The 236,016-nt window shown below is 42.0% G+C and overlaps 6 protein-coding genes across 7 annotated transcripts; 4 read left to right on the top strand and 2 right to left on the bottom strand.

Annotated features, from left to right (window-relative positions):
• Positions 1–741: 741 nt before the first annotated feature.
• cpn1 (carboxypeptidase N, polypeptide 1) lies at positions 742–8,524 on the top strand. Its single transcript, XM_060939943.1, has 9 exons — positions 742–1,341; positions 2,606–2,802; positions 3,241–3,396; positions 4,942–5,118; positions 5,229–5,340; positions 5,759–5,898; positions 6,288–6,387; positions 6,493–6,611; positions 6,711–8,524. Exons 1-9 carry the CDS (start codon positions 1,107–1,109, stop codon positions 6,825–6,827), a joined length of 1,353 nt encoding a protein of 450 aa, XP_060795926.1. The 5' UTR covers positions 742–1,106; the 3' UTR covers positions 6,828–8,524.
• Positions 8,525–13,738: 5,214 nt separating this feature from the next.
• dnmbp (dynamin binding protein) lies at positions 13,739–91,995 on the top strand. Of its 2 annotated transcripts, XM_060939941.1 has the most exons (17): positions 13,739–13,995; positions 44,830–44,987; positions 47,270–47,392; positions 49,892–52,054; positions 79,832–80,028; positions 80,253–80,352; positions 80,443–80,590; positions 81,863–81,880; positions 83,567–83,766; positions 83,891–84,021; positions 84,118–84,222; positions 87,601–87,732; positions 87,925–88,257; positions 89,458–89,637; positions 89,730–89,928; positions 90,041–90,681; positions 90,788–91,995. In XM_060939941.1, the coding sequence occupies exons 2-17, from the start codon at positions 44,843–44,845 to the stop codon at positions 90,971–90,973; spliced, it is 5,001 nt and encodes a 1,666-aa protein (XP_060795924.1). In that variant the 5' UTR covers positions 13,739–13,995; positions 44,830–44,842; the 3' UTR covers positions 90,974–91,995. The 2 variants fall into 2 exon arrangements, with proteins under 2 accessions (XP_060795924.1, XP_060795925.1); XM_060939942.1 differs by lacking the exons at positions 13,739–13,995; positions 44,830–44,987; positions 47,270–47,392; positions 49,892–52,054 and adding an exon at positions 60,630–62,604.
• Positions 91,996–104,956: 12,961 nt separating this feature from the next.
• habp2 (hyaluronan binding protein 2) lies at positions 104,957–122,862 on the top strand. The gene is made up of 12 exons (XM_060938867.1): positions 104,957–104,987; positions 110,291–110,389; positions 120,007–120,117; positions 120,210–120,326; positions 120,649–120,765; positions 120,864–121,038; positions 121,137–121,231; positions 121,317–121,566; positions 121,815–121,957; positions 122,069–122,209; positions 122,367–122,512; positions 122,701–122,862. Exons 1-12 carry the CDS (start codon positions 104,957–104,959, stop codon positions 122,860–122,862), a joined length of 1,587 nt encoding a protein of 528 aa, XP_060794850.1.
• A 95-nt stretch (positions 122,863–122,957) lies between these two features.
• Positions 122,958–143,693, bottom strand: nrap (nebulin-related anchoring protein). The gene is made up of 44 exons (XM_060939940.1): positions 143,640–143,693; positions 143,465–143,558; positions 143,058–143,152; positions 142,843–142,930; positions 141,687–141,788; positions 141,327–141,428; positions 141,124–141,228; positions 140,737–140,844; positions 140,505–140,609; positions 140,296–140,403; positions 140,109–140,216; positions 139,526–139,633; positions 139,073–139,192; positions 138,364–138,468; positions 137,989–138,096; positions 137,570–137,674; positions 135,713–135,811; positions 135,056–135,160; positions 134,853–134,960; positions 134,630–134,737; positions 134,338–134,535; positions 134,130–134,234; positions 133,942–134,040; positions 133,737–133,841; positions 133,545–133,652; positions 132,961–133,272; positions 132,725–132,829; positions 132,040–132,138; positions 131,710–131,814; positions 131,492–131,599; positions 130,203–130,316; positions 129,893–130,090; positions 128,006–128,110; positions 127,795–127,893; positions 127,586–127,690; positions 127,293–127,400; positions 126,769–127,080; positions 125,583–125,687; positions 125,371–125,469; positions 125,121–125,225; positions 124,918–125,025; positions 124,482–124,793; positions 124,029–124,181; positions 122,958–123,879 (listed from the first exon to the last, which is right to left on the bottom strand). The coding sequence occupies exons 2-44, from the start codon at positions 143,534–143,536 to the stop codon at positions 123,622–123,624; spliced, it is 5,484 nt and encodes a 1,827-aa protein (XP_060795923.1). The 5' UTR covers positions 143,537–143,558; positions 143,640–143,693; the 3' UTR covers positions 122,958–123,621.
• Positions 143,694–150,975: 7,282 nt separating this feature from the next.
• casp7 (caspase 7, apoptosis-related cysteine peptidase) lies at positions 150,976–176,078 on the top strand. The gene is made up of 7 exons (XM_060939939.1): positions 150,976–151,106; positions 156,592–156,714; positions 168,244–168,395; positions 168,588–168,716; positions 172,526–172,701; positions 172,835–172,973; positions 173,820–176,078. Exons 2-7 carry the CDS (start codon positions 156,599–156,601, stop codon positions 174,044–174,046), a joined length of 939 nt encoding a protein of 312 aa, XP_060795922.1. The 5' UTR covers positions 150,976–151,106; positions 156,592–156,598; the 3' UTR covers positions 174,047–176,078.
• Positions 176,079–176,093: 15 nt separating this feature from the next.
• Positions 176,094–179,836, bottom strand: si:ch211-28p3.4 (zinc-binding protein A33). Its single transcript, XM_060939938.1, has 6 exons — positions 179,537–179,836; positions 179,339–179,434; positions 177,373–177,606; positions 177,252–177,271; positions 176,917–177,059; positions 176,094–176,781 (listed from the first exon to the last, which is right to left on the bottom strand). Exons 1-6 carry the CDS (start codon positions 179,552–179,554, stop codon positions 176,204–176,206), a joined length of 1,089 nt encoding a protein of 362 aa, XP_060795921.1. The 5' UTR covers positions 179,555–179,836; the 3' UTR covers positions 176,094–176,203.
• Between the last annotated feature and the right edge of the window lie 56,180 nt (positions 179,837–236,016).

Here is a 236,016-nt window from a genome sequence, read left to right as displayed (position 1 = left end):
TCCTGAATTGTGAGGACCAGTTCCTAAAGACCAAATTGCCTGCTTGACATGAGACACTGGTAATAACGCACAGTTCCAGTTGCATTGAATCACTTTAAAAACTTCAGGTTTCCTTCTTGATTGGTTATTGTTTCCATGCACAAGTAGATAATTGTACCTGTCTGTGATATTTAAACTTCTATTTTGAGCCCATGTTTTGGATTTAATGGGGTGGTGTTATGTATTAATGTCTTTCATTGCTTAATGTTATTATATAATTTTACTTATTTTATTTTTCATTCGAACACTGAGGATTTTGAGCAATTTGACTTATAATTAAGGTGATTTTTTTTTGTCTTTTTTTCAGGTGTTTACAGTATTCAGATGGCTATTTTGCAGAATTTTGGCCCCTGTTTCTTAAAACTGTACTTTTAGCTGTATGTGACTTTTTAGATCATGCTGGCAACGTTGAAAATAAAGTCAAGAGTTCTTCATTAATGATCGAGTTTTGCTATTCCTAATAAAGAAGGAAATTTAGATATTATTGCATTGAATAAATTCTAATCGATGCTCTGATAAATCCAGATGATTATTACTCAACTATATATCATTGATATGTAGAATTAAATTAATTTTTATTAGTACTATTTACAAATCTAGAGGTTTCTGTTTTTCATGTCAACTCTGTTTTTTAGGTTGTAATTAACTCCTTTTTGTTTTCTATTTGAATCTACTCATATTAAATGGATAACTATAAAAGGTCTCATTTAATTTATATTAACTCAAAACCAAACATAATTATACTTAATTAATAATATTGCTTGTAATCTGTTGCCTTAATTTTGAGTAGATATGGTGTATGTTTTCTTAGTGTACACTGTAGCCCATATCACAGGCAGACAACTTGTGTTGCCTCACACATTTTCACACATTTGTCAGTGTTTATGAGGAAACCTTGTACATGAAATATAGAGAAGGAGGGGCGAGTTATCTGTACTTTCTCCTGTATATGAGTGTGAGGGAGGAGACAGACCAGATGAGTGGAATGAGAAAAGGAGGGACAGGGAGAGGGAAAGAGCAAGTGAGGGAGAGGGAACAGCTCTCTGTTTGTGGAGCAGAACAGGACCATGTTGTCAGGCAGTTGTGTAGTTTGGACTGGAGTACTGCTCCTAGGGCTTTGGGCTCCAATGACTAGGGCTGTTGATTTCCAACACCATGGATATGAGGAGATGGTACGCGCTCTGTTCTCCATCCAGAGCCATTGTCCCTACATCACCCGCATCTACAGCATTGGTCGCAGTGTGGAGGGACGCCACCTTTACGTCCTGGAGTTCAGCGATAATCCAGGCATCCATGAAGCATGTGAGTGTCTTTACCTACTTCAGAGTCAGTCTTACGCTTAAATCTATTTTCCAAGATTTCCTAACAATGTTTGGAGAAATCATAGCGAACAATGTACAGTTGCCAGATGACACCTCCTAAACTCTGGTAGAGATGTATTCTAAAAGGAGATGATGCATAATGTAATTGAACCAGCCAGTGTAAACCACAGTTAAATTGATGTGAGGAAATTTAAATGCACTGAAAATAGAAGGCCATTTCTTGTCTATTAGTTTTGAAGCCAACACTTGATGCAATTTAGTCTGCTCCATGCCCATTAGAGAAGATAGGTTTCTGATTTATAATCTAATGTGACCTGGTGACCCTGTGTCGCTCAGCTGTTGAAAGAAAATGAAAGGTCTGTCAACAGCTAAAGTACACAGAAACAGCCTTTGTGCAAAGAGCACACATGATTTACACGAATCAAGCAAGACATCCTGTGAATGCTGCTAAAGTTCCGTCTTTCCTCTTGCAATAAACTGAGAACAACAATGATTTACATTGATATAAACATTGGGGATTGTTTAGGTATAACCATACAAGACACTTTTCGTCTCTACACTTTCAGTTGACAACAACATGCCAGCAACAAAAATTGTGAGAGTGGAGTCAGGAGAGCTGCTTTTTTTTTTTTTTTTTGCTGATGTATGGGCTTCCTTCAGTAGAATTGGAGGATGTATGCATGTTCCACAATAAGGTGAAAAGCACAAAAACAGGAACCTCGCCAGCAGTCCAGGCTATGACTCCACTTATCAGTTTATGATCAACATGGTGCTTATATTAAGCAGTGTGCTTGTGATTGCATATATGAGAAAGATTGTGGGACCTTACATGTAGTCTGATGAAATGCTGAAGTCGAAAGAGGTACCAATTTAATTCAGTCAATGTCTTTGTTGCTCACACACTCCCAGTAATCCCATCATTATGTGATTAACAACTGATACATATGCAGCCTGTCTCATTCACATCATCCATTAGATGTTCTCCTTGCTAAAATTGAACACTTTACTAAGAAAGTGAAATGGGGACTTTGAAATGTAGGTTATCTTGATTGTGAAACTAGGCCAAATAAATAAATAGAAAACCCTGCAGTACACTCAAGAAGAAAACTAGAAACTTAATTACATGTGAACCTCTCAGTTTTTCAAATTAGAGCTCTGCTGTTATCAGCTTGTATGCCTTTTGCAGATGTGACTACATGCTCTTCTGACTTCCTGACAGTGGTGACTTGACATTTGTTTTCTAGTGGAGCCGGAGTTCAAGTATATAGGGAATATGCATGGGAATGAGGTGCTGGGCCGTGAGCTACTCCTCTACCTCTCTCAGTTCTTGTGTGATGAGTACCAAGTGGGGAACCAACGGATTACGGAGCTCATCCACAACACACGCATTCACATTCTGCCCTCCATGAATCCAGATGGCTACGAAGTGGCGGCTAGGCAGGTATTAAAACCCTAATTATGAAGGAAAAATAAATCTCAAAAGCTTATTCATACATGCCCTCAGTGTGAGAAGGAAAAACTATCACAGCTTTTTCGAGATTATTTAAACAGTCAGTATGTGCAGACGTCTGGGCTCATGCTTTATAAAATATCTTATCTGATCCAGCATGAATAACCATACTGCAAGTACAGTTTACTTCAGGCACAAACTCAATGCCCAGCAACAGATATATTTAAAATGACGTTTACCATCTTACACATCACAAACCAACTGCACTGTACCAAAATACATCAACTGGCTATGATTCTCCATGTGCACATAACTATTCACTATGTACAAGATCTGATGCAATACCATTAATGACGTTTCCTTATACTTATTAGCATTTATGAAACAGTTCAGTATACATACTGTAGAAATGATTTTTCTGGCTTCCAGGGTCCAGAGTTCAATGGTTACCTGGTGGGGCGTGGGAATTCCAGATATGTGGACCTAAATCGCAATTTCCCTGACCTGAATGCCCTTATGTATTACAATGAGAAGAACAATGGACAGAATCACCATTTGCCTCTTCCAGACAACTGGGAAAACCAAGTGGGTAGCGCAAAATAACAATGATCATTCACTGTCCAACAACCTGCTTTATGACTTTTTTTTTTAATGGATACAGTAAGTACACCAAGATAACTTGAGAGGACATGTACAGGACAACCAATAAAATAAAAGGTAAACAATTCTCATTTGAGAAACCCAAAATATTTGAAACACGGTAGCAACTACAACAGCTTCACGTGTTGTATGTTGTTTTGCTTTCATATCTGTCACAATCTTGCACAAACCTTTTTTTAAAAGGTAAATGCTATATATGGCATGGATTACACAAACCCACAGGACAGAAAATATTGTTTTTTTTTTATCAGTATCAGCTATCCATCACGGCGGCACGGTGGTGTAGTAGTTAGCGCTGTTGCCTCACAGCAAGAAGGTCCGGGTTCAAGCCCTGTGGCCGGCGAGGGCCTTTCTGTGCGGAGTTTGCATGTTCTCCCCGTGTCCGCGTGGGTTTCCTCCGGGTGCTCCGGTTTCCCCCACAGTCCAAAGACATGCAGGTTAGATTAACTGGTGACTCTAAATTGACCGTAGGTGTGAATGTGAGTGTGAATGGTTGTCTGTGTCTATGTATCAGCCCTGTGATGACCTGGCGACTTGTCCAGGGTGAACCCCGCCTTTCGCCCGTAGTCAGCTGGGATAGGCTCCAGCTTGCTTGCGACCCCGTAGAACAGGATAAAGCGGCTAGAGATAATGAGAATGAGATGAGCTATCCATCACTCATTACAGACGTATCCTTCCAAGGTTTTAAAGTACTAGTCTGGCCTGTATCAGACACTGCAATTCAGTATTGTTATTTTAAAATGCAGACACTGGAAATATTTCATGCAGATCAGTTCCCCGAACGTTTCAATAAAGCTACTGCAGTGACAGAGTCAAAGTGAAAGCAGCTGGCTGAGGACGATGGGGAATTAAATAACAATGACTCTTAGTTAATGTGAAATTCAAAACGGATTACAGTTAAGTGATTTTAAAAAACAGGATACAGTTAATCTTTTCTTATTTGAATAGTATTGTATCTATGCAAGGACATCTTAATTTAACACATTTGTCTCAATAAGAAATCCAGATTAGGACACAATAACATTTTAGATAGCAGCTAAGCACACCTCAGATATTATTGCATGCTATAAAACCTTTAACTCACACATCGCATAGTGCTGGGGAGGGATTTTCCCCAGAAACCAACCTATGAGGTCACTAAGAAGCCAAGATTGATACATAACAAATATGATCTTTCACCAAGCTTAGTCTGGATTAACATTCTAGTGCATCTGCAAGGACAACAAACTGTGGTGCCAAATTGATCTGACCCAAAGCAATTAATGCAGCCAGTTGTTTATTCTCCTTTATTACCTTTAATGGGTTATTAGGATGCATTATGTCATGGTAGACGACCATGATAACTTTCCACTGACATAGTTAATCATTTCTCCCAGGGGCGGTGTGTACAGTCATACTGTGTGGTTGGTAAATGTGGAGAACATTAATATATACAGTACAGTTTTCCTCCTGTGCTCTTTCTGCCTCTAGGTTGAACCAGAGACTCTTGCAGTTATTAGATGGATGCAAAGTTATAACTTTGTTCTATCAGCAAATCTGCATGGAGGAGCAGTGGTGGCAAACTACCCTTTTGACAAATCCAGAGAAGCCCGTTTCAGAGGTAGATCTGCATATTCTTCCACTCCGGATGACAAGCTCTTCAAAAACGTATGTAATAATTCAATTGAGTGAATGCATATGAATTTTTAGAATAAGTTAATTAAATAGTACTTAATTTATTATATGGTCTGTGTGTGTGTGTGTGTGTGTGTGTGTAGTTGGCAAAGACTTACTCCTATGCTCACAGCTGGATGCATAAAGGCTATAACTGTGGAGATTACTTTGAGGAGGGGATTACCAATGGAGCCAGTTGGTACACACTATCCAAGGGTCAGTGGATGCTTTTATTGGATTATATCTCGTAATATAATTAAAATGACCAAATGTTTAATTATTGAACAATTTAATTCCTCTCATCAACACAAGGCCAGAACTGAATTCTTCACAGGGAGTGAATATACAGGGTTAGTCAAAATTATGTGAACACTTAAATGGTAGAAACCATTTATTCACAAAACATACATCATATGTGCAAGATGATTTACAGGACGGTCTCAACCTGTTCGCCATCGTGTTCAACACACAAAAACCAGTGAGCAACAGTACCATTTAAACTCTTCTTTGCTCCAGTGTTAATCTGTCACCCATGGCGTACGTCTGTCTGCAGGAGAAAACTAATCCATTAGTGTTAACATAAAATTTTGACTAACCCTGTATATGGTTAAACATCAGCATTTTGTGTTTGCAGGTATGCAGGACTTTAACTACCTGTACACTAACTGCTTTGAGATCACTCTGGAGTTGAGCTGTAATAAATTCCCCCCAGCAAGCACTCTGGCCAGAGAATGGCTGGCCAACAGGGAGGCTCTGGTGTCCTACCTGGAACAGGTGAGTACCACTTCCCAGAGCTTGGGTCATATCTCACTTCACTGAAATACATCGAGGTTTAACTTTTTGGGGAAAGCATACACCTGATTAAAGTGCATTGTGTCCATAATGAAATGGGAAATTAGAGGACATAGTATTATAGACGAGATGTGAGAGAGGGTCAAACAATAACCCAGTGTTGCAGGATTGCATTAGTATGTAACTAATCTACCTCTTTGTGCTTTGAGTGGGCTATGGGTATAAAAGTTACAACTTAGTCCTAGCAATACTATTCATTGATAGCACAGAACACAACATGGATGGAAACTTTTACTACCTACGTCTAGGGCATATACAATATAACCAATATAACTAAAATAAATCTGGACTGTAATATGATTTATCCCCAGGTTCACCATGGCATTAAAGGAATGGTCTACGATGAGAATAACAACCCCATCAGCAATGCAGTGATCTCAGTGGCAGGCATAAACCATGACATAACCAGTGGTTAGTAAATCTTTACAATGTGGATAAATAAACAAGATTTAACGATTTAATAAATACCTTATAGGTAGTGTCTAATACTGATTGCAACTCTGTCTCATGTCCTAGGTGCAGATGGAGATTATTTCCGTCTGCTTTTGCCAGGAACCTACACTGTGACTGCCTTTGTACCAGGCTACCAGTCTTCCACCAGTACAGTGACAGTCGGACCTGCAGAGGCCATAAAGGTGAGAATAAAATAAATGCTATCAATGCCATACATCTACATTTAATTTAATGACACAAAATAGTATGTGCACATATGGATATATGCTTTTTGCTTTCAGTTATACTTCTATTTGAAACCAGCACCAAAAGAGACAAACTTGAATGTGAGGGACCATCAAGATAAGAAAAGCTTGTCAGCAGCCCAAGTTCCTCTAGCCAACTTTGGTCCAAGATAAAAAAAAAAAAAGCGAGAGCGAGAGAGACACCTTCCTTGAAAATGTTGGCAAAGGAAGTTTAGACTATCGCTGTTACAAATCACATCACTGAAACATACTTCCTCAGGCCTCAGTTTGTCTTGGATCCTTAATATTATGTTTTACCAAGGATGTTCTATTGAAATGAATTCGCATTCATGTAATGCTCAAGAAATGCATGTATTAAATAACGTCAGATCCATAGAAAGGAATCGGCATATAATTAAAAAAATAATTTAGATAATAAGGCAATGTTATGATGTGCCACGAGTATTGTACATCAGCACTTAGAGTTTAACAGTCTCCTTTGATCAAGCAACATTTTATGCAGACCCTTCAAAAATGTAATCAAGCATAATTAAATGTAGCAAAGAAATGGGTCATTAGTCAGTATTGTCTTGATGAGTTTGTCATTACATATTACGACTTTAACAAAAAAAAAATAATCGTAGATATTACAGAGACAGTTAGCCTTTTAACAGTTGTAAGACTGTTACAGCATCAGTTGGATTGTTGTAAAGTACTGAATATTTACAGAATTGTAAAGACTGTTTTATATCCTGTGTAGTTCTGCTTCTGCATCATCTGTCTGATGATGGGAAATTAATACTCTATATATTTTAAAAGAATTAATTAGATTAGAGTAATTTATAATTAGAGTAAGATGAACAATCCATAATGCTAAATGGATTTAAAATAAATCCATTCATGACAAAAGTATTATATTAAAAAAAGGGTGTTTATTATTTGATACTTGTTGTTGTATATTTGTACAAAAGAGGTCACTGTTGTCCACATGAAAGGCTGTAAGAACTAGAGCATGCTTCTGGACCCATTTGTTCTATAAAATTATTCTATAAAATTCACTGTACTGTAGAGAAGTTCAAAACCATAACCCAAGAAAAGCTTATAAATCCCTAAACACACAATGGTCTACTTGTTCACCTATATCTTCATATTTAGCTGTTCAAAAGCCTGTGGGTTTTCACTATTTTCCTATGGATCACAAACAACCAGGAAAAAAAGTAATGTTTGACGTACAGGAAAAGGAAAACCTTGCTCCAGGAATGTCCTGAACCCTGGATATGTGCCCTACAACCAGAAGCTGCAGGAACAGGTCATCATATATTGATCATAACACGCACTTCTGTTTTCAGCGCAGCTTAGTACAAAAGCACATTTTTAAATAGATCTCCCAGGACAAAATACAGGGGGCTGTAAAAGTAGGTATACAGTAATGAAAAACAAAACGTTAGTATTAAATAAAACCAAGCACCATTATTATAATATTGGTAATACTGGAATAATCCTTACTGTATACCTACTTTTGCAGCCACATGTACTGTATGTATGTATGTCATGAAACATTCTGTGTGAGGTGTAAAGTAAGGAAGTTGTTTTTAAACTCTGACAGATTACTGTTAAAATGAGAAAAGGGGAAAAAACAGCAAAGTGCTTAATATGAGTGTCTTTATTTTCATGTGTTTGCATTTACATTTTCGCATCAAGTGCTTTTTACCTGCAGATAATACTTCAAGTAAACAACTGTAATTATTTGTAATCTATCTAATGACTACTGTCTATATTTGAGGGTTTTTTTTATTAATTAAATTTACTATTGAATATTAAAGCTACTCGATATGTCAATTCCATGAATAAAATGATCATATTTAAATATGTCTAAATGTTTATTTCCAGTATCGGTTATGACGGTCGGAATGGTAACAATCAAACCACAAAATTCCACTGCATACCACCACCTTTCACCAACTCAAACAAATTGTGAAAGCAGACAAATGACAGTAAATAACAGAGAATAGAAACAGAGAGCTAAACACTCACATGATTGCAGTCAATGAAAAGGAGTGTAGGAGTGACTATAAAACAAGCTTTTCATACAGTCTGTATGGACTGATCTGGGGTATTCTGTCAGATGCAGTGGGCAGTATAGTGTCAGGAAAATGAGCTGAATACATTAGTGTGGTCTGGGCTACAATGAATAATATAATCATGTCCTCCACTTTGTCAGCTGTTGACTTGGTGTTGACTCAGTTGGCAACTCATGGAAAAAGATGCTTGCTACAGATTGTAAGAGATAGTGTACAGATGATTCATTGAGCAAAGAAAGAAAGACCAGCATACAAAACTTATTGTCTTTACTGGACATGTAAACTATCAAGTTGAGTCAAGTGGCGTTATCATCATTTCAACTATATACAGTCGGTACAGTACACAGTCAAACAAAACAACGTTCCTCCAGGACCAAGGTGCTATATAAAACAACACATTTGGAACAAAAGTTTAATAAACATTGCAAGACAGTGCAATAATGATAGAAGAACAGGCACAGTTATGAGAGAAAGTTTGGATACACCTAATTCAATTGTTTTTCTTTATTTTTATTCATTTAAAACACTTCACGTCTTAAAGTAATGATGGATGTCGTTTTTCTTCACTTCGTCGAGCGGTTCTTGATAATAATATGGATTACTCCAGTTGTGAAACAGGGCTTATTTACTGTATTTTTATCATTTATTGTTTGATCTCAAACACATTAAGAAAGCAAGAAATTGCACTAAATAACTTTTGACCTCTGTTAATTGAAAAGCATTCCAGATGACTACCTTATGAAGTTGGTTAAGATCATGCTAATACTGTGTAAAGCGTCATCAAGGTAGCTTTGAAGAATCTAAAATATGAAATATATATATATTTTTAAACATTTTTTTGTTTACTACATAATTCCATATATGTTCCAGACATTACTTTATAGATTTGATGTCTGCAGTATTGTTCTACAATGTAGAAAAACTGTAATGAGCGAACTAAAAAATGTGTTTGTGTGACTAAAAATAATTTGCTTGCTTAATGGCTCATGACATGGTATGGCTTTCCCAGTTTTAGAAAGTTTCCTTCCATTGTTTCTTTGTTCAGGGAGGTCAGTAAATGCTAACACACCATAAATCTGTAAATCCGTTATAGAAGTTATATGAGGTAAGATTCACAGCAGGACTAGATCACAGATAATGAAAAAAGGAGGTCAGGATGCAAACATTATTTTATATGGACACAAGTGTTTTACTGGGAAATACACCACTCCTGTTTTTCATATACACTACATCCGGGACATGGAGATTCAAAACTGTGACATAACTCTCTATATGCCACTCATGAGGAAATTGATGAATTGTTTTGATAAATTTGCATGCTTTTTGTTTGTGAATGTGTCTATGTAATAAAAATAAAATCACACATTGGCTTGAAGATATGAAGTTTACCTTCTCGTGTTGAAAAACTCGCATTTTTCATACGAAATACATTGAGGATCTGAGCGACATATTTAAATAGTATTGGCTGGATTTGGGCGGCACGGTGGTGTAGTGGTTAGCGCCGTCACCTCGCAGCAAGAAGGTCCTGGGTTTGAGTCCAGCGGCTTGCGAAGGCCTTTCTGTGTGGAGTTTGCATGTTCTCCCCGTGTCTGCGTGGGTTTCCTCTGGGTGCTCCGGTTTCCCCCCACAGTCCAAAGACATGCAGGTTAGGTTAACTGGTGACTCTAAATTGACCGTAGGTGTGAATGTGAGTGTGAATGGTTGTTTGTCTCTGTGTCAGCCCTGCGATGACCTGGCAACTTGTCCAGGGTGTACAAGTCACAGGCTCCAGCTTGCCTGCGACCCTTTACAGTACAAGTGGCTACAGATAATGGATGGCTGGATGGCTTTGAGTGTTATATCAAATATATTCCATTCAGCTAGCATGATACTGAACGAGTCAAAGACAAGTTCAATATCATGCTAGCTGAATGTAATATGGGCGGCACGGTGGTGTAGTGGTTAGTGCTGTCGCCTCACAGCAAGAAGGTCCGGGTTCGAGCCCCGTGGCCGGCGAGGGCCTTTCTGTATGGAGTTTGCATGTTCTCCCCGTGTCCGCGTGGGTTTCCTCCGGGTGCTCTGGTTTCCCCCACAGTCCAAAGACATGCAGGTTACTGGTGACTCTAAATTGAGCGTAGGTGTGAATGTGAGTGTGAATGGTTGTCTGTGTCTATGTGTCAGCCCTGTGATGACCTGGCGACTTGTCCAGGGTGTACCCCGCCTTTCGCCCATAGTCAGCTGGGATAGGCTCCAGCTTGCCTGCGACCCTGTAGAACAGGATAAAGCGGCTAGAGATGATGAGATGAATATAATATATCTGATATACCACGAAAACAGCCAGCCAATATTATTACACATTCTTTTCAGGTGTTCAATGTGTCTTTCTCTTTCAAAATTCTCTTCAAATCTTCTGTATTTAACGACGCAAACCTGGCGGCCATGTTTGTTTACAAATTGTCACAGTCGCTCGCTAGCGCAGAAGTTTTACGTCTCTGATGTGTGATGCCATGATGTCTTGACAACCATGCAATATCGTAAACCATATTCAACGCTCATTCTCCATTGGGTAGAGTGGTGTAATACACGTAGGATAAGCTATATGATAACAACATTGCATGCTATCAAACCAAATGATTGAAACCCGCTAGAGGGGGATGGAATACATCAGGGGCGTAGGCAGAAATTTGTAATACTGTGGACTTCTATGAAATAGAGTGGACTCCATTGTAAGCGGGGGGTCTGGGGGTCCTCCCCCAGAAAAAATTGTATTTCTTAGATGCAATTTCCTGCATTCTAACCAATTTTCGCCGAAAACGACCTGGCCTTTCCGTTTATCACGGTCCGTGGGAATTCTTTCAGATCGGGCTGGGTAGCCGGTTCCAGGAGAGCGGACAGGTCTGCAGGGGGGCTGCTGGGCTGAGAGGCAGAAGGAGGGCTAGTCATGGGGAGAGTGGAGCGGGTTGCATCTGGTGTGGTGGCGGAGGTCGAACTTGATACCGGGACGGCATTATCATCATTGTCCACATCTGTTTCTTCTGATTTCGATCTTTTTGGCTTATTAAAGAAAGAGGACAGCAATGTCTGTTTAGACATGTTCTGTTTAAGTTAGCGCAGCTAAACTAGCATTCTAGGTCAGCGATGACTTCCGTTTTTTGGCATAGCAACGGATGTTTGCTTCTTGCCGCTTATCAAAAACGCGGGCATTAGCCAATCAAAATGATTATAGAGAAAAAAAACACTGACAAAAATATAATTTCTGTAAATAGTTGTAACATTATACTTAATTCAAAGTGTTTTGTTTCGTGTTACATTATTGTTATCCTGCTGTTCATTGAATTTCACGTTAAAAACACCTCCTCTATGGTGGGCGAGCCAGCTGTCAATCAAGTTGGACACCTCCGATAGGGTGGGCCAGCCGTCAATCATAGTGGCACCGGCCCACTGTTGCCCTTATGTGCCTACGCCACTGGAATGCATATGTTGGGAGGTCCGTATCGTGAAATACTGTGACCGAGGTCTTGAAAGCACTGAGCGAGGCCCTCTGGGCCGAGGTCACGGTATTTCACCATACGGACCGACCTTAAGCTGGTAAATAATACATTAATTTTTTTCTTTACCAAATTCTAACAGAAAACGAGAGCGCCCGAAATGGAAAACCGAGCCGAGCCGCCATTTTGAATCCTCATTCACGGCTGTAATGGAAATGGCTTCCTCCTCGGTATACAAGAGCACTTCCATGGCAGGAAAAAAACTAAATTTTGCCGCCTATGTAGCCCCCTATTTATACAAATAGGAGTCATTCAGGATTCAGCCATGTTTTTGCTCGGCGTTAGCAAGTGACAGGTTTTTAGCTTTCTCCTGAAATGTTTTCTTTTGTCTTCTTCAGGGTAGAAAAACTCGCTGTCGTTATCGCTATCCATGATGTAAAATTAATGCTATTCTCCTGAGAAATGCTGGCAAAAATTTACAAGATTTTTGATAATCTTATAAATGAATCTTATATAAAAAAAAAAAAAGATAAATGTTGACAAAAAATTCTACTATGTTTGTTGTTGTGAACGAGCGAGTTGCCAGAAGAGTTGCCGCTCGCCAGCCAATCAGAGCACAGGATTTGGACTGTGAAAAAAATAAATGTTTTTATTCCATCGAAAAAGCGTCCTGTATGTATAATAATTTCCGATATTTCACTCCGATGACGCCACTCCTAGTGTTTTCCCGCTGACTGACACGTATTGTTTCCGCCACCATAATAACGAGAAAGTTTCTCATAATAATGAAATCCTAGCTCGATGAGATATTAAGTCATGATTTTGAGGAAAATTCTCAATATTATGAAACCGTAAATCATTATGATGACAAGTCATAATTATTACATAGTATGTGATAATTATGGGATATTAAAAAAATCATAATTATGAGATTTTTATAGAATTCAAAATATCTATACAGCTGGGTAAATGACTCAAACTAGTTTCTTTACTTTAGTCAGTGCTGTTGCTGACTAAAGTAAAGAAACTTAGTTTGAGTCTCATTTTACTATCTGAATAAAACTACATTATGTTTTGTCTGAAAATGGCAGACAGGAACAGAAATATACAGATAACTCATTCACTACAGGGTCTCTCACAGGACACATCCAACACTGTCAGTAAATACCGTCTGTACAATCCAGTTTCTAGTCACCTTCATACTTTTATTCTCCATAAAAACACATTTCGAAGGTTACCCTTTCCGTGAACATTTCTAACAAAACACGTTTCCATGTTATTCCCGGCAGAACGAATCCTGTGGATTTTCTGGCAGGCATGTGTAAGACAACCTTCATGGAGGAAAAATCCGTTTGTAACCCACCCGTATTCATAAAACTCCAGCTCCTTTTGCTTTGAACTGCTCCTGGACGCTGGTCGGTCGGTTCCGGAGGTTTGTAGGAGGAGTTACTATCCGAGCCAATCCTAGTGCAGGAAATTTCGCTTAGGAGGCGGGATATATCGGAAAACGGGTGGGAAACGTAGTGCTCCAGAGGGTGGTGATGTGAGTGAGTATGTGGAGCAGGAGCAGGAGATCAGCCTGTTGGACCGAGATGACAGCTGATCCCTGTTCAACACAGATGCCAAACACACGGGATCATCTGCAGACGGTCAACACGTAGCTGATACGGATACGGCTTTCCACTCGAGACGACAGATTTATAAAAGTTGGAAGCGATCAAACTGTAAATAAGTGGAAAGTGGACTGACAGGAAGCCCACGACCAAAACAACCAGGTTCTTACTTGTCACACAGGTAAGTGGAAATCAGTACTGCATAAATGACAGTGTGTGTAATTAGCTGATGTTAAAAGTAACCGGTTCCTTACACATTTCCTGAGTTACTTTGTATCTGTGTTGGTGCACATCTCTGTCCACACTAACACTCTCTGATAACAGTTGCTATTACTGTGGGGTTTTCTTCTTCTTCATCTCATCTCATTATCTCTAGCCGCTTTATCCTGTTCTACAGGGTCGCAGGCAAGCTGGAGCCTATCCCAGCTGACTACGGGCGAAAGGCGGGGTACACCCTGGACAAGTCACCAGGTCATCACAGGGCTGACACATAGACACAGACAACCATTCACACTCACATTCACACCTACGGTCAATTTAGAGTCACCAGTTAACCTAACCTGCATGTCTTTGGACTGTGGGGGAAACCGGAGCACCCGGAGGAAACCCACGCAGACACGGGGAGAACATGCAAACTCCGCACAGAAAGGCCCTCGCCGGCCACAGGGCTTGAACCCGGACCTTCTTGCTGTGAGGCGACAGCGCTAACCACTACACCACCGTGCCACCCAATATTTGCTCATTTATAGACTAAACACATACCCAGAGAAGCTGATTTCTTGAACTGCTTAGTCACCAGCTCTAGAAATCTCTGCTTTCACTTGTCTCATCTCATCTTATTATCTCTAGCCGCTGTATCCTGTTGTACAGGGTCGCAGGCAAGCTGGAGCCTATCCCAGCTGACTACGGGCGAAAGGCGGGGTACACCCTGGACAAGTCGCCAGGTCATCACAGGGCTGACACATAGACACAGACAACCATTCACACTCACATTCACACCTACGGTCAATTTAGAGTCACCAGTTAACCTAACCTGCATGTCTTTGGACTGTGGGGGAAACCGGAGCACCCGGAGGAAACCCACGCGGACACGGGGAGAACATGCAAACTCCGCACAGAAAGGCCCTCGCCAGCCACAGAGCTCGAACCCGGACCTTCTTGCTGTGAGGCGAGAGCGCTAACCACTACACCACCGTGCCGCCCAGTATTTGCTCATTTATAGACTAAACACATACCCAGAGAAGCTGATTTCTTGAATTGCTTAGTCACCAGCTCTAGAAATCTCTGCTTTCACTTGTACGCATCTCAATCACTTCTAGTTGTTTCTCTGATAAGACACTGGGGAGGGGAAAAAAGGAACAGGATGTGCGTTTAAGCCGAAACATCATCCTGATTATCACTGACTGCTTCCAAACTCAATACCAGCATGCTTAATTTACTAAAACCTCTACTACAGCTGTTACTTTTTCCTTATACAAGCAGTATGCAGTGTGTGTGAGGGTGATGGTGGTCAGATGTCGTTGTTGCTCACCTGCCACACAGCAGTTGGTGACAGTTGACTCGCCACTTGATGTTTCCTCTGAGAGGACTGTGACTTGGCTGTGCCTCTGAGCAGTGTTCGAGTGCATCCTGATTAGCTCATCCGGCCAACAGGTGATGAGCTTATACCATCATGTGTTGTCTGTCCGGCATCGTCCACATTTCACGAAAATCGCTTCTTCTCTCTCAATTCTTCACCGTTTTTTCTTCTTTTTGGCAGGAAGGTAGGTCTGCCTGGGGTGCATATAGCTTCTATCCAAATTTGCGTAATTGCAATAATGAAGATATGGAGTAATGAACAGTTTCCATACAAATCGCTTCTTCTCCCTCAAGTCTTCACCGATTTTGATTCTTTCTGGCATGAAGGTAGGGGTGCCTAGGGTGCATATAGCTTCTACCCAAATTTGCGTAATTGCAATTAATAATGAAGATATGGAGTAATGAACAGTTTCCATACAAATCGCTTCTTCTCCCTCAAGTCTTCACCGTATTTTGATTCTTTCACTCCGGCCTCATCTGGTCCAGAAGGAACGATCTAAAGTGAGCCACCTTGTGCAGTTCTACTCTCAACCAGTCCAGCTCAAATATTTGACAGTAGAACTGCGCAAGGTGGCCCGCTTTAGATCGTTCTTTCTGGACTAGACAGGGCTGGAGTGAGCTACGCCATCATTGACGGTCTCCCTATAACTTTGGTATCAATATCGTGCAGTGCTAATGTAACGGTGGTATAGTTTTCATTTATATTTATTCAGTGGGCGGCACGGTGGTGTAGTGGTTAGCGCTGTCGCCTCACCGCAAGAAGGTCCTGGGTTCGAGCCCCGGGGCCGGCGAGGGCCTTTCTGTGTGGAGTTTGCATGTTCTCCCCGTGTCCGCGTGGGTTTCCTCCGGGTGCTCCGGTTTCCCCCACAGTCCAAAGACATGCAGGTTAGGTTAACTGGTGACTCTAAATTGACCGTAGGTGTGAATGTGAGTGTGGATGGTTGTCTGTGTCTATGTGTCAGCCCTGTGATGACCTGGCGACTTGTCCAGGGTGTACCCCGCCTTTCGCCCGTAGTCAGCTGGGATAGGCTCCAGCTTGCCTGCGACCCTGTAGAAGGATAAAGCGGCTAGAGATAATGAGATGAGATTTATTCAGTGACTTACAGAGTTTAAGCAGGTGAGGGTTAAAGGCCTTACTCAAGATACCAGACCTGGTTCTCTGATAGTTTTTGGATTTGAACTTCTGATTACAAGCACATACCTGTTATTACTGAGCTGCCATTAGCCTGCACCAGATAATTGTGTCGAAAAAGGTTGCGTTTGCAGAATATTCCGTTCTTGGCATAAAAATAATGGACACATACTATATGCAATGGGCAGCACAGTAGTGTAGTAGTGAGCACTGTTGCCTCACAGCAAGAAGGTTCTGGGTTCGAGCCCAGTGGCCGATGGGGACCTTTCTGCGTGGAGTTTCCATGTTCTCCCCATGTCTGCGTGGGTTTCCTCCGGGTGCTCCGGTTTCCCCTACAGTCCAAAGACATGCAGTTAGGTTAACTGGCTACTCTAAATTGTTTATAGGTGTGAATGTGTGTGCGAGTGCGCAGAAGGGAACCGGCCACCCTACTGCTGCAATTTTGGTGAAATCGACCTAATCTGGTTCGCCTCAAGCTTGGACCGGGTTTGGCAGTGACGACGACGACTATATGCAATACTGTATTGTCTTGTAATATACTTGCTATGTACAGAAGTTGCTAATGTAGAGTTGATTTGGTCAAAACGCTACAACGATGCTGGTGCTGATTTTACTAAATCTCTCAGAGATGTGATTCAAAATGTTAATTGTGTTGGGGGATGACGACTGAAGTGTAATGCAGAAATGCAGGATGTTAGAAAAGCCTCTGAACTTGTTTTCAGTTTGTTTTCACATCCTGATTTTCACTCAATGTAATTTCCCCTTTAACTACAACATTACCAACTTCTCAGCTATTACATAAAGCGTAGCTTTCTGTAAAAGACTATCACAGTTCTCGTGGATGTTGACGGATGGGTTCATGTAAAATGTGTATTAATAGCCCTTGTCTATTAATTCCCTCTCAGATGGTCTCTTGCTCCCTATGAGAAAGCCCTCGTTCTCTGTGAGTAACGTTAGTGCTTTTTGAAAGTCTTCCTCTTCAAGCCGTATTGATTTCACTTTGGTATTAATGCTTTTAAATAAACATCACTTTCTTTTGCAGCCCTTGTTGTATGCTAGGTAACATGCATTTGCAGCTCACCAGTGTGTGCACGGATGTGAAATCTCCGCGTTTCCGCGGAAATCCGCGTTTTTCAAATTGCCTTTCCGCGTAAAAAAATCATTTTCCGCGTTTTCTAAAATTTAAAAAATATATATATATATTCGGTAAAGTCTGGCGCGAAACTTTTCCGGATTTTGCTAAGCGGAAGTGACGAAAGCTCCTTACAGCGATCTGATCATTATCGCTGTGTGGAGAGGAGTCGCTATTGTACATGCACCGCTACGAGCAGACCTGCCAACCTTTACGCATTTTGCGTAGCAGATACGCATTTAGACATCAATCTACGCTGCTACGATTTAACACTTCAAAATACGCAAAAAGCCATTGATGGCTTTGAGTTCAAAGTAGAGCCCTGCACTCCCGCGGGACCCAACGCAAAGCAGTGCGGCGCGGGGCAAATTTTGAAAGCTCATTTCGGGCGGGAGGGGGAGGTGATAAGCTGCAGTCCCGCTAACTAAAAACGTGTTTAAAATAAAATTTATAAATTATTAATTTATGTCTATCATATATAATTTGTGCTGGATATTTTATTTGGCATTAATAAAAACATTTTAAGATGCCTAAATTTGCGGATGTGGTCTAATCTCGCGTACGTTTCCGATTCCTTTCCGCTCTTCCGTGTTTGAGATCTCCGATCGTGGCAGAAGAGCAGAGCTCCTCTAGTGAAGCTCGCAGTGCTTCAGAAGTGCTGCTTTAAAAAGAAAGTGGGAGTGCGAGTGCGCAAAGTGAGAGCTGTCAATCAAAGTGAGAGCTGTCAATCATGAGCGCATGCAGCGCTCAACTTGGAATGTGTCAGCAGAATGTCAGAGTCTAAACAATAAACTTACAATAAACCTAACAATGGCACCTATAAATACACAACATGTAGATCTACATAACGTTATCTGTGCCATCTCACAGCAGTTTGCTTAGCTATTTTTAATCAGGGCAAATAGCCTTATAGCCAAAACTAGTATATGATGCTTTGATTTATGGAGATGCCTTTTGTTTACACGTGATTTCCAAATGAGGGGTATTGCAATTTTATATTAGTCTAAATGAACATCTACACCAAGTTGCAAGCATCAGGGGAAGATTATGGACGCACCAAATTTGGCTTAACGGTCATTTAATGGTGAAATGCCGTTCGCGCTGTCAGCCAACTTCGGGTTGTTTCTCTGAATTCCGACAATAAACAAGACCATCTGAACACATCTGAAAACATCGTGGTGTGAACTGTGTTGGTTCAAATCAACTTGGTTCAGACCAAGTTGGTACTACAGCTTTGGGAAACAGTCGTTTTTTGGATGTTAGTTAGTTCAAACTTGCATCGTACCATATTGGTTTAATGCTAACTTGGTTGGTTGTTTGGGAAACGCAGCCCTGAACGTGAGCTGTAGATATTTATGCTCAAATCCACTCAAAGTAGGGGGCGGGGCACCATCACGCTGTGTCTTTAAATTATATTCATTTCTTATAGGCCTACTTGTATTTCCTAGAATGTAAATGTGAGGAGTGACATATAAGCTATGTACAATATTCTTAATATCCACTGTAGATTTTGGTAGGTGTGTTGGGTATCTCTGTAAAGCCTCAGCTGCGCATGGCGCCTGGTAACGCGCACCCTCGCTCCGTGCGCTAGGTGAAGGATCGGTCAGTGGAGAGCTCAGCTAAGCTCAGCGTGTTTAATTCCCCAAGCCAATGACAAGAACTTTCGTGAGAAATAACGCGAACGTCTGCATCATGCGGGATTTGGGAGCGGGACAAAATATGGCAGGTGGGAGCGGGACTGAAAATCATAATTCTTTGCGGGAGCGGGACTGAAAATTCTGTCCAGCGCAGACCTCTAGAAAGATCTTTAATATTCCGGTTCAACTGTCTGTGCATTCGCGCACTAGACAACTCGTCTATGGGTGTAACCGCATTGACCAGCAACCTGTAGAGAAAAGAAGACTTCGACCAATCACAGCGCTAGTTTTAAACTCTTCAAATAGGCCTAGGCTATGAGGCGAAGCGGAGAGCCGAGGAGCCGTCAAAACGAAAGAACGACATTGATTTTCATCCCTCTCGGTCGATCTTCATACTGTGACTGGTTTTACAAGGGAGGACGGTGCTAAACACCGTTTTGAAGGTAAATGGGCAGGGCAAGGGTATTGTGAATAAAGCAAGGACAACCCACAGTGTTCTGCCTTATCTGAAGGAAATATTTGTTCCAGCTTGTTTTGATATTTGACCCAGGCTTCTCAATCCAAAAAATATTGCATAGCCTAAAGTGAAAATGTAGTAGCCTACTGACGTTTCCATCCAGTCGACCGATAGACGCGTTAAAATCTTCTGAACTAGGCTACTCGTGCATGTGAGATTCAATGAGCAGCGCACGAAGTGTTTTCACGTAAGTGCGTGTAGTGGATGATGTGTGTTTTGTGTATGTGCGTGCCTTGCAGTTAATAATACACATGACGTCAGATGAGGATACTGACAGAGAGAGAGAGGTTAGCAAATCTAAAAAGAAGCGAGTCTATGCCCCTCAGAAGTTCCTAACGAAGTATCAAGATCAATGGCCATGCCTCCGCCCCCTAAACTGCCTAATCATGCGTTTTGCACAGTGTGCAATTATGATTTTGACATTAGCCATCAAGGAAATACAGGTAATAATATTGCTAACATAGAAATGCTTGCATTTATATACATAGGCCATTATTTTTTTTCCAAATTAGGCCAGGTCAGTGAATATTATAAAGGCTATGTTATTGGATAGGCCAGAGTAGCCTATAATTTATTTTCAGTAAGTTTTTCTGTAAGTGTGGTTATCAGTTTGCATTTACTAAATATTAACATTGAAAAAAATATATTTATATAGGTACTCTGGAATATTCACTTTCGATGTTTAGTGTAGCGAGGAGCAACAGAATCTCTTTTATGGTCAAAACTAAATTTATGAAAAAAGGATTGTGTGTGTGTGTGTGTGTGTGTGTTTTGCAGACTGCCGGCGTCTGTTTTAAAAGACATAGGCTATAGCCCTTTGGTTTTTCTGTTATCTATACAATATAATGCTAAATGTCAAAAGGGACATAGCATGCTATTTGGGATTCTTTGTTGTTTATAATTCCCAATGTATTTAAGACACAATATGCCAAATGCAGTACATTTATCCCTTATCTTTAAGTTTAAGGTCTGTATAAAGGACATATTTTTGGGGCACAGTTGCCTTGTGCCAAATGTCTTGGTGAAAGCATTGGAAATATATTCATGCCTTTTCATTAAGAGTTCTTGTTTTCTTCATAGTCTGCTTGTATGTTGAATAACTAGATATGGTGGTGAGTGGGAACTCTGTGCTTAGTAATACATTGTTCACATGCTCCCTCATTACAATCAATACTGATCAGCAAATGTGCCTGACCTCACGCCGTGCTGCGCTGCACCGCCACGATAAGTTGCTACTCAAAATTTTTTTCCAAGGTTGGCAGGTATGTACGAGTATGAATGAAAATGGCGGCGTTGTCTGTGAAGTCCGATGTCACGAAAATAGATTCTGGCATTGAAAATAAGTGGCGTTGGGACTGGTTAGAGCGCAAAGCTCCCGATGGAAGTGTTTTTAGTTTGTTTTTTGAAAAACTCAACAAGAAAGGAATCGCACGTTGCAAATTGTGTTGCTGTGAACTGAACTACGGACGGCGTGGATTTGTGACTCTCAGTGGACACGTGAAAAGCGAAAAACACAGGAGTCGAGTTGAGATTCAGAAGACTAACTATGCATTGCCAGGTAGGCATCAATAATAATAATAATAATAATAATAATAATAATAATGTTTTATCCTACGTATTAAAAACATTACCTTCACTGTTACTTTTTGAATGAAATTTTTAGTTCTCTGAAAATAATGTGATAATTCCAATCTAATTTATCACTAGCACATTTAATATTTACAGATACATTTGAACAATGATTAGGTTTAATCTGAAATTATATTGCAAGTATAAACTTCACAGAAAGTGTGGAATTTTATTTAGCCATTAATTTTTCAGGTGTTAGGTCTGATTGAAGAGAGTAAGTACATGTGAACTGGTGGCAGGGTTTAAATTTTATTGCTAGTTATGTAAGGCCACATAAAATTATATTCTTGTTCCTCATAGTCATTACAGCCCGAACCAAAAAAAATTGACCCACCATAAACATTTTTTTTTTACACTGGTAATTTAGCGTCATGCCTCTGAAACCAGAGTCTGCTCCAACCATTCCAATTTTTCGTGTTTTATCCCCCACATAGCAGAAAAATAAAACAAAATAAAATAAAAATAAAATAAGCCCGTCCTACCCATTTTGAGGAAAAATAGTGATGAGAAACAAGAAATTATTTTCATATGGCCTAACATGACATTTGTAGTGGTGGTAGTTTGGTATCAATGGTAACATTTTTCAGACTTAAGGCCAGACACGGCACCCCAAACCTGAAACATGACACTTTTTTCTCATTTTCAAAATTTTTTTGTAAAGTTCTGAAACATGTATCACTAAAGCACCATGAAATTTGACAAAAACATTTTTTAAACTGAAATGTGCTAATTTAGAAATTTTACATTTTATGTGCTTAAAGTGTCACCATTTTAAGTCCTTTTTACAAAAATTTTCGTGGGGGAGACCCCCCAGATCCCCACCAATGGGAGGGCACACCCTCCCATACCCTCCCCATGACAACTTCGTTGTCGTGACGACCCCTTCGGGGTCGTCTGTTGAGCCTAAAAATTTTCCTCTTTTTTTAAAATTTGTCACTCACATCCCTGGTGTGGAATACAGTGCAGAAAGAAACTGAGCCCTTATTCTTTGATCCAAACACACTATCAGAAAATTAAGTACATTATTGTACTTTTAGGGGTGTGATGGCTTGTCACTGGGGCAGTCCCCTTGAAGGTATGTATTTGTACCCTTTATATACTGCTCAGGAACATATATGTACCTTTTGGCCCTAAAAAGGTACACATAGTTAACTTGAGGTCCAATAATGAGCCCTAGGAGGTACATTAGTGAAGGTTCTACCTTGGGTGACAAAAATGGACTCTTATTGTACTCCTATTTCTGACATCCATCCATTATCTGTAGCCGCTTATCCTGTACAGGGTTGCAGGCAAGCTGGAGCCTATCCCAGCTGACTATAGGCGAGAGGCAGGGTACACCCTGGACAAGTTGCCAGGTCATCACGGGGCTGACAGGGCTGACACAGAGACAAACAACCATTCACACTCACATTTACACCTACAGTCAATTTAGAGCCACCAATTAGCCTAGCCTGCATGTCTTTGGACTGTGGGGGAAACCGGAGCACCCAGAGGAAACCCACGCAGACATGCGGAGAACATGCAAACTCCACACGGAGTTCCTTGCCAGCCACTGGGCTCGAACTCAGGACCTTCTTGCTGTGAGGCGACAGCGCTAACCACTACACCACCGTGCCGCCCCCTATTTCTGACAGTGTAGCAAAAATCTACTCTGAAGTGTTTGACACCTTATTTTCATTGATGCTGCTTGTCAAAATCTAAACCTTTTCTCAAGTAAATGTTTTCTTCCTGTCTCAGCTTGAACTTTCACTCTCCTTGTTTGGATGTTGTAGGATCCACATCACATGATGTAGATGACAATGTGAATGTAGTAAGAGTTACTACATTCACATTGTCTTCATTAGTTATCAGTCTCTCCTTTTTTCAGTTCAGTCCACTGGGTCGGGTTGCACTGAACAAAGAAGGCCCTAGTACACAGATCTTTTACACCTTCAGGTGGAAATGAATGAATGGTGTCCATTTGTCTTTACATCATTGTTGAATCCAGACCACTGTATAATTCCCAGAGTACTCTCCTTCCTGCAGAAAGTGGTGACGCTAAAGGTGTATGTGAGAGCCCTGCCAGTGTGTCATAGCATTGTGGAGCCTGTATTGCTGTGGGGCTCGTAACTTCTCAACCTTTCTGAAAGGTGTAAGACGCCTTCGTTAAGAGCCTACACTTTGTCCATGTGAGCTCCTTTGTCTTCATCTTGGCCTACACATGGGCTGGATGCCTGGCACCTGTCATGGACACCTGATCCACTGCAAGGAGTGTCTCTTCCTCTTGGCTATTATGTTGAGGTGTGCTGCTCCAGGACATCTGCTACCTTTCCAGTTGGTTCTAAATTGGATTGGTTCTTCTTTGTGCTATCTGGGTGATATTCCAGCATCACTGGCATTTATAGGAGGGGTTAAATAGAATGCTAGTTACGCATGTAACCATGGGTTTGTGAACACCAGAAAATCACCAGGGTTCTCTGGCATTCTGTCAAAGACTGGCAGGAAACTATAGTTGTATGAAGATATTCTTTGTATCACATGCAGTGTCATATGAGCATTTTGTGACTTTTTTGAGGTTTCGGCATACACGTACGCACGTTTCCACACACACAAGACGGTTTCTGGGTAATTCTCATTGTGCCTGGTGGTTAGCATCGGGGTGGCATAGTGGTGTAATGGTTAGCACTGTTGCCTCACAGCAAGAAGGTTCTTGTTCGAGTCCAGTGGCTGACGGGGGGCCTTTTTGTGTGGAGTTTGCATGTACTCCCCATGTCTACGTGGGTTTCCTTTGGGTGCTCTGGTTTCCCCCCACAGTTCAAAGTTCAAAGACATGCAGTTAGGCCATGGCCGGAGGTTTGGCTGAAGTTCCTTTGAGCAAGGCACCTAACCCCCAACTGCTCCCCAGGCACTGTAGCATAGCTGCCTCCTGCTCTGGGTGTGTGTGTGTGTGTGTGTGCTCATTGCTCACTTGTGTGTGCATGAGTGTGTTCACTGCTTCAGATGGGTTAAATGCAAAGGTTAAATTTCACTGTGTGCTTAAGTCTGTGCTTGAGTGTACATGTGACAAGGCTTCTTGGCTTGGTTATCTGATCTTCACAGAATCACGTTACGTAAATAATAGTGTTAAACGATTAGTCCATACAAAAACACAACTAGAATGGAGCTTTTTGACTAATACAGATGTTACCTGGTCTCACATGTGTGATGACAGCAGATGTGTGGGAGTCAGAATCGGAACTTGGTGATATTTTAATAATGGCACAGAGGTCAGTGTCCCCAACATTTACAGCTTATTTTTTTCCATTTCTCAAACATTTCTTTAAGACAAAAGCAGTCCCGTGTTGCGTAACATTCACTGGAGATTTTAGTCTGAAGTGATGGGCAGTAGTCCAGTGTCCTCATTAAGAGGGTGCTGCACATGCGTGACTGTGTGCCATATCTGAGCGAGTGAAGGCAACATGCTGTCATGATTACAGATTTGTGAGTCAGGAAGATTAGCAGTCATCTTTTCCTATTGCAACATTGAAATGAACGTCAATAAAAATGCACTGATTTGTTAGAAAATCATAGGGATTTTATATGAGATTGCTGAGGCCTCTGAAGGCCTGCTTGCACAACTTTCCAAATACCACTTAGGCTCCATAGTCCTCCATCTCTGTCAGAATGATTGCACTGGGGAAATACTCCACCCCTCTACTCATGAGCTGTGGATTTCCCTGCAAAAATTCCCCTCTGCCTTGACAAACTCCACTTTCCATTCTGAATGATGTCGGGACACAGACTGAGCATGCTGGTGAGAAAATGTGGAAGGAAGGAGTGAAGGGTTTGTTTTGAGGATGAGGGATAACTACAGGGTAACAGATAGATATAAAGAGAGATTTCATTTTCAGGTTTTAAAAGACAGCTATGTAGTTTGAAAGGAAATGCAATAAAAAGAACAGAGAAAATGAAAGGAGAAGTGCAGAATATGGCCGAGTAGCTAGGTCAGTAGTGTGTGTGTGTGTGTGTGTGTGTGTGTATATATATATATATATTTCTTAGCAAATCTTTACCAAGAAACGTGTGTGTGTGTGTGTATATATATATACAGTGGTGCTTGAAAGTTTGTGAACCCTTTAGAATTTTCTATATTTCTGCATAAATATGACCTAAAACATCATCGGATTTTCACACAAGTCCTAAAAGTAGATAAAGAGAACCCAGTTAAACAAATGAGACAAAAATATTATACTTGGTAATTTATTTATTGAGGAAAATGATCCAATATTACATATCTGTGAGTGGCAAAAGTATGTGAACCTCTAGGATTAGCAGTTAATTTGAAGGTGAAATTAGAGTCAGGTGTTTTCAATCAATGGGATGACAATCAGGTGTGAGTGGGCACCCTGTTTTATTTAAAGAACAGGGATCTATCAAAGTCTGATCTTCACAACACACATTTGTGGAAGTGTATCATGGCACGAACAAAGGAGATTTCTGAGGACCTCAGAAAAAGTGTTGCTGATGCTCATCAGGCTGGAAGACATTACAAAGCCATCTCTAAAGAGTTTGGACTCCACCAATCCACAGACAGACAGACTGTGTACAAATGGAGGAAACTCAAGACCATTGTTACCCTCCCCAGGAGTGGTCGACCAACAAAGATCACTCCAAGAGCAAGGCGTGTAATAGTCGGCGAGGTCACAAAGGACCCCAGGGTAACTTCTAAGCAACTGAAGGCCTCTCTCACATTGGCTAATGTTAATGTTCATGAGTCCACCATCAGGAAAACACTGAACAACAATGGTGTGCATGGCAGGGCTGCAAGGAGAAAGCCACTGCTCTCCAAAAAGAACATTGCTGCTTGTCTACAGTCTGCTAAAGATCATGTGGACAAGCCAGAAGGCTATTGGACAAATGTTTTGTGGACGGATGAGACCAAAATAGAACTTTTTAGTTTAAATGAGAAGTGTTATGTTTGGAGAAAGGAAAACACTGCATTCCAGCATAAGAACCTTATCCCATCTGTGAAACATGGTGGTGGTAGTATCATGGTTTGGGCCTGTTTTGCTGCATCTGGGCCAGGACAGCTTGCCATTATTGATGGAACAATGAATTCTGAATTATACCAGTGAATTCTAAAGGAAAATGTCAGGACATCTGTCCATGAACTGAATCTCAAGAGAAGGTGGGCCATGCAGCAAGACAACGACCCTAAGCACACAAGTCGTTCTACCAAAGAATGGTTAAAGAAGAATAAAGTTAATGTTTTGGAATGGCCAAGTCAAAGTCCTGACTTTAATCCAGTCAAAATGTTGTGGAAGGACCTGAAGTGAGTAGTTCATGTGAGGAAACCCACCAACATCCCAGAGTTGAAGCTGTTCTGTATGGAGGAATGGGCTAAAATTCCCCCAAGCCGGTGTGCAGGACTGATCAACAGTTACCGCAAACATTTATTTGCAGTTATCGCTGCACAAGGGGGTCACACCAGATACTGAAAGCAAAGGTTCACATACTTTTGCCACTCACAGATATGTAATATTGGATCATTTTCTTCAATAAATAAATGAGCAAGTATAATATTTCTGTAACATTTATTTAACTGGGTTCTCTTTATCTACTTTTAGGACTTGTGTGAAAATCCGATGATGTTTTAGGTCATATTTATGCAGAAATATAGAAAATTCTAAAGGGTTCACAAACTTTCAAGCACCACTGTGTGTGTGTGTGTGTGTGTGTGTGTGTGTGTATATATACAGACACACGTTTCTTGGTAAAAATTTGCTAAGAAATATATAATATATACACACACACACACACACACACACACACACACACACACACACACACACACACACACACACACACATACATCACTCGTCTCGTCTCGTCTTCTTCCGCTTTAACCGGGACCGGGTCGCGGAGGCAGCAGTCTAAGCATGGAAGCCCAAACTTCCCCTTCCCCAGACACCTCGGCCAGCTCCTCGGGAAGAACACCGAGGCATTCCCAGGCCAGCCGAGAGACATAGTCCCTCCAGCGTGTCCTGGGTCTTCCCCGGGGCCTCCTCCTGGGGGGACATGCCTGGAACACCTCCCCAGGGAGGCGTCCAGGAGGCATCCGAAAAAGATGCCCGAGCCACCTCAGCTGATTCCTCTCGATGTGGAGGAGCAGCGGCTCTACTCCGAGCTCCTCCCGAGTGACTGTGCTTCTCACCCTATCTCTAAGGGAGCGCCCAGCCACCCTGCGAAGGAAACTCATTTCGGCCACTTGTATCTGCGATCTTGTTCTTTCGGTCATTACCCAAAGCTCATGACCATAGGTCATCACGTTTCTTGGTAAAGATTTGCTAAGAAATTTTTACCAGCTCCGGTCTGTGGTTCAGAGCCTCCAGATTGTACATGCTGAAATGTGAACGTTGCCCAAACATATCTAGAGCTTCATGAGAGTGTATCATCCTCGTTAAAGATCTTAAACTATGTATGGTGAGGTTCGAATGCATTATGATTGAAATGTTTAAAATCCTAGAAATATGAAATTGACATTCTATCCACTAATCACGTACCACTAAAAGTAAGAAAATATCTGCCTTTTTTTTTCTTCTGTGCCTACATTGTTTTTAAACCTTCAGTCATGAACTTTTATTTCAAACAGCTGTTGCCTTTTTCCACCATATGTTACGTGCAGAAATGTAAAAGAGAAATCTGTTTGTTTACTGATCCAGAATGATCCACTGTTAAGTTCACCTGCTCAAGCTTGTTTTTCAAAATGAAAGCGTTTTCCTGGGGGCAGCATTCCGAGGCATCAGACTGACAGAAAGCACAATATCTGCACAGTAAACACAGAGAGGTAGTTTTTAAAAAATACACACACAACAAAAGCAAAACAATAAGGACGTTTCCAGCTTTGAATACATGCTCGCTGCAGGATTTAACGGAGAGGTGCAGTGAGTGTGTCGCTCATTGTTGGTAAGCAATCAGCCCTGTTCAATAAATAAAAGCAGGCAGTCAGCAGATCAAGTTTCAGGCCTGTGTGCCACATCCCTTCCTGCCTGAGATACAGAGAGAGAGAGAGAGAAAGATGTCAATAGAGATATGGAGGTATGTTTGGGTTTGTGTAAAGGGAGAATGCTTCAGTTTCTAGAAAACATGAATGAATTAACAGTGAAGAGGGGAACCATAAACAGTGGAAGAGTGAAGATATGGGTGTTTTTAGCATGGCTTGTGGCACATGGCCATATGCACGCTTGCACTGAAACCTGACTCATCACGCAGTAACGTTATGCAGATGTATGCACTGGCAATGTTGTAAGTGTAAGCACTGTCCGAGTCTGATCTGCAGACACTTTAATCTTGCATCACCTTAATATAATGTCTGGGAAAAACCCAGATAATAATCACCCCAAGGATTTGTTTAATATGTTTAGATATTTACCTGAGTTCCACAGCTTTGCCTGTAATCAAATATGTACTGGTAAAGAGTTATAATCTAGTGGCATATGGTGACAATATTTGCAAGTGGACACGTACTGTTAGAAATGGGAATGTGGGCTGGAGGATGTGGTGGCTCGCTACACACATACATATTTTACATAGACATGGGTGTTTTATTGGGAAATATGCCACTTGTATTTTTCATACGAACTACAACCATGACACATTTTTCAGTCTGTTGCTCGTGATGATATCCATTAATTGTTCTGATAAACAAAACATACCCAAATTTGTATCTATATAATAAAAAGAAAATCACACATTGGCTTGACGATATGAAGTTTATCTTCTCATGTTGAAAAACTCGTATTTGTCAAACGAAATATGTTGCGGATCTGAGCGACATTTAAATAATATTGGCTGGCGTTGAGTGGTACATCACACATATTCCATTCAGCTAGCATGGTATTCAATATCATGCTAGCTGAATGGAATATATCTGATATAGCATGAAAAAAGCCATTATTATTATTATCCATCCATTATGTGTAGCCGCCCATCCTGCTCCTCAGGGTCGCAGGCAAGCTGGAGCCTATCCCAGCTGACTACGGGCGAAAGGCGGGGTACACCCTGGACAAGTTGCCAGATCAGCACAGGGCCGACACATAGACAACCATTCACATTCACACCTACGGTCAATTTAGAGTCACCAGTTAACCTAACCTGCATGTCTTTGGACTGTGGAGGAAACCGGAGCACCCGGAGGAAACCCACGTGGACATGGGGAGAACATGCAAACTCCACACAGAAAGGCCCTCGTCGGCCGCTGGGCTCAAACCCAGGACCTTCTTGCTGTTAGGCGACAGCGCTAACTACTACACCACCGTGCCGCCCTATTATTATTATTATTATTATTATTATTATTATTATTATCATTATTATTGTCCAGGGTGAACCCCGCCTTTCGCCCGTAGTCAGCTGGGATAGGCTCCAGCTCGCCTGCGACCCTGTAGAACAGGATAAAGCGGCTACAGATAATGAGATGAGATGAGATTATAATAATGCAGTATTGTAAACCATATTCAGTGCTCGTTCTCCATTGGTTAGAGTGACATAATACGCTTAGGATAAGCGATATGATAACAATATTGCATGCTATCAAACCAAATGAACGAAACCCGCTAGAAAGGAATAGAATACATGTTTTTATTCCATCGAAAAAGTGTCCTGTATGTATAATAATTGCCAATATTTCACTCCGATGACGTCACTCCCAGTGCGTTGTCAACATGGCGAACTGGTTCAAAATGAAAATACTTTTGATTAATTTCTGGGTTGTTTTTTTTTGTGTGTGGGGATGTCTTTATGTAATAAAAAGAACATTACATGGTGGTGCGAAGATATGAAGTTCATCTTCTCGTGTTGAAAATATTTCACTTGTTCACTTCGCTCACTTATGAAATATACATTCACCATATAAAAGTGTGTGTGTGTGTGTGTGTGTGTGTGTGTGTGTGTGTGTGTGTATGATGAACTGCCTTAAAACATAAACGCAAACAAAACCCATCAGAATCCAAATCACCCAAATAAAGAATCTTAATGAGGCTATGTGCAACTTTGTTTTTCTCACAAGCAGTGCTTACTTTGTACCAGCTCATGCCTCAGAACAGAATCTGGTACTTCTCAGATTTGGAGTGCCTGCATTCTAATACTAATTTATGTGCATGAATAAAGTAACAATGAAATAATTTAACGAGTGGTGATTTCTTTACTATAACCAGCTCATGATGACCAAATGGTAACTAATAATCATAGCATACCTGCACTATCGGTCACATTTTCTCATGAATCATGGCTTTGCTGGAAAAAGCAGCTGATTTTGTGGTCATTTTTTAAAGAAGTAAGCAAAAATGATGGGGCAAAACAAGACTCTTTAAAAAAAAAAGGTAGGGAGGCATCGTTTCTATTTCTGAAACTTGTTGGCCCATCACATGCAAAACTCAACCTTGTGCTGCATTTTTGGATGAGCAGAGTAAATTATATGACTGTGTTACAAAGTAATTTAGATGAATAGTCAAGGTAAAGTCCTTTTTTCATTCTAAAATCTCATCATCTGGAAACTCAATGTCCTTTACTTTTATTATCACACAAAATTCTTAGGTAAGTTTTAGCCATGATCATCCGTATTTAGACTGACATCAGGTCCAGGGTGTATTCATTAATCATAATTAAATATGTTATTTGTTTGTTTGCTTAGAAATCTTTACAGTGTGTACTGATGTGTACTTCTCATCTCATTATCTCTAGCCGCTTTATCCTGTTCTACAGGGTCGCAGGCAAGCTGGCGCCTATCCCAGCTGACTACGGGCGAAAGGCGGGGTACACCCTGGACAAGTCGCCAGGTCATCACAGGGCTGACACATAGACACAGACAACCATTCACACTCACATTCACACCTACGGTCAATTTAGAGTCACCAGTTAACCTAACCTGCATGTCTTTGGACTGTGGGGGAAACCAGAGCACCCGGAGGAAACCCACGCAGACACGGGGAGAACATGCAAACTCTGCACAGAAAGGCCCTCGTCGGCCACGGGGCTCGAACCCGGACCTTCTTGCTGTGAGGCGACAGCACTAACCACTACACCACCGTGCCGCCCCTGATGTGTACTTATTGAGCTCAAAACAATTTTGTGAAATCTACAACAGCTCCGAACAGTTGTTAAAATATATTTTGCAATCTTACAAATCACCAAACATTATATAGATCCCTGCATTCAGTGATATTACATCACACACTACTAAGGGACAGAGGAATCACTGACAGCACAGCTGTGTCTTTGTCCTTGTGTGTGCGTGTGTGTGCGTGCATGCAAAGATAACTCTCAGAATAGACACACTGGTGGAGAAAGTATGAGGCCTGTGTTTGTAAAGCTGTCTGTTATTTACTGACACTTTCACCCTGCTGGCAAATGGCAAGAGACAAAACAGTCATTATTTGTCTCCGAGTTTATCTCAGTAGTACTGACTTGGAGAATATACAACTGAGCAATGGGGCAGCTTGGCAGTGCTGGGACTTGAACTCAAAGCCTTGCTCTCAATGCCTTAACCACCAAGTTATCACCGGTTCCTTCCCTTTCAGCCATCACCCCAGAGCTTAATGTTACTGCCAATACATGGTATTTGAGTTATAGGATCATTACAGTCCTGTTCATTTCCTTACAGAATAATACTTTTCCCTAAAAAGTGTCTGAGATATCATTACGCCGTCCATCAAATGTCGCATCCTGTTCTGTTCTGTGTATCTCTTATCTGTGTGCACTTAATTATTTGCATACTGATCTATCTTTACACTTTGTCCTTGTATTATGTTCTGCGTGCTGATGGAATTTCAGGAGCAGTGATCTCTGAATAGGAATTCTCCGTTACTGTTAGATCCCAAAGAAGTTCTCGGGGTGAAGGCTTTCTCTCTTTCCCTTCCCCTCTGTCTCAGGCTACATCCACATGACAACGGCAACGAGATTTAAAAAAAAAAAAATCGCGTCCACATGGGCAATGGATCAGTAAAATATCAGGTACATATGGCAACGCAACGCTTGCTGAAAACGATGCAATACACATGCCACACCTCTAGGTGCGCTGTAAGACGGTCCCATCGGAGACACCAGAACAATAGGAGAAGTAAGGACGCATGCGCATAAACTATTATGCGCGAGACTTCATATTAGCCACAAAGTCAGAAAAATCTGTTCGTAAAATTACATTATAATGACCAAATACAATGAAAAGTATTTTTCCAGTCTCACCTGTGAAAGGTAATCCCATGTGATCTCGTTTGGACGGCAAACCTGTTGGTACAGTTAAACGCAGCCCATGAATGAGGCATCTTTATTCTCTGCTTTGACCTATCCAATATGGTGGCGAGGATGACGTATGATTCTACGCGGAAGGCGGTGTCTTTAATGGTCCGGAATAAATTGAATGCTACACGTTGATGGATTAATTTGTTCTTCTACGCCCTTTTTGAGGAATGTATTGTAGGACTTAAACCAACATCTGAAGAGGTGAGCTCGCTCCTTTTTTTTCCCCTATTTTTGCTGGCGGGATTGACTCTCTCTCTCTCTCTCTCTCTCTCACTTTGCACCATTACACAATAAATATTCACAGTGAAAATATTTTGTAAGCGCGTTTCATGAACCAAGTTATAGGATTTGTTGACAACTCGCATCGAGTTCGTTACACTTCTACCCGGCGTGAAGCACATGTGGTTGTGACGTCATCGTAAACAAATCCGTTCTACTCATCCAGACGACTTCGCAATGGCGCTGTTGCCAGATCTTTCCACTCTGGAACCCGTTCTCAAAAAATTTCGTTTTGGGGCACCCAAAACGCCGGTGCCGTGTGGACGCCAGGCGGAAACGATAAATAATTTTATCAGATTCACCTGAATCCGTTGCCGTGTGGACAGGGCCTCAGCCTTGCTACTTGTCTTCTTAGTGGGCTTTTCTGCATACAGGTGTCTGTTGACAAAAGCTTCCTGATCTCCTAATGTCTTCACTGATGGGCTTCAAAGCACATTTAATCTGGATTACTCTCTTTTATACACTCTTTCTTGCACTCACCATCTGTTTATTATTTTTTTATAAAGGTGTTAATCATTCTTTTGCTTGATCAACACACACGCGCATGCACAGAACGTTTGTGTGTGTGTGTGCTACCTTTTTCTCAGTGGGACCATATGCCACTGAGTGCTTTTCTCTGTCGGGTCTCTGTAGCTGTGTGCCAGTACATCAGTGTCCTTCACGCTCCTCTTGACCAGTGGAGCATAAACAAAACATTGTATTCAAAGGTCATCTTCCCATTTACAGTAATACTTGGGCTCTCAATGAAATTCCTAACCATGAAGTAGTAGCTTCACCTTAGTGCCTCCTGGAGTTGGTTGTTTTTGAATTCTGCCGTGAATATTTTTACTGAGAGCTAGTATGTGCACATAATTCTGTTGAACCTGTTATAGTTTATATGCATACTCAGAATAATACTGTCTATATCAATGAATATTCACTTTATGGCCAAAAGTTTATGGACACCTGACTATCATGTGTGTAAGATGGCGGCGCACAGTGGTGCAGCGTCTTCCCGGCTCCCGGTTAGCGTACGACCCCTTCCTATCTTTTCTATTAACTCGTGCAATAAACTGAGGCTGAAATACAGCGCACAGGACCTATTTATTCTGGGGAACCTGAATGCGGGACTGAAACCAGACGTCAAGGCAGCATTAGGACATTTTGGGCTGCTTAAAGGAGAGTGGATGAAGGAAAACAAAGCAGCAGTGCGCAAGGAGACAATGGTGCGCCCGGAGGCAGAAGAGGGGGAAGAGAGCCAGCCTGCTAGCTAGGCTAAGGGCTAACAACAGACCCGCTCTTCCAACTCTGGTCCTGTCTAACATCCACTCTCTGGACAACAAGACTGACCTGTTTAGGCTGAGACTGAACTTCCACAAGGAGATGAGGAATTGCTGTGCTTTCCTGCTCAGAGACCTGGCTGAACAACAACATGCTGGACTCCGTGTACCACCTGGACGGACTACTTTTCTTCTGCGCCGGCCGCGATCAGCTGTCGGGGAAAAGCCGTGGTGGAGGACTCTGTGCTTATATCAACAAGAACTGGTGCACAAACTGCGTCCTGGTAAGCCAGCATTGCTCTGAATCTGTGGAGTTTATGTCGCTAAAGTGCTGCCCGCATCACCTGCCTCAGGAGTTTACGATAGTGCTGCTGGTGATTGTTTACATTCCTCTGAGCGCACACGCCGGCACGGCGCTGACGGAGCTGCCCGCGCACATCAGCGAGCTGCAGGATCAACACCCAGAGGCATTTTTTGTGATTGCTGGGGACTTTAATCACGCCCGCCTGATGGACTGTCCGCCCCGGTTTTACAAGAACGTAGAGATTGCAACCAGGGGAGGCAATACTCTGGACCAGGTCTACACCAGCAAGCAGGGTGCGTATGCTGCGGTGCCACGGCCCCACCTGGGCTTCTCTGATCACATCTCCGTCCTGCTGGTCCCTGCCCATCAACCTGTGCTGAAAAACAACCGGCCAACACGGAAGACCATCACTGTGTGGCCCAGCACAGCAGTCCCTGCACTGCAGGACTGCTTTGAGCGGATGGACTGGTGGGTCTTCAGGGAAGCTGCTACCACCGGTGAAGGTGTAGATCTGGAGGAGTACACCTCGGCTGTCTCCGGCTTCATCCAGAAATGCATCAATGGCGTCACCACCACCAAGAACATCACCATTCGTCCCATTGAACTTGTTGAACATTACATTCCAGATTCAATCTCCCTTTGCTGTTACAATAACCTCCACACTTCTGGGAAGACTATCCACTAGATTTTGGAGTGTGGCTGTAGGGATTTATCCATTCGGCCAAAAAAGCACTAGGGAGGTCAGGCACTGATAGGGTGAGGAGGCCTGCGGCGCAGTCCATCACAAAAGTGTTCAGTAGGGTTGAAGTCAGGGCTGTGTGCAGGACATTCGAGTTCTTCCACTCCAACCTTGGTTAATTAAGTCTTCATGGAGCATGTTTTGTGCACAGGGGCACTGTCATGCTGGAATATGTTTGTGCCTTTTAGTTCCAGTGAAGGTAAATTGTTACGCTTCAGCATACGGAGACATTCTACACAACTGTGTGTTTGTTGTGCTTTGTGGCAACAGTTTGGGAAGAATCACACATGGGTGTGATGGTCAGGTGTCTACAGACATATGGTCATATAGTGTATTATTCATTTATTGAGATGTATACAGTTATAGAAATGTATCAGTAATATACAACATGAATTAAAAGGTTGTTTTCTGTTGATATGCAAAACTATTATTCAACAATTATGTTCTTAAATAGTGAATTCAGTATAACAGTTATGTAAAATAATTTAAATTATTATTTTAGGAATTATGTTGCTGCCCAACTTTAGGGAGTTTGAGTCACTGCCCCCCCCCGATATTTTTCTATTTCTGTTTTCTCCTGTTCCTAAGGAGAAAACAGTCTTCCTGTTTAAACTTGCACTATTAAAAGTAGACGGCCTTTCAATTTCATAAAATTGGTGAAATTTAGTTCCATCTGAAATTTGGTCATTATGATGTATGTTTATTTTTGTAATATCTAAAAAAAAAAACAACTGGCCATTCTGTGGCTGGGAAGTTATTTAATTTGAGGGGATTCCCTAGCAAATAATGTGCATGAAACTGCTTGCTTCGCACCATCAAGCAGACAGAGGAAGTCGGGTCATACTTACCTTAGTCGTCGTCGTCTTCTTTTGGGTTTTACGGCAGCTGGCATCCACAGTGTTGCATTACTACCATCTACAGATTTACCTTGACTGTGCACTGACAGTTACATCATTCTGTCGCTAAACGAATAGCTGATCACACCGAGGTGCTCGCTGACCACCGATATTTATTAGTTTGGTCCTGCATTTCCTTTCCTTCACAACATAACATCTTTTCTTCTTGCTTTCCGTTACTGTAGTTGGTCTTTCCAGTTTCATTCGCACACTCGCGTCCTCCATTTTCCTCTCCTGTTTCAAATTTGTATCCCACAGTGTCCCACAACGTAGACGGGGAAAGCCCACCACATGATGCATGATGTAGTATCGTGAATTGGGGCATGGTGAAGCAGGAAAAAATAGAGAATTTAGGGCCATGTGGCACTAAATTCATTTGTTCTCATCATTCCATTCTCATTATCTTTAGCCGCTTTATCCTGTTCTACAGGGTCGCAGGCAAGCTGGAGCCTATCCCAGCTGACTACGGGCGAAAGGCGGGGTACACCCTGGACAAGTCGCCAGGTCATCACAGGGCTGACACAGACAACCATTCACACTCACATTCACACCTACGGTCAATTTAGAGTCACCAGTTAACCTAACCTGCATGTCTTTGAACTGTGGGGGAAACCGGAGCACCCGGAGGAAACCCACGCAGACACGGGGAGAACATGCAAACTCCGCACAGAAAGGCCCTCGCCGGCCACGGGGCTCGAACCCGGACCTTCTTACTGTGAGGCGACAGCGCTAACCACTACACCACCATGCCGCCATTCATTTGTTCTATTAAAAAAAACACCTAATAGAATTGGAAGTCTGTGATTCGAATTCAGTAGCTTTTGGTCTACTAAACAAAAATAATTGGGTGTTGGTGAAAATTCTTTTTATGACCTAAACGTGAAAAATCTGAAAGACAGTCTACCTTTTAAAGTGCATATCCTGGACCAATTTTTTTTTTATATGAAAGTATGTCCCTTTTACACACTCATCTAGAAGGGTAATTTTGCACAAGGCCATTTGTCTACAGCAGAAAAAAATAAAATAACAAAACGCGTCTGGAAAAATCCCAAGGGAGTCTGGAGCAAGATTCGTGACGTCACCTGCGGAACCGCCAGCAGGCTGAGAGAGCTTGCACGGCTTCAAACCAGCGCTGACGCAGGATTCAGAAGGAGGCGTCCCGCACGCGACGTCACAAATCAATGTTTGCCGGGAAATCCAAATGGCAAGTTTTTTCAGAGGCAGACGAATTTGCCTCAAATGGCTTGATTTCAACTGAATTTTTCTGGTATTGCGCAAGATAAAAAAAATTGCACAAAATGCAAAATGTGACAGATATTTGACCAAAGTTTAATATAAAATAGGAGAATTACATTGACCTTGCTCCTGAATTTACCCGTGATATGCACTTTAAACTTGCTATCCTGTAAACTCAGTTTTCTCCATGTGTCTGGGCAAAGCTGATGACTGTCCTGTACGAACATGATGTTTTCTACAGCAACTGAGTCACTAGTGAGTAAGACACATCCAGTCTGACACATCTATCATGAATGTCCGTGCGTTAATTGCTCTGTTATGAACTAGCTGTGATCAGAAACTTCCTCAGCACTTTGCACACGTATCATAACATCCACTAGCTATGAGACAGCTGGTTGATGACAGTAATAAGAGCTTTAGCAGCAAACAAATGTACATACTCAAAACAATTCATCTTCCTCTGTTATTTTATGGTATTTTACATAAAAAGGCTACTTGCTAAGGTATCATAAAATCCAGCAGAAACACCTTCTTATTTGTAGGTCTGCTTCAGTCTGTGATCCAACTTTTGCCTTTATTTTGATTAAGTTACTGCTAGAAACTTGCTGGTTGTATTAGACAGCAGAATGTTTGCTAGCTCGCTAAGCAGTCATGTGTCATGAATTTGCTAACTAATGTTAGCTAACCTATGGGTGAGAGGCGGGGTACACCCTGGACAAGTCGCCAGGTCATCGCAGGGCTGACACATAGACACAGACAACCATTCACACTCACATTCACACCTACGGTCAATTTAGAGTCACCAGTTAACCTAACCTGCATGTCTTTGGACTGTGGGGGAAACCGGAGCACCCAAAGGAAACCCACACGGACACGGGGAGAACATGCAAACTCTGCACAGGATAAAGCGGCTAGAGATAATGAGATGAGATGAGATGTTAGCTAACCTGCTAGTACTAAAGGCTCTAATAATACTCTTTGACTGGAAAACTTGGCTAGCTTTTTTTTTTTAATTAATTGGTTTACTTGAGCCCTATTCGCACGGGATAAGTATTACCTGTGGACCTCTGGTAATTCGGAATATCACATCACATCACATTATCTCTAGCCGCTTTATCCTTCTACAGGGTCGCAGGCAAGCTGGAGCCTATCCCAGCTGACTACGGGCGAAAGGCGGGGTACACCCTGGACAAGTCGCCAGGTCATCACAGGGCTGACACATAGACACAGACAACCATTCACACTCACATTCACACCTACGGTCAATTTAGAGTCACCAGTTAACCTAACCTGCATGTCTTTGGACTGTGGGGGAAACCGGAGCACCCGGAGGAAACCCACGCGGACACGGGGAGAACATGCAAACTCCGCACAGAAAGGCCCTCGCCGGCCACGGGGCTCGAACCCAGGACCTTCTTGCTGTGAGGCGACAGCGCTAACCACTACACCACCGTGCCGCCTAATTCGGAATAATTACAGAGAATGTCTGAGTTCTTAGTCCCGTGCGAATGCGCCATGTCCGTAATTTGCCAAGTAATAATTCTGCCGCGAATTACCTACTGTGTTTTGGCAAAACACAGATGTCCAGTGGTAATACAAGTCCCGTGTGAATGTGCATGTCTGTGTTTGTAATTATTAAACGCGTCTCTTGTACTTTTCTGGAGTGAATATCTCAAAAAATTAGAATACCATGAAAAAGTTCCTTTTTTCATAATTTAATTCAAAAAGGTAAACTTTCATATATTCTATATTCATTACATGTGAAATATTTAAATAACAGTGTGGTTATGAATCATTGTTTCGAACTGTTGTTGGTAAGCGGGCTTCCCCCAAACCGCTATTAGATTTAAAGTTTCCTCCCGCATCCAGTGGCGCATCTTACCACTTCGCTTCGCCATTTTGAACTCCTGTCTACAAGACGAAACAGGATGTTGTGAACTTACGACACATCCGGTCACAATGTCTGTAAATTCAGTGAATTACAGACTTTTGCTTATCCCGTCCGAATGCGCCACACAATAACACAGAGGTGCGGGGGTAATTGCGAATTACCAGAGGTCCATAGGTAATACTTATCCCGTGCGAATAGGGCTTTAATTTTTGTTTTTAACATTTTTGGTAGCTTGATGCTGTAAAAGTTCACAAAACCATGTTAATTTTGATCAGTGGAGAGAAGATTCATAGAATTAGTAACTAGTAAATGTCTAGTCGCGCTAACTATATTTGTAGATTAGCTAGACAGAACTGTCCATGCTAATTTAGTGAAGGAACAGTAGTAAATATTTAACAACTTTCTATTCAAACTATGACACGTACGCAGCTTGAGGTTTTGTACCAAACTTCTCATAATACGCGGATGTTTTTTTTTAAATTCAATTGTTTTTCCTCTGTCCAAATATAGTTCTGTATTTAGTGGAAAAGAGGAAGACATTATGCCTTTTTGGGACGTAAACAGTAATTATTATTATTATTATTATTATTATTACAGTGGTGCTTGAAAGTTAGTGAACCCTTTAGAATTTTCTATATTTCTGCATAAATATGACCTAAAACATCATCAGATTTTCACACAAGTCCTAAAAGTAGATAAAGAGAACCCAGTTAAACAAATGAGACAAAATATTATACTTGGTCATTTATTTATTGAGGAAAATGATCCAATATTACTTATCTGTGAGTGGCAAAAGTATGTGAACCTCTAGGATTAGCAGCTAATTTGAAGGTGAACTTAGAGTCAGGTGTTTTCAATCAATGGGATGACAATCAGGTGTGAATGAGCACCCTGTTTTATTTAAAGAACAGGGATCTATCAAAGTCTGATCTTCACAACACATGTTTGTGGAAGTGTATCATGGCACGAACAAAGGAGATTTCTGAGGACCTCAGAAAAAGCGTTGTTGATGCTCATCAGGCTGGAAAAGGTTACAAAAGCATCTCTAAAGAGTTTGGACTCCACCAATCCACAGTCAGACAGATTGTGTACAAATGGAGGAAATTCAAGACCATTGTTACCCTCCCCAGGAGTGGGCGACCAACAAAGATCACTCCAAGAGCAAGGCGTGTAATAGTGGGCGAGGTCACAAAGGACCCCCAGGGTAACTTCTAAGCAACTGAAGGCCTCTCTCACATTGGTTAATGTTCATGAGTCCACCATCAGGAGAACACTGAACAACAATGGTGTGCATGGCAGGGTTGCAAGGAGAAAGCCACTGCTCTCCAAAATGACCATTGCTGCTCGTCTGCAGTTTGCTAAAGATCACATGGACAAGACAGAAGGCTATTGGAAAAATGTTTTGTGGACAGATGAGACCAAAATAGAACTTTTTGGTTTAAATGAGAAGCGTTATGTTTGGAGAAAGGAAAACACTGCATTCCAGCATCAGAACCTTATCCCATCTGTGAAACATGGTGGTGGTAGTATCATGGTTTGGGCCTGTTTTGCTGCATCTGGGCCAGGACGGCTTGCCATCATTGATGGAACAATGAATTCTGAATTATACCAGCGAATTCTAAAGGAAAATGTCAGGACATCTGTCCATGAACTGAATCCCAAGAGAAGGTGGGTCATGCAGCAAGACAACGACCCTAAGCACACAAGTCGTTCTACCAAAGAATGGTTAAAGAAAGATAAAGTTAATGTTTTGGAATGGCCAAGTCAAAGTTCTGACCTTAATCCAATTGAAATGTTGTGGAAGGACCTGAAACGAGCAGTTCATGTGAGGAAACCCACCAACATCCCAGAGTTGAAGCTGTTCTGTACGGAGGAATGGGCTAAAATTCCTCCAAGCCGGTGTGCAGGACTGATCAACAGTTACTGGAAATGTTTAGTTGTAGTTATTGCTGCACAAGGAGATCACATCACTGAAAGCAAAGGTTCACATACAGTACTTTTGCCACTTACAGATCTGTAATATTAGATCATTTTTCTCAATAAATAAATGACCAAGTATAATATTTTTGTCTCATTTGTTTAACTGGGTTCTCTTTATCTACTTTTAGGACTTGTGTGAAAATCTGATGTTTTAGGTCCTTTTTATGCAGAAATATAGAAAATTCTAAAGGGTTCACAAACTTTCAAGAACCACTGTATTGTTGTTTATTATTATTATTGTTATTACAGTTTGTATATGGCTACAAATATTTGTATTCAGGGTGGCACGGTGGTGTAGTGGTTAGCACTGTTGCCTCACAGCAAGAAGGTCCTGGGTTCGAGCCCACTGGTCGACGGGGGCCTTTCTGTGTGGAGTTTGCATGTTCTCCCCATGTCTGTGTGGGTTTTCTCTGGGTGCTCCGGTTTCCCCCACAGTCCAAAGACATACAGGTTAGGCTAATTGGTGGCTCTAAATTGACTGTAGGTGTGAATGTGAGTGTGAATGGTTGTCTGTGTCTATGTGTCAGCCCTGCGATGACCTGGTGACTTGTCCAGGGTGTACCCCGCCTTTCGCCCGTAGTCAGCTGGGATAGGCTCCAGCTTGCCTGCAACCCTGCCCAGGATAAGTGGTTACGGATAATGGATGGATATTGGTATTCAGTAATCCCTTGAGATTGGTGTTAACATGTCTTTACAATCCTTATCCAAATCTATACCAAGGACTGACAGACATTTCTGGAAGAATTGATGTGGTAATAAAAATGAACTTGCTTCATGTTAGAGGCATTTAAAAAATTTAATGAATACTATCAGCATTACATAAGGGTCTGCTCGTGTTTTGTGCACGTTTTGTGGTGTTTTCACAATCTCAGTGGTATTTTATGTCATTCACCCTTAGAAAATATAATCAGTTATGAAGATGTCACAGTAAAGGGTGTGTGTATTAATGACTCCAGTGCCTGATGAAGTTGTGTGTTGCGTTTCCTGTGTGAAGAGTTTGTGCTCACCCACAACCAGGGCTTTGAACCAGTTCAAGGAACGAAAACGAAAACCGGGAACTTTTTCTATTTCACATGGAACAGAAACGAAACCAGAAACTTTATTATTTTTTATGTTCCGGAACAGAAACGCTTATTAAAAATAATGGTAACCGGTTAATACCGGTTTTTATTTAGTTCCTCAAAGTTTCCGTAGCCTACAAATAAAAAAGCCATTCTTCTCCTGCGCAAGTTTCTATGACCCGCTGGGGTTCACTTCCTGTGTGACGTTCACTGACTGAATGGAGAGAGCGGGAAGGTGGACTGCTATCACGTCTCCATTACTGAGTGTCTGAGCAAAGAAGAGCCTGAACGTTGCAACCTCCCTATTGGTTGTTTGTAAAAATGTATCAGTTGTTGCCCTTCCCACGGGAATCATCGCGGGCTCGAGAGACGAGACCTGACGAGTTAGTTCGTTGGTAGCAGAACAAAATGTCTGGACACAAATCGGGTTTTCAGAAAAGGAAAGAAAATAAACGGAGGGTTGAAAATACAAAAAAAGGAGGCAGAAAATGCAAAACGAGTTTTAAGGTAGGACAAATGGTTACTTTTCTGAGGCAGCCCGCCGTGGCTGCAGGCTTTCAGTTGGTGTCATTGAATGGTTACTTTTCTGAGGCAGCCCGCCGTGGCTGCCTGCAGCCTTATTTATTATAGCCCATTTAGTTAAAATAGTTGATATAAAATTTTTATAGTTATAGTTATGTGATGGTTGTCCTGATTTAGACTGGCGTTTTTTTTTTGGGGGGGGGGTTGCGCAGTGTTGCACCCGGGTCCAGATTAGGGCAGAACCGGCCCTGGCCACATTTCAGGTGTAGTTTGTTTTATGAATGTATGTACTTGCATAGATGTGTACTTGGTCTTCCAATATGGCGCCTAACAAAATCTCGTGGCGCGGTGACATCATGCGGTAGCCCTCTATAGAGCCTGACTAGCCTTTGGTAACACACTAAACGAATTATCTTTCATTTTTGGCACTTTTTCTGTTTGTGTAGATGGGAAGACATACTGAGAATCCAAATCGCCAACATTTGAAATAATTGTTTTGAATTATTTCTTGTCTTATTTAATGAAGGTTGTAATAGAATTAGCCTACATTTGGCTTAAGCTGGATGAGACAGAGACATAATTTTATAGCCATTTATTAAACAGCTGACCGGGAACGTAATTAACCGTTCCGGGAACGAAATTTTTTTGTTCTAACCGGTTCGGGAACGTCTATTTAATGGTGGAACCCAAAACCGGAAATGTTAAAATTCCGTTTCTGTTCGGAACGAACCAATAGGAAAAAAATTCTGGTTCAAAGCCCTGCCCACAACCTGTTATAACTGTCGGCATTCCTGAAATAACCGGCTCTGGATCTAGAAGTGGTGCCACTTCAGCTGCCTGTCTGGAAAGATTTTTAAATTTTTGAATATATACTCAAATTTGTGATTTTTTTTTTCAGTTGTTTAAGATGTTTAAATATTGTACTTGCGGGTTTCTGTTTGACAGAGGGAAAAGTTGTTTTTCTTAATGTAGAATTTAGCTTTCTAGACTGATGTGCTAACACACACACACACACACACACACACACACACACACATTGATATGCAGTTTACTCAAACAGAGCTAGACACACCTTTTGGTTGCTGAAGGTGACTCAGACTCTTCTTTGACCCACACAGACGGATCACCTGTCATCCATTGACCAGATGCCTGGGTTTTTATCTGAGGCAGCCCGCCCCCTCAACATGTGCCCGCGCGCGCACACAAGACAGAGAGGCCTTTGAGTCTGTGAAACATTTGCCTCCCCTTCTTTCCTTTCCTTCTTTATTACGCTTAAGCTCTCCTTTTCACATACTCTCACTATTATTTATTTTTTTATTCACTCTACATACATTTGATTAATGGAGTAAGTAATTATATACCGTACTTGTTTGCCAAGCAGGCAATATATATATACTTCCACACAACTGCATTACAAGAGACTGGAAGAACTTGGTCATACTGGCTAAGAAATGTCCTCCATAAACACTTTCAGATGCTTACGCAAATGCATATTGACCCCCTCTCTCTCTCTCTCTCTCTCTCTCTCTCTCTGTTTAAACAGTACCTCACCCTGGGCTGTATGACTCAGCCAGTGCCTCTTTCGTGATCCACCCGGTTAAGACATGTCTGAAAAATGAAATACTTATTTCATAAATAGAGTTTATGGTCTTTTTCTTTACCATGACAAAAAGCCTGTAAGGAACTAACCTCTGTTCTCCTCTCTTAAACTAAGATTATTCGAGAATAAAGAATGTTTTCTGATTTATTGTACTCAGAGTGAGTTATTTGTTTTCCCTTTTTTTTTTTCTCTTCTTTTGGATTTTGCACCCATTTGTTTGTATCTTACAGCTGTTTTGATGTCATCACTAGTGCATGTGGAATGACTGTTGCCTGTGTGAGACATCTAGTGGTGAAATCTATCAATGCATTCATCCCTGAAGGAAGGAGTTTATTTGTGCTGATCTCTCTGTCTTCCTTTTCTCTCCCAGGTAATGAGTGAACATGGAGGCAGGCTCTGTGGTGCGTGCTGTGTTTGAGTTCCTGCCCAGTGTCTCAGAGGAGCTTCCTCTGTTTGCCGGTGATGTTGTTGAAGTCCTTAGTGTAGTAGATGAGTTTTGGTTGCTCGGTATCAAAGACGGCGTCACAGGTAAAGTTCCATGTCGTGAAACATCTCACTTTATTTGTTTGGTACAGTACATGCAAGGACGTTCGGAAACGATATGTACTGGTACATGGTAGAAAAAAAAAATACTGTCTGAACAAAAAATTAGGAAAGTTACATGTATTACCAGATACAGATTACAAGTCTTCCATATGTCTATAAGAAACCTGCATAATATTGACAAAAATAGGATATTTTAATTATATTGCTACACGTGATTGCAAAAAGGCCTTGAAACATATAAAGACATCTGTCCGATGAGGTGATGCGTCACTTAAAGATTGGCCTACATTTTTTAAATCAAGTCAGTGTGAGAATTTATTAATACGCACAGAAAAAACATATGTGAATCCCTTAATACTGATTACAGTTCACATTAATAAGTGGTTTGAGTTTTTATTTGATTATACAACACTTCTTAAAAGGACAGTATTCTGATAACATTTACCAAACACTTTTTTTTGTCTAGCCCTGCTCACAAGTATGTATATTTAACAGTTATTCCATGAAATCGAGTCGTACGTGAGCTGATAGCTGATGAGGCACATAGCACCGAGTTGGCTATAAGCCACGTATGACGAGATTGAGTAACTGTTTTATTATATCCACATTCACTGGATTTTGAGAAACTGAGCATTTTTTTTTTCAAATTCAATAAATAAAAACTTTATACAAAATGTCTGACAAAATAATTTTCGCTTAGAATATAAACAAACCGAAATTACCGTATGAAATGACAGTAGCAATTTGTGAAAAACACTATAATAATCCATCCATTTTGGCATATCACTACAGTGACATAGCCGCTCTGACGGCTTCAGCCATCAAAGTCTCGCAGGAATGTTACAGTAGTGGTTTCCTGTTGCCTTCTACTGGATTATTATAGAGGTTTTCTCCTCTGAGCCATTCATACACGCATTCGTACCTATAGACAATCTAGAACTAGTCTGGTTAACACCAGACCATATCACAAGTGAAATATGGTCTGGAATCCACCTATTGAATTTCTCGTAGGGGAGGTGTGGTTTACGATTGTCAACGGTCGTTTATTGGACGTTGCGAATGTCTATCATTTGGCGTATACGTAGCCCATGGCCAATCATGGCAGTTGTACCCAGTGACGTAGTTAGAGCGACGAAGAGGCGAAGAAAAGGAAAGAGAAAGAGAAGGCAAAACAAAAATAGACTGTAATGCCAAACGCTGTTCTTTTTTTTAAAAACAAACTTTCGCTCTAAACTATTCAGAACAGTGTCTAAAGCTTGATCGAAAGTTTGGTTCGTATCGCTCGCCGCCATGTTAAATGTGATCCGTAAACAGTCCCAAATAAACTACAAGCTTCCGTTTGTCGAGTAGTACGCGTCACCGTCTTTCCACCCCTCCCCACTCTCTGATTGGCTCCCTAACTCAGGCGAGCCTTTAGACCATAGTTTCCATGCTGTCTTTTCAGATCGGAACGATTGTGCAAAGCAGCATGGGATTTCCCAAGCTAATCTAGAACCACCAGTTACCCTAACCTGCATGTCTTTGGACTGTGGGGGAAACCGGAGCACCCAAAGGAAACCCACGCAGACACAGGGAAAACATGCAAACTCCACACAGAAAGGCCCTCATCGGCCACAGGGCTCAAACCCAGAACCTTCTTGCTGTGAGGCGACAGTGCTAACCACTACACCACCGTGCCACCGCTATAATAATAATTCTTGAAAAATAAAAAAAGATACGTTCTTACCATCAAATTCTTTCATTCCATATTTTGTTGCTTTTTTGTGTATTTTTTGAGGGGGTTTATTTTTGAGTAGAGGTTTTTTTAATTTTTTTTTTTTTATTTTGTCCTCGGTTGGTTCAGCAACATGCCGCCATTTTCTTCTTCTTTAGAGTTTTTTTGGCAGTTAGCAAACCAACTTAAAGGTGCATTACTGCCACCGACTGGGCTGGAGTGTGGAACAAGCGATATGTTGGGGGTGAATATTCTTTTAGCTATTTCTGTTTCTTTGAAATACTTGATAAAGTGATGTATCTGACTTGATGCACTCCGCCATTTTGTTTTTCTCTACTCCCAGTATACGAGCTGATAGCCTAGTGGTAGAATAGCCAATCAGAGTGCGTAATTGCTCATATCCAGTGAATGTGGATAGAATAAAACCAAATGTACATTGAGTAACCAGTCAGTTTATTACAGATAACTTGTATGGCAATCCTCAACATTAAATGAATGTAAAATAATATCATTTCCACAGACTTGCTTGATCTTCTCTGTTGATTTTCAGGTCAGTTTCCTAGCACCTTTGTTGAATCTGTCACTGTTCCCCCTACGAAGGCAGGAGATCAACTCTATGTGTGTATCAATGACTTCAACTCCTCTGATCCAGGCAACCTGCCCCTGAAGAGAGGTAAATCCCCTATTAGGCCAAGTATTAAATGTGTGCTGTCTCTTACTGATGTTCTTTACAGCAATTGAGTAATGTGTGGTGCAGATGTTTTAATGATCTGCTCTGTTCCTGTATGTTATCTGTGTCCCCCTCTCTCAGCATAAAGTATACTCATTCAGAAAGGCATAATGTCCCATTTAAGAGGTAACCTTTTTGATTTAGTCCTATTGTAGGTTGTTCTTGTAGTAGCATATTTTCTCTGATCCCTTTTTGAGAATTTTTCTAGAGAATTTCTCCATCCTCTGAACTTGAATGTAAAGGTATTGTGTTTAAAGACTGAATTGTTTTAAACTGTGATTGTGGATAAACCTGTATTGTCGGATGCATGTTTCTGCCTCTACCTGCATGCATTAGTGAAATCAACAGTCTAGGCCAGGGGTTCCCAAAATTTTTGAGCAAATGTCCCCAGATTTACAATATGGAACTTATGTAATATTTGAACATTTTATTCCAGTAACATACAGTACTATGCAAAAGTCTTAGGCACCCTATTTTTTCATACAAACTTTGTTATAGACTTCTATTTTATGACTTTGACATTACTGAGTCGGTATGAAAACATTTTAAAGTTCCAAACGTTCGTTTTCCAGCACAAAATTAAATGTTAAGGGGAAAAAAATGCTTGTATCTGAGCAGCATATTACATAAGAGAGCACTTTTCAGATTAAAAGCATAATGAAGGCTGCTGGGTTTTGCTGCAAAATGAAGAAGCGAGTGTGACTGTCAAAGTGTCCAGAAGAACTGTGGCTGGTTCTGTAAGATGTTCAGTAAAACCTACAGCTCATTTCCTTATAATACTGCACTCATTGTACCTGAGACTACTATATCTCATCTCATCTCATTATCTGTAGCCGCTTTATCCTGTTCTACAGGGTCGCAGGCAAGCTGGAGCCTATCCCAGCTGACTACGGGCGAAAGGCGGGGTACACCCTGGACAAGTTGCCAGGTCATCACAGGGCGAGACTACTATATATATATATATATATATATATATATATATATATATATATATATATATATTATTATTATTATTATTATTTATTTATTTTTTTTTTAATCAAAGGGTCGTCTCACACCAAATATTGACTTTGTTTGTTTTCTTATGGCTTACTGCTGTTTATAGAATTGTTTGAAATGTTTCAACATTTCATTTCATTATTTTTAAACCATTTTTGGTCGACAGCATTTCTTTACATGTGCCCAAGGCTTTTTCACAGTACTGTATGTACGGCTAAACTAAGTGAATATTCCTAGGAATATTCTTAGACTTACCAGTCCAGTGAGAAGTGTTGTGTTGTTGTAGGAAAACAATCCATTCTGGGGTGATGTAATATGGCCCAACGCAAATCAGCCTTTTTTTTTTTTAAACTTGTAAAAACTTGACATGTGACTTTGCATGTGCATCAAAAATTTCCCCATCCATTAGCGATTTAATTGCACAGTGATTTTAAATACACACAGATGAGCTCTGTGTCTCTAAAACTTTGCACTGTTATCATGATTCTTGTCATGATTTGCTTCTCAAAATCAAAAACTCTGACTTTTTATACTCAACAGTACTTTCTAATCTATAAAATCCAGAAGGGACACAAAAGCAGACATTTCAGTGGGTTTGAAGGTCCCCAGTTGATGTTGGTACTAAATAGCGGTCTAGAATAGTACATAAGTGTGATTTGTGATTTGATTTGAGACACAACATTAATTTATTTAGCAGAGCACATGGAAAAATTTTTTCTTTTCCCCCTGAACTGCACTTGTGCACCATGTCACGTTTTTTGAAAAAGACTTAATATAATGATCATGGCTCATTTGAATCTGACGGTTCAATATATCAGCACACAATCTGTCTTCAACATTTCTAATATTAATTTGTGCAGACTTTACCCTCTTTGTAAATTAAGCAACCCCATGTGGGGTCACAACCCCTAGATTGGTAACCCCTGGTCTCAGCAGTGCTGATGTAAGTAGCCACTAGATGTCACTAGTTTTGTTTTTTATGTCGTCTTATCCTCTTGAAAAGAATGCCGATGTGAATACTTTGGATGTATTATTCTGTAACAGATTTTATATATTTATTTTACAAATGTAGAACTGTTTAGCTCATTGGTTCACGTGTTTTTGTTTGCGTGTTAAAGTCCTATTCAAGGGTCTTAAACCATCAGAATTGTCTCTCTCTCTCAGTGGAAACTCTGATTCCTGTAGTTGTTTTTCTGTTACAGTGTGATATGAATTACATTTCCTGTGTATGACTGCTAAGTGTTTTAGTTTGTATGCTGGACACAATAGGAGGTGGAGCTTTGCTGTGTGGAATTTGACATCAGTGACCTTAAAAGACATTGTGACGCTTAACTGCCCAGTCATTTGTATCTTCATATATGGTTGGACTAGTTCAGGAGTATTGACTTGGTACTGAATCTAACATGGCATCTATGTGTTTTGTGCTGTGACCCCCTGCCGTAGGTGATGTGGTGGCTGGAGAGGGCACTGTAGATGCAGTTTGGCACAGGGGTCGGAATGCCTGGGGCTCACGTGGACTTTTTCCCTTATCCTGTGTGAAGGAGCTGGAGTTATCAGGCCGCTCTAGGCAGCTGAGTGAGCGCAGTGCAGCTGCACAGGATTCTGAGCTGCCTCCATATGCTCTGGGCCAGGGCCGTGCTCTCATGAGCCTGCACGCCCAGCTGGATGAAGAGCTGGACTTTCGTGAAGGTGACATCATCACTATAGTAGGGATGCCTGAGCCAGGTTGGTTCCAGGGTGAGCTGGAAGGTAGGACAGGAATCTTTCCTGAGGGTTTCGTAGAGCTGCTTGCACCTCTGCGCTCGCTCCAGCCTGCCAAGCCTGTCAGCCTTGGACAGGATCATTATTCCCCCTGCGAAATGGAGGAAGAAAAGGAAGAGGAGGAGGAAGAAGAAGAAGAAGAAGAGGAGGGAGTAAAGGACACTATAGAAATGCAGACTCTGGAAGAAGATAAAGAGGATACTGGTGTGTATGGAATCGCACAGTATGAGTTCCGAGCTCTGGAGCCTGGGGAGCTGGACTTTGATGTCGGGGATAGGATACAAATACTCAAAACACTAGAGGACGGTTGGCTTGAGGGGCAGTTGCGAGGAAGAAAGGGTATTTTCCCCCACCGTTTTGTTAAGATGGAGGAACAGTTAGAACAAGTGCCAACTGAAAAAAACAGCACCTCTGATAAAGAGGAACGTGACGATTATGCTTTTGAGTATAATTGTGGTCAGGAAGACCAAGCTTTACCAGCACATGATCAGGATGTAACAAGCCATGAGGACTACACAGTGTGGGATCTGGACTACTTTGAAAGAAGAGAAGAATGCAGAGAGGCCTGTTTGAGGGACACACAGTCAGAAATCAGCTGTCAGGACAGAACAACAGTTCAGAGCCAGCCTCCAAATCAGCCAGGTCCGAGGAAACGAGAGAGGCCACCACCACCACTTGTCCATCCCAGTAGAACAGGCAGTTCAGGCCCCAGGCCACTCCAGAGAACTAACACAGGAAATCTGATTCCACCCAGGCCACAGCTGCCCCCTCGTCCCAGCCTCCGCAACAGACAGAACAGCACCAGCAATCATAACAGCCCTCCTGAACCACCACCTGTTCCCAACACCAGGAACACCAGCCTTAACCAATCTAATAAAACCTCTTCAGGCCTCCAGAGCAATTCCTCCTGGACCAGGAACAAAGGTTACTATGCCTCCCATGACAGCAGAAACCCCTTCAACAGCAGAAGATCGGCCAATCAAGCAAAGAACAGACAGATGAAATTGACCCGCCATGCAAGTATCAGTGATGCTGACCTTGGAACATATGGGCATGGTGAGCATAATATATGGTCTCAGGAGCAGGGCACTAATGGGCTGCCGACCTCTCACACATTAGGCTGTTTATCTGGCAACCTGGATGCCAAGCTGACCCAGCAGCTCCTGGAGTTTGAGAGAAGCCTTCCAGGCAGGTGTAGCGGAAGTGAGCAGCAGTCCATGAGAAACAATCAGTGTAGAGACAAGTTTGCCCGCCACTTTTCTATCATGGACTACAGTAGCGAGAGTGACCTCATCAAAGGCTTTTACCACTCCTTGCCCCGTAATTCAGCCCCCTCTAGCCCCAGCTCCTCTCTAGAAAGACAGAAAACACTACGCCCACCTCCTCCTCGTCCCAGGATCCTTAGACCACCAGCACCTCGTAGTTCTCATGGTCACTCTTCTCTTAGCAATGGTCAAGGTCCTCAACAGCCCTACAGGCCAACACGACAAGCTCCACGGCCACCTCCACCTTGTCCTCGACCCCCTATGCAGCTCTCCAGCCTCTTGGTCTCAACAGAAGAAGAGGATGGTACACAGGAGGAAAAGGTGGAGGATGCTGAAGATGTTCTTGAGAGGGAGCTTGAGCAAGAGAGGGAAAGAGAGCAGGAGGAGTATAGACTTCTCTTGCGACTTGAGGAAGTTGAAAGAGACATTGACATGTACACACACACAGCACAGGAGTTGAGTGCCATGCTAGAGGAAGAAGGAGAGGAGGATGAAGTGGCCCGTCAGCAGGCTCTGGAGAATCTGGAGTTCTGCAACTACACTGTGGAGACCCTCACACTGGAGCAGCAGCAGTTGCGAGGTAACATGATTTCGTGACTATCCTTCTTTCAGACAAGATCACCACACACCTCTCAATACATGGCAATAAGCACGATACAAAAATGTTAGGATTAAACAAGTAAATACTTGATGCACTTTAACTCACTGCTGATGCGATACAGCACTGTTATGATTCGATTCTGGTCCGAGTCAGTGTGACTTGTTTCATTTAAATTTAAGCTTTCCATTACTGAAAAGTCTTAAAGGAGAACTGAAGGCAAATTTTTTTTATTATCAAAATTCTATTTCTCATTTTATTAAATATAGGAACGCATTTCTGATCGCTATTTTGTCACTGCGATAGCAAGTTATGAGTGTTTGAAATATGCTCTGTAATATATCAGTCCATATGTCAAAGCAATGGCTGTAAATGAGATTCATTGAGACCTGTGCGAGACATCGTAGGACGGAAGTAAAACATACAGCGGAAATCAAAGTGACCAACATCTGCCAACGTTGTCAAAAGACGCGCGCGCCCTCTTTCGAATGCTGATGTAATCAAGCCGGAAGTTTTGTTTGTTTTGATAGCAATCAGGAAAGTTTGAAAAAAGTAGGCAGTAATCGTCATTTAAACTCGTTTTTGTGCAATATTTCATTTGGAAAACAGTTTTCAAAATGGCGGCACTGACACCTGGCTGACTCTTGATGTTTCGAAGTCTCGCACAAGTCTCGTGAAGATCGCGCCGATAAGTGACGCCTGCTGTGGACCAAACAAACTAAATTCAACATGGCTAAAACCCGAATAGGCCGATAAGTATAATATTTAATTGTAATTAGTTGCCAATACGAGTCACGATATAAGGTTTCTCATCTCATTATCTCTAGCCGCTTTATCCTGTTCTACAGGGTCGCAGGCAAGCTGGAGCCTATCCCAGCTGACTACGGGCGAAAGGCGGGGTACACCCTGGACAAGTCGCCAGGTCATCACAGGGCTGACACATAGACACAGACAACCATTCACACTCACATTCACACCTACGGTCAATTTAGAGTCACCAGTTAACCTAACCTGCATGTCTTTGGACTGTGGGGGAAACCGGAGCACCCGGAGGAAACCCACGCGGACACGGGGAGAACATGCAAACTCCACACAGAAAGGCCCTCGCCGGCCACGGGGCTCGAACCCGGACCTTCTTGCTGTGAGGCGACAGCGCTAACCACTACACCACCGTGCCGCCTGATATAAGGTTACTAAAACCGAAAATGTAATTGAATAACACGTTAATTAAGAAATAAAGCAAGTTTAAAAATGACTTCAGTCCCCCTTTAAGATCAGAGGAATTTTTGCTGTTCAGTTTCTCATTAACATTAAAAACTGTTTTTCTCTTATTAACCTCAAGAGCCGGGAGGGGAAAAAAAAAAGAGTAGTAAGTAGTTGGTAGAACAATAGCAATAACCCCATAGCATAATTAGTTACCGACACATTAATTAAAGACATTCCACAACATCAAATGTAACAATAAACTAATCAATAGGACCATGTGTTCTTCTTTAATCCCAGCACCCTGTCTAGAGGTAACGAGAACATCCATAAAACAGTTTTCGGGTGGTTTATTGCCTTTGAGCTCTCTCTCTCTCTCTCTCTCTCACTCACACACACACACACACACACACACACACACACACAGACAAAGATATGAACCTGGAAGTGTGAAATGATTTTTTTAATGACAGTTTTTAACCAGTTTCCTTTTCAATTCAAATCAGATCTTCGTTTGTAAACCGATGTGGCCATATCGTAGACTGTTTTCAAATTTAAAATTTTTAGTCAGGCCATAGTTCAATTTATCCATCCATAATGGTAATCATTAACTCCAGGTTTGATACAGCAGCTGCTGCTCCCCCCCCCCCCCCCCCCCCCCCATATTAACAGGAGACCTACACAGCATCCACTACCTTATTAGTTCAAAATACAGTACCAATCAAAAGTTTGGACACACCTAATCATTCATATTTTTTTCTGTATTTTGACTATTTTCTACATTGTAGAACAATACTGAATACATCAAAATTATGAAATAACGTGTGTGTGTGTGTAATTGTGTGGGAAACTGTTAAAAAAAAGTGTTTCATATTTTAGATTTTTCAAAGTAGCCACCGTTTATCTTGATGACTCTTGGCACACTTGTCATCTTAACCAGCTTCTTGAGGTAGTCACCTGGAATGCTTTTCAACTAAAGGTGTGTCTTGTCTAAAGTTAATTAGTGCAACTTCTTGTTTTCTTAATGCATGTGAGATCAAACAGTAAATAATAAAAATACAGTAAATAGCCCTATTCCACAACTGTAGTAATCCATATTATGTCAAGAACCACTCAACTAAGTAAAGAGAAACGGCATCCATCATTACTTGAAGACATGAAGTGACTTTTAATTAATAAGAATAAAGAAAAAACATTGAATTAGGAGATGTGTCCAGATGTTTGACTGGTACTGTAATTTACATGAAACATGTCCTAATTCCACAGACTACAATCTTCCAGGCTCCGAAGGAAAAAATGGTGAAAAATACATTTCAGTAAAGCTGAGTTAGTGGTATTTGTGACTGAGACCCCGTCCACATGTAGCCGGGTATCTGCTAAATCGAAGATATTTTTCTACGTTTTGGCCTGTCATCCACATGAAAACACATCAAAAACGAATATTTAAAAAAACTCCGGGCAAAGTGAAGATTTTTGAAAACTCCGTGTATGCCTTTTCGTGTAGACAGAGATAACCAGAGTTTTGCGTTTTAGAACGTCACAATCTGCGCCAAAAAAATGACAACAAATCTGCCCTGACGTCAAACGTGCGACCTTTGTTTACTGCAGAAGCCAGATTAAGCATGGACAAAGAGTAATGGATCGGAGTAGTGCCTTGAAAGCGTTAATTATTGTGCAGGTGCTATTTACATGTTTAATTTTAGAAGCCCAACTATTGACAAGATTCCCAATCAACGTTTTCTTGCGTCTTTTGAAGTTTATACTCCAAAATTGTGTTTAGAAGCAATTCTGTCTCCGAGTCTGCCCAGACGAACGAGCTTGGCGCCATGTTTTATGTTTAGGCGGAAGTGACGCCAACAGAGGGCTATTCTGATGTGATTAGGGGGTAGGATTTGGGGAAATAATGCCATCTACAGGTTTGGAATGCTTATGAATGTGATTGAAAACGCAGATGTTCGGTTATGTGTGGAAGGGATTTTTTTCGAAGACGAGGTGGTGTGGATAAAACATTTTTATAAACGGAGGGGGGGAAAATGTTCGGTTTTAAAAATACCCGGCTACGTGTGTACATGGCCTGAGGTTACTGAGAAATAAATAAATAAATACTTTTTTTTTTTTGTATTCTCAGGCCACACCAATTCAATTAGTTGGTTCTCGGAATCGCCGCTTGAAGAAAATGCAAAATGAAAAAAAAAAATTAAATCAAACTCCCGCCAACAGAAAAGGTCACGTGACGTGAGGTCACGTGACGTCGAAAACCAATCAAATCGCCCCTTTCACTTTCGATAAAGACTTGTGGAAGAAACATGCCTGTGGAGGGGAATCCTGCAAAGCCTGTGTTTGTGATTGTTAGGATATTCAGCGAACAGAAGCGTAAAATCTTTGACAGGTGTGTTGAAATTCTGTTTACTGGTTTGCCTATATTGTTTGGTCTATGTCCACGGCTAATTTTACCATCAGAGCATTTATTTTATTTTATTTTTATTTCGCCCGCTCGCTTCATATTTTTCCTGAAAAAATCCGAGAACCAACTAATTAAATTGGTGTGGCCTCAAAATGGTATAAAAGGTAAGCATAGAGTGAAATCATAAAGTTGACTGGAATTAATGGTGTTATGTATACACCTGTATACCTGCTTAGTCATACAGTTATCCAATGAGAAGTTTGTGTATAAAATCATGCAAATACCGGTCAAGAAACTGTTTATCCTAGGACGTTTTAGGAGCATTGTGGTTTCAGAAGAGTGAGCTGCTTTTACAGGAATTTTATGAGTATGACTTGAAACATTGTGACCAAAATCACCAGTATTATTATACTGGTGATTTTCCCGCACAGTGAAAGGGTCCAACTCCCATGACTGCCGTCAGAGTACAGGCTACACAGAATATGCTGAGCTTTTTTTTTTTTAATGAATTTTTTTCATTATGGTTTCAGCTATAATGTGAGAATATACTCCATCTTCATGTAAATTAAATTTTTTGATAAAGGAGAACTGAAGTCATTTTTAAACTTGCTTTATTTCTTAATTAACGTGTTATTCAATTCCGTTTTCGGTTTTAGTAACCTTATATCGTGATTTGTATTGGCAGCTAATTGCAATTAAATATTATACTTTATCGGCCTATTCGGGTTTTAGCCATGTTGAATTTAGTTTGTTTGGTCCACGGCAGGCGTCACTTATCTGCACGATCTTCACGAGACTTGTGCGAGACTTCGAAACGTGAAGTGTCAGCCAGGTGTCAGTGTCGCCATTTTGAAAACTGTTTTCCAAATGAAATATTGCACAAAAACGAGTTTAAATGACGATTACTGCCTACTTTTTTCAAACTTTCCTGATTGCTATCAAAACAAACAAAACTTCCGGCTTGATTACATCAGCATTCGAAAGAGGGCGCGGGACGTCTTTTGACAACGTTGGCAGATGTTTGTCACTTTGATTTCTGCTGTATGTTTTACTTCCGTCCTATGATGTCTCGCACAGGTCTCAACGAATCTCGTTTACGGCTATTGCTTTGACATATGGACTGATGTATTACATAGCATATTTCAACACACTCATAACTTGCTATCGCAGTGACAAAATAGCGATCAGAAATGCATTCCTATATTTAATAAAAAGAGAAATAGAATTTGATAATAAAAAATTTGCCTTCAGTTCTCCTTTGTCAGTAAGAAGAAGAACCTTTATTTGTCACATGCACACTTCAAGCACAGTGAAATTCATCCTCTGCATTTAACCCATCTGAAGCAGTGAACACACACGCATACCCAGAACAGTGGGCAGCCACACTAGATCACCCGGAGAGCAGTCAGTGGTTAAGATTAAGAGCCAAGTAAGATTATTTCCTGAACGTTAATTAATTATTCATTTCTTTTAGCAAGAATATGTGAGCATGTTACTAAGGTGCAGAATTACAAACCTTTCACAAATATATACATGTACAGCATGAGTGCCCCTCTTGTTTCGCCTTTCATATGGGTAGAGATCATATCAGTGTTGTCAGGGCTGTATGAACATCATGGCCCAACTAGGGCTCTGCTGTCAACTTTGCAGCTCATTTGTGCAGCGTGTGATGCTTCTCACAATTCTTTTTAGCCATGTTCTGTGGAGCAGGGCCATGCGTGTGCCAAGAAGGACTCGAGAAGATTGTTTGCAAGTGCAGGGAGATGTTCTGAAGGATCCGTCGTACATTTTTAAGTCTAAAAATTACATATGGTTGAGCTTTGAGATTTATTTTGTTGTAATCGTGGTTGGGTTTGGTATTGCCCCCCCCCCCCCTTTTTTTTTAAAACAGTAGCATGTACAGTATGTTCAGTGATGTCTGAGTGCACCACACAGTCACACATCAGTTGTTTTCATGCAGCCGCATAAGCACTTTGTTTCCTAAGTATAATTTATGCTACCTATTCAAACCTAGTTACAAACTGCACCCATTTAATAGAAGCCTTGAATTTATAATGGAATTTATTAAATTTATGATTTATGGTAAATAGTAGTTGAAGTTTTATAAGCGTCTCCTATTTTAGGCCACTTTCATGCTGATTATCTATCAATCAGTCAATCAATCAATCAAATTTTATTTATATAGCCCTTTACAATAACCGAAAGGTACCCAAAGTGCTTTACATCGAAGCCATAAAACATAACGCTAAAACACAAAACAGTGTTTTGTATAAAACAATACATAAAAACACAGTACATGGGGGCGCCGTGGCTCAGTCAACTAAGGCGCCATACCATAAATCCGGGGACCCGGGTTCGATTCTGACCCGAGGTCATTTCCCGATCCCTCCCAGTCTCTCTCTCCAGCTCATTTCCTGTCTCTACACTGTCCTATCCAATAAAGGTGAAAAAAGCAAAAAAAAATCTTAAAAAAAAAAAAAAACCACAGTACATAAAAACAGAGGTTTTGACTGCGGAAGGTGCTACAGTGCTGCGGGTTATTAAAAGCCTTTCAGAAGTACATGAAATAGAACAGACGAAACAAAGTACCCCTCATTAATAGAATGGTTTTAAGTTAGCAGACTTCTTTACAAGAGTCTATCATTCCTTTTTATTGAATAACATGTTATGAATAACTGTGTTAGCTGACAGGTTTCTCTTTCCTGAGAATGTGAGTATCAGTACGTGTGATATAAATTTTTTTTATGTCGTATCAGGGTGTGTTTCTCTGCGAGGGAGGAATGGTAATGAATGCTTATTGTTGAAGTGCAGAGTGGGAGTGTTCACAGAACCTCATCAAAACTCTTGAAACAGTGATGGAAAAATATTTAAAGTAGGTGAGTGAATGGAGGAGAGAAAACCGAAAGAGAAAGAAGATAAATGGATGATGAGCAAGGATACAAAGAAAAAGTTTAGTAGTTCATGAAAACATACCAAGGCAAGGGGGGTGGGGGAATAGGACAACAACAGACATATGAGAAGGGGTGTGCATGGAGAGGAAACTTGGAACAAAAAAGTAGCCAGTTCCAGAGTTGAAACAAATGCTTTTGTGCGATCTGGAGACTCTTGTGTTTCTGGCAAGGCATTTTCTCTGTTCATTCGCTTCTCACAGCGAGCAGCTTTAGCATGGGGTAGAATTCTGGCTTGGGTTCTGACTGTGTGTGTGGGGCCCACTCCAGCCACCTCCTCCACATCCTTGCCTCTTGCTTAGAACTTGTCATTTAATAAAATGCAAATGCTTATCTTGCTTCAGATCTCCAACTCCCATCTTTTCTGTTCCTGCTTATCTTGCTTCAGATCTCCAACTCCCATCTTTTCTGTTTCTGCTGTACAAATGACACCCCTTTCAGTTTAAAAGAGGCCCCTTTAACCAGCACTTTTAAGATAGAAACATGCCTTTGTGGAACCCAAGAGATCCTCATTACTAACATCTCCTTAGCTACTGATGCGTTTGGCTGCTTTGTGATTTGTTGTGAACAATTATCTCTAATTAAAATGCATTGCCGAGACTAAATTTGAGGAATAATTCCACGATAATCATAGTTAAACCTCTGATAAGTGTACATGGAAAGTTTCTTCAATGATTTACACATGCTGTCTCTTCTCTTCAGCCAATGCCTCACTGTCCTTGGACAGTTTGTTAAAGTTTGAAACCGTATAGAAAAATGACACTCACGACAGCATTCACCCAGCTCTTATCTACTTCATACATTCATTGGTACATTTATACTGTAAATTATAGCATTGCTAGCTTGCAAGGAAACGAATAGGGTATTCGTTTAAAATAATGTGTATTGTGTTGGTCTCAAAGGGCCACGTATATGTAAATAAATGGTTTTTTACCTGTCATTACACAGAAGGAATGCTGCACCTGACCTTCCTGAACTGAGTTTCGGTAATATCCTCAGTGCTGATTAGACTTCTTAAGTTGAACATAAGAGAACAAACATACTTTCTAAATCGCCTAGCACAAAATGTTTCTTCTTGTAATTGTTATACCGTATAAGCTGTAGGACTAACACATATACTTAGCATTTTCTTTTAGTTAATTTTTAGTTTTAGTTTGGTTTCTTTTAGTTCTCTTAAGTTTCTTTTCTGTAGATTGCAACCGCTTTAAAAATGCATTCCTAATAATTACACCTTCTACTGGTTCAAAAGCAGGGGATATACTATACTGGAGGATATGAATAGCTGTTTTTTTCCCCCTCTCTCACACTAAAACATGCCAGAGATCAGGATGGCCCTCAACAATAGCCCATTGTGAAGTGTACAGGCACTTTAAACCACACAGTAGTCTCAGCCTGTGTCCGAACTTTCCCAGGTCATCCCACTGAAACTTGAAAGCAAAGTTTTATAAAATCATGGGACTCATGCAAATGTGGGTCAGACAATTATCTGTATGCTGCTTACACACCAGTGAGCACCTAGTGAAAGGGTTATGCTAATCGAGACTAAACAGAAAATAGTGGCATCCTACTTGAGACGAAAGCTGAATGTGCAAGTCTCTCAGCGTTTCATACTGATTACACAACTGTTTAATGTAAGCTTATCCTTAGGTAAAGCAACTTTGCAAAGTATAAATTTCGGACTAAACTTCTGGATAAAAAAAAGTATGATCCTAAGAAGTGGAAGATGCGGTTCTAGTTGACAATGTCAAGGCTGAAAACACCTCATAGAATTTTCTGCAGAAAAGGAGTAAGCCTTTCTCTGGTGTAAGGGCATTTCTGTGAAGGCCAGCCTTTGTTTTTCTGCAAACAGAGACTCTCAGCCAATCACAGAATTCCTGTAATCCACAAATCATGTGACTTCACTGAATAATTACCCTTCGTTCCTCCCTCCTTCCTCCCTCCTTTTTTTTTGTCCTCTGCCTCCTTCTTATTGGCTGGAAAGGTGGAGGGAGTGAAGGATTGAGTTTCTCACAACTGAGCTAGACAGTCCAGCTCTAGCAGCTATGGGAGACTGAGGGTTAGGGAAAGAGTGAGTGAGTGAGCGTTTAACCATGACCATGTCTGACAGGTGGACTCCTGTCCTCTTTGGATGTAAACAGTGACTATTAGAGGAGCTATTAGAGGTTTTGGTGAAGCAGTATTTCTTCCAGACAGAATGAATGGGCAAATAGCACCAGGACACCCCATGGTGTTTGCCCCAGTTGCCTGGGATTTCAGCAGAGCTCCTCCTCGGAGAGGAAAAAGTGTGGAGGAGTTGGTGAGTGACAGCTGGGAGAGGGACAGGGAGAGGTACGTCCAAATGCATATGCACTTTCAACAACAGCAGCCAATAATATACCCACAGGATTTTGGGCCTGCACTGGGCTATTCGGAAAACCAAGTCTACCTCAAACAAGCCAGTGGCATGCACCAAACTTGCTGGGAATATGAGGACTGTGACAAGATCCCATACACAGATGGTCTTCCACAACAGAGGAACCAGTTCTTCTATCACACACCTGAGGCTGTGTTTCAAGAACCTAGGAGGCCACAGGAATGGACTGGCAACCATTGCTTTTATGAGCCTAAAGAAGATGTGAACTTTACTGACTACAGAGGGAATAGGGACTATGTCCAGAGCCCACAAACAAAGGAATATCCTAACCATGTAAACCAGGACAGACGTAACTATTGGGATGTGAATGAGTATTATGATGAGCAGGAGCACTACAGCAGATGGGATCAAAATGCCTACTATGACCAAGACAAAAGGGATTGTTATGATAAAAAGAGAGGCATTTACAGAGAAAGGGATCGTTATGATCGTATAGACAGTGATTACTATGATCATAAAGCACTGGATACATATGACCGCTATAACCAGAAAGACTTGGATAATTATGACCGTTATGACAACAAGGACAGCATGCGAAGGGATTACTATGACACTAGACAAAGATATAAATATGCATATAGGGATAAAGAACACTATGGAGATAGAGAAAAAGAGTTCAGTGATCACAGAGATACAGATCACTATGATCATAAACAGAAGGACCAGTACGACTGCAGGAGAGTTGACCGCAATTACAATAGAGAGGGTGAGCAAGACCGCAAGAAATTTGATCGCTATGCGTATAGAGAGAAAGAACGCAATGATCAAAGATACACTGACCAGTATGAGCAAAGAAAAGGGGATCGCTCAAAATACAAGGAAAAATATCTTGATGATCGTAGAAAAGTAGACCACTATAAACGCAGAGAAAATCCAGACGTTGAATACAAAGAAAAAGACCACTATGCTTGGCAGGGTGATGCCCCACTTGACCTTAAAGACAAGGATACATATGACTCTAGGAAAGATGCCAGGTACAAATTCAAGGAGAAAGTCCAAGATGATCAGAGAGAAAAGGGTCACTATGACCACACGGAACAAGGTCCTCGTAAGCAAAGGCAAAAAGACCGTTGGAGGGAAAGGGACTGCTACCAGCTCCGAGATGCTGATCGCTATTACTATAAAGACAAGGATAACAGAGACCATAGTTATGATGACGGCAATGATGATGAGGTGAAGGACTACTTTGAGAACAGGGAATGGGAGGATGAGCAGAAAAGCAGGCGCTACTGCAAAGTTTCCACAGAGGGGTACAGCAGTGACTATGATTGCTGGAAACACAGTAAAGAATGGGAAAAGGATGTTTACCACACAAAAACGGTTCGAGAGAGAGATGTGAGGAGCAACGAAGATCCTTTCACTCTCACCCACTTTGATCACAAGGACACCACAAATGGGGCACGCGTTGACCCAGACTCGGGAACACTGGACATAGAAAAACAAGGCTGGAAAAAGCAAAAGGCACATTATGCAGGTTCATTGGACAGGAACAGTTTTTACAGAAGAACAGCTCCTAGTACACTGAGGAAGTCTGAGTTTGTCATCAACAGGAAAGAGACCCAAGGTAAAAATGTATATTCTAGTACAGACAGTACCACAACACCTACAGTACAAGGCAGGGCCAGAAAACAGCTTTAGAACACGCTGGCGTAAAAGGATGACATGAAAACCTGAGTAAATGTGTACCGTATGTGTAAACCTGCCGAAACTATGTAGCAGAGTCCACATGGACGGCACCTTTATTTGCAGCCAGACTCTGACCTTCAGTGTCTTCCTCGTGTGGTATCTGATCAATTCAGGAAATGCTAGAAGTGCTAATGATACTGTCACCAGTGTAATTAGCCAGCAGTGTGTGTGTGTGTGTGTGCATGTCTATGATTAGCTGCTCTGGCTCCTATTATGAAGCAGAGAAGGTTTCACTGATTCTCCACGTAAGGTGATCTTCAAGGTAAGGCATGTAGGGTGGAGAAACTAGTCAAGCAGGTTTCGTGGCTTCATGTTGTTGCTGGCTCTCTCTCGGTCTCTCCTTCTCTGTGTTCTTACATTTTGTTTCTCCCATCTAGTGTCTTACATCACTCTGTCTAAACATGTGGGAAACATGCTTGGGAACGATACATCAGATTGCAGAATGAACATGAAATGGCTTGTTTTATCTTGAAGGAGCAAACGTCTTGGCTTATTTTTTTTTTTTCTTAGCAAGTTGGATCATGACTTGATCCTGTCAATATGAGATCAGGTTCTGTGGGTAAAGCAAGTGGATAAATAGGGCCCAGCCCTGCCATCGTGGGAAGACATTCTGGGAGATTGACCTGGGACTGGGATTGGGGCTTGAGGCTCGATAGGCCTATTTGATCAAAACATGTTGGTTAAAAACGTTTGTTTGTTTTTTTCTTGGGCCCAGTTGTGCATGCATATTGGTGTTAGGAGGGTCAAATCCATTACACTGAAATTGTAACTTGTGTTACACTCATCTGTCAGTCCCCCTCAGTGTAATTAGCTTAGTTTGTCCATGAGCTGTTTGTGTTCATTGTCCAAGTAGGGATGGATAGTAGTGTAAGGTATCTTGAAGTGAGATTCCTTTGACCTGTGTTGTGTCTGATATAGAGCAGGTGGCCTGGGGAGCCCCGGGTAATCCTCTGTAGTGTAAGACTATAATTACCACCCATTGGGGGAGGAGAGAGGATGGGAAGTCTTGTCTGGGACTAGGATGTGCCTAGCACCAGAGACCCTCCTTTATACACTCTGAAGGGAGCTGAAACCCCTGAGAGTCTAGGGCACTCCTGAAAGGAGGATAATGCTTCCCCAACTTGACTCGCAGTCTGAGCTCAGCACTTTTGGGCTTTGGGAGAGCCTGACAACTCTTTATTTTGACTAGTCTTCATTTGCTATAGATATGATGCGGAGGTATGTAATGGATTGCAGAGATATCAGCTACAGTACAAAGAGACGCGTTCACGTTAATCTCATAAGCCAGCAGTAAAATTTGGCTTTCAAAAATCCTACACGAATCCTGATTCTGCGTGAGAAGTGAGTTTTAAAGTGCACAATCTCTGTGGTTGCTTTTCTCAGAGGTCTAATTGGCTTATTCAGTTTCAGGTCTTTTTTCATCTAACAGTTGAAGTAGGCTGCAGCATTCACCAGGTGCATTGGCTAAAAAAACAAGTTCACTCTGAGCATCAGAGGTCATTTGATAGCAAGATTTGACCAGCTGGTATAATTAATGCTACGTGTGTCTTTCGAGACACATGCTGCTGGGTTAATCCCTGTGCAGCTGCCCATGTGGATGGTCTGTCGGGGATTACACAGAAACCTTTGGGAAATGTTCGCACAACAGTCAAATAACATTAAGCCGAGGGTCAGCTTGAGTAGCATCGTGAGCATTTTACAATATGTCTTGAGAAGAAGATGATGTAGGTCAGCTACTCGGACACACACTGCAGAAACAAATGCAACAGTCATCACACAAGGACTCTTCACTACTTTAGTAGAGAAAGATACTTTTTGGAGAAGCAGACATGAATCTTATCGATCCATGTATTGAAATTCCATATTGCTAAAGATGACTTCTTTATTTTTCTTTTATAATATAAAATTTTAACGTACAGCTATATTGCGAACATTAAATAATTAACTTGTCGATCTCGAGATCTTTGACACAGAGGTGTAATGTGGGCGTTCATGTATGTGAAGAGCACTAACTGTTGTAGTGAGTTATCAGTCAGCTTACAGGCGCCCAGTTTAGTGCTGATGCACCACAAGAGCAGCCTTCCGAGGCTCGATGCCAGTGCAAAACCCCTTCTGCGCTTGACTGTTCAATGAGACCTTTCAGCTGTATTTTACTCTTCTCTTTTGTCCTTGGATGTCTTGCGTTGTCCCCTTGGAGCCCTCGATAAAGGCAGTAGACATGTGTGTATTTATAGCATATGTTTGTAATGCTAATCTGACTGTTTTTCAGAGGATTACATACACCCAAATTATTTACACTGCATGGTTGGATGTGGAGCCTTATCAAACAAGGGTGGGAAGGTGACCGAAACAAACTATTGCCAAGGCAGCACTATTGGTAGCTTTCAGACTAAAGGCCTCTGCATGCTCTTGCGACAAGGCTTTCGCAGATAGCTTTTTGCAGACAGTTGTAATTTATCGTTGAGCGGGGAGTAATAGGTGTGCGCGATGTTATTCACCGGCACAACGCAAGGGGGCGCGAAGTCGTTAGGAGTAGTTGGTGGGTGTGGTTAGTGGAGTGTTTATCCTCCGGTTACTTATAATGACTAGAACTTTTTTTTTTTTTTATAATGACTAGAACTGGAGTCGTATAGATGTACGTACTTCCTCAATCAACCGCTCTTCATGCTGCTCCATCTTCGCTCGTGTTTTTAAAAATGCCGGTCGTGAAAACAAACCAAACCGGGAAAGTAGGGAAGCGGAAGTGTGTGTACAGCGGATGTAGAGTGGACCAATCAGAGCCCTTTTGTCTGTGACGCTGTCTGCGAGGCTTCTGCGGTGGCCACAATTTTTGGGAGGTGTGCGCAGAGCGTCTGCGAAGGTGGGGGGGCTACGCAGACACTGTCTGCGACGCTATCTGTGAGGACTGGGTTGTCAGCATAAATTGGCCTTAAGGATGGTGAGATAGCGTGTCACAATGTGAATGGTTTATGCTTTTACCCCAGAGTTGCAAAATGTACACTGCAGTCTCACTAGGCCCAGCAGGTTTGACCAAAAAAAAAAAAAAACCCAAAACCCTGTCATATCATGATACTTCAATAAATCACAATACAAACAGCACAATATTTAGGTTAACCTACTACTGCCAGGAACCACATTTTAACCTCGGATTTATTTTTTAAACAAATATTTAAATAATATTGGCTGGCGTTGAGTGGTATATCAGATATATTCCGTTCAGCTAGCATGATATTGAAGGAGTTGAAGATGAGTTCAGTATCATGCTAGCTGAATGGAATATATCTCATATACCACAAAAAAGCCATTATTATTAATAATAATAATAATAATATAATAATATACATACACATTTGATGGAACAATTATAGATTTGCTTACAAATTGTCTCAGTCGCTTGCTAGCACAGCAGAAAACTTTCTCGTTGAATATTCACATCAGCTTCGATGTGTGACGTCATGTCTTGACAACCATGCAATATCATAAACCATATTCACCGCTCATTCTTCATTGGGTAGAGTGACGTAATACACGTAAGATAAGCGATACGCTAACAATATTGCATGCTATCAAACCAAATGAATGAAACCCGCTAGAAGGGAATAGAACACGTTTTTATTCCATTGAGAAAGTGTCCTGTATGGATAATACTTAAATAATATTGGCTAGCTTTGAGTGGTCTATCATATATATTCCATTCAGCTAGCATGATATTGAACAAGTTGAAGACGAGTTCAATATCATGCTAGCTGAATGGAATATATCTGATAGACCATGAAAAACCCCCAGCCAATATTATGATTATTATTGTACATACACATTCAATGGAACAATTATAGATTTTACAAAAAGTTAAGAACAGGGGGGTAACTTACCAATATTGAATGCTGATTCTGATTGAATGTAATTCAATGTTCTGTCAATCCAATGTACTGTACAAAGTCAAAGTTCTAACAATAAAAATGGTACAAGTCCAAAAAGCCTGAACAACAACCCAACTTATACACAAGCTATGTACAGGTTAACAGTTCAAGTTCAAAGTTACTTTTGGTAGTGGTTCATTGTTACATTGCAGTTGTTCAAAACAAAAGGGCTTTGCTGAGTGAAGTCCATGAGTGAAGTCCTCTTGTAAAAGTCTCCGTCACGTTTCCTCACCTCCAAGTAGAACTTTGACAATATTTCTGCTATTGCTCTCTTTCCCAGTTTTTCAATGTCCGCTGGTATGTTTTTGTCTTGTAAATATGCGTGAAGAATATCCAGTGAAGTTTTGGTAGCCTTTCGGGTGTTCAGCACGTCTTGCTCTTTAAATCTTCTGCTTTTAATGACGCAAGCCTCACGGCCATGTTTGTGCACAAACTGTCAGTCACTCGCTAGTGCGGAAGTTTTACATCTCCGACATGTCTCTCTTCCAGTTTTTCGGTGTCTGTTGGTATGTTTTTCTCTTGTAAATATAGAATATATAATGAAGTTTTGGTAGCCTTTCGGGTGTTCAGCTTATCTTTAGTTTGTTTATTTATTTAGTGTTTAAACCGAGCACTGAAGTAACCCTATCTTCTCTCTTTCCCGGCCGACAAATAAATGATTGTGTGCATGCGCAGCAGCAAAGTTTTGCCATTGGCTCTTCGCATGAGCTCTGATGTGTGATGTTGTGTTGTCATGACAATGTGCAATATTATAACAATATTGCACGCTCATTCTTCACTGGGGAGAGTGACGTAATACATGGAGGATAAGCGATATGATAATATTGCATGCCATCAATAAACCCACCAGAAGGGAATAGAATACATATGTTATTTACCAGTTGGGAGGTCTGTATCGTGAAATACCGTAACCGAGGTCTTGAAAGTACTGACTGAGGCCCTCTGGGCCGAGGTCAGTATTCAAGGCCAAAGTCACAGTATTTCACCATACAGACCGACCTTAAGCTGGTAAATAATGTATTTATTTTTTTATTTACCAAATTCTAACAGAAAACGAGAGCGCCCGAAAGGGAAAACCGAGCCGCCATTTTGAATCCTCATTCATGGCTGTAATGCAAATTGCTTCCTCCTCAGTATACAAGTGCACTTCTATGGCAGGAAAAAAACTACATTTTGCCGCCTATGCAGTCCCCTATTTATACAAATAGGAGTCATTCAGGATTCAGCCATGTTTTTGCTCGGCGTTAGCAAATTACAGGTTTTTAGCTTTCTCCTGAAATGTTTTCTTTTATCTCTTCTTCCTCAGGGTAGTAAAACTCGCTCTCGCTGTGAAGACTGTCGTTATCGCTATCCATGATGTAAAATTAATGCTATTTTGAATCCTCATTCACAGCTGTAATGCAAATGGCTTCCTCCTCGGTATACAAGTGCACTTCCATGGCAGGAAAAAAACCTACATTTTGCTGCCTATGTAGTCCCCTATTTATACAAATAGGAGTCATTCAGGATTCAGCCATGTTTTTGCTTGGCGTAAGCAAATTACAGGTTTTTAGCTTTCTCCTGAAATGTTTTCTTTTATTTCTTCTTCCTCAGGGTAGTAAAACTCTCTTTCGCTGTGAACACTGTCATTATCGCTATCCATGATGTAAAATGAATGCTATTCTCCTGAGAAATGCGAAAATAAATGTTGACAAAAATCGCTACTATGTTTGTTGTTGTGAACGAGCGAGTCGCCAGAGGTCCGTAACCGGGGTCCGTACCATAGGATACGGACCCGCTCGCCAGCCAATCAGAGCGCGGGATTTGGACTGCGAAAAAAATAAATGTTTTTATTCCATGGAAAAAGTGTCCTGTATGTACAATATTAGATATTGTCTCTAAAAATTTGCTTAGAACACAGAAAACGAAACAGTTAAACAACTGGAAGACCAAAAAAAAAAAAATGCTACCTTCTAGTCAGCAGCTTATGATGAGTCACAATGAATTCTGTGAATACCCTCAATATTTTCATAAGTCATATTGCTCAGAGCTCGATCTCATATAGTGTTGTTGTTCGAGAGCTACACAGTAAATCATAATTTGATTGCAATTTGGACATCCATGATTCAGCAGTAAATGCATGCTGATTAAATGTGTAACTCCTGAGACAGATAAGATTGGTTTCAATTAATTCCTGACTTGTTTCATGAATGTACACATACTCTCAGCTTCAGTGTGCAATAATGCAGGCTTCTCAGCCTACACAAAGTCTTTGATGAGAAGTTTGACTAAGTCCAGAGGAAGTGCCGGAATGTGACCCCACTGGCTTTTGAACAATAGCAAGTCAGACCTGCGACTGTCTGTCAAGAAAAATGTCAAATATTTTAAGTAGCTGAATATATTTCCTAGCTTGAATTTTGAAGATATTGAAGACTTGAAATGCATTAGTTAACATGTTTCTATTAAGTTTATTGTGTACCATGTTTACCCTGACCAGTACAGCAAGATTTGTGCATGTTTTCTTTGACGTTTATCTTAGGCTTTCTGTAGACTAATGCTGTAAAGCTGTAAAAGCTAGACATGTCTTTATTGCTTTGCTTGCCATTGTGTTAGGAGCATGTAGTGAAAGTAATTTCAGTTTTTTTCCACACACAGTATCGGTTTGGAGAGAGTATCCAGCTCCTCCACCCACCTTCACTCGACATTTAATATCAGAGGTCGACCAGCAAAGGTATCTATGGCAACTGCGCATTCTTGTGTGAACTTTGTGCGCAGTGCTGATAGTGTGTGACTTTAGACTTGCCGTGATACAGTAATTAAACAGCTCAGTGGGCAGATTCTCAGCGTCGATACATAAACCATACCAGTTTCATGTTTTGCAGATGTACTTCTGAGAGTCTAATTATTATTTTTTTTTAGTTCTTTTGGTTTGTTTTTATGTATGTGAGGCGCATTACTAAGAGTATAGTTATTTCCCACAAATATAGAGTTTAGGCTGAAACATGGAGCGCCGACGTCATGAAAAGAGAACGTCTACCTGCTTGCCGATATGTCTGAACAAAAGTGTGAATGAGCACTAGGATCAAGAGAGGCCTCATTTTGAGAGATCCTTAAGATCTTGATGGAATTTAGATGAGTTGGACTTTAGAAAGGGATTGGTCACTGCGAAATCGTGGACCAGACCTCCCAATATCACTTGGCATTGGAGTTGATGTGACATTTATGAGTGTGCGTGTAGACCTCAGGACTCCAGCGCCAACCTTTTGTGAATGTGCGCACCAGTGAGTGTGCTCACTCAGTTGTGTGTAATGTTCGTGGGTTCCCATGCATTCACATGGTAATGTGGGCCCAGAATGGAGCCCATGTCCCAGAGATAGAGCTGCAGAGAGACATAGCACATTCTCAGCTTCACTCCTTAAGCAGTGAGCTTCAGAAGAACGCACTGCTTGTGACTTTGCCACTTGTGTGTGTTTGTATGGTTGCCAGGAAGACAGGTGTGTTTACGAGATGACTAGAGGTAGGTGAAATCATATGATTAATACCTTCAGAGTTACTCTTCTAGTCCTTGGCAGGTATTGTTCGAGATCATTAGAATTGCAAAACAAACTTTTGATTGGAGTGTCAGTGTAATTTTCTCATGTGTTTGAACATGTGTCTTATTCATTTTTTATTCTTGCCATTGTGCCGAAGTCTCATTAACCTTGTTCAGTCGTTTTTTGAAGCACTATTTATGCAGCACAAACATTGACAACTTCCCTGGTAGTATGGAGCAGGCTATCATCAATCATGCGGCATACATGACGCATGAAAACCATGCCTTGTACATCATGCTGTTTCTATAGAGCTTCATATAGGCAGGCAGGATGATTTATGGCCAGTGTGCATGGACCGTTCTGTGCTCTGTTTACAGGGTCGGGGTGTTGACCAGGGTAGCCTCTGTACTGCCACCCCTGTGTGTGTTTGGGGCTGCAGAGGAGACTGTCAAGACCAGCATTATGGAAAGAGATCAGACACGGTGGCAACATGAATTACTTCTCGTGGATGAAAGTGAAACAGTGAGGGGGTAGAAAGAAAGAGACTTTTGTATATCTGCTTGGGATTACCCACTCAACCATTTCACATACACGGTTACTGTAAGAGCACACTTTCTTTTAGGTTCCACAGTCCCATTTACCACTCCCACACAAGAATGTACTTATAATGGCTTATTTCACTCTTCTGATTTGGCACAATGGTGCAGCAGGTAGGTAGAATTTCTGCCCCCACAGCTCTAGGATGACTGGTTTGATCCTGATGTTAGGTTACTGTCTGTGCAGAGGTTCATGTTTTTGCCCTGTGACCATGTAGGTTTCATCCTGGGTCTCTGTTTTTTTTCCCCCACTTCCTAAAAGCATGTCGGTAGGTGGATTGCTGACTCCCAGACCACCTTCAAGCACAGACTGAAGACTCACCTCTTTGGTCGGCACGGTGGTGTAAGTGGTTAGCATGGTCACCTCACAGCAAGAAGGTTCGAGCCCAGCGGCTGGCAGGGGCCTTTCTGTGCGGAGTTTGGATGTTCTCCCTGTGTCTGCATAGGTTTCCTCTGGGTGCTCTGGTTTCCCCCACAGTTTAAAGACATGTGGTTAGGTTAATATGGGATGGCCTTAAGCGAGGCACCTAACTCCCAACTGCTCCCCGGGCGCTGTTAGCATGGCTGCCCACTGCTCTAGGTGTGTGTGTGTGTGTGTGTGTGTGTGTGTGTGTGTGTGTGTTCACCGCTTCAGATGGGTTAAATGCAGAGAGGAATTCCACAAGTGTGTGATGAATGAATAAAGTTTTTTCCTTCCTTCCTTCCTGTCCTGTCCTGTCCTGTCCTGTCCTCCCTCCCTCCCGTCCGTCCGTCCGTCCACTGTGTAACTGTGTTTCGGTCTAGACCAACCCAGGCTGTGTTTGATCTCGCCTGGGATTAGCTGTTTTGGGTTCTTTATTTAGTTATACTTTTATATGGTTGGTTTGTTTCCTTGGCTGTTTGCGTATTGGGATTTCAACAGCATATTACGCTGAGTATTGCTGTCACTTGTTCAGTTAGCACTAGAACTTTCTTGTCAAAGTTCAGCACTTTGTGTACCTGGCTTTTGCACTCGTTGTATGTTGCTCTGGATAAGAGCATCAGCTAAATGCCATGTGATGTAATGGATTGGCTATGCTAAATTACCCTGAATGTGAGTGAATGTGTGTACATGGTGCCCTGTGATGGACTGGCATCCCATCCAGAGAGTATTCTTGCCTCATTTCCAGTGTTCCTGGGATAAACCCTGGATCCACCATGACCCTGACCAGGATAAAACAGTTATTGAAGATGACTGAACAAATTTCACTCTTCTGGACACAGGTCTCATGTTAAATTGTGGAACACTACTTATTAGTGAAACCGTGAGTTGGCCTAGTGGTTAGCATGTCCGCCTCTCGATCGGGAGATTGCGAGTTCTACTCACGGTTGGGTCATACCAAAGACCATCATAAAAATGGTACCTACTGCCGTCTGGCAAGGCATGCTGCAATACAGATACGAGTGGAGTGTCAAACTCTCGCAGTTACCAGAGGACTAGCCCCCCACTGTAACCCTAGCTATGTAATAGGCGAGAGGCTGAGGGCTACGGAAATGGGGATCGGTGCCGCCGTATGCGCTGCATGGCATGGGAAGGACTTCGATTTTTTTTTTTTTTGACTTATTAGTGAAAGTGAAATACTAATACTGGCTTTGAAATATAAGTTTAATATTGTCTGGTTTGAATGTATAGGTACTTGCAATTCGTGTGGGAGATTTTGGATGACTCGCCTCTTGATTTCGCAATAGTTTGATCAAGCTCATTTATTGTTTAAGCATAGGCATTTGGCTGACTGCATTTATTACAGTTGTTGAGTCATGACTGGGAGTGAACTTCCGGTCTGTTTCAGTTCTCATTCTCATAGAGATTCTTTGAACCTGGCTTTTGCTTGAATTGTTTTAAAATGGAGGTCAAAATGTTCAAATTAAATTGATGTAGGAAAAAAAATCTGAAGACTTTTTATATAAATGATTGTGCACCTTTTGACCAAAGTGTTTCAGATTAGATTGAATGCATGAATATGTGTAACAGAGTGAGGAAGAAGTAAAGAGAGAGAGAAACATAAGCCCTGCGTCTGAAATCGCTCCCTACTCACTATATAGGGCACTATATGGTGGGGACACCATTTTGTAGTGCTGTCCGAAACCTTAGTGAGGATTATTACACCCTATATAGTGCACTCAAAGTATCCCACAATGCATCACAAAAAGTAGTGTACAACCAGTGGTCACTAACCAAAGCAATATATCCCATCATGCATTGTGGTCGCGCTGAAAGAAATCAAATTAAAAGTCTCAAATTTGATTTAATAAAAGGTAGCGGCAAAGAGGAAAGTATTCAGCCTTGATTTAAAAAAACCCTGAAAGATGCAGGTACTTTGTGTTGATTAATGTGGGAAATACACTCTGTATAATATGTATTTATCACAAAAATACATGCATGTATTTATTATTTTGAAAACCCACCAGCCAACTGATCTGGCACGTTTTAACGGTGCGACAGTAATCTCGTAAATACCAGCATGATGGACTAGTGTCCGAAAGTGTTTTTTCATTTTACCAATGAGCTCACTATATAGTCCTCTATATAGTAATTCCCTATATAGGGAGTAGTGAACGAGTGAGCGATTTCGGACACAGGGAAGGAGAAATCATACTTCATAAAGTTTATGAAAGTATGGTGTGTATGCTGATTTGGATTCAGCTCAGAAGTGGAAAGTCTGATCTTGGAGTAACATCATTTTTGAGTTTGGTGCATTCAAGCTGCAAAGTTGAAACAAACAAAAAAACATGGATGCTTCCATCAAAGTGTGTGTTTTATTAGCAACAAGTTGGCCAGCTAACATAAGTTTATGATGTATTTACTTCCTCAAAACAGTGTATTGTATGGTCTCTCTTACAGATCTCACCAACTAATGTGTCTGTGTTGACTGATCTAAAGTATACTACTATTAACTCATTTCAAGTTGTTGAATGATATTTTATTTACTGTTGATGGTGTGACCGGCCATGTTGACATGACATCTTATTCTGAACAAGGGGTTAATGAAACCTTACCAAATTTCCAAGTAAAAGTTGCAAATTTAGTCAGCATTATCTTTTGTTTTTGTTTTTTTTTTTGTTTGTTGTTTTTTGTTTTTTTTTCTTTTTCTCCCCTAGTCAGAGGTTTCCGAGATTTAGTCAAGGACAGTTATGATGGCTGGGTGAAGCTGTGTAACCAGAGCTTGTTCTCCTTTGTGGTGCAGTACACTGACCCACATTTGACACACAGTTTGATAATGCATTCACTGATATAGTTAACTGACGAAGACGTTAGTAATATGGTGTAATGATTTCTACTAGGCATGGCTGGATGAACTGTTCTAAGAGTTTTAAGGTCTAGAACAGTTCAGAAGGTTTAAAATTGTAGTAAATTATAAGTCAAAAGCATGATATTTTAAAGTTTTACTTCCAGGATTCAGCATCATAAGGGTCATAGAATGGACTGCATTAAAGTAAAGCATGTTTACCCATCTATAGGCAAGTCTCTAGATAAATTAAGTGGCATTTGGTTAGTAGGATAATCTCTCACTGCTTTTTGAACGAATTAGCAGCATGAAAGCTTTAACTCGGCATGATGTCACAATGAGTCATGTTAAATCCGTGAGACACTGAATAGTTTTAAGGTTTGTAGCACATGCCTGTTATATGCAAAGTTAAGTGTCTGGAGGTACACTAATTTCGTCCAGTATAGCTAGTGTGTGTTGTGCTACAGTAAGTAGGAGCAAGTAAAACTATAAGGGCAGTGCTATAGCCCTGGAATGGCCAGTCCTTGCTGTACAGAGTTACTAAAGAATATCTGATTCGGTTTGGATTCATTGACTCTAGTTTCTAATCTCCTGCTGCCTAATAAAAAGCATCAAATGGCTAGTTTGTCAGTGGACACTGTGTCAGCTCTTACAAAGGCCCATTTTAGGCTTCATTTTTGGAGCTTGCCGATGTCGGAGTGCTGTCCTGTCTCTACCATTCCCACTGTTTTATCTATCCTAACTTCAGAGGACAGAGAAACCGAACAGAGGACAGTCATACTTGGCTTTTATATCTTTTAATAGATCTTCTATACAACCCCAAATCGGAAAAAGTCAAGATGGTATGGAAAATGCAATTTAAAAAAGAAAGCAGTGATTTCTAAATTTATTTTGACATTGCAGACAGTATGAACCCAAGATATTTCATGTTTTGTTTGGTCAACTTCATTTCATTTGTTCATATATATCCACAAATGCCAGTTAAAAACTTTACTGTGCAAAAAGGAAGCCTTATGCTAACTGTGCCCAGAAGTACCATTGACTTCTTTGGACTCTGAGGCATCTGGGATGAACCATCACACAGTGGAAATGTATATTGTGGTCAGACGAATCAGTATTCCAGGTCGTTTTTGTAAGAAATGGACGCCGTGTGCTCCGAACCAAAGACAAAAGGGCAATCCAGACTGTTACCAGCAACAAGTCCAAAAGCCAGGGCGTGTCATGGTATGGGGTTGTCAGTGCCCTTGGCAAAGGTAACTTGCACTTCTGTGATGGCAGCATTAATGCAGAAAAGTACACTGAGATTTCTGTGCAACACATGTTGCCTTCAGGATATGGGGATCTGGGGATATCTCAACAAGACAATGCAAAACCACATACTGCACACATTACAAAGGCATGGCTGTATAAAAATAACATCTGAAACACTTCACCACTTGGTGTCTTCAGTCCTTAAACATCTTTTAAGTGTTGGGAGAAGGAATGGCAACATTTATAAAGTGGTAAAACCATCCCAACTTTTTTAAAATTAGTTGTAAGAATCAAAATTGAAATATGTTTGTTTTGAAAATAAAACCCAATAAAATTCATGAGGTAAAACATCAAATAATGTGGTGGTGTATTGTTTTGAGTGCAATACAGGTCAAAGATTATTTACAAATCATTGATTTCAGTTTGAATTTCAACATACTGTCCTTTTTTCCGATTTTGGGTTGTGTCTTTTTATTTTAATAGCCTTTATATATAGCCATGAGGAAAAAGAAAGTACGCCTTCCTTTAATTCTATGTTTTTGTTTATCAGAGCTGAAATAACAATTGTGTGGTCATCACCATGTATCGGCTAGTGGCCTAGTGGTAGCGTGTCCGCCTCTCGATCGGGAGATCGGGAGTTCTATTCATGGTCGGGTCATACCGAAGACCATCATAAAAATGGTACCTACTACCATCTGGCAAGGCACGCTGCAATACAGATGTGAGTGGGGAGTCAAACTCTCGTGGTTACCAGAGGACTAGCCCCCCACTGTAACCCTAGCTATGTAATAGGCGAGAGGCCGAGGGCTACGGAAACGGTAACGGTTTACTTCATGATTTTGAAGAAGATCGGCGCTGCCCGATGCGCCATATCAGTGTTGAGCCTGGTTAGTACTTGAGTGGGAGACTGCCTAGGAATACCAGGTACTGGGCGTGGGAAGGACTGGGGGGGAAGGAGGTCATCACCAGCTTCTATAAACAAACAAATAACATCAGGTGACAAAACAAAATTTCAGTATGTAGTCATTTTTCCACTAAATGTAAACAAACATTTAGAAACCAGGTGGGAAAATAAGTAGACCCTATAATTCAGTAACATGTATAACCACCTTTAGCAACAATAACCTGAAGTAAACGTTTTCTGGAGGAGTTCATCAGTCTCTCATATGGTTTTGAAGAAATTTTGGCCCGTTCTTCTTTATAGCATTGCTTCATTTGATTGATGTTTGACAGCACAGCTCTCTTAAGATCCTGCCACAGCATCTCAATGGGGTTGAGGTCTGGACTTTTTAACTTGGCTGTTCCAACCTTAGGTTTTTTTTCTTTAGCCATTCAAATGTCAATTTGCTGGATGTGCTTAGGATCATTGTCCTGTAGTATGACCTTGTTTCCTCCCAGTTGTTAATATGAGGTGTTTGTGGTGATATGCTATGTTTGGTTTTTGCCAAACATGATGCTGTGCATGATGATCTAACATCTCCACCTTGGTCTCATCAGTCCAAAGGATATTGTTCCAGAACTTTTCTGGTTTGTTCAGATGCAATTGTACAAACCCAAGTCATGCTGCCATATTTGTTTTGGAGAGAAAGGACTTTTTCCTAACCGCCCTTCCATGAAAGCAATACTCGCTCAGTCTTTTTCTGATTCTGCTGTCATGATTTGGAAGAAGAACAACTTTATTCATCACACGTACACTTGTGAAATTCCTCTCTGCATTTAACCCATCTGAAGCAGTGAACATACATGCACACATACGTGAGCAATGAGCACACACACATACCCAGAGCAGTAGGCAGCCATGCTAACAGAGCCCGGGGAGCAGTTGAGGGTTAGGTGCCTTGCTCAAGGGCACTTCAGCCTAAGGCCGTCCCATGTTAACCTAACCGCATGTCTTTGGACTGTGGGGGAAGCCAGAGCACCCAGAGAAAACCCACACAGACACGGGGAGAACATGCAAACTTAACACAGAATGGCCCCTGTCAGCCACTGGGCCCGAACCCAGTACCTTCTTGCTGTGAGGCAACAGTGCTAACCACTACACCACTGTGCCACCCATTTATAAACATTTGATCTACTTACAGAGGCTTGTAGATCACATGATTTAGTTGTTGAGTTTTTCTTTATATCTCTGAGCATGAAATGGTCTGAGTTTGGACTGAATTTGCTGGTTGGCCCACTTCTGGGAAAATTGGAAACTGTCTTGAAGACTCTCCATTTGTAAACAGTCCTTACTGTAGAATGTTGAATTGTTTGGAAATGGCCTCCTTTATCAAAAAGAAGTATACTTCAAGTTCAGTTCATTAAATATACTTTAAGTAAAGTTAAAGTATATTTCCTTAAGTATAGTTTTGTGTACCAAGTATACTGATATCAATGTGCTTACAGTATGCTTGTAAGTAAACTAATCTAATACTTCTTGGACTAAATTGGCCCACTTTTTTTTTTTTAAAGATATTTTTGGGGGCGGCGGCACGGTGGTGTAGTGGTTAGCGCTGTCGCCTCACAGCAAGAAGGTCCTGGGTTCGAGCCCCGGGGCCGGCAAGGGCCTTTCTGTGTGGAGTTTGCATGTTCTCCCCGTGTCCGCGTGGGTTTCCTCCGGGTGCTCCGGTTTCCCCCACAGTCCAAAGACATGCAGGTTAGGTTAACTGGTGACTCTAAATTGACCGTAGGTGTGAATGTGAGCGTGAATGGTTGTCTGTGTCTATGTGTCAGCCCTGTGATGACCTGGCAACTTGTCCAGGGTGTACCCCGCCTTTCGCCCGTAGTCAGCTGGGATAGGCTCCAGCTTGCCTGCGACCCTGTAGAAGGATAAAGCGGCTAGAGATAATGAGATGAGAAGATTTTTGGGGGCTTTTTTCACCTTTATTGGATAGGACAGCGTAGAGACAGGAAATGAGTGGGAGAGAGACGGGGAGGGATCGGGAAATGACCTCGGGTCGGAATCGAACCCGGGTCCCCGGATTTATGGTATGGCGCCTTATCCATCTGAGCCACGATGCCCCCAAATTGTAAAGCTTATTTATTTCTCATCTCATCTCATTATCTCTAGCCACTTTATCCTGTTCTACAGGGTCGCAGGCAAGCTGGAGCCTATCCCAGCTGACTACGGGCGAAAGGCGGGGTACACCCTGGACAAGTCGCCAGGTCATCACAGGGCTGACACATAGACACAGACAACCATTCACACTCACATTCACACCTACGGTCAATTTAGAGTCACCAGTTAACCTAACCTGCATGTCTTTAGACTGTGGGGGAAACCGGAGCACCCGGAGGAAATCCACGCGGACACGGGGAGAACATGCAAACTCCGCACAGAAAGGCCCTCGCCGGCCACGGGGCTCGAACCCGGACCTTCTTGCTGTGAGGCGACAGCGCTAACCACTACACCACCGTGCCGCCCTTATAGCATATTGGAAATATAATATTAGTTACTGGTTATATACAACTAGTCCACTTTTTAGTTTTGAAGTATACTGCAATTACCCTTCTAGGTATATTATTAGTTTTCTAACCCTTACCTCATGGATGCTACCAGTAGACAACTTAAGTGTTTTGTACCTTAAGTTCCAATGAAATTATAAAGGCAAGAATTCACAAAATAACAGATACTCAGGATTAAGAACATATTCATTTAAAGCAACATTGTATTAAATGCCAAAGTATAAAAACATGGCAATGACAACTGAAATTGACATCCAAGCTCTAAAGAAAAATAAATAAATAAATAAATAAATAAAATTTTATTATCCCATTCAGGAGAAATTTATTAAAAAAAGAAACACCTTATATGGAACCACAGACGTACCTAAAAGTCAACAATGCTGAAGCACAACTACAGGGCAAGTCCACTTAAACATAAGGCACAAATATTTTAATACTTATTACACTTTTGTTAAGTACATCTTGATCAAAAGTTTAAGTATAAGCTTAATATACTTTTCTATATACTTTTCAGTATAAGCCAAGTATACTTATGTATAACTTTTATTAAGTATATCTCTGATAAGTAAATATAAAGTAAACTGAAAGCATACTCTCTTAGTTTAAAAGGAGTATACTAGAAGCACACTCCTTTTTTGTAAGGGCTTATAACCGTTCTCAGATTAATGAGCAGGAACATTTGCTTCTTTAATGTCAGGGCTGATGTCGTTTCTTCTTGTCATGATTTAAACACACACCTGAGTGCTCCAGAACACCAAACTGCCAAAACATTCTGTTTTTATAAAGGTAGTCACACTTTTGTTGATTGATCAATCTTGTGCATTTCATATACATATTGAAATCTGTTTTTTTGTTATTGTGGGGGTTTTTTTGGTTACATGAGGTTATTTGTTTGTTTGCGAGGCCCACCCAATTATAATTTATATCCGAGAATTGAAAGAGGGTGAACGTTTTTCCCATGACTGTATAGGCTGCACAAAATATTTTATTCCAGCGCCTTATTTCTATTCAAGCAACTAATTAAACGACATCTAACCTTCACATTGTGATGAAAGCCAAAACCATTCATACAGAAAGCTGGCATGTACTTGATTTTCATGTGTTGTAATTTTAGATTTACTTTTTGTGCTCATTCAGAGATGACTCTACTGTCAGCCCAGCCGAAATCTCAAGAACCAGCTCCAGCCTCTGCAGCCACCACTGAGGATCCTGAGCAAAGGATGCTAGAGAAAAGGTCAAAAGTCATAGAGGAGCTCCTGCAAACTGAGAGAGATTACATCAAAGACCTGAACATGTGTAAGACAGAAATCATCCAACCCCTACAGAGTAAACAGGTGGGTATAAGTATAGCACTATATGTCGTGCTATAAATGCCAAGACAATGAAGAACTTTTTGGAATTCTGGGATTTGATAAGATGTGTAGGAACATACAGTTTGTAGATATGGAGTTAACTTTTTTGGTTTTCTTAAATGAGATACTTCCAGAGATTTGTATTTATGCATTCTTGGCTTTTATTACTGTTTGTTCTTGTCTGAACATAATGCCTATATATTAAGGTCCAGAATGTAGACTTTGATGGGCTCTTTGGCAATATCGATTCTGTAATTGATCTCTCCACTCGTCTTGAAAAAGCACTTCGGGACACTGACTTGATAGGTAAGAAAAAGATCTCTCACTTACAGTGTTGTTGCACATATCTTACTGTTAAAATGAACTTTTTAAACGACTGTATCATTTGGTTCTTAGGAAAAGTGTTCCTGGACTTCAAATCAGAACTGGAGGAGGTGTACAAGGTCTACTGTCAGAATCATGATGATGCCATTGCATTGCTGGAGTCCTATGAGAAAGATGAAAACATTCAGAAACAGGTGCTGGAGTGCCTGGAGAACCTCAGGTTGGTCCGAGTAAAGACTTGCAGTTTGCTCACTGCATGGTGTTTAGAGAAGAAATGGAGCGTGTTTGGAGCATGACCATGGTTGTTACTGTAGTTGCTGTTTAATGGAGGTAATCATTGTGTAAGGTGATGGATGCACTGTGCATTGGTAGTGCTAATGTTATTGTGCAGAAACTTTTAGCCTACTCCTCCGAAACCAGTGATGTTATTGATATTGATTATTCTAATTATGCACACAAGGATCTTACTTGTGTAGTTGACCAGGGGTGTTTTGTGTGGGCTGTTTCTTTTTTTTTTTTTGTACAATTTAAATTCTTTTAATGCAAGAAGTCGTCTTAGTCATCTTGTGTTTAACTTGATTAAAGCAAATATGACGTGGCATGGGACGATGGTGTAAATTCTGATGTTATCAACTAGTTTATGAATTTGAGTAACGCCCAAGAATTTCCCTTTCAGGTTTGCCTTTTGCCTCCTTTATGACAAATTTTAATATAGTAAAGTATAACCAGAGACAGTGTAAGTTTCTTAATTTCACTCTGTCAGGCTTTGAGCTAATGTATTTCTTAGTCTGTTTTACAACATTGAATCATATTTGGATTTTTTTTCCTGTAAACACAGCTCACCAGGCGAGTGGAAAAGGAATCGAGTAGCCCATTTTCTGAACTCAGGCTTAAATGTCTTTCCTCTTTTCTCACCACAGTGATTTTTTTTTTTTTTAAATTTGTATATTAGTGTGTTTCTAAATGGAGCTGGCTTTATCTGGGCTTCTGTAAGTGCAGGACTTGGCTCTCCCACTGCCTTCTTTTGAAAGTAGTTGTGAATCATGTGAGAGCTTGGGATCTTAGGAAGCTGACATTTTAATTTTTTCGCTCAGCGGGGAGCTGTGTGGGGCGCGTAGTGCCTTGCTGCTCCTTGAAAGTGGGTCACTGATGCCACATGCTGCCTTGGCGACTTAGAGATTATTAAACTAACTCAAAGTAATTTATTTTCTTTTGTATTCGGGATGGTTGCTCGTTCCTTTAGTCTTGTTGCCGGAAGGTCGAATCACTAAAACTCTAACTGTAAAAGTGATACCAAACTCTAATAAGTAGTATCTAATGTTATTTTGATGTTAGTTTGTTAGTCTAGCAAGTAGTTATATAGCGTCTAATTTGCAAACATAGAAGCAGGTCTCTTAACCTGACATAATCTGTTTTGTACCGTCTCTCTCTCTCTCTCTCTCTCTCTCTCTCTCTCTCTCTCTTTTTTTTCTCCCTCCCTTCCTCCTGACAGAGCGATATACCATGAGTGGTAAGTCTAATCAAGCTTCTGCATGTGAAGTACCTGACAGCATGTGTGATGTTTATTAACCCTCATAACCTGTTTGTTTATGTGCGTGCATCCAAGGGGATTGTGTACTCGGAGTGCTTTTTCTGTTTCCTGCATTTGTGTTGTTTTGGCTATCTCTTGTTAGGGCTGTATTCTGACTTGCCTTAAGTCGGCACTTTTTCGATCTTTGCGTAACTTGTGCACATGCATCGTATGTCAAGTCAGAATTTAACCCCAAGCGAAATGTTTGCTTACTTATTTACTGGCAGCTGGCATAAAGTTGTGTGATGATATGATTACAATATTAACACAGTCTCTAAGCAAATACCAATCCCAATTCATTTTGCTGCTTTGCTGTTTATTTTGTTTCCTTGAGGAACTGTGGAAAAACAACTTGTACACATTTTTAAAAAAAAAAAACATGAAAACTGTGTGGTTACTCCAGAACATTGCTTTTTTTTTTCTTCCATGACTAAATGGAAAATGCAGTAAGATGCAAACAGTTCATCACCTTTGAAATGGGTTTTATTTTTTCCACCAATCAGACATATTGCAGTGATTTTAAAATCTCCCATTTTTAGTAGCCTTGCATAATCCGTCACCTCAGTAACTCTGTTTTTCTCTCTCTTTAATTCAAGCAGCTAATTAAAATGAGACGGCCTTTCGATTTCATAAAATCGGTGAAATTTAGTTCCCTCTGAAATTTGGTCCTTGTGATGTATGTTTATTTCTGTGATATCTCACAAAATATCAGGCCATTCTGTGACTGGGAAATTATTTAATTTGAGGGGATTCCCTCGCAGATAATGTGCATAAAATTGCCTGCTTCGTGCAGTTAAGCAGACCGAGGAAGTCCGTGTGTGTGTGTGTGTGTGTGTGTGTGTGTGTGTGTGTGTGTGTGTGTGTGTGCGCGTGCGTGCGTGTGTGCGCAGGTTTACCTTTGACCATGCTCTGACAGTTACATAATTTTATCGCTAAACAAACAGCTGATCAAACCTAGGTGCTCACTGACTGCCGATATTTATTAATTTGGTCCTGCGTTTCCTTTCCTTCACAACATAACGTCTTTTCTTCTTGCTTTCAATTACTGTAGTTGGTCTTTCACGTTTCATTCGCAGTCTCCATTTTTCTCTCCTGTTTCAAATTTGTATCCCACAATGCCTTGTGCGAACAGGGAAAGCCCACCACATGATGCATGATGTAGTATCTTGAATTGGGTCATGGTGAAGCAGGAAAAAATAGCGGAGAATTTGGGGCCACGTGATCCTAAAGTCATTAATTGTTGTATTTAAAAAAAAAAAAAAAACGAATAAAATTGGATGTCTGTGATTCGAATTCAGTAGCTTTTGGTTCACTAAACAAAAATAATTGGGTGTCAGGGAAAATTCTTTTTATGGCCTACACTTGAAAAATCTGAAAGACAGTCTACCTTTAAGTGTACAAGGTGGCATATACTACACTTGCTTGTGTGGTAATGTTAATTTTACTGTTCATTTTCGTTCAGAGATAATTCTACTGTCCGCTCCGTCTAAATTTCTTATTTTGATCTATAATGATGTAGATTGGTGTAGGAAAAATTACCCATTATAAAAGGATTTACGATGAAAAGGGATGATGTGCATTGACTGTAGAGTCTTATAAAAATTCTGTTCTTTCCTTTTTTCTCAGGGGGAAGACTAACTACATCAATCTGGGTTCGTTCCTGATAAAACCTGTGCAGAGGGTGATGCGTTATCCACTGTTGCTCATGGAGCTTTTGAATACCACCCCAGAGTCACACCATGACAGGAAGCAGCTTGTAGATGCAGTGTCATCTGTCAAAGGAATCAATGTCAATATCAATGAGTACAAAAGAAGAAAAGACCTGGGTATGTATGTGTGTGTGTGTGTGTGGCAGCATTAATATTTGTGCTCCCTGATTTCTTTGTGCAAGTGTATTGCAGAAGCATGTGCCATCAGTGTTAATACCAGGCTGCCCTCTACTGTTTGTAGTGGTGAAGTACCGCAAAGGGGATGAGGACAGACTCATCGACAAGATCTCCAAATTAAGCATGCACTCCATCATCAAGAAATCAAACAGAGTGAGCAGTCACCTCAAACACCTGACTGGAATTGCACCACAGGTATGATCATTTCAGTACAACTCCGAATGCCATACTGGCAGGCCATCTGGAGGTGTTGTTGTTGTTGTTGTTTACCCCTTTTTTGACCACCTTCAGATCAAAGATGAAGCTTTTGATGAGGCAGAGAAGCGATTCAGACTCCAAGAGAGATTAATCAAGTCTTTTATCAGGGATATCTCTCTTTATCTGCAACACATACGGGTGAGAATTCTTCTTCAGCTAAAACTAGTAATGGCACATTCAAACAACTCGACACTCATTTTAAAGCTAGACGGCCTTTTGATTTCATAAAATCTGTGAAATTTAGTTCCCTCTGAAATTTGGTCATTATGATGTATGTTTATTTCTGTAATATCTAAAAAAAAAAAAAAAACCAGGCCATTCTGTGACTGGGAAGTTATTTAATTTGAGAGGATTCCCTCGCAAATAATGTGCATGAAATCGCTCACTTCGTGCAGTCAAGCAGACAGAGGAAGTCCGTGTGCGCATGCGCAGGTTTACCTGCTTCTTCTTTTCCCGCTTCTTTTGGGTTTTATGGTAGCTGGCATCCAGTGTTGCATTACTGCCACCTACAGGTTTACCTTGACCGTGCACTGATAGTGACATCATTCTGTCACTAAACGAACAGCTGATTACACCGAGGTGCTCACTGACCGCCGATTATTTATTAGTTTGGTCCTGCGTTTCCTTTCCTTTGCAACATAACATCTTTTTTTTTTTTCTCGGTCCGGTTTCCATCAAATCCTGCGCTCTGATTGGCTGGCGAGCGGGTCCGTATCTTATGATACAGACCCTGGTTACGGACCTCTGGCGACTCACTCATTCACAACAACAACAAACATAGTAGCATTTTGGTCAACATTTATCTTTTTTTTAAAATAAGATTTATTTATAAGATTATCAAAAATCTTATAAATTTTTGCCAGCATTTCTCAGGAGAATAGCATTAATTTTACAGCATGGATAGTGATAACGACAGTCTTCACAGCGAGAGCGAGTTTTACTACCCTGAGGAAGAAGAAATAAAAGAAAACATTTCAGGAGAAAGCTAAAAACCTGTAACTTGCTAACGCCGAGCAAAAACATGGCTGAATCCTGAATGACTCAATTTTGTATAAATAGGGGACTACATAGGCAGCAAAATGTAATTTTTTTTTTCCTGCCATGGAAGTGCACTTGTATACCGAGGAGGAAGCAATTTGCATTACAGCCGTGAATGAGGATTCAAAATGGCGGCGCGGCTCACCTAGGCTTGGTTTTCCCTTTCGGGCGCTCTCGTTTTCTCGTTTAGAATTTGGTAAAGAAAAAAATAAATATATTATTTACAGTGGTGCTTGAAAGTTTGTGAACCCTTTAGAATTTTCTATATTTCTGCATAAATATGACCGAAAACATCATCAGATTTTCACACAAGTCCTAAAAGTAAATAAAGAGAACCCAATTAAACAAATGAGACAAAAATATTATACTTGGTCATTTATTTATTGAGGAAAATGATCCAATATTACATATCTGTGAGTGGCAAAAGTATGTGAACCTTTGCTTTCAGTATCTGGTGTGACCCCCTTGTGCAGCAATAACTGCAACTAAACGTTTCCGGTAACTGTTGATCAGTCCTGCACACCGGCTTGGAGGAATTTTAGCCCATTCCTCCATTCAGAACAGCTTCAACTCTGGGATGTTGGTGGGTTTCCTCACATGAACTGCTTGCTTCAGGTCCTTCCACAACATTTCGATTGGATTAAGGTCAAGACTTTGACTTGGCCATTCCAAAACATTAACTTTTTATTCTTCTTTAACCATTCGTTGGTAGAACGACTTGTGTGCTTAGGGTCGTTGTCTTGCTGCATGACCCACCTTCTCTTGAGATTCAGTTCATGGACAGATGTCCTGACATTTTCCTTTAAAATTCGCTGGTATAATTCAGAATTCATTGCTCCATCAATGATGGCAAGCTGTCCTGGCCCAGATGCAGCGAAACAGGCCCAAACCATGATACTACCACCACCATGTTTCACAGATGGGATAAGGTTCTTATGCTGGAATGCAGTGTTTTCCTTTCTCCAAACATAACGCTTCTCATTTAAACCAAAAAGTTCTATTTTGGTCTCATCCGTCCACAAAACATTTTTCCAATAGCATTCTGGCTTGTCCACGTGATCTTTAGCAAACTGCAGACGAGCAGCCATGTTCTTTTTGGAGAGCAGTGGCTTTCTCCTTGCAACCCTGCCATGCACACCATTGTTGTTCAGTGTTATCCTGATGGTGGACTCATGAACATTAACATTAGCCAATGTGAGAGAGGCCTTCAGTTGCTTAGAAGTTACCTTGGGGTCCTTTGCGACCTCGCTGACTTTTACACGCCTTGCTCTTGGAGTGATCTTTGTTGGTTGACCATTCCTGGGGAGGGTAACAATGGTCTTGAATTTCTTCCATTTGTACACAATCTGTCTGACTGTGGATTGGTGGAGTCCAAACTCTTTAGAGATGGTTTTGTAACCTTTTCCAGCCTGATGAGCATCAACAACACTTTTTCTGAGGTCCTCAGAAATCTCCTTTATTCGTGCCATGATACGCTTCCACAAACATGTGTTGTGAAGATCAGACTTTGATAGATCCCTGTTCTTTAAATAAAACAGGGTGCCCACTCACACCTGATTTTCATCCCATTGATTGAAAACACCTGACTCTAATTTCACCTTCAAATTAACTGCTAATCCTAGAGGTTCACATACTTTTGCCACTCACAGATATGTAATATTGGATCATTTTCCTCAATAAATAAATGACCAAGTATAATATTTTTGTCTCATTTGTTTAACTGGGTTCTCTTTATCTACTTTTAGGACTTGTGTGAAAATCTGATGTTGTTTTCGGTCATATTTATGCAGAAATATAGAAAATTCTAAAGGGTTCACAAACTTTCAAGCACCACTGTACCAGCTTAAGGTCGGTCCGTATGGTGAAATACCGTGACCTCGGCCTTGAATACTGACCTCGGCCTAGAGGCTCTCAGTCAGTACTTTCAAGACCTCGGTCACGGTATTTCATGATACAGACCTCCCAGCTGGTAAACAACATATATTTCTTCTCGCTTTCTGTTACTGTAGTCAGTCTTCCATGTTTCATTCACATCCTCCGTTTTCCTCTTCTGTTTCAAATTTGTATCCCACAATGCCTTGTGTGAACGGGGAAAGCCCACCACGTGATGCATGATGTAGTATCTTGAATCGGGTAATGGTGAAGCAGGAAAAAAGGGCGGAGAATTTAGGGCCACGTGGCCCTGCGTTCATTAATTATTCTATTAAAAAAATAAATTAAAAATTGGAAGTCTGTGATTCAAATTCAGTAGCTTTCAGTCCACTAAACAAAAATAACTGGGTGTCAAGGAAGATTCTTTTTATGACCTAAACTTGAAAATCTGAAAGTCAGTCTACCTTTAATAAAATATACAAGCAGAATAAAGTATGTCCGTGCCTGGTTGGGATGAAAAACTGTAGCCATGTCGGATAGTTTCAGATAAAACTGGACACTCTTGATCTAGACTTGTTTCTAATGTTCATCAATGTTGATCAACAGGAGTCAGCCTCCGTGAAGGTGCTGTCAGCCATCAGCTTCTGTGATATCTACACAGAACGACAACAACAGCTGGAACCTGAGCGCTTCCAGAGAGCCCATCGGTGCATCAGTGACAAGCGGTTCACTGAATTTGTGAGTCAGGCGCAATAATCATGACATTTATTCAGTTTACATAGTTGGTATAATTCATCCTAAGTGTATGGTGTCTTGCAGGTCCAACTTAATTATAACACTTTCAGTTTAGTTACATTGTGCATTTTTGACACCGAGTCATATTACCAAAAAACAAAACAATATTTTTGGTGTGTGTCTGTGTGTGAGTAGAAGGAGAGGACAGAGATTTTGGTCATCTCTCCCCTCACCCAGCTGCTTTCCATGTTTGCTGGTCCACACAAGCTGATCCAGAAGCGCTTTGATAAGCTGCTTGACTATGATAACTGTAAGGAGAGAGCAGAGAGGTTGAAAGACAAGCGTGTGCAGGAAGAGCTGCAAACAGCAAGGAATAACTACGAGGCCCTGAATGCCCAGCTGCTGGATGAACTTCCAAAATTTCATCATGCTGCTGAGGCCCTCTTCACCAACTGTATGCGGGGCTTTGCCCAGGCACAGAGAGACTTCATGTTTCTCACACTGGGAGAGCTCAGTCCACTCCTGCAGGTGAGGATAGGTCATGAGATAATGAAATGTGTATAGGCAGCAGTGCTAAAGAAACTTAACAGATGATTTTCAAGGCAAAACAGTTCAGGTGATGTTAGATGCTAGAAGCCAGATAATTTCAATGCACTAATTAGAAACACCATATCTCTACCCCAAGAGAAGCTGCAAATTAACAGTTAATAATGCTATAACACAGTGGTTCTCAAACTTTTTTCACCAAGTACCACCTCAGAAAATACTTGGCTCTCCAAGTACCACCATAATGATCAACATTAAAATACAGTAGCGTAGTAGGCCTAAGTATTCATTAAAAACAAGGCGGAGGTTTTATTTAACAAGTATATTTAATATTGTTGGCCACTGTAACATTACACACAGTACTTTGAACAGTAACCCTGTGTTTAAATATAGGAAAATAAAACATTGTACTTAAATAATGAATCAAATAAAATTAATTGCACATAAAAGTGAAATAAACATTGTACTAAAATAAATATTAAGAGTTCTTAAAGATTAAATGAAAATGTACTTAAAAGTTAAATAACTGTACTGTACTTAAATGTTAAGTAAAAAAAAAAGTACTGTACTTGATGTACTTGAAAAAAAATCAAAACAGGCTATGCATAGCTGCAGTTCTTGCCGTTTCTTTGTATTTTTCGTCATACTTCCTCCTCACTGGTTTCTGCCGTTTGCTAGCAGTTCTGGGGCTGGTTTTGCCACTGTCGTTAGCATCTGCGCTCGGCTCACACACGTCCTCTTCAGTTCTCCCTCTCCCCTGATCCACGCTCCCATTCGCGGATTTAAGCCACGACAGTAATTTTGTCCTACTCGTCATAATTAGCAAAGCCACCTCCACCTTTTCCCATCACAGCCTAGTCTACCAATGGCGGATAACCGTCTGTCAGCGGAACCGGCGGGAATGCGTATGTACGCTACGTATGGCTACCCAGAAGCACTTGCAAACTTTTTAAAATTATTAACTTAATTTGTATCTCCTTTCATTTTCTTGTCATCGGTTGATAAGATATTTTCATCCATTCGGATATTATGGATAGTATTTCACGTTTTATTTTTTTTTATTTTACTTATATTTAATTAAGTAATTCTTTGGCGTACCACTAGAATAGAGCCCGTGTACCACTAGTGGTACGCGTACCACAGTTTGAGAATCACTGCTATAACATGTCTGTTTCCTGATAGTTGTCAGGTATAGGAGGCACAGAGGGGAACCTGGTGTCGCTGTTTCAGGAAGAGCACAGCAGAGTGCTCCAGCTATTAGAGAGCTTCAGCTTCTTCCCAGAGAACCTGCCCACACCGCGCAAAGCCTACGAAAAGAAAACCCTGGAGAAACAGACTACCAAGAAGCAGCTTCTAAGCCCTGTGAGTTCGACTTATTTGTAACAATCAATCCCAAACACCCAGAGTATTAAATAGTATTAAAATCTCACTTTTTCCAATTCTGTCCTGTACAGCCAAACTACATAATGCAGACAGATGAGCATCGAACAGGGCTACTTGCTCTCTACGGCCCAGAGAAACTCTTCCAGGCAGTAAGGAACTTTAACGCTGCACAGGACTTGGATGTGTCCATACTAGAGGGGGACATAGTAGGGGTTATCAAACAGCAAGACCCCATGGGCAGTCAAAATCGCTGGCTTATAGATAATGGTGGTACGTATTTATATTAAGAATGCAGTTTTTACTATTGTTTGTTTTATGTTCATTGTGTAACTCATGTTTTAGCTTTTTGGAGTAACTCCTGTTCTTTATGCTTATCCCATAGTCACAAAGGGCTTTGTTTACAGCTCCTTCCTCAAGCCCTATAACCCACGACAGAGCCATTCAGATGTTTCTATTGAGAGTCAGTCTTCCAATGAGTCAGGATATGGTGGCTCCTCCCCTGTATTCTCACGACAGAACAGCAACAGCACACTGACGTTCAACCATGAGACATCTACCGTCAGCTACTCTTCGGCGCACGCTCCAAACCATGCATCACGACACCTGTCTCAGGACTCTAACACCTCCAACAGAATCCCACACATCGATACTCCATCGCCAAACTACCCTTCCACCAATCAGAGGGATACCCCTGACTCCACCTACAGGAATTCCTCCAATCAGAAAGAACTGTCTGAGATTGCTGTTCATAATGCTGCCAATCACAAGGACTATTTGGAGCCTTTGTCCCGAAATCCTGCCAATTACAGAGATTCCTCTGACTCCAGTTCTAGCACACCAGCTAATTACAGAGACCCCTCAGACTCCTCAGAGACAGACTCTTGTTCCTCCAGTAAGAACTCTAGATACACAACCTACAGCTCTCTGCAGAGACAGAATGGCGAGTGTTCAGTGCAGAAAAAGAGGCCTCAGTACCCTGCTGATGAGTACATAGAGCCTGACCATGAGCTGAATGGCCAACAGGTATATCATGGTTAATTAATGCAGATTTTAGTGATTTGTATCTTTACTTAATCAAGAAAATGTAATATATTTTTTAAATTATTACTTACCACTTTTTTTTTTTCAGATATATTATGCTCTTTATTCATTCACTGCACGCTGCGCAAATGAGCTGAGCATTTCAGCCAATCAGAGAGTTCGGATCCTAGAGTTTCAGGACATGAACGGCAACCAGGAGTGGTGGCTGGGTGAGGCTGGAGGACGGCGGGGCTACGTACCTTCCAACTACATCCGCAAGTCAGAGTACACCTGAGCATGATGGCTGTACTGGAGACGGAAAGATATTCAGCAGCCCCAAACCACCACAGATAAGCTGAACTGCAGAGCCACATGGAACAAAGGACGATATTGTGCTTTTGCTCAGTGAGCGATGGATTGATGTGGTGAAGGAGAAAACTGATCATTGCTGCTTATAGGAACAAAATGTGACTTCTCCATGACTAGATTTACTGATGTTCCTTAATATCCTGTTATTGACTTTACCTTTGAGCTCCTTATTGTGGCATTCTTGAAGCACAATTAACACTTTGCATTTTGAGTTTGGAGAAAGACTGGCATGACGTGTGTTTAAGCTTGGGTTATGTTCAGGTGTCTAAATTAACTATGAATGCCTGTGCAGGAGAAGGGTAGGAGAAGTCCAGAAATTATGCTAGCACTTAACTGGTGTGCTAAAGGAAAATAGATCATAAAGTAAAGGAAATATTATGAAGTGGTAAAACCTTGACTAAAGAAAATAAAGTAATGAGAATGTATGGGTGGATGTTCTCTGGGAGGCGGTGAGCAAAAGCAGTGGCTTTGAGCATAGCATTTTGGAGACATATGGAGTTGTTTGTTAGACAATCGATACATCCCTTGTTCAAATATGTATGTGAACACAAACAATTAACAAAGTGTGCAAATCTTTCACAGAACTCAGAACAAGACAATATATGCTGAACAATATTTAAGAGTCCAAATAAAATGTGAGAAGTGTCTTTTATAAACACAGTATTTCCATAATTTTCTACTTTTTTTCAGTTTTTGAATGCAATGTTCCCTATAGTGACCTCGGAATGGGTTTTACGAGCCAGAGCCACATAGGAGTTTGATCAGTAGTGAATTCATTCATTGGTACCATGAAGCCCTAGCGGTCCTTTTGATGCATGCATTAACATACTGTTGATGGCTTTCATCATATTCATCTCTGATGCTGTATAGGAACCATGTATGTACTGTACTCCAGTCACAGGCAATCTATTTCTTTCTCATTTGAATAAAATTTCTAGGGAAAACTTATTTAATGACTGAATGAATCTATACAATAATGATCCCATTTACAGATGTGAATGGCTTCAAATATGCACTGGTTAGCCATAAAATTAAAAACAGTGTCAGGTAAAGTGAATTACATTGATTATTATTACAATGGCACCTGTCAAGGGGCGGGCTATATTAGGCAGCAAGAGAACAGCAGTTCTCAAAGTTGATGTGGTTGGAAGCAGGAAAAACGGGCAAGCGTAAAGATCTGAGCGACTTTGACAAGGGCCAAATTTGACAAGGGCTAGATGACTGGGTCTGAGCATCTCCAAAATGGCACATCTTGTGGATTGTTTCCGGTATGCAGTGGTTAGTACAACACCAATTCCAAAAAAGTTGGGATGCTGTGTAAACTGTAAATAAAAACAGAAAGCAATAATTTGCAAATCTTGGAAACCCTATATTTCATTGAAAATGGTACAAAGACAACATATCAAATGTTGAAACTGAGATTTTTTTTTTTTTGAAAAATGTATGCTCATTTTGAATTTGATATCAGCAACGCATTTCAAAAAAGTTGGGACAGGGGCATGTTTACCACTGTGTTGCATCACCTCTACATTTAACAACACTCTGTAAATGTTTGGGAACTGAGGAGGCCAGTTGCTGTAGTTTTGAAAGAGAAATGTTCTCCCATTCTTGCCTGATATACAATTTCAGTTGCTCAACAGTTCGGGGTCTCCTTTGTCATGTTTTGCGCTTCATAATGCACCAAATGTTTTAAATGGGAGACAGGTCTGGACTGCAGGCAGGCCAGTTTAGCACCCAGACACTCTTACTAGGGAGCCATGCAGTTTTAATATGTGCAGAAAGCGGTTTGGCATTGTCTTGCTGAAAGAAGGAAGGCCTTCCCTGAAAAAGATTTTGTCTGGATGGCAGCATATTGCTCTGAAACGTGTGTGTGTGTGTGTGTGTGTGTGTGTGTGTGTGTGTGTGTGTATCATTCAGCATTAATGATGTACGAGCTACCCATGCCATGTGCATTAATGCCCCCATACCATTACTAGATGCTGGCTTTTGAACTGTGCACTGATAACAAGCATGGTCCCTCTCCTTTTTAGCCTGGAGGACGTGGTGTCCATGATTTCTAAAAAGAATTTCTACTTTTAATTCGTCAGACCTCAGGACAGTTTTCCACTTCACCTTGGTCCATTGTAAAAGTGCTCAGGCCCAAAGAAAGCAGCGGTGTTTCTGGATATTGTTTATATCTGGTTTTAACTTGCATTTGTGGATGCAGTAATTAACTGTTTTCACAGATGATGGGTTTCTGAAGTCTTCCTGAGCCCATACAGTGATTTCCACTACAGACACGTGTCTGCTTTTAATGCAGTGTCTCCTGAGGGCCTGAAGATCACAGCCATCCAATATTAGTTTTCAGCCTTGTCTCTTGCACACAGAGATTTCTCCAGATTCTCTGAATCTTTTCGTGATATTATGTACGATAGATGATGTGATCCCCACATTCTTTGCAATTTTGCATTGAGGAATGTTATTTTTAAATTGTTGCACTGTTTGCCCATGCAGTCTTTCACAGAGCGGTGAACCCATCCCCATCTTTACTTCTGAGAGACTCCGCCTCTCTGAGATGCTCTTTTTATACCCAATCATGTTACTGACCTGTTGCCAGTGAACCTCATCTCATCTCATTATCTCTAGCCGCTTTATCCTGTTCTACAAGGTCGCAGGCAAGCTGGAGCCTATCCCGGCTGACTACAGGCGAAAGGCGGAGTACACCCTGGACAAGTTGCCAGGTCATCACAGGGCTGACACAAAGACACAGACAACCATTCACACCTTCGGTCAATTTAGAGTCACCAGTTAACCTAACCTGCATGTCTTTTGGACTGTGGGGGAAACTGGAGCACCCAGAGGAAACCCACGTGGACTCGGGGAGAACATGCAAACTCCGCACAGAAAGGCCCTCGCCGGCCACGGGGCTCGAACCCGGACCTTCTTGCTGTGAGGCGACAGTGCTAACCACTACACCACCGTGATTTATTATTTTTTTTTTTTAGCATTACACAACTTTTTCAGTCTTTTGTTGCCCCGTCCTGACTTTCCTGAAATGTGTTGCTGACCTCAAATTCAAAATGACCATATACTTTTCAAAGAACGATAAGATTTCTCAGTTTTAACATTTGATATGTTGTCCTTGTACTATTTTCAATGAAATATAGGGTTTCCATGATTTGCAAATTATCACATTCTGTTTTTCTTTGTTTTATACAGTAGCCCAACTTTTTTGGAATTGGGGTTGTATATACCAAAAGTTGTCCAAGGAAGGTGTAGGACTTTGAGCAGGTGGGTGGAACACAGAAGTACAGCAGGCCAGAACTGAGTTTTCAAAACTCTTTTTATTTTCAGCTTTTCAGCTTTTACAATCTCCCAGTACCACAGACACGCGCACACACACATCAGTTGTCTGGTTGGGGAGAGAGCTCCCTTCCTCTGCTCTCTCTCTCTCCTTATATAGGGCGCGGTCACTGGGGAAGACACACAAACACAGGTTAACTGACATCAGGTGCAGTGATTCTGCCACTTACCTTCCCTGACTCCGCCCTTCGGTCACAGACCGATGCTTGACCACGCCCCCGCTGCCACATACCCCCACTGCCTGACTCAGGCCAGGCAGCCGTCCGGCCTGCAACCAAACCCCCCCGATGGGAGAGGAAGTCCGCCACGACCATCTGTGCCCCCGGCCTGTGGATCACCTTGAAGTTAAAGGGCTGGAGTGCCAGATACCAATGGGTGATCCGCACATTGGCATCCTTCATGCAGTGGAGCCACTGGAGGGGCGCATGGTCCGAACAGAGGGTGAAAGGGCATCCCAGCAGGTAGTAGCGGAGGGCGAGGACTGCCCACTTGATGGCTAGGCACTCTTTATCGTGCTTTTGTGCCCCTCACTCACCAACAGCTTCCTGCTGATGTACAGCACAGGGCGATCCTCCCCTTCCACCTCCTGGGATAGAACAGCCCCCAGCCCTCTGTCCGACACGTCCGTCTGCAACATACACGTAAAGGGGAGAGAAAAGTCAAGGGAGTATAACAGTGGCCCCCCACACAGTGCAGCCTTCACCTCAGAGAAAGCCCGCTGGCATTGCTCCGTCCACTGGACCGGATCTGGTACCCCCTTTTGAGTAAGATCAGTCAGCGGGCTGGTGACGTCCAAATAATTAGGTATAAACCTACGATAGTAGCCAGCCAGCCCCAGGAACTGTCTCACCCCCTTTTTGGTCTTGGGCCTTGGGCAGGCCGCAATCACTGCTGTCTTATTAATTTGGGGACGCACCTGCCCATTTCCCAAGTAGAAGCCCAGATACCGTACTTCTACCCACCCAATCGCACACTTCTTCGGGTTGGCTGTGAGACTCGCTCACCTCAGCGACCCAAGGACGGCCCTCAGGTGTTGCAGATGCCACGGCCAGTCATTACTATAGATTATGATGTCGTCTAAGTATGCGGCCGCATAGGTGGCGTGGGGGCGGACGACCCTGTCCATAAGCCGCTGGAGCATAGCGGCCACCCCCAACAGCCCAAAAGAAAGTGTGACAAATTGGTGTAAGCCAAACGGTGTGGAAAAGGCCGTTTTTTCTTGGGATAGTGGAGTCAAGGGGATCTGCCTATAACCCTTTGTCAAATCCAGTGTCAAATAAAAGCGAGCCATGCCTAGTCGATCCAGCAACTCGTCAATACGAGGCATTGGGTATGCATCGAATTTAGACACCACGTTGACTTTTCTATAGTCCACACAGAACCGGACCGACCCGTCGGCCTTGCGAACCAAGACCACCGGGCTGCTGCAGTCACTGTGGGACTCCTCGACGATGCCCATTTTGAGCATGGCCTCGAGTTCTTCCCGAACCACCTTTTTCTTGTGTTCAGGTAGTCTGTAAGGGCAGCTGCGCACTACCACCCCCGGGGGCATCTCAATGTGGTGTTCTATGAGGCGGGTGCGGCCAGGCAGGGGCGAGAACACGTCCGAAAATTCAGTCTACAACTGGGCAACCTCCATGAGTTGGGTCGGGGAGAGGTGGTCTCCACAGGGGACCGGAGAGGTAAGCGATGTCAATGTTCCCTTTTGAACCTCCAGCCTCAGCTCTGCCTTCTCCAGAACCAACGACACCAACACCACGGGGACCTCCTCGTTCCAGAGTTTGAGCAGATTGAGGTGGTAAATCTGTAGCGCCCCACCCCTGTCCGTTCGCCTCACCTCATAGTCAACGTCCCCGACTCGCCGTGTGACCTCAAAGGGTCCTTGCCACTTGGCGAACAATTTGGACCTCGACGTGGGCAACAGTACGAGTACTTTATCTCCCGGTGCAAACTCCCTAAGGTGTGTACCCCTGTCGTACAGGCACATTTGCTGTTCTTGGGCCTGCTGCAAATTCTCCTGGGTTAGGTGTGTGAGTGTGTGGAGTTTTGTGCGCAGGTCAATAATGTATTGAATTTCATTTTTGCTCGGTGAAGGTCCCTCCTCCAAATTTTCCCGCAGTACATCTAGGATGCCGCACGGCTTATGCCCATATAATAATTCGAACGGGGCAGGCGCGTGGGAACACATTTTAGGTCAGGGGTGTTGCATATTAAGTAGCCTAGTTAATGCCGTTATAATGCACTTTAAGATTGATACCTTGACATCGCTGCAGCGCAGTACCTGACGTTCCATAATCTGCATGTAAGCAGAACCAACCTGTGATTTTGGCTGATATGTCTGAAGACTCCGAAGAAGCTCCATTCCTGAGGCACATTAACTGAATATTTTCCATCATTAACAGATTGTTTTAACTACATGGTGATGGAAAGATATAAAGACTAACTATTATTTTAACATATATATTGGCGCTGAAACCAGTTTTAAAGTGATGTAAGAATAAGCGGGGGTTCAGGGGTTTCTCCCCTGAGAAAATTTGTAATGTTGTAGAGGCTAGATAGTGGGTTTTGTGCAATTTTAGACAAAGAGAACAGTCTTACTATGCTACCAGAAAACATGTTCTCATATCAGTTAGGCTGTGAAAACCATGCAGGTGAAATTAGTAATAATTTAAAATGTTTCATCCCTGCTCAGTAGGGGTGCGCAGCACCCTCAGTACTCCAGTAGAGGGTGCTGAAGCGCCCTCAGCACCCCACTTCCCACACCCTTGGAATGGGGAGAACCCCGTGGAGGCTTGTGGGACCTCTTGCACTGCGAATAACAGGGGTTCGAGCCATTTATCCCAATTGCGTGCGTCCTCGCGTACAAACTTTTTAATTATATTCTTGAGGGTGCGATTGAACCGTTTGACTAAACTGCCCGTTTGTGGGTGATAAACGCTGGTGCGGATCGGCTTAATTCCCAGTAACCCATACAGTTCGCGCAGTGTGCGTGACATAAACGAAGTGCCTTGATCAGTCAGAATCTCTTTGGGGATTCTGACTTGGGAGATGACGTGGAAGAGTGCTTCCGCAATACTGTGTGCTGAGATATTGAGAAGAGGCACTGCTTCCGGGTATCGCGTTGCATAATCCACCAGAACTAAAATAAAGCGATATCCTCATGTTGACCGATCTAATGGCCCGACGAGATCCATCCCAATTCTTTCAAACGGGGTCTTGATTAATGGTAAAGGGCGCAAAGACGCTTTTGGAATGGCTGCTGGATTTACTAACTGGCATTCACGGCATGCCATACACCACCGACGGACATCGCTGCGAATCCCTGGCCAATAGAACTGGGCCATTATTCGGGCTAGTGTCTTATCCTGCCCCATGTGTCCAGCCATGGGATTAAAGTGAGCCGCCTGGAATACCAATTCCCGGTGGCTCTTTGGGATCAAAAGTTGTGAGATCGTCTCCTTAGTCTGAGTATCCTGCGTCACTCGGTATAATCTATCTCTCATAATGGAGAAATAGGGGAAGGACGGGGTGGCGTTTGGCTAGAGCGTTTGACCATCGATTACTCTCACTTGGTCAAACGCATGCCGCAGAGTCTCGTCTTGCAATTGCTCTAACAGGAAATCCACGAGGGATTCCCCGAGAGAGGGAGGAGGAGCCTGCTGCTTCTCACTCTGACGCGGTGATGACATAGACAGCTCTGTAACAGCTGATCCCGCCAATGCCACATCGGGACCTCCCCCTGCTGAACTACGGCAGGACCCACTCTTCACTAACTGAGTCATTAACTCCCGAAATCCCAGCCAATCAGTCCCCAAAATTATCAAGTGGGTAAGGCGAGGATTAACCACCGCCTTTACACTAAATTTTTCCCCTCAAAATAGAATGTGGACCGACACTAAAGGGTAGTTGTGAACATCCCCATGCACACACAACACCTTCACCCATTGTGCTCCCCCCAATGCCTCATCTTGCACCAGGCTTTGTTGGATTGAGGTCTGATTACAGCCAGAGTCCACCAAAGCCTGATACATATCCCCTTGGACACTCACCGGTATGCAATACGCTCCGGCCCAATTGAGGGTGGTTTCTGGTGCATTGGGGATCCAGACCACCGCGCCCACCTCCATTGCCAAGCACTGATGCTGGAGGTACCCCGGCTCCCCGCAGCGCCAGCAAACTGGCCCAGGCTCTCTCTCTGCACTGGCACTCTGTGGCTCACTCACCTGAGGGGGCAGAGAGACAGACACGGAAGTGGGAAACGGGAGGGCACCGCGGGTACGGCAGGCTGGCTGGGGTGGAGCCAGCCCCCACCTCTACGGTGGGGGAACAGGGCGAGGACGAGACACAGAAGGAGAGAGAGAGAGAGAGAGAGAGAGGAGAAGAGGAGATCTGCGATCCTGCTGTGGGAACAGCCGCCAAATGATCCTCCGCCAACTCGATGGCCTGATCCAGCGACGCCAGGCGATGGCACTGGACCCACACCGCGGTCCCTTCGGGAAGTCGGGCGATGAACTGCTCCAGTGCCACCAGATCGATGATTCCCTCGGCGTTGCGGTTGTCAGCCCTCAGCCACAGCCAGCAGGTGTCCCAGAGTTGCTGGCCAAACGCGAACGGCCAGCCGACCTCCTCTAGGCGTACAGCACAGAAGCTCTGGCATTGTTGTTCTGGGGTGCGCCCCACACGCTGGAGGACAGCCCGGTGCAGGTCCGCGTAGACCAGCTGGCTGTCGGCGGGGAGTTGTAGAGCGGCCAGCTGCGCCTCGCCTGTTAGCAGGGGGAGGAGGTGCGCTGCACGCTGTTCCACCGACCAGCCCCAGGCCTCTGCTGCTTGCTCGAAGAGCGCTAGGAAGGCCTCAGGGTCGTCATGCGGGCCCATCTTCATTAGGGTGAGGTGGGGAGGGCCCGTGGAGGTGGTGGACCCTGTCGCCGCGAGGAGGTGCTGGAATACCTGACGATCTTCCTCTTGCGCCAGCATCAGGGCCTCAAACCTTTGCGCTTGCTCCTTTCGGAGGGTGACCAGCGCCTGGTGCTGGATCTGTTGGGCCGTGGCGAGGGCATGGATCAGATCCGCAAAGGGGGAGGACTCCATGGGGCTGTTCTCCTCTGTGCTCCTTCCCGGGTTTCGGCACCACTGTAGGACTTTGAGCGGGTGGGTGGAGCACAGAAGTACGGCAGGCCAGAACTTAGTTTTCAAAACTCTTTATTTTCAGCTTTTCAGCTTTTACAATCTCCCAGTACCACAGACATGCGCACACACACATCAGTTGTCTGGTTGGGGAGAGAACTCCCTTCCTCTGCTCTCTCTCTCCTTATATAGGGCGCGTTCACTGGGGAAGACACACAAACACAGGTTAACTGACATCAGGTGCAGTGATTCTGCCACTTACCTTCCCTGACTCCGCCCTCCGGTCACAGAGCGATGCTTGACCACGCCCCTGCTGCCACAGAAGAACAAGTGGTGAACCAGCAACAGGGTCATGGGTGCCAAAGGCTCACTGATTCGTATGGAGCACGAAGACTAGCACATATGGTCCAATCCCAAAGAAGAGCTACTCTAGCACAAACTGCAGAAAAAGTTAATGCTGGCTAAAACAGAAAGGTGTCTTCTTTTTTTCCACAGTTTGTGCTAGAGTAGCTCTTCTGTGGGATTGGACCATCTAGGCTAGCCTTTGTGCCCCATGTGAATAAGTGAGCCTTGGCTATATCCCACCCTTTGATAGGTACCATTGTAACAACATAATGAATATAATTCACGTTACCTGTCAGTGTACTTGATTTTATGACTCATCGGTGTGTGTGTGTGTGTATCTCCATCCATCTATTATCTTTAGCCACTTATCCTGTACAGGGTGGCAGGCAAGCTGGAGCCTATTCTAGCTGACTATGGGCAAGAGGCGGGGTACACCCTGGACAAGTCACCAGGTAATTGCAAGGCTGACACAGAGACAAACAACCATCCATACTCACACCTACAGTCAATTTAGAGCCACCAATTAACCTAACCTACATATCTTTGGGGGAAACTGGAGCACCTGGAGGAAACACACACAAACATGGGGAGAACATGCAAACTCTCTACACAGAAAAGCCCCCATCAGCCGCTGGGCTCAAACCTAGGACCATCTTGCTGTGAGGCGACAGTGCTAACCACTACACCACCGTGCTGCCACTGTGTGTGTGTGTGTGTGTGTATATATATACATACACACACATATATATGTGTGTATATATATATATATATATATATATATATATATATATATATGTATGTGTGTGTGTGTATATATATGTGTGTGTGTATGTGATATATATATATATACACACACACATATGTGAGATTTTATATATATATATATATATATATATATATATATATATATATATATATACACACACACACACATATATATATATATATATATATATATATATATATATATATATATATATATATATATATATATGTGTGTGTGTGTGTACACAGTTATGCTTGAAAGTTAGTGAACCCTTTAGAATTTTCTATATTTCTGCATAAATATGACCTAAAACAACATCAGATTTTCACACAAGTCCTAAACGTAGATAAAGAGAACCCAGTTAAACAAATGAAACAAAAATATTATACTTGGTCATTTATTTATTGAGGAAAATGATCCAATATTACATATCTGTGAGTGGCAAAAGTATGTGAACCTCTAGGATTAGCAGTTAATTTGAAGGTGAAATTAGAGTCAGGTGTTTTCAATCAATGGGATGACAATCAGGTGTGAGTGGGCACCCTGTTTTATTTAAAGAACAGGGATCTATCAAAGTCTGATCTTCACAACACATGTTTGTGGAAGTGTATCATGGCATGAAGAAAGGATATTTCTGAGGACCTCAGAAAAAGTGGTGTTGATGCTCATCAGGCTGGAAAAGGTTACAAAACCATCTCTAAAGAGTTTGGACTCCACCAATCCACAGCCAGACAGATTGTGTACAAATGGAGGAAGTTCAAGACCATTGTTACCCTCCCCAGGAGTGGTTGACCAACAAAGATCACTCCAAGAGCAAGGCATGTAATAGTCGGCAAGGTCACAAAGGACCCCAGGGTAACTTCTAAGCAACTGAAGGCCTCTCTCACATTGAACAACAATGGTGTGCATGGCAGGGTTGCAAGAAGAAAGCCACTGCTCTCCAAAAAGAACATTGCTGTTCATCTCCAGTTTGCTAAAGATCACGTGGACAAGCCAGAAGGCTATTGGAAAAATGTTTTGTGGACAGATGAGACCAAAATAGAACTTTTTGGTTTAAATGAGAAGCGTTATGTTTGGAGAAAGGAAAACACTGCATTCCAGCAGAAAAACCTTATCCCATCTATGAAACATGGTGGTGGTAGTATCATGGTTTGGGCCTGTTTTGCTGCATCTGGGCCGGGATGGCTTGCCATCATTGATGGAACAATGACTTCTGAATTCATCTCATCTCATTATCTCTAGCCGCTTTATCCTGTTCTACAGGGTCACAGGCAAGCTGGAGCCTATCCCAGCTGACTACGGGCGAAAGGCGGGGTACACCCTGGACAAGTCACCAGGTCATCACAGGGCTGACACATAGACACACAACCATTCACACTCACATTCACACCTACGGTCAATTTAGAGTCACCAGTTAACCTAACCTGCATGTCTTTGGACTGTGGGGGAAACCGGAGCACCCGGGGGAAACCCATGCGGACACGGGGAGAATATGCAAACTCCACACAGAAAGGCCCTCGCCGGCCACGGGGCTCGAACCTGGACCTTCTTGCTGTGAGGCGACAGCGCTAATCACTACACCACCATGCCGCCCCTGAATTCTGAATTATACCAACAAATTCTAAAGGAAAATGTCAGGACATCTGTCCAAGAATTGAATCTCAAGAGAATGCAGCAAGACAACGACCCTAAGCACACAAGTCATTCTACCAAAGAATGGTTAAAGAAGAATAAAGTTAATGTTTTGGAATGGCCAAGTCAAAGTCCTGACCTTAATCCAATCGAAATGTTGTGGAAGGACCTGAAGCGAACAGTTCGTGTCAGGAAACCCACCAACATCCCAGAGTTGAAGCTGTTCTGTATGGAGGAATGGGCTAAAATTCCTCCAAGCCGGTGTGCAGGACTGATCAACAGTTACCGGAAACATTTATTTGCAGTTATTGCTGCACAAGGGGGTCACACCAGATACTGAAAGCAAATGTTCACATACTTTTGCCACTCACAGATATGTAATATTGGATCATTTTCCTCAATAAATAAATGACCAAGTATAATATTTTTGTTTTATTTGTTTAACTGGGTTCTCTTTATCTACTTTTAGGACTTGTGTGAAAATCTGATTATATTTTAGGTTATATTTATGCAGAAATATAGAAAATTCTAAAGGGTTCACTAACTTTCAAGCACCACTGTACATAACCCAGATCTCAATAGATGTACCTTTCTTTGCGTAAATATTGATTTTCATTGTTTAACTTGGGCTTAAGTCACCAACTCTGTGTAAAGCCTTTAGGGAAAATAGTAGACTCAAAGTTAGAGCAAACCTGAACTTTTTATTTGTGCTTATGGCCTTGCTCTCAATTAGCATTACAATTAAAAAAAAATTTTTTTTTCAAAATATTAGAGCTTTCCAGCTCACTGGTTAGAAAAAGAAAACTAGAGAGAGACTCTATAAATATACATGAAACAATACTGCTACGATGTGCCACATTGTTCATTACCCCTTTAGATCATACCCAATTCTGTTACAGAGAAGACCCACACTAATCCACTCCCCACCAGGGAAGTGCAGGGAATCTGTATTTTAGTAAAATTATGGGTACTGTTTCAATATCTTTTTCAAATAAAAGTAGAAGTCAAAGTAAAGTTCAGTAAGGGTCAAAAGATTGCTACATTTAAAAATGTTCACATATTCAAAGTAAAAATAAATAGTTTTAACTAATTAAAAAAAATCCAAACATGGATTTTATTTAGAATTACAAAAAAAAACTGCACAGCCATATTTGCAAAGCCTCATTATTTATGATAGTGTCATTGAATTTTTGCTGATTTATGAATGAAAAAAAATGACCCAGTGTAAAAGAATGACAAAGAAATCATATACATATGCGGATAATATTGTGTCTAATAAAATCCTTTCTTCCTTTGCCTCTTTCTCAGGGCAATTTTCCTAAATTTTCTAAATGAGATGTGTTTTTGTTTGTGTTTGCTTGTTTTCCCCTTTTTGTATTGTGTATTGTGATATGCTCATCTGTGAATCGGTTGCATGGAGCTTTAATTAAACATCTGTATTAAAAAAAAAAATCCTGTAACTGAATTACTGTGTCGATCATAACAAGGCCAAAATGATGTCCAGATTGTACACCTACTGTAACAAGAACTACAAGTTGGACCCTTTGTTGTTGGACAGTAGAGGATTTCATAGTCTATTTATGTGTAAAATTAAGATGAGTCCAAAGTGCTTATTCAGAGTAAATACACTGATACTGGCTAGGCCAGTGACCCAGACGAGAAATCACACAGAAGCATTCAGAACTGATGTCACAGCAATGCTAGTAATGAAACATTCAATCCATTTTTATTTTCAAGCATAGCAATGTAAAGGAAAACTACCCATGTGACAATTTCTACCTGACCTGCCTACATTATTAAATATTCAATGAATGAAAACAGTGGTCTGAAATCTCTCGTGGTCGTGTACATCCGAGACCATAAACAGAGTGATGGTGGTGTGTGTTGTATACTGGGGCACAGGACTGTCATGAGTCTCTGACGAAATCGATGCTGTGGGCTAATGATTGCCAGCTGGAGAGGAGACGTTCTGTATGAATATCCAAGTGGTGATCTGAATGATCATTGTCTGCGTTCCCAAGACTGTGGTGATCTCTTCCCTGTAATCCTGTAACCGATATTGGCAGTGTCATGCTTGTGCTATTCCTGCTGCTGATCAGTTTCAACCAAGCAGCAACAGGAGCAGACACTAAGGTATGAAGCAACTTTTTCACAATTAATTCAGTTATGCCTTGTGCTGATGAAATATAATCACATTATTAGAAATCACATTTTGCAAGCATTAAGTGATGAGTAAGTTGAAGTTTTTACAGAGGACGAAAGCTTTTTTTCCAGTGTCCTTTCTTTTATGTGCCTGTGTCATAAGTGACTAAGCTGCCAATCAATAATGTTGAGGCTAAATGCTTACATTGCTTAGAATTTCAACAATAATCAAAGTAAAATATTTGCATATAAAATGAATAAGTTGCCTTTTATGATAATGCAACTTATTCCTTTTATATGCAGAGATTTTACTTTGATTATTATTGAATGTTTTTGGATGGAAATTTTTACTTTTTCAGGGACTGCTCTTGAATATCCTCAGTGATTTTACTGAAGGTGAGATTCAAAATTGTCTTTTCCTAATACAACCTGCAACCCCGCTATAACAAACTCTTTTACTACAAACGTTCGTATATAATGAACTGACTTCATGTCCCCTGCCTTTAGTAGCAATGAGTCAGGAGTCTTAAAAAAAAATAAAATAAAAATCACTGAGCCATGCCCTCTTCATCACCCCAGAGACAAAACAGTAAGTATTCAAGTCCGTAGTCAAGTTAACAGTAAGTCATTATTGGATGGGGCTGAACAAAATATCATTATTTGTTAGTGGCGAGACACTAATAAATCTCTATTTTTTTCCGCGGTCTGGTTTCCATCAAATCCCATGCTCTGATTGGCTGGTGAGCGGGTCCGTATCCTACGGTACGGACCCCGGTTACGGACCTCTGGCGACTCGCTCCTTCACAACAACAACAAACAGTAGCAATTTTTGTCAATATTTATTTTTGCATTTCTCAGGAGAATAGCATTAATTTTACAGCATGGATAGCGATAACAGTCTTCACAGCGAAAGCAAGTTTTACTACTCTGAGGAAGAAGAAATAAAAGAAAACATTTCAGGAGAAAGCTAAAAACCTGTAACTGCTGCTAACGCCGAGCAAAAACATGGCTGAATCCTGAATGACTCAATTTTGTATAAATAGGGGACTACATAGGCAGCAAAATGTAGTTTTTTTCCTGCCATGGAAGTGCACTTGTATACCGAGGAGGAAGCAATTTGCGTTACAGCCGTGAATGAGGATTCAAAATGGCGGCTCGCCTCGGCTCGGTTTTCCCTTTCGGGCGCTCTCGTTTTCTGTTAGAATTTGGTAAAGAAAAAAATAAATATATTATTTACCAGCTTAAGGTTGGTCCGTATGGTGAAATACCATGACCTTGGCCTTGAATACTGACCTCAGCCCAGAGGGCCTCAGTCGGTACTTTCAAAACCTCAGTCACAGTATTTCACCATGCGGACCTCACAGCTGGTAAATAATATATATATATTTTGTGAAAATCAATTTCAATAATTGTTTTATCATTCAAATTATTATTTTTTTAAAAATACTGATTATAAAGTTTATGTGACAAGTCAAACAATAACAAAGAAATTGAACCATGTTGACAAAAGTGCGAAGTAACTGCTGATGAGCAGACCATGATTTGTAGGCAGTTATTTGCAGTTCGCTCAGCCAATCAAAATGGTGTTAAAAATAATTTGAATGATATGTGTTAAGGCCATTAAACAAAGGCTTAATGAGCCTCACTTAGGTGTCAGTCACTAACAATTATCAAGGATGGGGATCAAAAGATCAACTAGACTGCATTTCCACAGAGAAAATGCAAAGTGTGCTTGCTGAGCTGTAGCAGAACAGCTATCATGCTAGCATGCTAAAAGCTAGCATGCCAACATGCTAACAACTAGCATGCTAACAGTTAGCATACTAACATGCTAACAGTTAGCATGCTAACAGCATACTAACATGCTAAAAGCTAGCATGTTAACATGTTAATGCTAACATGCTAATAGATAACATGCTAATAGATAACATGCTGACAGCTAGCATTCTAACATGCTAATGATTAACATGCTATTTGTTAAAATTCTTACACTTTAAGGCTAATATGCTGACAGCTATCATGCTAACAGCTAACAGGCTAGCATGCTAATGGCTAGTATGTTAACTTTTAGCATGCTAACACGCTGAGGATGACATGCTAACAGTTAGCATGCTAACATGCTCAGGCGAACTCGCTAACAGCACACATGCGAACTCTGCATGCTACCATGCTAATCCTAACGTTAACAGCTCTCATGATAACATGCTAATGGTGAACATGGTAACAACTCACGAGCTAACAGCAGGCATGATATCATTCTCTATGGGAAAAAAACAAAGAAAAACGACAAGAACAAGAGAACGGGCGTGTTGATCCGAAAGCTGTATACAAGCACACTACACCACTTCGGGCCAGACGTCTCAGAGTTGGAACGGTGTCTCTATCTCGAATGCCCTAGGATGAGTAGTGGATCCAAAAAATGTGTCGGAATAAGGCAGAATAAGTAAACTTAAGAAGAACAATAGTGTGCCTTCGGCTGCTGTGTGCTTGATCAAGCACACTAATAAAAGGATGAAACGACTGCTGACATCATTGGTAAATTAGAAAATATGAATAAACTGAATGGTGAAGATTTAGAAAACATAGTGAGTCAGTGGGTGGACATTAGCAACGATACACCGGGAAACCGCTATCATTTTCATAACAGACGAAGATATCATCGCCTCCATTCGTGATCCTTTAATTCGGTCAATGAACTGCGATAGTGACTCGGACATTTAAGTCATTGAAGAAAAAAGCAGTCCAGGATTACAAGTTTCTTCGGCAATTAAAACTGATGGGACACTAGTATCGTACTGAAACAGTTTTATGCTGGGGCAATGAGGGACTGGGAGACAGGCGTGACAGGTCAAGGTGCATTTTTTTTTTTTTATCTTTCACATTTCAGTCACTTTAGGTTTCTCTCTCTCTCACACACATAGGGTTGCAAAATTCCGGGAATTTTCAAAGTTGGAAACTTTCCATGGGAATTAACAGGAATTATTGGGAATAAACTGGGAATTATCAAAAGTTGAAGGTTGAGAACATAAATATAGTTGGTAGAAAAAAATATTGTAGCGTAATCTTGGCTAAAACTATCAGATTTGATGTGAGTACAGTTGAGTATAATTTGCTATTCCTCAATCACTTCCTGTAGAGCTATTGAGGCCACACCCCCTACATGCATTGTGCATTCCTCCATCACATGCACAATAATTTCTAGAATTCTGAACTACTAAAGCAACTTTTCTGAGCCCACAACACAGATACAGACTATTGAAGCATTTGAGCCAAAGGACTACATACAGTCAAGTCAGTGGCGGCTGGTAGTCTTTCAAACAGGGGAGGCTGGTCGGTTACGATATTTCCAGATTTTAAAAGAAAAAAGAAAAAAGAAAAAACACATCAATTTTGCCCATACTCTTGCCTCTGATCTGGCTGATTGTTGGCAGGGTCACAAACTGTGAAATAACAGGTTCTTTTGGCCCATTAGCCTACTGTCCAAATACATGATGGCGGTGTTGGGGAGGGTATATTTTAACATTTTATATTTTAAAATTGTGGCATGTTGTTTAAAAATTGATCATTATTGAAAGCAGTTCTTTGTCAGGAACCTCAGCAGTAACAGCAGAGTGTTCTGGAATAGGCACAAGCACTGACCATGGGGAGCCAAACATAGAGCTGGGTGCCACACATTTCATTCAATGACACTTTCCCTATATTTTACTTATTTTGACTGAGAAATGTTTTATTGACAATTTTGATAACCCTTCACTTTTAATCCAGGTCTGTAGTGTGAAATGTTCTTGGCTGTGTTTTTGTTTAAAAATGTTTTCCAAATTGTAGCTGTGTTTAATTCATATCCAGAGAAATATATATTCCAATATAATATACTCGGCATAAACATTTTAATTAGATTCTATATTTTTGGTCCATCCATGACATATTACTAAAGTAGCCTATTTACTGTTGTTGATGTGGGTCACTTGCTGTTAGCCAATTCACTTTCTCGTACCAGAAGAGCTGAAAGGAACGAGTATTATTCCCTACCTTTTTCACCAAGTCAATTTGAGGCGTTGGTCTACCCTGCTCTTTAATTTTAATTTTTTCCTCGAAAGGAAGACTGGCAAATGGCTTTGCCAAAATTAAATCAGCAATGCTTGGCATCCGTGCACAGCTTTCTTGCTAGCTGACTAGCCCCCTCAAGTTCAAGTTCAGTCACTCAAATAAACGAAATTTCTGGAACTAGGATAGCAAACTTGACAACACTATATTTACACTTTATTTACAATGAAAATATATACAAACTAAAAAAGCTGGTAGAAACTGTATGTAATGAATGAAATCAAAATGTAAGCTGATCTCTTACAATACACCACAGCACTTGCGAATCCGCATGGGACTGAACTGAAATTCACCGCTGCCTGTCTATATTTGAAACGAGCTGTCAATCAAAGAAAATATCCGGCCGCTTTCACCAATTACCAGTCTCCTCGCGGAAACTGCCATGTCCCTCCCACTGTGAGGCTGGGAGTCCGGTGGGCGGGCATTTTCGCAGTATTTGTCCAATAACCGTCTTGCATTTTGAGATTGAAAAGCGCATAGCTCCCAAATGCCATTGAAGTCCACTGAGGCTGGGAGTCCGTGAGACTCCGTGGGCGGGCGTTTTCGCAGTATTTGTCCAATAATCGTCTTGCATTTTGATATTGAAAAGCGCATAACTCCCAATGCCATTGAAGTGCACTGAGGCTGGGCTGCATTGCGCTGTCACGAGGGGGAAAAACTCACGCACACATTAGGCGAACTGGGGAAAGTTATAACGGAATGATTTCGCACTGTAGTTGGGTTGAGCACATATATTTCTATGATTCTGGATCTGAAATAGCAATGTTATAAGGTCGGCTATAACATAAGCCTAGCGCAATTCATCCTACACGATGTTCGTCATTTTTAGAGGAGGCTGAGCCTCCCTCGTTGTCTTAGAGCAATCGCCCGTGAGTCAAGTACATTTTGATGATGATGATATGAGGTAGATGATATTTGATCTATGGTGTTAAAGTTTAACTAGCAAAATCAAAATCTATTGCTAGCTTACTGGTAAACCAGATATGCTAAATGTAAGCTAGCTAGCACCATTTAATTAAAGAAGTTAGCTTATCATGGTGCTAGCTACCGCAAAATGTGATGCTGTTTCTTCTGCCTCCTGCTAGACGGTTTTATGTAACTACACAAGATTTCATCAATTTTAAATGTTTTGAAGACCTTTCCATTAATTCAGCTTGCTATCTACATATTTGCATTTTTTGTCATCTTATTTAACAGAAAAATGCCACATACGCCATCCAGTGTGTGGAAGCAAAATTCCCTAACTAAAGTTTCTGGAAATTTACCAGAAATATACCGGAAATTTTCTGCCCCTTTGCAACCCTACTCTCACACACACACATAGCTCTCTCTTGTTACTGGCCATCTAAAGGACGCACAGAGACACATTAATAGACAGTCAGTAATTAGACACAGGTGTAACTCATCACATGCTACCTGCTGGTTCAACCTGACTCCTCGCCGTTCACAGCGACCACGCCCTCGCTGCCACACATACTTTTACTAACTGAAAGTTTACAATATTCACACTATTTTTATGATGCTGAAAAGAGTGACTTATTTCCTTTATTTCATAAGCATATAAGTGAATTAAGTGTAAATATAAATTAAACACAGTTTTGTTTTAAGTAAGAGTGAGTGTTTGGTGTGACAAGTGGGTCTATTTCAGTATGATGAACTTTTCAATAAAACAAACTATTTGGATGTCCCCCAAGGAGTTTGTTATAGCGGGGTTGCAGTGTAATATATTTATATTATATAAATTTTGTCATGTCAATAATTTTTTTTCTGTGTTTGAAATTGGTCTAGGTGTCATAACAGCAATTAATGAGCTGTACACTGACTACGTTGAGGAATCTGATGATGATATAGACCTTGATTGGCTGATTGCCCTCACTGAAGAAATCGGTAATAAATCAAATATTTTAAATACTTTTTATTATACTGTGGGTGGTAGAAATGGGCAACTGGACTTGCTTGAAGATTCTTGAAAACGTTTCACCTCTCGTCCAAAAGGCTTCCTCAGTTCTGTCTGACTAATAGGGAGTATCAGATATTTATGTATCTGATCATAAATATCTGATACTCCCTATTAGTCAGACAGAACTGAGGAAGCCTTTTGGACGAGAGGTGAAACGTTTTCAAGAATCTTCAAGCAAGTCCAGTTGCCCATTTCTACCACCCACAGTTTACTATGACCTGGATGATTGAGAATCTTCACAGACATACTTTTTATTATGTAATTAAAAGGGGAAACAGTGTATTCTTTGATATCAGAAGACTGGACAATTCCAGCAGTGATTGTGCAAAACATTCTTTTTGAATGTTTATCAGTTCTTTAAAGGTCCCATGGCATGGTGGTTTGTTGATGCTTTAAACGGGCTCGTGGAGGCTTCTGGATGTTATATCCGCAGCCTTTCTCGAAATGAACCCTCGGCACGTAAATATAGCCTCCTGGGAGAAAGCCCCATTTCAGCGCTTTTCCCAGTGCGTCGTTTTGCTAATGAGAAGCAGAAGGCGGGGAAGGGTAGAGGGTGGGGGTGGGCCATGGGGGGAGGGGCTTGACCAAGCTGCGCACACACATACTCGCTGCTATCAGCGCCTGTAGCCACGCTGCTAAGACAAAACCCTGTTCTCCCTCGGACTCCTTTCGTAAACTCAACGTGACACAGAGAACAGAGTGTGAGTGTGTTCGGAGTGGTAGTTTACGAACGTATAATACCCTAGGCTTGAACACGCACTCCATAACCAAAGAGGATAGAAGCAGCAACTACAGCAACATAGCGCTTATCCATGCATTGCGGATCAATAGTCAAACATAAGCTCATAAGTTACAGTCAATTTCCAGACTAAACTCAGTTTAACAGAGCATGCTGCATGCGCTTTAGTTTTGTAGTGCAGATTACCTGGCTAACTGCAGGAAGCGGTTAGCTGCACAGCTAATGTAGCCATTGCTAGGCTAACGCACCGATTTTAAAACATGGCAAAACGACCAGTTATACACTTACTTGTTCGGTGTTAGTGGCTGATGCGGCAGGGATGCTTGGTACGGACCCAGGCTTCAGTGATAGTTGATGTGCAAAACCTGCCCTGTACTGTCCCAAGTTGTGGAAACATTCCTCAGGAAAATGCTTCCGACAAACATACACCGTCTTAGGTAGACTCGACGGCGTATTATTGAAGTAAATAAAATTAAGCCACTGCGTCTTCAGGGGCTCTCCCGTCGGCAGTAAAAACAGACTCTTTTCTGTGTTGTCACATCCATGTACAGCGCAATTTCCATGTTTCGCTCGCTTAGGTGATGCCATGTTGTTGTGTCCTCTATGGTTTCCTCACTACAACTGGGCGGGGCAATCCATACAGTGGGTGGGAATCCAGAGGGGGGGGATCATCTCCCTTGCTGACATAGTAAAGGGAAGAGCTTATCAACGCGCCGTTTTGACGCGCCATTCTCAAATGTTGGGCATAGTTTGGTTTACACATTATGAAATTTCTAGCCACTGGGGTGACTTAAGAAGGTCAGAGGAACTCATTTTAACTTTAAAAAACCTCAGAAAGTGAAAATTTCATGCCATGGGACCTTTAACACTAAAAATGGATACCCTTGGAAAATGTAATGAAGAAAATGTTTGCAGTAAAATGTGGTTCTAATATTACCCTAGCACTCTAATTAAATAGAACATATGAAGACAAACAAACAAACAAACAAACAAACAAGCAAATAAATCAGTCTGGACACAACCACACATTCATAGGTTTTTCTGTATATTGACTATTTTCTACATTGTAGAACAATACTGAAGACATCAAAACTATTAAATAACATATGGAACATACAGTTGATATAAAAAGTGTACACACCCCGTTAAAATGATAGGTTTTTCTGATGTTTTAAAAAAAATGAGACCATGATAAATAATTTCAAAACTTCTCCCACCTTTAATGTGACCTTTAACCTGTACAATTCAATTGAAAAACAAACAAATCTGTTGGGGGGAAAATATATTTTTAAAAAAACGTACAATAAGCTTGTTGCATAAGTGTGCACACCCTTAAACTAATACTTTGTTGAAGTACCTTTTGATTTAATTACAGCATTCAGACTTTTTGGGTTCATACCTGCCATCAATTAAAATGACTCTGATTAACCCCAAATAAAGTTCAGACATTTACTCAGTTGCTCCTCCAGCAAAAGCCAGGGTTCACAGAGAGCTAACAAAGCATCAAAGGGATCTCATTGTTGAAAGGTATCAGTCAGGAGAAGGGTGCAAAAACATTTCCACGGCACTAGATATACCATGGAGTACAGTGAAGACAGTCATCAAGAAGTGGAGAAAATATGGGACAACAGTGACATTACCGAGAACTGGACGTCCCTCCAAAATTGATGAAAAGACCAGACAAAAACTGGTCAGGGAGGCTGCAAAGAGGCCTATAGCAACACTGAAGGAGCTGCAGGAATTTCTGGCAAGTACTGGTTGTGTACTGCATGTGACAACAATCTCCCGTATTCCCCATATATCTGGACTATGAGGTAGGGTCAAGGAAAAACATCCAGGCCCGGCTAAATTTTGCAAAAAATAAAAATACATTAACTCTCCCAAAAGCATGTGGGAAAAATGTATTATGGTCTGGTGAAACCAATGTTGAACTTTTTGGCCACAATGCCAAAACATATACAGTGGTGCTTGAAAGTTTGTGAACCCTTTAGCATTTTCTATATTTCTGCATAAATATGACCTAAAACATCATCAGATTTTCATGCAAGTCCTAAAAGTAGATAAAGAGAACCGAGTTAAACAAATGAGACAAAAATATTGTACTTGGTCATTTATTTATTGAGGAAAATGATCCAATATTACATATCTGTGAGTGGCAAAAGTATGTGAACCTTTGCTTTCAGTATCTGGTGTGACCCCCTTGTGCAGCAATAACTGCAAATAAACGTTTCCGGTAACTGTTGATCAGTCCTGCACACCATCTTGGAGGAATTTTAGCCCATTCCTCCATACAGAACAGCTTCAACTCTGGGATGTTGGTGGGTTTCGTCACACGAACTGCTCGCTTCGGGTCCTTCCATAACATTTCAATCGGATTAAGGTCAGGACTTTGACTTGGCCATTCCAAAACATTAACTTTATTCTTCTTTAACCATTCTTTGGTAGAACGACTTGTGTGCTTAGGGTCGTTGTCTTGCTGCATGACCCACCTTCTCTTGAGATTCAGTTCATGGACAGATGTCCTGACATTTTCCTTTAGAATTCACTGGTATAATTCAGAATTCATTGTTCCATCAATGATGAAAAGCCATCCTGGCCCAGATGCAGCAAAACAGGCCCAAACCATGATACTACCACCACCATGTTTCACAGATGGGATAAGGTTCTTATGCTGGAGTGCACTGTTTTCCTTTCTCCAAACATAATGCTTCTCATTTAAACCAAAAAGTTCTATTTTGGTCTCATCCGTCCACAAAACATTTTTCCAATAGCCTTCTGGCTTGTCCACGTGATCTTTAGCAAACTGCAGACGAGCAGCAATGTTCTTTTTGGAGAGCAGTGACTTTCTCCTTGCAACCCTACCATGCACACCATTGTTGTTCAGTGTTCTCCTGATGGTGGACTCATGAACATTAACATTAGCCAATGTGAGAGAGGCCTTCAGTTGCTTAGAAGTTACCTTGGGGTCCTTTGTGACCTCGCCGACGATTACACGCCTTGCTCTTGGAGTGATCTTTGTTGGTCGACCACTCCTGGGGAGGGTAACAATGGTCTTGAATTTCCTCCATTTGTACACAATCTGTCTGACTGTGGATTGGTGGAGTCCAAACTCTTTAGAGATGGTTTTGTAACCTTTTCCAGCTTGATGAGCATCAACAACGCTTTTTCTGAGGTCCTCAGAAATCTCCTTTGTTCGTGCCATGATACACTTCCACAAACATGTGTTGTGAAGATCAGACTTTGATAGATCCCTGTTCTTTAAATAAAACAGGGTGCCCACTCACACCTGATTGTCATCCCATTGATTGAAAACACCTGACTCAAATTTCACCTTCAAATTAACTGCTAGTCCTAGAGGTTCACATACTTTTGCCACTCACAGATATGTAATATTGGATCATTTTCCTCAATAAATAAATGACCAGGTATAATATTTTTGTCTCCTTTGTTTAACTGGGTTCTCTTTATCTACTTTTAGGACTTATGTGAAAATCTGATGATGTTTTAGGTCATATTTATGCAGAAATATAGAAAATTCTCAAGGGTTCACAAACCTTCAAGCACCACTGTATATTTGGCACAAAAACAACACTGCGCATCACCAAAAGAACACCATACCCATGGTGGAGTGTGGTGGTAGCAGCATCATGTTTTAGGATTGTTTTTCTTCAGCTGGAACAGGAGCTTTAGTCATGGTGGAGGGAATTATGAACAGTTCTAAATACCAGTCAATTTTGGCCCAAATCCTTGAGGTGTCTTCTAGAAAGCTGAAGATGAAGAGGAATTTCATCTTTCAGCATGACAGTGACCCCAAAAAAGTTTTGGAATGGTCCAGCCAGAGCCCAGACCTAAATCCAATTGAAAATCTGTGGAGTGACCTGAAGAGGGCTGTGCACAATAGACGCCCTCGCAATCTGACAGATTTGGAGCACTTTTGCAAGGAAGTGTGGGCAAATATTACCAAGTCTAGATGTGGCAGGCTGACAGACTCCGACCCAAAGAGACTGAATGCTGTAATTAAATCAAAAGGTGCTTCAACAAAGTATTAGTTTAAGAGTGTGCACACTTATGCAACTAGCTTATTGTACGTTTTATTTTTTTTATGCTTTTACCTCAAACAGATTTGCTTGTTTTTCAATTGAATTGTACAGATTATAGGTCATATTAAGCGTGAGAAAAGTTTTGAAATTGTTTATCATGGACTCAGGTTTTTCTGATGTAAAAAAATATCATTTTAACAGGGTGTGTACACTTTATATCCACTGTATATGGAATTATCTGGTACACAAAAAAAGTGTTAAAAAACAAACAAACAAAAGTTTCGTATTTTAACTTCTTCAAAGTAGCCACCATTTACCTTGACACTTTGCACACTATTGGCATCATCTTAACCAGTTTCATGAGGTAGTCACCTGGAACACTTTTCACTTAACAGGTGCCTCGTCAAAAGTTAATTAGTGCAATTTCTTGCCTTATTAATGCATGTGAGATCAAGCAGTAAATAATAAAAATACAGTAAATAGCTCTATTCCAGGGCGGCATGGTGGTGTAGTGGTTAGCGCTGTCACCTCACAGCAAGAAGGTCCGGGTTCAAGCCCCATGGCCGGCGAGGGCCTTTCTGTGCGGAGTTTGCATGTTCTCCCTGTGTCTACGTGGGTTTCCTCCGGGTGCTCCGGTTTCCCCCACAGTCCAAAGACATGCAGGTTAGGTTAACTGGTGACTCTAAATTGACCGTAGGTGTGAATGTGAGTGTGAATGGTTGTCTGTGTCTATGTGTCAGCCCTGTGATGACCTGGCGACTTGTCCAGGGTGTACCCCGCCTTTCGCCCGTAGTCAGCTGGGATAGGCTCCAGCTTGCCTGAGACCCTGTAGAACAGGATAAAGCAGCTAGAGATAACGAGATGAACGAATGAGATTACCTTTCAATTATTAAATAAAAGTAAGGTAGGTCTTGAAATAAGTTTATTAGCTTTTTTTATCATCTTTTCTAATGTGGTTGTTAGGTTGAAAACTCATTTGTAGTCAGTAATGGATTATAAAATATAGATATTTTTGTATGTGGAAAAAGCTGAATCTTGTTATTTGCTAAAATCCAGGAGTTTCTGAGGACATCAAGACATATGGCCCCTTATTTTAACTCAAGCTGTGTATATATTGTAAAAAAGGTATCACAGCAAAAGCATATTAAAAATGGTTGTTTCAACATTTAAATTAGTAGTTGCTAGATCTTTTGAAATATCAAACCTTGTAGTTGAAATATTGTTATTTCAGATGAATTGATGAAATATATTAAACATTTGATGTGAATATGCAAATCATATAACTATTAATATTATAAATGTTTGCATGAGATTGCATGAGAGACAACCATTTTAACTTGTAATTTAAATTTTTTTTTGAGGCCTAAGGGGGACTCCCCCCCCCCCCCCCCCCCCTTTGTCAGACTTTTCAGGTTTTTTAAAATTTTATTCTTGCACCCATGATAATGCATGCATAGTTCCGACAGTGAAGCACGGAGGTGAGAGTGTGATTATATAGGGCTGCATAAGTACAAAAGGCATTAGGAAGATGACAATTATAGATGGCAACATGAATGCCTGTGGATACACTACCAAACTACTGGCTAAAAAGATGACTCCCAATCTCCAGAAACTTGGCAGAAGAGGAATATTCCAGCATGATAATGATCCACAAAATACTGCCAAAATCACACAAGAGCCTCGAAAGAGAAGTGAAAACTATGGCCTGGCCAAGTATGGTGCCTGACTTGAATCCAATAGAGCACTATTTAGAACAATATCTCATCTCATCTCATTATCTCTAGCCGCTTTATCCTGTTCTACAGGGTCGCAGGCAAGCTGGAGCCTATCCCAGCTGACTACGGGCGAAAGGCGGGGTACACCCTAGACAAGTCGCCAGGTCATCACAGGGCCGACACATAGACACAGACAACCATTCACACTCACATTCACACCTACGGTCAATTTAGAGTCACCAGTTAACCTAACCTGCATGTCTTTGGACTGTGGGGGAAACCGGAGCACCCGGAGGAACCCCACGTAGACATGGGGAGAACATGCAAACTCTGCACAGAAAGGCCCTCGCCAGCCACGGGGCTCGAACCTGGACCTTCTTGCTGTGAGGCGACAGCACTAACCACTACACCACTGTGCCACCCTTAGAACAATATTTTAAGGAGAAAGGTAGAGCAACACAACCACTCTAGCAAAGAGCAGGAGGAAAAAAAAATGTCCCTGAAGAATGGCAGAACATCTCTCCGGAAATGTGTGCAACACTGGTATCCTTCATACCAAGAAGGACTGAATCGGTCATCAAAAATAAAGGTGGACATACAAAGTATTGAAAAAATAAAAAATTTGAATCTCAGTAATGAAAATTGTATTGACCTTTGTTGCTTTGAGTTCCTACTGTGGGGCCTGTATTTTTAATATAGTAAATCTAAACTGTCAGTTTTTTATTTTACATCAGAGAAAATACCATACTGTTCAACTTAGAAGTAATGCAATAACTGTAAGTTGATATAATTTTCAGTCATTTGACTTTTAAGTGATACTGCACAGTGGTGTCTGTACTTCTGTTGTACTGTATATAAGCATAACAGTTTGGTAATGGTCCCATTTTAAAGTGCATATCCTGGACCAATTTCATGGTTTTTTTTTAAATGAAAGTATGTCCCTTTACACACTCATCCAGAAGGGTAATTTTGCACAAGGCCGAAAAAGCAGAAAAAAAATAAAATAACAAAACGAGTCTGGAAAAATCCCAAGGGAGTCTAGAGCCAGATCCGTGATGTCACGTGCGGATCCGCCAGCAGGCTGCGCGAGCTTGCACGGTTTCAGTGCAGAGTCTGTGTAGACCAAGTTTAGCAGCTAGCAATTTTGCATTGAAATATGGAATTGTCACCTGAGCTTCTAAACCCATGGATTCATGTATCAATGCTTATCTATCTATTGTTACATATATCATGTTTTTTCTAATTACTATGTATTATGTATTTATATATTTCTTCATTTAGAAGAGTACTGGCTACTGTAGGAGAAAGATTTCATAAGCTACACACATGGAATCGGCTAAGCAGGGTTGTATATACATTTAATGTGTTTGACAGGTCCCAAGATCTCAAGCCCTGACACGCATATCCCTTGATACATGTGAAGTAAGTGTATTATCGCCCAGCGCTTTCGTGTTGTTTACTTTTGTGTGTGTCAATAAATAACATTATCCGTGTACCACACAAACACAGGAACACCTAATTTAGAGTATAGTCTCTCTTATTTCTTACCCTGGCAGCAGTCGACTTGTGAATTGCAGATTTTCTTGGTCTTTTTCTTGGCTCTGCTTTGGTCCTCGGCTTCCGGGTGCCTTGCACAAAGCGTTCCCATTTCTCTCTCATTGTCCGGTCTTTTGGAAAACGATGAGTACTAATCCCATCAAAATTGCTGTTGCTACACCCTCCTATGATACATCCGTTAACCATTTTAATAATTACGTGATAACGTTGAAGAAATTTGCAGAAAACCACCAGATTGTATTCTCATAAACAAACAGCGCTGACGTAGGATTCAGAGGGAGGCGTCCCACGCATGACATCACGAAAATCAGTGTTTGCCAGGAAATCCAAATGCCAAGTTTTTTCAGAGGCGGACCAATTCGCCTCAAATGGCTTGATTTCAACTGAATTTTTCTGGTATTGCGCAAGGTAAAAAATTGCACAAAATGCAAAATGTGACAGATATTTGACCAAAGTTTAATATAAAATAGGAGAATTACATTGATCTTGCTCTTAAATATACCCAAGATGTACACTTTAAAGATTCTGGATGAGCTTTAAAAAAGAGTCCATATACAGGATCCATAGAATTTCAGCACAAGGACTATATACTGTAAATCCTAACACTTTATCAACTTTGCTTAGATTAAGAGCTGTTATGAAAGTCACATTTACAAATGCAAAATTCAGAACATTTCAGGGGTTTGAAACAAGAGGAGCATTTGTGATATTGGGCAAACTTCCATCCATCCATCCATCCATCCATCCATCCATTATCTGTAGCCGCTCATCCTGTACAGGGTCGCAGGCAAGCTGGAGCCTATCCCAGCCGACTATGGACGAGAGGTGGGGTACACCCTGGACAAGTCGCCAGGTCATCACAAGACTGACACTTATAGACATAGACAACCATTCACACTCACATTCACACCTACAGTCAATTTAGAGTCACCAGTTAACCTAATCTGCATGTCTTTGGACTGTGGGGGAAACCGGAGCACCCGGAGGAAACCCATGCAGACATGGGGAGAACATGCAAACTCCGCACAGAAAGGTCCCTCATCAGCCGCTAGGCTCGAACCCAGAACCTTCTTGCTGTGAGGCGACAGTGCTAACCACTGTACCACTGTGCCGTTGGGCAAACTTTACAGTAGCAAAACAAACTTTTTGGTCAGTATCAATTTGTGTGGGTTCTAATAATCAATCTATAGATGTCTAAATATTTATACTTGTTTTGATATGAGATAGTGCTACTTAAAATACTGGATTAAACGTTTTTCTTTTTCATAATCACTGATATAAGTCCAATAGACACAATGCATGCACTCTCTACCACACTTGCCTCTTGGACTTGTCATTCAGTATGGTCAGCAACCTTGTTATCTATCTATCTATTGATCGATCGATTGATAGTAAAATTTGGACTTAAAAAATGCATGTATTATATATTAGACTGATTTGTGAACTCTCTCTCTCTCTCTCCCTCACCCACCCTCTTTCTCCCTATCTCTCAGATGGATGTCATCCAAATCCCTGTTATAACAATGGTACATGTGTGAATCTTGATTACGGCGATTTCAAATGCATTTGTTCTCTGCCCTTTCAGGGTGACAAATGTCAAAATGGTTAGAGGCTATGTTTTGTTACCATTCCTATTTATTTAAAAATAAAAATAAAGTTATTGGGGGAATAATTTATGTATTTCTCTGTTTTTCAGTTAAAAACATGTGTAAGAATGTCAAATGCGGCCGTGGTGAGTGCGTCCTTATTGAGACAGAGCCCTTTTATGAGTGCAAGTGTAAGCCGCCTTTCCAGCCTCCCAACTGCAGGAGAGGTGAGTTTGATCATTCTTTCTCAGTGACACCGACAGGAAACAGAACAATATTCTAGACTGTATAGTGTGGGGGGAAAAGCTGTAGATATGGTATTTTATTTGTGTTGAACATTTATTCAGTGCACGTCATTTACCATAATAATACTTACACAATTTCAATAAATATTCATTCATAACTCACTTTATTCATTTAACTCATTAACTGTAACATTAAACATTAAATTATCCCAGATTAATTTTGCAGAAGAAATATTAGGTGTTTTGTTTTTACTGCAAGGGTTGAGTAAGGACAATATAAAGGCCTGAAGTTGTTCTCTTTTAGTCTTAGCCTGTAATCCCAGTCCCTGTTTGAATGGTGGAACATGTGTGAAAGGTTATACAAGGTCTAAATTTCACTGCAAGTGTCCTGAAAACTACACTGGAAAGCTCTGCCAATTTGGTAATTGGTAACTTTATTATTATTATTATTATTATTATTATTATTATTATTATTATCATTATCTTGGTTTACAAAATGCTATTGATTATGTGACTAAGGTCCTAATGAATGCTACGAGGGAGATGGGTCCTCATACAGAGGTTTCATTAGTGAAGACGAGTATGGAGATGAGTGTCTACCTTGGAACTCTTACCTAATATTTCAGCAGTATCCTGTCGCTGATGAAGATGAAGATGTAGAAGATGATGGAATTGGACCTCATAACTATTGTAGGTAAGATGTGCCTGCATGTCTGTATGAGAGAGAGAGAGAGAGAGAGAGAGAGAGAGAGATCTGATAAATGTGTAATTACTGGACATTCCTTTATCCAGGAACCCAGATGGGGAGAAACAGCCCTGGTGCTTCTTCAGATACAGAAAAAAGTTGTTATGGAATTACTGTAATATCACACGCTGCCCTAAACCAGGTACATATCCTCTATATTTCTTTTTTTCTTTCCCAAGTCTCTTTCTTTCCAACCCTTGTTTGTAACATTCACAACGTTATTACAGTTTCTACAACTGAGATAACAACTGTTAGAGGGGTAGAGCCTACTGTAAAGGCAGAGTTCTCTGAGTGTGGAAAGCCACAGCCAAGTAAGATCGCACCTAGGATCTTTGGTGGGAAGAAGTCCAGGCCTGGAGCTTATCCCTGGCAAGCCTCTTTGCAAGTGCGCCCCAAAAATAGCACTGAAGGCTTCAATCACTATTGTGGGGGAATCCTTCTCAACTCCTGCTGGGTTCTTACTGCTGCTCACTGCATGTAAGTATTGCCTCCAGTAACAGTGTTGTATACCAATACCTACTGATGTCTGAGCTGTAGACAAATCAAGTGCACATTGTAGTTTAAAAATAAAACACTGAATTAAGAAAGCACGTTTTAATATATTACAAAATAATTAATTTATAGTTGGTCATTTTTCTGCTTCCGTGTGTGTGTGTGTGTGTGTGTGTGTGTGTGTGTGTGTGTGTGGTTTGCCTGCCTATCTGTGCACATGTGGCTTTTAACAGTGAAACCACGTTTGAGATGCAGGTGGTTCTGGGTGGGGTGGACATACAGAAGAATGAGGCAATAGATCAGACTGTGGGAGTCGAAGATTATATCACGCATGAGAACTACACAGATATTGACAGTGTCCTTTACAATGACATAGGTCATCTACTAAAATACTTTGATACTTAAATATGTTTTCTACTAAAACATCAATGTATTTTTAATACACATATTAATAAAAATTTTAATATTTTGTTTTTATAATTATCAGCTCTGCTCAAACTGAAGGCTGTGTCTGGAGATGGACTTTGTGTCAAAGAGACTAGGTTTGTCAAAGCTGCTTGTCTGCCCCCTGGCCCTTTTCCTGATGGGACGATCTGTACTATATCTGGCTATGGAGCCACTGAGAAAAGTGGGGCTTCTCTCTCTCTCTCTCTCTCTCTCTCTCTCTCTCTCTCTCTCTCACACACACACACACCTCTTCCTTTCTTGGTTATGAGTTTTCTCTACTGCCCAACACAAAATCAAGTCATGTTTTCTTTTCATTTACACTTTCTTTGTTCTTGAAGATGACCGTGGTTCCGGTCACTTGCTGGACACGAAAGTTCTCCTGATTAATGAGAAACGCTGCATGGCTCCTGATGTTCTTGGTAATGTGCTGGATGACAGTATGCTCTGTGCTGGACGAATGCAAGGACAGTTTGACACGTGTTCGGTGTGTATTTATGTGTGGTTGTGACTGCAACTGGGACTTGTTAAAAATAGAAAAATTACATAAAATATATACACACCAATAATCAGTTATTTAATGGATTAATGTGTGCATGTGCTAAATAAATGCATAAATATTGTTAGAATGTGTAGTTTGTACAATTTCATTTTGCTGGGTTGTTTTCTTTACAGGGAGACTCTGGGGGCCCTCTTGTCTGTAAACAGAACAACATACATTATGTCTATGGAGTGGTGAGCTGGGGTGATGGCTGTGGCAAGAAGAATAAACCGGGTGTTTATGCCCGTGTAACCCACTTCCTTGACTGGATCAATGAAAAGATGCGCTCCACATAGAGTTGCACTACACATTACGTGCATGCATGCATTATTGATTGTATTTTACTAAAGGACATCAGAGAGTTGATAGCATAGCATAGTTTTTGATTACCTTTAATTTTGGAATCCATTGTCATAAGTCATACATAAAGCATGTACTCTTAATTGAGCTTATATCTGTAGCTGTTGGCATACTCAGAAGGCTGAACCTGCCAGGCATAAAGTATACTGTATTAAACATCTCTTAAATGTAACTCTTCTGCCATTGGCAGTCTAAAATAATAATTGTCCACCTGTGACACACAAAGCAGTTATACATTTGACTTCCAATGCTACCAATAAATAAAATTTTCCAGTTATTTTTAAAATAAAGCAGTTTTCCACAAATAAAGCTTCTGATTTCATTTGTTAATTAATAAAAAAGAAAGGCACTTGTTTTTCCATTACAGCAATCCTGCCTTCTTCACATGTACAAGAAACTCTCCAAAAGACTCAATTCCATGAGGACTTACAGTTCATAACCTCCCATATGTTCATTAATAATACCTCAACCAACTGGATTTATACACTTTCATTAAACATACTCTACCCCCACTTTCATAATTCTTCCATCATTGTCCCATTCAGATTTAATTCATTGTCTTCATATGAATATTCTTCACTCCACCAGAGAATCTTCTTACCTTCACTCTGATAAATTACTGGTAGAAAAACAGGCATTACATGGCATCACTGTAAACTGCTTTCTTTACACTACTGTACATTATGAAATTACCACTAATTTGTAATGAATTTTTTCTCAGACGACTGCTTGGTGAGGGACTGGTTTGTAGAGTTAGATGTTACAGACTGCGTTGTCATGGATTTTGTTGTTTTTGCCTGTTTGAAAGTAGTGTGGATGGTTTTCTTCCTTTTGACATGAAGGATCTCCATGGCATCTGGATTGACTGAAGACTGCTGGACTTGGTCTGTAGTCTCCACCTGCTCTGAGGAGCTGTGATGCTGATTCTCCAACTGTAGCTGACGCTGGAGCATCTGAAGAAGAGAAGAGTTAAGCAGACACTGGATGCAAGTCTAATCTCATTTTTAAATAATTTGTTCATTTTTTTCAGTTTTCTCTCTCTCCGGTACAGTATCTCACTTTCATATTTGTTGCAATTGTAGATTCTAAGAAGTTGTCTCACCATCAATTCTTGATACTTGGAGATGGCTTGCTCACTGTCCAGCCCTTCAGCCAGGCCAAGCTCGGCAGCTCTCCTGGCCATTTCGACCTTATGAGAGCCTGGAGGAGTCCAGCCCACCCCTTTTATCCAGTTCAGGTCAGATTTATAGTTCACCTGTAACCATCCACACAAAATCAGGTCTCATATTCAAATCAGAACAGTTTACAAGAGTCCATTAGCTCTCCAATACACTTGCTATCTAAATCACAGATATTCCAAGCCCAATTGGTGACTGGAACAAACAATACAACAGTTTTATAACAAATAATACAATTAAAAATATGTTTTCTTACAAAAAACATTGATGAAAATACTATTTTGTGATATGTTCTTGATGTCACATGGTTCAACACATATTTCACATCTTTTTCTGTGTATATAAATATCACACAGAACACAAAATGTTCCACTCACATCACTCTGCAGCTTGTAGGCCTGTTTGGCATGTTGGAAGTTCAGCTGCTGTGGGTCACATGTGTAGTTATGGAGATGCTGGCGGTATCTGATGTCACTGGCCTGAGCCTGGCTCTTCCTAGCATGCAGGAACTCTGGTTGGTCTGCATGGATCTTAAACTGAGACCGTGTCTCCTGGAACTGTTTCTTGTACTCATTGTCGCTCTGCAGCTTGCTTACAGCCAGCGAATGTCTCATCTTGGGGTCATCCTCGACACTGAGGAGACCTATTTGCTGGCCCTTCTGTTTTACAAAGGCCTCCTTGTAGTGGAACTAAAGAGTAATAGATAAACTTTGGTTTAATCCAACAACTGTTTGGTCAGAAAATGTAGCTTCTTTACTTTTATATAAGATGATTATATATGATGATAAAATGCTTTAATGTTGTTATGCTCACATCACTAGCAATTTCTCTAGAGGCCTTGGCTGTCTGGAATGGGATCGCATCTAGTCTCAAGTCATAGCCTGCTGACTTCACCTGGTCTCCTGATGCCTTATAAACTTTCTGTAGAGTGAAACATTGGATAGAAAATGATCAAATGACATCATATGAAGTAAATGAATACAGTACCCTTAAAAAAAAAAAGCCTTCCGTCATACATCACTGATCTGTTGTGCATTGATCTTTGCTCTGATGAAGTCAGGGTGATCTGGGGGTAGGGTGTATTTGTGCATGGACTCAGAATTGCCAGACTTGTACAATCTCTGAAATACACAGTTCACAGTAACTGGTTATTATGTTGTGCCAGCATTTTCAACCCAAAAACTCTATATAGCATCTTTATTTTGGCATGTCTGTAGTATTCTATATGCATCATTTAATTTTGTAAGACATTCATTGGAGACTTGCCTCACTACATTGCATGTAACTGTTCTTGGCATGGACAATATCAGGGGAATCAGTCACTTGGGTAAACTTCAGATGGCCCGGAAGCTGACGATATTTCTTCTGCAATTACAAAGTGAAGCTTATATTGTAGAAAACCAAACATTAAATTGCATAAATAGGTGGATGATTTGTTGAATGCTACTGTGTTTTTAGTTCTGACAGTGTGGATTTACATCACTGATTAGCTCTCCAGCTTTTCTTGCAGACTCAATCTGAGGTGCACCGACTGAGTCCCAGGCCACTCCTTTCATGAAGTTTAGATCTGATTTGTATAAATTCTAACAAAAAAAAACACACATTATTCAGTATACTCTGTTTAAATCACAATATACACTACCGTTCAAAAGTTTGGGGTCACTTTGAAATTTCCTTATTTTTGAAAGAAAAGCACTGTTCTTTTCAATGAAGATCACTTTAAACTAATCAGAAATACACTCTATACATTGCTAATGTGGGGAAGGCACGGTGGTGTAGTGGTTAGCGCTGTCACCTCACAGCAAGAAGGTCCAGGTTCGAGCCCCGTGGCCGGCGAAGACCTTTCTGTGCGGATTTTGCATGTTCTCCCCGTGTCCGCGTGGGTTTCCTCCGGGTGCTCCGGTTTCCCCCACAGTCCAAAGACATGCAGGTTAGGTTAACTGGTGACTCTAAATTGACCGTAGGTGTGAATGTGAGTGTGAATGGTTGTCTGTGTCTATGTGTCAGCCCTGTGATGACCTGGCGACTTGTCCAGGGTGTACCCCGCCTTTCGCCCGTAGTCAGCTGGGATAGGCTCCAGCTTGCCTGCGACCCTGTAGAACAGGATAAAGCGGCTAGAGATAATGAGATGAGATGAGACATTGCTAATGTGGTAAATGACTATTCTAGCTGCAAATGTCTGGTTTTTGGTGCAATATCTACAAAGGTGTATAGAGGCCCATTTCCAGCAACTATCACTCCAGTGTTTTAATGGTACAATGTGTTTTCTCATTGCCTCAGAAGGCTAATGGATGATTAGAAAACCCTTGTACAATCATGTTAGCACAGCTGAAAACAGTTTAGCCCTTTAGAGAAGCTATAAAACTGACCTTCCTTTGAGCAGATTGAGTTTCTGGAGCATCACATTTGTGGGGTCGATTAAATGCTCAAAATGGCCAGAAAAAGGTCTTGACTATATTTTCTATTCATTTTACAACTTATGGTGGTAAATAAAAGTGTGACTTTTCATGGAAAACACAAAATTGTCTGGGTGACCCCAAACTTTTGAACGGTAGTGTATGTTGTTCTGTTCTTTGCTTGGTAGACTCAGAAAAACTGTATACTTATACCAAACAATTTTCTCTCTCTAATAAGCTCTTCCCAAATAAACTCTTTTTTTCTCACCTGGCTTTGCAGCTCATAAGCCTTCTTTGCCCACTGCATCTTCATGTCATCAGGCAATACAGTGTAGGAATGGAGGCGTTTCTTGTAGTCCTGGTCACTGGCCAGGGCCTGGGCTTTCTTGGCATGAACCAAGTTGATCAGGTCTAGTCCAAGGTGATATTGCCCACTGGTGGACATGACATCTTTACGGTAGTCCTTGTCACTCTGCAGACGTGCCATCTGCCAGCAGTGTAGGAGGTGAGAGTCATCCATAATGCTTCGTGCTCCAATGTGCTTGCCCTTCTCCAGAACATGATTGTGCTTGTACATGTACTGTGGAATGGAATCGAGTCAGGCTTCCAGATTAGTAATAATAATTTAAAATATATATATATATAAAAAGTAATAATATTTAAGCACAACTGCTATAAAAAATTTGGGTGATCAAATCATGCTGTACTGATATTACACACTACAGAGACCAAATTGCTAGTTATGCCTGTAGCCATTTACAGAATATGTAAAATTAGTATGGATTTTCTTACATCGCTGGCAATGCCTGTGGATGCTTTGGCTGCTTGGAAGGGGATGTCCTGCATTGTCAGTTTATATCCCTGAGCTCTCAGTGTGTGCCAGGACTCTTTGTACTTGGTCTAAAACAAGAATGCAAATGTAGTATTCCATAACTGCATTTGAAAAGACATACTATGACAATACAATGAAATTAAACCAGAAAATATTGTGAGACATATAATATAATATAGTGGAATTGTTTTAGAATATCAGTTTTAAAATTAGGGTTAAGCAAACAAAGGAAATGTTGGCTTAAATGGCTTACATCACTGAAATTAGCAGCGTTAATCTTGGCCTGGGTGATCTCTGGTCGTTCAGCTGTGAGGGTGTAGTTATGTCTGAGGTTTTCGCCTTTCTCTTTGTATAGTCGCTGTTGAATTTGAACATACACACTAATCCTACTTTGTTTCGACTGAGTCTCAGAACAAAAGAAACAGTGAGGATATCAGATGACAAAAACACAATATAACGCACCTCATTGGTGATCTTGTTGCTGAACTTGGCATGAACAATGTCAGGGGAATCTGTAACAGATGTATGCTTAAATGCATATGGCTGTTGTCGATATTTTTTCTGTTGAATTTGAAAAGAGAAATTGCATCATTATAATGTCATTTTCTTCTTCTTATTTTTTTTTTTTAGACATTTCCCATTAGATGCAAACAATAAGACAAATATAACATACCTCACTGATCAGCTCTGTTGCACGTTTGGAGCCTTCAATCTGTAAGGCGCCAGTAGCAATCCAGGCAGCCCCACGCAGGTAATTCATATCAGAGCGGTATACTTTCTATTACACGTAGACAAAGCACAAGTCAGTAACTGTTCAATAATAATAAGTCACTTTACATATAAGTACTACTGTATATGTCTCAGATAATCACTGAGAACCTGGGGCTTTCTAGTGCAGAAACTGTGATGCAATGCCTTATAAGGTGTTCCCTATATGTGCCCTTGGAGTGGAAAAGGATGCTGTTCTAAAGTGCCCGCTATGCTGCCCCTACATGAGTGTCCCAAAGGGTGCACTTTCCAGTCTAGAAAATGGGATGCAGTGCTGTGTAGACTACTCCTACAGGTGAGAAAACATGATGAAGTGCCCAATTAGGCGCTCCTCTAATGAAGAAGTGCCTGTCCAGTGGAAAAAAAAAATGTGATGTAAAGTGTGTTCCTACATGCATGAGAATGTGGGGATCATTCCTAATGGATGGCCCTCCAGTGGAGAAAATGTGATGTGTGAGGAAAAAACACACCGGTCTTGTCGTGCTGCCAAATACTTTGATAAGATTTTGAACTGACCTCTCAAACACCGCTTACATTCAAAACGCATTGTATGGCAGCTAACAAATCTTTTCTGCATTTTTGCAAGGGGCCGATACGTTATGCTAATATCTAGCTAGCATTTTGATGTAATTTCATCTGCACTGTCCCTGTTTTTTTTTTTTCACTGTACCCTTTAGGTTAAGTTAAATTATGTGAGGTTAACTGTATTTGATAGGATAACACAAAGTAAATTGTTGCCAACAATGACTCAATAAAGTAATACTCATTCCCATTGTTGAAAACTTTCATCTGTTCTATCCATTTAGAGGGGCTTAATACAGTCTGAGCTGTAACTCTGACATGATACTTCACTGTATGAGGGAGGTAATGCAGCAAGCTTTCTTTAAAGATTGAGTTTTAGCAATGATGCATTACTACATACTAATGTATGCACACTGCAAATGTTTTAGCTGTATCACGTTTTAGCCTAGATGCCTAGCTAAGGTGATAGCTAACTAAACAGGTATCATGCTTTAGCTGATTCTATGCTAACCAGTGGACTCAAATTCAATATCAAGCAGAAGTGTAAAAATCCTTCTGTAATGGACTCTTTTAATCTGGATTGCTGCATAGCATAATGTTAATAAAGGATGAAAACAGTAGGTGCCCTTTTTAGGGCAGCACTATGGTGTAGTGGTTAGCACTGTCTCCTCACAGCAAGAAGGTTCTGGGTTCGAGCCCAGCGGCTGACGGGGGCTTTTCTGTGTGGAGTTTGCGTGTTCTCCCTGTGTCTGCGTGGGTTTCCTCCAGGTGCTCCGGTTTCCCCCACAGTCCAAAGACATGCAGTTAGGTTAATATGGGGTGGCCTTGGGCTGAAGTGCCCTTGAACAAGGCATCTAACCCCCAACTGCTCCCTGGGCACTGTAGCATAGCTGCCTACTGCTCTGTGCTCGTTGCTTACTTGTGTGTGTGTGTGTGTGTGTGTGTGTGTGTGTGTGTGTGTGTGTGTGTGCGCGCACGTGTGTGTACATGCATGTGTTCACTGCTTCAGACGGGTTAAATGCAGAGGACGAATTTCGCTGTGCTCAAGTGTGCATGTGATAAATATCACGTGATACATTTTTTTTTTTAGTTTTTCACCCCTGCCCTTCAAAACAGCCTGAATCTGGCACTGCAGATAATGTTTGTTAAAGAGTCAGTCATATGCAGTAACTCCATACACAATTTTGTATCTATACAGTGCAAACATATGCTTTTTCAATATTCCATCAATCCATTAAGAACAATTTTTTAAAAAGACATCAGAGGTTACCTCACTCTGCAGCTCATAAGCTCTCTTGGCAGCTTGCACCTTCAGGTCATCAGGCAGAGCAGTGTATTGGTGAAGGGTAAATCTATAGTCTTGGTCACTGGCCAGAGCCTGGGCCTTCTTAGCATGAACCACATCTAACATGTCCATTGGGAAGTGGAACTGAGAGTGTCCCTTAGCAGAGTCTTTCTTATATTTAATCTATAGAGTATTCATGAGTTAAATCAGTAAGTTTTCCAAGCAGATCTTTAAATGATAAGTAATAAATACAAAATGGATGTTTTAATACAATGCATACAGCTGGTATACTCACATCACTCTGTAACTGGGTAGCGTGCACGGAGTGGGCAATATTAATGTCATCCTGCAATCCTTTCAGGCCAATCATCTTACCCTTCAACTTCTCAAACTGCTCTTTGTATTTTTGCTAGAAGAGAAAAAATATAATGCTCAGTGACTTTGCCCTGATAAATAACAACATAATATCTCATCTCATTATCTCTAGCCGCTTTATCCTTCTACAGGGTCGCAGGCAAGCTGGAGCCTATCCCAGCAGGCTATGGGTGGGCGAAAGGCGGGGTACACCCTGGACAAGTCGCCAGGTCATCACAGCACTGACACATAATATAGGCCAAGTTTACATTAGACCGTATCTGTCTCGTTTTCTTCGTGGATGCACTGTCCGTTTACATTAAACCGCCTGGAAATGCCGGGAAACGGGAATCCGCCAGGGTCCACGTATTCAATGCAGATCGTGTCTGGTCCGGTGCTGTGTAAACATTGAGAATACGCGGATACGCTGTGCTGAGCTCTAGCTGGCGTCGTCATTGGACAACGTCACTGTGACATCCACCTTCCTGATTCGCTGGCGTTGGTCATGTGACGCGACTGCTGAAAAACGGCACGGACTTCCGCCTTGTATCACCTTTCATTAAAGAGTATAAAAGTATGAAAATACTGCAAATACTGCCCATTGTGTAGTTATGATTGTCTTTAGGCTTGCCATCCTTCCACTTGCAAGTGGTAAGTGATATGCGCTGGGATCACACACACAGTGGCTCAGTCCCGAATCACAGCTTGTGCACTTCACTCGCGTGCTCTGTGAGCTGCGCAAGGCCGGAGTGCGCACCCTCCAGAGGGCACTTGCTGGTCAGGGCGGAGTGATTTGGAGCGCAGGATGCCTGCGGAGCCGAGCGTATCCGTGTATTGGTGTTCCTGTGTGCACGCAAATCGTGTATTGGTGTTGCTGTGTGCACACTAATCGTTTTAAAAACGTTAATCTGATGATCCGCTTATACGGTCTAATGTAAACATGGGCTGTAGACACAGACAACCATTCACACTCACATTCACACCTACTGTCAATTTAGAGTCACCAATTAACCTAACCTGCATGTCTTTGGACTGTGGGGGAAACCGGAGCACCCGGAGGAAACCCACGCGGACACGGGGAGAACATGCAAACTCCACACAGAAAGGCCCTCGCCGGCCACGGGGCTCGAACCCAGACCTTCTTGCTGTGAGGCGACAGCGCTAACCACTACACCACCGTGCCGCCCAACAACATAATATAATAAAATATAAAGATAGCATCGCTCTTACATCACTAAGTATCTCTCCAGAGGATTTGGCTGCCTGGAAAGGGATAGCATCCAAACGTAATGTGTAGCCTGCATCTCTGAGCTTTGTCCATGATTCTTTGTAGCATGTCTTTAAAAAAAAAAAACCAGGAAGAACACATTAAATAATTAATAACATTAATCAAGGTAAAGAGCAATGGTGGTACTGAAACAGTATGGCACATATTCAAAAAAGCTCACCTCACTGAGGTTCATAGCATTTATCTTGGCCTGCACGTGCTCTGGCAAGTCTCCTGTGATTGTGTAAGTGTGCTTCTCATTCTCTCCCTTCTCTCTGTACAGCCTCTGTATGATCACAAAGTACCCATTTACATCTGCACAGTTAGGAGCTCTGAGAGAAATACTTTGTTAAATACAACCATAATAAGTAAATTCATCATTCAGGTAAATTCATCATTCAGATCTGAGAGTTCAAGTTCCACATAATCACTAAATTGTCATAGATTTACTTAATAAATGTATTATATGTCCAAAATAAATCTGATCCTGATAGTTGTGGAATTTTCTTACATCTAACGCCAGTTTGCTGCTGAGTTTGGCCTGTACCATCTCTGGTGTATCCTCCACACTGGTGAATTTCAGAGCACTCACATTCTGACGATATTTGGTCTGAAACACACAGGCAGCACATTGATGCCCAATTTGTTATATATTGTGAAATAAAATAATATAAAATATTTTTTGTTCAACGGAAATGGTTCATGGATACTGCACAAGGCTTATGTTTCATATTCCTAAGCTGATAATTTTAAACTATATTTAAGACTTTTTTATTGTATATTTGCTAAGTTGATTTTTTTTAAAAATGCAACATTCTGTTGATAAACTGATAATAAGGTTGTTTAGTAAAATAAATCATCACACAGGCTTTCAGATGCTCTAAGTAAATATTAGTTGATCAAATATGCAGATCTCAGACGTGTTTTATTAGTATTTTGCTGGGCGGTATTTCTTTGTTCAAGCCCTGATTGAATGAATAACAGACATTTGTGTAGGTTTTTTTTAAATTGACATAGTCTTAGATTATACATTTACATGTTTTCCTAATTCTAAATGTGATCTATATGAATTACATGAAATTATATGAATTAAATAGAGATGAAGGAAATTACACATTTTAGCTCGGTTCAGCTAGGAGACTTTAAGGGTCTTATAAACGCTAGTAATATTCAGAGTTCAGGCAGTTAATCAGTACCTCACTGATTATATTGCCAGCCTTCTTAGCCTGCAGTACATCAAGAGATCCAGTAGTCTCCCAACCAACACCCTTCATCCAGTTCAGATCTGACCGATACTTTTTCTGAAGGAGAAACCAGTTTGTATATAATCAACTGTCAAAATATTTTTTGACTGATCTGTCAAAATATTTGGTTATTCCTGTAGATCAGGCATACTTAAATATACTGTATATTTGCTATATCTGACTCTTACGTCACTCTGTTGGCCATAAGCTTTCTTGGCCCATTCCACTTTCATGTCACTGGGCAGGCTTGTGTACTTGTGCAGGAAAGTTCTGTAGTTGGTGTCTGTAGCCAGATCTTGGGCCTTTTTGGCCTGACTGATGGTCATCATATCAAGTGATGCACTGTATTTGGTCTTGCTGTCCTCATACTCTTTCTTATAGTTGCGGTCACTGTGGAGTTTAGTGGCCAGTGTCGAGTGGGCCAACTGAGAATCATCAGTCACAGTCTTCACCCCAATCATCTTTCCTTTTGTCATCTCATATTGTTGCTTGTATTTCACCTACAGAACACCAGACAATGGCTGTTAATGAAACAGTCACATACCCATACATTTAAAAAAAAAAAAAATATATATATATATATATATATATATATATATATAAATTACATTGTGTTGCATAAATATTCATATCATTGTGCAACCATTCACTACAAAATGTGGAAAAGTTCAAAGATAGTGAAGATTTATACAACACACTATTCTGAATATTGTAGCTTCACACTGCAGGTAAGGGTTTTTTTTTTTACACTTATTGTACTTTGGTCACTCACATCACTGGCAAGATCCCTCTTAGCCTTGGCAGTAAGGATTGACAGCGCATCCATGCGTAGCTCAAAGCCCTTGTCCCGCTGGGCCTCCCAACTACTCTTATAAACTTTCTGAAGAAAACAAAGAGAAAACGGCCTTGATTTATCACCTTAGTCTTTAATTATTTACAGCGACATTTGTGAATGAACGCGTACATCACTGAGAAGCTCTGCATTCGCTTTGGCCTGCCTGTAAAGAGGTTCATCCTTGCTCGCAGTGTACTTATGGATGATCTGCTCTGTGCCTGCCTTGTATGCCAGCTGAGAAGAGATCAGTCAAAAAATATGAGACTCACTCTGCCAGTTGCTTAATTTAGAACGTTAATAAGAAATCAGACAAAAGTTTAGAAAATGATCTAACGTCACTCTGTAGTTCCTGGCTCTTCTTGGCATGCTTGATGGATAGAGTGTCAGCTGCTTGTGTGAACTTCACACTGTCTACTTTTTGGCGGTATTTTTGCTGCAAAATAGAGTTGTGGAGTAAATACTCAATGAAGTACAAATGTTCAGATCTTAAAACACATTCTCTTCCACACACAGTTGACTTACATCACTCGCAAGCTCTACAGCTTTCTTGGCCTGTGCAACATCCAGGCAGCCATCAGTCTCCCAGCCCACTCCCTTCATCCAGACCAGATCAGAGCGGTACTGGTTCTGTTAGGATCAAACCATATAGCAGGCTCAAAAGGTGCAATAAGAACAAACAAACAAAAAAGAAGTTCTTGTAATCCAGTGTTTACTTCCACTTTATTCTTACATCACTCTGCAGGTTGTAGGCTTTCTTAGCCTGTTGCACTTTGATGTCATCAGGCATGATGGTGTAGTCATGAAGCTTCTTCCTATAGTCCAGATCACTGGCCAGTGCCTGGGCCTTCTTTGCATGGTTTAGAGTCACCATGTCCATAGGCAGATTACACTTGGTCTGTGTCTCCTTTGAGTCTTTCTTATAGGCAATCTAAGGTCATTTGGAAATGTAACATGTATTTCTTTTCACAGTAAATGCTCATATATAGTGTTTTAATACCATGTGTTGGCAGAAAGATCTTTACCTCATTGTTCAACTTGGCCACTTGAAGACAGTGGAGAGTCTTTGAATCACTTACGTTCATGCCAACTGCTTTGTCCTTGTTCTTTGTGAATGTCTCTTTATATTTAATCTGCAAGATATGCTCACAGTTACTTTATTGGCGTCACATGATGCAATTATTTTGCTATTATATTGTTATAGTCAAACACCAAATTAAAATATGGAATTAACAAATGAATGCATACATCACTGGCCAGATCTCTTGAAGCTTTAGCAGCTTTGAAGGTCAGTGTATCCACACCAATGTCACATGCTTTCGACTTACTCTTCTCCCACTCCTCTTTATACTTGATCTATGACCAAGACGAGTGTCAATAATAAAAAATACACAAGTCTCTAAAACTGGAAGACAAAATAAGTTTGACTATATTTTGTACTATATACTCACATCACTAATGAGCTCTGCATTGGCTTTGGCTGTCTTAAGCTGTGGTGTATCTTGAGCTAAGGTGTACTGGGTCTTAGTTTTCTCATAGTTGGCCTTGTAGTTCAGCTGCAAAATACATTACAGTATGTTTAAATCACTACTGTACTTTAGAATCTAAAGTTTAGATTATATACTAGGCAAAAGTTTGGACATACTGAATAATGAACATTACCAAATAACAGATACAGAATTAGGAATTAGACCAAGAAAAGTGTGAATCAAAGCAATTTTATATTTTTAATTCTTAACATCTTCTCAGCCAGCTTTCCAATTTGGCCAAAAACTTCTTGTCTGCGTCTCCTATGTTTTAAATTCAGTACTACTTGTTGGAGGGACTTTTTACATTTGTCTTAGATAAACATTTTAACCACAATAATAAAACAATATCATATAGTATATTCAGTGTAGTTCAATCTATTATACAGGGGGCTGCAAAAGTAGGTATACAGTAATGTAAAACAAAACGTTGGCACAAAACATTAGTATTAAATGAAACCTAGCACCACTATTATAATACTGGTAATACTGGAAATAATCCTTACTGTATACCTACTTTTGCAGCCCCCTTTATATTAACACAACAAACAATACATTTCACTGCTAGAGATCAATACTTACATCACTAAGTTGCTGTGCGTTGATTCGAGCTTGAACAATGTCAGGAGTATTTGTCACCTGACTATATTTCAGCTTGTCTATGTGCTGTCTGTAATTTTTCTGTGCAGGAAAAATGCATATCTTTTAATATCGTTTGCTTCACAAGGTAATTGTTTTGCAACAAACTAATGCATTTATTGACATGAAATTATTTTAAAGATTTTTTTGTGTACTTGTACAACCCCGATTCCAAAAAAGTTGGGACAAAGTACAAATTGTAAATAAAAACGGAATGCAATGATGTGGAAGTTTCAAAATTCCATATTTTATTCAGAATAGAACATAGATGACATATTAAATGTTTAAACTGAGAAAAAGTATCACTTAAAGAGAAAAATTAGGTGATTTTAAATTTCATGACAACACCACATCTCAAAAAAGTTGGGACAAGGCCATGTTTACCACTGTGAGACATCCCCTTTTCTCTTTACAACAGTCTGTAAACGTCTGGGGACTGAGGAGACAAGTTGCTCAAGTTTAGGGATAGGAATGTTAACCCATTCTTGTCTAATGTAGGATTCTAGTTGCTCAACTATCTTAGATCTTTTTTGTCGTATCTTCCGTTTTATGATGCATCAAATGTTTTCTATGGGTGAAAGATCTGGACTGCAGGCTGGCCAGTTCAGTACCCAGACCCTTCTTCTACGCAGCCATGATGCTGTAATTGATGCAGTATGTGGTTTGGCATCGTCATGTTGGAAAATGCAAGGTCTTCCCTGAAAGAGATGTCATCTGGATGGGAGCATATGTTGCTCTAGAACCTGGATATACCTTTCAGCATTGATGGTGTCTTTCCAGATGTGTAAGCTGCCCATGCCACACGCACTAATGCAACCCCATACCATCAGAGATGCAGGCTTCTGAACTGAGCGCTGATAACAACTTGGGTCGTCCTTCTCCTCTTTAGTCCGAATGACACGGTGTCCCTGATTTCCATAAAGAACTTCAAATTTTGATTCGTCTGACCACAGAACAGTTTTCCACTTTGCCACAGTCCATTTTAAATGAGCCTTGGCCCAGAGAAGATGTCTGCGCTTCTGGATCATGTTTAGATACGGCTTCTTCTTTGAACTATAGAGTTTTAGCTGGCAACGGCGGATGGCACGGTGAATTGTGTTCACAGATAATGTTCTCTGGAAATATTCCTGAGCCCATTTTGTGATTTCCAATATAGAAGTGTGCCTGTATGTGATGCAGTGCCGTCTAAGGGCCCGAAGATCACGGGCACCCAGTATGGTTTTCCGGCCTTGACCCTTAAGCACAGAGATTCTTCCAGATTCTCTGAATCTTTTGATGATGATATGCACTGTAGATGATGATATGTTCAAACTCTTTGCAATTTTACACTGTCAAACTCCTTTCTGATATTGCTCCACTATTTGTCGGCGCAGAATTAGGGGGATTGGTGATCCTCTTCCCATCTTTACTTCTGAGAGCCGCTGCCACTCCAAGATGCTCTTTTTATACCCAGTCATGTTAATGACCTATTGCCAATTGACTTAATGAGTTGCAATTTGGTCCTCCAGCTGTTCCTTTTTTGTACCTTTAACTTTTCCAGCCTCTTATTGCCCCTGTCCCAACTTTTTTGAGATGTGTTGCTGTCATGAAATTTCAAATGAGCCAATATTTGGCATGAAATTTCAAAATGTCTCACTTTCGACATTTGATATGTTGTCTATGTTCTATTGTGAATACAATATCAGTTTTTGAGATTTGTAAATTATTGCATTCCATTTTTATTTACAATTTGTACTTTGTCCCAACTTTTTTGGAATCGGGGTTGTAAATGCAACTTTCAAAATTTTGCATATTAGTTACATCTTTGAGAGGCTCCAGTTTCTTCTGGGTCTGATAAGACGGGGTGATTTCAGCAGGGTAGTTGTATTCACCCTGCTCCTGTTCATACTCTGACTTATAAGCAATCTGAAAAAAATAAAATAATAATAATAATAATAACTGGGTGCACATTTAACTCTTCTGTGCAATCATAATTTTTGGCATCATCTGCTGTGTTCATAGTGTTACATTCCTCATCATTTAACTACTCCAGTTAGTTTCACTATACACACTAAACAATTCATAGTCATTAACAAATAATTAATAGTAGTTACTATTATATCTCAAGATGAATAACTGAATAAGAATCCAACAATTTAAAGAGTTAAATGACATTCAGCTATAATTCCTCATGATCAAGACGCTATATTTACAGTACAGTAACAGCAATGAAGTCTTACATCACTGGCCAGCTTTCTGACTTTCATGGCATGCAGAGTTTTCTTGTCAAGCCCAGTTCCTTCATAGTGACCCTTCATGTGATTGGCATACTTCTCCTTATATTTATTCTGCAAATATAATATGATAGAAATGTGTATTTTACAATATCTGCAGTATTTTATTGACTAAGTATGTAGTTGGAAATATAAATGTATGTAGATATATATTTTTTATATTATTGTGGATTTATTTTCCCGATGTCACAGTCACCATATGATTCTGTTTCTTATTATGATTATCAGACAGGAAGCAGCGTGAATTCTGCACAGTAATAGCTCATTTAAATACAGAAAATGCTCTCACTCTTTGGGCAGTCACATAAACATCATACTCACATCACTGGTATACTGGGCAATCTTGGACACATTTTTAAACTGTGGTGTCTCACAGTAGTTGATGCTGTGTCCTTTTGTGTTCTCAAGATCTTTCTTGTATTCAACCTGAATTTTAAAAAAATGTGAAAGTGGTAATAATGTATAGTATAGACAACTATGACCCAATACAATGGCACTCTATTTTAAACCTTCAGTGACCTTCACATTCTTTGAACAAAAGCATCTTTGCTCTTTGACCTCTGAACATAAATAAGGTTGAGATGATGATATGGTGTCATCAGGTATTAAAAACAAGGCATTTCGGCACGTCTCGGTGACATGATGTCACATGTGCCTCCATGCTTTATGTGAGGAGCTGAACTCAGCAGGAGAGCCATGAAAGATGAACACAATGCAGGCTTGGTGCCTTTGTGTCTGACTGAGCTCATGACAGATGCCTTTTTTTTTTTTAATTGTCTGTCCTCCATAGCATGACAGTTTGCTTTGCCATATATATCTGCATGGAAACCACAGTCCATCCTGATAGCTCATGGTTTTGATGACGCATGTTAGATGATGTTTCAAGAATGTTAAGTGTGCACTAGAATAGTTATGTTTTGCCTGTTAAAATACTACTCCTAACTTTAGCCTAAATAAGCATAGGCCGCAAATATGAGTCATGTATGAAGAAACATTTTTTATAAGAAGCATATTAAAAACATGAATTCACCTCACTGACGAGCTTGTTGATCTTGCAGGCATTCTTCAGAGCCAGGTTGTCATCGGGGGTCAGGCAATGGTACGCAGAGGCAGAGCCCTTCATCTTGTTCAAGTCCTTCTTATATTTCAGCTGCAGGTAAAAATGAGGAGAGAATATAATGCTTGTGCTACTCAAAAACAACAATATCCATGTCAGGTTGCATTCTCCTGGTGTGAGATAACGTGTCCACACAAACTCAGGCACTGGAACTATATTGGTCTGCTAGGAGCTTTTGGAGTGACATCATTCAATTCCAGGATAAGAGTCATGACAGTAAGATTGATTCCCTAACTAAAATGAAAGTTTCACCCAGAAATTACACATCACTAACGAACTGATGAGATGAGATGGTAGATAACAAAGTGTCTATCATAAAATGTCACTATATTCATTTACAGTAATAAGAGATTGTCAAAAACTCACATCACTGGCCATGTCATTGGCTTTCTTGGCCATCTGGTATCCAGGAGTGATCATAGCAGGAAAGCTTCCTTTGCCTCTCTGCTGCTCGTATTCCTCAGTGTAGGCATGCTGAGATACAATAGTGACAACCACAAAAGTAAATGTACAGTCTCACAGTCATAAGTCTTGATGACTGGTGAACACAACCCAGTTGCCTATGTATGAGGATTAGCCATACAATATGGCACGAATGACTGAAAAACATCACAAGCATATACACTGGTGATAAATACTAAATATGTCTATGCAGTAAATAATGGCACATACAGTATGTTTAATTCCATGGGTTTAATATTAAATATTCATAAACAAGTAAGCAAATGTTCAGATAAAACCAATAAATCATTTAATAGAATGATTCTGCTGTTACATTCTGCCCTGCCGCATCTCCTTTTGTAAAATCCTGAATTTTAACTGTTTAAAAAGATCAAATGATTAGCAGACAGGAAATTGCGTGTTTGCTTGGCGTAAGTACTGATGTGCAGTGTGCCATTTAAGTCATGTGACCGAATTAACAGTAACTTAAATGTAAAAGGCGTGTTACCTGGCTGAACTTTTCTGCATTCCCTTTAGCCAAAGTCAACTCAGCTGCTCCAGCGTCAGTGCTAGCTTTACCCTTTATCTCTTGTTCATACTTCTGCTGGTACTTTACCTGCACAACATAGGCAATCAGCTGCTTATGTGTCAAACTCTTAGTGTGAAATGCATGCAAGTTACATGTGAGCACTTACTTTGCTAGCCATTTCATTTGCTTTCTTAGCCACTTGGTAACCAGGAGTAAAGTGGGCAGGGAAGCTTCCTTTCCCTCGCTGCTGTTCATATTCCTCCATGTAGACAACCTGGGTTTTTTTTTGTGAATAACTGATTACATTTCTAGTCATTGATTAGTCTCGTAAATTTTTGAAAAATACTAATAATGTCTGAGGGTGTTGATGCTTACATCACTAGCGATCTTTCCTTGACTTTTAGCTAGAACCACCTCAGGTGTATCTATCACAGTGGTGTATTTGGAAACCCTCTCCTCATGTCCCTTCTTATACTCGACCTGAAAATAAATTGAACACATGCAAAATGCTGCTCAAAAAGTATGTAACTAACCGTATATAGTGTGATTATTTCAAAGTCAATGAATCACAACATGTGGACTTGGTCCACAGGAATCTTTTACTCACATTGCTTGCAAGAGTGTTGGCTTTCTTGGCCACTTCGTAACCTGGAGTGAGCATGGCTGGGAAGCTGCCTTTTCCTCTGGCTTGCTCATATCCCTCTGTGTATTTCACCTGTCAGTTAAGATCCAGGGATATGAAGGATGCTTTAAAACCATACTACTTATATTTAGGTAATGACACTGAGGGCATTTAGTGAATGTATTTGGAATGCATTTCCCTACAAACCTTTAAATGATGCATCTCTACTACTACTACCAAAGCTTTATGCTTTTGAGAAAGCAAAGATGAACTTTCAACATATTTCCATCTGTACCTGTGCATGCAGGGGTAAATGCTATGATATCTGAGCACAAAGTGCATTAGGAGTTTCACTATGCAAAGTGCTCATACATCGCTTGCCAGTGAGGTTCCAGTCTTAGCATGCAGCATCCCAGGTGTGTCATCTACAGAGGTGAACTGTGTCATTCGCTCCTCATGGCCACGCTTGTACTCCACCTAAGGCCAGACAGACTTATAGAAGTATGCTTTCATGTTCCATGATTACAACCACCACACAATTATCCTTATTTATATAGACGTCTGAGATTACTTACATCACTGATGATTTTTTGTGCCTGAGTCATGCGAACTACTTCCTGGCTGCTTACACTCCCTGAGTACCATATCTGCTGCTCTGAAAATTCAGATTCATAGCCCTAGAGGAAAGTTTAACACAGGCATAGGTCTTCATTTCACTGATCCTGGATTTAGTGATTTAACAGCTGATTTCACAAGGTTTGTTCCTTCTGTAAAGTGGCCTTGGCTTTAAATAAGGTACTATATAAATGAAACATCCATCCATCCATCCATCCATCCATCCATCCATCCATCCATCCATCCATCCATCCATCCATCCATCCATCCATCCATCCATCCATCCATCCATCCATCTATTTTTAAATCTGATCACCTACCTGGCTGGTCATTTGGCTGGCCTTGCGAGCCTGCTCTATCTCTTTAGACATGTCATAGTGGAAAGTGGACATGAAACGTTCACCATCTTCTCTATATTTAATCTGCAAACCAACATAGTGTTTTAGCATAACTGAACCTGTACTCATCACAGTTTAAGCAGCATAAAATATAATTTGTACAAAATATGATAAGGCAAGGAATATAACCAAGATGTCACTAATCAAATACCAACATTTTCCAATAAATCATTCTACATATTTCCAAAAACACAATGTTCAGTCATGAGACACACAGTGATACAACCCTCTTGTTCAAAGCATGTGGCCAGTGATTAGTTTTATATCAGGGTGCTTTTTATTACTGGAAAATGTTTTGGTGATAATTCCAGGAAGAATATTTAATAGACTGTACACTATAACTCTGCAGAGTCTAGAGAGAGTACACACTTATGCACACTAACAGACATGAGCAGGTGGGTATCCCAGGATTAGAGAGAGAGAGAGAGAGGAGAGAGAGAGAACAGAAAAAGAAGAGGGCTGCTTTCGTGATGCATAAATTTAAGCACCAAGTATATAATGTGGATCTGAGTCGGGTGTCGAGTCACAGTCACACCACCAAAATAGCTCAGAGCAGGAACTCAGTCCCCATTCCAAACCTGTAGAGTCACTACAGCCTCTGAACTTTCCTTAAAACAGCTTTACAACATTCATAAAAAGCCCTATTATGACTTTTATTAGTCAACCAGTAGCTTGCCATTTCATTACTAACATGTACAGTATTTAACTGTTCTTGATGTTATTAATACAGGGTTAGTCAAAATTATGTTAACACTAATGGATTATTTTTTTTTCTCCTGAATGTGTGGTGCGCCGTGACTGTGAAATGTGTGTTCAGGCTTTAAATGGTACTGTTGCTCGAATAGGTTGAGACCATCCTGTAAATCATCTTGCACATATGATGCATGTTTTGTGAATAAATGGTTTCTACCATTTAAGTGTTAATATAATTTTGACTAACCCTGTAGTTTCCTTTAGAACTCATCAATAATTAAAAACAACACACTGAAGATGTCAGGTTATTATCTTCAGATGAGTATTGCTGGCTACGTAAGCAATAATCATAGCTGTGGCATCTTAGACATAATTGTAAGCTTACCTCACTGACAGCCTGTGCCTGTTTCTTGGCATTAATGTTGACAGGGGTTTCATAGACACTAGTGAACGTGTTGTTCTTTGGATTATGTCTGTAAATTGCACACAGACCGTCAGCAAAATTGATAGTGCATAGTCGTGAAGTTTTGTGTGAGTATCCTTAAGTCAAAAATGTGTATTTTATATGAAATATACAAACAAAAATCATCATATACTCACACTTGACAATATGGTCTCTTTTGATGGCTTATATAATTATTGGCAGTGAGAACCATCTTACAGACCTCGCAGTGAAAGCATGCTTTGTGCCAGTTCTGTTTATATGAGAGACAGATAGAAAGACAGACTGTCATTATGTATTACAAAATCCAAATCTACTATAATCAATTTCTTTTTCCAAGATCTGTCTAAAAGTATTTGCAAATATATAATGTTTGCTATTTTATCTTAAATAATAATGTGATTAATGTTCTCACATCGGCATCTACTATGGAAGTCGCTCACTGCTTTGGTTTTATTAGATTAGTATTATTATACAATAATCCATCTGAATATTTAAACAATGTAAAAAGACCGAATGCCACCAATCAAATGTGTACTCACATATCACAAATATCGAGACTTACCTGACCAATGAGATTAACCTTTTCAGCTGGATACACCACAAATCCACACCTGGCACAGTTTTGAATATTCATCTTTTTCCTGTTAATGTACTTACTACAAAAAAATATATATACTGTACATACAATTCTGTATACAGTAAATACAGTTCTCCAAAATCAGTTGTCTTGGGCAGACCTCAGAGGGAAATGCAAAGCATTCCAGACAGTCCCTTGTTCCCACTTGTGTCTCACTCGCAGACCTGTGTTAAACTTAGATCTGCTACAGGCCAGCTGTGTCTATTACATAGACTGGATGCAAGGTTCCACCCTTCTTTTGACACCGCCGCTCATACAACTGGCTGTCAAGCTGTCTGTTAGTGGAGAGGGGGGAAGAGATGCTACTGTGTTTATGTAACCGAACACTAAGTTTGCTGTTGTACATTTCGGGAGCTTAGTCACAGTGGCCTCCACATCTTTCAGTTGTGCTCAAAAATAGGTGAATGAAGTCACGCTGAGCTTGCTCCTTGCGCGTGTAATAGGCGCATTACAAATGTGCTTACTTTTATCACGCTTAGTCATTGTTGTCAGTTCTTGAACCTGCTTTCATTCAGTGAACAGTGTAGGTTCCAGATGTGCTTTTCAAAGATTTTAAACTATTTTTAATAAATAACTTTACACTAGATGATAATCAACCACTATCAAAGTTTTTGTCACTGTTAGAGTTGTTGTTATAATATTGTATTTGAATTGTTGATGATTAGCTCCAGGTTTTCCAGTTCAAACCTGAGCTCAGGTAAATCTCTGTGTGGATTTTCTCCCATTTATATTATCCTTGGACTACATATGCCAAGCAGGAGAAGAAACTGAACTCCTTTCACCTACGCTGCCTTCGCCGCATCCTGAACATCAGCTGGCAAGATAAGGTGCCAAACACCGAGGTCCTGTCTCAAGCTGGTTTCCCAAGCATGGTTACCCTCCTCAGGCAATGCCGCCTGCGTTGGCTGGGTCACGTATGGCGCATGGAGGATGGTCGCATACCAAAGGACAAGCTCTACGGTGAACTCGCGGCTGGCAAAAGGAACACTGGCTGCCCCCAACTGAGATATAAGGATGTGTGCAAGAGGGACCTGAAGGCTTTGGACATTCACATAAACTCCTGGCAAGGGCTGGCGGCTGACTGCAGCAATTGGAGGGGTGCAGTGAAACAGCAAACCACGCTCGGTGAAGAAAAGCTCGCTAATGCTGCTGAGGACAAGTGGGCCTGGAGGAAAGAAAGGCGTATGACCCCACGCACCGATGCCACCTTGTCTGCGACATCTGCAACTGTGCCTGCCAGTCCAGGATCGGGCTCTTCAGCCACCGCCGAAGATGCTCCAACAGCAACTGATGAGACGTGCCCATAGTCGACTACGACTGACGGAGGCCTATGATGATGATAATATCCTTGAGTGTGAATGTGTGTGTATATGCATGGTGACTTTCAAGGGACTGGTGTCCCATCCAGGGTGTAGTCCGGCCTCATGCCCAGTGATATTGTGTAGGCTCTGGATCCAATGTAACCCTGACCAGGATAAAATGGGTGAAGATGAATGAATGGTTATATGAATATTGATTAGGTTTACACTATACCTCAACTTAAAAACAAGAATAAATAGTTCAGGAATAAAAACCTCTAATAGCTAAACTAAATACATGTGATAGTACATATTTGCCTCATATTTCAAGAGTTAGATTATGTTCAGAAAATAAATTTGTGCAGTAATTATAAGATGATTTGTGGACATTTTACATTGGAAGGGGCTCCTGGCTGCATAACACTGAGATCCCCTGCTCTACACAACCATATCATGATGAGCCTTGATAGCCTTAGTGGAGCCCTTCTGTCTTGTACACATATTCAGTAAGGTTTGGGAAGCCCGTGAATAAATCACTCGCTAATTAAAATGTCTTACAATGTGAACACTGAGCACTTTCACACTGTGAACATAAACTGTACTCTCACTGCCACTGACGTATGAGAGTGGAGCATGTGAAATAATGTGTTTTAGTCATGAGGCTTTCAGATTGCAATCCCCTTATGAAAATGGCCTGGCTGGAAATAAATGAGTGAAACTGAGAGGTAGCTATAACTGTCCTTCTCCTTGTGAGTGCCACCCACAGAGTCTATTAAAAACGCAGAAGTCTATGGCCCGTATGACCTTACTGTCATGATCTTAAGCTGAGTTTACACAGGAGTCTATGTTTCTTGCATGTGCTTAAACTCACTGGACAGTTTATCCATTATACCTAACCTACTGGTTCACTTTGTAGGTATACAATTACTAACTGTAGATCAACTGTCCTTAGGCACAAATTATCATGAACCTTTATTCATCACCAGACTATAGGACCATCTCATCTCATCTCATTATCTCTAGCCGCTTTATCCTGTTCTACAGGGTCGCAGGCAAGCTGGAACCTATCCCAGCTGACTACGGGCGAAAGGCGGGGTACACCCTGGACAAGTCGCCAGGTCATCACAGGGCTGACACATAGACACAGACAACCATTCACACTCACATTCACACCTATGGTCAATTTAGAGTCACCAGTTAACCTAACCTGCATGTCTTTGGATTGTGGGGGAAACCGGAGCACCCGGAGGAAACCCACACGGACACGGGGAGAACATGCAAACTCCGCACAGAAAGGCCCTCGCCGGCCACGGGGCTCGAACCCGGACCTTCTTGCTGTGAGGCAGCAGTGCTAACCACTACACCACCGTGCCGCCTATAGGACCATCATTGACCCTTATTATTTAAATGGTGGGTTAATTTTAGTATTTATGGTTTGGTATAAGTGTATCAGGTGCAGCAGGGCTGTTGGTGTTTGTAAACGCTATTTCCACTTATTCGACAGACCGACCTTATTGGAACACCTTGTAGGTGTGCAGTTAAAAACTATAGCTCATCTTTTTCTACAACTTGTTACACATCCTCTAGCCCTTCATCAGTGTCAGTTTCTGACCACAAGCATCCCGCTTGTTGGCTTTTCTCAAGTGACATGATGTTTTTAAAATATTAATACACTTGTACAAGCACCATATTAGTGTCAGAGATTCTCACTGTGGTCCTGGGGCTTACAGTCAGTAACTGAGTACCTGGTGGCACGGTGGTGTAGTGATTAGCACTGTCGCCTCACAGCAAGAAGGTCCTGAGTTCAAGCCTAGTGGCCAGCGGGGGCCTTTCTGTGTGGAGTTTGCATGTTCTCCCCGTGTCTGTGTGGGTTTCCCCCGGGTGCTCCGGTTTCCCCCACAGTCCAAAGACATGCAGGTTAGGCTAATTGGCTACTCTAAACTGTCCATAGGTGTGAATGTGTGTGTGAATGGTTGAGAGGAGAAAACCTTTAATAACCCAGTAGAAGGCAACAGGAAAGCACTACTCTAATGTTCCCTAGAAGCTCTGATGGACCTGCCATCAGGCAGAACATGAAAGAGAGAGAGAACTGAGTACCAAAAAGGTGGACATGGATCCATAGATGGAGTTTATGATAAAAGGATCAGTGGGTGTACAACATAGATGTACCTAATAAAGTAACCAGTAACTGTAAAAAATACATATATATCCATCCGTTATCTGCAGCCGCTTATCCTGTCCTACAGGGTCACAGGCAAGCTGGAGCTTATCCCAGCTGGCGAGAGGCAGGGTACACCCTGGTCATCACTGACACATAGACACAGACAACCATTCACACTCACATTCACACCTACGGTCAATTTAGAGCCACCAATTAGCCTAACCTGCATGCCTTTGGGGGAAACCGGAGCACCCAGAGGAAACCCAGTGGCTAGCACTGTCACCTCACAGCAAGAAGATCCTGGGTTTGAGCCCAGCGGCCGACGAGGGCCTTTCTGTGTGGAGTTTGCATGTTGTCCACATGGATTTCCTCCGACAACATGCTAACTCCATACAGAAAGGCCCTCGTCGGCCGCTGGGCTCAAACCCAGGACCTTCTTGCTGTGAGGCGACAAGTGCTAGCCACTACACCACCGTGCCACTATCTATCTATCTATCTATCTATCTATCTATCTATCTATACACACACACAGAGCGCTCTCCACAATTACTGGCACCCCTCATTAAGATATGTTCTTAGGCTTCTAATAAATTCATTTTTTTAAATAATATAGGACAACAATGCAAAAAAAAAGAGAAAAATCCAACCTTTAATTCAAGTGCATTTATTCAGTGGGAAAAAATCCCACATTAAGAAAATTCTTTTACATGAAATCATGTGTGCCACAATTATTGGCACCCCTGATGTTAATATTTTGTACAACTCCCTTTTGCCAACAAGACAGCACTTAATATTCTCCTATAACATTTCACAAGATGGGAGAATACAGAGAGAGGGATATTCGACCATTCCTCTTTGCACAATCTCTCTTAACCATCCAGCGTCCTGGGTCCTCTCCTCTTCAGCTCACCCCACAGGTTTTCAATTGGGTTGAGGTCTGGGGACTGAGATGGCCATGGGAGGAGCTTGATTTTGTGTCTGGTGAACCATTTTTGTGTAGATTTGGCCACATGTTTAGGGTCATTATCTTGCTGAAAGACCCAGTGACGACCCATCTTCAGCTTTCGGGCAGAGACCACCAGATTTTGATTTAAAATGTCCTGGTATTTCAAAGAGTTCCTGATGCCATGCACCCTAACAAGGTTCCCGGAGCCTTTGGAAGAGAAACAGGCCCACAGCATCACCGATCCTCCCCCATACTTCACAGTGGGCATGAGGTGCTTTTCCGCATACTCATTTTTTGTGATGTATTAGAGTGTTTGTTGCCAAAAAGCTCTATCTTGGTCTCATCTGACCAAAGCACACAGTCCCAGTTGAAGTCCCAGTACCATTTAGCGAACTCCAGATGTTTACATTTATGCTTGTAAATGAGAAAAGGCTTTTTCCATGCATGCCTCCCAAACAGCTTGTTGGCATGTAGATAGCGCCTGATGGTTGTTATGGAGACTTTGTGACCCCAAGATGATATTCTTTGATGCAATTCTCTAACAGTGAGCTTTGGAGAACTTTTTACTTCTCTTACCATCCTCCTCACTGCGCGTGGTGGTAAGATAAACTTGCATCCTCGTCCAGGCTTGTTTGCCACTGTTCCAGTTGTTTTAAACTTCTTGATGATTCCTCTGACTGTAGATATGGGCAGGTGTAGGTGAGTGGCTATTTTCTTGTCGCCATTGCCTGACTTATGAAGGTTGACACACATCTGCCTTACTTGAATGGTGTGTTCTTTTGTCTTTCCCATGTTGAAGAATGGATAAGTGAAATAGGCCTCTGTGCCACATTATATTTATACCCCAGGGAAACAGGATGTGATCTCATCTCATCTCATTATCTCTAGCCGCTTTATCCTGTTCTACAGGGTCACAGGCAAGCTGGAGCCTATCCCAGCTGACTACGGGCGAAAGGTGGGGTACACCCTGGACAAGTCGCCAGGTCATCACAGGGCTGACACATAGACACAGACAACCATTCACACTCACATTCACACCTACGGTCAATTTAGAGTCACCAGTTAACCTAACCTGCATGTCTTTGGACTGTGGGGGAAACCGGAGCACCCGGAGGAAACCCACGTGGACACGGGGAGAATGTGTATGGTAGTTTTGTGTAATCTGCTATAAGATGGGAGAAACAAATGAAGTGATTCTCGGAGAGGACTTTTTTTTTTTTTTGACAATTCAGAATCCACTACTTCCATAGTGCTTTTAAATATAAGGCTGTAAGCTTTGTGTTAGTTGTCTCTAATATTTATGTCCCAATATCTTGGCCACATTTTAGGATGAAAATAATCATTTTAGATATGTTATTTTATATTGAAAAATTGGCTGTCTTGGAGAGGACTTTTTTTTTTTGACACAATTACATACTAATTTGATCAAAATAGTCTGAAAACTTACTGGCATTCAACATTAAAACTTAACTATGTTTCCAATGATATGGAACCAAATATTTGTTTTATGGTATAAAGAATGATTTAAAGTGCCATTCCACCATTGGATGTATTTTTTTTGGCATAAAATACAATATATTTTATGACAACATGACTAGACAGAGAAATCTTTTAGCTTCAAAATGATATATCAAACATAATTTTTTGACAACGACAAGTATATTAATTTTGCGACCAAAGTCACCTACCCTTTTAATTTCCGCGCGGTAGTGAAACGTGATGTCATCGGCAGGTTCCCCTTCTTGTGTACCACGTCACGTGTGACGTGGCACAGATTATCAGCAATGGCGGATAGAACGCGATTGTCAGCTTCGGAAAAGAAGTGAAGGAAAATAGCAAATGATGCCCAAAGGAGACGGTCGATGGTGAATATCGGCACAGCAATCGACAAGTGGAAATCGCGTTCTATCCGCCATTGCTGATAATCTGTGCCACGTCACACGTCACGTGGTACACAAGAAGGGGAACCTGCCGATGACATCACGTTTCACTACCGTGTGGAAATTAAAAGGGTAGGTGACTTTGGTCGCAAAATTAATATACTTGTCATTGTCAAAAAATTATGTTTGATATATCATTTTGAAGGCGGCACGGTGGTGTAGTGGTTAGCGCTGTCGCCTCACAGCAAGAAGGTCCGGGTTCGAGCCCCGTGGCCGGCGAGGGCCTTTCTGTGTGGAGTTTGCATGTTCTCCCCATGTCCGCGTGGGTTTCCTCCGGGTGCTCCGGTTTCCCCCACAGTCCAAAGACATGCAGGTTAGGTTAACTGGTGACTCTAAATTGACCGTAGGTGTGAATGTGAGTGTGAATGGTTGTCTGTGTCTATGTGTCAGCCCTGTGATGACCTGGCGACTTGTCCAGGGTGTACCCCGCCTTTCGCCCGTAGTCAGCTGGGATAGGCGCCAGCTTGCCTGCGACCCTGTAGAACAGGATAAAGCGGCTACAGATAATGAGATGAGATATCATTTTGAAGCTAAAAGATTTCTCTGTCTAGTCATGTTGTCATAAAATATATTGCATTTTATGCCAAAGAATACATCCAATGGTGGAATGGCACTTTAAGTGCATCCCTTTTGGAGCTACCTGTGGTCAAAAAAGCATTTTTTCTACATGACACGAGTAATTTTGCTAAATATGACATATATTGCCATACATTCACCAAAAATAACGTTATCACCAAATTTTTTTTTGCATGGTAAATAGAGCTATCGCAGGGCTACAATAAACAACCAAGTTTATTTAGTCAAGCCTTTTGATATTGAAGATAATAAGTGTTAAATGTGATTTTTAGCTTGCGTACCCTGATTGTAAAACAACCCACATCTTAACCAGGGGTGCCAATAATTGTGAAGGGCGCTGTATATGGGGGGGGGGGGGGGGGGGGGGAAGAATGAATTTTTAAAAATCCAATAAATTGTAATCAATAAAGTGACTATACTGAGTGAAAATGCTGCACTATGAGGTGATTTTGGTGTGTAGTGTTTGCTGGTACTTTTGCTGTCTAACATGTTCCTGTATCTTTAAATGATAATCATCACAGGCTGCACAGCACAGTTCTTTACTGTACTTCAGAAACTTTGTTCCTGGTTTTCTTTCACTTTCTTTTCCTTTAAAAGACCCTGTGTGAAAACGTCTGTAGTGTTTGGGAGTCTTTTCGTGAGAGAAGTAAGTCTTTATTCCTTCACTAACTTTTAGTCAGTAAGAGTTACTTCAGTATAACTAGCTAGCAGTGTGGCTAAGGTTGAACATACATATGAGCTGCTACGCAGCTAACCTGGCTTGCTTTCTTACGCCCTGTTTACTAAAATACCAACAGTCTTCGTGACAGGATATTAAACTGATGCGAGCTGTTGAAAATAATTGGCTACACTACCGTTCAAAAGTTTGGGGTCACTTTGAAATATATATATATATATATATATATATATATATATATATATATATAAAGTTTGGGGTCACTTTGAAATATATATATATATATATATATATATATATATATATATATATATATATATATATATATATTTCAAAGTGACTTTGAAATATATATAACTTTATATATATATATATATATATATATATTTCAAAGTGACCCCAAACTTTATATATATATATATATATATATATATATATATATATATATATATATATATATTTCAAAGTGACCCCAAACTTTTGAACGGTAGTGTAGCCAATTATTTTCAACAGCTCGCATCAGTTTAATATCCTGTCACGAAGACTGTTGGTATTTTAGTAAACAGGGCGTAAGAAAGCAAGCCAGGTTAGCTGCGTAGCAGCTCATAGGTATGTTCATAGGTATGTTCATAGGTATGTTCATAGGTATATATATATATATATATATATATATATATATATACACACACACTACCGTTCAAAAGTTTGGGGTCACTTTGAAATGTCCTTACTTTTGAAAGAAAAGCACTGTTCTTTTCAATGAAGATCACTTTAAACTAATCAGAAATCCACTCTATACATTGCTAATGTGGTAAATGACTATTCTAGCTGCAAATGTGTGGTTTTTGGTGCAATATCTCCATAGGTGTATAGAGGCCCATTTCCAGCAACTCTCACTCCAGTGTTCTAATGGTACAATGTGTTTGCTCATTGCCTCAGAAGGCTAATGGATGATTAGAAAACCCTTGTACAATCATGTTAGCACAGCTGAAAACAGTTGAGCTCTTTAGAGAAGCTATAAAACTGACCTTCCTTTGAGCAGATTGAGTTTCTGGAGCATCACATTTGTGGGGTCGATTAAATGCTCAAAATGGCCAGAAAAATGTCTTGACTATATTTTCTATTCATTTTACAACTTATGGTGGTAAATAAAAGTGTGACTTTTCATGGAAAACACAAAATTGTCTGGGTGACCCCAAACTTTTGAACGGTAGTGTAATATATTAAATAAATTCTGGTCTTAGGCTATATTTTTTTTAACATGGTTAACTAACGAATCTAGTTCTGTTATAGGTGAAGTGTAAAATATGTGGTTAACCGTCCTGCATTTTTTAAATCCTACTAACTTGCTTTCAGAAAGTTGCCTAGTCAGATCTGGAGCTAGTTCCGGATCTGAACCACAAAACCGGTTCATGGCTAAGTCATGCAACACAAGTGAAATATACTAGTGCATCTCAAAAAATTAGAATATTGTGAAAAAGTTCAATATTTTCCATCAGTTATTTAAGAAAGTGAAAATGTTATATATTATAGACTCATTACACATAAACTAAAATGTTTCAAGCATTTTTCTATTTTAATTTTAATCCATATGGCATACAGTACAAAAACATAAAAAAAAATCTCAAAATATTAGAATATTTCATTTCGAGTTTGAGTAAAACAGTATGAACACAGTGTATCTCTCGGTCTAGTTCAGTACACACAACCACAATCATGGGGAAGACTGCTGACTTGACTGTCGTCCAGAAGATGATCACTGATGCCCTCCACAAGGAGGTTAAGCCACAAAAGGTCATTGCTGAAAAGGGTGGCTGGAAAAGGTGCACAAGCAACAGGGATGGCCGCAGTCTTGAGAGGATTGTCAAGAAAAGTTGATTCAAGAACTTGGGAGAGCTTCACAAGGAGTGGACTGAGGCTGGTGTCAGTGTATCAAGACCCATCACGAACGGACATCTTCAAGAAAGGGGATACAACTTTCACATTCCTAATATCAAGCTACTCCTGAGCCAGAGAGAATGTCAGAAGTGTCTTATCTGGGGTAAGGAGAGAAAGAAATGGACTGTTGCTCAGTGGTCCAAAGTCCTCTTTTCAGATGAAAGTACATTTTGCATTTAATTTGGAAATCACGGTTCTAGAGTCTGGAGGAAGAGTGGAGAGGCACAGAATCCAAGGTGTTTGAAGCCCAGTGTGAAGTTTCCATAGTTTGTGATGATTTGGGGTGCCATGTCATCTGCTGGTGTTGGTCCACTGTATTTTATCAAGTCCAAAGTCAACACAGCCATCTACCAGGAGATTTTAGAGCACTTCATGCTTCCATCTGCTGACGAGCTTTTTGGACATGCGGATTTCCTTTTCCAGCAGGACTTAGCACCTACTCACAGTGCCAAAACTACTACCAAATGGTTTGCTGAACATGATATTACTGTGTTTGATTGGCCAGCCAACTTGCCTGACCTGAACCCCATAGAGAATCTATGGGGTATTGTCAAGAGGAAGATGAGAAACACCCGACCCAAAAATACAGATACGCTGAAGGCCACTACCAAAGCAACCTGGGCTTCAATAACACCTCAGCAGTGCCACAGACTGATCACCTCCATGCCACACCGCACTCATACAGTAATTCATGGTAAAGGAGCCCCAACCAAGTATTGAGTGTATAAATGAATATACTTTTCAGAAGTTGGACATTTCTGTATTGTAAATCCTTTTTTTGATTGATAATATTCTAATAATTTGAAATACTGAATTTCTGATTTTCATGAGCTATAAGCCATAATCATCAAAATTAAAACAAAAAAGGTTTTAAATATTTCACTTTACATGTAATGAATATAGAATATATAAAAGTTTACCTTTTTGAATTAAATTATGAAAAAAAAGGAACTTTTTCATGGTATTCTAATTTTTTGAGATGCACTAGTAAGGTGTAATATAGGAGTAAAGGCACTTGAATGATTCTGTAACCAGTGGTTAAATTGGCTTTTGTAAGGATGGGGAGCCCTTCTTCACTCACAGTGGTCAATATCTCTCAAAACATTTCTATTTATCGCACCATCGCTTTAATACATATTTTATCAACTTATGGCCTACTTATTTATATCTCACATCAATGCACATATTGGTAACTTAAGCCTACGTTTTTACCATCAATCTACACTGTAATTTGTAAAACTTATTCACAATACATATTAGCAATAGTTATTTATATCTCATCAATCTACACTGTTATTTGCATTACTTGTTTACATCTCACACCATCAATTCACATATTAACAATAGTTCTTTACATCTCACACCGTAAATCTCATCTCATTATCTGTAGCCGCTTTATCCTGTTCTACAGGGTCGCAGGCAAGCTGGAGCCTATCCCAGCTGACTACGGGCGAAAGGCGGGGTACACCCTGGACAAGTCGCCAGGTCATCACAGGGCTGACACATAGACACAGACAACCATTCACACTCACATTCACACCTACGGTCAATTTAGAGTCACCAGTTAACCTAACCTGCATGTCTTTGGACTGTGGGGGAAACCGGAGCACCCGGAGGAAACCCACGTGGACACGGGGAGAATGTGCAAACTCCACACAGAAAGGCCCTCGCCGGCCCCGGGGCTCGAACCCGGACCTTCTTGCTGTGAGGCGACAGCGCTAACCACTACACCACCATGCCACCCATCATAAATCTACATCAATCAAATCAATTGTTTGCTAAACTTACTGACATGTCGCAACATCAAACCACATATCAGCAATAGCCAGTCTCATCTCATCTCATCTGATCATCTCTAGCCGCTTTATCCTTCTACAGGGTCGCAGGCAAGCTGGAGCCTATCCCAGCTGACTATGGGCGAAAGGCGGGGTACACCCTGGACAAGTCGCCAGGTCATCACAGGGCTGACACATAGACACAGACAACCATTCACACTCACATTCACACCTACGGTCAATTTAGAGTCACCAGTTAACCTAACCTGCATGTCTTTGGACTGTGGGGGAAACCGGAGCACCCGGAGGAAACCCACGTGGACACGGGGAGAATATGCAAACTCCGCACAGAAAGGCCCTCGCCGGCCACGGGGCTCGAACCCGGACCTTCTTGCTGTGAGGCGACAGCGCTAACCACTACACCACCGTGCCGCCCATCATAAATCTACATCAATCAAATCAATTGTTTGCTAAACTTACTGACATGTCACAACATCAAACCACATATCAGCAATAGCCAGTCATTACAATTTAATTTACAACTTTCCAAATAGGACTTAGATCAAGTTTCTCCTGCCTTTCCTGTCTCTGTCTACATGCTCCTGGGGAGACTCCCAGAGTGTCCGGGAGACTCGGGATGTCTGAATCGTTTAATTTTGTTATTTAGTCTGTCATAGTGCCCCACAGCAACCTCATAACTTTGGCCGACCAAAGCAACATTGGATTGGGAGTCGAGCGCGCGAGCCAATGGAAAAGTCCAGGCTGCCAGTTCTCACTATCACGAGGGAGGTTTGCTAACGTTTCATGCGCACAGACAGGTTAACGGGCATCCATTAAATTAGCTAACTCAATTTTCTGATATTTACCTAAAAGCTAAAAACACAGAAAACAGCTACAACTTAGTAAATGAAGATAAAATATGACAGAACTACAGACAAAAAGATCTGAACTTCAGCAAATGGAGGCATGAATTTTTCGACTAGCATCCTGTCTGTCAGTGTTAGCTAACATTACTTATGTCATCTGCTGCACCAGTATATTTTGCCTGAGAAAATTTTTCAACTAAAGACAAAATAAACAAAAGAACCATAACTTACCTCTGTCTACTTTGCTAAGGCATCATGTTTAGCAGATAGTTACAACTTCGTACGACATAAATCCTCATAAAATATAAAGTATGACGGACTGATAGAAAACAGTGGCGCCAGTTTCTCGAGCTGAAGTCCATTAACGTTAACATTAAACGTATGATGATGCTGTGTGATGTCACGCATTCTCGCAGCGCATGCGCATTCAATGATAATTCCAATGAAAACTTTTTTTTTTTAATTGATGGGTGTAATTCACTTTAGCTTTTTTTTTTGGTTGTCTAAATCATTATTGACGAACTCTCATATTGATGGTGTTTTTAGAATAGATGAAAATGAATAAAAGTTTTATATTATTATAAACACTGAAGCAGAGGGAGCTCAGCTCCTGCTGGCTGTACTGCCGAGGCGAGGAGGCGGAGATGAGCTCCGGAGGGCTCCGGCCCAATTTAATCTCTGTCTGTAACAGATCCCTTGGAATCACTGATAGATATTTATTATGTGTTTTTCATCTGCTCCATCTGTCATCTTCATGGAAAGATTATAAACGTACCCAGAGAAACTAAAGCATGACACTGTCACTGTACCGTAAAGTCTGAACCTGCACTAACTTTTGGACACAATTCTAATCACTGGGTTTCGTTGCTACAATAGGCACATAATGGATGAAGAAACTTTGCGTGTTAAAACTGAAGACTCTGAGGAAGAGGAAGGTGGTTATGGGGACCAAACAGATGCAAAGCCAGATCGGAGCGCAAGATTTCTTCTTTTTGGAGGGTGAGTGAGTCAATCCTTTCTCCACATCCTGTTATGAACTGGTTCAAAGTGAACCAGTTCTCTTTTTATAAATCCTTTCCTCATTTAAAAACTGTATTTGTGAACTGTAAAAACAAATGAGAACAAGAAAGAAAGAAAGATGAGATCATAAGTCAGATACAGGAGTCAGTGTTACATGAATTCCGGTTCTTTTCAGTGAGTCAGAGTAAAAGAACCGACTCTTTCGTCTCCCAAACGACTCATTTCCTTTTTTTTTTTAATCTCCCCTGCCTATAATACAGGCTGATATACAGTCAAAGTAAAACGTTTGTGAAACCCTTGGACTTTTCTATATTTACAGTGGTGCTTGAAAGTTTGTGAACCCTTCAGAATTTTCTATATTTCTGCATAAATATGACCTAAAACATCATCAGATTTTCACACAAGTCCTAAAAGTAGATAAAGAGAACCCAGTTAAGCAAATGAGAAAAAAATATTATACTTGGTCATTTATTTATTGAGGGAAATGATCCAATCTGTGAGTGGTAAAAGTATGTGAACCTTTGCTTTCAGTATCTGGTGTGACCCCCTTGTGCAGCAATAACTGCAACTAAACATTTCTGGTAACTGTTGATCAGTCCTGCACACCAGCTTGGAGGAATTTTGGCCCATTCCTCCATACAGAACAGCTTCAACTCTGGGATGTTGGTGGGTTTCCTCACATGAACTGCTCGCTTCAGGTCCTTCCACAACATTTCGATTGGATTAAGGTCAGGACTTTGACTTGGCCATTCCAAAACATTAACTTTATTCTTCTTTAACCATTCTTTGGTAGACCGACTTGTGTGCTTAGGGTTCTTGTCTTGCTGCATGACCCACCTTCTCTTGAGATTCAGTTCATGGACAGATGTCCTGACAGTTTCCTTTAGAATTCGCTGGTATAATTGAGAATTCATTGTTCCATCAATGATGGCAAGCTGTCTTGGCCCAGACACTGCAAAACAGGCCCAAACCATGATACTACCACCACCATGTTTCACAGATGGGATAAGGTTCTGATGCTGGAATGCAGTGTTTTCCTTTCTCCAAACATAACACTTCTCATTTAAACCAAAAAGTTCTATTTTGGTCTCATCCGTCCACAAAACATTTTTCCAATAGCCTTCTGGCTTGTCCACGTGATCTTTAGCAAACTGCAGACGAGCAGCAATGTTCTTTTTGGAGAGCAGTGGCTTTCTCCTTGCAACCCTGCCATGCACACCATTATTGTTCAGTGTTTTCCTGATGGTGGACTCATGAACATTAGCATTAGCCAATGTGAGAGAGGCCTTCAGTTGCTTAGAAGTTACCCTGGTCCTTTGTGATCTCGCCAACTATTACACGCCTTGCTCTTGGAGTGCTCTTTGTTGGTTAGCCACTCCTGGGGAGGGTAACAATGGTCTTGAATTTCCTCCATTTGTACACAATCTGTCTGACTGTGGATTGGTGGAGTCCAAACTCTTTAGAGATGGTTTTGTAACCTTTTCCAGCCTGATGAGCATCAACAACACTTTTTCTGAGGTCCTCAGAAATCTCCTTTGTTTGTGCCATGATACACTTCCACAAACGTGTTGTGAAGATCAGACTTTGATAGATCCCTGTTCTTTAAATAAAACAGGGTGCCCACTCACACCTGATTGTCATCCCATTGATTGAAAACACCTGACTCTAATTTCACCTTCAAATTAACTGCTAATCCTAGAGGTTCACATACTTTTACCACTCACAGATATGTAATATTGGATCATTTCCCTCAATAAATAAATGACCAAGTATAATATTTTTGTCTCATTTGTTTAACTGGGTTCTCTTTATCTACTTTTAGGACTTGTGTGAAAACCTGATGATGTTTTAGGTCATATTTATGCAGAAATATAAAAAATTCTAAAGGGCTCAAACTTTTAAGCACCACTGTATGTCTAATTCCGGGCGGCATGGTGGTGTAGTGGTTAACACTCAGTGCGTTTACATGCACATAGAGAAAATCGAATTTCTGCCATTGCTCGACTGAAATCGAAGCTCTAAATGGCATGTAAACACCTTAGCTAGGCTGAAATTGAACCGAACTTGATTTCTCGCAATCGAGCTACACGACCTAGATTATGCGATTTTAGCCAAGCTACTTAGTGCATGTAAACCCTATCGAGCTACGGAGTCGAGCCACTTACTTCAGCGCTGCCCCTTCCGGAAGTGACGAGTGACGAGACCAAAAGCGGGAAAAACAACAGCCTCGGTCGGCATGACAACGAATCATGACAATGGCATGAATCTTTTCTTTTTGTGGCATTGTTTGCACTGTTAAAATTTAGCTCACTTACTGTATCACCAAATACATCTGTACAGCTGTTGCATAGCTGTGAATTGTGTACATAAACAAGTCATTGTGTTTGTGTGTGTGTGTATACAGTATATATGTCCAACATCTGAAGAATGTCAATAAAAACAAAACAATTGAACTTTTTGTGTGTTTATTAAGACATAAGTTAAATTGTAAGCAAAAAAAAAATATTTTTTTGTAAGCAAAAAATGGACTTTAGAAAAATATTATTGTGCAAAATAAGTTGTCTTACAAAACAGTGGTCTGCGCCGGACAGTTTGTAGCTATACAGTCTGTTAGAGCAAGCCTAACAGCTTGAACACGGAACTGCCAGTGTTGCCAGATTGGGGGGTTTTAAGTGCATTTTGGCGGATTTGAACATGTTTTGGGTTGGAATACGTCAGCAGCATCTGGCAACACTATAGCTCTTCTTCATGACGACAACCGGAAGTGTACCAACACGATGGGGCGTGTAGCGCCACGTGTGGCTCGGGTGCACAATGCACCTTGCACAATAGCCTGATTTCACTTGTGCATGTAAGATTGGATTTCTCTGGCACCCCTGCTGGGACCCTTTGCTCGATTACCGACAGTAGCTCGATTTGGATGTGCATGTAAACGTACTGACTGTCGCCTCACAGCAAGAAGGTCCAGGTTCAAGCCCTGTGGCCGGCGAGGGCCTTTCTGTGTGGAGTTTGCATGTTCTCCCCGTGTCCGTGTGGGATTCCTCCAGGTGTTCCGGTTTCCCCCACAGTCCAAAGGCATGCAGATTAGGCTAATTGGTGGCTCTAAATTGACCGTAGGTGTGAATGGTTGCCTGCGATGACCTGGTGACTTGTCAGGGTGTACCCCACCTCTCGCCTATAGTTAGCTGGGATAGGCTCCAGCTTGCCTGCGACCCTGTAGGACAGGATAAGCGGCTACAGATAATGGATGGATGTCCTAATTCCCATATAAAACATGGTCATATCTTCATGTAAGTCACAATAATGAACAAAGACTGTCTCCTATAACTAAAGATACACAAATTTTCAAAGAATGTTTGACCATATTGAATAAATCATTCAAACTGTGAAACTGAAGGTTGGAAAAAGTAAGTGAACCCTAAGCTAATGACTTTTTAAAAAGCTCATTGTAGTCAGAATTTAGCACACCTGGGTTCCATTTAATGAAACGAGTTCAGAGGTGTGGCCTAGGATTACTTTGATTGATAAAATCCCCTGAAAAGTTTGAGTTTGAACTTTTGACAAGAAGCATATCCAGATGGGAATCATGCCTCATACAAAAGAGCTAGCTGAAGACCTAAGATCAAGAACTTACTTAACTTACATAAGGCTGGAAAGGGTTACAAAGTCATCTCAAAGATTTTAGGTATTCATCAGTCTACTGTCAGGTAAGTTGTCTATAATTGGAGACGATTAGGTATTGTGGCTACTCTGCCTAGAACTGGGTACCCTGCTAAGATGACCCCAAGAGCACAACACAAAATCATTAACAAGGTAAAGAAGAACCCTAGAGTGATCGCGAAAGACTTGAAGATGTCATTAGAGCTGGCTAACACATCTCTGTTCATGATTCAACAATATGCAAAACATTGAACAAGAAAGGAGTCCATGGCAGGACACCAAGAAGGAAGCCATTGCTGTCAGAAAAGAACATTGCTGCATGCCTGAATTTTGCAAAAGAGCACTTGGACACTCCACAATGATGCTGGGAAAATGTTTTGTGGAGTGATGAAACCAAAATTGAACTATTTGGGAGGAACAAGCAGAACTCCATTTGGCATAAAAAGGGCACTGCATATCAACATCAAAACATCATCCCTACAGTAATGTACGTATGGTGGAGGGAACATCATGATTTGGGCCTGCTTTGCTGCGTCAGTGCCTGGACAGCTTGCCATCATTGAGGGGAAAATGAATTCCCAAATTTATCAACAAATTCTCCAGGATAATGCGAGGGTGTCTGTCCATCAACTGAAGCTCAGAAAAGGCTGGGTGATGCAACAGGACAATGACCCCACAGCAAATCCACAGCACATTGGTTTCAGAAGAACAAAATCCGCCTTTTGGAGTGGCCTAGTCTGAGCCCAGATCTCAATCCTATTGAGATGCTGTGGAATGACTTGAAGACAGCCATACACAGAAGACAACCCAAGAATATGGAAGAGTTAAGGCAGTTCTGCAGGGAAGAATGGGCTTAAATTCCCCTTGCACGATGTACAGGTCTGATCTGCAGTTACAGGAAGTGCCTGGTTGAGGTCATTGCTGCCAAAGGAGGGTCAACCAGTTGTTAAATCCAAAGGTTCACTTACTTTTTCCACCACTACTGTGAATGTTGAATGCATTTGCAGGGATGAGAGTTTTCCGCTTTTTGGCGGAATTCCGCTTTTTTTCAGTCAAAATGGACCTTTTTTTATATTGTTGCAAATCCGTTGAGAAAATTTTAGGGGGGTAGGGTATAGGGATGTTAACCGATGACCGTTTGACCGATGGTTGACTGAATCAACGTCAACCGGTTAATTTTTTTTTGGTTGCCGGTTAAAAAAAAAAATCAATCGTTTTGAAGCTGCCGATTTTGGAGCAGAGGACTTGGAATTCTGTGTTTGTAAACACTTGGGGCATGCCATGCGCTGTAAGGATGACAGCTGACGAATCAGAAACACCCATTCAGTCATGTCCCGCCCTCCCGCCCCAGTTAAAGACAGCTGACAAATCAGAAACACCCATTCAGTCATGTCCCGCCCTCCCGCCCCAGTTAAAGACAGCTAACAAATCAGAAACACCCATTCAGTCATGTCCCGCCCCAGTTGAACACAGATGCCACTCGGCGAAAGAAAAAAGTGTAGACACAGGCTTTTTAGCTTACAAATTACTATTCTGTTTTTTTTTTTTTAATTATCATTAGAAGGCGCATCGAGTTTAGTCCTGCCTTGGCCAGTGCATTCTGAAAGTATGTTTCGGTCTGTAGCCAACAATGCATGTTATTGCAGATCATATCTCTCCACACAAACTAAAGGCGCAGATGCCGACTTTTTCACGGCTGAATCGCGCAGATCTGATTGCTTTCCTTTGAGCATACAGAAGGAAGAGTTAGACAGGGAGCAAAAGAAAGCAAGGCTGGAGCATGTGAAAAATCAAGAGGAGTTGGCTAAAAAGAGGGAGAGGACCAACAAGCTTTTAGCTCTTGCTAAAAAGCTCAATATAAAGAAGAAATACATTTTCTGCACCATGAAACTGTAAATAGTTGTATATATTGTAAATAGACAAACACTTTATAGAACCAAAGGAAAAATGTATTCATAAATCATATAAATCATTATTTAATATAGCAGTGAATGTGTTACCTTAGTTTGGATTTAGAGCAGCAAATTTGAAGTACCATGTTGGTGCTCACCTGGAATGTATATGCAACATTTATCACAAAAGGCCTATGTCAATGTTTCCTTTACATAGGTGTAGTTGATCTTTATCAAATGAAAGTTTAAGTAATGTATGTACTTGAAAGAGAGTTCTACTTTTGTATAAGTGTCAATTTTGTAAGCAAACAGGGTATGGTATTTCAACAACATTTGTAAAATGTTGATGATAAAATAAATGGTTTTTAGGGTAAAAAATCTCTAAAATCCATGAGCTCCCCAGGGCTTCGCCCCCTGGACCCCACTGGGGGCCTGCGGCCCCCAGAACCCCGGCTAATTTTTCAGATTTTTTCATCACAAGCCACTCTCATCCCTGATTTGTATAATAAAGTCATGAAAAAGTAGAATTTTTTTGTGTTATTGGCTTAAGCTCATTGTGTACATCAGTACCTGTGACTTAGATGAAGAGATCACTTTTTATTACCAATTCATGCAGAAAACCAGATAATTCCAAAGGGTTCATATACTTTTTACTTTGACTGTAGCTATCGCTCTGTCCGTCTGCAAACATTTTAGTTTCTGGAGCATAACTCAAAAACTATTAGGAAGTTTTTTTTTCACAAAACCTGACAGTTATATTAAGTGACTAGAAGAGTTGTGCCCTTTGACATTTTGGGATTTCTGTGATTTTTATATGAATATTAATTTTTTTTCCCGTATTTCTATGGCAACCAATTCAACTTGGGACAATTTGGAGTCAGGTTTCATGTGGGGGCCAAGGGGATATGTCATCTCCTGATGACTGTTGTTTATTTAGGCATTGCCTAAAAGCAGAGCTCCTGATGAGTGTATGAGCAAAATACAAGGGCACAAAATCAACCTGAATAGAATAATAATATTATAGCATATGAACCATCGAATTGTGTAGTGTTGTGTATTTCACATCAATAAATTGCTGCATTGTTTTGTGGCAGTGATACCAATAATGAGATACACATCACAGGTATGAATACATATTTATACCTTTCTTTGACATCACATGCCATGCACCAAAAACGGCACCACGACTTTATTATGGTGTGACCCTGTTGGGCGCTTGGTGGACAGCAGTGAACCAGTGCTTTCTCTTTATGTCATGACTATATAGTTACAATCCAGTATCAAGCTTGATATGTCAAACAGTTGTCTCATTACATCTTTGATGTCCACGCGCATTGGAGCTCAGTGCACAGCCGCACAGTGCAAAGCGTGCACATGCCATTAAGACTAATCCGCATGCACCTGTTCCTGATTAGAGCGCAAAAACAGCGCATACATATAAGGACTCTCAGTAACACACAGACTTTGCAAAAGCTTGGTATTTTATATCGCTTTTCTGGTTTTGACCTTGTTTTGTGTTTTTGGACTGTGAGTATCGTATTACCTCTGATATCGTGTCTGTGCCTCACTCGACCACTGCCTGTTTTTTGACGCTGCCTTTGTCTCCATTTTGGATCTGTTTGCTAGCGTGTCTTCCTGAGGTTATATCTATCTCCCGCCCTTATATTACAGAAACTGTCAACTGTCCAACAAGCTTATGAACTAATAAAACTGTTTTAGCTAGTTTTATATGAAATTGTTGTGAATCTTTTCCGTAAAATGTGTTAGTAAATAATCCCACATGATTTTTTACAAAGCAGATTAAAAATAACTGCTGGATAAAAACCCATCTATCTTATGTAAATAAAGATACAAATTTCGTTGTCTGGTAGTCAAGTGTTTATGAGGTATGTTGTCTTGTACTTCTGGCTGGGTTCCCTGTGGTGGTACACATTCGTCATTCATGCGTATCTTCGTACGGTCAAGCAATCAAAAATCAGGTCAATGCATTCCTATAAGTATGGGGCTCCCGGTAATGCTCAAATTTGCCTGGAATCATACTCTACTTTCTTATTAACAACGTTGGTAAACATTAACAGTGTTTATCATTTTATAGAGTACTTTAATCATTGTTAAATTAGAAGAGAAAATGTGCATTGATTAATTCAGTAAGCATTCCTGCACTTGTATAGTGCCTGCAGTGTTTGTCTCACCATTCACCCAGATACTCAGATATTAAAAATGGGCATTTAAACTGAAGAAGTGTGATTAAATTAGAGTTAAAGCATTGTCCTTATATACAAAAAAAAAAAGACAAACCTATGCGACTCCTTTATACCGGTTTATAGAATTTTTCACTTGTTATTTGTCATTAGTCAATTATTTATTTCTATGTGAATTCTGTCATGTTCTACTCCGACTTTGCCAAGTAAACTTAAACATACACATGAACTTAAGTGTTCCTTGCTTTTCTCATGCCTTTTGTATGCCCTGTCAAAGTTGGACAAATCTCCAAAATCCATCCATCCATTATCTGTAGCCGCTTTATCCTGTTCTACAGGGTCGCAAGTGGGCTGGAGCCTATCCCAGCTGACTACGGGCGAAAGGCGGGGTACACCCTGAACAAGTCACCAGGTCATCACAGGGCTGACACATAGACACAGACAACCATTCACACTCACATTCACACCTACGGTCAATTTAGAGTCACCAGTTAACCTAACCTGCATGTCTTTGGACTGTGGGGGAAACCGGAGCACCCGGAGGAAACCCACGCGGACACGGGGAGAACATGCAAACTCCGCACAGAAAGGCCCTCGCTGGCCACGGGGCTTGAACCCGGACCTTCTTGCTGTGAGGCAACAGTGCTAACCACTACACCACTGTGCCGCCTCCAAAACCCAGTTTTGACCAAATAAAACCAACAGTACATTCTCTTGGTCACAGCACTCCTCTAGGAGGTGCTGTCGTATGAAACGCACCAGAATTTACTGCTTTTACATGTAGAAGAAGAGCAGAATGCGAGTTCTGTGTTTCACTGGTGGACTAATAAGCAGAAAATAACACAGATAAAATGCTGTTTTGAAAAAAAAAGAAGCATCACATGATTAATTATAAACCGAGTGAATTCTCTCTGAAAGCATTTCTGAAGTGTTTGAACTCGTCTGTGTGTTCAAGATTGATACTGATAGATAGATAGATAGATAGATAGATAGATAGATAGATAGATAGATAGATAGATAGATAGATTTACTTTATTGATCCCAAGCTGGGAAATTATGTAACAGAAGCACGTTATCAGACATGCGAAAAGAAAAAAGACACACTGTACAACATCTCATCTCATTATCTCTAGCCGCTTTATCCTGTTCTACAGGGTCGCAGGCAAGCTGGAGCCTATCCCAGCTGACTATGGGCGAAAGGCGGGGTACACCCTGGACAAGTCGCCAGGTCATCACAGGGCTGACACATAGACACAGACAACCATTCACACTCACATTCACACCTACGGTCAATTTAGAGTCACCAGTTAACCTAACCTGCATGTCTTTGGACTGTGGGGGAAACCGGAGCACCCGGAGGAAACCCATGCGGACACGGGGAGAACATGCAAACTCCGCACAGAAAGGCCCTCGCCAGCCACAGGGCTCGAACCCGGACCTTCTTGCTGTGAGGCGACAGCGCTAACCACTACACCACCATGCCACCACACTGTACAACATAAAATAGAATTTAAAAAAAAAATCCCAAGAACAAGCCGATTACAAAATATACACAGATAAAATTGGAACGATAAAAAAAAAAAAAAATATATATATATATATATATATATATCTGTATGTGCTTTGTATAGGTGAATGTGCATTAGTAATGCTAAAACAAGATTTATAATAAACGGAAATAAGAAAACTGTGCAACGCTGTATTGTTTAAATCCATATGATTAGATGCAGGATTATAATTAATTATAGCCGCTATAAAGCCTCATACTTTAAAGATTTGTATTTGTATCATAATTTCCGGTTTTCGTGGAGAAGGAGGAGTGGCCGGAAATGCGATGCTACCAAATGGACCAATCACAGTGGCCAGAGTCTGCATGGCCCGACGTGTTGTTACGTTTCTGTAGAGATGCCCATCAGGCTCTGGCGGAGATTTGACACAAAAGTGTAAATGTAAAAGAACCTGTTCAAAGAGCTCACTCTTTCATCAGGCTGATTTACATGCAATGGTCTGTTTCTTCCATTAGGTGGCATCACAGTCCATCCATCCATTATGTGTAACTGCTTATCCTGTTCTACAGGGTCACAGGCAAGCTGGAGCCTATCCCAGCTGACTATGGGCGAGAGGCTGGGTACACCCTGGACAAGTCGCCAGGTCATCACAGGGCTGACACACAGAGACAAACAACCATTCACACCTACCGTCAATTTAGAGCCACCAGTTAACAAAGACAACATGCAAACTCCACGCAGAAAGGCCCTTGCCGGGCACTGGGCTTGAACCCAGGACCTTCTTGCTGGGAGGCGACAGTGCTAACCACTACACCACTGTGCCACCCAGCATCACAGTCATATTGGTTAAACTGATCACTTAAAACCATTGCTTAAGTTGACATGCACAATAGATGTTGATTACAAGCTATGTGATAGACATTTTTATTGTCAGGACATAAACAGTGCACGGCAGTGGGTGGGTATGCATGCCTCGATATTGCATTTATTAAGATTTGTATCTTGTGATCAATGGGATAAATATTTTTGTTTAATACTTAATTAAATGTCAGTATTCTATCTAGAAATAATATTTCATCCACACATCACCCAGTTTGAGGAATAAATTATATATATTGCTGAAATCTAAACTTAAAGGATACTGATCCAATCAACCTGGAAGCAAATCACTTTTGGACATATTGGAAACAGTTTAAGGATAGTACAGTGCCAAAGTATTGGTATTATCTGTACATAGCCTGTATGAACTAGCCTGTAGGCCCATAGCTGCTTTGTGTGCCAGTCAGCAGAGGGTCAGTGGTGCTCTGTATGACCTCAGCAGCAGGGTAGAATGGGCTTGTAGAAAGCTCTGGGGGGTGATGTGGCTGCTGACTCAGGTAGCGTGCACCTTTCCTGGCCAGCACAGTCATTACTCAATTTGTTATTGAGTATAGAGCATGTCAGAATCCTAGCACCCACCACGTGCCAAGGAAAGAAATTTAACAGAACCGGGTCACGTTTGAGGATAGTTTCAATGCAGAGTAGCGTATTGCTAAATGATGAACCCAGGTAAGTTTGCCAACTGAAACTCGGCAAATCATGTCTGTGTGTCAGAGAGATCACGTGGAATGTCTATAGAGCAACTCTGGTGTGTGTGTGTGTGTGTGTGTGTGTTGGGGGACTGTGTTTGTAGACCCTGGTTAATTGGATGACTAGGCTCTTCTAGAAAACTTGTTTATATTGTGTGTGTGTGTGTGTGTGTGTGTGGTAGCCAAAGAGGCCTGCCAGATGGACATCTGGAAATATGATAATTGAATAGGATAAAAGAAGTCTGTTAGTAGTTGTTAATAATTATTCCTCAGGGATAAATACTTGTACTGAAAATGGATATGATATTATGTTAGTTTAATAGTTGACAGGTTTTAATATTTACAGCCATGTGTTAATTTTTGTTAATCTTTTTAGTGCGCTTTTTGTTATTTGTTGTCTAATTAGACAGAATAAATAATGGCTGTGGCTTTTTTTTTGTGTGTGTGTGTGTGTGTGTGTGTGTGTGTGTGTGTGTGTGTGTGCTGTTTAGAAAGAGTTTTCGAATATTTTTATTAGGCTGAGTACTGCTGATGTAGGCTAGCTCCCCATTTTAACATTGAAAAGGGAATGTAGGATATTCTTGTAGAATGTTCAGTGTTACATGTCTTCATGTTTGGCATTGCGCAGAATGCTGATTTTGCACTGTATTTTGAATTTCTGTTGTTTCCTTATCTGAAGCAAGAAGAACAAGGATGAAAAGTTGCCGGAAAAAGAATCATCCTCTCAGCACCACTACAGGATAATTTCTCCAACATGCCAATATAAGATGAACTACCGGCGAGTAGGAAAATGTATCATCATCAACAATAAGAACTTTTATCATGAGACAGGTAGGCTTCCTTTAAACTTATTGCAGTTGATAATAAATTGGTAATTGATTATTCTATTGCAATTGATGATAAATTGGCAATCTTTAATTATAAGTATTAACTTAATAATAATGTAATTAATAGCAATGTGAATGTTTATTACAGCTGTGCACAACAAAAAAAAAAAAACTAATAGCCATTTCATTGTGTAAGGGATGAATGTACGTAATGGCACAGATCGAGATGCAGGGGAACTGTTCAAATGCTTTAAAAACCTGGGCTTTGAAGTTTTCGTCTATAATGACCAGACCTGTGAAAAAATGAAGGGGATACTGAAAAAGGGTGAGTTATTCAGACAGACAACACTGTTGTTTATGTTGTTATTGTAATAATTAATACAGTGCCCTCCATGATTATTGGCCCCCTTGTAAAGATTAGTAAAAAGGGTTAGAAAAAATCCACCTGTTGGTGAAGTAGCTTCATCTCACACTGAAAGCATGAGAAAAATCCAACATTTAATTGAAATAAATTAGGGTTATTTTCATCATAGCCATCCTTCTTTTTACGCCAAACCCACACTAAGTGTTTTTTGCCAAAAAGCTCCTTGTTACATCAGACCATAGAACATGGTTCCAGTCAAAGTTTTAATAGCGTTTCATAAACTTCAGGCACTTACATTTATGGTGTTATAGTTTGTTTCAAAACCATAACAAAAACACAAGATACCGAGATAAGGCCAATAAATAACGTTTATTTTAACCAACAAGTACACCCCAGTTACGGAAAAGGACAAAATAACGTCATGGAACGTGAAAGCCAGTAAAGTCAGTGCAGTGCAAGGATGAATGGAATGTATAGAGTTGCATATTGCATAAGATAAAACAGCAAAATGCTATGCGGAAGAGATGAACTCCTCTGGTATGAGAAAGGGAGGGATTTTATAGTGAGGAATCTCCAATCATGCTGACGGTCTGTGGCATGACCTACTAAAAAACAAAACAAACACAGATTACGGAAGCAGGCAGGGCCAGCAGGCCAGCACAGTGGTTAACTGACAGAAAAGGCTTTTTTTCTGGCATACCTTCCAAATAATCTGTTGGCATGGAGGTGGCATCTGATGGTGGTTTTGGAGACTTGGAAACCCCAAGATTTTACTTTTTCTTGTAATTCACCAACCATGATCCTTGGGGATTTTTTTGCTTCTCTTACCATCCTCCTCGCTGTAGTGTATGTGGGGGCAAAATAAACTCATGTCCTCTTCCAGTCAAATCTGTAACAGTTATAGCTGATGTACATTTTTTAAATTATTGCCCTAACAGTAGAAATGGACATTTTCAGGCAAGTAGCTATTTTTATCACCATTCCCTGATTTATGAAGGTCAACACATTTCTCCCTTATTTGGTTTGTGCGTTCTCTTATCTTTCCCATGTTGATGGATGATTAAGGCCCTGTGTCTGAAATCGCTCACTTGTTCACTACTCCCTACTCCTTATACAGTAGGGCAAAAAAGTATTTAGTCAATCACCAATTGTGCAAGTTCTCCTACTTAAAAAGATGAGAGAGGTCTGTAATTTTCATCATAGGTACACTTCAACTATGAGAGACAAAATGAGAAAAAAAAATCCAGAAAATCACATTGTCTGATTTTTTAAGAATTTATTTGCAAATTATGGTGGAAAATAAGTATTTGGTCAATAACAAAAGTTCATCTCAATACTTTGTTATATACCCTTTGTTGGCAATGACAGAGGTCAAGCGTTTTCTGTAAGTCTTCACAAGGTTTTCACACACTGTTGCTGGTATTTTGGCCCATTCCTCCATGCAGATCTCCTCTAGAGCAGTGATGTTTTGGGGCTGTCGCTGGGCAACACGGACTTTCAACTCCCTCCAAAGATTTTCTATGGGGTTGAGATCTGGAGACTGACTAGGCCACTCCAGGACCTTGAAATGCTTCTTACGAAGCCGCTCCTTTGTTGCCTGGGCGGTGTGTTTGGGATCATTGTCATGCTGAAAGACCCAGCCACGGTTCATCTTCAATGCCCTTGCTGATGGAAGGTGGTTTTCACTCAAAATCTCACGATACATGGCCCCATTCATTCTTTCCTTTTCACGGATCAGTCGTCCTGGTCCCTTTGCAGAAAAACAGCCCCAAAGCATGATGTTTCTACCCCCATGCTTCACAGTAGGTATGGTGTTCTTTGGATGCAACTCAGCATTCTTTCTCCTCCAAACACGACAAGTTGAGTTTTTACCAAAATGTTCTATTTTGGTTTCATCTGACCATATGACATTCTCCCAATCCTCTTCTGGATCATTCAAATGCTCTCCAGCAAGCTTCAGACAGGCCTGGACATGTACTGGCTTAAGCAGGGGGCACTGCAGGATTTGAGTCCCTGGCGGCGTAGTGTGTTACTGATGGTAGCTTTTGTTACTTTGGTCCCAGCTCTCTGCAGGTCATTCACTAGGTCCCCCCGTGTGGTTCTGGGATTTTTGCTCACCGTTCTTGTGATCATTTTGACCCCACGGGGTGAGATCTTGCGTGGAGCCCCAGATCGAGGGAGATTATCAGTGGTCTTGTATGTCTTCCATTTTCTAATAATTGCTCCCACAGTTGATTTCTTCACACCAAGCTGCTTACCTATTGCAGATTCAGTCTTCCCAGCCTGGTGCAGGTCTACAATTTTGTTTCTGGTGTCCTTTGACAGCTCTTTGGTCTTGGCCATAGTGGAGTTTGGAGTGTGACTGTTTGAGGTTGTGGACAGGTGTCTTTTATACTGATAACGAGTTCAAACAGGTGCCATTAATACAGGTAACGAGTGGAGGACAGAGGAGCCTCTTAAAGAAGTTGTTACAGGTCTGTGAGAGCCAGAAATCTTGCTTGTTTTTAGGTGACCAAATACTTATTTTACCGAGGAATTTACCAATTAATTCATTAAAAATCCTACAATGTGATTTCCTGGATTCTTTCCCCCCATTCTGTCTCTCATAGTTGAAGTGTACCTATGATGAAAATTACAGGCCTCTCTCATCTTTTTAAGTGGGAGAACTTGCACAATTGGTGGCTGACTAAATACTTTTTTGCCCCACTGTATGTAGAGGACTATATAGTGAGCTCATTGGTAAAATGAAAAAACACTTTCGGGCACTACTCTGTCGCGCCGTTATTTACATCATTACTGTCGCACAATTAAAATGTGCCAGATCAGTCGGCTGGTGGTTTTTCAAAATAATAAATACATGCATGTATTTTTGTGATAAATCCATATTATACTGAGCGCATTTCCCACATTAATCAATACAGAGTACCTGCAGCTTTCGGGGTTTTTTTTAATCAAGGCTAAATACTTTCTTCTTTGCCGCTGCCTTTTATTAAATCAGATTTGAGACTTTTAATTTTATTTCTTTCAGCGCGACCGCAATGCATGATGAGATAAATTGCTTTGGTTAGTGACCATCGGTTGTCACTACTTTTTGTGATGCACTGTGGGATACTTTGAGTGCACTATATAGGGTGTAATAATCCTCACTAAGGTTTCGGACAGCACTACAAAATTGTGTCCTCATTATATAGTGCCCTATATAGTGAGTAGGGAGTGATTTCAGATGCAGGGAGGGAATTTGGCCTCTGTGTCCCCTCATATTTGTACCCCATTTAATCTGGAAGTCATGGATTACAGCTTGAAAGTTCCTACACACTCCAATCAAATCACAGATGTACAATTTAAATGGGAAACATATTTGATTTTCTCTGAATAAATTTATTTCAATTAAAGATTGGATTTTTCCTCATTTTTTTTCAGTGAGAGAGGAAGCTCATGAATTTTTTCCAACCCTTTATATGGATCTTTCCAAAGGGTGCCAGTAATTGTGGAGGGCACTTTATTTCTGTACAAGCCTGATAAGAACAAAAGACTCATTCCGTTGCAACACATTTTTATGCTTTATGGTACAAAAAAAAAATTCTTTGTAGTTTATAAGGTTGTTCTTTTGAACAGGTGTGGTTGCAGGTTAGAGTACTACTTTTGCATCGCTCTAACCTACATTGTGAATAGCAGATGATCACTGTTGCTGTTTTCTTTGTCATCTAGAATCACTAATGTCATTTTTCCTCTTTGTCCTTATCTTTTCTGTGTTTGTGTGTTTGCATCAGTGTCGGAAGAGGATCACACTGACAGCTCCTGTTTTGCTTGTATCTTGCTAAGCCATGGAGAGGAGGGCATGATATATGGAACGGACAGGGCCATGCCCATCAAAGACATAACCTCCCTCTTCAGAGGAGATATGTGCAAGAGCCTTGTGGGCAAACCCAAGCTTTTCTTCATCCAGGTAAGAGAAGAGGAGCAGGACCTGCGTAAAATGATATACGTATAGACACAATTTTGTTTACTCAGCATGGTCACTTACCTTGCTAACTCTTTCTTGTTCGCTTGTGGAGGGTATTAATGAGTTATTCTCACAGGCCTGTCGAGGTTCAGAGTTTGATGATGGTATACAGACCGACTCAGGAACACCTCGTGACTTTCTAGAAACAGATGCAAACCCCAGACACAAAATCCCAGTGGAGGCAGATTTCTTGTTTGCTTACTCCACTGTTCCAGGTACCATGTGATTTTTTTTATTATTATTATTATTAATAGTAGTAGTAGTCATAGTTGTAGTGTTAGCAGTAGTAGTAGAAAATGGCCTATTCCAAAAAAAATGCAGAAGAGTGGAAGTACTGTTTGTGTTTTATTTAGTAAGTAAGGGATAAAACATGGTAGGGCTTGCAGTTATAGGAAAATAATCAAGGTTGGGGTTGATTATTTTTCTATAACAACACATGCTGTTTTATTTTTTTTTTATTTTTTTTTTTTTAGATATTTTTTTGGGCTTTTTGCACCTTTATTGGATAGGACAGTGTAGAGACAGGAAATGAGCGGGAGAGAGAGAGAGACGGGAAGGGATCGGGAAATGACCTCGGGCCGGAATCGAACCCGGGTCGCCCGCATTCATGGTATGGCGCCTTAACCACCTGAGCCACGACGCCCCCACATGCTGTTTTATTAAGTGTTGTATTCCCCTTAGACTACAGCAGTTTGCCAACACATTCAATTTTTGTTAGAAAATGACGTACTTTTTATCCACTTATAGTTACATTTAATATCATGGAATGTCCGTAAGACCTGTTTATTTCCTGTTATCACTTACAGCTATAAATAGTTGTTCCTTTACCAGTATCTCTATTTTTTTTTTTTTTTTTCACTTTTTAGCCAGACAAAAATGCAGCTTGTCTGGTTACTGCTGAAAGCCCAAACTGTAACGTAATCCCATAATCAGAAAAATTCCTTACCTCTGATAGCAACCTTGATAAGATGAGATGAGGTTTTTAAATCAGTTTATTAGTGCTACCATATACTATACGTGTATCAGATGCTGACCGATACAGTGGTGCATTTCTCGTTCAGGTTACTACTCATGGAGGAATCCAGGCCGGGGCTCTTGGTTTGTCCAAGCTCTTTGTAATGTCCTCAACGAGTCCGGCAAGCAACTGGAAATCTTGCAGATCCTCACACGTGTCAACTACATGGTAGCAACCAACTTTGAGTCCTGGTCTGAAGACCCACGCTTCAGTGAGAAGAAGCAGATTCCCTGTGTTGTCTCTATGCTGACCAAAGAGCTTTATTTTAACTGATATTTCTGTGACCTCAGAGTTTCATTATGGTCTTTGATTTCCTTTTTTATTCTTCATTCTTTTTATTTCTATTTTTTATTTTTTTTATTTTTCAAGTATGTTGGTAGCACATATCACATCACAGTCAAAGCTGGAGTGTGACGACTGACTGACTGACTGACTGACTGACTGACCAACAGGATGTGACCACATGGTCTCAAAATTCAGGGATCCAGACACAGCTAGAATTAGTGTTGTGTGGGAAAGCAGTTTCTTTCTGACTTTATTCTGGACACTTAATAGATTCTTCAGAAGAGTGGTTCTTTAGTGGCACTGCATGTTAATGCTGATTATTTATCTCTTCTTTTTATTCCATGGAACATTACTATCACTGTTCTTTGTCCACTGGCCGTATGAAATATTAATGTTCGGTTTCATGGACCTGTAGCCGATGGAAGCATTTAATTTTTTTATCCCCCGGCATGTAATGCAGGGGGATATAGCTATCGCTCTGTCTGTCCGTCTGTAAACATTTTAGTTTCCGGAGCATAACTCAAAAACTATTAGGAATTTTTTCACAAAACCTGACCGTTATGTTAAGTAACTCGATGAGTTGTGCCTTTTGATATTTTAGGATGCCTGTGATTTTTATTTTTTTCCATATTTTCATGGCAACCAATTCAACTTAGGAAAATTTGGAGTGGGGGCCGGGGGGATATGTGTCATCTCCTGATGACTCTTGTTTAGTAATGTCACTGTTTCATATTTCTTCTTTTATTCTCTTTTATATAGACCCAGATATGTTCATGACCCAAAGGCACTTCTTGCAATTAAGCACTTGCAGGAATAACAATTGAATTTTATCCATCTTAACTCTGTAAAAATACATTATAACCAGTTACACATAATTTAATGTCATATAGTGCTCTTGACCATCAGGTGACTGTGGTGGTCAGTAATCTGAGCTTTATCAGTAAATTATTGTATAATTAGTTTATTATTGACCTACCGTACTCATATTACTAGCTAATAAACATTTGTACATGATGTACTTGAACTACACCATTGAAACAAATACTGCTTCACTGACGTCTACACCTATCTCTGTTCACAAAAACCTACTGCCCTACACACTGCAGCATCAAAGTATGAGCTGTTTGTATATGGTCCATATTGGGAATTACCTTCTTCATTAGTTACCCTATCAGCAAGAGAAAGAGGAAGATGATTATGCTTGTGGTAAAAACACTAGTATTTTTGTATTGTTTCTCTTAAATTTAATCAATGAATAATAATTTGATAATTCAGTTTAATAATTCATTTATTTGTTTTATTACACATGATCAAATGGTTATGTGAAAGATTTTATTTGGAATTTTGAGACCGTGTGGTCTATAATCTGCTCCAAAACTATAAACCTAAAGTACAGGAGGCAATGTATTTGAGTTGGATTTAAGCATCATCAGTGAGTTTGGAGTGAGTTAAAGCACTTAAATAAAAATATATATATTTTTTTATTTACGGTTTATCCTACAGTTCCTGTTTGTGAATAAAAAAATAAATGCATGAATCTGCACATGCACACACACACCCAACAACAAACTTTACAAGTAACCCATGTATTGTATGAAAGTTGTGATTTTGATTTTCATATTCTGTTCTGTCAGTTTATTATCTACAGAGGCAGCTACTGTATCATTAGTTGGAGGTTTTAACGAACTGCCTACTACAATAGAGAGATTTCCTTTGGTATATTATACAAGTGGAGGAAGTATATTTCCTCCATTTGTGTTGAAATAAATGGATTTCTGAAAGAAAACATTTCAAAGGCTTGACTGATTATAATTGCTGTATTGTCCTCAGGACATGTATGAAATTATTTGAAACAATGAAAAAAATTGTATAAGTTAGTATAAAAGTACAACTGATCGAAAGAATTTGACTCCCACATGTTCTGCCCCTATTTATTATTTAGGGACAAATTAGACTGAAACAGTTTTGCATTTAAAGTAATACCTTTAAGCATTCTGCTGTATTAAAACATAAATACTGCTTTGTGTGTTGTGCAATCCTTTTATTGATATTTTACATAATTCAAATCACACTGTTATACTGTACACAGTTGCTTTTATTGAGTTTATTCAGCCTTGACCACTCTGTCCTCTCAGGTTTTCCCCATCACAGAGTGGGCGCAGACCTTGAGGCATCACAGATCAGTAGTGGTTTCCAGTTGGTACCCTGGTTATCATGACCAGGACAGACCGCTTGATGAAGCGTATCTGTAAATGTACCTGCACAAAAGCTGTAGAACGGGGTCATGGTGTCTGCGCCCAGGAAACACACGAGTCCTCCGTACGAGCTGGAGAAGACCCCGATACGTTGGAATTGCCTCCCGGTTAAATGGGTGAGCTCATGGGGAATCCCACTGTGCCAAGCAGTGTAGTTACCATTAAAGTATTCTACACACCAGGACTCGGGTCCACGCCCCAGCCAGCATTGCTCCTCACGACCTTTCCTGGGGATACTGGGATAGGTGAGTCCCAGCTCCCAGTAGGTTTTGCCACTGACCTGCACCTCCCAGTAATTGCGCCCTTCTTTGAAACCTTCTTGGCTTAACACGTTCAGGGTGGTGTCAAAGCGGGAAGGGTTTTCAGGAACTTCTTGCCAGGTGTCTGTGTACTTAACTGAATCTCCTGCTGGGGAAATGATGAGTTTCGGATGAGCAGAATCAGGGTTCAGAACCACTTCTTGGGCATCTGAGACAGGAAGACAAGACAAAGCAGCACATCATTGCTGTATACCTACAAAGTAGTACAATTACAGCCCTAAAGTAGTGAAAGCATACACTTGGTATAGGTTGAGAAAGAATAAGTGATTGGGGGGAGGCTCACAGCTCTGGAAGAGTTTCTTGGTAACAGGAACCTGTGAGCGGATGAACAGCAGTAAATTAATAGTTAAACTTAACAACTGTTCATTCTTAAAGTTGTCCATGTGGATACACTCTGGATCCGTCATCTTCAAAGTGTCCATTATCCTGCAAGGGAACAGATGGACAAAAAAGGTCCATGGATTAGGGTGAGGATGTGGATGGATTTAATGATGTCTTTCTTAATGAGGTGCACCAGCCATTTCTTTACCACCTTTAAGATCTTTTTTTCACATAATTCACTCCTCACTTTTACTGTGCACTTTGATTTTACAAGTTAAAAACCCATTGTGTACATACCTTCTATCTGTTTCTGAAATCTGCAAGAGGAAAAACAGAATCAAGAGTATGACTCACTGGAGGGAAAAAGTCACATTCTAAATGAGAAGAAATGCTGTAATATATCCTTTTCAGACAGTACCCTGTCCAAGTTGTGTGCTTTGTCTTGGTCCAGCTGTTTGACAATCTCAGACAGCTGCTGCTCCAGGTCCTGCATTAGTTGGTAGCACTTTTCTATGTTCTCCTGAGTGGCTCTCTCCATAGCCTCTTGCTCCATGTCTAGCTGGCACATTGTGATTCGCAGGTCCTCATCCAGCACTCGCTTCATGTCGTCATACTTCCTCCTGATCTTTTCTTTCAGTTCTGTTGTCTTTTCCTGAGATGGATGGTAGACCAGAACCATATAATGCATGTCAGAATTATCTTTGAGAACAAAACACTAGTCACAGTCAGGTCCATAAGTATTTGGAAAATAACAGTGTTCATGATTTTGCTTCTGTCCACCACCACAATGGATTTGAAATGAAACAAGATGTGATTGAACTGTAAAATTTCAGCTTTAATTCAATGCATTTAACCAAAAAAAAAAAAAAAATCAAAGTTTAGGAATTACAACCAATTTTTAAATAGTCCCTCCATTTTCACAAGCTCAAAAGTAATGGGACAATTGACTGGTAAGCAAGTTCATGGCCAGTTATGACCTTTTTCCTCATTAGTTCATGAAAAATGAAGATAAAGTCTGGAGTTGGTTCCAAGTGTTGAATTTGTATTTGAAAACTGTTCATGGGGACTCTCAATATGCAGTCCAAAGAGGTGTTGATGCAAGTGCAGGAGGCCCTCATTAGGCTGAAAAAACAAACAAAAACCCAAACAAACTATCAGACAGATAGCAGAAACTTTAGGAGTGACCCAGTCAACAATTTGGTACATTCATAAAAAGAAGGAAAGTGCTGGTGAGCTCAGCAATACTAAAAGGCCTGGAAGACCACAACTAAAGTGGATGATTGTAGAATTCTTTCCTTGGTGAGAAAAAAACCCTTCACAGCATCTAGCCAAGTCAAAAGCACTTCCAAGAAAGCAGGCCTATCATTGTCAAAGTCTACAATCAAGAGACGGCATGAATGTAAATATAGAGTGTTTACCTCAAGATGCAAACCACTGCTAACACTCCAGAACAGAAATGCTTGATTAGACTTTGATAGCAAACCTCAAAAGTCTGCCCAGTTCTGGAACAAGATTCTTTGGACAGATCAAACTAATATTAACTTGGACCAGAATGATGGGAAGAGAAGTATATGGAGAAGGAAAGGAAGGGCTCATGAGCCAAAGCATACCACATCATCTGTCAAACAAAGTAGATATGGGCATGTATGGCTGCCAACAGAACCGGGTCACTGGTGCTTATTGATAATGTGACTGCTGATAGAAGTAGCAGGATGAATTCTGAAGCATATAGAGCTATATTTTCTGCTCAGATTCAGTCAAATGCTGCAAAACTGATAGGATGGCGTTTCATAGTACAGATGGTTAAATGACAAAACATACAGCAAAAGCAACCCAAGAGCTTCTGAAAGCAAAGAAATTTAATGTTCTTAAATGGGTAAGGCAGTTACCTGACCTCAACCCAAGTGATCTGTTCACTTACTGAAGACAAAAGTGAAGGCAGAAAGACCCACAAACAAGCAGCAACTGAATGTGGCTGCAGTAAAGGCCTGGCAAAGAATCTAAAGGGAGGAAACTCAGCATTTCATAAAGTCCATGGGTTTCAGACTTCAGGCAGTCATTGACCACAAAGGATTTGCCTCCAAGGATTACAAATTATGCTTATATTTATAATTATTTCAAGTTCATCCGATTACTTTTGAGCCTGTGAAAATGAAGGGAATATGCAAAAAATGGCTGTAATTCCTAAACAGTTAATTAAATCCGAAAGCCTACACTTCAAATCACATCTTGATTGCTTCATTTCAAATCCATTGTCATGGTGTATAAAGGCAAAATTACGAAAATTGTGCCATTGTCTAAATACCTATGGACCTGATTGTGTGTGTAAAAAAAGAAAAAAGAAAAAAAAAAAGGAAAACCATGAAAGAAACTTTATGACTTACAATGAAATGTACTTGCTTTGCTGACAGCTTTTTCATTTGGTAAGCAAGTATATCCCTTTGCTTTTTTAAGTACTCCTGCTGTTGTACAGGAGCGTCCTAAAATTCAAAGTGTTAAGATACTGAAAATCATGCACTGAAACTGGTTTCCATTCTGAAATAATCAAATTGAATGAATGTACAGCTAAGTGAGGCTTTTACCTGAGATTGAGTCTTCATAGCCACAATAAATCGTTGACTCGATAATGTCCAGGGGGGAAAAAAACGTGCTCCAGAAAAATGGTCTAATGTTAACTCTTCCCCTCTCCTACTCTACCAGCAAAGGATCCCTGATCACAGACCCCCAGCGTCCAGCTTTTATATGCCATTGCTGGCAGGCGAAGGCACCCACCGTCCTTGTGCCCTGAGAAATATTTAATTTCTGTCACCGAGGTTTGTAAATCTGATCACATCGTAGTTTTAAGTGCTGTTGAGAGGACAAGCTACTTTGAATACTGCTGTTCAATTGTTCTGCCTTTAAATAAGTGACCATCAGCCAAACAGCTCTATTTATATCTACTATTTATGCCAAAGGCCTTGGATGAAACTATGTGGATATGTGAGAACAGATACAAATCAGGGGGCATAAATTGTTGATTGTTGTAAATGAGCTTGATAAATAACTGTGTGTGTGTGCGTGTGTGTCTTTGACTTATTCTTGACTGGAGTAACTGCCAGTTTGTCAGTCAGTCAGTCAACAGTCATAGTGCAGGTTTTTCCAAAAATAGTCAGTAGCCCTGACCTTCAGAGCTCTTGTGAATGGTGTACACGAATGGTAAGCGTGCAGTGTATACATAAATGGAAGAGAAGCAAGAAAGGGTAGCTCAAGTCTAGAAACACCGCCAGCATTCTGATAAAGTTCAGGGAGGCAAGATCAAGCCACACAACTGCTGACCTGATGTGTGCCAACAGGCTTATGGCTGTTTGCCTGACACTAGACATTTATTGGTGCATCTCAAAAAATTAGAGTACCATGAAAAAGTTCCTTTTTTTCATAATTTAATTCAAAAAGGTAAACTTTCATATATTCTATATTCATTACATGTAAAGTGAAATATTTAAAGCCTTTTTTGTTTTAAATTTTGATGATTATGGCTTATAGCTCATGAAAATCATTAATCCAGTATCTCAAATTATTAGCATATTCCCTAAGAATCAAAAAGGATTTACAATACAGAAATGTCCAACTTCTAAAAAGTATATTCATTTATACACTCAATACTTGGTTGGGGCTCCTTTACCATGAATTACTGGATCAATGCGGTGTGGCATGGAGGTGATCAGTCTGTGGCACTGCTGAGGTGTTATTGAAACCCAGGTTGCTTTGACAGTGGCCTTCAGCATATCTGTATTTTTGGGTCGGGTGTTTCTCTTCCTCTTGACAATATCCCATAGATTCTCTATTGGCTGGCCAATCAAACACAATAATATCATGGTCAGCAAACCATTTGGTAGTAGTTTTGGCACTGTGGGTAGGTGCCAAGTCCTGCTGGAAAAGGAAATCAGCATCTCCAAAAAGCTCGTCAGCAGATGGAAGCATGAAGTGCTCTAAAATCTCCTGGTAGATGGCTGTGTTGACTTTGGACTTGATAAAATACAGTGGACCAACACCAGCAGATGACATGGCACCCCAAATCATCACAGAATGTGGAAACTTCACACTGGGCTTCAAACACCTTGGATTCTGTGCCTCTCGACGCTTCCTCCAGACTCTAGAACCGTGACTTCCAAATTAAATGCAAAATGTACTTTCATCTGAAAGGAGGACTTTGGACCACTGAGCAACAGTCCATTTCTTTCTCTCCTTACCCCAGATAAGACACTTCTGACATTCTATCTGGCTCAGGAGTAGCTTGATATTAGGAATGTGAAAGTTGTATCCCCTTTCTTGAAGATGTCTGTTCGTGATGGGTCTTGATACACTGACACCAGCCTTAGTCCACTCCTTGTGAAGCTCTCCCAAGTTCTTGGATCAACTTTTCTTGACAATCCTCTCAAGACTGCGATCATCCCTGTTACTTGTGCACCTTTTCCAGCCACCCTTTTCAGCAATGACCTTTTGTGGCTTACCCTCCTTGTGGAGGGCATCAGTGATCATCTTCTGGACAACAGTCAACAGTCTTCCCCATGATTGTGGTTGTGTGTACTGAACTAGACCGAGAGATACACTGTGTTCATACTGTTTTACTCAAACTCGAAATCTCATCTCATTATCTGTAGCTGCTTTATCCTGTTTGACAGGGTCACAGGCAAGCTGGAGCCTATCCCAGCTGACTACAGGCGAAAGGCGGGGTACACCCTGGACAAGTCACCAGGTCATCACAGGGCTGACAAATAGACACAGGCAACCATTCACACTCACACCTATGGTCAATTTAGAGTCACCAGTTAACCTAACCTGCATGTCTTTGGACTGTGGGGGAAACCGGAGCACCTGGAGGAAACCCACGCGGACACAGGGAGAACATGCAAACTCCACACAGAAAGGCCCTTGCCGGCCATGGGCCTCGAACCCGGACCTTCTTGCTGTGAGGTGACAGTGCTAACCACTACACCAACGTGCCACCCCCAAACTAGAAATGAAATATTCTAATATTTTGAGATGGGTTTTTTTTTATGTTTTTGTACTGTATGCCATATGGATTAAAATTAAAATAGAAAAATGCTTCAAACATTTTAGTTTATGTGTAATGAGTCTATAATATATAACTTTCACTTTCTTAAATAACTGATGGAAAATATTGAACTTTTTCCACAATATTCTAATTTTTTTGAGATGCACTAGTATAAGATGTCTGGAAATTAGGGCAGGGGTTTATTAAAGAGCTGAACAGGTGTCTGGGGACACTACTGGTTCCCTCATTGTTTCTCTCCTGTCTGCTCCACTGATGTGTTGCAATTCCAACCTGGAACTGTTAGGGCTGGTGGAGGTATGGTGAAGTTAGGATTGACAAACAGAACACAGACAGTAATCCAATAAATAAGATGATTTAATATAGAGAAGAAAGGGTGTGGTAAAAAATAAAAACAGCAAAAATAATCCAGGCAAAAATCAGAAGGAAAAAAAAAAAACCAACAACTTCTTGACAAACATGACAGGCAAAGACAAACGCTAGCACAAGAAACCATAAACAAGAAAAAGACCCTTAGTGCAAGAAACCATAAACCAGAAAAACGCTAGCACAAAACCCATGGACAAGAGAAAATTGCTAGAGAGAAAAACCATTAGGAGCAAGAGAGACACAGAAACAGCTAGAGAAGCAAACGAGACGTTCTGACAAACAGTCTGAGAATGGCCTTTAAATAAGCAGCAGTGAAAACCAGGAAGTGAGTTCACGGGAGAAGGAATTCCTGTCCTGGATCCACGCTGGTGTGAGAGAGCCATAATCTCCGGAGTGGATGTCTGGGGAGGAGCATGACAGTAACCCCCCCCGCAACGAGCACCTCCAGCAAAGAACTAGAGACCAGAAGTTTAAGCTGTGGCACGTGGGGTGGATACATCGCATGGTGAGTGGTAGTGCCAGTCTGATGGAACATGGGTTGATTACCTTTTTGATGAGGACGGGTCCTAGGTACCTGGGAGCCAGCTTGCAGGGGACTGTTCTGAGTGGCAGATGGCGTGTGGAGAGCATGACTCATTGCCCCACCCGGTAAGTGGGCACCTTAAAACGGCGTTTGTTGGCCTGCCTCTTGGATGCTAGGGCGGAGCGAATGAATTTTCTCCGGGCCAATGCCCACGTCCTCCTGCAGCGGCATATGAAGGTCTGCGCTGAGGGTATGGCGACCTCCTCCTCTTGGTTGGGGAAGAGTGGTGGTTGGTAACCTAGGGAGCACTGGAAGGGTGAGAGACCTGTGGCAGATGAAGGAAGAGTGTTATGAGCGTACTCAATCCAGGGTAGGTACTTACTCCAAGAACAGGCATCCCTGGATGCCATGCACCTGAGTGCAACCTCCAAAGCCTGGTTCGCTCGTTCTGCCTGGCCGTTGGTCTGTGGGTGGAAGCCTGAGGTGAGACTACAGGTGGCCCCGACGAGTTTGCAGAAGGCCCTCCAGAACTGTGCAGTGAACTGAGGGCCCCAGTCAGAAACGATGTCGGTGGGTAGTCCATGTAGGTGGAAGACATGGTGGATGAGTGTGGCAGCGGGGGCGTGGTCAAGCATCGGTCTGTGACAGGAGGGTGGAGCCGGGGAAGGTGAGTGGCAGATTCGCTACACCTGACGGTAATTAACCTGTGTTTTGTGTGTGTTTTCCCAGTAAACCGCTCCCTATTTTAGGAGGCTGAGAGAGAGCAGAGGGAGCGCGACCCGGGAGTGGAGGCTGAGAGTGTGTCTGTGTGCTGCGAGTTCTTTTAAACTGAAAAGTTTATTAATAAAACACGCTGTTACTACCTCCAAACGTTGTCCTGCCGTCCTCTGTGCTCCACCCACGCATTGACTGCGCTACAGTGGTGCCGAACCCCGGGAAAAGGTGGAGCACCAGTGCTACAGCTCCATGGAATCCTCCCCGTTCGCGGACTTGGTCCACGCCCTCGCCACGGCTCAGCAGAGCCAGCACCAGGCACTCGTCACGCTCCGAACGGAGCAGGAGCGCCGCTTCGAAGCCCTGGTGCTGGCTCAACAGGAAGATCGAGAGGCGTTCCGGCGGCTCCTCGCGTCGGCGGGGTCCACCAGCGCCCCGGCCGCGGGCCCGTCTCCCCTCACTGTGACCAAGATGGGCCCGCAGGACGACCCCGAGGCTTTCATCACCTTGTTCGAGCAGGTCGCCGAAGCCTCGGGGTGGCCGATGGAGCAGCGCGCGGCGCGCCTCCTCCCCCTCCTGACTGGAGAGGCGCAGCTGGCCGCATTACAGCTCCCCGCCGACCGCCGGCTGGCCTACGCTGACCTTCGCCGGGCCGTCCTCCAGCGCGTGGGGCGCACGCCGGAGCAGCAGCGCCAGCGCTTCCGCGCGCTGCGGATGGAGGAAGCCGGCAGCCCGTTCGCGTTTGGCCAGCAGCTCCGGGACGCCTGCTGGCGGTGGCTGAGGGCCGAAGATCGCGACGCCGAGGGAATCATCGACCAGGTGGCGCTGGAACAGTTCGTTGCCCGCTTACCAGCCGGAACCGCGGAGTGGGTCCAGTGCCACCGCCCGGCGTCGCTGGATCAGGCCGTAGGACTGGCGGAGGATCATCTGGCGGCTGTACCGGCGGCAGGACAACGGATGACATCGTCTTCTGTCTCCTCTTCTCTCTCTCTGTCTTTCCCCCCTCCTCCCGTGTCCCGTCCTCGCCCCATTCCCCCACCACGGAGGCGGGGGCCGGCCCCACCCCAGCCGGCCCGCCGCACCCGTGGTGCCCTCCCGTTTCTCCCTTCTGTGTCTGTCTCTCCCCCCCCTCAGGTGAGTGAGCCCCAGAACACAGTTGCAGAGGGGAGGCCCGGGCCGGTTTGCTGGCGCTGCGGGGAACCGGGCCACCTGCAGCAACAATGTGCAGCGATGGAGGTGGGGGCGGTGGTGCGGATCCCCGACGCGCCAGAGGCTGCCCTCGATCGGGCCGGAGCGTATCGCATACCGGTAAGTGTACAAGGGGCTACATATCAGGCGTTGGTGGATTCAGGCTGCAATCAGACCTCGATCCGCCAAAGCCTGGTGCAAGACGAGGCATTGGGGGGAGCACAAGGGGTGAAGGTGTTGTGTGTGCACGGGGATATTCACAGCTACCCGTTGGTGTCAGTCCACATATATTTTAGAGGGGAAAAATCTATAGTGAAGGCGGCGGTTAATCCTCGCCTTACCCACTCTTTGATCTTGGGGACCGATTGGCCGGGATTTCGGGGTTTAATGGCACGCCTAGTAAAGAGTGGGTCCTGCGGGTTGACGGGGGAGGGTCCCGGTGTCGCTTTGGCTGGAGCGGCGGTCGCAGAGCCGTCTACGTCACCTCCGCGACAGGGGGAGGAGCCGCCGGCCCCTCCTCTTTCTATTGGGGAATCCCTCGTGGATTTCCCCCTGGAACAATCGCGAGACGAGACTCTGCGACACGCGTTTGACCAAGTGAGAGTAATCGATGGTCAAACGCTCCAGCCGAACGCCACCCCGTCCTTCCCCTATTTTTCCATTTTGAAGGATAGATTATATCGAGTGACGCAGGACACTCAGACGAAAGAGCGAGTCACCCAGTTATTAATTCCAAAGAGCCGCCGGGAATTGGTATTCCAGGCGGCCCACTTTAATCCCATGGCTGGACACCTCGGGCAGGATAAGACACTCGCCCGGATAATGGCCCGATTCTATTGGCCGGGGATTCGCGGCGACGTCCGTAAGTGGTGTACGGCGTGCCGCGAATGCCAGTTAGTAAATCCAGCGGCCATTCCAAAAGCGCCCTTGCGCCCCCTACCATTAATCGAGACCCCGTTCGAAAGAATTGGGATGGATCTCGTTGGGCCATTAGATCGGTCAACACGAGGGTACCGCTTTATATTAGTCCTGGTGGACTATGCAACGCGATACCCGGAAGCGGTGCCTCTTCGCAATATCTCAGCACGCAGTATTGCAGAGGCCCTCTTCCACGTCATCTCCCGGGTTGGAATCCCGAAAGAGATTCTGACTGACCAAGGCACCTCGTTTATGTCACGAACACTGAGCGAACTGTATGGGCTACTAGGTATTAAGCCGATCCGCACCAGCGTTTATCACCCACAGACGGACGGTTTAGTTGAACGGTTCAATCGCACCCTCAAGAATATTATTAAAAAATTCGTAAGTGAGGACGCACGTAACTGGGATAAGTGGCTCGAACCCTTGTTGTTTGCAGTGCGAGAGGTCCCCCAAGCCTCCACGGGGTTTTCCCCGTTTGAATTATTATACGGGCGTAAGCCGCGCGGCATCTTAGATGTACTGCAGGAAAATTGGGAGGAGGGACCTTCACAGAGCAAAAACGAAATTCAGTACGTGATGGATCTGCGCGCAAAACTCCACACGCTCACCCACCTAACTCAGGAGAATTTGCGGCAAGCCCAGGAACGGCAAGTCCGCCTGTACAACAAGGGCACGCGCCTTAGAGAGTTCACTCCGGGAGAGAAGGTACTCGTCCTGTTGCCCACGTCGAGCTCCAAATTAATCGCCAAGTGGCAAGGACCCTTTGAGGTCACACGGTGAGTCGGGGACGTCGACTACGAGGTTAGGCGAACGGACAGGGAGGGGGCGCTACAGATCTACCACCTCAATCTGCTGAAACTCTGGAATGAGGAGGTCCCCGTGGCGTTGGTGTCGGTAGTTCCGGAGAAGGCGGAGCTGGGGCCGGAGGTCCCCAAAGGGTCATTGGCATCACGTACCTCTCCGGTCCCCTGTGGAGACCACCTCTCCCCGACCCAACTCGCGGAGGTCGCCCAGTTGCAGGCCGAGTTTTCGGATGTGTTCTCGCCCCTGCCCGGTCGCACGAACCTCATAGAACACCACATAGAGACGCCCCCGGGGGTGGTAGTGCGTAGCCGCCCTTATAGACTACCCGAACACAAAAAAAAGGTGGTTCGGGAAGAACTTCAGGCCATGCTCGAAATGGGCATCGTCGAGGAGTCCCACAGCGACTGGAGCAGCCCAGTGGTCTTGGTTCCCAAGGCCGACGGGTCGGTCCAGTTCTGTGTGGACTATAGAAAAGTCAACGCGGTGTCTAAATTCGACGCATACCCAATGCCTCGTATTGATGAGCTGCTCGATCGACTAGGCACGGCTCGCTTTTACTCGACACTGGATTTGACGAAGGGATATTGGCAGATCCCCTTGACTCCATTATCCCGAGAGAAAACGGCCTTTTCCACACCGTTCGGCTTACACCAGTTCGTCACACTTCCGTTTGGGCTGTTTGGGGCGCCCGCTACGTTTCAGCGGCTGATGGACCGAGTCCTCCGGCCGCACGCCACCTATGCGGCCGCGTACCTAGACGACATCATCATTTATAGCAATGACTGGCAGCGACACCTGCAACACCTGAGGGCCGTCCTTAGGTCGCTGAGGCGGGCGGGACTCACTGCCAACCCGAAGAAGTGTGCGATTGGGCGGGTGGAAGTACGGTATCTGGGCTTCCACTTGGGCAACGGGCAGGTGCGTCCCCAAATTAATAAGACAGCAGCGATTGCGGCCTGCCCGAGGCCCAAGACCAAAAAGGGGGTGAGACAGTTCCTGGGGCTGGCTGGCTACTATCGTAGGTTTATACCTAATTATTCGGACGTCACCAGCCCGCTGACTGACCTCACTAAAAAGGGGGCACCAGATCCGGTCCAGTGGACGGAGCAGTGCCAGCGGGCTTTCTCTGAGGTAAAGGCTGCACTGTGTGGGGGGCCACTCTTACACTCCCCTGACTTCTCTCTCCCTTTTTTGTTGCAGACGGATGCGTCGGACAGAGGGCTGGGGGCCGTTTTGTCCCAGCAGGTGGAGGGGGAGGACCGCCCAGTCCTATACATCAGCCGCAAGCTGTCAGTGCGTGAGGGGCGCTACAGCACCATTGAGAAGGAGTGCCTGGCGATCAAGTGGGCGGTCCTCGCCCTCCGTTACTACCTGCTGGGGCGCTCTTTCACCCTCTGTTCGGACCACGCGCCCCTCCAGTGGCTCCACCGCATGAAGGATGCCAACGCGCGGATCACCCGTTGGTATCTGGCACTCCAACCCTTCAACTTCAAGGTGGTCCACAGGCCGGGGGCGCAGATGGTCGTGGCGGACTTCCTCTCCCGTCAAGGGGGGGGGGGGGGGGGGGAGTCGGCTGCGGGCCGGACGGGCGCCCGGCCTGAGTCGGGCGGTGGGGGTATGTGGCAGCGGGGGCGTGGTCAAGCATCGGTCTGTGACAGGAGGGTGGAGCCGGGGAAGGTGAGTGGCAGATTCGCTACACCTGACGGTAATTAACCTGTGTTTTGTGTGCGTTTTCCCAGTAAACCGCTCCCTATTTTAGGAGGCTGAGAGAGAGCAGAGGGAGCGCGACCCGGGAGTGGAGGCTGAGAGTGTGTCTGTGTGCTGCGAGTTCTTTTAAACTGAAAAGTTTATTAATAAAACACGCTGTTACTACCTCCAAACGTTGTCCTGCCGTCCTCTGTGCTCCACCCACGCATTGACTGCGCTACAATGAGTAATTCTGTAGTTTCTTTGGCTGAGGGGAACTTGGGCGGAGGAATGAAATGGACGGTCTTGGAGAAACGGTCAATGACCGTGAGGATGCATGTGTTGCCACCTGAGTTGGGGAGTCCTGTGATGAAGTCCAGGGCGATGTGAGACCAAGGTCGATGTGGAGTCAGAAGGGGTCTTAGCAAGCCGGCAGGGGGTCGATTGGTTGTCTTGTTCCGGGAACATGTGTCACAGGCTGCCACGAACTCCTGGACATCCTTCTTGATGGATGGCCACCCAAAGCACTGCTGGATGAGTGCCAGGGTTCGGGTGGCTCCCGGATGACAGGCCAACTTGGAGCCATGACCCCACTGCAGCACCTGGGTTTGCACAGGACAGGGAACAAACAGATGGTTAGGAGGAATGTTGTTGGGGTTACCTTCACCGGGGTCCTGCTCCAGGGCTTTATGCACAAGCGTCTCAACCTCTAGAATGGCAGCTCCCACCAGGCAGCGTGGAGGAAGGATGGTCTCAGGTGGCTTAGACTCCTCTTGGTGGGAAGAAAACATCCTGGACAGTGCATTGGGTTTGGCATTCTTGGAGCCTGGGCGGTAGGAGAGCGTGAAGTTGAACCAGGAGTAGGAGAGACCAACAGGCTTGATGGGAATTAAGGCATTTGGCGGACTTGAGATACTCCAGATTCTTATGGTCGGTCCAGACTAGGAAAGGGAGCTCCGACCCCTTGAGCCAGTGCCTCCACTCGTCCAAGGCTAGTTTAACAGCCAGTAGTTCTTGGTTGCCGATGTCGTAATTCTGTTCGGCTGGGGATAGCCAGCGGGAGAAGGAGCATGGGTGGACCTTGTCATCACTGGCCCTCTGGGATAGTATAGCTCCGACCCCTGACTCAGAAGTGTTGACCTCAACAAGAAACTGCTTGGTAGGATCAGGTATGGTAAGAATGGGTGCTGTGGTAAACCTGTGCTTGAGCATGAAAAAGACTTCTACTTCCTCCCCCCACTTGAATTGGGTCTTGGTCAAGGTCAGGGCTGAGAGAGGTCCAGACACCATGCTGACGTTGCAAATGAAGTGCCTGTAGGAGTTGGCAAATCCTAGGAAGCGCTGGAGCTCTCGTTGTAGCATCAGCCACATAAAGTTTTATTAATCAGTAGCGTAAAATAGTATCTATGTCTAAGGCACTTATTTATATTATTTCGCATTAAAACATCTATGTAAATTAATACATAGAAAGCCTTCACTTTAAGAGAAATTCAGGGCGAGCATGAGCCTAGGAGTCTATAGGGTTCTTCCCTGTCACTCACCCTGTCACTGTCACATGCACACACCTTCTCGCTCCCTGTCCTATGGATATAAACTCTTTAAATCACGTGCTTGTTTTTTGAATGGGGAAGCAGAAAGAGGAATGAATGGAGGTAGATGGAAGCCGGCGCGCGAACATTCCGACATCCTTCAGAATTCTTCAAAGACCCGAAATAGATTGACTGCTACACGCTTATGGATTACTTTTGTTCTTCTTCACCCTTTTTGAGGAATGTACAATCGGACTTAAATCCACATCTGAAGAGGTGAGATCGCTCCTTTTTTTCCCTATTTTTGCTGGCAGGATTGTTTTGTTTTTGGAAAGCGCACGGGTGGTGCGCGGTTTTTGTTATACTGCTTACGCAGTGGTTGGACTAAAGACTCTGCCCTAAAGGCTATTCTCTCACTCTACACCATCATACAATAAAATATTCACATTGAAAATATGTTGTAAGCGCGTTTTCATGCACTAAGTTATACGGTTTGTTGACAACTCGTAGCGAGTTCGTTATAGTGGAGGCCCCAGTGAGGAATTACGCGCTTTCTTTCTAACTTTAATTTTCACCTTTCGCCTACTAATAGTCTTCCTTTTCTGTCCTTCATCATATATGGCAGAGCAGCTTGCTGAGGTGGCTTTAGAGCCTTTACGTGAGCCATCTGAACAGAGGGTTAGACAGGCCGCCAATATCCATTGATGCTGAAATGGCGCATCTAGTGCACATTACCTTTAGAGAACAGGTAGATCGCCTCACTGAATCCCTTGGTAGCCTGTATCTTGGTGAGGACGAGAGCAGAACTACAAGCTCTAATATTGAAGGTGGGGAGGGTGATGATTATAATGAGGAGGAAGAAATTAACGATGATGGTGAAGATGAAACGAATGTTACCGTGTCTCATGTGTCTGTCCACGAAGTGGAAATACACGAACTCAGAAGAGCACTTCATGAAATGAAAATTTGTTTGACTGATCTAGAAACAAGTGTCTGAATCAAACACCAGTATCATTAACAGAGAAGGTTTAATGAGACAAATTGAGACAGTGAAAACTTTTGCTGTTATTATTGTCGCGAAACTGGAGGATGCAGTTGTGCGCTGCTTACACAGACGTGACCATCAGTGGGAAGCTCAGCTGAGGCACTTAAAACTCACCAGCACGCCCAAACTGTCTCCTGTGAATCAGACAGAAGGACAATCACCTGTGAGGTTTCAATATGACGCTCAGAGCCCCTCTAGCTTTACTGGTGTAAGAACATCTAAGCTCCCCATTAAATTGAATTTTCCTGAATTTGGTGGTGACAGTGAAATAAAAGACCCCATGACTTACATAGAGCTATGTAAGGAATTTCTGGATTTAAGACCCACACCAGACAATGAAATATTAGCCACACTGTCTTCTGTGCTGAAAGGTCCAGCCAAAAGCTGGTGGATAGCAGAGCGGAAGAACATCCATACATGGGAGGAATTTAAAACTGCATTCCTATCAGCATTTTTGTCCACTGATTTTGTTCAGGAAATTGAAGAACGGTTGCGTACTCGTATCCAAAGTCTAAATGAGCCCATTAGGGACTTTGCTTACGATTATAGAGCTCTCTGTCTGAAATGGAAGCCCAACATTGATGAGGCTACATTGGTCTGCCGCATTCTCAGTAATGCCAATCCAAAAATCGCTTCAGGCCTACGTGGAACAGTAAACACAGTGGCTGAATTAGTGAAAGTAGGCAGCATGATCGAGAATGATCTAGCATCAATGAAAAATTATTGGGCACGAGTTAATAATGAGAAAGCAGCTAAACAGCAACCAAAGACAAAAAAAGCTGAAGTAATTGTTGTGAAATCTGAAACACACTTCCACACTCCTCCCAAACATCTACCGTCTCTCCTGGCCGTCAATCTCTCTATCAGAGGCTTTCAAGGAGCCGCCCTGCTGGACACAGGGAGTACTTTCTCTCTGATGCGCGATAAACTGTGGCAGCAGATTAAGAAGCCACAGGAAAACCTGTCACTTTGTGGTGATCAGGAGTTTGCCCTGGCCAATGGGACAGCCAAAAAGGCCTTAGGGATAGTTAACTGTACCCTTGACCTCCATAACACGTACTGGACACACTCCGTGTATGTCTTATCTGATGAAGATCTGGCTTTCCCTCTTATCTTAGGCCTAGACTTCTTACAAAAGAGTGGCTTGCACCTGGATTTTAAGCAGGGAACCTATGGAGTAAAAAATGGAGGGAAAATAACATACTATCCGCACACTGACCAGAATGAGTGGGGAGATGAATGGCGTACAGTGAAACTAGCAAGAGTTCACATCTATTATGCTCTGCCTCATAGAAAGCCAGCACCTAACACATCTGTCCATCTTAGCATCCTGTCTGACTTACCCCAGCAGCCTAGGCCTGAGCTGCTACAGCTGATGAATGAGTGGCCGTCTGTCTGCTCTGGAAGACTTGGGAGGACGACCGTTGTAGAACACACCATCCGGCTGACCGATGACGTCCCTTTGCGCTGTCCAGCTTATCGAGTGTCTCCACTAAAGAGGGAGATTATCCAGCAGCAACTGAAGATGTTCGCTGATGGGATTATTGAGCCTTCCTCCTCCCCATGGGCCTCTCCAGTTGTCCTAGTGCCCAAGCCTGAGGGGAAATGGCGATTTTGTGTCGACTACAGGCGCCTGAACAAAAAGACTCTGTTTGATGCCTATCCAATGCTGAAGATCCATGACATCCTTGAGTCTTTTTCTGGTGCATCTGTATTTAGCTCTCTGGATCTACACTCAGGATACTGGCAAGTCACAATGGACAAGGCCAGTGTTGAAAAAAACAGCATTCATCACGCCTTATGGTCTCTTCCATTTCCTTTGTTTGCCTTTCGGTCTCAAGAACTCGGGAGCCACATTTCAGAGGCTTATGGAGACAGTCCTGGCTGAATTGAAGGGGGTATGCTGTTTCGTTTACATAGACGATATTATTGTCTTTTCAAAGTCTGAAGCTGCCCACCTGGCCGATCTGAGGAAGGTGTTTGAGAAGCTCCATCTAGCCTCACTGACCCTCAACCTGAAGAAATGTCATTTCTTCAAGACCTCCTTGACATTCTTAGGCCATCAAGTGTCCAGCCAGGGTATTGCAGCTGACTCTGAGAAGCTCAAGGCCATAAGTGACTATCCTAGGCCTCAAAACATCAAAGAGCTCCAGAGGTTTCTGGGTCTTGCTGGCTGGTATCATAAATTCATTAAAAACTTTGCAGATCTGGCCACCCCTCTTCACAATCTCAAGAAGAAGGATGTTGATTGGAAGTGGACGAAGGACTGTGAGAGGAGCTGGGAAAGACTGAAAGAGGCACTACAATCTCCCCCGGTGCTTGCTCATCCAGACCTGTCGAAGTCCTTCAAGGTTGCCACGGATGCTAGTGATTTTGGGCTAGGTGCAGTGTTGACACAGGACGATGATGACGGTGAACATGCCATTGCCTTTGCTTCCCGCCTACTGAATGGTGCCGAGAGAAACTACTCTACATCTGAAAAAGAGTGTTTGGCTGTTGTGTGGGCCGTGGAGAAATGGCAACACTTCCTTGAAGGAGTCCAATTTGAAGTGGTGACAGACCATGCAGCCCTGTCATGGGTCTTTAACACCCCCAAGACTTCTTCATGCCTCATACGCTGGGCACTGAGACTCCAGCCCTTCACCTTTACTGTGCGGTACAGAAGGGGTACATTAAATGTTGTTCCTGATGCCTTGTCACGGAGTCCAATGTCCGCTGATAATACCACCATGATGACACCACGCCTTGCTGTATGTGCTGCCTCCACAAAAGTGGTTGTTGATCTGCCCAACTCCCTGGATGAAATTTCTGCTGCTCAAGGAAGAGACACTTACATCGCAGGGGTCCGTGGACAGATGTCTTCCTTTGACTCTGTTTCTCCTAGCCGCATCACCTTTGTTGACCAGCAGGGGCTGCTTTACAGGTGAGTGCCAATTGCATGGGATGGGCACAAATTCCAGCTAGTTGTCCCAAAGGAGCTGCAGTCCTCCTTCTTACAGTATTACCATGATAATCCTTTAGGCAGACACTTTGGGCGCCTGAAGACCCTCCTGCACATCCTAGAGGTTGCTTGGTGGCCCGATATCTGCAAAGACACCTGGGCCCACATCAGAGAGTGCACTGTCTGCCAGCAACATAAGCCTGCCAATTCTAAACCCAGTGGTCTGCTGCAATCGACCCAAGTGTTTGAGGTTGGTGAAATGATGGGTATTGACATCATGGGCCCATTTCCTCGCAGCCGCAAGGGTAACTGCTACTTGGTGGTCCTTGTGGATTATTACTCCAAATGGACAGAGCTGTTCCCTGTGCATGATAGCCGGACCCCAAAGCTAGTGAGGATTCTCACAGAAGAGATATTCACCAGGTGGGATACGCCAAAATATCTTCTGTCTGACAGGGGGAGCCAGTTTACCAGTCACCTCTTGAAAGCTGCCTGCAAATCATGGGGAGTGATAAGTTCACCACAAGCTATCATCCACAAATGAACCAGACTGAGCGGGTCAACCGAACACTCAAGACCATGATAGCCTCCTATGTGGGGGGAAAACATAACAACTGGGACCAGTGGGTACATGAGTTCCGGTTCGCCATCAACTCCTCATGGCAAGAGTCCACTGGTTTTGCACCAGCCATACTGCATCTGGGACGCGGTCTCAAAGGTCCTCTTGACCAACTTTTGTCAAAGGCTCCGCCTCCAACCTCCTCGCAACACTCTCTCCTGGAAAGACAGCTGGAACTGTCGAAACAAGTGGCTGCCAATGTAAAAAGAGCACAGGACAAACAAGCTAAATATTACAACTTAAAAAGAAGAAACATGGAACTGTCTGAAGGGGACATGGTGTGGGTCAAAGCCCATCCACTATCTGATGCTGTAAAGGGATTCTCAGCCAAACTGGCACCAAAGTGGACAGGACCATGCATTGTAAAGAAGAAATTGGGAGCCCTAAATTACAAGGTTCAGTTCCCTGACAAGTCCACTGACAATGTGAACGTGGTGAATCTTAAGCCCTACTTTGGTCCTTCTCTCGACATATCCAGTCGGGGGGGGGGGGGGGGGACTATGTAGCATCAGCCACATAAAGTTTTATTAAATCAGTAGCATAAAATAGTATCTATGTCTAAGGCACTTATTTATATTTCGTATTAAAACGTCTATGTAAGTTAATACATAGAAAGCCTTCACTTTAAGAGAAATTCAGGGCGAGCATGAGCCTAGGAGTCTATAGGGTTCTTCCCTGTCACTCACCCTGTCACTGTCACATGCACACACCTTCTCGCTCCCTGTCCTATGGATATAAACTCTTTAAATCACGTGCTTGTTTTTTGAATGGGGAAGCAGAAAGAGGAATGAATGGAGGTAGATGGAAGCCGGCGCGCGAACATTCTGACATCCTTCAGAATTCTTCAAAGACCCGAAATAGATTGACTGCTACACGCTTATGGATTACTTTTGTTCTTCTTCGCCCTTTTTGAGGAATGTACAATCGGACTTAAACCCACATCTGAAGAGGCGAGATCGCTCCTTCTTTTTCCTATTTTTGCTGGCGGGATTGTTTTGTTTTTGGAAAGCGCACGGGCGGTGCGCAGTTTTTGTTATACTGCTTACGCAGTGGTTGGACTAAAGACTCTGCCCTAAAGGCTATTCTCTCACTCTACACCATCATACAATAAAATATTCACATTGAAAATATGTTGTAAGCATGTTTTCATGCACTAAGTTATAAGATTTGTTGACAACTCGTAGCGAGTTCGTTACATCGTCTCGAAGATAGGGTGGGCCAATCGGCAACTGCCTTGAGCTTGAGGGAGTCCATCTGGAGCCTTGCCGGGGAGATAATTAATCCCAGAAATGAGACAGAGCTCTGGTGAAATTCGCTCTTTTCCGCCTTGATGAACAACTTGTCCTCTAGCAGGCGCTGGAGGACCTGCAGGACATGACCCCGATGTTCCTCCAGGGAGCGAGAGAAGATCAGGATGTCATCCAGGTACATGAAAACAAAGATATTTAGGAAGTCCCTTAAGACATCGTTAACGAGTGCCTGGAAGACCACGAACGCGTTGGTCAGGCCAAAAGGGACCACGAGGTACTCAGTGACCAGTGGTGGTGTTAAAGGCCGTCTTCCACTTGTCCCCCTCCCTGATCCTGACGAGATGGTATGCATTGCGTAGATCTAGCTTGGTGAATAAATTGGCTCCCTGGAGTAGTTCAAAGGCTGTGGTCATGAGCGGTAGTGGGTAGCGGTTCTTGACTATGATGGCGTTGAGACCCTGATAGTCAATGCAGGGGCAGAGCAACTTGTCCTTTTCCATGAAGAATCCCGCCCCTGCTTGGGAAGAGGAAGGACGGATGATTCCAGCTGCCAAAGATTCAGAGATGTACTTCTCCATGGCTTGCCTTTCGATGGGAGAGTAGAGTCGTCCTTTGGGTGGCACTGTCCCGGGTAGGAGGTCGATTCCACAGTCATAGGGTCTGTGAGGAAGGAGGGACACTGCTCAGGTCTTGCTGAAAACAAGTTTGAGATCCAGATATTCCAAAGGCACATGAGAGAGGTCGGGGAACATGCTGGCTGAAGGCTGTGGTGGTTTGGCAGGAGGCAGAGCAGAGTTCAGACAGGAAGATAGGCAGGACTGGCTCCAGCCTAGGATGGTGTTGTCAGCCCAGTTAAGGTGGGGCTTGTGCTGCATTAACCATGGTAATCCTAGGATGATGGGTACATGGAGGTTGTTCATCACGTGAAGCTGGATGGTTTCTGAGTGGTTACCGGAAATCCTTAGGGTGAGCGGGGCGGTAAGGTGGGTGATGCTAGTCAAGCTGGTGCCATTGAGTGTCAGGACAGTGAGAGGGACATCAAGAGCAAGTAGCGGGATTCCCAGACGCTTGGCAGTGGCAGAGCAGATCAGGTTCCTGTCCGCCCCTGAGTCGATGAGGGCCTGGAGGTGGTGATGCTGGTTGTCACAGATAACAATGACAGGAAGTAATGGACGATTAGCGGGGGACTGGCTCCGAGCATTGCCCACCAGGCCCCTTGATTCACTGGTGGGCTCGTCCTTTTATCGGCCAGGCTCAGCAGATGTGTCCCAGCTGACTGCAGTAGAAGCAGGCCCCCGTGCTCCACTGGGGATGTTGTTCCTCCGCTGGCACCCGAACCTGGTCTACCTGCATGGGTTCGACAGACGTGGCAGGAGGTGAATCTGGAGCGGTTCTTCTCTCTCCTCCGTCGTTGGATCTGAGCGTCGATGCGGTTGGTGAGGTCCATGAGGCTGGAGAGGTCTGACAGCAGTTCCCGCGATACCAACTCTTCCTTGATGGCATCGGATAAGCCGTGCAGGAACACGTCGATCTGGGCATTCTTGTTCCAATCGCACGAAGCCACCAACGTCCGGAACTCCATGGCGTAATCCGAGGTAGACTGGGACCCCTCCCACAGCTCCATGAGCTCTCTGGCCGCCTCCCAGCCGGACAGAGAACAGTCAAAAGTTTGCCTCATCTCCTCAGAGAAAATCCTTGAAACTGGAACAAAAGGGTGCATTGGCATCCCAGACCGCAGTTCCCCACTCTCTGGCCTTGCCGGTGAGGAGCGTTATTGTATATGCTACCCAGGAGCATTCTGTGGGGAAGGCCAGAGGTTGCAGTTCTAGGATCAACAAACATTGAGAAAAACGATCTGCAAGTACCTGGTTCTCCATTGTAGGGCTGAGGTGCTGGAAGTCTCGGTTCATGGAGAAAGGCAGTGGCAGGAGCTGAAGTAGGAGATGGCTGAGCAGGGGTAGGCATGGCTTGACAGCGCTGCATCTGCGTGGTGAAGGTTGAGTGCATTGACAGGGTGGCGAGGTTCTGGGTAATTTGTTGTACATCTTATTGGTGGGTCCCAAGGAGACACGGGCGCAGATAGAGGGTGGGACGGGTGGGATTCATCCCACCCAGATTTAAATTCACCTCGTTCGGTCCCCCCCACTTATAGGGAGGAAAAAACGTCTATGCTGTCTCCCTTTGCATAAGGCAAACCTCACGGAAAAATCAAAAGACTAATTACCATTCGGTTTATTGAGGTGCACAGCAGTACATACATAGTTGCAACAACTCACATAAAACAAAAAGATTGATATTCGGTTGGTTGAGCTGTGCAGACTGCACAGGTTGCGAGCTCGAGCTTGGTTGCTATGGTTACCCACAACAAGTTTGACAGGCATATCAGGGACAGCTCCTAGTTCAGGACCCCAACACGTCATGATGAAGGGTGCCAAACCAAAAAGGCAGAAAACGATTGCATCGTTTTTTTCAAAAAACAACGACTAAGTAAACTGTGCCTTACTTTATCATATCACCTTGCAATTTTTTTGATAGTCTGTTCAAAGTAATGTTGTAGTGAAAGTAAAATCGTACGGAGTAGAGATGCCTTTCTGGTAGCCTCCTTCTTTCGGTGGTAGCCTGTAGATACAGTGCTCAGAAGGCAGTTTTAAATGTTTAATCTGGCGTTCCCTGCCATAATTTCAGCGAGCATATTGTTTCATAAGGAAACTTCGTGAAGAGTTGTTGACTGACTGCCGCTCACGCAACACACAGGCATAGTTAGAAAGTCAGGATGCACTGGTTTACACTTTACACACACACACGTAGCCCAGCCTCTCGCTATGTTTAACAGTTGGAACTTAGCGGTTTTAAAACTAGTTTTGCAGTTTTGCAATTTCTGTGCATGATGATAATGTGTAAATTGGAATCAGTATCAGAATCAATAAGCTTTATTTCTTTCAATGATGGGTAATTAAGTTTGACAGTCCAAGTCTCAATACATAGGATACACAGACCTAGATGCTATAGATAAATACAAAGGGTAGACAAAACAGTCAGCAGTCATCCAGAACACACACACACACACACACACCCCACATGACATCCTGTCGTGTCAGTGGTAAATAGCACATGAGAGCACCAGACATCACAGGTGTGCTCTATTCCTACTCTTTATTTATTAGTAGGCCTAAGCTAATGGTTGCAGGGATGAAGGAGTGATGTTTTTTTTGTCTTAGCTGAGTAATGTCGCCGCCCTGAGGGCATCAGAGTATATTCCTCGCACAACACATGTTGGGGGTGGGGGTGGTTTGCTGGCAGCTTTGTCCCCCCCAGTTCAAAAAAACGTATCTGCACTCCTGCAAGGAGAGTCCCATGCTGCTGGATGGCCATTCTCAAATGGGCAAGTTCCGCTGGATCCATGTTGGCCAGAACATACTGTTAGGGCTGGTGGAGGTATGGTGAAGTTAGGATCGACAAACAGAACACAGACAGTAATCCAATAAATAAGATGATTTAATACAGAGAAGAAAGGGTGTGGCAAAAGATAAACAAACAGAACGAAAAACAAATAGCAAAAATAATCCGGGCAAAATGAGAACAAACAACTTGACAAAAACATGACCGGCAAAACCAAAAATGCCAGCACAAAAAACCATAAACAAGAAAAGATCCTTAGTGCAAGAAACCATGAACCAGAAATAATCCTTAGTGCAAAAACCATGAACCAGAAATAACCCTTAGTGCAAAAAACCAAGAACCAGAAAAACACTAGTGCAAAAACCATGGACAAGAGAAAATTGCTAGAGAGAAAAACCATGAGGAGCAAGAGAGGCACAGAAATAGCTAGAGAGGCAAATGAGACATTCTGGTAAAAATAGAGTCTGAGAATGGCCTTTAAATAAGCAGCAGTGAAAACCAGGAAGTGAGTTCGGGGAGAAGGAATTCCTGTCCCAGATCGGCACTGGCGTGAGAGATCCATAATCTCCGGAGTGGATGTCCGGGGTGGAGCATGACAGGAACCAGCTGTGTGAAAATGTTATATGGGTTTGATAATGTTGAATGTGAAAATGATCTGACTAGATGATATGGAGGTTTGTTTTTTGTTGTTGGTGGGTTTTTTTTGTTTGTTTTGTTTTTTTTATACCCTCTGAATACCCCTTTTACACCAATGGGGAATGGGTTCCATTCTGGTTCGCGCACCAAACTTTGAACTGTTCCATAAATAAATTGGTTTATCAGAACTGGAAATGTTGATTCCCAACTGGAACCAAAGATAGCTGTTTTTTGCAGTGGAAACCATGACAAGATCAGTGGGCATGTCATTAGTTTGGAGTGTTTCTATGACTTCTTATCATGACTAGTTGGTCCATGCTTTAATGTTTTTCAATAACAGAACAAAAGCTCGCTGGTAATCAAGGTACTCCATCATCTTGTTACTACGATATACAACCCCAATTCCAAAAATATTGGGATGCTGTTTAAAATGTAAATAAACAATGTGATGATTTGCAAATCATGCATACATGTCAACCCCTTTGGGCGTCCACCTGTAGTATCAGAGGAAGAAATCCATAAAATCAACATAAAATCCTTATAGCCTTCAAATCGCACCAAACTTTTATTTTGATGTACATTTGTACAATACACATTTACTGCTATCCTATTGTTCATAGGGTAGGCTGCTCCCACTCCAAAGGAAAATACTTTTTACAGACTCAGGGAAAACACTCAAACTCCACTGTCTGTGCACTGTCAGTCAAAGTGTAGGCTGCTCCCATTTCAATGGGATACTTTTCACAGAGACCATTTTTGTCCACAGTCAACTTTTCATATAGCCAGAGAAAGCACTCAAACTTCACCATTTTTGTCCACAGTCAGTCATGTTTACATATGATCTTGATTATAATCACTGGCAGCCTTCTTTGCCAGCTGTAACTGCCTTTCTGTGGGGGTGATGTCACAACAGAAGTCTGTGTTCAGTTTGCATTGCAGTAGTGCAGTAAGGGTGTCTGTGCCCAGGTTTTTTTCTGCAGTCAGTGTGGATTTTCCTGACCTGTGAGAATACCCTCTCACAGTCAGCATTGCTGTGAGGTAGACACAGCAATGCCTCCATAGTTTTTCTCAGGCTTGGAAATCTCTCCTGTCCCATGGGTGTAACCATCTTCAGGATGGAGCTCCACACCACATCAATCCTGATGGGCTTCTCATCTGCATCCAGGAGCTTTATATCTGTATCCTCCAGGAACTGGTATTCCTCAAACTCCTCTTTGAGTTCCTCCTGGTTCACCAAGGGAGTGAACTTGTTGGCAAGGTGTTCCCATTCTTTCACTCAACAGACGCTATTCAAAATCTCTCAGGTGTAAACAATGTCGCTCTGCACAATGAGAAAATTGTTCGAACAATGACCATTTGGCACGTTTAAGTGCAGATCGTGCGCATGACCAGAACGAGTGAAGTCTCGCAGTCGCGATAGTGCATGAGGCTTGAGGAATAAACATCCGGTTTCACATAGTCTGGGTTATCTGCCCCTGCATACACGCTGTTCTTTGTCTATAAATCGAGCTTTTGTATGTTTTTGTGACAATCAGCTGACGATGTTCAAGTAAGATACACAAAATAAATTTAGGTCAGAAAATACTGAAAATCCATAAGACTTTGTTTATACGCCCGTACGCCCTTGAAATGAGCTAAAATCCGTATAATTTCCGGACAATCCGTATAGGTTGACATGTATGATCATGGAAACCATATATTTCAATGAAAATAATACAACGACAACATATCAAATGTTGAAACTAAGAAATTTTATTGTTTTTTGAAAAATATATGCTCATTTTGAATTTAGTGCCAGCAACTGGTGGAAATGTGAGCTGTTTGGCTAACTGACACCAAGATTCAAAGAATCCTGAATGGAACCAGTTCAAGAACTCGGTACCTGGTGGTCAAAGGATTGAAGGTTCAAAATCTCACCCAACCACATTTTCTTCTGCCTCTTCATCAGTGTGGATATTCACAATAGCGAGGATTAAAAGAAAGCTGGGAAACCTTTTTCAGTGTCAGGAATTTCGACGTCATGTAGCTCATTCTGTAGCTAATCCTGTTTTTCAGGCAGCAACATACAAAAGATACGAGACACCACATTGTTCTACAGAGCTGCTCAATGGAATTAGGCAAGTATAAAATGTTGTGTAGCCAGCAGTTGGCTAGTTTGGGGAAGGGGGGCTTTTACTCTGACAATAGTCAGTCGTGGGAGCATAAAGTTTCGTGCCATAAGGCAAAGTATCGTTTGGTCTTGTTAGTGTTCGCCAGCAACAAATGTCAGCACCTGTGCTCGAGTACTCGCTGTGCTACTAGTTGCATTTATTGACTTCAGCAACGCAACACAACATTATAATTCTTGACACAAAAGGGATTAAAACTAAAGAAATGGTTAAAAATCTTGGTGTTTTCATTGACAGCGAGCTAAACTTTGACAGTCGCATGAAAGCAATCACTAAAACGGCATTTTATCACCTAAAAAACATTTCCAAACTAAGAGGACTCATGTCAAAACATGATCTGGAAAAACTAATACATGCCTTCATCTCTAGTAGGGTTGATTACTGCAATGGCCTTTTCACAGGCCTGCCAAAAAAGACCATCAAACAACTTCAGCTGGTTCAAAATGCAGCGGCTAGGGTTCTCACACGAACAAAAAGAACAGAGCACATTACTCCAATTCTAAGGTCCCTTCACTGGCTTCCAGTAAGCTACAGAATTGACTTTAAAGTATTGCTGCTGGTGTACAAATCTCTAAATGGTACAGGGCCCAATTACCTCTCTGATATGTTGCAGCGGCCTAACCCAATCAGATCTACCAGATCGCAACAGAAAAATTTACTATTAAAACCAGTTGTTAAAACAAAGTGTGGTGAAGCAGCTTTTAGCTACTATGCAGTACAGCTATGGAACCAACTGCCAGAGGACATTAAAAATGCTCCTGCTGTTGGCAGCTTCAAATCTAGGTTAAAGACCAAGCTGTTTTCAGATGCTTTCTGTTAAATAATTAATATTTTTACATTTTTTATAATCTTTACTTTCTCTGCATGTTTTAAATTTACTTTAACTTTATTCTATTTTATTCTGCTAGTTTTTTTTTCCTTTTTCTCCTTTTTCTTTTTGGCATTTTAATATTTTATTTCTACTATTGTTTAATTCTTATTTTCTTTTAATTCTTTTAATTAATTATTTTAGAATAAAGAAAATTATTTTATGTAATTTTATTTCTCTATTGTTTACTGTTTTTACTTCTGTAAAGCACATTGAACTGCCATTGTGTATGAAATGTGCTATATAAATAAACTTGCCTTGCCTTGCCTCAAGTTAAGTTGTGTGAGGCGATTAAACCTGTGCCAACCCCAAGGCGAGTCTGTCTGTCTTAAGCCTGCAGGCAGATGTAGCACGTAACAGAGGAACCAGAGATGTAACCAGACGTGGGGCTTCGCTGGTGGTGCCTTTGTATTGTTGCCATTGCCAGGTATGAACGGTCTCCGTTGTTTGTATGAACCTTAATCATAAGTCTGTGCTAGCCTTAATGATCTCTACTACTGAACCACTGTTACAGGTGCAAGTTGTACCGACGGGGGATTGTGTTGCAGTGTCTTGGGTAGGAAGCCCTAGCTGAGCTGTGTAACATTATCGCCACACTATCGCAGAACAGGTACAAACTTTGGAAAGCCCATGCTATGGCGCATTTATAGCGCGTGGCTGTTGTATACTTATTGTGGCTATATCTGTTTCAGGAACAGTGGTGCCAGTAGCGTCAATAGTCACTGTTTTGTTTTGCTTGGTTTTGATATTTTTTATACTGAGTGTCCATCTCCACTATGCATAATCTACCCGGGTCTATTTAGCAGTGGTGGAACTAGACTTTTTTCCTTGGGGGGTGTGAGGGAATTTTTAATGGATGAACATTATTATTCTCTGTGTTTCTGTATGTTGAACTAAAGTGGCTTAGTTACTGAGAAGACACATTTTTCCACATGCTGTAATCGCTTTTCTGTGGCCTTGGTGGTAATGAGCAGGGTGCTTGAGTTCGTCCTAACTACGCATCTTCTCATGATGTAACCACCTTTCCTGACCTCGGTGGTGATAAGCAGGGAGCTTGAGCGCTCCCTAACTCACATCCACCTGCACATACCAGAGCACGCCAGGTGCACGCTCTAACAAAGCTTCATAGAAAATCTTGAGCCAATCACGTGAAGACACAAGCAGTGAGCGAATGCTTTCAGAGTATAATAGATAACATTCCTAAAACACAACTCAGAGTGCGCGTACTCTCAGCATCATCAGAAGTGATGTCTTCTTCTATTCTTCTCTTTCCTTTCCTATTTTATATATCTTTTATATGATCTACTATAATAAATGACTGAAAAGACAACTGTTAAGTGTTCTGAAGTGTTTATTAGAAATTTCCATTACAGGGGGCAAGGGGGTGGCCAGGACTAGTTCAGGGGGATCAATGGTTCCTACTACTACACACACAAATATGCACGAGCACTCACGATTAATGTTAGCAATTGTGTGCTGTATATCTGTTTATCTTATGTGTTTAAATTATGCATTATTGTTATTATTATTTATTCTTACATGGTGTTGCACCTGTTCTTGGCCATGTCATGACTTCTAATTATTTTTGTCTTTTTGTTATATATACATACACACCTGGGCGGCACGGTGGTGTAGTGGTTAGCGCTGTCGCCTCACAGCAAGAAGGTCCTGGGTTCGAGCCCCGGGGCCGGCGAGGGCCTTTCTGTGTGGAGTTTGCATGTTCTCCCCGTGTCCGCGTGGGTTTCCTCCGGGTGCTCCGGTTTCCCCCACAGTCCAAAGACATGCAGGTTAGGTTAACTGGTGACTCTAAATTGACCGTAGGTGTGAATGTGAGTGTGAATGGTTGTCTGTGTCTATGTGTCAGCCCTGTGATGACCTGGCGACTTGTCCAGGGTGTACCCCGCCTTTCGCCCGTAGTCAGCTGGGATAGGCTCCAGCTTGCCTGCGACCCTGTAGAAGGATAAAGCGGCTAGAGATAATGAGATGAGATGAGACATACACACCTTTCTTTCAACATTAAAATTCCAGGGACTACAGATGAAAGAAAACTAGTCAGTGATTATTTCTAGTGCATTTACATGTTAATTAATACACATTGATCCTTCTTAAATAAATAAACTTAGAAACAATACTTTCAATTTACAATCATGTTTAAGTAGCTACGTATTAAGCACACATATGTCATTTTGAGTGTAATTTGTAGTTTATTAATGTACAAAATGAATACGGTGCATTTACCAACACCCTGACACCATTGACTGGAACTAAAATGCACATAGTAACTCAAGTCACACAGTTACTCAGTTACTGACACAATGAGTCAGTTACACAGTTACTCACACACACAGGTACATATAGTCAGTTGTTCACACAGCCAGTAGTCCAAAAAATAAATAAATAAATTGCCAATTTGACATGACATATGAAGACCACCAAGATTTAACCAAGTAGAACATACTACACAGGTAAGTAGGACACAGTGCAGAGCTTGGTCATAACCAAAGACTAACAATACCCATCTTAGCTTCAAAAAAGCATAATTCTTCTATTGTGATGAGAAGTGGCAAAATAACTGACAGTCATCCATGTTAAGGGCACGTGCCCTCCTGGACTCAACACTTAGAATACCCAGATGATTTAACCGGTCATCGACCATTGTTGTCCTGAGATGTGTTTTTATTAGCTTTAAGGCAGAGAAGCTGTAATCCGCGGCTAGCCTCTACAAATGACGCAAAAGATGCCACTGTTTATTAAGAACGTGCAGAAGGCATGTAGCTTCATCTAACTTATTTTGGGATAAACTGTGGTCGTGTACTCACCAATATAGGTCAGTCTTAAAATCCATCTGGCTGAGGAGCAGCTGCCTTTTCTGTTCAATGGTTCCTTCTTTTTCTTCTTTCCCATGTCTTCTATTGTAAATTGGATTGCAACGCCTTGTGGTAGCTTGCATTGCGCCATCTACTGTACAGGAGGAACCTAGCAGTCACAGACTTCAATGCAACTGGCTTTTCTCGTGCGGTGCCGTAACATGTCAATCAACTGGGGGGGCACCTGGGGTAGCCAATCAGATTCCAGGGGAGGCTAGTGCCCCCCCAGCCACCCCTGTAGCTCCGCCAATGCTATTTAGACAGAACATATTCCATATGGGAGATCATACATCTTGTTCATATGAGTCTATGGCCGAGTTGTAGTGGCTTAATTGACAGTAGGTTTTCATAGCCTTCGTGTATCTGTTGGGGCTTGCTCCTGCGCTTAGGCCGGTAGGCCCATTATTCAAGCTTTATGTTACACTAGGGTATGTGAACCTAGTACTGGTCATTAGGGAGCCTCCTCACCCTGGATTGTTGTGCTTATGGTTTGAGGTGATACTTTGCATACAGTTTGAACTGGTTTATGCCATCCAATGTGTGTGTGTGTGTGTTTTATAGCTTTTGATTTGAATCCCTTTTTTCTTTGATATTGGTGTGAACTGAATTGGTGAGGTAGAACTCCTAGTGATCATCCTGTTAGTTGCTTACACTCTTTCCTGTGCACTTTAAGCCAAGTTGTGGGTGTCCTGCCAAACATATCATCAGAGCCTATTGCCATACCTGTCAACTTTGAGGTTTGAAAAAAAGGGATATTTCCCAGATTTTTAACTCAAAATAAGGGAAAATTTCGGAAAGTCATACCCTTCACCAAAAGTGGGTGTGTAGTTGAATGGGGGGGGGGGGGGGGGGGGGCAATTTTCTATCTAGTATTTGTGATTTCCTGTACTCTGGTGCATGTTGGTGATAGCCAAGACACAAACTCAATATGCTTATGGTTTATAGAGTGCATTTGTGAATAAACTACACATTTTTATTTGCTTTCAGTGGTACCAGTTATTTCCCAAATTAAGGGCTAAAATACGTATCTTATGTTAAAATAAGAAAGGTCATTATATAACCAGTCAATAAATTCAATTCCATTGCAATTTATTATGGTTTTACCATAGTCATGGCCTCGGAACACTAGATAGATAGATAGATAGATAGATAGATAGATAGATAGATAGATAGATAGATGTAATAGAGAAACTAGATGTAATAGAGAGTAATATAAGATATTAAACCAAGAGTGATTTTAAAATGGGTAAGTTTCAGATAGAAAATAAAATAAACAATGAGTGGATAAAAGAGTTAATACACCAATTAGTTTACACTAGGCTATTTATGAGGTCTTAGCCAGGACATACTTAATGTAAACATGTGTAGCTTACCTTTGATTATTTGGGAGGCTTTCGTTTTCCCCATGGAAAATTTCTTTGCGAGGGAAGAGTCTGGGAACATTCCAGCCACGCACTTGTTGAAATCATCAAAGAAAGAGAGGCTAATATTTTTCTTAGCTATTAGCATCGCCATCTTCACCTCAGACCTAATCAGTGTTGCCAGATACTGCTGACGTTTTCCAGTCCAAAATATGTTCAAAACCCGCCAAAATGCACTTGAAACCGCCCAATCTGGCAACACTGGACCTAATCACCTGCTCAGCCTCGCCTCCGGACGTAGTTCTGTAATTACTGATGCCTGAGAGGGGGGGGATGTGAATTCATGGCCCGACTTCCTGCTGTAAACTCCTGTCAGAGGCGCGTCATGAATTCTGGACCTACCGACTTTTTTATATTGTGAAAATACGGGACTTTTATATAATGTGAAAATACGGGATATTTTCGGGAAAATTAAAAAAACGGGAAGACAACGGGAAATAAGTCAAAATAAGGGATTTCCCGGGAAAAACGGGAGGGTTGACAGGTATGCCTATTGCACACATTTTCTATTGTATTGTCTCTTCTGTGAGAAGAATATTTATCTCTACAGCTTTTAACTATTAAATTAATAAACTGTGAACCCTTTCTTTCCATCTCGTTGTAGAGATTGGCTACTCATCTCATTATCTCTAGCCGCTTTATCCTGTTCTACAGGGTCGCAGGCAAGCTGGAGCCTATCCCAGCTGACTACGGGCGAAAGGCGGGGTACACCCTGGACAAGTCGCCAGGTCATCACAGGGCCAGATTGGCTACTTTTATATCATATTGCAACAAAATAAATATTTGTACTGTATCAGCATTTATCGGTTTCCTGTGTGCCTTACTCTTGCTCTTGGTAACATAGGAGTTTGAGAGAGTGCATCACACTAGGTTTGAGGTCACAGTTGTAGAGATTGAGGTGAATTTTTATGCTTTTAAAATTATCTTCAGTCCAGGAAAGTGCTGATTGATGTTTCATTAACTTTCTCGTGGTAAATATTGCTAGTTTTTCCTCCCCACATTTCTTATAATGTAGGTGGAGAAAAGGAGCAGTTATGTGCTGGTTACATTTACAAGTCTCCTCAAGCAAGCCTGTGTAAATTACAGTTCAAGTTTTATTTGTCACCAGGGGTCTCAAGTTTTGAAGTCAGTTCAGAGTGAGATTTTGTCAGGAAGGGCAGGGGTGGTGTTGGTGAGGGGTGTTGGCGGTGGCACACAGGGGGGTGGAGGAGAACGGGGGGGGGGGGGTATGATTGGTGTTGTGTTGCAAGTGTTAGTGGCAGATTTTGAGGCCTTCAGTACGGGGGTAGGGGGCTCCCACTTGAAACCCAGTGGTTCCAGGCCTGCCATTTTAACAACCATGATTGAGGAGAGAGTTCCGTCAAGGGCAATGTGTAAACAGAAGTACGTAACGATCTACTACTATATCTGTGTATTTTGCAGTTTGGCAAGTACCCAGTAAAGGAAGAGATAAAAAAAAAAAAATCACACTGAGTTTTCATTCAAGTGTGCAACACTAGGACTAAAAACAGGTGTCAAAAATAGCTGTTGAAATAAGCAAGGATTCAAGATTGAAGTGGATTGAAGTGGACAAGCTCACAGACTCTGGGCAAACTGATAGTTAACATTATTAGCTGGAGACAATATTCCCCAACATCAGCTTTCATTATTTTTGTGACGCAAGTACTAATTTCGTTCAGGAAATACAAAATCATATGATGAGATGATTTACTATACTGTAGGCTACTCATCGAATATATGCAGAGGTGGGTAGAGTAGCCAAAAATTGTACTCAAGTAAGAGTATTGTTACTTTAGAATAATATTACTCAAGTAAAAAGTAGTCGTCCAATTAATTACTTGAGTAAGAGTAAAAAGTACTGAGTGAAAAAACTACTCAAGTACTGAGTAACTGCTGAGTAACTTTTGTTTATTGATCAGGATGTCATAACAGGCAGAGATTTCATATATATTTCACACAAACCGTGTGTGTGTAGTTCTGTGTATTAACAATAACAACAAGAAGCTCAAGGCAGTCTGCACATAAACCATAACACTGTGTGTGTGTGTGTGTGTGTGTGTGTGCGCGCGTTCACTCCATGAAGTGACTGTTCAGCTTTAACAGCAGCTGGCTCTCAATTTTGCACTGTGAAGCTGTGACCTTTTAGCTGTGAACAGGTGAAAACAATAATAAATTAAATATTAATTAATTAAATCTTTACAAAGTAACAAAATAACAAAACAATGGGTAGAGGTTACAAAGAAAAAGGCAGTCTGCACATAAACCATAACACTGTGTGTGTGCGCGCATGCATGTTCACTCTGTGAAGTGACTGTTCAGCTTGAACAGCAGCTGAACATCACATGTTATATCTCCTCGTACGAAAAAGACTGGAAATAATCCTGTAAGATGCAATCAACGATGTTAATCCTTTTATCTCCCAAAAAGTTGTTTACTGGATTCATCTCGCAGAGGAGTTAGCAAGTGGAAATAACAAGCAGAAAGGTTGCTAACTAGCTGCCAGTGCCCAGCTTGGCTGGGTGGTGGTGGGGATTGCTAGCAAGCGGTCAAGCTAACAAGCTAATGTCCTTCTTTTTGTGAACAAGCACGTGTAGACAAATAAAACAAATCTCACAGAAAAAAAACACCTAAAGTCTTCACAAATCCCTCTAATCCACAACAAATACAGTGGCTTGAAAAATGGAGATTTCACAAACGATATGTTAGGCGTTTTGTTATTTAGTAAGTTTTCACCAGTCTTCCATTCTCAGTTTTTGACCAGAGCCGTGTACAACTGTAACGCTATTGAGGAGCTGACATTAGGTGAGCAACCTTATTTTCATGAGCATTTTTTGGTTTCACATCAATAAAAAGTGATTGTTAGGAAGATTTTTTGTAGTTTTATTTCTTGGTTCTCTGGTGTGTGTGTATGTTATCTTGCCGTCTGAGGCCGCAGTGCGTCAATAGAGTGCTTCGAGGTCAGCGCGAACCCAGCGGCGGCCATATTGGAAGTCAAAGGTCGCTGTGTCAGTGGATTGTTGTTGTTCAGCGAAGCCAAAAGGGGTGACAATGCCGAATACGTGTGTCATTGTTGGCTGTAGTAGCCGGGGGGAAAAGGGTGGCAAAAGCTTCCACAGACTCCCTAAAGTCGTGACTAACCAGGGAATTGCAGCACAGGAGAAAAGCGAGCGGAGGAGACGACAGTGGCTGGCTGCCATCAACCGATCAAATTTAGGACAACTTGACTGTATCCGCATTTGTTCTGATCACTTTGTGACAGGTAGGTTAAATTGTCTTGAATTTCATAGTTACTAAAATAAATGTGATATAAACTATTATCTTTTCTATGTACCGTACTTTCAGCAATGATTAATGGATATATTTGTCACATTAGGTAGCTTATGTCTACTGCAGTGCATTGTTGCATCAAATGGCATTTACTGTAAGATCTAGGCCTAGTAATGTTTATGTACACATGCTGTTAGTACAAGTTACATACTAGGCCTACATTTTATTCACTGACTAAAATAATTGATAATAATTATAATAGTTTTTCAAACATTATTTAGATTTTGGCTTCCATACTCTTGTAGTTCTGGAAATCCTTTAGTTCACAAAATGGACTTGGGTGAAACACTAGATAGTTCACAAGATCGATGTATGTCACATGCGGCAACAAGCTGGGGTCAGCTTTCCATTCCTTCTCACTAACAGTGTATGGATCTACATTCCCAATGAAACGTAACTTCTCAGCATAACGCTCCCGTGCCTGCTTATCCAAACTTTCACAGTAGTGCTCCATCACTTCAGATGTCTAAATTCTTAAAAAATCCAAGCTTCTAAGCCCTCTAACGCGGAAACGAATCGGTGAATGTGTACTCTATGATGTGTACTCTATGAGCGCTCTGGAGCGAGTGACTTCCAAGATGGCCGCGCAGACCGCAGTGTTACTATTTTCTAGCATCATCTCGGAGCACTCTATAAAAATAAAGTAGCGAGCAATGAGCAGAATATAGCCCAATGTAACGGAGTAAAAGTACCGCTTCTTCTTCACAAATATACTCAAGTAAAAGTAAAAAGTATGCTGCATTAAAACTACTCTTACAAGTACAATTCATCCAAAAAGTTACTCAAGTAAATGTAACGGAGTAAATGTAGCGCGTCAATCTAGAGATTGCTTGTTAATGTCTATACATACTGTAATTAAGACATGCTGATGTGTCACCTTTGGACCATTTGATCCAGAACTGATTATGCCTTAATGAAAAGTACAGCTTTGTCCGACCAAAAAGGCTTAGCTCTTCCAGCTGGTAGACCATCTTTCTTTATTACTGACAAATTGATCAACAAATAGTTGAGAGTTTATTTTCTTTAAATTACTTGTCTACAATGTAGGGTTAGTAGTAGTAGTAGTAGTAGTAGTAGTAATAATAATAAAAACAACACACTACCAGCATTTATCAGATGGCAAAGATTTTCTACTAAATTGAGCAGCTTGTCCAGTATTTTATCAGCTCGTAGCTGAGCACCCTAACTGGTCATGCTTTTTCAGCAGGGTGATCGTTTATTTTTATATGAATAATGCTAGATCTCAGCTATATGATCTCTTTTTGAAAAAATTTTTACCTGGTGTTTAAAAATGACTCAAAATATGCAGTTTGAGAAGGACATAGCTGATTTTTTTTATGGTTTTGTTTGTTTTTGTCTCTTACTGCATATTTGTGCTCTTGCCTGCACCTTCTGAATAGTTTTTGGAGATAATGCACAGCAGGTTGAACCACACAAGCAGGGAGGGCTTTTTTTTTTTCTTTAAAGCAAATTCCTAATTGACATCCAAAACAGAGACAAAGATCAAAGCTAGACATAAAAAAACAAAAAACAAAACAGGAGATAAGAATTTAGAAGCTTGACTCAGAAACTGGGTGGCACGGTGGTGTAGTGATTAGCACTGTCGCCTCACAGCAAGAAGGTTCTGGGTTCAAGCCCAATGGCTGATGGGGGCCTTTCTGTGTGGAGTTTGCATGTTCTCCCCGTGTCTGCATGGGTTTCCTCCGGGTGCTCCAGTTTCCCCCACAGTCCAAAGACATGCAGGTTAGGCTAATTAATGGCTCTAAATTGACTGTAGTGTGAATGTGAATGGTTGTTTGTCTCTATGTGTCAGCCCTGTGATGACCTGGCGACTTGTCCAGGGTGTACCCTGCCTCTTGCCCATAGTCAGCTGGGATAGGCTCCAGCTTGCCCACGACCCTGCACAGGATAAGTGGCTACAGATAATGGATGAATGGATGGACTCAGAAGTTTGGGTAAGCAGCCCTCAGAAATCATTATTGCTGGGTTTCAGTCATGTGACTTTTCTTAGCGGTTTTACCGGAAGTGAAATAGCTGGTGGTCTAAATGGCTGCTGTAGTGCAAACGACTAGCAATAACTTATCAGCGTATGTTTGTAATCTAGAAGCCACTGCTCACTTTAGATATATTCAGAAGATTGCTGTGTGCAATGGAATCGACCCCTACAGTCTGGGAAAGAAGGATTTGTCATATGATCTCGAAAACCACCCTTCAGTCGTTGTTCCCTGACATCTCGAACTATCTGGTGTTGCAGACATCCTTCTACACTGCAAAATGGATGAAAGCGTGGAAGAGTATGGAGGCTTACAACTTTTTTGTATGTGGCTGGGTACAGTTCTAGTTTCTTGGGCTGTCTTGCATGCACTGCTCTTTTGAGATCTATCCACAGATTTTCAATGATGTTTTGGTCAGGGGACTGTGAAGGCCATGGCAAAACCTTCAGCTTGTGCCTCTTGAGGTATTCCATTGTAGATTTTGAGGTGTGTTTTGGATCATCGTCTTATTGTAGGACTCATCCTCTTTTTAACTTCACCTTTTTTACAGATGGTGTGATGTTTGCTTCCAGAATTTGCTGGTATTTATTTGAATCCATGCTTCCCTCGACCAATGAAACGTGCCCTGTGCCACTGGCTGCAACACAACCCCAAAGCATGATCGATCCACACCCATGCTTCAGAGTTGGAGAGGGGTTCTTTTCCTACAATTTGGCACCCTTTTTTCTCCAAACATAACTTTGCACATTGTGGCCAAAATGTTCTATTTTGATTTCATCAGTCCACAGGACTTGTTTCCAAAATGCATCAGGCTTGCTTAGATGTTTATTTGCAAACTTCAGACGCTGAATTTTGTGGCTAGGATGCAGGAATGGTTTTCTTCTGATGACTCTCCCATGAAGGCAGTGGACAAATTGGCTTTTGTAAGGATGGGGAGCCCTTCTTCACTCACAGTGGTCAATATCTCTCAAAACATTTTTATTTATCACACCATCGGTTTAATACATATTTTATCAACTTATGGTCTACTTATTTATATCTCGCATCCAATGCCAGGGTGGCCCTATATTTAGCCGGGACCATCCCCGGCCCAAACCATCAATGGTGGCCTGCTTGGAGCATGGGGAAAATAATTTTCACTAATTTTGGTCACTGATCTTATTCTTGCATTAATCATCAATTCAACTGCACTCTGCATTTTCACATGGCAGCCCAGACGCTGACAGCATCGCAGCAGATTAAATAGGCGCTACCAAATAAGGAAATTCTCCCCTCCCCTCTATTGCAATTGGTTTGGTCCAAGACTCCTCCTCTGTATTGCAGGGAACTTAAACAACATTGGCGCGAAACAGCGCGCGTCAGTGATGGAGGGCAGAAAGAGGCCAGGTGGAACCGAAAGGGCGAAGCTTAAAGAAAGGAAGGAGGTGGCAGCAAAATGTGCCAAATTGATAGATATGTTCTCAAGACCAGCTGGTAGGTTACAAAAGATATGGAGTATGATAACCCTGTTTGTCGATTTTATCAGTCTATGCTAGGCCTATAAAGTGTCGATAGTTTGCGATGTCAATTCAGCTTTTTGATGTCATGTGAAATCTCGCAATTTACACGGTATAGATGTGGTGTATGTCTTAATTCTAAGAAGAACCGGACATTGCTTTACATCCACGGGCGCAGATAGAGGGGGGGACGGGTGGGATTCGTCCCACCCAGATTTAAATTCACTTCGTTCGGTCCCCCCCACTTATAGGGAGGAAAAAACGTCTATGCTGTCTTTCTTTGCATAAGGCAAACCTCACGGAAAAATCAAAAGACTAATTACCATTCAGTTTATTGAGGTGCACGGCAGTGTATACATAGTTGCAACAACTCACATAAAACAAAACAAAGACTGATATTCGGTTGGTTGAGCTGCGCAGACTGCACAGGTTGTGAGCTCGAGCTTGGTTGCTATGGTAACCCACAACAAGTTTGACAGGCATATCGGGGTTGGGGTTGGTTTGCTGGCAGCTTTGTCCCCCCCCAGTTCAAAAAACGTATCTGCGCCCCTGTTTACATCCCAGTTATTAACAATTTTAGATGAACAGGTCCCAAATGTGCTGTTGCGCGTTATTTCCTCATCCAGCCTATTTCATCTCGCTGTCACACCGTGCATTTCCACAGGCGTGCGCACATTGTGGTTATGAACACATAGGCCTAGAAGTCATATTTGATGTTAAATAATTGTTGTTAAATATATAACTTAGGTGTATGCGTATGCCAATATTCTAAGCAGAATCGAACACTTGCTTTAGCCTACATTTCATTTAACCATTTTTGAGTTGCCTAATGCGCCCTCACGCTTTATCTGCCGGTTGCTGAGTACCCAGCATTGTTGATTTGCCATTATTTTCGAGGCGTATGCGGCATGTAATGCACAAGCATTGGTTCAAATGCACGCGAGATGGGTGCTTTCGTTATTTTAAGACTATGTGACTAAAAATGTGTTGTGTAATTCGTCTTAAATAACGCGAAACAATCAGCCATACTCGCTGCTTTGCTATTTGGAGTGGCAGTCAGCTGGATTTCGCCCCGACGTAAAAGTTCATTCCCACACCCGGGCCGAAGATGCCGATTTCTGAAGATGCATGTCCTTTGGATGTGTTTTCAAATATTTTCACTAAGGAACTTTGGGACATGTTGGTGACACAGATAAATGTATATGCGGATTAGACACGCGGCCACACACCATCCAATTTTAAGTGGAGCCCCGTCTCATTCTAGATGAAATCGTTCGTCGGTCTCTGCATTACGTTTGTGGTCATTAAACTACCGCGTAATGGAAGTTTTATTAACCCTAAAGTAATGCAGAGAACGACGAACAACATACATTGTCACTACCTGAATTTAAACCAAATAAAAAGCATTGTGAAAGAACAGTTATTTGTTTTATCTTTTTTAATGTACTCAAATTCCTCCTCCATTTCAAAGTGGTCTGAATGTGAATTAAACTCCCAGACTGAAAACAGGGCCCACTCCGGCCCTGCTCACATCAATGCACATATTGGTAACTTATTAAGCCTACGTTTCACCATCAATCTACACTATAATTTGTAAAACTTATTCACAATATACACCACCAATTCACATATTAGCAATAGTTATTTACATCTCATCAATCTACACTATTATTTGCATTACTTGTTTACATCTCACACCATCAATTCACACATTAACAATAGTTCTTTACATCTCACACCATAAATCTACATCAATCAAATCAATTGTCTGCTAAACTTACTTACATGTCACAACATCAAACCACATATCAGCAATTGCCAGTCATTACAATTTAATTTACAACTTTCCAAATAGGACTTAGATCAAGTTTCTCCTGCCTTTCCTGTCTCTGTCTACATGCTCCTGGGGAGACTCCCAAGGCGTCCGGAAGACTCGGGATGTCTGAATCATTTAATTTTGTTATTTAGTCTAGTCTTAGTGCCCCACAGCAACCTCATAACTTTGGCCGACCAAAGCAACATTGGATTGGGAATCGAGCGCGCGAGCCAATGGAAAAGTCCAGGCTGCCAGTTCTCACTATCACGAGGGAGGTTTGCTAACGTTTCATGCGCACAGACAGGTTAACGGGCATCCATTAAATTAGCTAACTCAATTTTCTGATATTTACCTAAAAGCTAAAAACACAGAAAACAGCTACAACTTAGTAAATGAAGATAAAATATGACAGAACTACAGACAAAAAGATCTGAACTTCAGCAAATGGAAGCATGAATTTTTCGACTAGCATCCTGTCTGTCAGTGTTAGCTAACGTTACTTATGTCATCTGCTGCACCAGTATATTTTGCCTGAGAAAGTTTTTCAACTAAAGACAAAATAAACAAAAGAACCATGACTTACCTCTGTCTACTTTGCTAAGGCATCGTGTTTAGCAGATAGTTACAACTTCGTATGACACAAATCCTCATAAAATATAAAGTATGACAGACTGATAGAAAACAGTGGCACCAGTTTCTTGAGCTGAAGTCCATTAACGTTAACATTAAACGTATGATGATGCTGTGTGATGTCACGCATTCTCGCAGCGCATGCGCATTCAATGATAATTCCAATGAAAACTTTTTTTTTTAATTCATGGGTGTAATTCAGTTTAGCTTTTTTGTTGTTGTTGTTGTTGTCTAAATCATTATTGATGAACTCTCATATTGATGGTGTTTTTAGAATAGATGAAAATGAATAAAAGTTTTATATTATTATAAACACTGAAGCAGAGGGAGTTCAGCTCCTGCTGGCTGTACTGCCGAGGCGAGGAGGCCGAGATGAGCTCCGGAGGGCTCCGGCCCAATTTAATCTCTGCATGAAGGTCATATTTGGTGCGTGGTTACTGACTGGGCGGAGGTTGATGATGAACCATTTTATAAAGGAAGTTTTTAATGCAAGTGTCTTACCTGGCTATTGTCTTGAGGAACTCCCTGCAGACGCACTCCCTGGCGCACACGCACTGGCCCTGGACTCTGCCTCCTTTCCCTGCTGCTCTCCCTCTCTATATATCAAATATAGACTTTTAGACAACAATACACAGTATTTTCATTTAGCTTAATTTATCATTATCATCTACTTCATTAACTGAACACTAAATAATTCTTACCTCTTTCTCCATTTGTATTTCCCATCCCTTTTTGCTGCCAGAAAAAGTGCCTTCCGTCCCTCGACGAATGCTTTGAACTCCAAGCAGGACATTTTAAAGTTCAGTCTGATCTGGAGTTCAGCTTTGACTAACCCTACTAACATCCTATTCCTTTTGTCGGACCACACATCTTCCATGTGACTAAATACATGCTCAGTATAAGTGCTGCTGACGGGAACTGACAGAACAAACGATACTACTTTTCAGCAATTCTGTCGCTGTTTTCTCCCTCTTGAAAAAAATGCCCATTTTTTGTCAGGGGTCAGCTCTTCTGGAATGCGTTCAAACACATTGTTCAGTACAGTGTAGTCCTGATACAGCTTGTCAACGTCAATGTCCTTCAGTTTCAATTTGTCAACTAATTCTTCCAGCGCATTCCATTCGATTGGATCGGCAAGTCGCAGGCAGGTGGAGTTGTGCATTATTGGGTCATCAAAATCAAAGTTAGCTTCTAGATACTGAACACCTTTTTCAAAGAAGCTGTTGGCCAATCCAACAAACTCGGCTTGTTCTGTTTTGGTCAATTTTCGTAATGCCTGCCTTGTCTTGCTCCCATAAAACTTGTCTGAACAACGCGACATTAATTGGCTGCGCAGTCGGCTCATCACCTCAAGAACATCCAGTAAGCTAACATTCTCATTTTCCAACTTTCAAATTGCGCTGTCAAATTCCTGCATGACATTATGCATAAGCAATAGGACACACTCTGACACCGTCACGTCATCACTGCTGTCTGCCGCATCACCTTTACAGATTGCCTTCCAAATAACAGCAGGACATTAGGATTCTTCCCTAATGACAAAAAGTAAGATTTCAGGGCAGGCCAACATTCTAAGATCCGATGAATTGCAGGTAGTAGGGATAACCAGTGGGTAGGTACATGTCTCAGAATTTGTTTGTATTGTACTGCAGTAAATTCGCAGAACTCTTTGAGAGATTCTACTTTCTTGGCTGAGCAAGAGAACTCATGTCATGTCATGTCATCTCATCTCATTATCTCTAGCCGCTTTATCCTGTTCTACAGGGTTGCAGGCAAGCTGGAGCCTAATCCAGCTGACTACGGGCGAAAGGCGGGGTACACCCTGGACAAGTCGCCAGGTCATCACAGGGCCGACACATACAGTGGTGCTTGAAAGTTTGTGAACCCTTTAGAATTTTCTATATTTCTGCATAAATATGACCTAAAACATCATCAGATTTTCACACAAGTCCTAAAAGTAGATAAAGAGAACCCGGTTATCAAATGAGACAAAAATATTATGCTTGGTCATTTATTTATTGAGGAAAATGATCCAATATTACATATCTGTGAGTGGCAAAAGTATGTGAACCTCTAGGATTAGCAGTTAATTTGAAGGTGAAATTAGAGTCAGGTGTTTTCAATCAATGGGATGACAATCAGGTGTGAGTGGGCACCCTGTTTTATTTAAAGAACAGGGATCTATCAAAGTCTAATCTTCACAACACATGTTTGTGGAAGTGTATCATGGCACGAACAAAGGAGATTTCTGAGGACCTCAGAAAAAGCGTTGTTGATGCTCATCAGGCGGGAAAAGGTTACAAAACCATCTCTAAAGAGTTTGGACTCCACGAATCCACAGTCTGACAGATTGGGTACAAATCAAAATTCAAGGAAATTCAAGACCATTGTTACCCTCCCCAGGAGTGGTCGGCCAACAAAGATCACTCCAAGAGCAAGGTGTATAATAGTCGGTGAGGTCACAAAGGACCCCAGGGTAACTTCTAAGCAACTTAAGGCTTCTCTCACATTGGCTAATGTTAATGTTCATGAGTCCACCATCAGGAGAACACTGAACAACAATGGTGTGCATGGCAGGGTTGCAAGGAGAACACCACTGCTCTCCAAAAAGAACATTGCTGCTCATCTGCAGTTTGCTAAAGATCATGTGGACAAGCCAGAAGGCTATTGGAAAAATGTTTTGTGGACAGATGAGACCAAAATAGAACTTTTTGGTTTAAATGAGAAGCGTTATGTTTGTAGAAAGGAAAACACTGCATTCCAGCATAAGAACCTTATCCCATCTGTGAAACATGGTGGTGGTAGTATCATGGTTTGGGCCTGTTTTGCTGCATCTGGGCCAGGACGGCTTGCCATCATTGATGGAATTCTGAATTACACCAGCAATTTCTAAAGGAAAATATCAGGACATCTGTCCATGAACTGAATCTCAAGAGAAGGTGGGTCATGCAGCAAGACAACAACCCTAAGCACACAAGTTGTTCTACCAAAGAATGGTTAAAGAAGAATAAAGTTAATGTTTTGGAATGGCCAAGTCAAAGTCCTGACCTTAATCCAATCAAAATGTTGTGGAAGGACCTGAAGCGAGCAGTTCATGTGAGGAAACCCACCAACATCCCAGAGTTAAAGCTGTTCTGTACGGAGGAACAGGCTAAAATTCCTCCAAGCCGGTGTGCAGGACTTATCAACAGTTACCGCAAACGTTTAGTTGCAGTTATTGCTGCACAAGGGGGTCACACCAGATACTGAAAGCAAAGATTCACATACTTTTGCCACTCCCAGATATGTAATATTGGATCATTTTCCTCGATAAATAATTGACCAAGTATAATATTTTTGTCTCATTTGTTTAACTGGGTTCTCTTTATCTACTTTTAGGACTTGTGTGAAAATCTGATGATGTTTTAGGTCATATTTATGCAGAAATATAAAAAATTCTAAAGGGTTCACAAACTTTCAAGCACCACTGTAGACACAGACAACCATTCACACTCACACCTACGGTCAATTTAGAGTCACCAGTTAACCTAACCTGCATGTCTTTGGACTGTGGGGGAAACCGGAGCACCCGGAGGAAACCCACGCGGACACGGGGAGAACATGCAAACTCTGCACAGAAAGGCCCTCGCCGGCCACGGGGCCCGAACCCGGACCTTCTTGCTGTGAGGCGACAGCGCTAACCACTACACCACCGTGCCGCCCAGCAAGAGAACTCACTGTATATTTTAAGGACAATGCACTCCACATCATGTCCTGCCGAGTTTAGAATTCTGCTTGCATTTTTCAGGGTGTTGTGAATCAAGTGACACTTGCAGTTGGCTTTGACGATATACGGATTGACATCTTTTAGTTTTTGAAAAACAGAATTATGCTTGCCAAAATTGACAGAGGCATTGTCAGCACCATACGCACTGATCTTACCAACACTCAGTCCACATGATTCTGTGATGTCCACTATCTGATCGTAGATGGCTCTATTGGTTTCACGGGGGTCCTCGTAAAATTCCAATAGCCCATATTTAACACCCTCTTCTTCATGGAAATATTGGACAGTGTACGGAAACAGTTTGGCATTGCCTGAATTTGATGCGTTGGAACAAACAGAAAAGAATTGCGTTTGCTTCAGTTCTGAAACCAAACGCTCCTGGCTATATGGGGCTAGGACACTCTGCATTAAAGCTTCGCTTTTTGTTCGTCCACATGACACTTTTGAGGCTGTACTTGAGTCATGGAAGATTTTTGTATTGACTTTAACCCTCATCCTACCATGCTATTTTACACCTTAATCTTACCATGTGGGGTCCGTTTGGACCCCAATACTTTTCTTTAAAATTAAAGCTTATAAAGACAAAATCACCAGATAAGTTTTGTTCAGAACATCTTGTATTAATAACAGCAATACACTAAAGTGCCCAAGGCATAAAGAACACACTTAACCTTCATCCTACCAGCCAATTTTACATACACAAACTACCAGGCGGGGTCCGTATGGACCCCAGGAGGGAATACCTTGAAATCAATGCAGTAAGAACCAATTCAATGCAGCAAACAGACATAACTTTATTGAAGAACAAAATCCACTATGGCTGAATATCAATGATGTATTATAAATGCAATAACATTGCAATAATATTGCAATAACTAGCATACATGTAGCAAATTATAGCGCCACAAAAAAAATTGGCATTATATACATGATTTTTGCAGCTCATGCAGCTGTAAAACATTCTGGATTACAACTTAGGTCTTTTCTTACAGAAGGGTAATTCCATGTAAATGTCAACCTCACCATGCAAAAATAAAGCAACATGTAATACATCAAAACCACTCCCAGAGATATCACCTAGGCCTGTATTTTACAGATGTGAATAAGTTGAACCAATTTGTAACCAACCTAATATGTCACTGTCAGTCTTTCTTTCTTATAATGTAAAACCCAAGCTAAAATCAACTTTGATCATGTACAATTCTATATTATTGCCACAAGCCACAGAAATGTATGCTAAAATCCACAAAACAGCAAAACAATAGCCACCCTAAATATTATTTAAGAACTTTGATAGTTTTAGCTGATATTTAGAGAGTTTTTCAAAGGGTTATGGTGGTTAAATTGCTGATTTTCTAAACATATGCCATGTCTATTTCAGACGCGTCACATCCATAACGGAATTTCGTCACATCCATAACGCTGACTTTTCCTTCCGAAACTCTGCATGAAATACAAAATATTTTAAACAAAGATTTTTTAATATTCACCTTGGACCCCTCTATCAAATGGATATCTCCATTTCGACATTAGGTTTACAATTTCACAGAGTTTGATAAAAATGTACAGTCACCCAAGAAAAGTGATACTTTTTCTGTCACATCCATAACGCATCTTTTATTGGCATTTTCTGGCATGCCCCAGATGTACTATGGGAATTGTTCTTGTTCTATCACTTCTCCAGTATGGTACAGCCTTAAAATATGCAACACCTGTTTAAATACTGGGAGACAATAAAACATGCACTGGGTCATTTGTTGCCATTTTGAGTTCAAGTGTCACGTCCATAACGCTGGAATTGCTCAGAATTTAAAACAAAAAAGTAATTGTAAAATAATTTAGGGCTTTTGTTTTGCAGCCTGTGCTTATTGCAGCAGTGGGGTCCACATGGACCCCAAGAAGGAATGCCTTGGTAGTTTCATTATGGAACATAAAAGAAATAAAAGAAGTTAACTTTCAGTGTGCTATTCAATTATAAAATGAAAGACAGATAAACTTTACTCTGGGGTCCGGCTGGACCCCAGTAACAAATTAATTATACCTTCACAATGCAAAAAGCTGATCTTCCGGTGCTTTAGTGTTTTAATTAAGACATAAATTCCGACAAATTCATAAAACGGTGAGGCAGTATGTCACATATTTTTAAAATGGCAAACAAACATAGGTGCGGGGTCCAGATGGACCCCACTTGGTAGGATGAAGGTTAATGCCATAATCTGTTGATAGGTAACTATGACCGTGAAGAACCCCGTGGTATACACTAGTAAGCTCTGCCGCTGCTACTCTATCTTCCTCTGGGGAGCCCTTTTTAGTCATAAAAGTAGCGATGGCTCGATTTTGGCATTTATTCAGTATAGCAGTCTGGTGCTTTTTTTGTTTTTGCATGATTGTCGAGTGCCATTTTCCCTTCATATTTCACAATAACTTTGGCTGGGCACACAATACAGGTGGCAGAGAATGGGTCTCCTTGGATAGGCCTTACCCATTCCGCAAAGGTCTCTTTTTTTAGTCCAGTCTGAGTTGGATGTGACATGTCTTTTTCTTCGTCGCTGGCTCTCCTGACTTAGTCTGTTCCTCCTCGTCCATTTCTCCACCACCTAAAATGTATTAATTTTTCTCTAGCGTAGGCTATATCTCAACACTGACTGCAGTAACTTTGCCTCTGTGTAGCTGCCTCTGTCAATCTGCTCCATGTGGTTGCACGCGGCCACAGTAGTTGCAAGGTGATGATGGGTAAAGTAAACTTTAATTTTGCACAGGCTACAACAACCAATCAAATTAAAGCATCCCTGCGCTACTGCAACACAGGACAGCAAGTAAAATAGTGGCGAGGAAGAGAACACTGATGCAACAGCAGAATTATAGGTTTATTCAAAAGTGAAACTAATGAATATGTGAAATGAAGTGCATTTTCACAAAAAACCCGGACAATATGCGTCCCGGGAAGGATGATAAATTTTCCGGGACAGACACTAAATAAACGGGACAATCCCGGGAAAACCACATGTACTGGTTTTCCCGGGATTGTCCCATTTATTTAGTGCCCAAACTTTTGGTAACCTGAAAACACTTTGCTACGTTCTTGTAGACTTCTCCTGCTTTGTGAGCATCAATTATTTTATTATTCAGAATGCGAGGGAGTTGCTTAGAGGAGCACATGGCTGTTGATTTTAGGGACAAGTTTGAGGAGTCAGAGAATGTATACAGCTTTGAAATCTGCATTATCTGACCTTTCCTAATGAAGAATTTGAACAAGCCACAGCTCAATAAGCTAATTAAGGTCTGGAACCTTGGTAAAAGTTACCTGAGAACTCAAATGGATTGGGGTGCCCAAACTTTTGCATGGTGTTCCTTTTCTTTTTTCACTCTCCAGTTGTACAAAACAAAAATAATACACAAATCTTGCAGAAAACGCTGAAATCTATCGTCTTTACCTTTATGCCGCTCACTTAACTATTCACAGTAACAAACATTTTCAGTAAGGGTGCCCAAACTTTTGCATGCCACTGCAAACAAACAACAGTTCGCTTGATTCTCACTTGTGTTGGCTCTTATCTCTCAGATAAATCATTCATAAAGATAATCAGAAACCCCTTTAAAGACCTAGATCTTAGTTAAACAAGACGGAGAAGTGATCACGGTAACTTTTACCAAGGTTCCAGACCTTAATTAGCTTACTCCTCATTCAAATTCTCTGACTCCTCAAACTTGTCCCTAAAATCAACAGCCGTGGGCTCCTCTAAGCAACTCCCTCGCATTCTGAATAATAAAATAAGCGACGCTTCCTCCTTGCCGGATGGATATGAGCTTTCTGGCTGAGTCGGTACTGATGTCCGCCTGGTCGAAGACCCGAAGCATCTCTTCAGTAAACAGTTCAAAATCAGAACACTCGGGCCCCCGTCTCTGCCAGATAGCTGTTGCCCAAGCTCATGCCTTACCAGCTAATAAGGTTATCACAAAGGCGATCTTGCAGCGATCCGTAGTGTAGGTGGTAGGCTGGAGCTCAAAGGTGAGTTGGCACTGGGTAAGGAACTCCCGGCACTCACCGTCATACCTCTGTGGTGCAGGAAGGCTGGGTTCGCGAGGTGAAGGAGACAGTGTGGCAGGAGGCACTGCAGCAGGAACAGGCAGAGATGTCAGCTGTGCCAGGGTTTTCCCAATTTGCTGAAGCAGTACCTCATGGCAAGCAAGGGCCTCACGTTGTGAGCGTTCATCCATGAGTGTCCATGGTCGCTCCGAAGCGTGTCGGAGCTGCCATAATTCCCTGAAGGTTGGCCAGGTAGATAGTTGAAGCAGCCTCTGCTGAGTCAGTCATGACGGAGTCTTTCTGTTAGGGTTTTGCTGGGATTCGAACCTGGTTCGCTGGTGTGATAGTCCAGCAAACCCCGACTAGGCCACCAGGGGGATGACTCAAATGCAGAGGCATGAGACAGAAGTAGAAAAAGTATCAAAAGGTTTATTTACAATATTTACACGCAAAAAATCCAAAAAGTATAAACCAAAACGCTCAGAAGATATAAGGGAAAAAAATAAAAAATCCAAAAGTTCAAAGTCAATACAAAAGCCAATAACCAGAAAAGAAGGGGTAAAAATCCAAACGCTCAGAAGATCCAAAAAGTAAAAAACAAAATCCACAAAGTCCAAAGGAAAGCAAAAATACAAAGAACACAAGGACATAGACAAGGAAATCGGAACAGAGGTAACTGGAGCTAAACATAACAGCACAAAGACTCCGTGACAAGAGGACTGAACTCAGGGGTATAAATACACAAACTAAAATAGGACACAGGTGACACTAATGAGGACTAGGCGGGGCACAAGACACATGGAAAACAACAAACATAAAACACAGAAACAGTGGCGGCCTCTAGAGGCCAAAACAAACATGACAAGAAAAGGAAATAACAGCGGCCTCTAGAGGCCAAAACAGTCCCAGTCCTAACACTATTCACATATTCATTAGTTTCACTTTTGAATAAACCTATAATTCTATTTGGCTGGGTAAGAATTTTGTCGCAACTTTCATTCATATGGACTTTGTGAGGAGTAAACAAAGAAACAGCTGGGGACCTTATGCGCTTTGTGATTAAAAAAAATACCGTGAAATAATGACACATAGCAAGAGATGTACTTGGAAAACTCTAACGCCATAGCTGAGAGGGATATATAAACCTTTCATGAAGTGATCACTGCAAACTTGAGCATGCTTCGACTCGGCTCGCTTCGATTTCAGTGAGAGGTTCAAAAGCCACCTTTCTCGACGTCTTTTTGTGAAATCCTGTGTTCGTTCACCCTTTCTTATTAGTTCACGGGGAACCCTGAAGAAACTTTTATCAGTTTCATGGTTTGATCGATTTGAACAACCTAAAACAACGCAAGTGTAAGGCATTTTTTATGCGAGCAATGCACCTTCGCCGTACAAACGCTTTGTCAACTGATTTGTATGTCTATACATATTTCTTCATTTAGTTTTCTTTTATACTTGGCTGTTATTTGATTGGGTATGTGTGCATGTATAAACGGGCTCTTTTCTAAACTCTTAAATAATGGCAGGAGGAAGTTAATTACTAAAAGATTACTTCCTCTTCCGAGAATTAAACTTTAAAGATGAGAGGCATGCAATAAGCAGCCCAAATACACTTTGGAAATTGGGAATTCCTGGGGGAATTTTAGCATTTTAAAAAATATTGTATTGTAAATTACTTTATATATACAGTTGTGGTCAGAAGTTTACATACAGTGACATGAATGTCATCTTGGACATGAATGTCATGGCAATATTTGGGCTTTCAGTAATTTCTTTGAACTGTTCTTTTTCTGCGGCAGAATGATTGTACAGCATACATCTTTAATTTAAAAAAACCTAGAATTTGGTGCACAAGTTTTAATTTTCTTTGGGTTTTCTGAGATCAACACAGGGTCAAAATTATAGATACAGGGTCAAAAATATACATACATGTTAGGGTTTTGCTGGGATTTGAACCCGGTTCACTGGTGTGATAATCCAGCAAACCCCCACTAGACCACCAGGGGGATGACTCAAATGCAGAGGCGTGAGGCAGAAGTAGAAAAAGTATCAAAAGGTTTATTTACAATATATACACAAAAAAAATCCAAAAAGTAATAATCCAAAAATGCTCAGAAGATATAAGGGAAAAAATAAAAAATCCAAAAGTACAAAACAAAAACCAAAAAAAACAGAAAAGAAAAGGTAAAAATACCAAAGCTCAGAAGATCCAAAAACACAGTCACTACTAGGTCCAAAAGAAAAGCAAAGTGCAAAACAAAGAACACGGTACAGAGGAAACTGGAGATAAACATAACAGCACAAAGACTCCGTGACAAGAGGACTGAACTCGGGGGTATAAATACACAAACTAAATTGAACACAGGTGAAAATAATCAGGACTAAACAGGCAATCAACACAAACACAAAACACAGGAACAGTGGCGGCCTCTAGAGGCCAAAACAAACATGACACGAAAAGGAAATAACAGCGGCCTCTAGAGGCCAAAACAATCCCAGTCCTAACAGGACCCCCCCTCCCCCCAGGAGCGTCTCCTGACGTTCCCAGGGCGATCCGGATGGGCCGAATGGAAGTCCCGACACAGTTCTTTATATAGGACATCCCGAGCAGGAACCCAGCAGCGCTCCTCAGGACCATAGCCCTCCCAGTCCACCAGATATTGCAGCCCACCGCGGACCCAGCGGGAGTCAAGCAGGCGATGCACAGTGAACATGGTCTGACCCTGGAAGATGCGGGGGGGTGGGGGGTTCCTAGGGGCAGGGGCATACGTAGATGTCAGTACGGGCCGCAGCAGGGAAACATGGAAAGTGGGGTTGATCCTCAGAGTCCGGGGCAACTGGAGCCGGTAGGAGACAGGGTTCACCCTGCGCACCACCTTGAAGGGGCCAATGTAGCGAGGAGCAAGCTTGCAGTTCTCCACCCGCAGCGAAAGGTCCTTAGTGGACAGCCAAACCCGCTGCCCAGGGCGGAAAGCATGGGCAGGTCTTCTATGGCGGTTGGCCTGAGTCTGGTTGGTTCTGGAGGTCTGTATGAGGGTCTTCCTGACCTTGCTCCAGGTCTTGCGACACCATCTCACATATTGGTTGACCGAGGGCACCCCCGCGTCCTCCTCCTGGTCCGGGAACAGAGGTGGCTGGAACCCGAATTGGCACTGGAATGGCGACAGCTTGGTAGCTGATGACTGCAGGGTGTTGTGGGTGTACTCTGCCCATGGCAGCCAGGTGCTCCACGATGTCGGGTTATCCATAGCCAGGCCTCGCAGGGTGGTTTCCAGGTCCTGGTTGAGCCTCTCCGTCTGACCATTGGACTGTGGGTGAAACCCAGAGGAGAGGCTGGCAGTGGCTCCGCTGACCTTGCAGTACCCGTGCCACACTCAGGAGGAGAACTGGGGCCCTCGGTCTGAGACGATGTCCTGTGGGAGACCAAAGACTTGGAAGACATGATTAAACATAAGTTTCGCTGTTTCAAGAGCAGAGGGGAGTTTGCACAGTGGTATGAAGCGGCAGGCCTTGGAGAATCTGTCAACTATGACCAAAATGACAGTGTTACCTTGTGACTCAGGGAGACCCGTGATGAAGTCGACTGCCACGTGGGACCAGGGACGCCGGGGAATGGTCAGAGGATGCAGGAGACCCTGGGGACGCTGTCGTGGGTTCTTGGTTCTGGTGCAAACCTCACAGGACAGGACAAATGACCTTACTTCCTGCTCCATGGTAGGCCACCAGAAGCGTCTTTTCAGGAAGTCCAGGGTCCTCCGAGCTCCCGGGTGGGCGGTGAGAGGGGAAGAGTGACCCCACTGGAGAACCTTGGCCCGGGCTTGATGTGGGACGTACAAGAGGCCCGGTGGCCCCGTCCCAGGACCAGGGTCCTGGCGTTGGGCTCGTCGGACAGCCTCCTCAATACCCCAGCGGACAGGGGCCACAATCCGGGACACAGGGATAATAGGCCCGACTTCACTCTCCCTGTTAGTGGCAGAGAACAGCCTGGACAGTGCGTCAGGTTTGGTGTTCTTGGAGCCGGGGCGGTACGAGAGGGTGAAGTCAAACTGACTGAAAAACAGGGCCCACCTAGCCTGTCGTGGGTTCAGTCTCTTGGCTTGCTGGAGGTACTGCAGGTTCTTGTGGTCAGTCCAAACCAGGAATGGATGTTGCGCTCCCTCCAGCCAGTGCCTCCACTCCTCAAGGGCCAGTTTGACCGCTAGCAGTTCTCGATCCCCCACATCGTACCGGGACTCCGCAGGACTCAGGTGGTGGGAGAAGTAAGCGCAGGGGTGCAGCTTTCCTTCCGAACGTTGAGAGAGCACCGCGCTGACACCACTGTCCGAGGCGTCCACCTCCACAATGAATGGTTGGGAGGTGTCCAGGAGGACCAGAATGGGTGCCGTGCAGAAGCGGTCCTTGAGGTCTTTGAACGCCTTTTCTGCCTGAGGAGACCAGACATAAGATCCACCTGTCCCTTTGGTGAGGTCCGACATGGGTGCTGCTACAGAACTGAAGTTCCTGATGAACTTGCGGTAGAAGTTAGCGAATCCTAAGAACCGCTGAACCTCCTTAACGGACTTGGGAGTAGGCCAGTCCCGGACGGCCAGGGTCTTGGCTGGGTCCATTTGGAGTTGGCCTGTCCGTACAATAAATCCCAGAAAGGAGACCTCGGGAACATGAAATTCGTATTTCTGGGCCTTGGCGAACAGATTGTTCTGTAGCAGCCTCTGGAGAACCTGGCGGACATGGTGGCGGTGCTCCTGCACGGTCTTGGAAAAGATAAGGATGTCGTCAAGGTAGACAAAAACGTACAGGTTAATCATGTCCCTTAAGACGTCGTTGATTAGGGCCTGAAAAACAGCTGGTGCATTGGTGAGTCCGAAGGGCATCACCTGGTATTTGTAGTGCCCAGACGGGGTGTTAAAGGCAGTCTTCCACTCGTCTCCCTGTCGGATACGGATGAGGTGGTATGCTTTCCGTAGGTCCAACTTGGTGAAGACGGTGGCGCCTTGGAGCAGGTCGAAAGCTGTGGACATCAGCGGAAGGGGATATCGGTTGTGCACAGTGATCTTGTTCAGGCCCCTGTAGTCAATACATGGTCGGAGCCCCCCATCCTTCTTGCTGACAAAGAAGAAGCCGGCACCAGCAGGTGAGGTGGAGGGTCGAATGAACCCAGAGACCAGGGCATCTTTGAGGTATTCCTCCATGGCCTTGCATTCTGGCTGAGAGAGGGAAAACAGTCTGCCACGAGGAGGGGTAGTCCCAGGGAGCAAGTCGATGGCACAGTCGTAGGCCCGGTGCGGAGGAAGAATGGCGGCCCTGCTCTTGCTGAAGACCTCTTAGAGATCCCAGTACTCTGTGGGAACTTGAGATAACTCGGTGAGATCAGGGGGCTCGGCAGGAGCCACAGGAGAGCTAGAGAGCAGACAAGAGGCATGGCATGCAGGGCCCCATTCCACAACCTGGCTTGTTACCCAGTCTATGCGAGGGTTGTGGCGAGTAAGCCAAGGAAGGCCTAGAATAACTGGAAACTCAGGTGAAGGAATCAGGTGCAGGGATATTTCTTCCTTGTGAGCTTGAGACTGGAGAAAGACTGGAGAAGTAACTTGGGTGACTCTTCCATCACCTAACGCTTGGCCATCGAGGGCAGACACAGACAGTGGGACTTCAAGAGGTGCAGTCAGAACATTGATACTTTGGGCGAAGTGAATATCCATAAAGTTCCCAGCCGCCCCTGAGTCTAACAAGGCTTGACAAGAGTGGACAGACTCACCCCAGGAGATGGAGACCGGGATGTAGATTCCTTGGCCAGGGAGTCCGGGAGAGAGGGTAGGCCCCGTCACAACCCTCCCTCGGCTGGACGGGGCGGTCCTTTTCCTGAGAGTTCGGGACATGATGCTCGGAAGTGACCAGGCTTGCCACAGTAGATGCAGCACTTGTCCCTCCTTCTGCGCTCCCTCTCAGATGTGGAGAGGTGAGTACGACCCACTTGCATGGGTTCTGGACAGTCACTGAAGGAGGTAGACGGGCTCCAGGTAGAGGTAGGGAGGCTGGGGGGGCTCAGGACTTGGCGGCATTCTCTAATCCTGTTGTCCAGACGAATAGCATGTGAGATGAGAGTTTCGAGGTCACTTGGGCATCCAATAGAGGCCAGACCGTCCTTGATGGGGTCAGACAGACCATGGTGGAAGGCTGACACCAGGGCAGTCTCGTTCCATCCACTTACTGCTGCGAGCGTCCGGAACGAGATGGCGTAATCTGCGACGCTTCCTCCTTGCCGGATGGACATGAGCTTTCTGGCTGCGTCGGTACTGATGTCCGCCTGATCGAAGACCCAAAGCATCTCTTCAGAAAACAGCTGGAAATCAAGGCACGCAGGTCCCTGTCTCTGCCAGATAGCCGTAGCCCAGGCTCGCGCCTTACCAGCTAATAAGGTTATCACAAAGGCAATCTTGCGGCGATCCGTAGTGTAGGTGGTAGGCTGAAGCTCAAAGGTGAGTTGACACTGGGTAAGGAACTCTCGGCACTTACTGTGCTTGCCGTCATACCTCTGTGGTGCAGGAAGGCTGGGTTCGCGAGGTGAAGAAGGCAGCATGGCAGGAGGCACTGGAGCAGGAGCTGGATCAGGAGATGCAGGCAGAGGTGTCAGCTGTGCCAGGGTTTTCCTAATTTGCTGAAGCAGTTCCTCGTGGCAAGCAATGGCCTCACGTTGGCTGGTGAGCGTTTGTCCATAAGCGTCCATGGTCGCTCCGAAGCGTGTCAAAGCTGCCATAATTCGGACTTCCGGTGTAGCGACTAATGGAGTAGGACGTGTTTCTCCGAGCTCCTGCAGCAACCTTTAAAAAAAACCTATTTTAGGTACACCTTTTGTATCTTTTTTCGGTGTGTGTGTTCTCCACCACCATAATATGAATTTAACGCTGTCTTTTTGCCGATCTAAATGCCTCCAAAGCCTAAAGTACCTGGGCAGCCACCGCGGCCTGCTTCGCACATTGCATCCCCGCCTCGTAGTGATTCTCCTTCTGGTCTGGCCGAAGCCGCAGGCAGCGCTGCTTTCCACGACTTTAAGGCCGAGCTGCTCTCGTCACTCCGTGTTGAGATGTCGGCTATTTTTAAAACTGAGCTTCAGGCTGCCTTGACCGAAAACTTGTCAAATATCAAGGCTGAGCTACAGGCAGTGAAGACTGAATTATCCAGTAGCATTACAAACATCCAGTCTGATGTGTGCACTCTGAAGACTACCGTAGGTGAAATGGAGACATCGCTGTCCTCCTGCGCTGACGATATTACTACCTTACAGGCTAAAGTGGAGCATCTGTCAACTGAACTGACGAGATTGGACAATAAATGCGAGGATTTGGAGGCGAGATCGCGGCGCAGCAACATATGGCTAGTGGGCATTCCCGAAGATTTTTCCACCTCCTTTACTGCTACAGCTGTTTCCTCTCTGCTCAAGGAGGCCTTTAACCTCGCGAAGGAGCCTCTCGTGGACCGCGCTCATCATACTCTCCAGCCGAAACCGAAGCCCGGAGAGTGCCCGCGCCCCATAATCGCTCGTCTGCACTACCATACAGACTGTGTGGACATACTGCACCGAGCCAGGTCTCAGCAACGGATCAAGATTGGAGACATGAGTTTTTCTGTCTTCCCCGACCACACTCCGAGGACGGCCCGTGCCCGAGCCTCCTTTAATGAGGTCCGACGCCAGCTCCGCGAAATACCGGGGATTTGCTTTGGTTTGCTGTACCCGGCGCGCCTCCGGGTCACTCATAACGGTGCAGAGAAGGAGTTTAAGGATATTTGCTCATTTGAAACGTCTTAAAGCTGACCTAGTGTTTCTGCAGGAAACCCACATGCGCGTCAAAGATCAGGTCAGACTTAAATGTTCTTGGGTTTCTGAGGTGTTTCACTCTAATTTCAACTCTAAAGCCAGGGGGGTTGCTATTTTAATTGGTAAGTCAATCCAGTTTTCAGCTTCTAAGGTGATATCAGACAAAAACGGCAGATACTTAATTGCTACAGGCACGCTATTCCATACTCCCGTTTTATTAGTTAACATATATGCCCCCAATTTTGATGATCCACACTTTATGAATAAACTTTTTGAATGTCTTCCCTCATTGAACAACAGCCTTCTTATAATTGGAGGGGACATGAACTGTGTAATTGATCCCAACCTAGACCGCTCTAACCCACGAACTCTGACCCCTTCTTTAATGTCAAGGTCACTTTCAGATTTTATGTCTAAGAACAGTTGAATTGATCCTTGGAGATTTTATAACCCTGGTACCAAGGAATATTCATTTTTTTCTCAGATGCATCAGTCTTTCTCTCGGATTGATTATTATTTTATTGATGCTAAACTAATTCCCAAAGTACTGTCTGTTAATTATCACCCGATTGTTATTTCTGACCATGCTCCTCTTTCTTTAGATATTCAGTTTTCTTCACAACCCCGTTACTCAACACCTTGGAGGTTCAATACATTACTTCTCTCAGATGATAAGTTCACAGAATTTATTGCAACTAAAATTGATGATTATATCTCTATAAATCAGAATGATATGGAACCTGTTTCTTGTTCACTGCTGTGGGAATCATTAAAAGCATACTTGCGGGGACAAATTATTTCCTACTCTGCCCACTTGAATAAGTCCCGTAAAACCAAATTGCAAGAACTCTCTATTAATATCACCAAATTGGACCAACAACTCGCTACTTGCCCCTCTCCCAGTTTACTTAAACAACGTGTTGATTTACAGACTGAATTTGATCTCATCACCACTAGTGATGCAGAGCGACTTCTCTTACGATCACGCTCCACATATTATGAACATGGCGACAAGGCAAGTCGGCTCCTGGCTCATCAACTACGTCGCCAGGCAGCCTCACGTATGATCCTTCAGATAAAAGATTCATCTGGCTCATTGCATAAGGATCCCATTACCATTAATTCTGTTTTTCACTCATTTTACTCCTCTTTATATACATCTGAATCTTCACCTGACACTACTGAAGTGAATTCATTCCTAGATAGCCTCAATTTTCCTGTGTTAAGCTTAGATGCTGCTAAAAAACTTGACTCCCCATTAACGGTAGAAGAAATCACTCTCGCTGTGAGTAGCATGCAAAATAACAAAGCTCCTGGCCCTGATGGATTCCCAGTTGAATTTTTTAAGAGATTTCAGGAAAAACTGCTCCCTTTACTGCATGCTGTTTATAAAGAATCACTGGAACATGGCATTCTCCCTCCCACTTTAAGGCAAGCCTCCATAAGTCTCCTCTTAAAAAAAGATAAGGATCCAAATCTCTGCAGCTCATACAGACCTCTCTCATTAATAAATGTAGATGCTAAGATCCTTGCTAAAGCTTTGGCCTGTCGCCTGGAAAACATTGTACCAACTATTGTCTCACATGAGCAAACTGGATTTGTTAAGGGGCGGCAGTTATTTTTTAATGTCCGCACACTCCTAAATATTATTTATTCTAAAACTACCACAACAACACCCGAAGTAGTAATCTCGGTTGATGCAGAAAAAGCTTTCAACAGGGTTGAATGGGACTATTTATTTACTGTACTAAAGAAATTTGGACTGGGAAATGGGTTCATTTCATGGATACGTCTCCTTTATACATCTCCACAAGCAAGCATCTCCACTAATGGCATCCAATCCAGTTTTTTTACTCTAACCCGTGGTACCAGACAGGGGTGTCCCCTATCTCCTCTATTGTTCGCACTAGCTATAGAGCCCTTGTCAATCTTTCTGAGGTCCTCCTCAACTTTTAGAGGGATCTCACGATTGGGCACAGAATTTAAGTTGTCACTTTATGCTGATGATTTATTGTTATATGTCTCAGATCCTGTCCTTTCCATTCCCACAATTTTATCTGCTTTCCAGAGATTTGGATCATTCTCAGGCTATAAAGTGAATATCTCTAAAAGCGAATGCTATCCTATTAATGCTTCAGCATCACAGCTTACACAGTCAGATGTCCCTTTTAAGATGAATCTGTCTGGCTTTAGGTATCTTGGGATCAGCGTTACCAGAACGTTAAAGTCACTTTTTTCTGCTAATTTTTTACCTTTAATGTCTAAAATTAAATCTGACTTCCAAAGATGGAGAAGCTTGCCTCTCTCGTTAATTGGAAGAATTCACGCAATTAAAATGAACATCTTGCCCAAATTTCTATTTTTGTTCCATTGTCTCCCACTTTTCCTGCCAAAGCAGTTTTTTAAAACAATTGATTAAACTATTTCTGATTTCTTATGGTGTGGAAAGGCTCCCAGGATCCGTAAATCCATACTTCAGAGATGTAAATTCAATGGTGGATTGACACTTCCGAATTTCCAACTGTATTATTGGGCGGCACATATTCATAAAATTTCATTTTGGTTCAAATCTACCAATCTGCCATGGTGCTACTTGGAGGCACAGTCATGTGTTTCATCCTCCTTACCTGCTTTACTTACCTCTTCTATTCCATCTAACCCCTCTGGCTTTACAAATAATCAAGTGGTTCTCTCCACACTTAAAATTTGGTATCAGTTTAGGAAGCACTTCAAATTTAAGTCAGCATCTACATTAGCTCCTTTACTGAAGAATCATTTATTTCAACCTCCGCTTACAGATTCAACCTTTCTCGCATGGCATAATAAAGGCCTGAAATGTTTTAAAGACCTTTACAAGGATGGTATTTTTCGCAGCTTTATAGATCTCTCAAAAGAATTTCATCTCCCACCTTCTCATCTCTTTCGATACTTTCAAATTAGACACTGCGCTAAAGCTTTGTTTCCAGTTTTTCCTTCCTTACCGCCTACTCTACACTGGGAGGTGTTTTTAAACCGCGATCCACTTCAAAAATCATTTATTTCTAAAGTTTATAACGAACTTCTTTTTTTTGATTGCTCACCAGTTACTAAAGTTAAGACTGCCTGGGAAGATGAACTGGATCTAAACTTGGAGGATGACTGGTGGGACACTGCTCTTAAGAAAATTCACACAAGCTCATCCTGTGCTCGTCTCACACTTATACAGTTTAAAGTACTGTTTAGAGTCCATTTTTCCAAAGCTCGATTGTCTCAAATCTATCCCAGTATTGCTGACAAATGTGACAAATGTCATGCCTCATCCTGCAATTTAACCCATATGTTCTACTCTTGTCCGCTACTCTCTTGCTTCTGGTTGAATTATTTTGATACCATGTCTAAAATACTATCAGTGACCATAAAAGTCTCCCCCCATGTTGCCATATTCGGGCTCCCAGAGGACCATAACCGGTTTACCTCTCATCAATTGGATATTTTAGCTTTTACTTCCTTACTGGCAAGACGCCACCTTCTACTCCACTGGAAGTCGACTAAAGCTCCCTCGAGTCGTCAGTGGCTCAATGACGTCATGTCTTTTCTAAAGTTGGAAAAGATCAGATATTCAGTGAACGGTAACTCTGCTAAATTTTATAACAAGTGGCTTCCCTTTCTTACATTCTTCTACTCTCTCCAGTCTCTGCCCCCTAACTGACGGACCCTCTTGCTCCCTTTTTTTTTTTTTTTAGTTTTTTTTTTCTTCCCTTTTGGTTTTATTTGTACTGTGCAGCTTTAATATTTAATTATTACATAATAGAATTTCGTTATCAATTATTTTTATTTTTTATATTGTGTAATGTTCTTGTTTGTATGAAAAAAAAATCCTAAAAAAAAAAGCTGCCATAATTTCCTGAAGGTTGGCCGGGTAGACAGATGAAGAAGCCTTTGCTGAGTCGGTCATGACGGAGTCTTTCTGTTAGGGTTTCGCTGGGACTCGAACCTGGTTCGCTGGTGTGATAATCCAGCAAACCCCCACTAGACCACCAGGGGGATGACTCAAATGCAGAGGCGTGAGGCGGAAGTAGAAAAAGTATCAAAAGGTTTATTTACAATATATACACAAAAAAAAATCCAAAACGTAATAATCCAAAAACGCTCAGAAGATATAAGGGAAAAAATAAAAAATCCAAAAGTACAAAACAAAAACCAAAAAAACCAG

This window comes from Neoarius graeffei, chromosome 14, assembly GCF_027579695.1.
Source record: "Neoarius graeffei isolate fNeoGra1 chromosome 14, fNeoGra1.pri, whole genome shotgun sequence".
NCBI classification, from domain to species: Eukaryota; Metazoa; Chordata; class Actinopteri; order Siluriformes; family Ariidae; genus Neoarius; species Neoarius graeffei.
This window is presented reverse-complemented; position numbering and strand designations above follow the sequence as displayed.

Coding starts and splice junctions, on each gene's coding strand:
- si:ch211-28p3.4 (XM_060939938.1), bottom strand. Junction 177,060..177,251: donor ATTTCAGAAACAGATAGAAG/GTATGTACACAA, acceptor GTTCCCTTGCAG/GATAATGGACACTTTGAAGA. Junction 176,782..176,916: donor CAAGAAACTCTTCCAGAGCT/GTGAGCCTCCCC, acceptor TTCCTGTCTCAG/ATGCCCAAGAAGTGGTTCTG.
- cpn1 (XM_060939943.1), top strand. CDS start 1,107: ATGTTGTCAGGCAGTTGTGTAGTTTGGACTGGAGTACTGCTCCTAGGG. Junction 2,803..3,240: donor ACGAAGTGGCGGCTAGGCAG/GTATTAAAACCC, acceptor TCTGGCTTCCAG/GGTCCAGAGTTCAATGGTTA. Junction 5,341..5,758: donor TTGGTACACACTATCCAAGG/GTCAGTGGATGC, acceptor TTGTGTTTGCAG/GTATGCAGGACTTTAACTAC.
- casp7 (XM_060939939.1), top strand. CDS start 156,599: ATGGATGAAGAAACTTTGCGTGTTAAAACTGAAGACTCTGAGGAAGAG. Junction 172,702..172,834: donor CCAAGCTTTTCTTCATCCAG/GTAAGAGAAGAG, acceptor TTATTCTCACAG/GCCTGTCGAGGTTCAGAGTT. Junction 172,974..173,819: donor TGCTTACTCCACTGTTCCAG/GTACCATGTGAT, acceptor TTTCTCGTTCAG/GTTACTACTCATGGAGGAAT.
- habp2 (XM_060938867.1), top strand. CDS start 104,957: ATGCCCTCTTCATCACCCCAGAGACAAAACA. Junction 120,766..120,863: donor TGGAAAGCTCTGCCAATTTG/GTAATTGGTAAC, acceptor TATGTGACTAAG/GTCCTAATGAATGCTACGAG. Junction 121,567..121,814: donor CTTACTGCTGCTCACTGCAT/GTAAGTATTGCC, acceptor GGCTTTTAACAG/TGAAACCACGTTTGAGATGC.
- nrap (XM_060939940.1), bottom strand. CDS start 143,536: ATGAATATTCAAAACTGTGCCAGGTGTGGATTTGTGGTGTATCCAGCT. Junction 133,273..133,544: donor AGAGGGATCTTGCCAGTGAT/GTGAGTGACCAA, acceptor GGTGTTCTGTAG/GTGAAATACAAGCAACAATA. Junction 125,226..125,370: donor GTTACATGCAATGTAGTGAG/GCAAGTCTCCAA, acceptor TGTGTATTTCAG/AGATTGTACAAGTCTGGCAA.
- dnmbp (XM_060939941.1), top strand. CDS start 44,843: ATGGAGGCAGGCTCTGTGGTGCGTGCTGTGTTTGAGTTCCTGCCCAGT. Junction 84,022..84,117: donor TGACTGGAATTGCACCACAG/GTATGATCATTT, acceptor GACCACCTTCAG/ATCAAAGATGAAGCTTTTGA. Junction 88,258..89,457: donor AGCTCAGTCCACTCCTGCAG/GTGAGGATAGGT, acceptor GTTTCCTGATAG/TTGTCAGGTATAGGAGGCAC.